This window comes from Thunnus maccoyii, chromosome 10 (assembly GCF_910596095.1).
Source record: "Thunnus maccoyii chromosome 10, fThuMac1.1, whole genome shotgun sequence".
Lineage (NCBI taxonomy): Eukaryota > Metazoa > Chordata > Actinopteri > Scombriformes > Scombridae > Thunnus > Thunnus maccoyii.
In genome coordinates, this window is record NC_056542.1 from 6,698,994 (window position 1) to 6,959,370 (window position 260,377).

General features: G+C 39.6%; 12 protein-coding genes across 25 annotated transcripts; 4 read left to right on the top strand and 8 right to left on the bottom strand.

Annotated features, from left to right (window-relative positions):
- Positions 1–8,481: 8,481 nt before the first annotated feature.
- ica1 (islet cell autoantigen 1) lies at positions 8,482–20,152 on the top strand. Its single transcript, XM_042423212.1, has 13 exons — positions 8,482–8,742; positions 10,994–11,023; positions 11,137–11,308; positions 11,936–12,008; positions 13,454–13,577; positions 14,424–14,622; positions 15,699–15,824; positions 16,086–16,184; positions 16,274–16,374; positions 16,582–16,628; positions 16,992–17,255; positions 19,628–19,717; positions 19,954–20,152. Exons 2-13 carry the CDS (start codon positions 11,007–11,009, stop codon positions 20,073–20,075), a joined length of 1,434 nt encoding a protein of 477 aa, XP_042279146.1. The 5' UTR covers positions 8,482–8,742; positions 10,994–11,006; the 3' UTR covers positions 20,076–20,152.
- A 1,813-nt stretch (positions 20,153–21,965) lies between these two features.
- LOC121905174 (glucocorticoid-induced transcript 1 protein) lies at positions 21,966–46,533 on the bottom strand. Of its 5 annotated transcripts, XM_042423209.1 has the most exons (10): positions 46,380–46,533; positions 45,836–46,206; positions 39,107–39,255; positions 32,908–32,997; positions 28,896–29,021; positions 27,806–27,943; positions 25,468–25,657; positions 24,750–24,870; positions 24,070–24,416; positions 21,966–22,388 (listed from the first exon to the last, which is right to left on the bottom strand). In XM_042423209.1, exons 2-9 carry the CDS (start codon positions 46,140–46,142, stop codon positions 24,077–24,079), a joined length of 1,461 nt encoding a protein of 486 aa, XP_042279143.1. In that variant the 5' UTR covers positions 46,143–46,206; positions 46,380–46,533; the 3' UTR covers positions 21,966–22,388; positions 24,070–24,076. The 5 variants fall into 5 exon arrangements, with proteins under 5 accessions (XP_042279143.1, XP_042279144.1, XP_042279145.1 ...); XM_042423210.1 differs by having other exon boundaries at positions 21,966–24,416; positions 39,107–39,252; XM_042423211.1 differs by having other exon boundaries at positions 21,966–24,416; positions 28,896–29,018.
- Positions 46,534–49,135: 2,602 nt separating this feature from the next.
- On the bottom strand, positions 49,136–60,385 carry mios (missing oocyte, meiosis regulator, homolog (Drosophila)). Of its 2 annotated transcripts, none has more exons than XM_042423867.1 (12): positions 60,307–60,385; positions 58,925–59,803; positions 58,276–58,765; positions 57,567–57,665; positions 56,433–56,687; positions 54,834–55,003; positions 54,124–54,189; positions 53,819–53,977; positions 52,958–53,110; positions 51,329–51,533; positions 50,925–51,054; positions 49,136–50,829 (listed from the first exon to the last, which is right to left on the bottom strand). In XM_042423867.1, exons 2-12 carry the CDS (start codon positions 59,744–59,746, stop codon positions 50,739–50,741), a joined length of 2,640 nt encoding a protein of 879 aa, XP_042279801.1. In that variant the 5' UTR covers positions 59,747–59,803; positions 60,307–60,385; the 3' UTR covers positions 49,136–50,738. The 2 variants fall into 2 exon arrangements, with proteins under 2 accessions (XP_042279801.1, XP_042279802.1); XM_042423868.1 differs by having other exon boundaries at positions 60,259–60,357.
- A 187-nt stretch (positions 60,386–60,572) lies between these two features.
- On the top strand, positions 60,573–85,898 carry col28a1b (collagen, type XXVIII, alpha 1b). The gene is made up of 35 exons (XM_042423864.1): positions 60,573–61,364; positions 61,875–62,020; positions 63,483–64,042; positions 65,992–66,012; positions 66,103–66,162; positions 66,331–66,384; positions 67,108–67,152; positions 67,257–67,283; positions 67,407–67,451; positions 67,531–67,575; positions 68,802–68,855; positions 70,670–70,738; positions 71,679–71,747; positions 72,468–72,536; positions 73,398–73,466; positions 73,642–73,710; positions 73,918–73,986; positions 75,602–75,670; positions 76,101–76,172; positions 76,270–76,338; positions 76,510–76,581; positions 77,455–77,523; positions 77,614–77,682; positions 77,759–77,827; positions 77,916–77,984; positions 78,350–78,418; positions 78,544–78,612; positions 79,153–79,221; positions 79,480–79,560; positions 79,698–79,733; positions 80,878–80,914; positions 81,031–81,585; positions 82,989–83,173; positions 84,122–84,410; positions 85,248–85,898. Exons 2-35 carry the CDS (start codon positions 61,876–61,878, stop codon positions 85,418–85,420), a joined length of 3,591 nt encoding a protein of 1,196 aa, XP_042279798.1. The 5' UTR covers positions 60,573–61,364; position 61,875; the 3' UTR covers positions 85,421–85,898.
- A 548-nt stretch (positions 85,899–86,446) lies between these two features.
- Positions 86,447–100,562, bottom strand: si:dkey-256h2.1 (uncharacterized protein LOC337520 homolog). The gene is made up of 12 exons (XM_042422668.1): positions 99,904–100,562; positions 97,046–97,185; positions 96,319–96,494; positions 94,184–94,344; positions 93,738–93,878; positions 93,020–93,141; positions 92,352–92,520; positions 91,978–92,123; positions 89,475–89,599; positions 89,251–89,377; positions 88,190–88,323; positions 86,447–86,661 (listed from the first exon to the last, which is right to left on the bottom strand). Exons 1-12 carry the CDS (start codon positions 100,368–100,370, stop codon positions 86,542–86,544), a joined length of 2,028 nt encoding a protein of 675 aa, XP_042278602.1. The 5' UTR covers positions 100,371–100,562; the 3' UTR covers positions 86,447–86,541.
- A 1,537-nt stretch (positions 100,563–102,099) lies between these two features.
- On the top strand, positions 102,100–103,361 carry LOC121905230 (protachykinin). The gene is made up of 5 exons (XM_042423332.1): positions 102,100–102,348; positions 102,582–102,684; positions 102,769–102,792; positions 102,898–102,954; positions 103,043–103,361. Exons 1-5 carry the CDS (start codon positions 102,250–102,252, stop codon positions 103,051–103,053), a joined length of 294 nt encoding a protein of 97 aa, XP_042279266.1. The 5' UTR covers positions 102,100–102,249; the 3' UTR covers positions 103,054–103,361.
- On the bottom strand, positions 103,315–121,305 carry sept7b (septin 7b). Its single transcript, XM_042423331.1, has 15 exons — positions 121,201–121,305; positions 121,014–121,015; positions 118,784–118,886; positions 116,933–117,039; positions 115,639–115,739; positions 115,337–115,471; positions 111,130–111,247; positions 110,251–110,343; positions 110,039–110,135; positions 109,643–109,694; positions 109,272–109,400; positions 108,329–108,349; positions 106,557–106,692; positions 105,485–105,627; positions 103,315–104,620 (listed from the first exon to the last, which is right to left on the bottom strand). The coding sequence occupies exons 1-15, from the start codon at positions 121,202–121,204 to the stop codon at positions 104,581–104,583; spliced, it is 1,281 nt and encodes a 426-aa protein (XP_042279265.1). The 5' UTR covers positions 121,205–121,305; the 3' UTR covers positions 103,315–104,580.
- A 1,291-nt stretch (positions 121,306–122,596) lies between these two features.
- On the top strand, positions 122,597–136,336 carry nek10 (NIMA-related kinase 10). Of its 3 annotated transcripts, XM_042423329.1 has the most exons (37): positions 122,597–122,685; positions 122,784–122,870; positions 123,881–123,983; positions 124,093–124,153; positions 124,280–124,416; positions 125,330–125,425; positions 125,504–125,588; positions 125,719–125,760; positions 125,840–125,918; positions 126,012–126,079; positions 126,717–126,796; positions 126,871–126,957; positions 127,468–127,692; positions 128,676–128,815; positions 129,294–129,355; positions 129,456–129,527; positions 129,622–129,686; positions 129,809–129,911; positions 130,048–130,176; positions 130,315–130,452; positions 130,544–130,589; positions 130,710–130,831; positions 131,266–131,368; positions 131,471–131,546; positions 131,893–132,022; positions 132,142–132,212; positions 132,633–132,831; positions 132,988–133,078; positions 133,161–133,226; positions 133,471–133,516; positions 133,715–133,752; positions 133,926–134,026; positions 134,201–134,311; positions 134,537–134,645; positions 134,833–134,876; positions 135,143–135,198; positions 135,472–136,336. In XM_042423329.1, exons 2-37 carry the CDS (start codon positions 122,810–122,812, stop codon positions 135,530–135,532), a joined length of 3,303 nt encoding a protein of 1,100 aa, XP_042279263.1. In that variant the 5' UTR covers positions 122,597–122,685; positions 122,784–122,809; the 3' UTR covers positions 135,533–136,336. The 3 variants fall into 3 exon arrangements, with proteins under 3 accessions (XP_042279263.1, XP_042279264.1, XP_042279262.1); XM_042423330.1 differs by lacking the exon at positions 122,597–122,685 and having other exon boundaries at positions 122,692–122,870; positions 123,870–123,983; XM_042423328.1 differs by lacking the exon at positions 122,597–122,685 and having other exon boundaries at positions 122,692–122,870.
- Positions 136,337–138,110: 1,774 nt separating this feature from the next.
- Positions 138,111–156,245, bottom strand: LOC121905514 (retinoic acid receptor beta-like). 2 transcript variants are annotated; one of them, XM_042423786.1, is made up of 8 exons: positions 155,597–156,245; positions 150,793–150,944; positions 149,654–149,795; positions 145,360–145,526; positions 142,873–143,049; positions 140,681–140,885; positions 140,363–140,521; positions 138,111–139,259 (listed from the first exon to the last, which is right to left on the bottom strand). In XM_042423786.1, the coding sequence occupies exons 1-8, from the start codon at positions 155,754–155,756 to the stop codon at positions 139,060–139,062; spliced, it is 1,362 nt and encodes a 453-aa protein (XP_042279720.1). In that variant the 5' UTR covers positions 155,757–156,245; the 3' UTR covers positions 138,111–139,059. The 2 variants fall into 2 exon arrangements, with proteins under 2 accessions (XP_042279720.1, XP_042279719.1); XM_042423785.1 differs by having other exon boundaries at positions 150,793–150,947.
- Positions 156,246–169,478: 13,233 nt separating this feature from the next.
- Positions 169,479–175,821, bottom strand: nr1d2a (nuclear receptor subfamily 1, group D, member 2a). Of its 3 annotated transcripts, none has more exons than XM_042423780.1 (8): positions 175,473–175,821; positions 173,213–173,449; positions 173,033–173,121; positions 172,763–172,907; positions 171,934–172,652; positions 171,630–171,815; positions 170,653–170,863; positions 169,479–170,510 (listed from the first exon to the last, which is right to left on the bottom strand). In XM_042423780.1, the coding sequence occupies exons 1-8, from the start codon at positions 175,501–175,503 to the stop codon at positions 170,311–170,313; spliced, it is 1,818 nt and encodes a 605-aa protein (XP_042279714.1). In that variant the 5' UTR covers positions 175,504–175,821; the 3' UTR covers positions 169,479–170,310. The 3 variants fall into 3 exon arrangements, with proteins under 3 accessions (XP_042279714.1, XP_042279718.1, XP_042279715.1); XM_042423784.1 differs by lacking the exon at positions 175,473–175,821 and adding an exon at positions 174,542–174,806; XM_042423781.1 differs by lacking the exon at positions 175,473–175,821 and adding an exon at positions 174,537–174,806.
- Positions 175,822–184,882: 9,061 nt separating this feature from the next.
- On the bottom strand, positions 184,883–198,541 carry LOC121905171 (ubiquitin-conjugating enzyme E2 E1-like). Of its 2 annotated transcripts, XM_042423201.1 has the most exons (7): positions 197,931–198,214; positions 197,692–197,776; positions 195,739–195,922; positions 194,521–194,571; positions 189,833–189,965; positions 185,983–186,130; positions 184,883–185,191 (listed from the first exon to the last, which is right to left on the bottom strand). In XM_042423201.1, the coding sequence occupies exons 3-7, from the start codon at positions 195,891–195,893 to the stop codon at positions 185,094–185,096; spliced, it is 585 nt and encodes a 194-aa protein (XP_042279135.1). In that variant the 5' UTR covers positions 195,894–195,922; positions 197,692–197,776; positions 197,931–198,214; the 3' UTR covers positions 184,883–185,093. The 2 variants fall into 2 exon arrangements, with proteins under 2 accessions (XP_042279135.1, XP_042279134.1); XM_042423200.1 differs by lacking the exons at positions 197,692–197,776; positions 197,931–198,214 and adding an exon at positions 198,416–198,541.
- A 6,963-nt stretch (positions 198,542–205,504) lies between these two features.
- LOC121905169 (ubiquitin-conjugating enzyme E2 E2) lies at positions 205,505–233,798 on the bottom strand. 3 transcript variants are annotated; one of them, XM_042423198.1, is made up of 7 exons: positions 233,629–233,798; positions 232,133–232,260; positions 231,839–232,022; positions 230,296–230,346; positions 213,056–213,188; positions 207,712–207,859; positions 205,505–206,357 (listed from the first exon to the last, which is right to left on the bottom strand). In XM_042423198.1, exons 3-7 carry the CDS (start codon positions 232,012–232,014, stop codon positions 206,260–206,262), a joined length of 606 nt encoding a protein of 201 aa, XP_042279132.1. In that variant the 5' UTR covers positions 232,015–232,022; positions 232,133–232,260; positions 233,629–233,798; the 3' UTR covers positions 205,505–206,259. The 3 variants fall into 3 exon arrangements, with proteins under 3 accessions (XP_042279132.1, XP_042279131.1, XP_042279133.1); XM_042423197.1 differs by lacking the exon at positions 232,133–232,260; XM_042423199.1 differs by lacking the exon at positions 232,133–232,260 and having other exon boundaries at positions 233,582–233,798.
- Between the last annotated feature and the right edge of the window lie 26,579 nt (positions 233,799–260,377).

Genomic DNA, 260,377 nt, shown 5'->3' on the forward strand with positions numbered 1-260,377 from the left:
ATTGACATATTAAAGGCTCTATCAGACAATGGCTGGTGTTCTTTTTTTTTTTTTTTTTTTTTTTTTAAATCACAAATAAATTACTCTCCTCAAAACACTATTACTCCTCCGGAAATGAAAACTCACTCATTGTGAATGTCTCATATCAGGTAAAAAACTGGAGAGAATTAATTAACCTTTGTCATTTTAATTGCTTTAGTGACAGCTGTCCTTTGGTGCCGGAGCTATCCTAATGCACATACTGTGGGCTTGTCAATTACTTTCCCAGTGAATAGATTAAAACGCCACAGAGGATAGAGTCATTTCATTAGTCAGACTTAATGCCCCCCAGACATAACCAGGTACGAACACTTCACCCCTAAATATTCAGGAAAATGAACAATACTATTAAGCCCATATGAATCGAATGAATTGTGGCAACATGAAATTAAGTTTACGCTCTATTTAATTCAGTCCTGCTGCTTAATTTACATTTGGTAGGCTATAAAGATTTGTCTTTGAAAGGGAGTGGAAATTAAGAATATTTTGAGGCTTTTAATAAAAGGTCTCACAGACTGAAATGGAGGGCACCTGTGTGGCGCTGCTAATTGCTCTAATGGATGTTAGCATCATAACGCTGTCAATTCTTACTACTCTGGATAATGGTTGACAGCAGCCACTGTCTAATTCTCCCCATTTTGCTGGTTGCACATCTATGATCTAATTCTACTCAGCATCATCATGAATCTGAAAGAAATTAGGCCGCTTTCAAATATCTGTCAGCTGGATGTCACGGCTGCTTTCAAAACGCCAAATGCACAAGTCTCCACTTTTTTACCACTTTACTGTATATGAAGACAAAAGCTGCTAATACCTTTTCACGGGCTGTAAGGATTTTCACACTTGAACATATGGAATATCAAGAATGCTTTTATCAAATTATAATAAATTTAACAGGAGAGAAAAATACTTAAATAGTGCAACAGTTCATACACACGGTGCTTTATGTATCAAATGTCAATATATCAGTTTCAGCTGAAACAATAACAATTTAAGTCATTTATAGGGCTGAAACTAATCAGCTGATTATTTTTTCGATTAATCAGTTAATCGTTGACATCAGAAGAGTTGAGATCTCAAAGGTCTTCAAATGGTTCGTCTTTAAATTCAATTTACATTGATACAAAAACAGAGAAAAGCAGTAAATTCACACATTTAAAAAGCTCGAACCGGTGAGTGTTTAATAAATGATCAACCAATTATAAATATTGTTGTTGATTAAATTTGCTGCTGGTGTTATATGTGCGTTACAATCATTTATCCAACAAATATGTCATACAGTCACTGGTTTCAGCTTCTAAGATGTAAGAATTTGCTGGTTTTATATCAGTGTAAATTGAATATCTTTGGATTATGAACTGTTGGTTGACCCTTTATAGAATACATGATGAATCAAATAATCCAGAGATGAAGTATTAATGGGAATAATATTTTGCTCCAGCCTTATATTGATCAGATTATAAGGGGAGGTTTGAGTCGTCCTCTGTAGTTTCATTTGCTATAATGTATCCCTTAAAACCTGCATGTTTCTAAGAGAAGAGATGTGCACTGAAACACCATTTTCATGACAAAATTTTAAGATTTAACAAATCAATTTACAAAAATATCAGAAGCCCTTTCTTAATCTGATACATCTGAGCTGAGATCCAGTTAATAAAGTGTCTCTCCATTAACTACACACTACCTTTTTTTTTTGTTTAACTTGCCAACTTTGCCAAATATCCAGTTCCTCAATCCTAGTGAGAGGTACGGTAGCTTTATCAAACCAGACACACAAGTATTGATGGCAAAGATGTGTTTGCTTTTCAAAATGACATGAGATATAAGAGGATTACATGGCTCATGAATATGGCTCATTTCTATCCTCTGATTTATCACCTTTTTTTTTTTTTTTACTATCAGAAATCCTCATCTCCATCCATAACAGGCTGCCACACAACACAAAAGCCAGATATTCTCATGTGTGAGTAGCTCAGATTTCATTTCAGTTAAGAAAAAAAAAAAAGTGCGTGTTTGTCTAATCGCCTGTGTATACTATATATCTGTGTGTGTGTGCAGTGTGTGCAGCCATGCTAACCCTCGGCAATTAGGCCCGTTCACGAGCAGCTGCACCTCAGAGGAAAAGAGCAACTGGTTGAAAAATCTATTTTTATGATACACAATGCTGTCAGTGTATATTTACTGAAACAGCAGCAGGGAGAGGTGATGATTACTGAACATCACCTTGTTAAAAACATCACAGAGCCGGGGTGATGCTGTTTATAGTTGACGATACAGAACTCACTGATACTTTTCTCCATGATTTACCCCTTCAAAGAGGCAAAGAAATTCACTAGTGTATTACATTTTTACCACACCGCCTGCTTATATCTCAAAACATCAGGGCTTCGCAGTGAGTGTTAATTGTAAGTGTCAATACAAAAAGCTGCCTGCGTGATGAGTAGACAACATTCCCATGTCATAGTCTAAATATAAATTACAGTTTTCCTTTAATACAGACCAGCAGGCAAAACAATCAGGGGCCAGCTTGCACTGGAGCTGGGGCTTAGTTTGCCATTGATTTATCTCTTAAACAACCTCTCCTGGTGCTTCCACTGCTAAAGGTGAGACGCGCAGCCAGTGTTTGTGACAGAGATGGACTAGGTGCGGTGGCAAGAGAGAGAGGGATGATGCGGTTTTAAAAAATGCATCACCATTAAATCAAAGAGTAACCTTGAATGAGTTCAGCCTGGTGCCAGCTCAGTGACACGCTCTGCCCTCAGCGTTCGGTGCCACTGAGCATGCCAAACAGCGGGGAAAGAGAGAGAGAGAGAAAGAGAGAGAGAGAGCTGCAACGCTCTGATACAGGTTAGGGCCCGTAGTGCTGGGTAGCGGTCCAGCTCCACGCTGACCAAGGGCATTCACACTGACATTTTGTGCAAGTCGGAGCTCGACATGTTATAAGCAAACATACGGAGTCGGAGGGACGGAGATGTCCTTGCAAACTGCCTCGGAAAGGTTGACAAAAAATTTGAAACCCTTGTTAATCACTTGGACTTCATCAGAAAACTGTGTGCCCAGGTGTTGCAAGGCGAGGAACACCTTCAGAATGGTGAACAATGTGTGGAAGTACAGCATCAACACCAGACTGACTCACAATTACAGAGAGCGACCTCTCCGAGCTGTCAAAACTCCGCACGAGAAGTCTCAGAAAACTCCTAACACCATCTCCAATTGAAGACTACTTGCTCGGACCAATCAAGAGAGCATTGACGCCATCATCACGAGAAGGCGGTGGAGATGGATGCCAAGAAAACAGGATGACATCACAGCGGACGCCAGTAGGAAAGTGTAAGAGAGGAAGACCTGAAGAAACCTGACGTCGAACAGTGAAGAGAGAACTGAAAGCCCTGAAGCAGACCTGCGGTACCATCAGAAAGTTCGCCCTAAACAGACAAGAGTGGAGATCCTTTGTTGCTGCCCTACATGCCAGCAGGCATAAAGGGCAGTAAGTAAGTAGAGATGATGCAGAGTTAGAGTTAGACCCTGCTACCTGATGTCAGACTAAAATCTGCTCTGACCTTTTCTCTTTGTCTCTCCCTTATTTCTGCTTATATGCCAAGAAAAGAAATGGGAAAAAAAAGGTTTAAGTAAAGAAATGCTTCCATAATGAGAAAATACCAAATGTGAATATGGGATTACTTTTTATTATTCTTGTATGCTGCAAGACAAACTCCCCAAGCTATTACATGGGTTTTAGCACAGCAGACTAACAAAGCATTAAAGGGTAGCCTAGAGGAAGAAAAATTAAACCCCACCGGTCCCTCAGCTACAGCAGCTGAACTTTACATATTACTTGTTCATGCAGATTACTAAATCAAGGAACTACACTTATTTACGCTTTTTAATAAGGCAGTAAAGCCTCAGAGGAAATACCTTATAGTGGCGACTGGTAGGAAGGCTGTGCAGCTGCTGAGTACCCATATTTTCAGTAAATAATGTCTTCTGGGCCGTTATAGTATACATAAAACAGGTACCAGACTGATGGAGTGTGCATGCATACATTAGAAATAAAAACACCTTGTAAGAAATCTGCCTCTCACATCACTCTTTGCTTGCCAATTAGATTGCTGGGCAGGAACTATCTGTGGTATATAACTTATTTTTTAAATCTAACTTCCTCCACTTCTCCCACATTCATTGAGACATGTCATCCATCTATCTAGGCCTCCGGCTGCAGTAGTTCCTCGACCATGAGTGGCTGCTGCAGCGGGGCTGTATTTCAGCATGTTGAAGTGCATGGAGAATTCCCATGAAGGGTAAGGGATTATGGATTTTGGCCTCTAAGCTGCCTGGATGCCCAGTGAGGATGTCTCTGAGCGTAGTAATCTTCAAACACCACGCAGAGTGATGAGTGGGCACTGAGGAGTTCTACTCAGGATCTAAATGTGTTCCAGCAAGTTACTGAGAGAGAGAGAGAGAGAGAGAGATAGGAGAGGAGAGATGAGAGAGGGAGGGGAGAGAGAAAACAGCATTTGGTGCAGAAACGGAAAGGATCGACTCAGTGGCTCCTTCAGGCAAGAGACACTTTTGATCCTGTGACCTGTTTTGAGCTACAGTCTGTGTCGAAAAACTCGCGCCGAGCAAGGGATCATATTGGCATATTGGAGTGGTGCAAATGTAAATGTCATGGTTCCCCATCACCACACATAACTGCGGATGGGAAAAAGTCAATTGAGCAATTTTTGGGGTCAGGTCGGGCACTCTTGAAGGGTTGCGAACCTTTATAATGAGGGCACGCTCAAGTCTGGTTTAGACTGCGTCCTAGAAAATTGGACTCGACGCGTCGGTCACTTTAAGGCGAACGGTTGACGACCGTAGCATATGAAAGACGACGCTTGTAAATACAAAAAGAAAATCTCACATAGCACAGCGCACGAGTTAGAGTAAGGAAATGTCAGACAAGATCAATAGAGAAGCACGTCCCTGATCAATATTAGGAAGGAATTCCTCTGACTCTGTCCTGATTGAATTAAACCTCCAACAGCATCACTTAATTTAGGGCCCTGATTGTTTTCCTGTCTTATTTAAGTGAACTCAAATTGCTGTGATACCATCGTGGACCTGAAGATAAGGCTGATAAGTGCAGTAGGAGCATCAGATGAGGTGAAGGACACCGGTCTTTATGGAGATTATATCATCCTCCTCGAGAAACCCGTCTATCTGCTCGTATCAAAAGCCTGGAGATGATGTCAGAGGTCGAGGTTTGGAAGGGCGCCGAGGCACGTCGGAGATATACCTTTTGGGAAATCAGAGCGTATTATGATACTAAACATGTGAAATAACCTAGCAAACATAACATGCTTGTTTCCATATGGAATAGAGTATGAAAAACCAGCCGTATTGTGCAGAAAGTGACTTCAGGGGCTGCAAGGATCAAAGGGTTCAGCACTCTCTTGGCGATAATCAAATTAAGTCTGCAAAGCTCTACATAAAAAATAAAAAAAACATGCACATTTGCCCCCCCATATAAATCCATAATCTACTGTTTAAATGTACCTCAGTGTGCTGAATTAAATAAATAAATAATAATAATACAATTGTCTGAACTGCATGCTGCTCACACACTGTGTGCAGCACAAACACTGTCCAAGGCTACAAACAGGTACATCAATTTGGAGCATGACAGGAAATTCCCTTCAGGTGACAACAAAATGTACATGCTATTAGATCAGCTGCAGTATAGTGTGATGAAATAAATTGGAGCCAACAGATGAAAGCTCGAGGCCCCAAACAAGAGAGAGGAGACTATTAAGGTGCGCTGCCCTCCCTTTATGTTACACTGCCATCCTTTGGACGAGTACAGAACTAAACATTTGGTAGATGTTTTATGGTGGTCTGCACACAATTAGTAGACATTTAACACGATTTAATCTACGCCTACAACCAACAATTACTTTCATTACAGATTAATCTGCAGTTTACTTCCTCGGTTCATTGTTTGGCCGATAAAATGGCAGAAAATACTGAAAAATGACCGTTATAATTTTCCACAGGCGAAGGTCACGTCTTCAGAGATCTTGTTTTGTCCGATTGTACTATCATGTATGACGCTACAGGTCCTGATTGGACGTGCTGCTGATGTCCGGATCTGCTTGAGATTTCTTCCTGTTACAGGGGAGTTTTTCGTTGCCACTGTCGCCAAGTTCTTGTTCATGAGAGGAATGTTGGGTTTCTGTAAATTAGAGAGTAAAGTCTAGACCTGCTCTATGTGAAAAGAGCCCTGAGATGACTTCTGTTGGGATTCAACGCTATATAAATAAAAATAAACTTGATTTGACACAGAAAAGTATCAAATCATCACATTGGAGAAGTTGAAACCAGCTAATTTTTGGCATTTTTGCTTAAAGAATTGATTAATCGACTAATTGTTGCAGCTCTGATTTAATGTTATGCACATTCATAGCTGTCGTTTTATAACAAGAGAACATTTGACTTACTAAGTTGGTCTCCAATATGTATTGCATGTATATTTGTATTAAGCTTAGTTTTTTTTCTTGAATACTTGAAATACCAGTGATTGACAGGAACTAGGTACATTTACTCTAAGTGTGCTTAAAGGAGAGGTTCACAATTTTTAAAGTCTGTCTTATAACAATAATCATCACTCATTTCAACACTGATAGAAGTTTCTCACTTAAATCATTTCTCCTGTTTATACCGACCGTAATTAAGAGACTATTTTCAGTGTAAGTGAGGGGAAACCCTTGTTTCATGCATAATGTATTCAAAGGTTTACATGAAACTAATGAGGCTTCAGCAGTCTGAGTTAGTCAAATTAAGTGGATATCTTCCAGAGTTCCCGCCTTTTTAGTCCAAATTTTCTTTTAGTGTTTCCCTGTTGAGCTCCAGTGGAAAGATCATAACAAAAAGAGAGAATTTTATACTAAATACTCACTTCATATCAGATTCAGACAAACATCATCATGAAAAACCTCCCATCTCAAGTATGTTAGGAAGGAATCTTTTAATGATCAGTATGAGCTGGAGGATGATTACAGTATAACCTGACTATTGTTTTGACACTGATTCAAACATTTATGAACTTTATCTCCACTACATTTCACAGGGAAATATTGTAGCTACATAACTGCATTTTTGAGAGCTATAGTTACTTGGTAGTTTAGGAATTTTCAAACTGAATACACAATATACTTGTAAAATATGACACACTGCTATAGATTAAAGTGCTATCACTTTATGAAAGTTGTTAAAATTAGCTCCACCTTGACCAGCTGCAACATTAAAACCCAACAACATATAATAGTGCATACTTTTTTAACTTTACAGTACTTTTTTGAATAATTTGCCATTAATATTTCCAACTTTTAAATTTTGAATGCAGGACTTTGACTCATAGCAGAGTATTGTTACATTGTGATATTACCACAATGGTATATAAAGGATCTGAATACCTTTTTCCACCATTAGACAAAATGTGTACTCAATATTTTACTTATTGTTATTTCACTGTGATGTTTGAGCTTCACTGTGCAGAACGATGTTTGTGCAAAGCTCGACACTAGAGGAGTTTAAGGTGTGAGACTACTAGCATGATTTGTTACATCACAACTAATTTGGAGCCAATCATGGTCCAGTATGCGACTTACACAAGTGAAACATAGAAACATGAAGCCTCCAGTGCACAAACACTGAGAATAGACTTGAAGTGAAACAGGAAACATGTTGTGTCCCGCAGGTTTCTCCCGGGAGCTGAATTATCCGCAGAGGTCTCCTCCTCTCCAAAAACAAACGTACATGCAGATTAAAATTGTTAAAATACTAATTAAAGCTGTTTTACCTAAAAAATCAGTGTTTCTCCGACGATGTACCACGACGACTGGACTTCCTGGAGGGGCTGTTAGCCGAGCTTCTGCTAACATTTGCCCAGTATATTTATCTGATAACTTAAGATTCAGATGTCCAATGACGAAATCCTTCTTAACAGAGACCTAAATTTATCATAAAAATGTGGCTTAAAACTGAATATAAGTCAATTTATAACAGTTTCTGTGGAACAACCACAACGCCGATGTATTATCTTGTATGTGTGTAAGTTACTCTTTGGTAGACGCCATTGTAGCGGACACAGCGCCGCTGTATGCATCTTGTGCGTGTTTACTCTTTGGTAGAGGAGGTATGACGCCATTGACAGGCGACCAAATGAAACGGTCCGTTACTTTGATTAAATTACAGATTTCTCTGGGTTTGAAAATTGTTGGAAACATTTGGGATAATCTAAGTACACAACTCAACAAAATATATAACATAGGTCTAGTTGTTTTTAGACATTTTAATGTGGAAAAATTACATATTATACCTGTAATGTCTCTTTATAATCAGTGATTTCTAGTCTGCAACCATCAAACCAGTTTACACAATGATACACAAACACCACCCTGTATGCACGAGTCAATTATATTGATTGTATTCAGTAACAGCCGTGTTTGCACGACACACACACACACGTTTGAACATCCTGTCTCGGGCCAATTAGAGGCGTGAGAGCGCACCCTGGATGACGTCAGCGGTGTTTGGTGCAGGCGGATCAGGAGCAGCTGTGTGGACGCACAGCGCTACACAGCACAGCAGGGCCTGCAGCAGCAACAGCCGACGATGGGGGGAATATAAGGAGGCTTTTATACATGCTATCAACACGGCGAGGTACGTCTGCAACAAGCTGCGTGTTTATTTTGATGTTTCTTTATTTATTTTGTGATTTTATGAGTGAAATTCAGAGGGGGGAAGGGAGGGAGGGAAGGAAACGCTGCTCGGGTTTCCGCACAGTGCAGTGAGTCAGGCAGGTGTGTTTGTTCTGGTGCGGTGCGGATGTATTGTAGTGATTTCTCTCTCCCAGGTTAATTGAAAATAAGTGAATATTTTGTCGCGGTTTATTTCTCCTTCATGATGAAGGGGTCGTGAAGCGCGCGCGTCGTATCGCATCATCACATTGACAGGAGTCGTGACGCGAGATCTGTATGTAAAATCAGATTTACTCACGTCATCCTGCTGCTGATGGACAGCAGGTGATGCACTGCTGGATAACAGCTGATGATGGAGGTGTTTTCATCATATAAATCTGCTCAAAAGCTAAACGTCTGGTTAATGTTTGATCCCAGCTGGGTGGGATGATAGAAATACAAAGAAACAAAGACCTCTGTCACACCTTATCATGACCTACAGCTGCAGAGATCAGTCATTACATCTAAATATGCTCCAGTCACACACAAGTTTGAGTCACTTCACCAACATCAGGGCCAAGAGATTTTATTTTTATTGATCTACTGGAACTGCAAAGTTCCAATAGATCATATGTTTTACAAAATTGTTGCCTGAACTACTGAGTCCAAGCAAGTAGGGCTGGCCAATATATTGATATTATATCAATATCATGATATGAGACTAGATATTGTTAGATATAGGATATCGTAATATTGTGATATGATAGATATAGGATATTGTGATATGGCATAAGTGTTGTCTTTTCCTGCTTTTAAAGGCTGAATTACAGTAAATTGATGTAATTTTCTGAACTTACCAGACTGTTGTAGCTCTTCTATTATTTGTCTTTACCCACTTACTCATTATGTCCACATTACTGATGATTGCAATATGAATATCGAGGTATTTGGTCTAAAATATTGTGATATTTGATTTTGTCCATATGATCCAGACCTACAAGCAGGTTTAATCACAAAAGTACAAAATGAGTCATTTAAGTTTTTGTTTTTTACACTTCTGAGGGTTTTGTCTGATGTCATTATTATTATAATGAAACTGATTTACAATCCAGAGAGTATTTTACAGTTACACATTTTTTGTTCTTGTGTTCTGTGTTGCAGCACATTCAATTTCAAATAAAGTAACGGATACTCAGCTTTAAATTGAATAGGTTTATGTCAGTATTGAAAGAAATGTGTGTGAGATACAACACTTTTAACACATAGTGCCCAAAGTGTAGAGGTTCGTACATAATCTGTCCAATTACGTTTCTATACTGATGTAAACCTACATGAGACTTTAAAGTAATATCCGTTATTTTATTTCAAATTGAAAGTGCTGAAACACAGAACCTGAAGAACAAAACATGTGTAACTGTTCAAATACTTACAGTCTGGACTATGAAGAGAACATAAACACAAACAGTAAAAATAGAATATTTAACTATAGAATTATAAATTAAAGTACAATAAGTCCCAGCTGTAACTTGCATTAAGGCTCCTCTGGGCTTTGAAAATAATTTAGTAAAATTTAAGAATCAGTTTGAGAAGTAACATGTATGACAGGATCAGTGAAATATGGTCTTATCTCTTTGTTCCAATTAAAACCCAATGAGCAATGAGCTGAGAGAGGTAATACCTTCAAAAATCTGTTTGATTATTTTATATGTACTTTCCACATTTGCTGTATTCTTATTAATAAGAATATATTATTTTTTAAAATTTAACTGCAAAAGCTGCTCTTGAACTTGGGTGCTTTCCAGAAAGTGGCAAATAGTGACCTGAGATTTGCTTCCAGTGATGTTTGGTGAGTCACCTGGAGTCCCTCGTAACTGCAAACGTATCCAAATAGTTACATGTCTTTCAAAAACCTACAATTACAGGACATAACAAGAGAAAACTCCCAACCACACTTCAATGATGCAGTGAGCAGCAGGCAGAGAATATTGCTCAAGCTTTAACTGACAGCTAAATGTGATCTAGTTGAAAACTGACAGCATACTTGTCGTTTTCTGTAACGCATCTATTTACACACAGAGAGGATGCGTCGCTGTAACATACTGTATAAAATATGAGCTTTCTGCTGAATTTTATGAGCAAAAATTTGTGAAAAAGTCACAAGAAATGACCACATACATCACAACATCAGTAAACCAGACGCATCTGTACTATAACATCATCTTCTCTCCCCGCAGGTCGTCTTGAAAAATGGAGGGAGGGAATTTGTGAGTATACCTCTTGACTTTCACATAAATCAACGAGCTCCTCCAAGACTGTAAACAGTGCATTAGAGAAGAGCAGCAGTCACAACATTGGTTCAACCTCTGTGTCATTGCAGCGGCTACTCCCGAGACTATCTGGACCGCTTCACCCAAAGCCAGGACTCATCTGTGGTGAACAAGTTCCAGCAGAAGTACTGGAAAACCAAGCAGACGCTCATCAAGGTCACCGGGAAGAAAGAGGACGAACATGTGGTGGCGTCTGACGCGGATCTGGACGGCAAACTGGAGGTGAGGAGGAGGAGGAGGAGGAGGAGGAGGAGTATGAAACTGTTTGGTCTCATAGTTTGACTTCAGTCACGTCACAGAAACATTAAGAAACACTGGAGTTACTTTCCCTCAGGTGGATTCTGCAGCGTCTGCACTGACTAAAATGGCTTTTTGATTCACTCGACGCTGGTATTTGCTCCAGGCTTTAAACTTGCATAAAGCTGCCTCTCCCAACCCCCATTATCTGTGTCTCCGTCTCTGCAGTGAGATGAGTTTAATGGCTGAAATCAATACGATGGAAAAGCTTCATTAAAGATTGAACATTCAATTATAATTTAGTCCAGGTCCTGGGTAAAGTTTGAGATAAAAGATTGAACACTGGATATCTACAAACTGGATCAGAGCTTGTTTTTTAAAGCATCGATGTGACATTTCAACACTTCTATTTTTATCTCGTAAAGGTTTCAGTGTTGCATCGCATCCACTGTGTAAATATCACTTCTTGTAATCAATAAGATATGACAGCCTCAACAAGATATCCACAATCTGTCTTCTTGAAAATAATCTGAGCGTATTCAACCAGTGTACTACACACAAGTCTTACTAAACTAAATCATCATCCATTTCTTTGACTTTGTGGCTCCGCAGGTCTTCCACTCCATCCAGAGAACATGCATGGAGCTGCTGAAGGTCATCGAGCAGTACCAGAGGAGGATCTGCCGTACGTTCAGATACACAGCAAAGCAAACAAAGTATTATGTGGAAAAAGGACTAAATTAGTAATGAAATCATGAACTGACAGAGTGAGCCAGTTACTCTGCTGCTGTTCAGTAAAGCTGCAACGATTAGTCGATTAACAGAAAATGAATTGGCAACTATTTTATGAATCAATTAAGCGTATAGATAGATAGATAGATATTACTTTATTGATCCCCAGGGGGGAATTCAATTTAAGCAAAAATGCCAAACATTCTCTGTTTCCAGCATCTCAAATATGATGATTTTGTTGTTTTTCTTTGTCATATATGACAACAAATTGACTATGTTTATGTTTTGGACAGTGAGAAAACAAGCAAATTGAAGGCACAAACACTTTGGGCTCGAAGCAACTGTGAATGACATTTTCACAAATTTATAGACTAACCGATGCATTGAGAAAAGATTAATCAATAATGAAAATAATTGTTTCGCAGCCCTACTGTTGGAACATTAATCCAACCAGCAGTCAGAGTTTTTCTATCTGCGCTACGCAGTGGTACAGAGGCGACCCTCTTATTCTGCTGATGAGTTCTATCCTCTAACCCACCCAGCAACTCTCATCCTGAAGAAAAGAGACTCCAGACCTCGTCCAGGAGTTTGGTTTCAGACTTTGTGTGTAGAGAAGCAAGCTCAAGTTTATCGAGTTGGTGTTGCTCCGTCTTCATGTTTAACAGCGGCCAAACAGGAATACATTTTCAAACATCACACAAGGCATCCTATAGAATAATTTGACATTACTTCACACATTATTTAGAGAGAATCTCTAAATAATTTCTGCTCTACACTTTTGGATACATCTGCTCTACACTTTTGGATACATAAAATGAAAACACTGTCACCACATGGACTGAATGAAGAGCAAGACTTGAGGTGTTTCCTTACAGCTAAGTTTAACTTATTATTTAGCTTTGATACAGTTTGTTGGAAATTATACAGGAATTCAGTTGATTTGTTTCTTCTCTTTGCAGGATTGATTTGTTTTGATTTAACCACTAGATGGTGCCATAATGTATAAAACAAACACAAGTAAAAACACACTTGACACAAATGATGGCTTCATCAGTGAATGATGTAATTATCCTTCAGGATGTCTTGTGTGTTGTTTAAAAATGTCTAAAAACTTTTCACTTTTCCTGTTTGGCTCCTGATGAAGGCTTTTAAACGTTGGGCTTTGATTCAGCACAACACTGTTTGAATAAAGAAGAAGTTGATGAAACAAGCAAGTCTGTTTGCAAGCGAGCAGTTAAGAGTTGTAAGGATACAAGCACCAGCATAAATTTGATGAGGTTGAGGTGCTTCTTCATTTGATACCTTCTTCAAGTTAACCCACTTTGGAAAGTTAAGCTTTATTTTTGACTGAATTAAAATTGCAAATCAAGACGTCTGATTCAGCACTACTGTGTGCAGTTCTTTCCCAGGAGGAGAACGAGCTGGGTCGTTTCCTGCGCTCTCAGGGCTCACAGGATAAAACCAGGGCTGGAAAGATCATGCAGGCCACAGGGAAAGCACTCTGCTTCTCCTCCCAGCAGAGGTAAGCAACATGCAATACATCAGGCTATGTTTGACACATGTATCCTCATGACATGCCCAGAAAATTCACATTAAAGTTACAGCTGCTAGATTACATTTTTATGTAAAATGTGGATCAATCTTATCACCTCAAATCCCAAAAAGGATCAGAGAAGAGTGTCTTATTTGCCCAAATGTGATCAAGAATTTGATACGGAGATTTTAGGGATATTTCCACTAGTTGGAAAGAAATAATCACAATAACAGAGCAGAAGCCAAATTTAATAAACAGCTGAGTTACTCCGTGAAAAGACTGAGATCGTATTTGTTTGATATCTGAATCTGTGTCACAATCAGCTAACTAGAAACATTTGGCAAAGCAATCACAAATAAAGACCGATAATACTTAAATTAAACATTACATCATTATAATATTGTATTATGGTAATTGTGATACGCTTAGAATAAAGGCAAACAATGCTATTGTAAACAAATGTGACTATTGCTGAGATTACCGGTAGTTTGTACTGTATGACATGCTGGTGATTTTGCTGTGCAAGTATTTTTCAAAAGCAAAACATTCACTACTTCCCTTTTGTTTAGGGGTTTTTAGGGTGTCTATTGAAAAAAAAACTGGCTGAACTGATTCTTCTGAGGAACTTTGGTTGATTTCACTGTTTGCTTTTACAAGACACTTTCAAGATTTTGCCCTCCTGTCCTCTTTCTGTTATGTGAAGCAGTTTCCTTTCTGCCTTTAACATAGTCATCAGACTGTAATCTGCAATATAAAGGCTGTGATTTCAAGTTTTCCCGTGTTAATTTACATCAACTTACTCCTTAATCCTGAATTTAACACTACATTTTACAGATTGGCTCTGAGGAACCCTCTGTGCCGTCTGTACCAGGAGGTGGAAACGTTTCGCTATAGAGCTATCTCAGACACGTGGCTGACGGTGAATCGAATGGAACAATCCAGGACTGAATACCGTGGAGCCCTTCTGTGGATGAAGGATGTATCCCAGGAGCTGGATCCAGATACACATAAACAGATGGAGAAATTTCGCAAGGTCCGTCTGTCACACAGTACAACATGCAGAATGAAAAGCCAGACGAAATAAGCCTTTTTCATAACAGACAGTTCAGTATGTCATACCAGAAAGCACAGAGGTAACTAATAACAATAATAATGGCTGGAATCCATTTAAGTTTACCTGTTTCAGGACATGATAGCGCACTGGGAAGCTTCAATGGAACTGAGCCATTGTTAATGTTATTAGTTGCTCCTGTGCTGCTCCTGCTATGACGAGTCAAAACGTCTGCTGTGAAAAAAGGTATTTATACCAGTAATAACATAACACACAATATATTTACAGTCTATACAACATATAACACCAGTTGTGCTTTTGTTAAATTAGTTTTTTCATGGCCAGAGCTCCACAACAACAGTAATAATGTCAGAAACCTGACAACAGAGTATGTGTGTGGGAGAAAGGAAAAAATAGTACAACTGCTCCAATTTCAAGTTATTTGCTGTAGGGCTGCAACATTGTTTTATCATTAATTAATCTTTCAATTATTTTTTTTCAATTAATTGTTTAGTCTAAAAAAATATCAGAAAATAGTGGAAAATGTCCATCACAAGTTCCCAGAACCCAGGATGATGTCTTCACATGTCTCGTTTGTCTGATCACCGGCCCAAAACCCAAATTATAATATTTCTAATTATATAAAAGAAAAGCAGCAAATCCTCAGTTTGGAGAAAACGGAACCAGAATGGCTGAAACGATTAATCGATTTATCAAAATAGTTGGCGATTAATTTATTTCAATCTACTAATTGATTTATTGACACTTTGTTTTCACCCTAATTTGCTCCGATACCTTAAGACAACACAAACAGCATAAAGTAGGAAAAACAGCTGCACAAAACTGCCACTAGAGGGCAGAAGACACCATGGTGGTGCATGGGTTCACACTACAATAGAAGCCAACAAACTGTTTCTGCTTACACTTGAGTTACTTAAACTTGCACAAGCACAAACTTGAACCACACTGTTTGTGTTTTCATTGTTGGAACCTGTATGATACATAATACCGCTCCGCTTATCTGCAGTTGGGACTTTTTCCTATCTATCATATCTCAGGTTCAGGCCCAGGTGCGCACTACCAAAACAAGCTTCGACAAACTGAAGAACGACGTCTGCCAGAAGGTTGACCTGCTGGGAGCCAGTCGCTGCAACCTCCTGTCTCACGTTTTAACCACATACCAGGTATACCACAAATCCCAGTTGTTAGCATACACTCCATTGATCTTAAATGGGGTGTTTTCAATGGCTCTACCACATGCGGTCGAGCCAGGAAGGAAGATAAACACGAAGGGAACAAAAGTAATGCAAAACACTGCAAAGAGGTTTAACTATCACACTATATGAGGAGACACTGCTCACTAGACATGAATAATAAATGAACTGATTTTCAAACTGATTAATTACCACTTGCGTGACCTTTACAGTTGTTCTTCTATGTTCCAGACGACACTTTTGCACTTCTGGGAGAAGACATCCCACACTATGGCGGCCATTCATGAGAGCTTCAAGGGCTGTCAGCATTATGAGTTCTCTACACTTAAGGTCAGAGACCTCCTCGGATCACATCTGAGTTCTCAAACCAGAGAAATGGCTCTAAAAACTATAACCAAAAACTTTGATTATTCCATCAGACATTACAAGACCCCATGGACAAGCTCGCTAAGAAGAAGGGGAAGAAGAAAATTAAAGCAGAGAAAAAAGATGGGAAGAAAGCCGAGACAACAGATGACCAGTGAGTTAAAAAAAAACAATAAATAAAATTCATATCTCATTCTGATCTTTATAAACATATTCTCAGTTTTCAATGTTGGTGTTTAGTCTACCTGCATGAATAAACACTGAACCAGTCTATCCTGAACGTAAACACGGTATTCTACACCTGTTGCTTCATGTACGTGCAAAACGTTATGATCTCATCTCCTCTTTGTCATTTTTATAGACTCATCTCACTAGCAAATGAAAACTCCAGCGATAAGACCACAGAAGGTAAAAGATAATATGCAACAGCAATCATGCGACAAATGATTCTCTTTCCATTACTGAATAATCTGATTACTTTCTTGAATAGTCTGACGGTAAGAAATGTTCCCAGAGTCCAAAATGACATCTTAAGTCCAAAATATTCAGTTTATTACCAACAAAACAAGCAGAGATTCACATTTAAGCCATTTTTGCTTAAAAAGTGACTTAAATACTGCTGATGTGTGACCATTCTCTGGGCAAAGACATCAACATAAGTGACCAAATCATCAGCATCATTAGCATATTCAGTATACTGTATTGTTATTATATAATTATGCATTAATGCCTTAGTTTTCTGATTGCCAACTCTCTTCCTGGTCATTCTAGGAAGTGAAGATCCTCTCTCTGCCTATCCAGAGTTGGAGGGCGAGGAGAAGGACAGCATGGCCTTACTGAACGAGATCCTGGGCGGTATGTCTGTGGACGAGGGCGACTTCTCTCGGGAGTGGACCGAAGTGTTCGGAGAGGCCGAGGAAGGAACGAGCTCAGCGTCTACCGGACCGACGGAGGCCCAGCAAAAGGAAAACTCCTTCTTTCTGCCATCTCAGCTACTGGACCAGAGCTTGAATAATCTGCAGTCTTCCCTCTCAGGTCAGCACATTATTAGTCTGTGTCTACGCAAAGGTGTTTGTGTAAACCAGAAAAAGTGTCCAAAAAGCTCTTTTAAAACTGTGAAAAAGTTTTTTTGCATGATCACAATGAGACCACTTGAGTTTTCCACCATTAGAGAAAAACTTCTCTCCTAGCTAACACCCTGCAAAACCATCAAAATTAGCCATTATCCTAATTTAACTGACTACTTCTAGTGAAATAAATGTGCCTGAAAACTAAATAAGTAACATTGTCTTTCTATGAATGGATGCTTTATAACAAATGCAACAACAACAAAAAAAAAAAACCTTCTAAAATGAGCTGCTTTTTCCCCCCTTTTGTAAGCTAACTATTTCCACACACATGGAGAAAAGTGCCTTTTTAAAATGATTTATCAAACCCACGTCTGTCAAAGTAATAGAAGGAGGCTGTTATAACATGGCAATTAGATTTGCTTACCCGTACGTACTATAATTGCCAGATACTTTCCATTTTATCCAGGCACTGGGCACTGGCTGCTAGCACCTCGTCTGGTTTTGCTGATTTGGTTTTGTCTATTTCCAGCTCGAAGGGCTCTGAGTATAAAGCCATTATAAAGCTACAGTATAAGAGAAGGAACACCCCCCCACTGTATGTATGTGTGTATTTTATGTGTTGAAATTAGTTGGCAGAGTTAAAAGTACTAATAAATTGAAGAAATATCTGAGGGATTATAGCTCAGCTGCTCAGAATTTAGTTAATTAGCTTGTGATCTGGAATGAGTGTGACAGTAAACTAAAACTCCTGCATGAACTTAATAGTCCTGTGAGTGATAATCAAAAGGGAAAGTTTTTTTTCTACTTTACTACAATTTATATCAGACCATGTCCAGGAGAACCATATAGTCTATGGGATCAGAGGCAGGTAACATGATGATGAGTTTTGAAGGGGCAGCTGAGAGTCCACTTTGGCCAGATCAATCGCTTCCTTTTTAAAAAAAAACTGTTTAAATATATTTAACCTGCTTGATATTTTCCATATTTATTTGGTATTACGGGTCCACAGAGCTGAAACAATTACATGTTGTTGCAGGAAGTGTCAACAATCAGAACTGTGTGAATGCACAGGACTAAATATCAAACACATTTTAAGCGTTGAATGAGCAGAAAGCTAATTTATACTGTCGTCAGTGTGTGGGTGCAGGTAGGAGAGCGTGCAGAGAGACTTTTACTGTAAATGCAAAATAACTTGATGAAACACGAGGAAAAAATCTGAAGTGCAAGCACAAATCTATCTTCACAAATCAATCTCTGCACTCTCGAAACTCACAGCACAGTCATTTTGTGCTTACTAAATACGTTACCATACATTAAACGGTGAAAACGCAGAACGCCACACACACTCAGGAGCTGCTCACGAAACAAAACAAAGTCACCGAGCAGGAGGAAACTTGTTCCGTGAGCTGGAGGATCACTGTGACAGCCGGAGCAGCGCTTCTCAGACTCTGGCGATACGGAAGGCAGCGTGATCAAAGACGTCACTCGTGTGAGAAGCTGCACGACATCAGGAAAAGTTTATCACTGACATGATACCACCCGTACCTTTTTTAAACAATGGAGTTGTAATAGATAAGTCCTGAGAAAAAAAAAAACTGGTTCAGACAGAGTGTCAAAAAACATGACAGAACTTATGACTACACAGAGCAAACAGCCAAATACTAAATGGCGAGAGACCAAGAATGTGAAACAAAACAATAACACATCTTTAAAGGAAGAAATTCTTCAAATCCTGATGAGGCAAACACACTCAGATGCATCCGATAAGACAAGAAGCTGCAGTCACAATCAATAAATTACATTTATAAAAGCTTTTTTTTTTAAACCCTAACAGTTCAAGCAGGTTTAATAAAGGTAACACTAGGAGATGCTGGAGCTGAAATAACATCTAGAGGCTTCAAAAGACTATCAGGCCGTTCCTGTTTGACTCATTTGTTTGTATTTGGGAATATGAATTGTTTGTTACCAAATACAATATAAACGGCTCATTCCACCGTCCTCCCCGGTGGTATTCAGTGTTGTACATATTGTGTTTTTCTGGATACACAAAGGATGGAAAGCAAAATAAATTTCCCCTGAAACAAGACCTCAGCATCGCAATTGTAACTTTTGGCCTGTATTAAATAAACCACTAATAATGTCAGATGTGATTTCGCCGTGATAAATGTTTTGATTATTGGTGTTTGTGTGTCTGTTACACAAGATCTGACCGCATCAGCTGTGTGTGTGAGAGAGAGAGAGAGAGAGAGAAAGAGAGCCATGATTTATTTGTTGGATCATGCTTTGGCACATTAATTGTCCCCCGTTGATTCATCTAAATCTGCGTCTCCATTTCAGATTGGGCCGGGATCATTCCACAGCCCGTCGCTCCGACAACAGAGCACTCATCTGGAGCCAATCAGAACCCTCCTAAGCCAGCAGTGAAAGGTAGGACGAGGCCAAATGAGTAAAACATATGAAAAGATTTGAAAGAAAAGACTTGACTCATTCAAGGACAACTGAAACCTGTGTTTATGGGAACTTAAAATAACTTGTGGGTTGTTTTCCATTCATGATTGTTGGCTCTGGTCCAGATACAGTCTACTTACAGCACAAACGGAGGTGTTTGCTTTTTCCCTCTGTGGCTTTAGTAGTGACGTTTACCCTTCAAACTCATTTCACAGAGACGACGGGGACGTCCAAAGACCTCTCGGCGTGGTTCAACCTGTTTGCTGACTTGGACCCTCTCTCCAATCCCGATGCGGTCGGCAAAACTGACACAGAGCACGAACTTCACAACGCATAGTTCTTCCTCAGCGTCATGGTGATGTCTCTTTTTTTTTTTTTTTTTTTTTTAAAGGGTTACCTTTTTATTAGTGGGTACACAAGCATATTGCTGCCACTGTGAGGAAAAATTTGGTCAGAGACACACACACAAAATATTTTATCTTTCAGCTAGATGTAGAGCTGAATAATAAGATAATTAATCGATTAATGGAGCCACATTTTGATTTTTCAAGCTAAAAAGCCAAATATTTGTTATCAGATGTGAGGGATTGCTGCTTTTCTTTGTCATACATGCTTATATCTTTGGGTTTGACTTACTTTTTTTTATCAAAAATATGTCTTTTTTGACATTTTTGTCTTTTTATTTGACAGTTTTGGAAGTAGCAGAGAGAAAGGAAAGAGTGTTCTGGCTTAAAACAAAAGTTCCACAGCCGGATTCAAAGTGCAGACGTTACAGTAATGTGGTTTGCATCTTAACCAGCAGGCTGTTTTCACTTAATCTCTAAACAACTAATGGAGGAAATAATTGTCAGATTAATGGATAATGACAATAGTTATTTGCAACCTTTACTGGATCTTTTTCTTGTTATAACAAGACACTATTAAGAAACATTTTCTTAATATAACAAGATAAACTAAAATGTTGTTATAACAAGAAAAGTTTGTTCCGAGTAGAAACAGATGGCACGTTGAAATAATAGAATATGATATCATGACTATGTTACTATAATGAGATAAATACATCCTTATAACAAGAAACTGATGTCATTTTTTCCCTCACGGTGGCAACAATACACTGCTGTAAGTGTCCTACTAACAACCGTCAGCTCCGTTGTCCTTTCCATTGCGAAAGAAAACCATTTACAGGACGATGGTATTAAAGCCTTTTGGCCGTTTGACTGGGTTAAACATGTCATGTTTAGCGTGGATACCTCAGTATGAGTTCGGAACAATAAAGCCTTTGACATCAGCTGCCTTGGAAATCTGTAGACTCTAGTAGCATCCGTACTTTTATTTCTGATTGCAAACAGGCGAAAACTAGTTTCTGGGATACAAAGAAGGAAAATGTGCAATAGTTGATGTGTTTACAGTGTATTGTAACACACTGAGGGAAGGAAAGTTAATACATTTTTAAAATAATATTTTTCTGCCATCAGTCTACCCTCAAAGCACGTTAACAGATTATATCCAACTACTTCACACATTTGAAAGGCTGAACTAGAAGTCGTTTCTTCAGGCAGGAAAATTTCCCTTTTTTAAGATTTATGCTTTTTAAATTTGTGTTTATTGTATTTGTGATCCCATTTTAAATATATTTCACAAATATGATCTTTTAAATTTGTGGGTAAAAACATTCACACATCACTTATTCATTACTGCATGTTGCATGCCTTATTTTTATGTTATGTAGTAAAAGTGCGATTGAATGAACAATATGTTTATATTGTTTTGTTTTTTTAAAGATTTGGATATGTATTTATTTGGCATTCACAGTTATTGGCTTTCATGGGAGATATATGCAGTTTTCAGTGTACTGTTTTCAGAGCCAAACTAACTGGAAAGTTTGAAAAATACAATCATGTTTTACTGATTTCGACTACAATGCTGCATAAATTGAATATACTGCATATCAGAGTAAATGCCTTAATCTACTCGACAATATCATCACAATCATTAGTGGGTTTGTTTTAAATATATTATAAACGAGTGTAAATTTATAGGTTTTTTTTGTAACTTAGCCTTGTGTCATTTTTGATGTTCAAGCCATGTGACATTTGTTAATATATGATTATAACCAAATACATTGATTGCCTTACCTTGACTCCTATTTGTATACAAATATCATTCAGTCGCTGTGTCTGTCTGTGAGCCGTCGCAAAAAAAAAAGATTACATATCAATCCAAAACAGAGATTTTTTGTTTTCTTTATTGAAAAACACACACAAGATCTACATAAAAATGCGTAATACACAGGAGAACTGAATCATTACTGCCAAACATGGCAATCATTTCTTAACTGCACTGCACAATGAGCATGTGAAATAAAAATCAGAATTAGTATGATTTGAAATTCCTCAGAGCTGAAAGCAGAGCAGAGTATTTCAACTCAATCTGTGTGGAATGCATTGCATACGTTGTTCATATTTTTTTGTGCTTCTGTGTGCAAGTGGCTTCGATAGACCAAAGTTTTGGAATGAAACATTAACTAGTTTTAAATTCTGCCGTTCAAATCAAGTGTTCAACGTTTTCTCTTTTTAACATGTTGTTGGTGAGATAAACTTGTGCAGGTAACGTTAGGGCACAGCTGCTGGAATCTGAATATCGAACCAAACTGTGTTACACAAAAAAAAAAAAAAAAAAAATGTTAGTGTAGCTTTACCTCAAACAAAAATGATTGCACACTCAAGATCTGATTGTTTCAACTTACAAATTGGTCTAAAATAAAATAAAAAAACAGTGATTATCATCTCACTTCCAAGTAAGTGCTTAGGCTTGGTTTAGCAATTAGCGCCTTTTTATTTAAAACACTCTGAACCAAGTGTTTATTTGTTGTTTAACTGTTTCTAAACAAAACAAAAAACGCACATAAACATTATGCTTCTGGCACAAAAAAAGGTGCCTGTCATGTCCCAAACACATGATGGGCCTTTTCATGGTTTTGTAATTTGCTTTGGTACATATTTAGGGGGTAACGAACAACATAATTGTCAACTTCTTAATTTGGGAGGGTGTAGCTTATGTAGCTAGTTCCATTTACATGAGTACTCGACTGTTGAGCGATGCAACAGCGATGTCTCTGGAATGTGTCATAGCACCTGAAACTCTAACCTGAAGAGGTTAATGCAAAAGTAATCTGTCACAATCTGTGACATCAATCAGTTGATTCAGTCTGTAATATCCTCCCCTCTCCAGGGAAAAAAAAAAAAAAATAAACTTCTGAGAAAGAACCGGGATGTCTCTCTATAGCAGAAAGTCATAAACACTGGGGAAAGGCAACATAGTCCAAACAAGTACATTCCACATGACCTGAGTTATTGTTCTGGGTAGTGTGGGGCAATAAAACAAGGCAATGGGGGAAGTTGTGTGCTTAGCAATTGATTATTATTTGGTCACTGAATAAAACAGCTGATATTTTGCATTTTTGTGTTGAGCTAACAGAGTTTTTAAGTGATCAGGCGAGAAATGCAGATGTAGGTCTTAGCTTGTCAGCCTTTTTGGGTGGAGCCTGCACTCAAATGACTGCTGGTTTTTCACATTTGACAGTGTGTGTGGTACTTTTTTTTTTTTTTTTAAAAATAAACAAAAAAATAGGCCATGGCCGGTATCAATGTGAGCCAGGTCCTAACAAGTGCAAACAATGTAGTTAATGTGGGCAAGGCGTTCTGACTTTAAGACATCCCACTATGTAAAAGATCTGAAACGATGATTTTCTCATCCTGTAAAGATCTTTTAGACGTTTGCTCGCTGAACACTGAACAGCTAATAAGCTGGATAGATACCAGGAGTTCAATGTGTTTCTCTGATATCTCATACTTTTGGAATTTTCCTTTTTTTGATTTAATCTTGACAAAAACTTCTGGCGCTACGTAACACAATAATTTTGAGCAGTCATTTCTATTTTTTTTTTTTTTGCAAAACAAAGCAAAGCTATTTCTCTTATGGTTGTTGTCACGGTACAGAGGAGAAGGCTAGGTTAGTGATGGGTGAAGGGAGGCCGTGCCCAAGGTCAAATCTTTAAAAAACGACATTGACCGAAAAAACGTTTCCTTGATAAAACATCACCAACAGTGGGACAAACACTGGGACCGAGCAGAAATGCTTGTGCAGCAGGATACTGGTACCATTGTCCTCCCCATGTGTCATTTCTAGACCTTGGGCACTCCCTGCTGGCTAACGTTAGGATTAACGGAGTGCAAGGATTTTTTTATTTTTTTTATTTTTAGTTTTAAAACCATACCACCTGGCTAGATGAAATGCTTTTAGCTCTAGGTGGTGCGGTCATGTTTATATACCTGAGGACTAGCTGGTGAGGAGTACTTGTGCTGAGCCATCTTTCCCCACGTCTGCGTCAGGGCTCTGGCTGTCTGTGTTTATGCCTGTGCTTGTGTCGGTGCTCCTGTCGGTGGAGGCCGGAAAGGTAGGTGGCGGTGCGGTGGGCAGAGTCGGAGTCACCTGAGGCCCTGGGCTGTCGTTGCCGTGGAGACCAGGGTTGACAGAGGAGCAGGACGAGGGGGAGACGGGGGAGAAGAGGGAGGAGCAGAGGAGTTTGACGGGGCAGAAGGCAGAGCCCCTGGGAATGAAGTTCACCTTGTTTTTGTCAGGGCACGAGAAGAGAGGGAAGCCTTTTGATTTGCCGGACCTGAAGACAACAGAAGTTGAACTCAGTGTTTTTGCTTCTTATTTACTATTCATATGACTGTTCTGATTAAATTCAACCCACGTTTGCCCTCATCCCTGCCACCCACAATGCAAATAAGCTTGTTAGCTTTGTTGTACTACCCTCTAACAGGATCTCAGAGTCTATTTAACAGTACAGTAAACTGCATCTGTTGTTTTTCTTTTAATGATCAGGACACTCAGTGCTCACACGGTAGAAGACAGAACAACTGAGCAAGTAGCACGATGTTAAAATATGAGAGCACATTTAAGAACAAACAGATCTTAGAGTGAAAAGTGAGCAAAAATGACTTACACCAACTCCTCAAACACTTTGACCCTCTCGCAGCCCTCTGGAGGTTCCCGTTTGAACATGTAGCTGTTGTTAGGTTTGGGAGAAGTGGCAAACTTTGGGAGAGGAGAACTGCATACACCGTCTGGAAATACAGCACACGATATAACACTTTAACACTGTTCTTTTAGTTAAAACAGAAAAACTTGTTTGGTTATCGATTCCGGAGCTGTAATGTGGATAAAGGAGGACTGACATTTGACAGTTTTCCTTTTTTTTTTTTGAGTTTTTTTTCTATTAAACCCTTTTTTCATTGAACAAAAGACACTTCTCAATTCTTTAACACAACAAGAACCATACATCACTAAAATAAAATCTAAAACAGGCAAAATTATGATTCTAATCAGAAAATGTCTGATTAAAGAACCAGCAAACAAGGACAAATTAAGCAAGTATTCACTACCAGTTTTCACATAATTTGATACTTGGAGGTAGAAACGAATATCTGTCTTTACCATGAAGTATTGAGGTTCCTGCTCCAGCTTTGAATGTGTCCATGTCTATTTGTAAATGTTTTTCAGACAAAGAAGAATCAAAGTAACTTAGCTAAACCCGTTGATCATATAGATATGCATGCAGGAAACAACTGACCAATAACTTTACCAAACGACAGGTACAGGTTTAGCTCTACATAGCAGTGAAATTAGTAAAAACATTCATCTGTCTAACGGTGAAGGCACACCTTTGTCGACGTCCTCTGCAGAACAGGGGCTTCCATCAGGGGAATGGAGGTGGTCGGGGCTGCAGGGGCGGGGCGACGGGCTGGAGTCACCGCTGGAGGGGGCCTGGGTGTCCGTGTCACGTGTGTCCCCGCTGCTGCTGTAGCGATGCGGAGGGAAGGGGGCGCGGCGGCCATCCACCGCATCCATGGCCTGTGAGGTCACAGTGCGGGAAGAGGTGGTGAGAGGTCATGCGTTAACGTACACAGATCCTAAAAATGGCAAAGTGGTGATGCTTAGTGTTTAGAGAGGTCACCTTCAATCCCGCAAAAACCCCCCATGTGAACTGTTAAAGTGTTCCTGTGCGAGATGTTGAACTCACTGGAAAATGTCACCATCGAATCAGCTAAAATGTCCAAAATCTAGGAGAGACCGGGGCACTAAAAGGCCTCTGGTGTGTTTGTCGGTCTGTTTAAAGGGCAATTGGAGAAGCAAACACCACACCAGATGGTGGTACTTGACAGTAGATGAACAGTGTCATGTGCATTGCGTTCTGCCTTGGCACAGCTGATTCAAATGGGAGAGCAGAGGGGGGGAAAAAGGGCTTGGTGCACAGCAGGCTGTAAATCTGTAGTGGTGTGTGTGTGTGTTTGTATATGTGTTTAAACTGTGTGTGTGTGTGTGTGTGTGTGTGTGTGTGTGTGACTTTCTAAGAGGGGAGCTTTAACAGACCTGCCAAGGTTTACTACCCCACATCAGGCAAGATTTACGTGTCTCCTCACTTCTAAGGGATTTAATTCAGTGTGAGTGAGAATATATGTCTTCCTGTCTGACTGTATGGTGTACAATGCTAAATTTGACTGAACAGTAAGTTTGCATGCGTGTAATAAATCAGATCTGAGCTTAACTCCACCCACTGCATAATTTTGGAAAATGTTAAATATAGTGGGCGAGGGGCTGAGAGGGAGGAGTGGGGCGTCTCAGTGACATATCCTAGCCTGAGAAAAATGATAGATGATAATAATAATAATAATGATAATGAGAGGAAAGCAAACAGTGGCGAGAGGTAATTTTTAAATAAACCTGTCTGTATTTAACTTGGTTTATTTTCACATGAAGACAGTTTTAGCTTCAGGAGCTAACAGCAGTGCTTGACCTGCTGGAGGAAATCTCTGCGTCTCTGATTGTGTGCTGCAGAGCTGCGGTCAGGATCAGTAACAGTTACATCACGATTTAACATTTTAAAAAACAAGATTTTACCGGCTGATAATTGCAGAAACAGACAGCCGGAAAGTTAAAGAGCTACAGGATGAAATGCGAAGAGGATTTCTGCTGTTATTGTGACCGCAGACAGTCACGGATGGAGATTTCCTCCAGCGGGTCAGTGCTGCTGTTAGCTGCTGAGGCTAAAACTTTCTCCATCAGATTTGAAAATGAGTGCGGGCGGTTTCACACTCAAGGCTGAGGGCTGGGGGCCGGGGGGGGTGATGTGGGTGTTAACTTTCTCTTCCATTTATATAAATGTCATGACGTAGAGACCTCCCAAACAGTCTCCTCTATGTCAGCATTGGCCTCGTCTTTTCAGGGCTGATTTTAAACAGCAGATGACATGTTGAGCCACTTTCAACCCATAAAATGCTGATTTTTATAAATTTGGTGTCAATGTCAATATTAACACCAGCATCTAATTTAGTTAAACTCTTTCAGCTTTTGTTGAAAAGGCCTAGAAAGATATTTTTGACCACATAAATTAGAGATATGTAGTTAATTATATATGTAAGTTTGATGTTGTTTTGTGTGTTCTTTAATGATTCAAATTGAAAATATACCATATTTCCTCTCATAGTGGCTTTATTTATTTACTGCAGAGGGTACCAGGCCTTAATTGGAATATTATAAGTATTATTGATGGTATTAATGATTGTTGTCAGTGTTGTGCCGATTTATATCTGCAGCACAAACTGGAAGTGTCATACAGAGCAGAAGTTACCAGAATCTGATAAATCTTTCTGTGGGGGGTTAAAAGTATTATTTATGCCACTGATGTGTTTTTGCCCTTTATTCTATATTGTAAAACCTGTCGATTGCAGGTTACAATCCTACGTTTTGGTTTTCATGGTGATGCCCTTTAGTTTACATTTGCATCACAGATTGTGGTTTTGAGATATTATCAGAAATTCCCCAGATGTTGTTCTCATAATTACAACTTGGAGGTTGAAGTGTTTTTCCCCCGCTCTGCTGCTCGTATTCACTGTCTGCACTATATGACGTGAATTCAGCTGCTCTAAATCTTCCGAAACCTTGATGGTAAAACTCACATCTGCTACTCAACAAAGCTGCTGGTGTATATAGACACCCTACCTGTATCCCTTGCTCCCAGTCTTCTCTGATAAACACATTTTCTAGCTCGTGGTTGATGCCTTCCACGCTGCTCGGCACTCTGGATATGAGGGATTTTGGCACAGGGATTGTCGATAAGGCTGATGAAGTTCCCTTGTACTGGAAAAACAACATGAGTGATAAATTACAGCTATGCACACGTCAAAGCAATACACACTAAAAGACTCAGATTCAGATCAACTGTACAATCAAATACATAACTTTGCATATATCTTGGTGTCACTCTGTTATCTGCTTGTGGTATCGGATTGTTGTTGATCCAGTTTAATGAGATATTTAATGGGTGGAGGAGGCTTTCAGTTTAAATAGATGTTACTGAAGTGGGATTAAATGTCATAGAGAACAAAAACACAGCCATGACTGTGATCTACCACAGATGGCTACGGGGAATAGCATATCACTGTTTATGTTAATTTTCCCACAGTGGTTGATGTGTACCGTTGCCGGGCATCTGTTAATGAATGAACTGCAAACATGGAGAGAACAGGGCATGCCCAGACACATTCCCTCCTCTCTCCAGTCTTCTTTTGACACAAGCGGTCAGCATGGGGACTCATTAACTAGACCTCCGCAGGAAAACGCTGTACAACATACATCATAATAAACTCGGCAAACATCAAATATAGAGCTATAAGAATAAACAGGCCTTTTCACTCTACACCTAATCCTCAAATAGAGGATGCATTATCTCTGAATGCAGGAATAATTACTGCATGCAGCTTTCAAACAAACTTAAGCTTATGTTGCAAGTAAACAAATAAAATCCTCATTCTTATATAATTTGGCATTGTTAACCAAGCAATATAGAAAGCAACCTTGCTTAACCCTCATATTCATATTCAGTTATCTTATCTTCAGCAGCTGTGATATGGTTTGGTCACCATCTGTTTAATTTGTATGTTTTTGCTTGGCTGCTAAGCTACCTTATCATATCACCGCTGTCAGGGTAAAAATCTTGCATCACCAAAGTCGGAGTTGGTTAATGTTTCCACCTGAAAGGAGCATACCAGTGATTCTGTTCGTCAAGGCGTGAATGACATGAATAACTCACCTGAGGTTGGCATGCGGTGCCATGCTGCGCCTGTTGCGGCAGCTGCAGTGAGCTCTGCTCCCTGTCTTTGCTCTGCCGGCTGACCTGTTTGCTGCGCTGCAGCTGCAGTCTCAGTTTAGCAATCTGCTGGAAGAAAAGCAACATCACTTCAGCAATTAACACCCTGCAATTCTGAGTTGTGAAGGCAATATCTCAGGGAGGAATCATGCACATTTCCAAGGTCCTATATTTATATTCTGGGGCTCTACTGGAATATCTTTGCATGATTTACAGTTAAAAAAAACTCCTTATTTATCTTATGCATGTCTTTTATGCAGCTCTTCAGTTCAGCCTCCTGCCTGTCTGAAACAGGCTGTTTTAGCTCCTGTCTCTTTAAGATCCCCCTCCTGATGTGCCCGCTCTGTTCTGATTGGCCAACAAGTTGCTCCTTGACAGACTTCCAGTGGCCGGAGGCTACCAAGCCTCCAAGAAGTGTGCTTTAAGGCCAATTTGACATAGTGGCCAAACCGTGACATTACAACTTCTGGGTCAGACAAGGACACAATCATGGGAAAAGGAGCGGCTGTAAAACAGTGGATACATTTTTTTTGAGCATCACAACACCCATGAAATGACTCATTTCACTATCAGAATTTGATCCATTCGGTCCAAATAACATTTGGAAAGTCTAGAGGAGCCGCACGATCACTGTTAATTTTGTCAATGAAAATTTTGAAAAGTATTCGTTTAGGTCCTTTTATTTCATGACTACATTGTAATGACAACGGAAATGAAAAAAACTGACAACAAAAATTCCGGTGAAATCTCATTATGCCCTGACTAGTTTAGTTGGCTCTGTTCAGGCAGACAATGTCAAAGCATTGGTTGTTTTCCTTTTTAACCAGTCATTTATCTCCTGGTGAAAGTACAAATTCTCACCGCCCTCCTGCATCTTTCTCATTGGAAGAATTTTTTTCCCTGCTTGGTTCACGTCCGAGGAAAAGACACCTGAAGACACACCATCCTGCAGTGTCCACCAAGGTACATATATGTATGTTGACTGATTCAATATCATGTTAATTCCCTTTTAGGACTAAATTTAATGTTAGTATAGCTCACACTTCTCTGTGGATTCAGGGCCCGTTAGTGATTAGCTTGCCTTGCTCCATTTATATGGAAATATGACTGTATTGGACTTTTTCTAGAAACCTTTCATTTTTATATAATAAATGAAAGAAGTACGGTAAGTCACTAACACGTTCTCAGCCTAGATGACCTCACACATAGTTCAAGGTATGCTTACTTCTCACTGGAATTTTTACAGTCAGGAGAAATATCCTTCAGCAAAATCCATTATAGTATGAAACTGAGAATTAAAACTGACTTCCACTGACTAAATCTTGACTAAAACAAAACAAAAGACTAAATGTGACTTTAAACCATCTACAGTTTTCAGTAAGCAACTAAGACTAAAACTAAATCTTTTCAAAATTGACACTGCGCATGATTGAATCATTTTATCTCCAGTCCAGTTAGCGGAGGACTAAACCGGAAGTTAGCTGGCTCAGCCAGTCAGTGCATGCTTGCATCCTGGTAATTTCCTTACAGTGGAAAGTGGCTTTGTTGGCTTCATGCACCACTGAGCAAGGTTCATAAGAAAGAACGAGGCTCGTCTCCAACGCTGTATCCAGATCTTATGCTACATCTATGGAAGCTACATGAACAAACTGCAGTAGGATTTCACTTTTTTTTCTCGTTCTTTACTTGAAATACACACTTCTCAAATAGATCCATTCATGTCCGAGCCTGAGTTCTATTTGAAATATGCGAGTGGAAAACGTGAACAACCTGTGGAACAACCTTCGCAACAAAAGCTACGGAATGGACGGATGTGAGAAAACAACACAAGGAGTAAGGAGAGGTATCTTTACAAACAAAGTCTTCAGAGCAGGCTGAAGCCCTGGATTTTGACTTGCAGGGAGCATTTTACATACACTCACCTTAACTTTTTGGAGCTTTGGCCATGTTTAACATCTGACATCATAACAATATAGAAATAACAGGAAATCACAAAAAGGATGATATGTCCCCTTTAATTTTTCCCATTAATGAAACAAATGAGGCCATAAGGTGACAAGCATATAAGCTGCCATATATTTAATCATTAACCTCAAAATAAATTCATCATCATAAATTCATAAAATAATCTAAAGAGATCTGAAACATTTATTGCTTGGTTTACTATTTTTATTAATGTAACGTTCCTTCCATTCTGTAGCAACTAGGACAACAATGACAAACTACACTGATAAAAAAAGCTTTGCTGCCAAATCAATATTTGTTTTTATTTTTAATTATCTTTAGGATGGCTGGAAGGCTTTCTTCTCTTATGTGGCTTACAACAGTAATATTCATAAAAATATTTACTACTGTGTGCATCCATAAGACCTGATTTGACTTGAACGTTGTTGGAGGCCGATATAATGCAGTCAGTCATGTTTGTCTGATGATGAAATAAGTCAATGGGTGTTTCTGTATCTGGCCAAGTATCAACCTAAAAACAGGATACCCTTTGTGAACCTAACAGACGTAGTTGTACTATGCAGACAAAGGTGTGGTCTTCAGTGCTGATCTTGTAATCCTGGCAACACAGTCAACAAAGAGACTCACTCTTCTCATAGATGTCCTCCCACACATGTAATCGCAGAGGTTAGAGAGCTTCGACGCAGTTCACTACATTCATTGAGTGACCGCAGCAGTCGATAATGACAAGTCCAGGCAATCCCGATGTAATCTCAGAGGATGAGAAAGGGAGGTTTTCCTGGCTGTGCTATGCTATTGATTGTGCAGGCCAAGGCTCTGGGACTGTCTGCAGAAAGCTGAAACACTAAAACTTCCTGTCAGGCCTAGTTACGGTGTGTGGATACATTTACACGTGAATGTGATTTATGAAATCTAATTCAAACAATCGGATTTTATGAGATCACACAGCTGTGAGTCTATAGCTGGTAAATGGGGTTTTATGTATCTCTTGTGGCTGTATTTATTAAAATGAGTCTCTTCCTGTCTCCTTTCAACAGCTGTTAACATCGCTAAAGTGCAATCTGACTACCTGTATTTTACATCCACACCATATCCAATTCTATTCACAATAAAAGCCTGAACACTTCCATATTTTATCTTAAGAATTTATTAGCAATGTCGGTAAAATTAGATTCTTGTGCATCCAGATATGTCACCTAATGCACCGTAGCATGATCACAAGATAAAAACTGACCTGAAATGACAAGTGTAACCGTAGCCTGAACACTTGACACACAGTCAAACAAAGTAAAGTCTGTTCCTTCCAAAGCACATTACATTAGTATTGTATAACTGTACATTATAAAGTTATTGTTTGGCATTTTGGTCATAAAATTATGTTATTTATGGAATGTAGTTCTGCGAGCTGTTCTCGGTGGTGGAAGATTCTTGAGAGTATTTCTAAGTTGTTAGGTCTGGTCAATATAAACAAAAACCCAAGACATCTGTGTGTCATTAATATTTTGGAACTACTCTCCTGCTGGAAACATAAAAATATGAGTCTATTGTGTTGCGGGGGCATCCGTGAGGCTTTTAAGTAGCTTAAGTTGTACTTGAAAAAGTTCAGTCAGTGCGAGCTGAAGAGGGAACAATATGGCTGTTTCACCCTTGAGAGGAGCTCCTGCACTGTCTCTCAAAAACAACAGGACATGAGATGCAAGGGTGCAGTTTGAGTGGGGAATAGAGGTTAAATTTAGACTGTGGTCTGGAGAGCTGGAGACCTAATAGCTCCATGTGGTCTGCTGGTTGGCCACTAAGCCCAGCAGATAGACAGGAGTGGAAACCAATCTTAAGGAGTGTAATATTTAGGCTGACCTCAGACCCTGACAAATAAAAAACATTTCGAGTAAATGGAATGAACCTCAAAAATGACAAAAACATCACTGTCTGTGGTTTTTGTTGTCAGAAGCAGCAGAGTTGGGTGAACAGAGGTTAAGACAGGTGAACCTACCTCTTTGAGGTGGTCTGCGCTGCCCCAGGAGGCTGATCTCTGGTGAGGACTTCCCTGTTCTGCTCCCTCATCAATCCAGAGACCTGGAGTCTGAAACACATAATCACATGTTACACAACTCTTTATTATTTCTTCTAACACACACACACACTATTGACATATGTTCCAAATGTACTATAAGATACCACCAAATAGCACATCTCATATAGTGTAGTCACACAGAACAAGTCCTAAAGCATAAACATTTCCACTGTGTGTAAACCAAAAAATATCCAAATCGAATACATTACATCACCCTAACTAGCAACACCCTAACTACCTAAAGCCTAAGATTAACTAAGCTGCAGTTTTTGAGATTTGTTTAAGTGGCAGAGAGGCCTAATGTTTACAGAGATCAGATAACTTAAAGGTCACAGATGTAGCCAGACCTTGCCGAGTCTTGCACCAAACCAACATATATATATATATACTCATCAGGAATCATCCTACAAAACCCCCCTTGATAAGGATAGTGAACGGCTAACGTGCCCACTCACTGTGAAGTCACTCAGGATGTGCGCATCAACTAAATACCTCAAATGTAAAATGTTTGGATAAGGGGTTGAGAGAGATGCGGGTGAAAGCAGTAATGAGTGCCGTGTGTTCAAAAGTAAAGCTGAAAATCTGGAATCAATGAAAATGAGGAAAACAGTCATGAGATACCATCCCTGAGGAAAGAGCCGCATTCAACAGGAAAAACATAAGTCATAGCATGTTTGATTGCTTCCATTAGTAATCCGGGTTAAGATAAATACATCTGGGGCAGGGCACTAAAAAATCACTTTTTTTTTGGTCTACAAGGAATCACCAGCTAGTACATTCCAAAATACCTCAGCCATTATCACCATTTCACAAACTAAACATAGTTTAAAAGAAAATAATTACAGGGCAACCAAATATTATATCGTTGCTTGCCGACAAGACATCCTTGTCAACCACAGGTGACATTTACAAGGATTTTAATAGCAGCTAGTGTTGAAGTTTCCACCTTTTCACCAAATTACTTTCACCATTTAGCCTATATACACTGCTGTGATTAGCAGAATATGTCGAGCACCAGCGATCGGCTTATACGAGGTCAATGAGTCTACAGACATTTTTGTTTGTTAGTACACCAGTAAGGAAACATCTGATATACAAAACATTCCCTACCAGAGACCATAGCAGCGGTTCTGTCTCACAGAACATGTCTTTTAGACCTCCACTGCATAAACAAGGAAACTGTTAAGTTATGTAAATATATGCAAAAACAGAAACAGACTAAGGATGTTTCATAGGGTTGTCTGAAACCACATACTTCCCCCTGATTATGCATATCAACAGTGCCTCTGGTCCTCAAACAAATCTTCAAACATCTGACGTTGTATGGTCTGCACAGTAGTACGAAACATCTTAAATGTCACTGTCTTCACATTGCCCTATGTCTGACCCCACACAAACAGAAAAACCTCTATGGCTCTCCGACTAACACACAAGCCTTCCCCTATCATATGGAATATCACACTGTGAATAATGAGGAACACCCGTGAAGCCGTTTGCGCTGGCTTGCTGGCGCTGGTTTCCCCAGAAAAGGACAGCGAATTAAATGGGTGCTTGTGCTCTCATAAAAGGGACCACTGTGCTTGGCCACGCTGGATGGCAGATGTGTAGCTAGCCTTTAGCATTAACATTTTGTGCATGGCCTATTGAATGGTGTGCGCTGTTTGATGCTTCTGCCAAACGTTGAGGGACTTGATGCTGCAGCCTAATCCGTTCATACAGAATGCAGATTGCTGTAAAAAAAAAAAAAAAAAAAAAAGGCAGACAGGCTTTATGGAGTTGTGGACTTAGCTGTTGAGGAAAAACTAAATTCTCAAAGATGTTCGGTGACGTCAAGTAGGCATGCTACTCTCTCTCTCTCAGAGAAATGTGGGATGTGTTTATTTGGCACTGAGTGATATGTATCAGTTTTCATGGGGCTGAATGATACTGGTTGAAATGAAAAGCCTGATAATTTTGCTCAAATCAAAAAACAAACAGAGGGGTTCAAAGCAGGAGTTCATTGTCACTATGTCAGGATAAAAGTGTGTTGACAATTTTCAGTTCATTTCGGGCATATGCAAGTGATATTTTCCTTCATCTCCAGGAAGTATTGCTTCATTTTCATGAGCATTAAATCAAATCAATCCTTTATAAATTTGATTTCAATAAGAGTGGCATTGAATGTGTGCTTATTGTTAAAAAGTTATGCCAGCAAAAAAAAAGAAATGATTACAGTTAATAGTTAACGGTTAATGTGATGATGTGAGAATTTCGCCTGCGGCCGGCATACTAGTTGTACATTTAGCCGACATTAAACAAATATTAGGCTGTGGTTTTATAAGTGAATTCCTAAACACTCAACACTTCAAGCACAAAAGGAACTATTCACCTTAATCTATTCTTTTGTTTTAAATCTCAAGAAAGCTAATTACTTAAAGATATCAGCAGATCTCAATTGTCAATTAAACTCAAACACTTTTTCACCACCAGATATCTGGAGTACATTTGGGACAAGACAGTAAAAAAATACTGCAAGCTATCTTTCTTTATTGACTCTGCCCCCCCCCCCCCCCCCAAAAAAAAAAAACAAATTGTCTATTAACAAGAACACCCACCTTTATTTACCTCTGAGGCTCTTTTATCATGCTAGCTCTTGAACCTCCGGCCTGTGCTGTGTGCTTTGTAGACTTGTTTGCCAGGTGTTGTGCCTGATAATTGACTTCTGCACAGATAAAACTCTGTTACCATAGCCTGCAGCTTGCTTCCCATTATGATTCCCACCCAAAGGGTTACATGCAGGCAACATCCTCAAGAATCCAGCTATGTTCCAAAGCAGGAAATAATGACTGGGCTTCAATAGAATTGCAGTGGAATTTGTGCTGGTTTGTTTAGATTGCATGCCGAGACATGCGAACAGAGTGCCACTGCTATCATTTGGTGGGGTTTAGAAATGAGGAGAACATGCATTCTGATTTGGTGAGTTGTGTATCTGTTATCTTGTACATGTCTGAGACTCACTGAGCATTCCTAAATAAAAAATGGATAGAGATCTCTAGAAGTAGGTATTTTTGTTTTTCTTTCTTCAATCAACATTCATCTACATTCAGATAAACAATACACATTTGATTACATTAAGCTCATATGAAGCAAATATCAGGCACTGCTATTGGATCACCGGTGACAGTACATATAATACAGCACTAAAGTAGGATTAATTGTTTGTGTGTGTGTCTATCTAAAAGTCCCAAAACCACCGAGCTGAAAGTGAGCCATCAGGCACCAACAGGTTGTCATTAAGCATCTGTGAGCAACTACCACCTGCAGTTTTAGTCTGTATGTCTACCACTTTAAGTCTTATCGGCAGCTGTTTGCAAAACTTTACAGTGTCGGTTCCACATTTTTACCACATATATTCTCAATTCAAATTTCTGTCCTGTAATGAGACGGTTTCAGCAGGCACACAGTAGCGAAAAACACAGCGAGGTTAGTTAGTTTTGTTTGTGTTTCAATTATGTTTTCTAATGACTAAAAACAGACTTGTGATTAGTTATTTCCTCTCAAGCAGGCGCAGAACATAAACGCATGTCAGTAGTCAGCTGGCCATGTTCAAGTGCAACAGAAGACGCGAGGCAACGCAAATTGTTTGATCAGTCTGTCTTTGTCAGTGCAAGTTCTTTGAGGTCGGCTTGGTGTGTCAAGGCCCTAATCTTCATACAGACATTCCCTGTGTCTCGTAACCACAGGGCCTAGGGCACACAGACCTATCCCGGAACAGTGATTAGCATATGTATGGGCCCTCTGCTCCTCAACTCCCACACAAAAGGCAGGCGGGCCGTGCAGCCACGAGGGCCAGGTGGTAAGCAGTGGGATTTCTCCTCGCCTCAGCCATAGCCTAGGGGACAGGTGCAAACAACTTCACCTCCATACAGGGCTACATTACAGCTCAAAGGAAAGGCTGTCTTGAACTTGTGCAATGTACAACAAAAGAGGCCAGGGACCTTTTGTCCACTGCTTTCTGCTGTTGTTGTCTCCATAAAAAGAGCTGGGCCCAGGCATAGCTTGTTAACAGGAAGTGGTCTTTGACTATCCTTGGGGGAGTTGTGCATTTATTTGTTCAAGGATTGTCAAGTGTGTCACTCTCCCACAACATTAAAACATTGCCAAATATTTTTTCATCTAATATTTCCACAGATTTGACCGACATAAATTTTCACTTCAATCAGAGTTCAATCGGATCGTTCCTAATAATGGCTGGGAAATATGATCAAGGCCATGTCTCTAAATAGCACAGAAGATCACTGTGTATTTGTGACCAGACAATTTAGTGCATTAACATTTTTTTTTTAACCTGATAATTATCAAATTGATTTTCCAGACTTGTCCAGTCTTTCCAGGCCTGAACAGGAACCCCATAATTAGAGGTGTTTACTCTGCTTATAGCCACTTCAAGAGATCTTGCAAGGCCCTCTCACCACTTCCTCAGCCTACACACAAAGAAATGCAAGGCGCATGAGGGGTTAAAGGGATGAAGCTCATGTAAATGAGGCTTGGCGGTCTTCATTCAGACACATGAAAGGCTTCTGTTAGCAAAAAGAGGGAGCAGCCCTTGTCATGATCATACATATTCAATATTCTTTCATAACAAAAACCCAACCCCCCCCTAACCCCCATTCCCCCCCCAAAAAATTAAGCCCTTCTGGAAAAACTGCATTTAGCCATCAGTCACATGGCAAGATTAGCGGGTGATCATGTGTGGGCTGCTATCCAGGAACACTGTGGTCAGGCTCAATGTGAAACTTGCATCGATACCTAACCTATTTAAATGTTGTATGTAAGTGTTTCATGATGACCCTGATGAAGGCCACAAGCTGGTCTAACAATAAAGTTCTATATACTACAAGTGTTGCTGGAGTTTTGACCTCAATGTGAAATCCATATATGTTCCTTATGAAGTGTTATAATGTACTAAAATGTAGCGACGGGAGGGAATTTCCTGCTATTTACACCAAATATATTAGGCGGTATTGGCAGCAGACTCCACCACTAGCCACCAGTTTACTATAACAAAATCTTTGGCTCCATGGTTTGTGTATAAGTCTCCATCACCAACCACCATGACAGAAACCAACAATTATTTAGAGGTCCTAATTACCATAATTTGCCAGGAGAAAAGGTGAAATTGAGTGTTAAACTTGGGGATTTACCAAACCCTGTTGCCTAAGGGTGGATGTCAAACTTTAAACTAACTTCAACTGGCACATCCCCTCCAGAGTATGACTGATGTAACACCCTCTTCTCTTTGTCTCTGAAGGTTAATGTTATCAATCAAACCACTTGCATATCACCCAAAGTGCTCAGATCTGAGGACCGACGACTCCACAGCGCAGCTGACAGCAATGCTACATAGCTGCCAGCCATGTGTTGCTGATGTCTAATCATACAGTAAATACGTGAAAACGAAACATTAAATGAGTGCACCACTGGTTTAGCATTGGACTTCTAGAGAATTGGCAGTTTTAAAAAAGAACTTGTCAACCTTTTTATCACACGCATTCTTTGTGCTTATCAAACATGGCTTCCTCATTACTCACAATGTAATTTGACTGCCGACAGTTTGGTTGGTGATTCGGGTGTGTCATGCTAGTAACAGCTAATGTGGCCTTGAGCCTCTTGCCTCAAGCTAGAGATGAGGAGGTGGAAAGTTCTGGTAACTTCTATCTTCCACACCCAGATCTTTTTTCCAATTTCATTTTCTATTTACGTCACTTGAGGCAAATGGACCCTTTTCACCGCGTACATTTTGACTTATCAAAGCAGGAAAAGCGCAGGTGTAAATAAGAACGCTAACAATGGTTCCATTCCATTAATTGTCCCAGTAAGTCACGTCAGCGCTGGAACTGGCACGCCTAAATGGAATGCCGCCATCGTTAATGTTATTAACACAAAAGGCTTTAAAAATGCGGTAGTACTCCCCGAGATCTGTAAACAGACTTTGATGTGTAAAATCAGCACACTTCCCCTCACCCAAATTTTCATTCCATTAAGATTTATCCTGAGATCATCATGAATGATATGATATGGCCCACCCCCTACTCTGGTCTATAGCCAACATAGTGTTTTTCCTCTGAATGGTATTTACCTGTGTGGCTTTGTCTTTCATAGAGGAAGGATAGGGTCCATGAGCGTCCCGAGGCCACTGGCCAGTGAGGTATGGCCCTGTGATGGCGTCCAGGGAAGATGTCCGCCGTATGGCACTGGAACTCCGCACCTGTAACTTGGACCTTTCTGCTGTGAATCGGGAAAGAAATACAGAAACAGGATGAGTCACACATACCGGTGAAAGTGTCAGTACCTAGTTAGCAATATACCCCAGACACCCTGAGGCATGTTTGCCACTCCGCGTGCCAACTTTCCTCATCGTGTCAGTAGGACTAAGTTCGGCATACACGATTAAAGACGCCAATGTCGTAAATCTCTGCAAATGTGTAGCCAAGAACCGGGGGCCATATTTTGAGAAGCACAAAATTTAATGGTTTACATTTCTGGTTAAAAAAATGGTAATCATACATAACAACCGCTGACCTGAAACAAAACCTCAATGTCAAAATAAGTTGGTTTTCTTGGCCTTTGGTTGTTAAACTGTGTTTTAGGAGTTGGAGCCCAAAATGTATAATAGATGGCTCTTCACATTACAAGAATAGAAATATGTTTCAGTGAACTAATGATTTAATTTGTCACTCAGGTTCCCGCCTGAAAAAAGTCAGACAATCCCTTTAATGGCATTAATAAACACTTAACCCTCACCTCTGTCAACTACTGCAACCATTTTTTTTTTTTATTGAAACAAGCTTGCCTTACAATCTCTTCTTGTTTCCAAAGTATGGACAATATTTCTAATCTCATAAGTATTAGTGCAGAGCAAACAGCAGGCTTGAGCACTGAGGCCCGAAGCACATGTAAATGGCTGAGCAGGAGTATCTGATGTTATGAGAGCAGTCTGCTGTGAGCCAGAGCAGTTAAGCACACACCACCCACATAAGAACTCATAAACAACCACACCACAATGCACATCAATACTGCCTGCATCCACTCAACATTCCTGCAGTGACACACAGTGAAAAAAAAAAAAAAAAAGAGAAAAACAAAACATGCAAACACAAAGATATTAGCTTGAGAACAGTGTGAAACTGCTGTAAGCCTCAATTAGATTGTGTGTGATTACTAAAAGCCAATGTCAGCGTCTTTCTTTCTTTCATTTCCGCATCAAAGACAGAATAAAAGGAATAGAATGATGACCAGGAAATATGCTCATTTACTCCATTTCTTGTCTAAGCAGGCCAAGGCAGCGGCCTTTTCGACATGGATACACAGACTAAACTATCTACATGAGGCACCCCTCTCCAAGCAGAACTACACAGCAGTTCATTGTTGTTCTTTGTTCATAGAATACACAGGCCTACCCACCCAAAGGTATTGCCTAAGTAAGCTTACTGGGCTACAGTAAAATTCCCTGAAGCATTGTAGACAAAGGAAGCAGGCTAAATTTCCATCAATATTGATATAGGCCAAGCCAGTGCTCTCAGAACTGGGATTGTGGTTATTTTCCATCGTCCACCCATTTGCCAGACTAGAATAATCTCCTGATGAGAAAAAAGAAACAGTGTGAAAGAGGCCAAGACATCAAAGCAGTCCATCTGCTGATTTCAGGGATAAGTGAGTAGTGTATGTGATATTAACAGAATATTTTCAGATCGAGTATTAATAAAAAAAAAAAACTTTCCTTTACAGGACATTCAGCAAGCTGTGAAAAAAAAGTCTCTGCATTTTCAGGGATAAATGGGTGTTTATTAACTGTAGAGCAGAAGCTAATGTGAAAACAAACATGTGGTCCAAATCAGTAAACCATAGCAGAACAGTTTCCTGTAGGTTTTCACAAGGCTGCATGACACAGGTTGAAGGAAAATCCCAATAGTTCAGCTTGATCTTGTGATCAGGAAAAAAAAAAAAAAATCACTTTGCTGCACTTTCGGTATGTCAGAAATGCTAAATAAAACGTTAAGTCATGTTAAATCTTAACCTGGTGGAGCTTCTCGGTCACTTTAGCGGTCATATCCTGGTCTTGAACCATTTTAATTCAGTTCAGTTTAATTCAACTCCATTTATGATTGATCAATTTACCTACACTGTGAATAGTGAAACATTATTTATTAATACTTTATTCTGAAACTACTTACTGATATCTGCAAATTTTCTTAGTCATAGCCTACATGGTGTAATAGTTAACTGAATATCTTTGATTTTTGGACTGCTGATTGAGCACAAAAAGCTATTTGCTAAAAGCTACATGTCTGAGACCTGTGACCTTCAATCGAGTACATCAGCAGATTAATCAATAATGCCAATTGTTAGTTGCAGCCCTAAATTATATTATTATATGTCTAATATATTACTCACTCTGTTATAAACTACTGAAATAGGTGATAGGATTATTGATTCTGTAAATACCTAAGATACTATGCGTCAATATACTATATTACATAAATAATGCACAGTGCTCATAATCATTGGAATAAACTCTTTGAACTTATGATTTCGGGGAATCTCTTTAACCACTAAGTCACCCTGGAGTTCGTATTTCAATAATGTTGTAAATGAATTGTTACAGCTAAAAACTGTGTTCTTTGCAAGCAGTAACTTGAGGAGCCATTGTCATTTACACAATATAAATGATGGTATTAATCTTGGACATGATCTTTCAAAAAAAAACATGAGTTTCAGCATCTGTCCCTCAGCTGGTCAGGAAATGACTTGTTAGCATTATTAGCATCTCTCAATGGGTCAAGTGGGTAACTTCCAAAACAAGCAAGCTTGGACTAGTTTGAGTACATCTCACCGCATGAGGAAGATATGCTAACAGTGCTAGCAATTCCAATTTTTATTGAGTGCATGAAGAAAGAGAACATTTTAACATCACATAAAAAATAAGGTTAAACTCCCAGATGCTACGCAGCAATTTATGCTCAGACAGAAAACACAGCACAGTTCCACCAGAGTTAACTGTTTTGGACAACACACTCATTTTCACATTTGGTCCTACTCTGCAGTTTGAATGGGTGACAATGAAGCAGGGCTGTTTCAGCACAGCTGGCACTTTGACATAGAGGCGGACTTTCATTGTTGGGAAAGTGTGGTAGGAGAATGATGTCATGCTAGTGAACCTAAAAGGTCATGATGTGGAATATAATACTCTTGACTTCATCATCAGGCTAAGATCTGAACCATTTGAACACTTGTGTACACCGTTACCACATTCACACTGCCTGGAACTGACATTCATGGTACTGTAAGGCACTTTGGACTGAATTTTCAACCAAATGGCAAACATTATGTCTGTGAGTGGGTTCAAAGTACTACAATGAATGAAAAATTACACAGTGAAAAGCCTACTGCTGCAGTTACATCAATCTGGGCTGCTGTGATGAAAGGTGATGACTAAATTACCCTCACAATGTAATGCTTGTTTGTGTCCTGCATGATGTGTGATGATTTGCATTTTTTTTCATGGCCGGTAGCTACCAACCCTTCATTGATATGATCATAGTCATCATCTGAGGCCTCTCATGCGTGTTTGGACTGTGAGGTCACAGCCATGAACGAGGGTCAAGTCTCCATCATCATCACTGACATGGCACACCAGCCAGGGTTAGAGGTCGTCTCTTTCAGTGGACTGAGGTATGCAAGGCATGCCACCGGGGTGGGAAATCAACACCAACCGCTAGCCAAACACGGGTGAAATTCATCGTGCCTGTTAAGTCTGCCTACTGAGTCGCTGTAGAAGAGACTTCGTTTCCTGCCTTGCATGGTACACTGGTCAAGGTTGGAGGTCATCTCATTCAAAGAACTGAGGAATGTGAAGCACAGCATAGCGCTGTCACAAACATGAAATTCCACACACCACTCCACAATAACCACCATGCTGCACTGAAACAAGAGGCCTGCCATTTTGATTAAAATGTAATAGGGAGACGCTATTAAACTTGACTAATGGATAGGGCTGCCACTTTCTCAAAAGGTCAAGTTCAAACGAATTCAAACTTATCAAGTAATTTGTTCGAATTAATTCAAAGTTAACCCATATACTGTAATGTGTCAGAGATACAATTCACTATGACTGTCATAAGTACAGTATATGGCCAGCAATGTCAATCCCTCAGTGGTCAGCGAGAGTGTCTTAACATTCAATATAGTCTTTATATTTTCCCATGTGGTGTCATACAACTGAACTATGTGTCTTACAAGGTTGTAGAGCTAGACAAGCTCACTTAGCCTAGCTAGGCAAGCTAGCTGGTAAGTCATCAGATTTGTTGTCAATGCAGAGTAAGGCAGCTGCTTTTCACAAAGTTGGCAAACAGCCTAATCTTTGTTGGTAATTTTGCCATCTGTTGTAGCCCCCATAATACTTCCACACACTGCTTCTCAGATGCTTCCGTGTCGAGATTATCTGATCAGTACGGCTTTGTTCTCTACTGTCCTTCTCCATTTTTATTTATTAGTTTAGTTTACTGATAGGTCAAAGGACACACAATAGGTCAAGATGATAGTGACTGTTAAGGATACACTCTGCTGGATCACGAGGTAATCTACTTTAGATTAACTATAGACTGTAAATTTTGAATTTGAACGAGTCATTACAGTACGAATATTTATTTTTTCCTCACATTCGTTCAAATTTCTAATAAACAGTGACAGCCCTACTAATAGATGCAGTTGGTGCACAGTAGCTGCTGTGTAGCATGTGGCAATTTGTAACCATGTTAAAGGATAAGGCTGGCAATTTTCTATATTTTTCTTACTGTCAACAAATCTCATGTGCAGAGCCAAATTAATTATGAGTTGATCTACTTACGAGTATTGTGTGTGTATCCAAAGATATATCTTATTCCTCTGTGCCGTTGACCTCCGTTGTTGTCCCAAAAACTATTATCAAAACACATCAATAAGCCACGCCGTTGCACTGGATGACATGTTTCTTCATCACGAAGATTATGATCATGTTAGTTTGTTTAGAAACGGTTCCAAAGATTAATAACAGCGATCAAGTTTTCAGTTCTGTGTAAAGCAAACACCACTGAACTAAGCACGAAGCTCCAGGGCTGAAAAACGAAGCCAATGCGGAAGTGCCAAAACTGCAGTTCCTCGAATGGCCACTTGAGGCTGACCTCAAAAGTGAGTCAATCTCCACAGAACCCCGTCTTAAAATGTCCAGAAAAATAAAATGCAGAAATAAACATGTTTACAGCCTGGTACAAAAGACGGTTTTGGTGTCTATACCTAATTTACCCTTTCATGACAACTGTTTTTTTATGAACACCCAATTAAATTTTATTAAGCCGTAAAGTTATGCATAATTAAGGACATGGCTGCTTTGAGTGACAGGTCGCTAGCCGCTAGGTGGCTTGTTTCAGCAACCAGGCTTCATTCAGCCCACCTCAGCTCCACTCTTTGCCAATTTTGGATTAGCCGGGAGTTGGCGGAGTCAGGCACTGCCAAGATGGCGACGGACAGAAACGCCCACTTTGAGCCTCAAAATCGCTCTTCAGAAACCAACGGGTGACGTCACGGTGGCTACGTCCATATTTTTTACAGTCTATGGCGGGAACACAGTTCCGTTTAGCTTCGCTAGCTGCTTGTGCTACATATGACAACCTTTTGACTTTGTACTTCATTGTAAATTTCTCAAAGAACATGACACATATATCAGGCTTTGGATACACACACAATACTTGCAAGTAGGATCAATTAATTGTTGGTTTGGCTCTGCACATGGATTTATTTGAGAATAAGAAGAGTATAGAAAATTGCCAGCCATATCCTTTAAGTACAGAGCACTACTGTAGTGAGAATACCTGGTGCTTTTCATGGGAACTGATGCAGATTCAAAAATACTCACTGTGGTTAAGAAAACTAGAATGAGTCTGTTTTTTTGTCCAGACACTGGAAAAGCAAGCTATATTCAAACACTTCCATATCACAATGTGTTTCAAACATCTGCCAGACACTGTGTGGTTAAGTGTGTTTTCTTTGTAGAGAAAACACAGGGTTTACAGAAAAAAGTATTCTTCCAGCAAAAAAAATGTAGATCTGGCCTCGGAAAGAACACTGCTACCGGTCTGAAAAAACTGCCACAGTGTCGATATTTGGCAGGAGAGCCTGTCACATAAACGAGATTTAGAGAGGCACTGGGAAATGCTGATTTAGAGCTGCCAGGACTCTCACGTCCTCCTTCAGTTTGTCTCCATATTCTTTCCAAAGAGCAGCTGAGCGAGACATGTAACAACAGAGCACTTCCCCCTGTTATCCATGTGCAAGGCAACATGGTGAGGCTCAGCATATGTTATGAATGAGTTGTGTGCTCTATGCTGTATGTATTAAGTGAGGTCACAACAGGCAACACCTGACCATTCGCTCAGCATTGCCTCTACAGGGACTGACGTGGCCCCTTTTACAACTGAAAGCATGTCTTTCTGCCAATTCTCTCCTCCTCCTCTCTCTGTCAAAAGTCCATAGGAAATCAGAGAGCCAATGGTGCACTCTATTCTCTTTTAATGCCTGATTGTGAAAGTGGAAGAACAGATTAAATAGTTAATGTATCAACCTACTGTAAATCAAGTGTTGCTCCAGAATTAAAAGGCTTCCAAATATGAGTTTTAATCTAATATCTGCACAGTTACAATATTCAAATTGAATCGTTCAACTGTAAACCAGTGTGTGTACCAGAAATCAGCCGGAAAAAAACCGTGGCACATGAAGGTGGTATGACATTTCTTCTCCTATGTGAGGCAAAACTGTTGAAAATAGGTGTTTTTACCTCTGGAAACTGGCGAGTCTGGGGGACAGGATGAGTCCTTACTTTCGGGGGACAGTCTCTGCTTAGCGTTTGCACTTCCTGAACTGAGTGTCGGGCTAGAAGGGGGACTTGAGCCTCGGCTGCTCGTGGCTCCTCCATAGAGGGTCTGCGCCCGCGTCGGGCTGCTCTGACCCCCGCGCAGGAGCTGGTAGGGCACGGTGGCACGGATGGGGTGCAAACGGCAGCTGCTGTTGTTGAACGAGCCGGGGGAGCCCGCATTGCTGCGTCTCACCCTGGGTTGCTGAAGCGAGTTGCTGGGGGCTGACATCCTCCGAAACTGGCTGTAATTCCTACTGCAGTAAGAAAGACGTACTGCCAAAGTTGCTGCTTCTCTAGAGGAGGAGGAGGTGGAGGAGGTGGTGGTGGTGGAGGGGGGAACGGTAAGATAAACATTAGCCTGTTAGCAAAAAAAAAACGTTAGCTTCCTTTTTAAAAAAAAAAAAATCAACTCATGCGCTCGAGGAAAAAAAAAGCTCCAACACGCATTATTTGGTGATAAACTTACCTGGAAGATATTAACACATGCCGACGTAAGCCTTAATCACAACATATGAAACTTTTAAAGTTATTTTTGATACTTCTTGAAACGTTTTAATTCGTGTTTTCCAGCTCCAGCTCTGTCTTCCCCATCATGTCCACACACTCTAAATGACAGTTGTTTCGGCCAGACTACTGGCTGATGTCTGTGGGCGGGCTACGGGCTTCACTTCTTAGCTTCTGATTGGACAAATGCCTTGTACAGTATCGTCGCTGATTGGTCCAAGTTTGTCTATGGACCGTACTTTCAGCCAATCACGTAAGAATTGTGTTCTTAGTATGGGTAAAGTTTTTTTTTTTTTTAATTAAAGGACAGATTCACATTTTTTCAAGTTTGTCTCAATAGTCAGGTGCCCATATGAACATTGAAATAGGTTTTTCTTGCTGTAATCATTCCTCTTGTTCATACCGAGCATTAGAAGATCCCTTCATAATGTGCTTACAATGTAAGTGATGGGGGACAAAATCCACAAGCCTCCTCCTGTTAGAAATGTATTTTAAAGGTTATCCAAAGCTAGTATGAAGCTTCAGCCATCCAAATTAGTCAAAGCAAGGAGATATATTTCAAAGTTACTGTCTTTTTACTGCCAAAGTCCTTCTTTTTGTTACTATACTTCCAGCGCAGCTCAAAAGGGAAACACTATTCAAGGAGACACAAAGAGGGAATTTGATGCTAAAGACTGCAAATTTGGCAGATATCCACTTGATATGACTAACTGAAACTGCTGAAGCCGCATATAAGCTTCAGATGAACTTGCAGTGCAATTTTGCAGAAAAAGACTGTGTAAACTCTGTGGATTTTGGCCCCCATCACTTACACGGAAAGTGCATTTGAAGGGGATCTATTGAGCGCCAGTATGAACAGGAGGAATGATTACAGCAAGGAAAACCTCTTTCAGTGTTCATATGGACACCTGACTGTTGTTTTAAGACACACTTGAAAAACTGTGAATGTAAAATATACCTTAGGCAAAGTATTGCTCATGAATTTAGCCCGTATACTGTATTTAATAAATATTACAGTATGAATATATATTACAACCTACAACTAATAAGGAGTTGTCAGTCACCACATGGTCCATCCGCAGCTGTTCTGGAGCTTTTGATCGCATCACATGATCTTCCCCTGCAGATGGTCTTTCCAGTTGTCATGGAACTGAAGATGTTCAAATTTCCTTTTTTTCTGTCTTGTTAGCACTACTAATGGATCTTATAAAGTAAGTTGTTAGATTATCCACACAATATTTATTTCATGACTGTTTGTAACCCTGTATACACAATTTACAGTAACAAATTCACCTGTATATAGACCCTGCACTGTATTTTTTTGTCCATTTGTTTATATATATATATATATATATATATATGTAGTATATATATCTATTTTCATCCCTACTTACCTGTAAGTAAGTTGTGTTTGCTTATCTTTGTTTCACGCCTATTTTAGCTGTATTTCTATGTGTATCATCCTGTACTTTTGTAGATTTGTGAGATTTTCCATGATTAAGAGTGAATTTCTGTTTAGACAAGTCCTTAAAAAAACTGAAAATTTAACATCTTCAATTCCATGAAAACCGGACAAAGTTCATGTGCAGAGGAAGATGCTGTGATATGATGTATGATATATGAGGTGAAACTATTGTGTCAACTGCTGTCAAGAATGAACTTTCAGTATCAGCTAATAATGAGTTTTATTGCTCATTCAGTTCTGAGGATGTAAGTTTTTCATTGTTCTTCCTTGGTGTCTATCTTCCTGCCTGTATTGATGATCTGATTCTGTGGGAGTTACCATGAGAAAATAATGTGTGACTCAATGCGTTTAGTCAAAGATACAGTATGCACATGACAGAAAACCCACGCCATCTGTTTCTATGAAACATGATAATGTAAAAATAAACCATGTAAACTCATGGGGGAAAAAAAACCCATTCAGCAGTGCTCCAATTTGTCAGTCGGAATTTATTTAAAAGGCAAACACAAGAAACATTGAAAGGATGAAATTCCAGCCACTCGGTTTTTTGGGACGCTACACGGCTCGCCAATTTGTCAGCTCCACTCCAAAATAGTTCACAAAAGGGCATGCAGGCCTATAAAACCTCCCACACCAGGAGGAGATCCTGGTGAAAGCAGCATACAGTAGCTCCTGTACCCCCCAGTCCCCCCCTCCCTCCTCCTCCCTACTCCATGACTAAGTGATTTAGCCAGCTCTGGTGCAGGCCGCCTCTCACTTACAATGCCTCCCTGGTTTAGTGACAGAGCGGGGAGGGTGGCAGAGAAAGAGAAAACCCATTTACAATGCGGCTTACACACGGCCGTCCCCCCACAGACGGCGCCCATCCTTGGATTGATGTGTGGTATGCATAGTTTTTGGGTGCAATTTGGGCACCACAGAGAGACAGAAAGAAAGAGAGCAAGTCTGTGTATGTCGGAGGGTGTAAGAGGAGGGGGGGGGGCGGGAGGGGGGAGTATGGGGCTCAGGCTGTCTGTTCTCTCGCCCTCTCTTTGAGTCAATAGTGTTCCGGCAGGTGAGGTTCTTTATGAGGGAAACAATCTGGAGGGTCTTGTCAGTGCCGAGCAGCTGCTGTTTTCTGGGGAGCTTCTTTCATGGACCACAGGCCTGGAGTGGGCTGGTGAATACAGACGCAAACTCCCACCCTCCTCCTCCTCCTCCCTAAACCCACCACCCCTACCTTCTCCAATTCCTCATCCCCCCCCCCTCCCCCCCCCAAAACCACCCCTTGCACTGGAAGCCCTCCCGCACAATACCAGATGAAGAGTGGCCCAGAGACACATGAAGAGAGCAAGGGAGTGTTGTTATTGTGCGCTACTCTCCAACACCCGGGGGTACCATCCTTCACCCCAAACAATGCTTTCATGAGGTATGTGAAGATCCTTTCGTAAGACAAACACAGACGTTAAATAGCGTATTAAAACAAAAGCCACAAAATATAGCTCAGACGTATTGGCACCTGTGATCACATCTTAACAACCTGATGTGTGAGTGGACATTTGATTTTTTTTTTTTTTTTTTCTTCTTTTTTTAAACAGATCACAACAAAACCATAATCCTGATTCAGGTTAGATTGGAAGAGGCTGATTACAGCAAAGCCTCTTGTGTTTCTCCTGAGTGGGATTTCGGATTTTCATTAGCAGAGCAGTGAGTTTGCATTTGCTCCCTTTCTGTCATTGATTCAGTTAGTCAGATCAGTAATACACACTGCCTCCCTTCTTGATATCGGGCTCTGTTACAATATTACATTCACTAGACTAGGGCTGTACGATATGACTAAAATCTCATATCCCGATATAAGTTATGTTATATCCAGATAACCATACACTATAGCACTATATAGCACATTTTCTGTAAATTCAATGAATAAATAGTTTCTGGTCAGACTTTTCATACCCAAACCATGGGACAGAAGTAGCCTCTCTTTTAGGTACAAGCTTCTCATTTTGTCTTGTACCCTACTGTCACATGTCCATCTTTTGTGCGGATTAAATTAATCTTATTGGTTTTTTACTCACAAACCTTTAATTGCACTTATAGCAACGTAACAAGTGCAGTTGTCATCAACTTGAGTACTGTCCCTAACTCACTGTCTCTCCTCTGCTCCGCTGTGCGCATCATACAGACGGAGAGCTTAGCCCCGCTCTCGCTGAACCACAGAGAACAGAGGAGAGCAGCGCGACTGTAAATGACAGCAAAACACAATAGAGACTCTCACGCTGAGCTGAAATGAAACGAGTGCACATAAATTAAGTATAGAGCATAAATTAACATATTCTCTACTGTGTTTTGCCTTCATTTACGGTCGCGCTACTGTCCTCTTCTCTCTGTAGTTCAGCGAGGGCCAGGCTGAGCTCTCCATGTGCTGCACACACAGCGGAGCAGAGGAGAGTGAACCAGGTGAAGTACTCGAAGTGATGACAACTACACTCATAACGTTAATATAAATGCAATAAAAAGCCGATAAGAGTAATTTATTAATGTAATCCGCGTAAAAGATGGACAGACTCCAAATGATGGACAATATCGCTGTAAAGAGTGTGATTTGGGTTCCAACGAAATAAACAATTGAGCATAAAGTGAAACGAGAGATTTTTTTCTATCGTCACACGATATATATATCATCATATCGCACAGCCCTTCACTAGACTATTACTTAACAGTATTTCATCCTATTCAAGCAGCCACTTCAGAGAAGGACACTACTGGCACCCTTTGTCCCTTGCCCAGTTGTTAGTGTGGCGGGTGCAGCAGTGAACCTGCACTGGTTGGCTTCGGGCTGGTGTTTGGCTTCAGTATCCTACAGGCTCCTCCTGTTTAGCTGCTGTCTGAAGGCACCAGATTCCCTGTAGTGTCCAGCTGCATGCATTTACACGTACAAGCAGACACTGGGCACTCGGTGTGGTCTCTGTAGGTGGTAAAAAACAAACAAACATGTAAAGAAACATTGTACATCTTGACCACAAAGACAATGAAATATGACTGCGTTAATAAATGTCCCACCTGAACCAGCTGAGCATGTGGCCAGCGTGGCCGCCGTGTCGACAGTTGTGACACCAGGTGAACCAGTTGTTAAACTGAGCAAGTTTGTTCTCCCTCGTCAAGTCAACCTTCTCATCTGACTTCCCTGCTCCTGCCAAAAAAAAGTCAATATTAACAGTCAATAAAATTTGACTATCTATCAACGGCGGTATGATTGACATCACTACAATAAAGAAAACTGAATTGGCCAGTGAAATCCCAGGTGCAGGTGCAGCCGCCCCTATATGGAGATCAAAGTCCACACCATTTTGTCCAGCAAATGCTCAGTTAAGTATTATAACCACTCAAGCTGCTCCAAGATGTGTGCCTCTTACTGGAAATATCAGCTGAGCATCTGTCTACATCATCCACACAGGCCAGTTTACCTGGGCAATTGGAAACAGGTGTGCCCATGTTCATGAGGCAGAGGGCACAGCGTGGCAGCGGTTTCCTGCAACCGGGGCAACTGGTGACTTTTGACTTGGTAGGTGAGCCGCTTACACCGTACTGGCTGAAGCCGCGACCCTGGTGAGGCATCGCCGAGCAGCTGTAGGAGATGGACTTCCCACAGAAGTTGCAGCTCACAAACACCTGCCGCACAAGAACAAACACAAAGGTCGGTTGATAAGGACCGGTGAACATGAAGGTAAAACCAACAGGCTCACGCTCACCAGCTGTCTGGATTTCATTTTTAGAGGAGAGTGAGATTAGATAATACGGCAATAATCCCAACATGCTTGAGTGTGATTACTGGAATGTCAGTAATGCAGTTAAGTAGCTCCAAGTATTGCTTGCAGGACCAGCGTACTCATAATTGCACATAAAAACCATTTTTAGTATTAAGCTTTATAAAAAAAGTCTACCAAAGTATAGTATGTGTACTGTCTGAAACTAGGGATAACGATATTGGATTTTTCGCCGATATCCGATATGCCGATATTTCCAACTCATTGTGGCCGATTGCCGATGCCGATATATGCACATATTTTTTTCCAGCTGGCCGAGGAGACTATTATGCATGCATAACATAAGGCTAATGTTAGCTGGGAGGCTAGCGGAGCGTTAGCCGCAGCATGACCGGAGGAGCCAGCTAGCCTTCGCTAGCCTCCCAGCTAACGTTAGCCCTGGCTCTCTATGTGGAGCACCGAGCCCCGGTTTGTTATTCAGGTTAAAGTGGGAAGCAGCAGCGGGTCTGACGGGCAGCTTGAGTGAAGTGGAGCCTGCGGAGGAAGCACCGAGACCGTCAGGGTGACACAGTCCATCAAGGGAAGCACAGTCAGGCGGCGGAGGAGATGGTGACATATCAGCCTCTCATAATCGGCAGAATTCACCGATGCCGATATTTCATTTTAGAGCTTTTATCGGCCGATACCGATGACGTGCCGATAACATCGTGCATCCCTATCTGAAATGGATTTCTCCAACATAAAAGGAGAAAACAACAAAGATCACGAACTTAAGCACAGGTTTTTATGAAAAGAACTGGAGAGTAAAGCTGTGGTTGTTATGAGCTTGGCTGATACCGTCTTCAGATTGGTTGGAACAAACTACCCGTGCTGTAATAAACAGGATACGCACTATAATACTACCTATTTTGTTACGAGGGTAGTAATGTCTAAGACAGTAAACAAACGAGACAGGCTGCTTTGTGTTTCCCTACCACATTAGAGCCTGGAGTGTGTCATTTTCTGTCAAAACACTTGTTTTACCACAACAACAACACACTGAACCAGTAACCTATAATGACATTGTATATCAATATGCGAATATATCAAAGTACTGAAGGCTGCAACTAATGACAACCTCCAAAATGTTACATTTACAACGGCATAAAACGGAGAAAAGAAGCAAATCCTCACTTTTGAGAAGCCAGCAGAAGTTAGACATTTTCTGTTGATAAAGGACTTAAACAATTAATTAATTATTAACAAAATAGTTGTCTTTCTTCTCAATCAAGTGATCAATTAATCGTTTCAGCACTACAGTTATTAAAGAAATCTCCCAACATCCGTTACCTGGGCCAGTGGTTTTGAGCTGGGGTCCAGTTTGCCTCTATGGATGTCAAACTCGGCCCGTTTGTGCCAGAATCTCCACGCGTCCAGCAGGTTGCGGTAGTTTTCGATCCAGCATTGGACTCGAGGGTCTTTCAACACTTCACCTGGGGAACCCTATTGGGGGAAGCAGGTCACAAAATCAAATAGTCAAAGTGTACTTAAACAAAATAGTGAACTCCAGCCTGCATCTAGAAGGCTCACCTTTCCTGCACCCATCCCTCTAGTGGAATGTGTACATGTTTGTGTATACGTATGTGGGGTTTATACAATTACCGCATAGTTGGTGGATGCCCTATATATACCACAGTACTCTGCTTTGAAGGTTAAAACAGGAAAAAACAAGCAAACACCTGTTCTGCAGTGTGTTGAAAGGCTGCAGACCTGTTCTTCAACTTCAATTTACCCTTTCTTTAAAGAAATGAGTGTATGAGAGCAAACAACTCCAATGAGGCTTGCATCATATTGTTATAAGAGGTGGTTATTGTGTTAAGATTAACAGCTGTGACCTTTGAGAAATGGCAGGTTTTAGCAAGTTTTAGCATGTGAAATGATTTCCCCAAGGGTGCTCAGACAGTTCCCTTTTCTTTGTTGCAGTCCTTTAATTCATTTAGTTTACTTATTAAACTTTGTACTTTCACTTCGCCTTCTCTTCTCGTAGCTTATTGAGGATGTTAGTAAGAGATTAACATTTTGGGAAATACACTTGCTCGTTTTCTTGCAAGGAGGTGGATAAATAAAATCGATACCGCTCTCATATCTGTCCTAAAATGTCGTACTATTCCTTTACACCTTTCTTTGTATATTGAATTACTGTTTGCGTACCTTCAGCATGCAGAAGCTGGCAGTCTGGACATCTCCAGTACGGTCCACGTAACTCTCCATAAGATCTACGCCATCTTTAGTGAGGCCTGTCAGCAGGATGCCCTCCAGGTTGCCTGCTTCCTTCATATCGTTGGTTAGTTTGTCGATGTATCGAGGCAGCTGTGGCCAAACACCCCAGAGAGAAATTATGCACGGAGCATTATCAAGAACAAGAAAATGTTGTTGGAAGGTATGACATATGCAGAATTGTAGTGTTGTCAGGACATAATCTGCTGTTCAAAGCTTGGTAGTAGTTGTAGTGTTACCTGTGCATCGCTGAGAAACATACAGGCAAAGGCTACTCGGTCCCTCACAGCGACACTGCTCTCATACTGAAACAGAGAAAAATCATTTTATATTTTCTTGTCATTTCAAACTAACATTCTTGGATAATATTTGGGGGGAAAAAAAGTCTTTTCCCGAGTGCTTCTTACATTCAGTACAGAACAAAAGTCTCTGCTGTCTCTGCTCTGAGATGCAGTTCTGCAGGAAACCAATCATCTTTCACACCTAATCAATTCTAAAAGCCAAGATGGCAGGACTGACTGAATGTTCTTATCGTGGAGTCATCTTTTTTGGCCAGGAAAAGGTCAAAAAAAGCTAAATGCGACAGCAGCTGGTGGTCAGAATCTGATGCAACTGAGTGAGGGAAAAGCAGAAACATACACTATGTTCTGGGCTCACGTTCAACTTTTGAGAAGAATTTTATAACTTACAGCACCGCTGACTGAAATGTAAAACACATCTCTTCCTGTGCACCTGTGATTTTTCCCTAATAAAGACCACTGGAGTATTACCTTCCAATTCATGACGGTGTTAAGAATATGTAAAAGTTTTCATGATGTGGGAACAGAACCACTTCTGTTAGTTGAGAAACAGTGCCGATTAAAATGTCAGATTTCCTTTTTATTCACTAACTTCCCTAGTGTTCGCAAAAATGCTTTAAAGAGTGTGTGATATTAAAGAGATCCAATACCAGCACGCCATCATAGGCTCCGGGCTCACTGGTGAGAAAGGCAAACATGACGCAGAGGTAGGGGTTCTTCAGCTGCAGCCTCAGAGAGCTGCACATCTCCCTCCACAGGGAAGTCTTCTCATCGGTGTAGCCTGACAGAGCCATGGCAACCACATTCAGGTTCAGGTCACCTGCGACGAGGGAGAAGTTAGAGAAGCGAGTTTATTTACTCTCTGCGGCGGTTTACTGTAAGTACAGCGCTGTGGTCGGGGGGAAAAAAAACACATCCTAACAGAAGGTTTCAACGGTAAAGAGACACGGGTAAAGAAAATTGTTCAGAGTGAGCTGACTCTGTTGCTCAAAATAAGATTCCAGACACATGCATTAAAAGCTTTTGTTTTATGGGAAGCTCACTTTTAAAAAAAACTACTGTCACTCTTTGGTCATGCCACGGCCTTCATTTTGAAGTAGCTTTCAAAACAAAACTGAAGAAAAGAATTTAAAGTAGAGAGTGCCTTGAATAGATTTCTTTTTCGGAAGTACAGACAGAGTCTGGAAAGAAAAACAGGAGTATAGATTGTGTTTATTTTTTTAATTATACATGTTTATAAAGGGGTTCAATGGCCAAAGTAACTTAACATTAAATAGAGGCTAAATTTAAACGGTAAATATTAGTAACATGAAAGTAACAAAAGTAGGTTTAGAAGATTATCTCGTGGCAATAATCCAACTAGAAATAAAAGAATACGAGCTGAGAACAAGTCAGACTAAACAAAACCACTATCACAAAAATCTACATACGTCTGTGTACAGATGACAATCAGTACATTAAGTCAGAGCTGCCGTTTGAGAAAAAAACACTATAACTGCCGAGATGGCTCAGTTGACACGCCTTATCTAATGAATCACCCCATCAGTCACGCTCAGGAAACACTCATTAGAACGCACAGCAGAAAAACGTTTGCCCTACATTGGTGGAATTTTTCTTAGACAAGAGGTGTGTAAACAACAGCCTTTCTCTCTCCGTTTTCATCCAACTTGAGTGTGAAAAAGCAGTGCAGCTGATACAATGAGGAAGAAAAAAAAAAAAGGTTCTCCTGCTGTTACATTTTTGAAATTCCTTAAAGACTTTAATTTCATCTGATTTGATTTTTTGTTTCATGTGATTAAATGCCACTGAATCTTGTGCCTGCATTAGAGAGACTGATTTTTACATTTATAAATGCTCAAGAACTGCATGGTTATCATGAGTTGACAATAGTTTGAGTGAATACTGCTTACTTAATTTCCTGTTGCAGCAGCAATGCATTACAACACAACACAATGCAGAAACAGTTCACTGTGAAGTGCAAATTGATAAGATCTCAGAGAAAGACTCAATTTCTAAACAGTTTGTGATTAATTGGTTGAAATTTCACCTTTACCGCTTCATTTTGAACCACTACATGATTTCATTTAGCCATAAAAATAAAAAACATAAGCCAATGCTTTTAAATAAGTAGTGCTTTACATATACAAGCATTACGTGTGCGATCATCTGTTTGGTCTACAACATTCCTCCGATATTTGGCTTCGAAGACACAACTGCTTCCTCTCCCTCCAGAGTGTTACTGTACTCACCCTTCTCAGCGGTGGCTCCCTTGTTGAGGATCTGGATGGCCCGGCGGATGTCCAGGTTGAACAGAGCCACGGCGGCCGCCCGCTCCCACTCGCGTTCCTGCTCCAGGGTTCGCAGGAAGGGTTCCACGTCGATGTCGGGCCCTCGACTGATCCAGCCGCAGAGCCGCAGGGCGAGGCAGCGCTCCTCGCTGTGGTACCTCGGCACGTCCGTCTGACGGTCCGAGCCGCTCCAGCACCTGCGGGTCTCTGTAGTGCCTGGTAGACCGAGGAAACAAAAAACAGAGAATTCAATGAACCAACATAGGATCAACATGGGAAAATATACATTAATACATATGAATATTATTTAAGCTAAGTCTGATGCTTCTTTGCAAGTACAAATGTAAACTATCTGTCTCTAATATGTGGCTTCTACAAACTAAACTACACCTGCCAACATTTAGGTTTCAAAATACAGGAGGTTTTATCAGGTGGGGGGTTGGTGTATGAACTGAAAGGTAATGTTTTACTCAAGTTAACGACAATTTACATTTAGAAAAGTGATATTTCCAACTGCTTTGCCTGCAGTGTCCCATCCACCGCTGATATTGTTTTACACTACCGCAGCACGCTGGTTAAGCTAATAAAACAAAAGCTGTCTGTATGTAGCCTAACTGTGTATCTGAGTTTGCCACGTATCTTAAAATCTGACAAATTCTTGTAAACTTAGCTGCTGGCTGAGACAAACCAGTCCCTCCTCTCTACTGACGGTACCTGCAGGCAGTGAATCACATCGGCAGCAGAGGGAGGAGGACAGAGAGCAGCTGTGCAAACGCCCCTTTAATCGGGTTGTGGTGACAGATGGGTTGAAACTGTATGTGGTGTGTGTGGGTTGTGTTTCATAGACGATCTGGCGACCTGGGTAACGTCAGGCAAACGTACAAAACTTATGGGACCGTGTGTATGATGATTATTCAGAGTAAAGGTTGAGGGCCGTGCAAATTACGGGAGTTTCCCCAGGAGAAACAACTAAATGGAAGCACAGTGGGAGAGGGGGTGAAAATACAAGAGAAACCTGAGAAAAAACAGGAGTGTTGGCAGGTCTGAACTGAACTAATAAACTAACTAAAACCATCAGTGTGTCTGATTTCTTACCTGAGCTGGTCTTCACAATGTTCTTGATACCAGAGTAAACAACAGACTGTTTGTTCCCCTGCAGTTTCAGCTCCATATCCTCTGCGCACTGCTTCATATGTGATGCTTACATAGGAATTGTAACTGTTATTGCAGTTAAAACGACATGTGACAGGAAACATTAAAGGTGCACGATGAACCACAACAATAAAACTACAACACAACTACAGAACATGACATAAATCAGTTTCTAACCGGATCAAGAGAGGATACAAGTTACACTGTTTTTTCTGCTGAAGTCAAGAAATTCATCAGACTATTTGATCGTTTACCCCCCAAACAATGATGAATACTGATTATATTACTTGTCTAGGATAAATGAAGGGTTTTGTTCCAGAATATTATACAGTATCAGCCAAAAGTTTGGCTTCAAGTGAATGAGAAACTTTTGACTGGTAGTGTACATTTATTTCTGCCTTTAAAATAAAGCCACATCAACCTTTATACAAAAAAACTAGATTGGTGGAGAAAAAAGGATGTTTTACCACCACCAAATTTCACTGGCATTGGCTCATCTTTCTATTAAAAAAGGATTATGCCATCAGAATAATTTGACAGATGATTAGGTAGAATAATAATAATCTATTTTAACAACATATTAATTACTTACTTACTTACTATATCATCCATGCTAATAATCATGACACCTCTTCATATTCATAAAGGATATAGAACAGATCAAACCACAGGGACTTGAGCTGGAGATCGGTCCCTCCCGCCAGCAGGTGGTTCTTCCACACCTGGACGGTATCGTGCCCATACTTGGACTGAGCCCTCTGTCTCATCTTGGTGGCGATGTCTTTCTCAATCATGCTCTCCACTCCTTCAGCCCCATCCTCGACGCAGTCGTAGAGGTGCCTGCCGCACGCCCACATGAGCGAGGTGGTGGAGCTCCAGGCCAGCGAGATGCGTTCGAAGACGGTGAAGTCAGTCATGACACGGTTGGCTGCTGAAACCACCACCATGCGGTTCTGAGAGGACGGGTGCCAGGCAAAGCTGCCAATCTGGCTTTCGCAGGGCTGCACGCTGCGCTCGATGATAGTGGGCTCTGTCTCATCTCCGATAGGTGTAGGAGTGTGTTGCATGTCGTACAGGCGGATGATGTTGCTGTCACGTGTCAGAGTGGCCAGTAGGCCGGTACGAGTTGGGCACCAGGCCACCTGAGAATGACAAATGGAAAGCATGACTTAAGTAACTGCAACTTCAACTATATGTAATATTTTAGCAACAAAATACATGTTAGAAATCCAAAAAAGCTTTCAAAACACATTTCTTATGCCAATTCAACTGGACTCTCCTCAAAACAAACTGCATCATACCTTAGTTAGTGGCTTGGGCTGCTCAGTCAGTGTGAGCACAGGCTTCTCAAACTTCCTAAGATCCCAGATGACCACCTGGCCCTCAAAGAAGGAAGCCACGCGGTCATGAAAGTGTGGGTCGACCGTCACCCCCTGGATGGCCTTGGTGTTGACAAACGTTTTCTGGCTGGTGTTTCTCAGGTCAAATATTGCGAGGTTCCTGTGCATACCAGCCAACAGCAGCTTTGGGTCACGAAGCAGCCAGCACAGGGACAGGCAAGCATCGTTTTGGCCTAACTCATATAACGGTTTGGTCACTACTGTGCTTGAGTCCAAATCCACAGAAGACGAGAGACGAATCTTCTCAGCTGTTACGCTCGCCTCCGGGGAAAACTTACTGCTAATGTCCCATATGAGGACAGAGAAGTCCGCTCTGTGCTTATCCAACCCAGCAGCCAGCAAGTTGCTGTCCACAGGATTCCAAGCTAAAGTGTTGCATTGACGGGCGTGCTTGGGCACAAACTCTTTCCCAACTAGCTCTTTACATGTGGAGTTGTGGCTCTGGCCCAAGCTGGTAAGCACCACTCTGCCGTTGGCTTGGCCCACAGCGAGCAAACACTCGGGCTCATGTTTTGGGTACCAGGCCACACATTTCATATAAGGAGTGTCAGAGTTAATGGCTAGTAAAGTAGCAGCAGTTTCTTCAGACAGTGGGAGAGTGCCAGCCTTGGTTTCTGCGCTGCCCACAGGTCCGATGCGGTACAGTCCCAGTTCAGAGTCACAGATGACATAGCGGTCCGGGTGGTGAGGAGACCACAGGATGTCCGGCTTGGAGCCACTCATGATTCAGAAACAGCTAGAAAAACCTCAGAGAAATCTGCCCTCTACACAGCTCACAACCTAGATATTAAACAGAGGGATAAAGACGTTAGCACTTGGATAAATACTACATAATAGACACCTCACGTCACTGTAATGTGCACTAAGTACACTCAGAAATATGTTACAGTAACGTTAAAGTGAATATTAACTAGCTGTTAGCTTACATTTTGAGCGTTACTGACGTTGATTTCAAAGCCCGATATCTATAAAAGTTAGCAAACCAGCTAGTTCATAACGTATTTGTTTTAAAAGAAGAGACATTTGAAATAAAATATGTGAGTATTTTTCGATATGCCAAAGTGTTGGAGCAGTTAGAAGCAAAGTTTAAAGTTTGTTGACATGCTAACTTGACTGAGCTAATGCTAACGAGTGAAGGACGACCTAAAAACATAACCGTTTAGGTCTCGCTGGTTTAGCTAGCAAGCGAGAACATTTACTAAACGAGCCACTTTACAATATTAACGATTACTTACAATATATTACAGTGTTTAAATGAGCGAGCGAATTACAATTTGACATACACATGTTGAACAGCGACAACTTCGAGTCCCACCACACTGATGTTGTGTGTTACACCAAAACATGTCCGTGAGGGTAAAAATGTCAGCTACTCAAAGTTCCGGTTACGCACGGTTTCGCTTGAGAGGCGGTTTGCCACGAGAGGACGCTGTAACCAAAGTGTATAAACATAAAAACAGAGAAACCTATTTGAAGCAGCATCACAGTCTCTCACACACACAGAAATTATCAGTGCATTTTAGATAATCGAACACAATTCAGCAGATTATTTGAAATATTTTTTCCAGGAAGTAATCAGTGTATACGAATCAGATCGTGGGATTCACTGGACTGGCATATTGTAGATTACTACAACTTCAAATGAGGCTAATGTCTGTGTTGTACAAGGGGATCATACTACAATTCATCTGGTTTTCAAATTAGTGGGCGAGAGTGGAAAAGTATAATCATCTCATTAGGGACATTTACACACAACATTCAGACAATCTCCATGCGCAACAGCTCAAAACAGCAACAGAGATGCCAGAATAAAACTTGTATCAATGTTCCCAAATAATGAGAAAGATATTAGTGGGAGTCTGTTTGTTTAGAGAGTAAAAAGGCAATAAATTGTTCCTGGACCCTGACGAAAAACCACAACACATAATTTTCCTTGCAGGGTAGTTGTGCTCTGCATAATAAGGGGGAAAAAATCACTATTCCACTATCAATTCAAGAATGCCTAATATATGGTGCAGTGTGGTAACTTTGTAGTTTAGTTATTGTTATTTATCTAAAATAATCTAACTGCTGTATTTCTACAGAGACTTATTGTGTCTGTGAACAGGGGAATTCATTCGGAAAATAAAACCCTTTCGGCCAGTTGTCAGGCGCTGAACTGGACCGTCGCTGAAATGTTGGAGCGGCCCCAGAGCCCAAGGCTACACACACAGAAGCTTAGCTGATGGTCCTCAGTCTATCTCAGCCCGGTGTACAGGACCTTATTCCGCGGCGAAATGCCACCCAAAGAGCTACAGCTGACTGGACTTCAAGCACCGGCTGCTGCCAAATGAAGTTCTAGGTAAAATATATTTTTCCACTGAAACTTAAACTTATTTGCATGCTGAGTGTTGTGTTTGCTTTGCATTAGTTTACTTGTACTGTCATGTTACAGTTTGGATGATAACTTTAACTTTAATAAGGCAGAATGTTCTTTACATTTAGAGATGCTCATTAATAACTTCAATTTCATTACAGATTCTGTAAAGGTTGCCTCACTTGAAACTTGTTTAAACTAATTAGTATTTGTATGAATTATTCTGCTGTACATTTCACACCTATTTGATTTATTTTAGCACTCTAATTTTGCATGCATTTAATAAAGCACAGTATAATTTGAGTGAATTAAAATATTGCTCACGGTTTATGTGTGATCCCTGTTTTGGGTGTAGTTAGTCGGATACATGATAGCACATAAAGCAGGTGAATCTTATTATACTACTGGAATATATTTTGCTATTGTATACTGTATGTTAATGTACTTCATGGCTTTGTATTGCAATATGCTATGCAAATGCTTTTTTTGTGCTAGGATGGAAATGTTGCAGAGGAAGGGAAACCTGAGGAGAGGAGTGGGGCTCTGCCTTCTGCTGTTGGCTCTCGTACACGAGGCCACAGGCCAGAGAAGAAAATCAGGACGCAGGAACAACTACAGGCTGCATGATGATGGAGGAAATGGTAATTCTTAATATGAGGTCTCCACATGTTGGTGGTGATGGTCAGTTACTGGATCCTGTGGGTGTAACAGGCTCCAGGTAGGAGGATCAGACATTCATAGAGTTCACAGAGGAACAATGTTGACTCCTGTCTGGGCTTATATTTATTGTGATTCTCTTTGGAAAGTGCAAGGTGATGGATTTTCAAGTCAGGCCAGACAAGTAAAATTGATACATGTGACACAACATCTTCATAGCATAGTGTTGTAGTCAAGTCCCTAAACTTGTATTCTCAAACCTTTAATGTTCAAAGTTCAAGTCACCAAAATGATGTCTGAGTCTAAATTGAAGTTCTGAACTAATCCATGCTGTTACCAGTGTTTTCCCTGGGTGTCCTTTTTATTTTTATTTATTTATTTATTTTTAACAGATTTTGCATTCAGTGCTGCTTTTATATGTCATATGACCATGACCTGTGAGCTTTAGATTTTTGGGTTCAATCTCTAACATTTGAAATGTGGCATTCTCACTCTTAGACATGTTGCATCATCCTGTTTGTGTGTTTGTGTTTTTGTTTTTCGCTGTCTCTAGCCATATAACGGCTCGTGTTAATAGCCAACCAGATTTAACACTGAAAAGATCATCTAAACCCTACAAGCAAGAAGACAACAAAAGTCTCCCTGCCTTGAGGGATTCTCAGCCTCAAATACCTGTATTAGTCTCTGTTTCAAAAAGGCTGAGTGACCTATGATGCCGTCTCAGAGGCTTTTACATTGTAGTAAGATTGAAAGTCTCTGGGGAAACATTTCAATCTTTTTTTAAATCTTTTATCTTTGTAATTGTTGTGTAAGACAGTTGTGATATTTAAAGCCACTATGTGTTGGAATTTTAAATGTTTGGCTTTGGCGACTCCTAGTGGTAGTATCAAAAACTACACTGTGGTAGACTAGGACTGCAACTGATAATTATTTTCCTTATGGATAATCTGTCATAAAATTAGAAAATATTGGAAAATACCTCTCAAAATTTCCCAGAGCCCAAAGTGACTTCATATTGCTTGTTTTGTCCAACCAACATTTCCCAACCTGAAGATGGTGAATTATATAAATCAGCTAATCCTCACATTTGAGAAGCAGTTTAGGTTAATAAAAGATTTTAAACATCAATCAGTTATCAAAATCATTGTTTAATTTTCTGTCAATGGACTAATCCATGACTAGATTATTATTTCAGTACTACTTTACTATTACCACTGGCCTTAAACTCTACTATATATTGATATGATTGGTAAAAACATCGTAGAACCTCAGTAGAGGACATCTACGAACCATCATGTAGAAATATCAGTCTTGTAATTTCATATAAAGTTAGGCATGGCTTCTTCAAAGAATCATGTAGATGCGACATTTCACCATATTCTGGTTTTCCTAGTTTAATGAATCTGTAATGTGGCCTGTGGTTTTGGGGATTTCTTTCTCCCACAGCTATGGCATGTTCACTGGAGGTGGCCTTCATCCTGGACAGCTCGGAAAGCGCAAAAATATTCCTGTTTGAGAAGCAGAAGGCCTTCGTGTTGAGCTTCAGCACCCGCCTGTCCATGCTGCAGGTAACCGGCTGGACGCTGAAGGTGCGAATGGCTGCGATTCAGTACAGCAGCTCCGTGGCCGTAGAGCACAGATTCACAACCTGGAAAGACCTGGATTCATTCCACAGTCGAGTCAGCACCATGAACTACATCGGCCACGGCACCTACACAACCTACGCCATCTCCAACGCCTCACAGCTGATGGTGCAGGAGACGCCGGCAGACAGCGTCAGGGTTGCAGTGCTGATGACCGACGGGGTCGATCATCCCCGCAACCCTGATGTGATTGCAGCTGCAGCGGAGGCCAAAGGTCATGGCATAAAGTTCTTTGCTGTAGGGTTATCAGATATCGCCCAGCAGAATAACGCCAAGCTCCGGGCCATCGCTAGCACACCTGCTCAGCAGTTTGTTCAAAGTCTTCTTGACCCTCAGCTGGAAGAGAAGCTGCTCAAAGAGATGGTGAGTGTTGGCTTCAAGTGAGACGACCTCACTTAAGATGGTGTTTGTATCAACATGAGACAAAACAAGGACGGCATATCAGGATGGGTTTTTTCCCACAAGTGAGTTTTGAAAGCAAGAAATCTTGGTATCTGGTCAGTCATTACTGACAACTTAATAGGAACCCCCAAATTTTGTTAGTTACTGTATTTTTTGCTGTGGGGAAACAAATGTAATGTACTAATGGCTATAATTATTAAAGTCCTTGTGTGTAGGACTTGAAACTCTCTTACTTTGGCGACTCCTAGTTGTAGTATCAAAAAAGACACTGGGGCAGGCCATGGATCCAGCCTGGAGACAGTAAGAAGGAAGGGCTGAAAGTCAATTTAACAAACAAAAACTTGTATAAAACTAAATTATTTGAAGGATGCTGTAATTACATTAAAAAATGTACACATAATGTAGTTAATGTGTAGCCTGTGACTTGGCTTTGGTGTTGCAGGGCTGGTTGTTGGCAGCGTCCTGGATTTATTGTTACTGAGTTAAACCAAGTCATATTTGGAAAAACTTAATCGTCAAACACTCATCAGTGCCAGAGAGTTTAAATGATTTCAAACTCAATTCAGTTGCCTTTTTTTAACTTATCAATCTATATGATTCAACTTGACTTGTTCTTATGGTGTTTGTTTCTGCCTAACTGGGGCACAGAAAAGCTTAAAGATCCCCCTCAGGCATGTTTTAAGACATGCAGAAATACTCAGCTTGGAACAATAATGTGTGTCTGATATGGTTTTTCCACAAAAAAATATAATTACCATTTTAAAATCCTTAAAATGGCATCTATTCCTTCTCCCTCATTGAAAAATCTAGAATCTATTAATATGTAAATACTATTTACATTACAGTTTTCCAGTTGGACACAAGATGTCTCCTACTTCACTGTAAAGTCCATTCTTAGTGTTTGTGCACCGGAGGCTTCAAGTGTCCACATCACACTTGTGTATGTTGAATATTGGACCAGGATTGCTCTGCACATACATCATTCTGCACAGAAGCTTAAACATCCAACTGTAGGGGGAGGGAGGTTAGCAGTTTCACCTTGTAGCAGCAAGATCCTTGGCTTGAGTGTGTGAACCATATTGAACCAGGGGTTTCTTCTGGATGTTAAGATACAAAATATTACCTTTGTCCATCAAGCCATTGCCCACAGAAATGGAGTCTCAAGTGCTCAACTGTGGCTGGCAACTGCTCTAAATAGCTCAAATACAGAAGTTAAATTAGCTAAGAAATGAGGAATTGATTGCAATGCTTTAACTTCCCTGGACTGCCATTTGTTCTGAATTTACCAAATGGCTTTTGAACAGGTGTAATGATCCTGAAGGTCTTAAGTAAAAGTCAATACTACTGTTTAACCAACATCAAGTAGACTGTTAGTGATTCTCAACCACATTTGTCATTTATACTCAAATGTTTGCAACTTTTCTTCACATCCAACGACCAACCTGACTGATATCGCTCACTCTCTCCCCCTTGTTTGGCTGAAGGTGGGAGAGTCAGCAGTTGTTGTGTCTGGTTGGATTGAAATCTTGGCTCTCTACATGGTTCCTACAGTGTGTTTATGTTGCTGTGTTCCCGCTCAGCTTCACAGCGGGTTCAAATCTCAGTGACAGAGTTGTGTCTGCATGGGGGGCTTCCCCGCCTGTTTTACATTTTCCACACACGCAGAAATGTCAAACAACTACGGTAGGTCAGGGCTCGTCTCAGAGACTGGAATGACTTGTTCTGCTTTCCAGAAATATGTGATATTATTCATTCACATTTGTAGCTTGTAAGAAAGACTCTATGTTATATCAAAAGTATTAAAGGAAGAAGTTATCTAATAGGAACTAAGGTTTTACCAAAACTTATATCAGTGAATAACATGAAGCTGTAAATCTAACATTTTTTGTCTGATGTTGTTTTGCATCCAGGGTGCAGTTGCATTTGAAGGGGTAAGGATTTCCATTTAATTCAACATTTACATTGACTCTAATTAAACAGTACAAATGGTTGCACTGACTTATTATATTTCTCTCTAATAGTGTCCACAAGCTCAAGTGTGTTTGTGTGAAAGAGGAGATAGAGGCCCTCCAGGAAGTACAGTGAGTTTTCAGAAATCAACGAAACATTGTCATCATAAAAGAGACGATAATCTTTACCAAATTTCAGCTTTCTGTTTGCGTTGTTCTGTATTTATTCATCTTAAACATACATGTAGCATCACCTTTCCTTTTAGCATCTGACTTACAATGCACCATTATGAATTTCAGGGTAGAAAAGGGGAGCCAGGTTTCAGAGGGTCACCTGGTTCAAAAGGAGCGAGGGTAAGTTATAATGTGAAGAGACAAAGAATGATGTCTTATAGGTTGGTCAAGTCTGTATTAAAACAACAGTCAGGTGCCCAAATGAACACTGAAGCATGTTTTTTCTTGTTGTAATCATTCCTCCTGTTCATACTGACCATTAGAAGATCCCTTCATAATGAACTTACAATGTAAGTGATGGAGGCCAAAATCCACAAGCCTCCTTGGTAAATAGACTGAATTTATATAGCATCTTTCTAGTCTTCCGACCACTGCCTACACTGTCTTTGGGAGCAGTTTTGGGGTTCAGTATCCTGCTCAAGGACACTTCGACATGCGGACTGGAGGAGCCAAGGATCAAACCCCTGATCTTCTGATAAGTAGACGACCCGCCCTACCTCCTGAGCCACAGCCGACCCTCCTTCTGTGCAAAAATGTATTAAAAGTTTATCTGAAGCTAACATGAAGCTTCAGCCATCCAAAATACCTTTCCAATATCTTTCAAAGTTAATCTTTTCAGTGCCAAATTCTTCATTTTTGCACAAAACGAGGGCTGTGGATTTTGTCCCTCATCACTTACATTGAAAGCACATTTGGAGGGGATCTTTAAATGGCCAGTATTAACAAGTGGAATGAATACAGCGAGCAAAACCTCTTTCAATGATCTCAGTTCATATGGACACCTGACTGTTGTCTTAAGACAGACTTTATGCAGCTTATTGTGAGTTGATTTCATTTTAACAGGGGGAGTCTGGTGTGAATGGTCGACCTGGAAATGATGGTCCTGAGGTAAAATATTTCCCCTTTTTTCCCTTTTGCACAACTACCAAGATGTTATGTGTTTCTTATCAGGAGACACACTCATTTTGAACTTCTATTTTCATGTTTTACAGGGCCGTCCAGGTTATAAAGGCAACAAGGTGGGTGTCTGTACTTCTTTTACCTCTGGCAACAAGCTTATCAGCTCTTTCCCATGCAGTATATTTAGTGAGCCTAGATGTTCTTATAAGATAGGGTTTAAATCTATCTGTGTGCTCTTTTAGGGGGAGAGAGGAGACTGTGGCACTCCAGGGGAAAAGGGTGACCCCGTATGTACTTTGTTAACTACATTATTTTAATAAATACCAAAGAATTTGTCCTCATACTGAAATAAGTGTCATCTTTCAGGGCCCAGTGGGACCTCCTGGCCCACGAGGATCAAAAGGAGAACAGGTAAAGTGGCTGGATGTTTTTCTTTATTTAATTGAACAGTATTAATTATGAATCTGAGCAGCCAAAGACAATTTTGATCTTTTAAACCCTATAAACAGAATCTTTGTGGAGTAAATAGAGTAAATTATATATGAAAAATAGCATTTATTGAGTTTTTGTGGACTGCCTGCTTGTCAAAACATATAGCAACTTCACATATATGCAGTAGAACTAAGATAAATAAAATTATTAAGAAATGTCAAGAAAATGTCTTAATTAATGACTGTTAATCTCACATCAACGCTGCCACCTCTGTTTCCTGCATACTGCAGAAGGACAGAGCCTGAATTCAGTTTTTTAGCATTCATCCTGCTTATCAAGAGTTTATTTTCTCAAGCTTGCAACTTCATGCATAAGCAGAAGAAGAAGCAAAAATTAAAAGATTAAAAAATGCCAAGGAAATACTTGTGAAGTAATTTTACTTTGACAAACTTTCATAGATCACGATCTTATTAGTGACTTATCATTAGACTTCTCAGTTTATTTTGTCATTCCAGGTTTTTCAATTTAGAAACAAGCTCATGATTTTTTAAAAAATGTTGTAATTTAATTTCTGTCACCGCCACCCTCGTCCTTCACACCCTGAACAGACAGTTCCCTGACTGCTGTTCACATTGATACACAGACATCACGATACATCAGACAGTCCGTTCACTCTCCAATATGAAAAATGGAAGTGGAATTTGTCTTTTATTCACTTCTGCACTAATGGAATGTGAATATTGGATTATGGGTAATCCTGATACTAATGTGGCTATCCAAAGCAGTGAATCCAGGCTTGCAGGATATTATTCTTTTGCAGGAACAGACTTTGTGTGGTGGGATTAGTGCAGGGACCTGGCCGCCCAGCACCACTCTTCCTCCTCTGTGCCACTGGCACAGTGTCAGTATAACCTTGTTATTTTGTGAACTCGGCCTGAGAATCGAAGGACATGAAAGCTGTGAATGTTTATTTTGATCCTGTCGTATTTTTCATTCCGTGGTGGTGGGTTGGTTTTGACGTGCACATCGGTCATACAACGTGGGGGCTTCATTTTAACCTCATACGTGATGGGTTTTGGGGGGGGTTTTGTGCTGCTGGAATTACCATTTCAAAAAAAATATAAACTCTAATGTTGTAGCTGTGATTAAAGCAAATTTGTATGTTGCTTTGAAGGATTGTATAAGCTTTTAAATTTGTTTTGCAGGGTGCGTTAGGACCACCTGGAGAAATGGGACCTGAGGGCACAGTGGGACCTAAAGTGAGTTCAACCCCAAAAACTTTCATTATGCATTGAAATTTGGAGAATTTTTTGATTGTTTCCAGCAGCAAAAGTTTGATTGTTTAGACTGGCTGTCGATTACAAGCACTACAAAATCTTATTACACACAGATGAAGTCACCAAATAGGAGTTTTCATTTATATCTTTGTGGATGTCTGAGAGAGCAAGAAAACACATCACTCTACCTACGAATCCCGCAATATTTAGCTAGCGAGGTTATTTAGCCTCAGTATCATTTGAAATAAACACTAAGGAGACCAATCAATGAGTATTAGGATCATTGTTGTGCATATTATCTTGAGGACAAAAAAAATTGTTGTTTTGAGAATGACAGTGTAATTTTGATGGGAAAAAACCATAATAACACAAGAGTAAAGTCATATTTTTATGAGAAAAAGGGAATAACATTGTGAGAATCAATGATTAGGTCTAGTAATAGGCTATCCTCATAGATTTGGACCTTTTCCCTAAAATATTACAACATTTTTCTATAACAATAATAGGATTTATTCTTTATTCTAGACATATAACAACCCTTTCCTCGAAATAGGGGGAAATAGCAAGTCTGGCTCTTGTGTAAGCATTACATATGTAGTAACACCTCTGAATTAATATGTTGTATTCTGTTTGTTGAATGTATACACAAACAGAAGCATAAAAATGAAAATTTGCGGTTTTAGAGGTTAGTTTTAAAGGGTTGTAATAATAATAAAATGCAATACCATATTTCCACTTTAAGATCTGAAATTCATCTATCAACACTCGCAAGTTACAGACCATTCTGTCTGTAAAAACATGATTACTTGGTCAACTAAAAAATGTAGTTATTTAAGATGTTTCAGAAATTTGGGGGGTTATTTTTTCTCAAAATTATGGAACAGTGTCCTTCATTTGTGACATGCCAGTATTCACATGCTGTGCTTCCAAGTCACTTTCTACACAACATATGTATTGTTAGACACCATTTTTGGCAAAAACAACCTTTAAAATGTGTGCGCAAGTCTAATAATATCCTGATTCCTCCATCACCACAGAGCTGTCCCGCAGCTTTTTCACAAAGATGTCTTTATTCAGATGACATGTGATGTGATTTATAGCGCATCCAGGAAAAAAAAAATTATAGAAGGAACAAAGCAGTGCTCTTCATTTCATAAATGCCACAAAAGGTTGCAACAAGACTGTAAACTGATTAAAAAGAGGAGTATGATGTGTATTTGTATCGAATTTCCATCAGATATCACTAAGATATTACTCTAAATGGAACAAACACAATCTAATAAAGTTTCACAGCATTAGTTATACTTATTGTGAAAGCATTTTAAAAGACAGGGATGAACTGTTTATTTAATTCTCCGTGTAGAAAATGTACCACAGTTAAAATTCCACAAACTGCATGAGGTTGAAGTTTTTTTTTACAGAATATGATGCATGAAAAACATCTCAGGATACAAATGACAATGTAAAAAGCTTCTCTAAACAGCTGTTAGCATTTGTAATGTTACTTAATGATGTGAGTAGATTAGACTTGGATGGTTGTTATGTGTATTTTCTTAGTCTTGGTTGAGTTGTGAATTTATCTGCGTAAGGGCAGCGTCATCAGCAAACATGTAGAGGAGGCAGAAAGGTGAAAATTTTACTGATTGTCCTTCAACCAGTCTTATTTTTACTCTTTCAAAACAAAAAGATGCACCCTGCACGTGTTACTGTGTAAACTATAAAAACTATAATCTGTTTCCAGTGTTGAACTACCATCACATGAAATGAAACCCTCTAAACTTGTGTACTTGTCACAGGGAGACAGAGGGCCCAGCGGTGCCTCTGGACCACCGGGGGACATTGGTATTGGATTCCCAGGAGCCAAGGTGATGCATTTATATTTAAATTACCATAAAACATCCTCTACAGTCAAATAATCTTCCTCAAATCAAATTTATGCCTAAATGTACTCTTAATTTGTCTCTTTTATATAAGATTTTATATAATTTCTAAAAGTCTGAGTGGAAGGTTTGTGGAGTATCTTTAGTGGTTTGTTCTCACATTGGCTCATTTTAAGTGTTAAAGAATATTAGAGATTTTAGATTTCTTCATGCATGTAAACCCATGAAAAGTCCCCAATAGTTGCAAAGAAACACCCCATTAATAAATAAGTTTCTATCATAGTGAGATAATAAAACAGACACCTAATAAGTGCCAGAGACAGAATAAATATTATAAATATTTAATAAATAAATAAATATTATCACTTGTTACTGTATTGAATATTGAAGATGTTTAACCTTAATCCTACCGACTGGGGTACCTGCAGACCCCAGAGGTAAACTTTTTGTCATATCTCACAGGTGCTTTATTCTATCATTCTAATTTTTCATGACTTTGTCAACCAATTTGTTCCTAATGACTTTATATCATTGTTTTCTGTGTCTGTTTTAATAAGTGCTTTGTAAAAATGTAAAAAGCAAAGTATACCCCAGTCAAAAGCATCCAATTCCACCTATGCAGTTTTAATAGATGGATCTATTTATTGAGTTCATGTTTGCTATGGGTCCTAATTTAAAGTATCACACACTATCAGGGGAGGTGGGGGCACTCTGTCAGTCATTTTGAAGGCTTTGTGGGAAGATTATACTTGAGATAAAAGCTGCAATTTGTATTAAAAATAAATAAAAATTAACATGAAGTTAACATTTTACTATGATGGTTGTTTCTTACAGTAGTTTATTCTCAATTGGTAGTCCATGTATGTTAAATATGTTGGTAGGAATACAGTTAAAGGTGCTGAGTTGTGATGTTTGACGCTTTCAGGGTGAAAAAGGCATTCAGGGAAGACCAGGTCCCACAGGTCCTGTCGGTATCGGAGAACCAGGACTTGCAGTGAGTATTAAGATCATGTTCTTGTATTGCAGTGGTGCAACTGCATCAAGATCTCGTACACGGTTGATTACTTTCAAGTCCATCTTGTGTGTAACTGTGTCTTGAAAATATAACCACACATTTGTTTCAATGGTCAAGTGACACTGATAAATAATAAACGTAAAGCTACACTTGGCAAGATTTTATACACAAATACACTCTTATTATCTGTTTGTTACAGTTTGTCAGGTGAATGCATTTAGGAGGGAACGAGTTGACAAATAAAAATCTAACGGAACAATTTCCTGAACAGCAGTGGAAGACTTCTCCATTCAGAGAAAGCTGGATCGCCGATGCTAGATTGTTTCAGCTTCACTTCCAGCTGGTTCTCTTTGTTATTATGCATCGTAGGCCGGCCAAGATGTCAAACAGCGTATTCTGTGCACTTTGCCAATATCTCCTTCCAGGACTGTCTCTTGCACTATTAAATGGTTCAAATCAATCAATGTGCTCCAGTCTTTTCTCTCTAAAATCTCGTTCCAGGTTTTCAGGGAATTAAGACTTTTCAGATACTTTTCAAACCCCCTCTGCAACCTGGCGCGCCAATATGGAAAGTTGCCTGCTGCAGCTTCTGTCTAATGTGCAGCCTCAGTGTGTTTTAGTCTTATAGACCCCTTAGTAGGAGACTTTAGTTTTCTCCTGTATATGTAGATTTTATTTAAAGTTGCTCGTTTGTTCCAGGGTCCCCCCGGACCACCTGGAGCACAAGGAAACTCCGGTCCGCCTGGGGAGGGGCTTCCAGGGCCAAAGGTGAGTCAAGTTTTTTTTAACATTTTGACCATGTGTTTGCCTAAAGCAGCAGCTCAAAATAATAAGTGACCCAAACGTATGCAGATTTTCATTTCAACCAAATCCAAAGTGTATAATTTACTGATTATATCCTCCTCCTGACTTGTCACACTGATGTGCTGCTACATTTTGAAGAAAAAACTGAAGTCCTGGGTCACAGTGATATTCATAAACAGTTGGAAATAGTTATTGTCTGTTCTTACTTTTATAATTATACAAAACTGTTAGATGTGTCCTGGAAGTTGTGTTTTTTTCTCCAGAAGGCAATTACATAAAGAATAATTTAAATAGACAGAGTAGCTGTCTGAATATTGATATAATGGAGCTGTTTCCTAACAGAGCCGACATCAACAAACACCAATATAATGCAATATTATGTAATACAATTAATATAAATCCAGTAGTGATTTTTAGACAGTATGTGTACCGTCTGACCAATAACAACCAAACATGATGCTGGTTTAGCAGCATTTGCAGGGTTTCCTCTGCTGTTTGGAGAAAACCCTTCAAACACCTTAAAACCTCAACACCTACAGTATCTTTAGTGTTGGGTCTTTGAATATTCTTATCTGAAAAGCAAACATGATATTTGTATAATTGATAATTTGTATAACTGATAAAGTTTATTGCAGATGCACAGCAAAACACATTGATTCATAAAACACAAAACCAAAGAAGATTTCCCTGATTGCACCAAAACATTGTGTATTTACTCAGGAATTTACATTATTGGCCTAATTATGACATTTGAAATACGTCGGACATGTGCGAAGCTTTTTGAATTATGCAAACTGTAAATTAGACTTACTGCTTTTGTTTTAGGGTGATCGAGGGTACGACGGCCCCAGGGGCAATCGTGGGCTTCCTGGTGTTGGGGTCAAAGGTGACAAGGTAAACTTGAGATTGATCCATTGCTTACATGTTCAGTCCACTTGAGGACATCTGTTCTATTTTAAATGGTCACACACGCCTCATATACTCAGATATAGAGCTGGATCTGGGTCTTTGATGAGTGTATGTCTTATATATCTTTATGAAATGATGATACAGTAAAATCTTTTCTCAGGGCAATCTGGGACCACCTGGGATTGTAGGTCCAATTGGTGCTCCTGGTTTAGGACTTCAAGGAGAAAAGGTAAAAAAAACTGAATTAACTGATGTCAGACTGTTACATGCAGACTGTTGTTCAATGTGGAAATTCATTGCTCAAACTCAAGGGAAGAAAATTATGTTCCTGTCCAAAAATCATCAGGAAATTTCACCTTCTACCAGTCAGATTAAGTTAGAAAACTCAGTTTGCAAGTATAGATTTGTGTTTTCTCCTTCATCTTCTTTCTCTCAGGGCGATCAAGGCCCAGTTGGACCTTCAGGCCCGAGAGGAGCTCCAGGTATTGGAATAACAGGACCGAAGGTAAGACAGGAGGGTGACCACCATTAACTGACGGTGTGTCTGTCTCAGAAACAGAGACGAAAATACTAATTGTGATTGAAGTTCAGCTGATTCTCAGTCTGATTGCATCTAAATTGTTATGCATATTTTGTCACATAAATATGAAACAGAGCAGGCTTGTAAATTAAATGCCTGGGACTTTGAATCAGATAAACTGTCTCCATCTAAACTATGGAGCCAACAGACACATCCAGTTCAGGGTTCACTTAAGGTTCACCTCAGAGATGTTTTTAGTCTGAACTATGAGGATAACGTCCTTCAAATGAAAACTAAAAGAGAAATTGGTAAATGAAAACATTTTTCTGAACTATAATGGATATTCAGACAGTTAAATGAAAAGTTTTTTTCATTTTTGAATATGAAATTCTCCTCTTTGATTTCCCTTTTTCCTTTTAAAGATGCACTAACCAATGTTTTATATTAACAATGGATTAAATTACGTGATGATCCCACAGAAAATTATCTCTAGACTCTGCAGATGCTCTCAGCTTGTTTAGGTTATACAGCCCACAACTTTGTTCAGTCTCATCACTGTTATGGAACTTTCCATCTTTACAATTTGGGTTACATTGGGTCAAACCTGGGCCTTGAGGTCAAACTGTAATTCTTAAGTAGAAAGGGGACATTCTCTGCTCTCCTTGAGATTTGAGAACCCTCTGTGATGTTTTGGCGAAGCAGAGACCTCTCTGATAAAGGGTAAATCAGCATTGCCATGGTTACCAAGGTCGGAGGGGGCCTTCCTAGACAACACAGATAGGTGAATGCGTAGCCTGAATGTGCTGATGGTGACCTGAAGTTCCATGCAACGTGACCTGAACTAACACGGGTAAAATGCAGTTCCTTGCTTAGAAACTAGTGAACCAATTAGACTAACAGTCAGACCTTCAGGTGGCAGAACGGAAAGAGACGGCATCGGAGCAGAACACTCTGGTGTTTACTGTTTTCAGTTCTCCGCTTGGCCAAGTGCTTTCAATAAACATTTTCAGCATTAAGACATCAAAGGCTCGTGTGCACTTTCTCCACTGAGGTGCTGACCATCACTCAATATCTCCACAACAATCATCAGTGCTGTTACCAGCCACTGCAGGCTCTGATATATCAGCTGTATGCTACATGCCCAGCATGAGACAGACAATGTTTGTGACTAGCTGGTGAACGTAGTGGAGCATTTAGCAGCTAAAGAGACAGATATTTCCGTCACGAGCTGTTGGAGACCAAAACAGAGCTAAAAGGAGAGTGAATGTTGGACTTATATTCATCAGGTGGACAGAAACACGACTCCAAATGAATGATAATGTTGCTCTGTGTCTGCTGAATGTGTAAATAGACAACTCAATAAGGCGATAATATGTCAATTTTGTATTTACACCTCGTTGCTTTGCCCACAAGTGGCAAAATATACATATTACTGCAGGTTTAACCTTTATTGATAGCCTACTTACTGTGAGTACTACTATAGAAAATAATTAATTTCCCACTTTCTTCTTCTTTCTATGTGAAATTATCCTCAATATTGAACAGTGACACAGGTGGCTTTATTGTCATCCTCACAGACTTGTGGTTGTGTTATGTTTAGGGAAACCAGGGACTCCTGGGTGAACCTGGACTGCCAGGTGAGAGAGGTGTGGGAGAACCAGGACCTAAAGTAAGTGTGCTGTTCCCCTCTAAACACTATTTCACTACTCCATCCACACTACTCTGTAGCTACCACTGTATATTGAATTGTAAAAGATAATCATCTAAAGAAAAATCTAAAATTGCAGGTCACATACTGTATGTTAGCTTTGTTGTTAAAATGCGCAGCAGGCCTCTTCAGAAATAATTAATATGATCTTGCTCAGACTGACTTAAAATTAGAGCAACAATAAAAGATTGATTCCTAAAGCATTTATATTACAAGAAGTTGAAAGTAAGAAGGTCAAAAGTCAGAGCGGTTTAGCAGAGAATAATCTGTGATAAATGCAGTCAGTAATCTCTTTTGTTTATTTTACTTTGCATACTCACATTCAATCTCATTTCAGTCTCCATCAGTTTGCACCTCACCTACACTCTTCCGTGTTTTTTTCCTCTCTCAGGGTGACCCGGGGGCTGAGGGTTTATCAGGTATACCAGGTCAGCCAGGAGAAGATGGAGTTCCAGGACAAAAGGTTACACCACGATATAAAACCTGTTGTCTCTTTTTGAAATTCATTTTTAATATTTCTTACCGGTGCTGCTTTATTGACTGTTTTCAAATGACGACAGGGAGACATTGGGTTACCGGGAGCCAGGGGACCTGACGGAGCTCCTGGTAAAGGCGTCCCTGGAGAGAAGGTAATGGGATAAATTTCATGGTTGATGTATATACAGTAGAACTTATACAGAAATTAAATGTAATCTGCACGTTTCCGGACACAAGAGGATCTTTATAAGATTACCTCAAAGTTGATGATTCAGAGGCTTGTTTGGAAGAATATGAGTAACAGTCTTGTGTTATTTTGGCAGGGAGACAGAGGGGACAGGGGGACCAGAGGCCAGCCCGGTGCAGTCGGTCCTGTGGGGCCAATGGGGCCAAAGGTATGTGTATGCAAAGCAGAAGCATTTTATATGAAAATATCATATAACAATTTTACACACACCAACTTTTATGTAAACAGTGTCACGGCTCTTGTCAATCAGATGTAATTGTCTTAACAGCTTCAAAATGATCTTAGCAATAAAGTGGTGAGTAAAGTGTTGTCAAAAAAATAATGGCCAAAAACTATGAAAATAAGACTCAAGTTGTAAAATATAGATAGAAATATGTTGACGATTCAACTGAGGATTATTTTCATAATCGATGAATCATCTCAGCTTTAAAATACATCAACAAGTCAATAATACAAGGCAACTGATACCAGACTTTTAGAGGCTAATATCGATATCAGAAGGTAAAAAAACAGCTGATAGTGATACTGTGTATTGGCTGATATTCAGTTTTACACAAACAAACACTTTTGGGAGAAATCGCTCAACATTGCTCAGTAAAGACAAAGATATGTACTGAGGCAAGACATTTTACAGTTGAAAAATAAATTTGATTATCAAAGGTGACAATAAATGTAACAGACAACGTTGAACATTAAAGCTTGCTAGAAATGAAATTATTGTAAATAATTAGCTATAAAAAATATACCAAAAAAAAGGAAAAAAATATACAAAATATGTTGAATTAATGTCTAATTTTCATTAAAATGCAGTCTTTAAAAAATGTTGTTGAATTTCTATATCAATTTCTGTTGAATATTGATCCCAATACCAGCTAATTATATTGTTTTATCAATTAGGCCCTAATAAATACAGAGATTAAACCTAATCAACCATACTTTCAAGGCATTAATCAATAGATTAGATAGATTAGTCCCACCTTGTTGCCTTTAGTGTTAGTCTGATAAGTGTTTTCTGCTTTAGGGGGACCCAGGGAATGTGGGGCTACCAGGTCTGACTGGACCACCAGGGAGGGGTATACCTGGCGCCAAGGTAAGCCCCATGTGATGTTAACAAACAGTTGTTCAAAACTATCAACAGCAGTAAGGTTGGTTCATTGATTTACCTTTGATTATTTGTCAGGGAGAACCGGGCCCAAAAGGCCCAGCTGGAGCTGTAGGAGAGCAGGGGATCGGTATGACTGGACCAAAGGTGAGTTCAGCTCAATTAACTCTTCACCGATGCTCCCGTGAAAAGTAGTGACAAAGTGGTTTGTTTTGGTTTGTAGGGTGACAGAGGGTCACCTGGGCCTGCTGGAGCACCTGGATTTAAAGGTGAAGGCTTCCCTGGCCCCCCAGTGAGTATCAACCTCCATCACCTGTTTACAATTCATCATTTCATCATCACCATCACACACTAAGTCGTTTTTTAACACTGCATCATAGGGACTGCCGGGGCCTCCTGGCTTATCAGGAGAGACCGGATCAGATGGCGTCGGTTTACCTGGACCGAAGGTAAAGATGACAGACATAAAAAAACATAAAACAAGGAAAATGTTATCAATGAGATGAGAAAATAGCGATTCTTGGATTTTATTTGCAGAAGGGATCATTTTGTGTGTTTTACCCTGGATAATTTATTTTCTGATTTTCTACAAATATACCTTTTATTGTGAGATGAAGAATCAATAACTAATAATATGATAATGGGTTATATGAATTAGATTCTTTGATTTTACTTCCAGCACTACTTGATTTTGTTTAAGGGCTTTTATGATCCAGGTTTTTCTTTGGGTCTGAGGTTCTATTAGTGTAATTATTGAACTATTAGTAGATATTAATACATTAATTCATTCCATAATCTACTGTTTTCTGTTCAGGGAGACAGAGGCTTGCCTGGACCTCCTGGACCCGCAGGGCCACCAGGAATTGCTCTAATTGGTCCTAAGGTAATCTGTGCCGTTCAAAATGATGACATATGTATAATCTTTTAAAAACTGTAACTATATTACTTGTGAACTATTTGAAATTCATGTTGAAATCTTGAGACACACTCAGTTTTTTTTTCCTGCAGGGCACAGCTGGCCAATTGGGGCCTCCTGGTCCACAGGGGTTACCTGGAGAAGGTATTCAAGGACAAAAGGTAAAGCTGTCACCTGTGAACTGCTGATTCTGATCAGTAGCTACAGTTTATAACCAGTTGTATGATGCAGCTTATGAATGGTAATTGGACCTGGTTGCTCCTTGTACCATGAGTCACTATTCAAAATGTTAAAATGTGATAAAATTTGTTTTAAATTTGTCTCATTTTCTTTATTTTCTCTTGGTTTCTTTTGTCTCCTTTTTCTGAGAAGCTGAACATGTTCTTCAGTGTTCCTGCCCATATTTTAAACTAAATAAATACTGAATGGAATAATTGAAAATAATAAGAATTATTCAGTTAGCATTCATCAACTACAGCTTTTACCAGGCTTTGACAGTATGCCACAGGTTAAGACTTGTAGGATAAGTTGAATACAATCAAGTTAATTCTCATCTTCTCTGTCAACAGATAAATTTATTATCTGTTATTCACCCTGTCTCATCAATGATAACACTCAACAACATCTTCTCCTCCCAACATACTGAGAGTACATAGTTCAATCTTGTTGTGTGCTGCATGTTTTTTTAACTTTCTTTTCAGGGGGAGCCTGGATTTCAGGGGATCCCTGGCCCCAGAGGTCCTCCTGGACAGGGTCTGCAGGGGGATAAGGTAACATTGCAATGTCACTATTGTGAATCCAATGCAACCATAAGACACAAGAATGTTGGTGGCTTCAAATGACAGAGCGAGGTACCTTCAATTTTAAGAAGACTGACGTTCAGGTGATGGTTTTGGACGGCACTTGTACAGATATGAACATATCTGCAGGGGCTTTGTTACAGTAAGAAGGGGTAGGATGCTACTTGCTATCATCTCTATGTTGTGTGATATTAGGGTGATAACACTGCTGTTGCTTTCCTCTTGCAGGGAGACCGAGGGTTCAGAGGTGAGAAAGGCAAAAAGGGAGACAGAGGTGAATCTGGAGAGACAGGAGCCATCGGACCTTTGGTACTGGATTTTGTTTTTTAGACACGTGATTAAGTGATTGTTCATTTGGCAGCAGATTGCCTTGTTGAGTTAAGATGTCATTCTTGAACACCTACCAGGTGAATGGGTGATAAATGACAATCTCTTTCGAATCACAGGGTAGAGTGGGACAAAAGGGAGAGCCTGGACTTACAGTAAGTGTCATACATCAATCATTAAACTGAAAGACATACAGTGCAATCAGCGGTATTGACACAGTGGTATGTTTTTCATTGTTTTAGCCCTGCACTTCAACACATTGGATCTGAAATGAAAGGGTGACTGAGGTTTAGGTGCTGCCTTTCAGTTTTAATTTGAGGATGTTCACATCAACATCAGATGAACTGTATAGGGCTTGCAGCAATATGAAGCAAATGAGAGGCGGCTGTGGCTCAGGAGGTATCGTCCACCAATCAGAAGGTCGGTGGTTTGATCTCTGACTCCTCCATGTCCGCATGTCGAAGGGTCCTTGGTCAAGATACTGAAACCCAAATTGCTCCTGATAGTTGCCCCAGCACCTTGCGTGGTAGCTTGCCGCCATCGGGTGAGTGAGCAGCAGACACATTGTCAGGCGCTTTGGATATAAATGCAGCCATTTATTTACCATTTAAATGGACAACTGAGGTTGTTCGCATCCATTTTGGATGGTTACACAGTCACAGACCCCCCGTTTTAGAACAATACAGCAGGACAGTGATCCTTAACAGGCAGACAAGGCAACCAAACAGTCTTTTATCACCAAACAGGGTCACTCGGATGATCTCAACCCAAGTGAGCATGTGTTTCACTTGCTGGTGATCAGACTGAAGGCATGTACAGTACAGTGCAGGCCTGGCAGAAGATCGCCTCATTCATTATTCCATACACAATTAACACTCTATTGTTGACTCTATAGTCTGCAGTAGATCTCCAGGTACATGTCACATTTAAATTATGATATCAGATTTTTAGACAATAGTTCAGAGGCTATGGACACAATAATCTTCGCACCGTATAGTGCATAAATTTACACTTAGAATTTGGACTCAAGTAAAATACGTGGTCAGATACTTCAGACTTAAGTCACTGACTGCAAAGGATCGGAATACACCAAATATGTCAACTTGTCCATATATGTTTCTGCCCCCCAAACATTGGGGACTCTGTGTAAAGTCCTACACTGTTAAACTGATTTGGAATTAAACACCCTCAAATTAAAGCTGAAAGCTAAAATTCTCAATGTCATTGATTCATTTCTGATAGTACTGTAAATCAGTGATGTACTAGTCCTGAGAATATTGCAACTGCTGTCTTTCACAGAGGGAAGAAATCATCAAAATAGTGAGATCGATATGCAGTAAGTGATCAGAAACACACTTTCTCTTTATATACATTCACCTACAGTTTCCACATGGTGATTATTAAAGTCTATCTGTTCTTGTATTATCTAACTCTGCCTCTCTGTTTCCACAGGTTGTGGAGTTACATGCCGCCAAACCCCCTTGGAGCTCGTCTTCGTGATCGACAGCTCAGAGAGCGTCGGCCCCGACAACTTCAACGTGATCAAGGACTTTGTGAACGCCCTCATCGACCGAGCCTCGGTCAGCAGGGACACCACACGGGTGGGTGTGGTCCTCTACAGCCACATCAACGTGGTTGTGGTCAGCCTCAGACAGGAAGCCACTCGTGACGAGATCAAGTCTGCAGTGCGTTCCATGACCTACCTGGGCGAGGGCACGTTCACGGGCAGTGCGATCCAACAGGCCAACCAGGTGTTCAAGGCAGCACGAGCAGGTGTGAGGAAGGTGGCCATCATCATCACAGACGGACAGGCTGATAAGAGGGACTCGGTCAGTCTGGAGAGAGTGGTGAAAGAAGCTCAAGGAAGTAACATCGAGATGTTTGTGATCGGGGTGGTGAACGAGAGCGATCCTCTGTATGAGGACTTCAAGAAGGAGCTCAACCTCATGGCCTCTGACCCGGACACTGACAACGTGTACCTGATTGATGACTTCAAAACACTTCCAGGTGAGAGTTAACATATTAAAGGGCCAGTTCACCCAAATTATATTAAAAAAAAAACAGAAAAATTGCGAGTTCGGTTGTTATCCAGAGAAACAGAAACACTGTTTCTTGAAAAATACGTTGTTATTTAACTCTTTAAAGGCCCTGAAAACATATTTTCTCAGTCAGCTTCTTACTGCGAGTAATGTGACCCTGCATGGACTATTTTCTGCCCAAGTTAGAACAGTTTTGGTTATTTCACAAACGGTGGCATCTGTGCCCCAATCAGGGTTTAGAATCAGACATGCTTGAAACAGTATCTGATGACAGCTGGCTTGTTGTTTGGTTCCTGTCAATCAAATCTAGTCAACTTACACCCACACAGTCCTGATGAAGTTGCGTTTTGAGTGTTAAACTCAAAAAAACATCCATTCATCCTCCTTGTATTGCGGTGGAGATACATATCTTAAAGCCTGGGCAAATACAATCTAAACTAGCTGTATGATTTAGGTGAACTGATCCTTTAATGTAAAATACTCGAAGACAAGCACCACTTCCACAGAATCAACCTCTGTGCAAAAAAAACAAAATCTGTCTTGTCAGTCATAACCGCTGATGGGGAAGTGTGTGTGTATATACAGGAACTGAGGATTAGAAACTTGAACTGAAACCTGAAACACCCTCATAAACAACAATGTGTAAGAAATGAGAACTAAAAAATTATGTGGAAACCCTCACAGGAAACCTTTTGACCTTTTATCCCTTCACCTTCACTAAGAAGACAAGATTTAGTTTCAAGAAGGAGAGACTGTAAAGTCCCTTGAGGCAAATTCATTATTTGTGATATTAGGCTTTAGAAGTAAAATTAGCATTTTAAACAATTTCCTCTGCTGACACTCGGTGGCAACACAGAATAAAGGCTTCCAGTGCAGCTTTAAGTGGATGAGATGCTGCACTGCTTTGATCAAAACACACTGTGGTCATAAAATGAGCGCATAGTTATGTAGTTTGTAGGTTAGTTTGGGAAAATTCAAACAGTTTAAAAAATAATGGTCTCATCATTTCATCAACATCTACTGACATGACGCTCTTGAGCAAACTGCTTACATTTGATCAGTGTTTGAACTGAGCAGCTACTAAAACAAATATGAAGCTAATAATTATTTTAATCATTGATTTATCAGTCGATTATTTTTATGTTGAACTACTTAACCTGTAATATGTCAGAAAATGGGGATTAATGGTGAAAATAGTGTTCAATTTACAATATAAAACAGAGAAAAGCAGCAAATCCTCACATTCAAGAAGAGAATATTTGGCTTTTTTGCTTGTTAATTCCCCTTAACAAATCATTGATTATCAAAATTGTTAATAGTAGTAGTGTACTACATGGTTGTTGTTGTTGTGGTCTTCTTCTGGTCTTTCAGCTCTTGAGAGGAAACTGCTGAGCCGCATCTGTGAGGATGGCGAAAGACATTTGTTCAGCTCTCTGCCGAGCTCCAGACTGCCTCCGGGAATCCCTGAAGTCTCCGGCAGTGTTCGGTTACCCCCATACAAGCCCGACACAGACACACCCACCTTCACAGGAGACTTCAGGAGAGTCCAGAAAGTGGTGAGGAAAACAAATCTGCACTTTTTTAAACCTACTCTTATCAATTTAGCAGAGTATCACTTTTAGCAGTCGTAGACTGGCTATGCTGGGAAGCTCAGGAAATGTATATGTAACCAATTAATCTGAGCTCAAAGGTTCACTTACTAGCTTTCAACCGCATCCCAAGTCCTCATTTGTCTTCTATCCTTTATCTTCTATACTATATTTAACCAGATAAAAGTCTCATTGAAATGAAAATTTCAAGAGAGACCTTGACGTGAACATTGTTACAACAATAAATACAAACAATATGAACAGACTAAGACAACTGTTAAACACTACAAACAAGTAAACACAATATCCAGTTAATACGCAACAAAAGAGTATAGACAAAATCCAGTTAAGATGCATAAATTAGGTCTGATTTTCCAAAACTATCTCAAATAAAATAAGAACAATTAATTTAAAAGCAACCACATTGACCACAAGTACTATTTTTCATCTTTTTTGCCCAACTCTGTCCTAACTAGAGGAACCAACATCTGTAAAATATCATGAGAATGGGGGCCATGATGGTTTTGATTTCTGCATATGTACTGTACGTATGCAGGTAATTACTGATATAACAGTCAAACCAATGAGAATGTCTGTGGTCATTCAGTGACAGACACTCTTATAGTGTACAGTGGTGTAAAAGATAGCAACAGCCAGTAATAAAACATATAGCACATCCTTAGCCACTGGTCAGGTGCATCCAATAAAGGTAAAAAAGTTGATATTGAAGTATCAATATAGTTATAGTATAATTGGAGGGAGAAACAGGATTTATTCCTAAAGAAGAAGCTTGAACTTCAGCTTGGAAACAATGTTTTCAATGTGTGATTTGAATGATCAATAATGATGACCTCTGTATTATCACACCTGGATAAATAAAAGGTACTGAATATTAAAACCTCTCCACTGTTGCAGCCCGGCCCTCCAGCGCCGCCCGACAGACAACCCATCACCCTGCAGAGACCCAAGACGGACGACAGAACCACCTCAGAAACTCAGAGGTTTCCATTCTTCGACAGGGAGCCCTTCAGACCGGTGACGGAGTTCCTCCCTCAGTTTGAGATCAAGAACCCCACCAACCGCATGGTGTTGACCGGAGCCATCGGGCCAGCGGGTCCCTCTCTGAAGTCCCCGCCTCAGGCGAAGATGCCACCGCTGCCTCCACCGACTCCTCCATTGCTGTCCTTCGACGCCGAAGCATCAGGTAACTGCTGAGAGTCGGCGGTAGAGTTACAGGTTACAACAAGGGAAAAAGAAATGTGCTCTGAATGTTTTAAGTTCTCAAAGTGGACAAGTGTGCTTTGATTCATGATTCAAGAGTCATGTTGAAGATTTATTCAGACAGAACAACATGTATCATGTAACATCTGCAGATTGACAAGTAAGAAAAGAAAAACAGGGGATGCTTTTCTTCCAAAGAGATGCATGACAGAAAAAGTTTGAGCCACTGCTTTAAGATTTTAAAATTTTAATTATTTCTATGTGAAAATGTTTGAGATTAAAGTCTTGACATTTTATCTGAAATGTGGAGGTAAAAGTTTGAAACCAAACAATCACCAATCATCCAGAATTAAAGGAATAGTTTGACATAAAGACTGGAAGCAGGGAGGAAACAGACAATCTGGCTCTGTCCAAAGATAAAAATCAGCACATCTAAAGCTGGTTTGACAGGAAACTATGTGCTGGGCCTATTTCTTGGCCAAGAGCAGTGACGTCCTGGAGTTTTGTTGTCACCGTGAGGTTGCCAAGCCAGCGGAGACTCCAGGAAGTCTCATCTAACTCTTAGCAGGATTGCAAAATGTCAAACATCATTAAAAACAACTGCAATACATTCACAGTAATTCAAGAATCTGATATATTGCAGACTTTCTGATATATATAATGTCAAAATGTATATGAAAGTTGTAAATTTTAACTATCTTCAACCATAACATGAAATATTGGAATTTCTACTCACATGTTTTCTGCAGCAGGGATTCAATCAGCAACTCACAGATTTATTTTTAAGCTTGAAAGTCCTTATTTTCTTTGCCGCCAACAGAAGAGCGCTGCAACCAAACGCTGGATCCAGGACCGTGCCGGGACTACAAGGTGAAGTGGTACTACGACGCCACGGCCAATTCCTGCGCTCAGTTCTGGTTCGGAGGTTGTCAAGGAAACAGCAACCAGTTTGAGACCGAGAAGAGCTGCAGAGAAACCTGCGTCAAGGTCTAACACGCCTGTTGTCACGAACATACACGTTCGAAAAAAAAAAAAATGCTCATAGAACATTTTTCTCTGACTTTACATGAGACTTTTCCATAAATTTCACTTCAGCTTCAGTACCTTTAGTGTTTTTCTTGTAGCTGCTTTGACAAAGAGGGGAAACAAACAGCGACTGTTATAGTGTTAACATTTTCAAATGTTCAGTAGGCTGAGTAATATGAAAAGGTTTTTTTTTTTTTTCTGTTGGCCAGAAGGATTTGCGTATTGTGTATTGTTATTTGTGTATTGGATGAACAGTCAAGCTACAACAGCAGAGAAAACTCTTTCTGTAATGTTAGTTGCAAACTGTTCTGTTAAATAAAAACAACTTTTTAACCACTAACCTTTCTTATTCAGAAAAGTAACCCTTTTGTATAATGCAATGATGTATTTTTTTACTTTGTTTTTAATGTTTATTATTGTATAATGTCGTTAAAAGAAAAACTAAAGCAAATAAAGTCATAATTTTTAATCATTATTGTTGCGTTTGAGGTTTAATACCCTTAATCATGATGTAGAGAAAACACACACACAGAGGAAAACAGGGCTGTGATTGTATTTGGTCACGTTCACATGGGGTTTTCTCTTAAAATAATAATTTAAGCAGGTATTGTTGTTGTTGTGCGTCATCACTAAACCAAAGGTTTAGCAAATAAAAGAAAAAGAACAAAAAGCCTGTGAGAAGCAGATCTTGTGTTGTTGGAAATTGAAGCACAACAGGAAGATGACTCACCGAGAGACGCTTCCTTCACCTGAAAGTTTCTAGTTGGAAATGATTACATGTAATTAGCGAGGAGAGGATGTTTCTGAACAATGCATCTTCAGGTCGAGGCTTAAAAGTCAGTGCCTACTTAGCTTCGTCTTGACTTCGGGGTAACATCTCGAGAAATGCAAATGGCCAGTCGTGCTCTTTTATTATTTTCAAGACTAATTGACGCTTCTCGTCTATGTAACCTAACGAAACAGGCTGCAAGAGTGATGAGAGAAGTCACGGAAAACAGTAAGAAAATAGAAATTTAATCTCTGATTTGATTGTACATTTAGCACGTATCACATTCATTAATCGCTCATCATTTACACATGGAGGGACATTATTTGTAGAAGACAAGAAAAGAAGACATGGTGATGCATCCGGGCTCCCGAGATGGATTAGGATCCTGCCCGTCGAACAAGCCGAAGTAGATAATGGTGTTGGAGTCAACTCCGCTCAACTGAAAGAGGACAGAAGCAGAAAAAAGGATCCACACACTGTTAATAACACCCAATAAATCTAAAGAAGTAATGTTTCTATCTCACATCTTTTCCAAACAAATCCTGACAAAGATCCGAAATGTGCGAGTGGACGAAAAGATGTAGATTGTCTGATCTGCGAAGGTGAATCTCATATTAGTTCTATTAAATGTAGCAGTAAACACTGAAAATCCTGAATCTGTCATTATTATGTGCTACAAGTAGTTTAGTGTATTTGACCATTAAATCCTTGAGGAAATCTAAACTCCAGACTGTGCCGCACATGACGGCTGAGAACATGAAAGTGCTGCCGTCAGGAACGTAATTATATCAGGAGCCTTTATGGTCAATAACTCACTTCAGAATAATTAGGTGCTCCTTAATTCTAATAGGCTTACTTCACTCAAATGTTTTACTGCACTGCAGCATGTTCCTGTAAATCTACTGAAGGGAACAGAGGCTTGCTGTCTTCTAAATGTGTCCTCAGTAACCCTGAGTATGTGTTTGGCAAATAAAAATTAATTTGCATCATGATCTCATATTCCATAAGTGCTGCTGAATTTAAAAAAAAAATCCCAAACAGAGAAACTCTTGTGTTGTTGAAAACTGGTGGTTAAATCACACTATGGTGGAACTGATGAAGGGTGGAGATTTATTCTTGTACTGTTATCATCATCATCAATCTCCCTTTAGCTCTGTTTTGGTCTCCACCAACTCCTGAGGGAAATATCTGGCTCTATTTTGACCAGCTAGTGGCTAAAAAGTCTGTCTGCTGTTTGGTATCTGGCGGGTAGTGGACAGTGGGTTTATAGGTAGAAATGAGATTGATGAGAACAGTTAGAGGGAACCAAAACAGTAAAGTTATACGCTGTGAAACCAAAACAATTAGTTAAAAGACGCTAAAACGGGGAACTGCAGAGCTGGTATTACAAGACACCTCTTTCAGGTTACACATTTTCAATTAAAGGGGACATATTATGCACATTTCCAGGTCTATATTTATATTTTGAAGCTCTACTTGAATATCTTTGCATCATTTCTAGTTAAAGAAACTCCTTATTTATCTTATACTGGCTCTTTATGCAGCCCCTCGGTTCAGCCTCTGTCTGAAACAGGCTGTTTTAGCTCCTGTCTCTTTAAGGCCCGCCTCCTGATGAGCCCACTCTGTTCTGATTGGTTAGCTCCCAGAAGCTGACTACTGCCAGCTCAGGAGGCTACGTAAACAAACAGTAGTAGTCGGATTTCACTTCTTTTTTTTGTTCTTTACCCAAAATAGAAACTTCTCAAATATATCTGAATATGTTTGAGCCCAAATCTGATCCACAACCTCAAGTTGTGACCATGTTTAACATTGACATCTGACATCATAACAGCATATAAATAACAGAAAATCACAAAAGCACAATATGTCCCCTTTAAATCGTTGTTAATACAAAAATAACGATTAGTGCAGCCTTAAACAACAGCTATAGTGAATCAGATGATAAGGTTTGGGGTCGAGGGACAGACCTGTTTGGTGATATCAGTCCTCCAGGGGTCGACCTGTAGTCCATCACACCAGCCTCCTCGCCCATACAGCCACGTGCCGTATTCGTTCGGCACCGCACCCTCTTTTACCCGCATGGCGCAGCCCAGAGCTGTTCCTGATGGTTCACCACCACGACCCCGAAAAGATACAGAAATATGACAATCAGTCATCCAGTCCTCAGGCTTCAAGGCACTGCTGGTTTTCATTCTAGCTAACTGGGGGTGAACACCAGAGAAAATCAGTAAGTCAAGTCAGAAAAAGAGAAAGAAAATTCATCATCAACACTTTTGATAAATAATTAAACATCCAAGTCAATTATCAAGCAAAAATGCATTTATAAAATGTAAGTATTTGCTGCTTTTATCTGTTTTATATCAATAGAAATTGAATCAAAAAAGCATTTTTTACTATTTTCTGACTTTAAAAAACTAAACTTGCATTTAATTTAATTTATTAACTGAACAAATAAATTAGAGATTACTCAATAATGAAAATAATCATTAGTTGCAGCCCTGTTTAGAAACAAGGACAACAGGAAATGCACCAACATGCGCACAAGTCAGCCTACAAAGACACATTTTACTGACAAAGTTCAGAATTAAACTTGACGTTCAACTTGTCACTTGAACGTTAAAAGCAAACCGCAAATTTACTATGCATGGATCTGAAAGTGGAGCATATTAGGTTATTGATTAAGATGAGATTTTTGCTGCACAAAACTCACTTTCAAGTTCATAATATCCTTTTTTACCTTTTAACAAAAACAAGAGATGGAAAAAAAACTTCTAATCACCTAAATGTTGAGTCTAAAAGTTCATTCTTGACCTTGGAAACAGGAACTGGCAAAACAATCTCACCTCAAGGTCCATTTAGTGTCTGTTCTGGAGCTTTTGATCATATCATTAATTGCCATTATCATTAATTTTTCTGAGCACTTTAAAGACTTTCTCGTCCATATCGTCTCCAGTATAATTCTATTCTAACGTGAAGTGCGACTTTGACAACAACCTACAGTAAATATTCCTTAAAAAATGTTCCTCACCTGCGGTATCAAATGTGAGAGTGTTATTATAAGCAGAGTTGATCAAGAAGTGGTGGGAGGTGACACAAAACTCCCCGCAGCCGTACTCATCGCTGCCGTGACCCGTGATGACGGCGTACAGCTCCACCTGAAAACAAACACACACAGCCGCTCAGACGCCACTGTGACACAGACAGAGACAGGAAGGACTACAAATGTTTGGTCATCAGCGTCTCATCTGTTGCCTTTTTGGTCGACGCCGGGACGGAGAATTTGATCGGATGGAATTGCTTGTTGTAGTTTTTGTCGAAGGTTCCCCCGTTGTACAGTGATGTCACTCTGAAGGGGTGGAGCTCGTCTCCGCCGTTACCTGCGATACGACAGAGTGACGGAAAAATGTTCACATGATAGTTACAAACAATAAATGAAATAAATGTCATCAACGGCAACTGTTTTGATGTCATTTTATAGAAAAAAAACAAAGTCGTATCCTTGGAAACCAACAATTTTGGTGATGAAGTAGTGTTTTTCACCATGAACCAAACGGATAAATCAGTTTATCACAGAAATAATTTTAATTTATAATGAAAATAAATATTAGTTGCACTACAACATGCAAAACATAATAATACATTTTCAAACTACTAATTAAATTGTTCCAGTTATTTTATACTTGTGTTGTTATACAATTATTTTATAATAATATTAAATAATGAAATGATTAAATAGTCTATCATGTGCTTGTGAAGCTTCTAAAATAATATTTCTGTTCAGATCAGACTTTCATCTCATATCTGGCTTCATGTGTGGTGTCACACACGGATCAGATGACGCAAAAACATTTCTATGATGTTCAAGTTTGTTGTGAATTTTGGAGAACATTTAACAAGTAAACACGTACATTTTGTTTTTTGTGAGTGAAAACAGTGAGAACAAGTCAAGCATTGTCAGAACTGGGTGGCCGAACAGCCAAACTCAATTATCAGAATAACAACTTTATAAAATCTACAGCACATGACAGCAACTGGTTTCTAATCATAACCGACAGGCTTCGGTTCATTCCTTCTGTGCCATAATCATACAAACAAGGTTGAAGTATTTCCTGGTGTTTAGCACCAGGAAATACTTCAACCTTGTTTGTATGATTGTAGCTTTGTCATCATTTCTAGAGGATCTCTTCCCGTAACCATCGACAGACAAATTGTTCCTTCCTGCTGAGAGATCCCTGTTCTCTCTGCTTTTGAAAGATGCTCCAGTGAGAGAAAATGAACAATAAATGCTCTGGGATGACATTATTATTTCAGTCGTACCTCTTCATTCTCACAGTAGGACAGTTCGGATTGGTGCACCCGGAGTTTCTCCTTAATATTATCTTGTATTGTTCATTACGACGTGTGATGAACTGGTGTTGAGAATTTTGTTGAGAATATGTGAAACACTTGATTGCTCTGATTGATAAAACAAGATTATACTTCACTTTGATGCTGATTTAAAATAGAAATGTGAGGCTCGTTCTCTTTTTTTCTGCTGTATTGACTTTTTTGTGACATCGCTGTAATGTGTCGAATCAAATTATGAACTTAGTGAATCATAACGCCGCTAATCAGTGCAACGATCCTACCTGCTGAGGGTTGATTATCTGTATAAACTCCTCTATAATGGCACATATTATTTTATATTGATTGTAATATCAAGAACCAGATGGCAAAGTCTGTTTTTGGCGATGAAGTGCCTGAAAAATCGAGGTATTTTGTTTCATTGAGACAAAAAAAAACTCTGTAAATCTAATTATTCAGTCCAGTGCCCTGTTCTTCAAATGTGGCTTAACGAATTCAGGCTAACATGATCAGCACTCATATGACTGGCTAATTGCTGATCATGCGATTACAGTTACATGAGGTAGATGTGTGTGTGTATGTGTGTGTGTGTGAATCCTCCCAGCATGCACTGGGGCAACAAACTCATGGACATACTGTAAATCTGATTTTATGTGTGTTCCTGTATTGTTACTGCTGTTGTTTTGTTTCTACATTGTGCTAAACAATATTCTACTTTCATCACTGATAAATGATTAGATATTATCACTTTTTTTTAGTGTGTAAACTCATCATGTATAAATCATAATTATATCAACAGTCAGACATTTGTATCTGAAAATGAGTTCATGTTTGAGCTTCACCCTTAAACATCTTGGTTGTGATCCAGCTAACTGTCATTAAATCTGCACTTCAGCAGGTTTGGGCTTAAGGACTTGTTGCTATGACAACCAGATGAATTTTAAGAATAGCTTCGAACAACCAAAAACATGTCAATCATCAACCTTCTAATCTGGATACCTCTGTTATATTATAACATTGTCCGCTATGGTGACAACACTCAGAGATATTAAAGGGACAGACACACATGGGCATTAACGACAAAATCTGTTGTTAATTATGAACTTATTTTGTGCCCCAAGTTATACTTTTTTTGGTTTATTTCCTACTGTATGTAACTTAAGTTGTGAGAAGAAAAAGATGGTATATTTTTGTTATCTGCGTGCCAAATAAAAGATCTTTTTTGATTATTATGTTTTGCATGTTCGACATATACATTTAAATATAACAATGAATAAATATAATAGTAAAAAAAGTGAAAAAGACTAAAGAAAAATCTCTGACTTGACAGATTTCTATCCTCTCTCAGTATATCGGTCCTGTACACCACAGACAGCGGAGTGAATAAATGTTCAGTCATCACAGTTGATACCTGTCTGATTCCTGAGGTTGAATCTCAGGTTGAGGGAGACGATCCACGGCTTCGCCCAAGGCGCCGTCTTCATGGTGAAGGTGCATTTGTTGCTGTCCAGCAGGGGGATGAGAGGGGACACGTCTGTCAGCCAGCGCCCGGTACCTCTACGGAAACAACACACACGACACAGACACATCAGCTAAAATACAACGGTGAAGCTTATAACCAGAGAGGCGCATTTACATTTAAATCCTTTTTAATATGACCTGTAAAAAAAACAGGCTCTGCAACATGGTTGTGTTTTATTCCACCATATTACTACCATACATTCATTAGCTTGATCACCTCGTGTACTTGTGCCATCAGTGAGTGTTTTTACATCACCCTCTTACCTGTGGAAGGCGGTGATCCATCGGCCCAGCTCCATGTTGCAGTACGGACTGAGGTGATCGCAGCAGACGAACAGCTGCACCGTGTGATCCCACGGAGCGCAGGACCAGTCTCCCCTGCCGGGACACGACAGGGACGCGTCCAGCTCCAGTGTGTTAAAGTCCAACAAGCCTGCAGAGAGACATGATGTCCAGATGTTAGTATCACTGAGATGCTGCTGAACACGGCTGGCGTCCTGATTAATTCCCTGTATGCTGCGTTACTGGATGTTCTGCTATTTAGGGAGAAAATTCACACTCTGATGCAGGACTCCCTGAACTCTCCGTGCTAATGTTGTTTTGCAGAACAGGGTAATGAGTGCCTTGAATAGAGGAATCTGATGAAATGATGAGTATATTATCAGGGTTAAATCTGTTTCCTGTTCATCTCGTACTACAGCTACACTGAAAAGAGTCTGTAAAACCTTCTTTCTTTGCACATTTATTGTTTTCCTGCTATTGAAAAAGTATCGTTGGACACTTTTCCTTGAAGAGCCCCAGATAATTTAATCCACCTGGACGTCAGTGGAAAGTTAAAGTCAGTTTTGGCAGCTGCTCCATTAGGACATCAAAAAAGCTTTTTTTGAATGTCAATTAAAACTGCATCCATATCTCACACATATTGAAGTTACCTAGCGGCAGGTCGACTGTAGCCACGGCTCCTTTGTCCCCCTGCATTTGGACTTTGTCAAAGACAGAAACAACTTTGGCAGGACTTTGAAGTTTGGTCCAGAGATCCGCGTAGAAATCAAACCTGAGACAGAGACAAAGTCACAGATAAACTTTGTAAACTTTGTTTTTAATTTGTCATGCTGCAGTTTTACATCTGCATCTTTTATCACAGTGAAAAAGTGATACAAATGATACTAAACTTGATATTCTGTAGCATCAGACAATGTAAGATTCATAGATAAAAGGGACTTTTTCTGAAAATCTAATTGTTGTTTGTACGGTTTTTGGCTTTACATTGATATTTGCCTACAGTTCATAGTTCCACTATCTTAACAGACATTCAGTGTTGGACTTCCCCTCCGTACTTCCCTTCAGGGAATCCCCGACACCATCCTGAGTGCTGGTCTATGGCACTTGTAGACTTAAGGATCACATCTTACCAAGAATATACTGTGAACATTTACCGAGAGCCAAAGAGAAGTGAAAAAGGGAACAACAGAAATGAAGCAGTGTTGTTGTTTATCATAACACACACTGAGTTACCAGTTGATTAGATACACCTGCACAATATAATACAATCCAGAACAACAACCCTGCAGCAGATCGATCTTTGTAAAGCTTAAAATGTTCAGTCTTGGTTAGATGGCAGCCCCACCAGACCTCCGTCTCTGTTCTCACCACTGTGCCTGCCAGTTGAAGAAGCTGAACGTGGGGTAGAGGAAGCATCCCATCTCAGCCAGCGCTCCCTCTCGGTCTACACTGATGAAGAAGTTTGGTGACGGAGTGGTCTGGAAGGACACGTTCACCATCTGCCCAGACCTACAGAGAAAAACACCATAATGAGATGGGAAACATGAAAACAGGCCACGTTTTTATAAAGTGCAGTGCAAAACTCAGAGATCATCGTGTTCTTAATGGGCTTAAATCCTTAAATTTCCCCAGATCATCTGTTCTTTGAAGACTGATGCAATTTCAGGCAATAATATTGTTGCTCTGCAGCGGTTATGTAATATTTTGGAAACAATCTCTAACTTTTAAAGAGGACAGTTAATCTGCTGTATATCTGTGGATCATAAAGCATCAGAGCGAGGAGGCTCTTAATCCTTCTTGTGAGCCGGTCTTACCGGAGCGCCTGGGCGACCGAAGGCTCCAGGTGCACCATGGCAGCGGGGATGCCCAGCGGCGTGTAACATTCACTCCCGACGCAGTTCATGTCCTGGATCGGGTTACCGGCGAGGGCATAGACGAGGACACCGGAGGCATTGGATTTGACCATGCTATGCACCTGGTGGGAGACGCAGCAACGAACGGGGATCAATTAAAGTCAATTCTGCCTGATTCCAAACACAGAATAGAAACTCAAACTCATTTATTCCATTTGATTTGGTTTTATTGTAATTGTCTGATTTTACTGCCTAATTGTAGTGCTTTAAATCTTCTTTAAAAGCACATTTATCATCACTATTATTATTATTAATCAGCTGATTACTCTTTAGATTAATAGTTATAGTCTATAAAGTCAGTGTTTTTGCTTGATAAATGACTTTAATGGTTCATCAGTTACCAAAAGTGAGATCAAAATCCTCTCATTGATGGGAGTCGGGAGCGTTTTGAACAGAACGATGACCAAGATTTATAAAACTGTCACAGTTTCCACACTTTTAAACTGTGCTAAAGATAATTTATTATTCGAAGGTTATATAACTTGATATGTAGTTGAATTAAATTCTGCCAAATCAACTTTAAGTTAGTCAACAAAACTAAAGTCATTTATCAAGCAAAAATTTCTTGTTTTTCAGTTGTACTTCAGACATTCACAGTGGACAGCAAAGCATCAACATACATGAGGTAGTATGTATATTATGCTTTCAGGATCTCACTTTCATTATGTTTCAGACAGCAGTCAAGGTATCAAAAAAAGCTCTAAAAACAACTGAGAAAAATACAAATAAATGAAGTAATTAAAATAATGAAATAAGTCTCACTGATATGAGAAACATTCAGAGAAGTTCTCATTGTCGATATCAGATCTGAATAATCTTTGAGCCACTTCTCCAGGTTGAAACAGTTTCAAATGCATTTCTGACATTTTATAGACTAAAACATTAAATCGATTAACTTTTTAACATCCACCAGGTCGCCAGCGACCCGCTTAAGCCAGTTGTAAGCGGCAGCATCACGCAGTAATGAGTCAAAGCAGTTGGCACAATTTGGCCAATTGGAGATGAGTGGAGAGGTTCAGAGACACCAGTGACACCACAAACTAAAAACTCCCATAAGGTTAGGCCTCGAGGTCTGGGATTTTATACAGGTTGACGAGATGTAGAAGGTTTATGGTGTTCTGCATAGTTCTGGCATAAAGCATGTCTTAATGATTGTTATTCAAATATGACTCATTATAGACAAGGACCAAAAACACTTTTTTGAGCCTTATTTGAACTGATGTAATGTTGTTTGTGTTTTAGCCACATGCTAAACAAACACATTTCCAGAAACTAGAAGATGTCACGTGTCAAATGAAACCTAATACCTGCATCATGACCTTACAGTTCTTCTGTTATAAGCTTTTCCATTTGGGTGTGCCAAATAGGCGAAATTCTATGAAAAGGGCGGATGTTAAGAGGTTAACCGACCATCAACAGAATATCAACAGATTAATAGATAATAAACATACAGGATGTGGTAGTTGCAGCCCTTAAAACATGACTGTGTTATGTGTGTAAATTACAGTCAATTCTACCACATGTCAGGGAGATAAAGGGACTTTTATAAAGACTATCTGTAGTTTCCACATTTAACGATTACTCTTTTAAACAAATAAGCAGAAGCACAGATGTGCAGTCGAGCTGATCCTTTTGATAAAGGTCAGTTATTATTAGTTGTTGGTGTCATTTTATATGAAGTGAGATTAACAGGTTTAAAAGTAAATCCTAGCAGGATATTATTTAGCTAAACCTCAAGGATACCATTACCTTTGCACTACCTGCACTCCCAACACCTCAAATCCTTTTGCACTATAACTTAAATATTACATTTATTTTGCACAGATTATAATAAACTTGTGGGTATATTTGTTTGTATATATGTAACTGTATATTCTTTGTATATATAATATAGTTTCCCTTTTTAATTTCTTTTTTAGTGCCTCTTTTTATAGACTTTGTTCTATTTTTATTGAATTGTCAGACCAGTGAAAACAGGAAGTAGTGATCAGAGCAAGAAGCAACACACTTTATTATTACCAGAGATGTGAACAGACCTTAGTGAAGAAGGAGCAGTTGCCCTCAGACACCCAGGCCACAGCACCCGACACCGAGGGAGACGCATTGCACCCGTCTCCTGCGTCGATCAGCTGATACGACTTGTGATCCCAGTGCCCCATGAGCCAATCATATCTGGCATCCAGTCTCTTGATAATCACAGGCATCTTCCATCCTGCCGCAAGAAAAAAGGATCTTTACGAAAGAAAATCACAGAGAGTTTCCTGAACAAAATCTTGTCTAGTGGGGCTTTAATGTGACTGATTCTGCCTTGATACAGTATATTTTGGTGAAGAAGTGTTACTTTGCAAGTTCAACTGATGGAAGTAGAGCTGTATCGATTAGTTGCTGACCGTTTTAATTAATCGCCAACTATTTTCAGAATCGATTAATCTTTTTGAATAGTTTTTTTAAGAAGAAAATTTCCAAATTTTCTGATTCCAGCTTCTCAAATGTCGATATTTTCTGGCTCCTTTAGTTCTCTATGACAGTAAACTGAATATCTTTGGGTTGTAGGCTGTTAATCAGGACAAAACAAGACATTTGAGGACGTCACTTTGGGTTTTGGGAAACAATTATCAACATTTTTTAACATTTTCTGACATTTTATGGACCAAACAACTACTCGAGAAAATAATCGACAGATTAATCGATGACCAAAATAATCATAAGTTGCAGCCCTAAATGAAAGTCACAGAGCTCATACTTTACATCTGTTTCTCTTACCCTTCGAGGTGAAAACAGCCTGAGAGAAGCCACAGTTGTGTCCTATGCAGCTCCAGTAGTAAAGCACGCTGGGGATCCAGTTACCCAGAGCGAAGAGCGGCACCGGAGAGAAGTGCAGCCTGGACAGAACCTCCTTCTTACTGCAGAAAAGTGCAGCGTGGTTAATTAAGCAATAAGTGACAACAAGCTGTGGTTTATAGTGGTTTTAGAACAGCTAAGGGGCTTGTTAGGCATCTAAAACCTCATCAGCTGTTCTCACATCACTGTAAACTGCAGCCTCATGGAGCTTATTGCTTTTATAAAAGTTACTACATATAGGCAAGGTTTCATAAAATAAACACAGCAACAAAAAATGCAATAATTTATTGATAAATGAGCATTCTTCTGCCGAAGCAATGTAGTTCTTCAGCAACATTTAGCAGATTGGTTGCCGACAAACACTCAGACGCAATGGAAAGCTAATCAGGCTCGTCAGGCATGTTTAAAGATCGGGGTGATTATTAACATTTATCTGGATTATCTCCACTGATTGTGCAGTTGTTGAAGTAGCCTGGTTTAGCCAGATGTTTCTCAGCACACAGTGTTTAATGGTCCCAGTTTCGTTTCTTGACTTTTCCATCTTTTCAATTTCTCTCATTCATTTCAACGTGTCTCCTTTCTTTTTTTAAATCTTCCTCCTCTTTCCTGTTCATCTCGTCCACGTTTAGCCCACCCAGTACATCAAAATTCACAACAAAATCTGACATTTTGAAACAGTTTGTACAGGTGACCGACTGGCGCAGTAATACTGAAACTGTGATGCGGTATTTTATAACGGCTTCGAACGCGGCTCATCAATCATCAATCAAGAACCGGAACCGTCCGTTTTATAAATGTAGTTTGTCAACAGCGTGAGACGACTGTTTTGAAGCATTTTGGACATTTTTGATATACATCTACATTTGACTGCTGGACCCAAATTTTGGAGGTTTTTGATTTGGTTTGGTGTTAAATCTCAATCAGTTTAACTGTAGATTCACTGTAAATACCCTCAAACTTGTAAATGTAACAAATACATTCATTGAGAAATGTCTGGCACTAGTTTAGTTCAGTATGATCAGGCTCTCACACTGCAGGAAATCTGATGAAAGATGTCAGCTGTAGATAAAATAATGCCGTTATACTTGGAAAAGGATTTTGGTTCTGACTCTGATGAACCATAACAAACAAAACTTCCTCTTTCTCACTGTGGTTTTTCTATGTTTGGTTTTTGCCGTTAAGGGTGTTGAGACTGTTCCTCTTTGATATGTTAGAAGCTTATTTGGCCTTTTTAGGACTCTGTTTGTTTGCTCCTGTTGCTTTTAAAACTCATATTTACTCACAGAACTCATATGCTGAATGTTTTTTATTGTATTTAATACTCTGAATTCCCACTTGTGTATGAAAAGTGCTATAAAAGTCTATAAAACCCCCTGATGTATTGTCAACATTTTTTAAACTTCTTATTTCTTGGTTTTACCTGTTTTTATTAGTTTTTATTTATTGTTATCACTTATTGTTTTTACTGCTATTGTGCGTTACTTTTTCTAACTGATATTTCTTTTTTTATGCTGAGTCGGTCTTTGTCACGCTGCGAGCCGAGCCTCCTGCGCTGGACAGTAAAGACTGAACTGAGCTTCTGTTTCACAGCTAATGTGCCGTTTCCATTGTTTGTTTGTTTTGCATTCCTGCCCATTATGCCCATGTTTATGTTTTGAATCTGTGCGCTTTTGTTTGTTAGTTTGTTTTCATGGTGAATATGTGGAGAAAATGTGTCATGTGTAGTTCGTAACTTATTATGATCGATCTTTGCAGCGGAAACTTGAATTGATTAGTTTACAGTCTGTCATGTTGCTGAAGATCTACTGTTTGATTGTGTGTCACCACTGAACTATTGGCTTTAAAGGATATATTGTGTGGATAATGTAACAAGTTACTTTATAAGATCCATTAGTAGTGCTAACAAGAAAGAAAAGGAGGGAAATTTGAACATCTTCAGTTCCGTGACAACTGGAAAAACCATCTGCTGGGGAAGATCATGTGATATGATCAAAAGCTCCAGAACAGCTGCTAATAGACCTTGTGGTGAGACTATGCAAACTCCTTATTAGTTGTAGGTTGTAATATTTATTTGGTAATATATCAACACTTTGCCTACGGTATATTTTACATTTTAAAGGACAGGTTCACAATTTTTCAAGTGTGTCTTAAAACAACAGTCAGGTGTCCATTTGAACATCGCTGTAATCATTCCATCTGTTCATACTGGCGATTAAAAGATCCCCTTCAAATGCGCTTTTAATGTAGATGATGGAGGCCAAAATCCACAGTGTATCCACACAATCATTTAGTGCAAAAATGTATTTAAAAGTTTATCTGAAGCTTATATGAGGCTTCAGCAGTCTGAGTTACTCATATCAAGTGGATATCTGATACATTTACAGTCTTTTTAGCATCAAATTCCCTCTTTGTGTTTCCTTGCACAGTGTTTCCTTATTGAGCTGTGGTGGAAGGATAGTAACAAAAAGAGGAACTTTAGCACTAAAAAGACTGTAACGTTGAAAGATATCTACTTGATTTGACTCATTTGGACGCTGAAGCTTCATATTAGCTTCAAATAAACTTTTAAATACATTTTTGCACAGAAGGAGGACTGTAGATTTTGTCCCCAATCACTTACACTTTAAGTGCATTATGAAGGGATCTTCTAATGGTCAGTATGAACAGGAGGAATGATTACAGCAAGAAAAACATGTTTCAATGTTCATTTGGGCTCTTGACTGTTGTTTTACGTTGTATTATGAACTCGTCCTTTAAAGCAGGGGTCTCTCTCTGCTCACCTGTGCGTGACGGCGGCCCTTTGCACCTGTTCCCGCATCCAGAGAGCATCACTGACAGCAGAGTCGTCTTGGGAAAGGAAGAGCACATGTGTGCTGTCGGGCAGGTCCTGAACTAGACTGGACAGGGACGACTCCGAGCTCCACATGCACTCCAGAAACCCTGACTTGTTGGTGAAGGCGTGAATTACCAGAGATCCCTTCAAATTACCGGGCTGGTAGATAAACTCCCCATCCAGAGTTGGGACCCTGAACGCGCCCGCGACGTCTCCCGGCTCAGGCCCGACGGCATTTGCCCTATGGGTGGTTTTGCTGGACCTCAAGCTGAACGTGTTGCGTTTGGACTCCCAGACCACATCATCCTCGGCCAGTGTCATCCGCCGCATCGGTCTCTGTTCGGCTGCACTCACGTGAACTGTCACAACAACAAGGAACCACAACAGCGAAGACTTTGAACGTAGCAAAGCCATTTTCCCGCTGACGGCGAGTGACCGTGAACTCACCACAAGCAGCAAAATCCGAGCATTTATTAAACGCCTTTTATGTTGATTAAAAGGTCACAACACTGCAAGGCTTTCTGACTAAATGCGTTTACCGACTTCCTAATCTTCACCTCAAGGTATTTGAGTTGGAGGCGGGCCGTACTGTCGGCTACGGCGACGCCAGTGGGACAGAAAGCATTAAAAAGCCAACCTGTAGTCTGGTTTTGGTTTCGGTTCCTCTGTCTATCAACAGCAGTGGTGGAAAAAGTATTCAGATCATTTATTTAAGTAAAAGTATCGAACGATGTAAAAAACAAAAAACAAAAAAAACTCTATTACAAGTAAAAGTCCTGCATAAAAAAATCCTAATTAAGTAAAAGTACATAAGTATTATGAGCTTGATGTAGTTAAAGTATTGCAGTAAAAGTAGTGGTTTGGTCCCTCTGACTGATATATTATTATATATGACATCATTAGATTATTAATAGTGAAGCATCAGTGTTAGAGCAGCATGTTACTGTTGTAGCTGCTGGAGGTGGAGCTAGTTTCAACTACTTTATGTACAGTTAGCTAGTTTAGTCCAGTGGTTCCCAACCTAGGGGGTCGGGCCTCTCCAAAGGGTCACCAGATAAATCTGAGGAGTTGTGAGATGATTAATGGGAGATGAAAGAAGAAAAAACAAAGTTCTGATACACAAATCTGTTTTCAGTTTATCGGCCTCTCATAATCGGCAGAATTCGCCAATGCCGATATTTCATTTTAGAGCTTTTATCGGCCAATACCGATGGCGTGCCGATAATATCGTGCATCCCTAGTTACAACCTTACTGAAGAACTTATTAGGCCTAAATACAATTTTGAGAACTTATCACTTGTATAATTTTCTCCTCGTTCTTTACATTCTGAATGGGACATAATGTCAGTTTTGCTCTTGGGTTGAGTGATTTGCTCTGACATTTTAAAGATAATTTGGATATTTTGGACATTTTGGATAATAAATTGTGTCTGACATGGTTTTTCCACAAAAAAAGTTCAATCACATCCTTACAAATCCTTAAAACGTCATCTACTCTTTCTCCCTCATTGAAAAGTCCAGAATCTATGAAGATGCAAATATTTCACACTTCAAAACATGTCTCCTACAAGTCCATATGTGTACTGGAGGCTTTAAGTTTCCACATCACACTTGTATAAGTTGCATACTGGACCCCAGTTGGCTCCAAAATTGTTGTGATGTCACAAATCATGCTCATAAGTACATTAAACTCAGATTTTCTGTGACCAAAGAGAAACTTTCTTCTTTAAACAGATGAAAACAACCAAACTCTGGACATAGATCATTCTGGTCAGTGAAGCTCAAATATCCAACTGAAGGAACGAGCAGAAAAACACATTGTTGACTGGAGACAGTTAAAGTCCTAACTGTCTATGCAGAGTTGGTTTATCACCCTGTACAGCGACCACATATCCTCTAGCATTTTGAGCCATATAGTGCCCATCACAGTATTTCAGAAACTCAAAGTCCAATGTGACCTTTCCATGAACCAAGCGCATTAAGGTCATAATAATTTTCACATAATTATAAAAGCAACAGTCAACAAATGTATCTCTGTGACTCACACAGGATAGGCTAATCACATCATCCACTCCAGCTGTGCGTAAAGGCACTATGAACGCGAAAGGTGCGTTAAAGGACCCCCCCATGGCACATCATCAGAGAAGACTCGCCGTTGTTGTCTGTATCAGCATTTAAAAACTAATCCAGCAGTGAGGTGCACCTGCACGCAGATTAGTTTTAATCCAGACTAAAAAGATCCAGTCTGTATTTTTGTGTGGAGGCATTTGGGTGAAATTACGCAAAGGCTGCAATGGAGATAATTAAACTCGTTTTGATAGTTGTCCTTCTTCTAACAAATGTTTTCTGTCAAGATATGGATGCTGAGAACTGGAGAGAAACCATCAGAGAGGTAAGACTTTTCAGACATTTGTAAATTATTGTTTTTTCCCCATTCATGAATAACGTATTTTTAGGCACCTGGTGTTTCTCCAAAGATGAAAAGATGGAAAAGTCTTTAAACTCAGAACAACTGGACAATCTTTTACGCTATCAGCTCTTGCTAAAATGAGATTATTTACTCCCAATACATTTGTCTTTAAGATAATCACGCAGTACTTCTTTGCGCTTTCTCTTTCACACAAGAACAAATGGCCAGACTCTGAACTAATTCAAGGTATAGTAATGAGAATGAACAGAAAACCAGGACCACGCCGATATCTCGGGCTCTCGGGGAAGAAAGACTCTGGTGAGGGTCTCTGATGCCTTTTTAAATGAGTAAATATATGAAAGGAACACAGATTACTCATTGTATTTCTTTCCTCCCAAACAGCAAAGACGCGTGCAGCACGTAAACGTAAGTATTATTTGCGAGACTTCAGCATTAAAATGTCAATTCCTGCACTTCATAATTAAGCAGCGGTGACGAATGTCTCATTTAAACAAAAGTTTCATCCCCCAGGGCATAAATTTCAAACCTTTGTGGGTCTGATGGGTAAAAGGAGCTTTGATGATCAAGGTAGGACACTTCCAGCAGTGACATTAAATATACTGAAGGGACATTTCAGCGGGAATCTGCCTGGTAACAGCTGATTTCATCCCTGCAGGAGCCCTGTGAGCTGCACAGAAGACTGAGGATCCAAGTTTCTCCTTTCAGATTGACTACTAAAGGTTTTATTTGGTTTGTCTGTCATTGTTTCATAAGAGTTGTGACACTACCGCCAATGCTGATAACATTTGGTCAAACAGTGCCATCTAGTGGTGAAAAAACATGCATTACAGTTTTAACAGTAATATTGTAATTATATTAAATAATGTGTTAAATCACCACCTCACAATGAGTGTCAAGTTTCCATAATAAACCCACCTCACTCCTCAATATCATCACAGGTTTATTAAGTGACTTTGTACAATACAAATGAAAAATAAAATTAAAAATACAGAGATGGAGTACATAGCCAAAGCAAAATGTGGTGTTGACTCTTCATTTCTCACTGATCGCAGTGACAGAAATATTGTTGTTGGGTTTGTTTAGGTTGTTTTTTTTGTTTTTTTTCTGCGTCCAGGATCACTGTTATATATGAAAGTATATTTTTTTTATAAACAGTGGACGCTGCTCTTGAGTCTCTGAGGATTTTCTAAACATACAAAAGAAGTTATTACTTCAGCTGGCTCGGTATATATAAAAATAAACTAAAGTGAAATATAACACTTATGACATTATAAATGGTGGTCCAAGGCTAGTGGAGATAGCTAAATACAGAGGAAAACGAAAGCGTTACGTTTCAGAAATAAGAAGCTTTAGCCATTATTTGAATCTATAAAAAGGCCCAAGGTGCATTTTATTGATTTTTCTTACTTTCAGGTTTTTCTGTTGACACCGTTTCTTTTTTTTTAGGCTGTTGCACTGATAGGAGGCAGGTTAAAAGGTTTACTGGGTACACTCAAAACAAAACAGAAAGGATTAGTTAATGCCTTGTCTTCTTCTTCTTGCTTCGATACATGATGGAAGATCAGGTTAATGTTCAAATACTCTTACTGTCTTTCCTGTAAACAAATACAATTCACCAGAACTTGATTGTACAACAGTCAGACACATCAGTCATTTAAAAGCAACCTTGGGAGGAAAAGAGAGCAGCAGGTGGGGGCGGGGACAGTATTCAGTAATAACAACAACAATAATAATAATAATAATATAATAATAACATCAATAATAATTAAAATAATAATATGGGTTTGGCCTTTTCTAAAATGGGGTTACTTTTTTTTTCTGTTGTTAAGGTAAACACATTCTTTGATGATGATGAGTCCCGAAGCAGCGAGGGGGCTCTGTGGTGGCGGTTCTGACTGTACATGCAGACCCCCCCTCCACCCCGCCCCCCCACACATACCCACATATACCCCCAGTACTCCCTCTAGTGGCTGGGAGCAGGAACACAGCTGTGCTGGCAGACAGAGCAGGAGGAGGAGGAGGAGAGGAGGAGGAAGAGAGGGGAAGGAGGAGAGGGGGAGGGAGGCAGAAAGGGGAAAGATGATGGGATGGGGTGGGATGGGGTGGGGGTGTCAGTGCCACACGCTGGTGTCCTGACCGGCAACGTTGGCAAACAAAATTAACTTGAGTTGGGGTGGTCCTGCCGACTGTCTTTTAAAAGATCTTGCCTTTCTTTTTGTTTTTCTCCAGAGTCCTGCAGGAGAGGAAACACACACACAATCAGTGACTTCATTTAAATCAGCTGTTCAATCAGCTCTACAAACATCACTTTGTACATTTAATGAATTACACTATTAAGTTGATGCATTGATATGCTGTATTCCTACATATACAGTATATAGCTTGTGACCCCTAAAACAAGACGTCTACGACCAGTTCAGTACAGAGTGATTCTTCTTCCTAGTTTGAATCTGAATAATTTTGGAAGGCCTGAAGTGGTAAAATTATCCAGAAGTTTAGAGAAATATCTGAAGTAATAAATTAAATTTTGTGATCATCTCACGACCTGCAGCGTGAGTGTAACTGGTCTACAGGCATGCAACTGATTTTATCTTCAGAATGAGTTAATCAAAGAATGATTCTTAATTTGTTTGTCTATGAAAGAAGTCTAAATTAAAAACACATGTCCATCACAAAATACCAGAGCAATAAACTGATCTCTCTTTGATGCAGTGATTTTGTTTTGGACTGGTGTTACATATCTGTTATTTTGTCCACACTCTGTTGCTGATAACTAATCAAGATTTAAAGGTTGTGCTCAATCCAGATCTGTCAGCCTCATTTTCAATGTAAAATGAAACATTCTCCTACAAATGGGTCAGACGGGATGGATGGATTATTTACCCTCCACTGACATGAGCGACTTTTGATCTACAGTAGCGGTCAAAAGTTTGGACAAACGTTCGGTGTGCCCAAACTTTTTTGCTACTACTATGTAAACCCATTAGTGCGTGAACTTGTGCATATTCTAAAAGCTTAAACGCACACACTTGGGTTTATTAAAACAGACAGCTGAACCATAAAAAGAGTAACGAGTGACGGTGAGAGTCGGTGGTACCTGGAGGCCTCCAGTTTCTGCTGCTCCAGGCGCTGCTGGGCCTCCCAGTTTGCTCTCTCATCCTCAAACATGCGTCTCTTCTCCTCCAGCTCCTTATGCTGAGCTTCCAGGTTCTTCTTCATCTGCTCATGACGTCGCTGAAGCTACAGAGACACCAGATGGAGGAAGACGTCAGTAATTATACTCAAAAGCACCGGTCGAAAAACTGAACACAGCACATAAACTGCAAAACATGTGAACTACGGAGCTTTTTATACAACACAATACTCTCTACAGTTATAATGAATGCAGAGAGAAACCTTTAAACAGACGATATTGTAAGAGGCTCACTGAGCTGTAATACTTCCAAGCTTAAAAACAAATGAAGATTATGGAAAATGCATGAACAGACTGTTTTGTTTTTTTACCTCAAGAGAAATAACATTGCAAATTATCATTAAATTCACATGAAAGTATGATTAATGTTACATTTATTTATCTTAAGCTTCAATTCTGGCTTTGACTTGATCTTCCATCTTTTATATTTTTATGTTTAATTTAAATTGTCCCAGATCAGCATGCTGTACAAGAAACAAACAAGTCATTTTAATTATTGATACATCTATAATTGTTCTGCTTCTACACACTTTATGTAACAAGGAACTTCTTTCATATCTTCAATGTTTCCCTTATCTGAATATATTTCGTAATGTACATGCTGTGATGCAATTTCATTTTGCTGCAATAATCTAAACTCATGGAAATAGGAACAAAGGATTACTTGTATCCCTTACAGGCAGTGCTACAGTCGGTAGCTCACATACACACACACACGCTCTTTTATTTAAATAAACAATTTCAGAGACATAAAACAGACGCGCACAAAAGCGGGAACTGACAAACACAACCTTCATTTAGACACTCACACTTGTAACTGCTGAAACATGTCTGCACAAGAGGAAGGAATGAGCCCAGACGGCGATGAGTAACTTCACCAGGGCATGACCTGTGATATTTATTAACCCAGGTGTGTGTGTGTGTGTGTGTGTGTGTGTGTGTGTGTGTGTGTGTGTGTGTGTGTGTTTTTTTTTACCTCTGCTTCAGAGTCTTTGAGCTTCTGCACTTTCTCCTTGACTTTCATCTCAAACACCTGCTCCATCTCCATCTCCATCTTCTTCATTTTAGTCACGTGCTCTCGCCTCTCCTCCTCCATCTGGGCCAGAGGACTCCTGTACGGAGAGAAACGCACAAAAACACACACACACACAGATTTAGACAAGCACTAGCACTGGTTTACTCATCAATAAGGAACAGTAATGCCACCTATTGTTAGCGTTGTCACGATAGCAGTATCAACATTAATAATAACTACTTAATTTAGTTTAACAAGCTGACAAATTTCACCCAGTTTGTTCTGCAAACTGAAATCCATGTCAGCATCTGCTCTTGAGGTCATGCACATTGGAATACTTTACAGGAGAGAAAAAAAAGATGACAGAAGGAAAAGGAGGAGGAGGAGGAGTAGGAGGAGAAGAACAGAAAGAGCCGGATTCTGGTTTTAAAGAGGGGAAGTCAGGTCAAACACCTGAAAACATGCCAACTGGATCCCAGTCCATTTAAACTGGCAGATTTCTTTCTCTTCCAGAGTCATCAGAAGACAAGAAACTGACTTTAAAACCATTGTTGAAGACAAGTTTGATGTTTTTACTTTGTTTGTCTTGAATTGTATCGTGACAACATTACAAGCCCTCGTTTCCCCCCCGGGAATACGACAATGTCGGGGTTCAGGAGGAAAACAGACAGGAAGAGGTTCAGTTTTTAGGAATGACGGGATCCGACAAGGCTGTGACAGGAACAGGAAACCTCAAACAACCGTTTAAACATCTCTGAGAACCAGGAGGAGGACCCGAAAGCTAATGCAAAAGGAACCTGTGAACACTGACAGGTGGAGTGCAGGTGGCGGGTTAAATGTTAGTAAAGCTAACACCGGGATGTTTCGTTGCAGTATAAGTGAGCAGAGACCCGTCATGAAATGAAATATGCGGAGAGGTTACCTGTGATTATGAGGGATATGTTGGAGGAGTGATGCCTGATTTATCCTCATTTTTTGTGCTCAGGAAGGAACAAGAGGAAACTATACAATCTTTAAACCACATTATGCCATAAATTTTGGGTTTATGTTTGTCTGAGACGTCATTTTTTAGTATATTTCTAGGTCTCCTGATATAAAAGTTGTAGGGTTAGGCTTTGTAGTAATCCTTTAACCATTTTAGGGTAAATACACAGCAATTTGTTACTAATAAAGTGAGGCTAACAGACAAGGAAGTACTTGATAATATCTGAAGAAAGTAGGAGGAAAGCCATATAGAGAGGCTAGGTGTGATGATAAGACTTAATAGTTTTATACTTATTATAACAGATGAGTGACAGGAACTTAACTTAAAGTGGACTGCTTTCATTTTAACATGATTGTGTATCTCATAAATGCTGGTAACCTCTCCGAACACTTCATGTGCAGGTCTCCGATATCAATCCAAGCAGGGCTACTAGCAGCGGCAGGTGAAAAGCAGCGAATATGAATATACCAGTGGAGGGAAAAAAACAAAGTTAAGCCTTCAAATAAGATACATAAGGAGGTGTGGCAATTCACAGTTTTCCTCCCGCTGCTGCTCCTGGAAACTTCTGCTAACAGGGTGGGGGGGCGGGGCGGGGAAGTTGAAGGGGAAAGCAGAGTCTAGTCAACAGGAGAGGAGAGATGACGCAGCCAAAAGAGGTTGAACAGAGGAAGGATACAGAGAATGAACATCTGAAACAAGGGGCTGAAAAATAAGTGAACGAAAACAACAAAAAAAAGAGACCACTTACATTCCTTCAACTGTGTCAAGTCTAAAAAATAAAAACACATACAACCAAACACACACACAAACACACGCACGCACGCACACACACACACACACACACACAGCATGCGATGATGAGGTCATGCACTGAAATGAAACTACAGTCCGTGTTGTGTGATTCATACTACTTTACGCTGCAAATGGAAAAAAAAAAAAAGAAAGCGTGGAAAAAATAACAATGTGGGCTTTGTGAGCTGGGTGTCAAATACATTAGCAGCTGCACGTTAGCATCAGCGGTGTGAGGCTTCTGCTCGGCTGAAGAGCTGGAACTTTAGTTTAGTGTATTAGCCGGCTGTTTGTGACTACGTGAGTGAGGAAGCAGCATGGTGCTTTGAATTACGCTTTGCATATTTGTGTGCAAAGTAGTCCGGCGAGGGGCTACGACTTTGAGTGCTTGAGTGTGCGAGCAGGAGACCAACTGGACAAATGAATGAAATAATGAACCTTCAACTCGCTTTTATCCGGTTGCTTTGAATCTAAATACATGATTAAGATAAGAGCAAGTAATGTGAAAACACCTGCGATCACTTTCTACAGGCCACGTGTCAGTCGTGTTGCTTTATGAATGAATCCTACTCAGATTAACACAATATTTAAAGCCCACAAAACACATTTTATCAAACATATATGAAATGAGACAACACATGTAGTTTTAACTACTTATTTGCAACATCTGTACCTGTAAAAATTTGGTGACAGTAATGGACAGTAATATCCCACACTTTCATAGGCTTGTAAATTAGCTTAATAACCTAGAGACTGATGTGGGTAACCAGCAAGTTCCTCTTCTGTTCAATTCTCAATCTTAATAATCAAGACAGTTGGTGAACAGCACGATTTCAAAGCAGACTTGACCTGCCTGTTTTCACTACAACCACTGTCTCCAGTGTTCAGAGTCCAGGACTTACTTGGTGGACAGTTGTCCTTTAGCCCTGTTGTTGTCCACTCCGTTGTAGGTGACAGCAGCCAGCTTCCTGCTGCGGTAATTTTCATAATGGACGTTGTTTGTCACGTCCTTCAGGTCCTGCATGTGAGTTCTGGGGAAGGACGAACATAGAATTTGAATTATTTTAAAATGCTCTCTGAGTAACGCTAAAAACACAGTCAAACAATAATATGAATCAACCCTTTCATAGATAAAACACTTTCTACTATCAAAGACTCTGCACTGCTTTCCTCAGAAACCACTTAAACAGCCTTTTATCAACTGGCTGTTTGACTGAAGTATTTATTTAGTGTACTTGATATAGATTCCTTATCCTTGTTGTATTTTTAGTACCTGATGAGCATATCCCTGAGGATGGTGAAGTCGCAGTGGTCACTGTTTTCAACTAGGAGGGAAAAAACAAGAAGTCAGTCTTTATACTTAATATATTAGCAAATTATCAGAATAAAAAACATGTAATCTTGTTTGTATCCTGGACACCAAACACCAGAAACACTTTCACTGTGATGCATTTAACACTGTACGACAACGACGAATGCTGTCCGGCCATGATGTTTGGAGACGCTCGTACATGTTGGATAAGTACACAACACTCTTATCTTTATTATACTTGGGGTTGAAGTCCTTTATTGTTTTTATCAGCTGCCCAGATTAGTTTAGATAATGAACTTCTTTGTTTCTTTAATTGCATGTGTGTGTGGTGATATTCAACTAACTTATCATTCATACCTTCTGCAACCCCCCAGGGGTATTGTCTCCCTCTGACCCTCTTGCCGTTCACCTCGATGATGGTGTTGCTTCCTACCACAGCTAGCGGCAACTTGTCCTGGCAAAAGAAGAACATTTGGTATAAGTTAACACAAGTGTATGAGTCTAGTTTTATAACAAATGAGCTCACTGCTGTAATATGATATGTGGATCCGGCAGGTGACACACAGTACCTTGATCTTCTTCACCAGCCTGTTCTCTTCTTCGTCATCCGTCTCGGGGAACTCGTAGATCTTGATTTTGTGCTCTTGGATTTCCCGCATGATCTAGAAAGAAAAGAGGAGAACTTTTAGCGACTTCTGGTAGATACTAAACAGGTACCACCATAGTCTGATGTTGAGCAAGCAAGCAATTTAATCTAAATCAATTCTTGCTTTAAAGCTGAAGTATATGATGCTTTCAGTTGAGACATCATCATATGATTCTGTATGTGCTGTCACATAATGGTACATTTCTGTGGTCACATGCTCTCCATACTCTGCTGTTCAGGAATGTTGATTTGGCTTTTTGAGTCACATCTGTAAAGCTGATGACAAATTCATAGTTTATTACTTCAGTACAACAACTTAAAAACGTGAAACTAGATGCAACACAATGTTTACTGTAGTTTAAATGTGCATCATGTTGCAGCTTTCAGTGATAATATAGTGACTTCATACTGAGTTTTTAACGTAGACATGCCCTTTTGTTTGTCATCTTTTTCTCATCTCTGTTTTAAAAATGGTGATTTTAATGTTACTTGATGCTTTCCTCATTTAAAATCACTTGATCTCAACTCAAAGTTCAGTATGTCCCACAAAAGCAAAGAGGAAAATGCTAGTTTTTTAACATCTATCCTGTGTACTTTACAGAAAAACCTTCCACAGTGCAGGACATACTGACCATTGTTGTACAAACAGCTGTAAAAACCAAAGAAGGTGTTTTTTTTTTGTACTTTTAACTTGGCTTTGCTTCGTGACGCACAGCGTTGCCATTGTACCGAAGACCACAACAAGAAAAAAGCCTTCAGGATACTTTTTCTGCTGTAGTATGCAGCTGTGGAAACCACTGACCTGCTTCTTGAACTGTTGGCATTCCTCTGGGGTGAGGGTGTCTGCTTTGGCGATCAGCGGGATGACATTGACTTTCTCATGCAACCGTTTCATGAACTCGATGTCCAAGGGCTTCAATCTGCAGAGAGATAAAGACACAGTTTTACTGTTAAACTGTATTGGATTAATCTGTACCTAGTTTTGATACTTTAAAAACTGTACCAGCTGTACCAACAGTTGTGGTGTTTAGTCCTGTGTTACAACAGGAGGAAATAGGATAGTTTGGGGTTGACTGCCTGTCGGATTTAAGTATAGCTAGTGTCATTAGCTCTTCCTTAGACAGCTAAAGGATAAGTGGAGCTACACCAAATATAGAAATGTATCAGCAACGCTTGACTGATGTTTGTTATGTCTAAGAAAATGACCTTGTAGTCGTGAGAAAGCGCAGCTATTCTTGGCTGTTTTTTGAGCTGGATAAGTAACATGACGTGACTTGAGTTTCAGTTTCTGTGTTATACGTCTTATTTTTCATATAAAATATAATCTCATCTTCATTTGATTCTCTTAAGGCACAGTGGAAACATCCTGAAATCTGCCCTGAAGCAGAATTTGTTTTTAGTGGGTAGAGTGGGATGCATTTTTGTCATGTAGCCAACAGCCATGCAGGTCAATACACAACGCAGTGCTGCACTGACGCTCTTAAGAAAACCTGAATCCAACGGCTGATAGTGACTCCTTCTCTATCTATCAGATTAAAAGAGGAAGAATACATCGAAGATCAGTATTAACAGGCAACATAATTAATGGTGTTGCATACACAACGTTTATGATAACCTTTTATGATAAACCAGATGGTAAATAGAGACAGTTGATCTGTGGAGAAGTCACTAAAACATCAGCGTGCCCTTTGTACTGCAGTAATTACACTGACAGTTCATTGCTGAATGTTGGATGATATTAATATTTCACCGATGTATTGTATCAGTAACATCTAAGTCAAAAGGATACTAATAAATTATGTATTAAGTACGATAAAAAACAAACATGAAGGTCTGGCGTTTTTCCCTACTTTGACCTAAACTGACCACAGGAACGTGCTGTTGTTAAGCTACAACGGGGAAAACCCAAAAACATCAACCGTCATGTGATTCAGTACCCATCAGGCTCAGCTAAACAATGTCTTCACTCAGAAGGAAGTGATATCAACCCTAAAAAAAGCACATAATTTCCCAAATTGTCACATTTAGTTAGAAAACAAAAATCTAGCCAACATGAACTCATTTTTTTAACAATGAGCAACGTGTAGTAAAACCACAAGAAACAGAACAGAACAAATACAGTGTTTCATAATATATATCAACAGATATTCAGTATATTATTATCGAAAGGTTAAAATTCAAAATGTGCTGTATCAGATCTGAAATTCTCTACACAGCGATGCTGACTTCTCGCCATCTTGTTCTGGTTTTTTGCTCCTTATTCACAATAAGCAATAAAATCTTTACTTGCTGTTTGGACATGCATTTTTGTTTTTAAATATATTACATTTTGATGATCTTCTCTTATGTATGTAATTGTTTTCTTTCTTTCTTTTTTTGTGTGTATTGAGACAACATGTGTCTTTACACACAAAATAAACTTACTGCCTAATCAGGGTCATATGAAATCCATTTTAAATTTTTTCCAGATTCGGTTTTATTTTTTCCCCCCCAAAATTCCCTGTTTTCTGTTTTGATTTCTCTGAATTCTGGGCTTTATGATTTAAGGACATTTTGTCATCAGAAAGAGTGTCTAATCGTGTGGTAATGGATAAATAAAAACCATAAATCACAGCTAAACACAGTAGAGACTTTCAGCATAGTGTTTTTTTTTTCTGTTCATTTGGCTTGGACACTGTGCCTTAGTCTTATTATGGTTGGGAAAACCCTGACTTTTATAAATTGCATCCACATTTTGGCAAATTAACGATGTTCCACATTTTACATTTGATTCCAGTTTTATTATCAAATTCTGCGATTCCGTCTGTGCTTTCCATGGAAATCACAGGGCCCTACCTGATGTTCACAATGTCCCAACAATAAGCTCTTTTATTGGGGTTCAACCACAGTTTTGGAAAGGGCCGTGATTATTGATTTAATGGAGAATGGATGTGGGTGATTATTTTCCTTAATGAGTCATCCCTCCTCCACCACCAACGCTGTAGGAAAACCAGTCACCATAGTTCGACTGTGAGCTCAATATCCAGATTGTCTCTCGGTGATGGAGGTCATTGTGCTGCTGTGTGAGAGCAGTCGGCTGGTGTTACGAGGGGATGTGTGTGTGTGTCTGTGTTTGTCTGAGAACATATGCTGCCCATCCACAAGGCTAAAAAGTACTCCTTGTCCGGGTACAGAGGACAAGCTTGCACAAACACAATGTCGCATAAAGGTCGGACATACTAAAAAAAAAAAGGAGAAGAAAAATGAGGACAAAGAGGAGGACAGAGATTTCTTCTTCTTGTTGTTTACAGTAAGTCAACAGCATTAAGGGCATGTCAGTACACCGTGTGCATTTGCACACTTGCAAACTGAGCAGCTCTACACAGCAGACACAAACAACACTATCCAGACCTACAACGCCAAACAGCAAATACTCCCATTTACTCCATTATGCTCCAGTATATTTTTAAAACATCAAGAGCCTTGGCCAGGAGCAAGCTTTCATATTAATATAAATTTAAAGGGGGATGTATTATATGTCTGATGTCTATCTTAAAGATGGTCAAAGTTCCAAAACTTGAGGTGAATGTATGTAAAAATGTTCCCTGCAAGACAAAAACCAGGGCTTCAGCCTGCTCTCAATGTTTTGTTTGCAATGTTTTTTTTTTAAAAACTTTCCCGACAAGATGACATCAGCTTGACGTACATGCCTGTAAGGGGTCATCAGTTCTGTAATCTTTGTTGCTAAGGCTGTTCATGTTGTCCATTCTCAAAATCCAGAGCTGATTTTGGCTTGAACATGAACGGATGTATTTGACAAGTTGCCATTTTGTGTAAAGAACGGGAAAAAGAAGTGAAATCTTAGTAATTTTGTTTGTTTATGTTGCCTAACCAGTTAGAAAAGAGTGGGTTCATCAGAAGGGAGGCTTAAAGAGACAGGAGCTAAAACGACCTGTTTCAGACAGAGGCTGAACTGAGGAGCTGCATAAAAAGACCAGTATAAGATAAATAAGAAGTTTTATGAACTGTAAATCATGCAAAGATATTCCAGTAGAATCCCAGACTTAAAATATGGACTTGGAAATGTGAATGATATGTCTCCTTTAAACCCATACTTGTATTTAAATATGTTATTCATCAAATACTAGCAACAGGAAATAAGTGCTTGAAGCCTCTTTTTTTCTCACTTTCACAACTCCCACACGTTTTGCTCTTTGACTGAATTCCAAAAAAGACTCGTACACTTCTTGTGAGAAAAGCAGATGAGCACATCAGAGCTGTCGTGTACCTATAGAAGAACCTGGTGGCTCGTGAATAATAAACATTACCATCAAAATTCCACACAGTCATCTCTTTTGAAACATTTAACGATCTGTATCACCTGATGGGAATTTTGCCAACATCCTCCCCTCCCCCCCTTCCCCTTTTACAAGCCTTCGAGTTTAAACTCTTATTTTTACAAGACGAGACTCACTCTCACATTATCGTTTACAGCAGTGGCCAGGGGGGAGTAGTTGTAGGAGTAAAACAACACACATTTACCACACACAGTCAGGAGCTGCCCAGCATGACCACAGCTCGGTGCTGTTGACCACTGAGCTGTTCCTGAGGCAGTTGACGGATCAGCACCTTGCTGAAAATACTAAGGGAGGAAAAGCTTTACTTGCTATCCTTCTCTAGACTTTCCAGACAGTTCAGGGATCCCAACCAGCAACTTTCCCTTCCAGTCACAAACCTGCCCTCTGACCTTTTGGGCACTGTCGACCCCCTCATTTCCCTTCTTTTTTAAACTCATTTCCTCTCACTGTTCACTCTTCCAACCTTTTCCTTTCTTGAGTCATATTTAGAGTCCTTACTTCCATCCTCTTTCTTTGTATTGATCAAGGCGGTGACATTTAAGAGCTTGAGTCCCACTGAGACAGCACCGTACTAACTACACAATCGCTGTGGCATGCTCCTAATAAAAGTGCCCACAAAAAAAGGTTGGGTTTTTTTTTTTGTCTTTATATGCATTTGTCTCCCAGACTCACCCGTGTCCCGAGGGGGCTATGAAGTACAGGCAGCAGTGGATTCGGCTGTCAGGCATCTGTCTTCTATTCACCCGCGATTCTGAGTTCAGGTAGTCTTCAAACTTGCTGTCTATGTGGTCGATGATTGGCTGCCAGCTGCACGACACAAAACAAAGCTTCCATTAAGATAAAGATGCAGAAAGACCGCTGAATGACGAGAGGTGAACGGTTAGCTTTAGGCCTCGGTAGATGTTTTGGAATTCTGAATGAAGCAATATTATCTGTGCTGAGATGAAGCGGGGGGGGGGGGGGGGGATACTTACCAGTTGCTGTTGTCGACAGCATCTCCGAACCCTGGGGTGTCAACTATTGTGAGCAGCAGTTGGACACCGCCTTCCTTTATTAAAACTTTGGACTGCTCCACCTGACACAGGAGAAAGAATGACAGGCAGTGTTTCAGTACTTTTAGCTGCAAACCTCTGAAACCAAAACATTTTAATTAGCAACACAGCATAAATTTAAAAATGAAAAACACAACATGGAAGGAGGGGTGTAAAATCAATATCACAGTAAGCTAACAGCATCATATGTTTCACATAGAAAACATCTGACGCTAGCAGCATGTAGCAACACGCCGTCTCACACTATGCTATTAGGTAACTATGCTGAGAAACCAGAAAAAGCACACAAGCATCTGGAGATAGCGATGCTGTCAGTCAAGAGCCAGACAGATAAAGCTCAGCACTTGAGGCACTTAAGATTCAGGACAACTTTGTGTAATTAGGGAAAATGAAGATAAGGGCGTTTATGGCAGGAGCTGACAGCGAGTCTGGCTTGTTTAAACCATGTGGAGATATTTACCGCATATCTTCCAAGAGTCAATCAAAGCTCATCATTGTGAAAAGTATTTTATCAAATTAAATCAGCTGTTCAGGGAGCCACAACAATTTTATAAAAATCCAAAAATAACAATAAATCTTCCCATCTTATCTGAGAGCTTTCTCACAAAACCCCCATAATTCTCATCCTCTTATTATATCCAAATGGCCAACTAAATCAGCTGGCATCAAGTATGATGAGTTAAGAAGGATTTCAATAAAGCTGGTTCTCTAGAATCGTAACACTTTCAATCACAATATAATGATCATGTTATGTTGATTGTATTAAATTATGTATTTGTTATGTTTGTTAGAGTTTCAGCAGTTGCTGTGACTTAACCGACAAACCGCTAAGTTTAACATCACTGTATTTATCTTAAAAGACTCTGCGGCAGCTGATCTGCTTGGCAGCTACATGACTGAGAACACATGAAAACAAACTGATAATTAAGTGGGCATATATATGTCAGTGACACAGATGTGCTGTGAGACCGTACAGAATCTCTATCTGTTGGTTATGCGGCCACAATCTGGTCACATTTTAAAATAAGACTTCAAAATGATGGTTTGGATGCCTGCCGAAGCTGTTTGTAGGGTAGAGAATCTTCCCAGTCGTAGTCAAAATGTAACAGCGTTGAACTGTGCAGTTTTTAAAGCTCTGCTACTTTGTCTAGTTAGCGCAGTATCTAAAAAAGATTAGTGCCTGTGTGTGATTTTAACTCGTTTTGCTAAAATGTACCTGTACAGTCTTTTTGATTCGATGTGAAGGTCCAGGATACTCTGATGAATACAGGTCCGTTAGGAACAGAGAGTTGATCAATGTGGATTTTCCCAACCCTGACTCACCTGGAAAAAAGCAAAATGAGACGACAAATCAATATTTCCGCACCAATTGTGACTTGCATGGTTAGAAATTCAGCCTGTCTGTAAAAGCATTGCATTACTTGAGATAAAAAACTGAAAATGTATATTACAAAACTTATGTATGCCAAACAAATGTATGCCAACCCCCTCTGTATTCTACACACACACACACAAAGATCACAGTTGACATCCTGAAGACAATCAAAGGTCATGTATCTATCCAGAGACGACACTGACATTTGCTCAAGACATTAAACCATTTGGGTTAACAGTAAAAAGGCAAAGGAAACAACACAGACAATGACTCATGTTATGTACCACTGAATGGCTGTGTGGTCCGGGAGGCTTCTCAAGCTTGGTTGGCCATTGTGTGCCTGGTTTCCAAGCTCCCAATGAAAAGGATCATTAGTGGAAATGACCACTGGCACTGCCTGTCTTGGCTGATGGCCACAAGTCAATATTTAACGAGCCACTATTTACACCAGAGCTACAGTCAAAGGCTAATGTGAGGAGCTCGCACTGTAGCGTTTGTTTATTGCACGTTTTATGCATGGCGTGTAACTGCGTTCTGGGTATGCGCTTGTTAAATATGAAGTGATGACAGGCCGAGTGAAAAAGAGCTGCTCTGCAATGTGTGAACTGAACAGGTTGTCGGGTCATGTGTTTCGTGAGGCACGGACAGACGTGCCAGTCGCTGGTGGTAATACCAGTCCCATCTCCTTCCTTCCCTTCCTCCATCTTTCATCCTCCTTTCCTCTTTCACACCACACTAGTGACGCATTCCGTTGCACAGCGGGGACATGTGGGCTCACAGCTCATCAGAGCCAAGAAAAGCTGAATATTGTGTGTCCGTGCAAGAGGGTGATACCATAAAAACAATGGCAAGCATTTAACTACGAACAAGCCCGGAGGACCTTCTCTACTTTCCTTGTTGCTTGATACAATGCCATTTTTTCTTTTCTGTAATCATTCCCAAAATGAAGCTATTTGTTGCAAGCACAGTGAAACATTCACAGGGCTTAGCGGACCGCTTGATCACAACCCAGAAATTTATTTATTTTTTTTAAAAGGGACACTGCAAGAGAATAGAAGCAGGCAAAATCCAAGTGCCTTGTTATGATGCTGTTGTCATGTAAGTGACTAATAATAGCAATGAAGACACAGCTCACTACAATGTATGGAAATTTATCAGCAGTACTGTAAGCAAAAATCCTACTAAGTGTTGTGAACGCAACGGGAGATGCGCTATTCTTAGAGGCATGCCGGGTACAAATTCTGTTGGTCCCACCACAGGAAATGGTTTTGACCCGAGGAAACATTTTCCCTCCAAACAGGGACTGATCAGCTGAGGAGGATCTTGGCCCGGTGACAACCACCACATCCAACAGTTTTAAAAGAATGTCTGCATTTTTGATTCGCTGAGCGCAGCTCTAGATAAATCCAACCCGAATGTTTGTGGGTTGGGAGACAGTGTCAAGGACCTGAAGTCAATATTAATTCAAATAACAGCAATACAATGGTCTCCTCTTCTCTGACTCAGCAATTAACACTACAAAGCTGGGGGCATGTCCCTTGCATATATATGGCTGCACACACACACACACCGTCTCTCTCTCTCAACAACAAACCACAATGAAGAATTTAAAAATGCCAAGCGCAATGAATACAATGAAATGATTCAAATAAAACAAGGGCAAACTGAGAGCTGAGCAGCTTGTGTTCTTACCCACGACCATCAGGGTGAACTCAAAGCCCCTCTTGACAGACTTCCTGTACACTTGGTTGGGGAGGCTTGCAAAGCCAACATATCCTTCCAGATTCTTTTGCTGCTGTAGGACAGAAAAGAAATACAAAACGTCAAAACCATAAAGAAATCTAATCTTGCGTCATCGCTTTAGCTGAAAATCTTAAATGAAAAGTTTTAATCGCCCACTTCCCACGCTGCTTAAACATAAATCCCAACCCAAATATCTAACCGCCGGAACCCTAATGTTCCCAATGTTGCTCTGAAATCTTGCCTCAAGTGGATTAAAAGGTAGATTTTAAAAAATTCCAACAATATTTGGCAACTTGAAATAATATCCTGCTTTCAGTGAATATAAAATCACATTTACACTGAGTGAAATATTCAAATGGATATATGTGTTGTGAGCATCATGTCATACATCTTAATTGTGATTAAGCATGATAAAGGTGGTACTGGAGACCTTATGATTGTGACTAAAATGTAAAATGACATTCTGCAGGGATGAACTTGCAACAGGTTCCATCATCCTCATCATCAGGTTGAAGAAATTAATCTTACTTCAGACATAAGGATTATTTCAATACTTACAGCTGTTTTATGCAGGTCAGTGTGATGCGATCCCAATGTACAGGAAAGGCCAGCGTTTCCAGGGTCAGAAAGCAAAGGGAGAGGGCACAAAAATAAAAAAAGCAACACAGAATCAATCTCAGGCCATTTGACAAACAAACCATTCTGTCTCCAGAATCTGTTTCCAAAGCAGTAAAGCCTGGGGCAAAATGATTCATGATCTGCGCAACTGTAACAACACAGACATTTGACCAGTGTTGTACATATTCCGCTCCACTTGTTCCTTTAATGTCAGTTGCACTTTAAAGCAAGGCCCTTTCAGTGTTGCAGCTTTCTTTCAGCTTTACGCCTGTGGCGAGGAGAGGATTTCTGCCTCTCACGCTGGAGCATCTCCTGCCTACAGCAGCCCACATGTCTTCTGAGATACGCTATCAATTAATATTACTTAATATGCTGATTTACTCGCAGGATGTACGGTTTAATCTGAGCAACGTCCCACTGCTTCACTGTTTAATCTTACTGTGACTTTGCAAGTTGGTTTCCCGACAAACCACATTCATCTTTTATCACAACCGAGAAAAACTGACAACTGTCATATTAAAATGACAACTGTCTGTTTCCTTTTCCGGCGGTGCCTGACAGGTCTGCTAAAGGAAGTGGTGGATGACTAAATTACCGTTTGATTCGTGCAAATTTTACAATGGTTGTCCTGAACAGAACACCAATTTTATGACTTCGGTTCCAGCACAGTATTCTGATTTAGAGGTCACAGTCTGAGGCCAATGACCTTAAAAGTCAAAACATGAACTCTGAGGTACTAGATCCACTGTAATCCAGATTAGATGGCAGTCGTGCCCTCCTTATGCCTTATCGTGACACATCCTCCAGGTTTGGCTTTGATTGTCTAACGTAGCTACTCCAACCATAGCAGTATAATCAAACTATTGATCACACATATACATATACATATATGCAGCCTCATCTCTGGCACACAAACGACAGAGAGTGATATTTCTCCACGTATTTTCAGAATCAGATATTTATTGACCAAGTATGTTTACGCACACCGGGGATTTGACTCCGTTTTAGTAGCTCTCAATGTACTTAAACTGAATAACAACACAACAATCTTCAGAAATATACGCAGGCAATGACTATATACAGGTGAAACCGTTTCTGTGACCTGTAAACAGAATACAAATAGTGCAAAGGCGTAAAGAGTACGAGGAGTGCTGAGATAAATATTCAATGGTAAATTAGTGGTTGAAGCAATTTGAAAAGGTCTCCATAGACAAACTGAATATCTAGCCGAAGTGACTATATTCTGCTTAATTTGGTACTATTTAACGTATACAAAGAGGGTGTAACAGCCAAATATAAAGCATTGCATGCCGTTTCCCTCGGTTCAAACAAGTTAGCGTTAACGTGAGCTGTTTAATCCAACATACGACACTAAGTTAGCTTAGTTAGTCACACTGCTGGTACTTATAGGGAAGCTTTACAAAACAGTTGAATGTAACCCCAACAGGAGTGTTAACGTAGTTTCTTAGGTAAGCTTATAACGCACACAGAAACGTTTACAGTTTGCTAAAGAGCTAAAGACAGGAAGTGACACTCCCGTTAGGTTAGGCTGCCTGCTAACAGCTAGCGAGCTAGCTGCCCATCCACGACTGGGCGTTGGTTGCTCAGACAACTGCAGAAGCTAAATAGCGGCAAAGCCAAAAATGTTCAAATAGTGGATCCAGCGCGAACACAAATCATCACAGTTGCCGTTTAACAACACCGTTTTCTGAATATGTTGTGACAGTAGCTGAGAGCAGCGGTCTCACCCATAACGTTGACGCTCCCTGCCGCCTCAAAAACCGATCATTCACAAGCCGACATTCCCCTCCTCGCTGCTTCTACTTGAGCTGCGCACTATGAGGCACGTAACGCCTCCCGTGCCTAACGGAACTACGCCGAACGAATTGCGTAAATCGTACGTGAATCTGAAAGGGAGGGAACACTCGCGATAATGTGCAATTCCTTTGAGTCCCGGTGTGTTCTCGCGATAACTAGACGTTCGCGCAAGGAGACTTTTGGAGCAATTTTCATCAGAACATCCTAAACTAATTACAGCCAGTGGTGGAAAAAGTATTCAGATCATTTACTTAAAGATCCCTTCCAGATGTATATAAAATACTCTGGCTTGAATAATAATTTGTATTTGATATGGTCTTTCCCACAAAAAGGTTCAAATTATCTCGTTCAAATCCTTAAAATTATATCTACTCCTTTTACCATATTAAAAATTCTAGAAAAACCCCACTTAAGTAAAAGTACATAAATATTAGCAACAAAATGTAGTTATAGTATTAATGTAAAATCACTGATTTTGTCCTACTGACTGATATGTTATTATATATGACATCATTAGATTATTAATACTGAAGCATCAGTGTTAGAGCAGCATGTTACTGTTGTAGCTGCTGGAAGTGGAGCTAGTTTGAACTACTTTATATACAGTTAGCTAGTTTAGTCCAGTGGTTCCCAACCTAGGGGTCGGGCCCTTTCAAGGGGTCACTAGATAAATCTGAGGGGTCATGAGATGATTAATGGGAGAGGAAAGAAGAAAAAACAAAGTTCTGAATCTGTTTCACTTTTTAGACTTTTTCTCTAGTCTTTGGATCATTTGAACATTTATTGAAATGAAACCATGTGAGAAGTTTAGATGGAAAAATCATTATTTGGTGGAGCTGTTAATAACTCATAGACATCGGACATGTGACCCAGACTACACACTGCTTTTTGTAAGACGTCAAAAGCCAGAAAAGTTGGAAACCATCTTCTTTCATCTTTAACAATGTGTTGTATTTTAAAAGCTTGTTATATTAACCATTGTGTCAAATATTCATCTGAAAAGTAACTGAAGCTGTAAAATAAATGTAGTGGAGTAGAAAGTACAATATTTTCCTCTGAAATGTAGTGGAGTGGAAGAATAAAGTACAAATACCTCAAAATTGTACTTAAGTAGAGTACTTGAGTAAATGTACTTAGTTACTTTCCACCAATGATCTGATTACACCTCCTACTCTGTCATCAGGGTCGTAAATTTTAATAAAATGATTATAAGAAGTTTACTTAAATAAGTCATTTTACCAAACTAGTTCATAACTTCTTTGCTATTTTACTTTATTAGCTGTAGTTTATTTACAATATGAATGTGTGTGTGGCGTCAAGTTGTCCAACGACATTCCAATGTCACAACAGCGTCTGTTGTATCCATGGCAACAAGGACCGTCTAATACCGCCCGCTTTGATTGGTTGAAAATGCGGTGAGTTTGAGCGTTGTTTCTGCTCATTTGTTCATTTCGGGGCGTCTGCTGTGTCAAGAATAACAAAGATGTCGCTTATATGTATATAAATTATACAGGCTATAGCTATGACTAAGGATATTTAATGAGGAAATGTGTCCAGCAACCCAAATCAACTACTGCTAATTTGCGATGCTGGAGAAAGGGTAAGAAACTTTGACTTGTCTTTTTGAAACTGCAAGTTAACATAGAAAACCAGCTCAAACTAAAATAGTCTAAGCTATCCTAGCTAGCTGTGTTTTCACTGCTGGATTTTGAAGTGCCTGCATAAGACAGGCTAAATGCAGTAGTGGAAGAAGTATTCAGATCCTTAAGAGAAGAACCAATACAGCAATGTAAAAATACTCCATTACAAGTAAAAGTCCTGCATGGAAAATATTACTTAAGTTTAAGTATTAGTAGCAAAATGTAGTTAAAATATTGCAGTAAAAGTAGTGGTTTGGACCCTCTGACTGATATATTATTATATATGACATCATTAGATTATTAATACTTAAGCATCAGTGTTAGAGCAGCATGTTACTGTTGTAGCTGCTGGAGGTGGAGCTAGTTATACAGTTAGCTAGTTTAGTACGGTGTTTCCCAACCTAGGGGTCAGGCCCCTTCAAAGGGTCACCAGATGAATTTGAGGGGTCATGAGATGATTAATGGGAGATGAAAGAAGAAAAAACAAAGTTCTGAATCTGTTTCAGTTTTTAGACTTTTTCTCTAATCTTTGGATCATTTGAACATTTATTGAAATGAAACCATGTGAGAAGTTTAGAGGGAAAAATCACTATTTGGAGCTGTTATCAACTCATAGACATCTGAAATGTGACCCCGACTACACACTGCTTTTTGTAAGATGTCAAAAGCCAAAAAGGTTGGAAACCACTGGTTTCATCTTTAACAATCTGTTGTATTTTAAAAGCTTGTTATATTACCCATTGTGTCAAATCTTCATCTGAAAAGTTACTGACGTTGTCAAATAAATGTAGTGGAGTAGAAAGTACAATATTTCCCTCTGAAATGTAGTGGAGTGGAAGTATAAAGTAGCATCAAATGGAAATACTTAAGTACCTCAAAACTGTACTTAAGAACAGTACCTAAAAATTTACTTAAATTTACACTGGCTAAAAGTCACTTTGTATCAAAAACATTTCAAGTTGATCCACAGGATACTCATGGAAACAAAGGGGTGCACTGAAAATGTCCAACCCAGTTAAAAAAGTGAGACAAGGAGAAAAATCGCCCCTGAAAACCACAGGAATCCAGAGCAAGTAAGCCGTGTTATTTCCTCACAGTTATTTAATAGCCTGTTACATAATTTAAAAATGTATTTCCTTGATATGACAAAAACTAATCAACTGATAAGCATGTTTTTTTTAGGGCATCTCATGATCTCAGGCGGCTTCAGTCCCTCCTCGCCAAAAGCGGCCCCAGACAAGAGGTGAAAAACAACAAATGACTCTGCTCTGAGGCAGTGTGTCTAGACATTTTGATAACGATACAAATCAGCTCATATTTCTTCAGGTCTGTGAATACACACTGAGGTATGAGACACCATGTGTTGCAGGTGGCAGCACTGAGTCACAGTAAAGCACGCAGCAGTGGAGCCAGCAGATCCCAAGGCCAGCGTCTACAAAAAGACACCAAAACACACAGGAGTGAGAACGACATCAGCAGTGAAGCATCTGAGCTGGAAAAATTCAGGTTTACCTTCCCAGGGAGTTTATAATCTTAGTATCTGTCATTTTTTGAGCTAAATCAGCTAAATTAATTCATAGGACCACAATACATAGTGAGTAAAGTTAAGTTCATCAAATTTGCTCCAACCATCTTGTGCAGCAAAGTGTGTAAGAACTGAATAATTGCACTGTGGACCCAAAAAGTCAACATTTACTTCATTATCTCCCATATTTCCACAATAATGAGCTTCCTACAGAGGCAGGCTGACTTTGTTGGGTGTATACGAGTATGTATATGTTATTAAGGCTGTGAAACATCTGAGAAATTTCAACACAAGTTCCCTATATGATATCTGTACTGACACACACAACAATGTTTCTTCTAAACCTTACTTTGAGAAATATAAATGTTAAAACGTTCTTTCATTTAACAAGAGAAGCCAAAGGTTTCAAATGTTAAATGTTGTCTAAAAACAAGCAGTTGTACAAGAACTTTAAGTAAAGTAAAATAGTCTGAAATTGACAGCTTTCAATACTCGGTGCAATATAGACACATTTTAGGTGTTACCAACAAGTACTGAGGTTAGATCCCTTGCCCTATATGTGACCAGAACATGCTGGCGCAGAAAATGTAGGCATGACTGAGCAAAATCTTGATCTCCTACACCCACAATGCAATTATTTGTCAGATTGTATTATATTGCACATGTTGTTTGTGATATCTTCTACATTTTGAAGATGTTAAGAGGGCCGATAGTTTTGGAGAAAGCAACAAAAGAGGTTAACTTGTTGTTTATTTAATGCTCCTATCGACTTCAGCAGAGTTTGTAAAGTAGAAATTGACTGAACTTGCATTAGATCAACCGTTTCTTCAAACAATCAAATCCTGTCTGTATTATTTTGGACCTTACTATAACAAGGCTATATCCATTTTTCAGCATAACATACAGAGACCAAAGATGTTTCAGCAGCCACCCACTGCACAAACTCTTCTCTGACATCCTTGCTTCTCTGGTCAAGAACCGACTCTGCAGGTAAAACACCTTGGATAACATTTATGCTCATGTCACACCGATGGCTCAAGTTACTAACAATGTTTCCTCCCTCTATAGTGAATGGATTGATCATGCACTGCCTGAGTCAGTCCTTAGAGTTCTGATCTGCCTGCGATTGCTGATCAGAGACCCCCACCATCAGGTGCAACTTGATTCTCCGTGAATCCTATTTTCATGTTTATTATACTGTATAAATACTTCCACATTTATTATATGAGTTCAACAAAAGATTCAAAACAATAACTGTCTCTTTTAACTGCTTCCTCTTTTAGAAACTCCTCCATCAGCTCCAAGGCATCAATTTACTTGCCAGGGTAAATGCTCGCATGGCTAAACAGGCTTTATCCATATATTTCTATTTTCCTCCTCATCCCTGCTCTGTATCTCTTTTAGTATATGGAGTCTGTCACTGCCATGTACATATCTTGTGGCGAACAGGCGTTTGCCGTGCAGAAGCTGGTCACAATGACCTGTGAGTAATCTAAAGCAACGTGATAGACAGACACTGATAACTGAAGTCTTGTGTACATCCTCATCAACGCTGGGTTTACCGATTGCTCCACAGACATGTTTCAGAAGCTGTCTGCTGTTGAAAATCAAAGAGGCTGGGTCATCGAGAGTGGCGCTCACAGGGTATGAGATAAGTTATGATAAGTTATCTGTGATTATGTGCTGTTTGTTTTCAAATCATATGTATGTCTAAGCCAAACGTAAAACCATATGAAGACATTACTGTGCACTGTACCAATGCACTACTCACTACATGTTGTATAGATAATGATGAATTTGTAGTGTAGAGCACTCTTACACCACACTTAAGCCAAAATTTGAAATTTACATCCAAAAACATTTCATAATCTAACTGGCTACTTGGAAATAGTCATGAACATTGATTTTCCCATGGGAATAAATCATTTAGATTTCAACAACCTCTCTTGTGGTGTCACCAACGTTACACATTTATCTCCATACTCTTGCTCTAAGAATAGTAAAACCATCATTATTGTTTCCCGTTTTCATATTTTGGATAGTGAACACCACAGCCTTTAGGCTCAACTAGTCAGGCTCTATTTTTAAACTTTGCAAATATTTACTTGTCAGTCAAACAGATGAAAAACATTAAGAACAGCACAAAGTCATGACATCCTTTTATGAGAATAGTGGATATTATTGTGTTGTCTGTGTTTCTCTGCACTGAATTATTGTCACTGATTTATCTGCATTCATTGTACTTTGTGGGAAAAGATCTAATTAAGTAAACACTTTCCAGACCCTGGTTAAGCTCTTATCCACAACAGATAGCAGCGTGCTACTGGGAGCCCTGCTGGCACTCACCACTTTGGCTGAGAGGTAAGAAAATACTTCATTTAAGGTATTAAATACATTTATAATACAATCTGTTGCGAATTATGTTTTTTCTGTAGCCCAGAATACAAGGAGGAGATTGGGGAGCTTCCAATAGTGGAGAACCTTCTAGTAATACTGCAGGAATATGACCTGCTGTCAAAGAGGTAAGTGACCACTTCTTGCTCTCATTTGAGACTGTGACTATTTAAATTACTTGGTTGAGGTGTTGTCAGTGTTAGATAAAATGTTGTGTCTACATTGTAATGACTAGTGCTGATAAAAGTTGACTCATCTTATCTCTTCTCTTATCTGCTGGGACACAAAAACATCGATCTTTCAGTTTCAGATATGCCGTTTAACATATGACCCTTTTTAGCAAACTAATAACAATCCTAATTAGCACAGTACTTTTTTTTAAGTTCAGCTAGAAAGGATTAATATGATTTAAAACAATAAATTAACATGAAAAACAATAATAAAAACATGGAAAGCAGCAGGAATCAATTAACGGTTGTAAGACAAAGACAATGTAAGAATGCTACTTTGGAAATGAGACCTCAAGATTAAAAAAAACATTTTTACTGGCAAACTAATTAAGTTTCTATAACCATCCCAAATGTCAAGTAATATTCATATAACCTTCATAACATGTGAGTTGAACTTGTTTGCTTCAGGATGAGTGCGGAGCTGCTGAGGCTCCTGTCCCCGGTGCGTCAGGTGAGGGATCAGGTGAGGGAGCTGGAGGGGCTGCCAGTGCTGCTGAGCCTCCTGCACGGCCAGCACCTGAAGCTGCTGTGGAGCATCGCCTGGGTGCTGGTCCAACTCTGCGAGGATCCCGACACCAGGACAGAGATCCGGAGCTGGGGGGTGGTGCAGCCGCTGCTCCGTCTGCTCAGCAGGTTGGTGAGACTGAGCGATAGTACAGTACCACAGTCAAAATTAAAACAGCCTCTCTATTCAACCAAAACCTTTTTACTTTTACAAACATTACCCATGTGTACTGTACATTTCCAGAAATTCTCTGGTCAGAGCTACAATGGGTTCTGTTCTGACCACACTGAAGTGATTTATGGTCTTGGAGGGATGCTTCAGTAATTTAGTATTGCATCTCGTTAAAGTTGGGGGACTCATAAGAGATACATTAAAAAAAAGAATGATCAGACCAACAGAGGCCAAGACATGCAGACTTTTAGTCTAGTATGGGTCAAACTCTGAAAACACTGGATCCTACATTTCCCATAAATGATAGTGTCTTTCATTAGACCCAGATGTCTGCAAGGTTATCTCAACTTGGGCTTGGGAGACTATAAACTGGGGCGTGGAATTTGAAAGATATTGGTGTTTCCCAGGCAGAGAGGGTCTGACAAAAACATGCTGTTAGTTGCATGATGAGAAATGTAGGATCCAGCGTTTTTTTGAACTTCACCCATATTAGATACTAAAAATCAGGATATCTCAGCTTCTGCAGCATCACTTTTGATCGATCTGTTTTTTAATCTGTCTCTTTTGAGTCCCCAAACTTTGTGCAAGGACAACACTAAATTGATGGAGTAGCTCTTAAAATAAAAAAAGAGTGTTTGTAAATTGTAAAGGGTTCAGATTTAGACTGCCTTATTCCACAAAATAGTTTCTGAGATTTCTTGCCTTCCAAACCAGCTTTCTGGCTTGTAATCTGTTTTGGAAAAGAATCTCTTTGCTCTTCTGAAACAAAACCTCTGACAGTGTTTTTCAACAGCTAATGATAGAGGACAGCACAACAACTAAGTAACCAGCATCACAAGAGAGTTCAGTTACAAAGCTTCACCCTCAGGCCAAAAACAAATGACAAATCCATGTTGCTATTTAACACCATGACATACCATGTATAAAATAACCCTTGCAGTGACAGGCAGTATGTCTCTGACCGCGCGTCAATCGAGACGCTCTCCAGCGCCAACGCAGCCGGCCGCATTCAGACAGAACACATCAGAGAGGAGCTCAGTCCACAGGAGGAGGTGGACAACACTACGGCCCTGCAGTCAGGTCAGGAGAATACACAACTATCGCGTACTACACAGGAAATTTTGCATTTTCTCGAGAGTTTTTACAGTGTATTTCTACTTGTGCTTACCACTGCACAATTCAGACAAATCCTCCCCCAGAGGAGTCTCAATCAGTAGCTGAGAATGTAAACAGTGTTTTCCTGAAGTGAGAATGCTGACCACTGAGACTTGGCTCACTGTATCTATCATTTTGGAGGCAATGGTTGTAAATTTTCTGTTTCTGGATGTCTAAAGACGCTCATTTTGTTATTAAACTGTTAACATTTTATTATTCAGCATAGCTTTTGCAGTAAGTATCTACAGAGAGATGTAAAATGTTCCAGCTCAAAAGCTTCGGGGTTTCCAGTCTTCCTTTCATGTTGTTAATGTTCACAGCTGTTGATTAGACTGAGACTAAAAGATTGCATGTATGAGTTCTTAAATTAAGTCATATCCCCTCCCTTCTAATCATTTTCCAGCCTGCTGTACAGCTCTGACCGAGCTTAGTCTGGATGACACATCTGCTCACCACATTGTGCAGGTAAGGAAAAGTCCCTAAAATACATATAGTCCAGATTTGTAGCAAATGACCACATGTGGATCATTTTGAACTTTGCGTCATTTTGACATTCTTTTCTTAGGAAAACGGGGTCTATATAATAGCAAAGTTGGTATTACCACAAAACTCTGGACCAAATGTCACATCGTTGCAGGTATACGGCTTCATATATGTATTTAAGTTACATTTGAGTATAAATTTAACTACCAGAAAATCACATATCTGTAAATCTGTTCACATGTTGGCAGTGCTATGCATTCCGGGCCCTGCGGTTTCTATTTAGTGTAGAAAGAAACAGACATCTGTTTAAGAGGTAAAGTTTAAAAAACACAGCATATTATTTTTAATATATTATATACATATAACTTTAAGTTCAAGCATGTATCATTTAAATGTAGCTAATGCTGGATATCTGTTTTGGTGTTGTTATTTCAGACTCTTTCCCACAGACCTCTTTGAGTTGTTTATTGATGTTGGCCATTATGTGCGGGACCTCACGGCCTATGAGGGACTTCGAACCAAAGTTTCGCTCTTCACTGTAAGGAAACAGGATCTAAATGGATTCATCTGTATATTCAGCTGCTTTTCATCAGTAAAATATGTATAATTGTGTTTTGGGATTAATAAGCAGGATAATTTATCTTGCACACTGATGTGGCGTTCTTGTAATGCAGGAGGAGGAACTGGACGGCCTGAGAGAGAGTATTGAGGCTGTGGACCAGAACCGGCCCGCCCTCAGAGTGATCAACGGTTACTCCATACTCGACCATCTAGGCACCGGAGCCTTTGGAAGCGTCTTCAAGGTGCAATGAACATCCTTAAAACTGGCAGCAACTGCATTCAGCAACATTGGTTTGGGTCAATTTTGCATCTTTGTGACCCTCATTCAAGAGTGGTTCACATCAAGAGTCAATGATTTCAATAAATATACCCAATGACAGGTCCGAAAGCAGAGTGGCCAGAATCTTCTGGCTCTGAAGGAGGTGAACCTCCACAACCCGGCCTTTGGCAAAGACAAGAAGTCCAGAGACAGTAACGTGGAGAAGATCATCTCTGAGCTCACGATCATCAAAGAACAGGCACAAAGTTTCAATTTTAATCTGATAACATAATAACATAATAGGTCCATATTTTGTGTAATTAATGTGTTTCTTGGTTCCTCTTCTCTAGATGACACACCCAAATATTGTTAAATATTACAAGACGTTTTTGGAAGGTAGCAGGATCATTATTTTTGCTGTTAATCACAAAACTATAAGATATTTTAGCACGGCTTGCACAACCCCCCCCCCCCCCCCTCAGATTTTATTAACCATAGTGAAACTGCTTATTTGAGGTGACAAGCTGTACATTGTGATGGAGCTGATCGAAGGAGTGCCGCTGGCTGAACATTTTAACTCTCTGAAGGAGAAGCAGCAGCAGTTCACTGAGGACAGATTATGGAATATATTCATACAGGTAACAACTGCTGAACTTCATTACCTTTGGGACATTTCTCTCAAGACACATCTGCAGAAAGATCAGTATACTCATTTTGGGTGGTCCTATGTGAGTAATAAAAGCAGACAAAAGTATATGTTCTGAGAGTTGTGGGAATAACTGGAATCTCAAGAGACTTTTGACTGACGCATTATTTACACTTGATAGTAAGTTTAGTATCAGAAGATTCCCCAAGTAAAGTGTTCCCACATTATCCAGTGGACTTTCTCCATCAGTTTTGATCTATTTTGGTGCTCGTTGCTAATATTCTTGAATAAAAGCCTAAAATCTGAATGTAAATAATTTCTTCTGCAAAGGAGAAACATTTTGGCTGAATGTAAACATCTCAGTTTCTCCAAAATCCTTCTAACAACTTTAATACTAATAAATATAACTTCTCCACGTTCCCTCAGATGTGTTTGGCCCTGAGATACCTGCACAAGGAGAAGAGAATAGTCCACCGCGACCTCACGCCAAACAACATCATGCTGGGGGAGAAAGACAAAGTCACCATCAGTGAGTGGGTATTAATGGTTTTCCACACCACACATCTTCATTTATATCATATTGTCCTGTCTTATGATAACAGTATAACCTGTGTCTTTCCCCTACTTGAAGCTGACTTCGGTCTTGCTAAGCAGAAGCAGGAGAACAGCAAGCTCACGTCAGTGGTTGGCACCATCCTTTACTCTTGGTGAGGAACTCATCTGAGCATCCAGCTGCTTTTTGTCCATTGTATTGGGAAGTTATTGGGGATATATCAGAGACAGATGCCTCAAAATCTGGACAAATAAAAACAAAAGTATCTGCACAGCTAAATGCCACTAAAAGTAAGTCAGAAAATGTGTTTTGTGAGGATCAATTTCAGTATTAGACCTCGAGCGTGAGGACATTTTTGGAAAATAGGATATTTTATTCAGTCCCCAACTTCTCAAAGGGCTGTTTTTAGGATTAAGGTTAAGATTAGGTTTAGGGTTAGTTACTAGGGAATGCATAAGAGTGTCCTCATAAGTAAAGATGTGTGTGTTTGTGTTTGTTAGTCCAGAGATTGTGAAGAACGAGCCATATGGGGAGAAAGCTGACATCTGGGCTTTGGGCTGTATCCTCTATCAGATGGCCACTTTACAGCCTCCGTTCTACAGCAGCAACATGCTGTCACTGGCCAACAAGGTAGCATGAACACACACACACACACACACAAAATTCACATCGAATTCACATGTAAACTTAAATTGTTTTTCTCTGTGTCTTCAGTTGTTGATCTTTTTTCCTTCATTCTGTGCTTGTAGATTGTCGAGGCCGTTTATGAGCCGATTGAAGAAGGAGCTTTCTCAGAGAGAGTCGTAGACATGATCAGATGGTGAGACTTTTGTTTTGAAATGATGTTATTGATGATAAAAAAATGCACTGCATCTTCACCAGGTATGTTTAAAGGATTTCCATTAGTTATATACAAACCTTAACGGTAAATCGGACCATCGGCTCTCTACGATTTCACAATAGTGGCGGTTATTTTGATCCATTGGTGCTATACAGGCTTTTATTGATTCTTCTATACCTGTTTCATTTCCTAGACTTTAGATTACCTTATTTGAGAAGAGTAGGCTACAGAATCCACTTAAATGCACTTCACTTGTACAATTGTTATTTCATATTTCATTTTTGTGTATTTCATGCTACTTATCAATCGGTTGAAAGTCACGTAATGCACATTAAAGTTATCAATTGTTCTGATGTATTTATAATTGTACTCTTTTCTGTTAATGGGACGTCCTGTCAGGTGTTTGAGTCCAGATGCAGACCAGCGACCGGACATCGTGGCTGTCAGCTCCAGGATCTCTGACCTCATGATGAGGCTGATGGATGGTCTCTACACTTCCCAGAATGCATTGGAGAGGAGAGCAGAGAGAGACAGGAAACGAGCGCAGAAGTACTTCCTGGAAAGGCACAAAAGCAGGACAAACTCATTCTTCTCTCAGGTATTGTAGATTTTGAAAGGATGATCACGACTAACTTAACTAAGAACTATGTGTTGCAAAAAGCTATTTAACTGTTATTGTGGGGTTGTACCAACTTGTAAACCCTTCTTTAAAAACTAATTTCTTAAAATTGATAATGTGCTGCACTGCTTTCAGGAAAAATCCTTAATGAAGACTGAATCTCCGGCTCCACGTTGTTCTGCAGCCTGCAGTTCAAACAGCAGCAGCAAGCAGAATATCAGTCAAGGTAACTCTGTTGTTCACCACACAGGATTATACACACATCAAAATGATAACATGCTGTAATTAATCCTTCCTGTTTTTTTTAGATGATGCCTCAGATGAGGAGCTTTCTATTAACAAAAACACTGCTGCCTCTACAGGACAACACTACGGTTAGTTATCTGTCTGCAAATATGTTCATCATGAGGTTTTTACTTTAAACCCATCCAAGGGAAAAATGTGCCTGCTGTTTTTCCCTGATTAATGTTCACACAGTTTTATACTTTCACAGTTGGACGCTTGTTTGTCTCTTGTTATTGACTTCAGTTTTTCAGATTGTTTGGAGCACTGTGTTGTGGGTTTTTCTCTCTTAATCAAGCTATGAGGTTGTTTTTTTTGTTTTTGTTTTTATATAAGGGTTGATGTCCAGATCATCCGTTACACCTGACCAAATTGTAGCTGGGTGAGTGAAAAAAAACACACATCACACATCTGGCATTAGAGTTTGGGGAAAAGTCTTAGTATCATCTCTGAGTAACTGCTTTCTCTAAATGAAGGCAGATGTTTGTTGACGCAGATACACCAGAACACATAACCACTAGTTTATTTCTGACCTGAAACATCTTATTAATCCGCCTCTCCCACTTGCGTTTCTCCTCAGTGGGGATTTTGTTGCTGCCAGGATGAAACCAAAACCAGGTATCTTTTCATCCCGATGGGAATGTTTAACCTTCTGCTTTTAAATCTCCTGATAAGATAAGATACTACACAACCTAAACAACCCAAAAAGCATAACATTTTAAAAGTTGGACATTGTAAAAGTTTGTTTTAGCCTTAGTCAGATAGTGTGTTTGGTTTTTCTCTTATCTCAGTGTCAGCAGGGATCTGTGTCTCCCAGAAGAAGCTTCGCCAGATTGATGATCCAATCCAGAGACTCCTTGTGCAGCTGCACAAGATCATATACATCACTCAAGTACAGTAATACAACGATTGTTTCTGTTCCAAACTCATGAAAAACAAAACTTTATCTCCATCAACTTGGAAAACCGACTATTTTTTAAACATTGCACAAAGTCTGATAGGAGTGGTTACACTTGACTGGGATTGTGTTGGTGTTAACTTGAGATTGTCTTCATTTAACCCGCAGCTTCCACCAGCTCCACACCACAACATCAAAAGACGGGTCATTGAAAGATTTAAAAAGTCTCTCTTCCACTACGGGAGCGACCCACACAACCTGAAAGTGGAGCTCAGCAAGGTTTGTACAGTTGACTCACGATTCTCAAATCCACTTTAGTGGTTAGTAATGCGCTGAACCTGTGGGTAAGATGAGCCTTTACTTGCTCGTTAATACAGTAGGTGTCAAATATGTGCCAAATTGCTGGTGAAATCACAAATTAGATCAGATTACTCAGCTTCTCACCAGTCCGTTTCATCTGTAGTTCAGAAGCAAAATGAGCGTCTCCTTCCTCTTTGCTTGCAGCTCTTCCAGGCTTCTCCAGAGCTGATGGAATTGGGCTCAACCAGTTCAGACTGGTGGTCTGTGGTCCACCACTTCACAGGAGATCCCCACACTGCTGCTGACAACTCAGGTAAAGGAACCTTTATCACAGTTTCACCCCGTATGTCCAGTAAAAGACATCAACAGACAAAATACTGCAGGCTCTGTTGCTCCTACTGATTCTGGTTGGTGAGGAAAAATGTGTGTAAAATTGTGTAAAAGTGACAAATTCACAGCTAGATGTTTAGATTTTAATGCAACTGATTCTCCTCTCACAGGCGATGGGAATCTCAAAGATGGAGTCACTTATGAACAGATGCAGGTCAGTTTCTCTGAGAAGGTGGTAATGATTGTTTTTTTTTGTGTGTTCATCGTTCAACGTTTGTTATATACAGAGATGGTCAGTAAAACTTTTTAATTTATGCTGTCTTGTTAATTTGTTGGCCTTTTTTCGCTTTTGTTTTCACATTGGTGGATCTAGTGTCTCATTGTGGAACAAAATTCTTTAATTTCCCCCTTTGGGATGGTTGTATCGAGTGTCTGTCTGTTGTCGGTCAAGTGATTTCCTGTACAAATGTTCCTTTTCAGGGGATCATAGAAGAGTTGCTGGAGGAGAACAGCTACTATGAAGCAACACACAGCAGGTGACCAGGGAATTTGTACATGCTAATCTGACAATATACTGTTTATTTAGCAAGTAAAATAAGCTAACTTAAGCTTCTTAACTGCACTATGCTGTTTCAGGGTATTGTAAACAGTCAGTGGTTGTAAGTAATCAGCTGTTGAGACATACTGCTGTTACCAAAGTGTGTTTTTTGGTGGAGCTCATAAATGCTCAAAGGTTCTTTTTTGAGGCAGTTTTTCATCTTTTTTTTTACAACATTCACAACATTGTATTTGTTTTGTGTTGATTTTAGGAATGCAGAGAAAAGAAATTACCAAAAAAGAAGTGACCATCGTCCATATTCATCCTCATAAGTCACAGAGGCATCTGAAGAGACACCGATATACTCTGTGTTAACATGTCACTGTACTTCTCCTCTCAGGCACTGCTTATTTATACAAATGTGATTTGACTGTGAATCTCCAAAGATGAATTAATATATCTGCACTGTGCTACACTGTATATGCACATGCATGTAATGAGGGTTGATTTGTTTTGTTGTTAACACATATCAAACCTCCATATCAAAGTGAACTGGCCTCCAACCTGCATGAGGCTCTCACAAACACACACATGCACACACACACACACACACAAAAACAGAAACAACCGGCTTCACATCCACCACCATCCACAGCTTATCTGTGGGGTCCAGGCACTCTGCTCGTGTGAAGCTTTTCGTTTTGTTTTTTCAGGTTTGTCTGTGTTAGCACTTTAGATTCTCAATACCAGACTCAGCAGTTTGACTGTTTTAACTCCTCGCTGCAGGACTGCACGTCACAGCATGTGTTTTTAGGTGGCTGAAAGCCAAATTTCCTCATACATTTCACTTCCAAAGAGCTGAAACCTAACCGTCACCTGCATTCTGTATTTATTTTCAAGCATATAACGATGTTTGACTGCAGCTTTGTGAAACAGCAAAAAAACAGGTTTTCGATATAATGAACATCAAAACTGTGTGTAATTCACTGAACATTTTCATTGTAATTTTAAAGAGTTGATGGCAGCTGAAGGCTTTCTTATGCACTTTCATCCAAAAGGGATTTGTCAGTATAATCTGTAGAAGGAATAGAAAACTAAGTTGACATTATATGAAATAAATGTTATTTAATGCAGATGATATCTAGTTGTGATCATTTTAAAAATAAACACTGTACCCTGCTTTGCTGTACAATGAGGAAAGTCCACTTTGAACTGGAAATATGTGTGCAGGTTTGACATTATGCAGATGTGATGAGGGAGATCCAAAACCATAAAAGAAGAGATTTCTGAATTCCAAGAGGCTCATGAGTCCGGACTCAACTTTCATGGTAACCCTGGGAGTTTAAACTGAACAGAGTCAGCTCTTTGTCATCTTTTAAATTTAACATTTCAGCCCGTTTTCTGTGCACATAAATAACCAAAAGGCTGTAGATGTGTTCACAACTGTCCTGCTATCTCAGATATTACATTTCTTTTGTAAAGCTTACAGAAAGAAACTACCTGATCATACTTCTGACTTTTTAGATCTGAAAAAAGCTAATTATGAAACGTGAAAAAGCTCAAATACTTCACTTAAATTACAGTTTTTAAAGCAGCGTATCATGCTGTGAAATCTGGTGCTCAAACACCACTAAACACATAAACTCACAGGATGCAACTTCCAATATTTTACTGTTTTGCACTTCCTTATTAAATCCACAGGGGGCAGTATGAACCTTGATTTTGAGAGAAGATGAACTGACCTCAAAAAGCCTCCCAGCTCACACAACAACCACTGTGACACCTCAGAAACAACAGAAGCTGGCAGCTTTAGTGGAAACATTAAGGAGCACAACGAAATCCAGTACACAAGACTTTAATAGACCAACAAAAACATATGAAATGTGATCTGTTAATAATATCACAAATAAATGCACCATGAAAAAATCCTTATAGATCCCGTATGTACACAGCCATACTGTCTGTATGTGGAATGTGGATGAGAGAAACAATGAAATCACACTTGCTGCTCCAGGTTGAAAAAAATTTGCAAAGTACACAAAATTTCCAGATATGGAAACATGTTGGCACATTTAGAGTAGGCACATGAACACTTACAGTACATGAGCTGCTTGTTTACAGTAGATATTACACTTACATCGATAAACACAGATAAAAACACTCCTTGCTGTTTCGTGGAATGTACATTTTTCAGGCACAAATCTCATTTAAGTTTGTTTGCAGCTTTATGCGATTACGCTGCTGTATGTATAGCTTTTTTGTTTTCTCAAACGGCAGACCACATTTCCCATAATCCCTTTCCTTCTGTTGCAAGAACAGATACAGTTACAGTTTATTTCATCATATACTGTGTGGTTACATTTTTTTCCTTTTCATTTCTACAGTACAACGTATTTTATTTAGGAGTAAATTCCTGCACGGCTGCTGCATTTCAATGAAAAAAAAAAGTTTTATACAGTACTCATCAAAGTAAGGTATCAAAAATTTCAGCTTCAGTAGGCCTACTGAAACCTGAACATTGCAGCCCTGCCAATACCAGCCGATATGTGGTTAATGTTAAAACTTTACATTTAGAATATGGAGGAAGGAATAAAGTTGTGTATTAGTTCACTTACAGTATATAAACTCTTTATATTTCATACTGCAAAACAATCAGGAAGATTTCTAACAAAATGCTGTAACACTTCACTTTCACGTCCGTTATGTAGCTTTTTATAAGCAGCATATAAACATTTAATACATATTTAAAACACACTATAATGTAGTTGTAATTAGATATATGCGTTTGTTAATGCATTTCCCATAAGTGGAGGCTGGTGTATAAACAGATAATGAATGACAATATAGTAATAATATAAAATATGTCTTCATAGGAAACGTATATAATGATAATAAAATGCTTACATCTGCTTGCAACTACATTATAGTGTGTTTTAAACCATTTATTAAATGTGCATATTCTGCTAATAAATGCTAAATATGGGGGGGTTAAAGTAAAATGCACCTCATTGGCTCCAGGAGGAGTACTGACTCTGAACACTGGCAACCGCTGATCAACAAAAAACTCAAAAAAAACAAAACAAACTGCATCGCTGAGCAGGTTTTTTCCTACATAATTTCCTACGTAAACTCAGCTACATCAGTTTGTGCCAGTTATGAACATTCACCGATACGAGTAAAAACTTCACAATCAAGTTTTTGCATTTATATTTCCCTTTTGCACAAATAAAACAGCTTATTTCTCCAATCGTTTTCAAATGAGTCCAGAGCTTTTTTCTATTTACACGTACGGGGCAAATCAATATATCAAGTGTACAAACAGTGGACTTTGATGAGTGAAAAAGGTTCAAATCATATGTAAAAACCCCAGAAATTGCTTTTAACTCCATATGTATACTATTTTTGCTACCCTACCGCTAAAAGGATTGTTTTTTAATCAGGTCAAAAAAATTAATCCATGTGATAACTCATGCAAATATAAATACAGAAGAAACCCGACACAGAAAGGTTAAAGAGTGATTCCCAGTGGACGTGAGGATCCTGCCACTGGGGAGTAAAAAAAAAAAACGTGTGACAGAAATTCTAACATTACTGCATCTTTCTCTTTTTTCTCCCTTTGCAGCAGGATTTTAACTCACAGAAATTAGCGTTTCTTTAATAAAGGAAGACGTTAGTGTAACAACTGAATCTCTTTAAACACAGCGGTGTCTCTGCCGACCAACCTGTGAATATTCACAGACGGTTCTCTGACCAAAGACTGAGGTAAGACACTAGTAACCCTCTGGACTGCATCTGGAGTTTTACACTGTTAGCATTTCCTCTGGGAGGTAAGACGGGATGCAATGTTCTCTGAGAGGCTTCAGAGCAAGAAGCCGGAGGAGTTTAGATACTGTGAGGAGACGGTGTGTGTGTGCTGGCTGGCGTTTTGCTCCGCTCGACTCTCCTCCGAGTCTTTCCTCTGGTTTTTCTCCAGGTTCTGCAGATCTTCCAGCATCTCCTTGATCAGAGGAGGCATGGAGCCCGGGATCTCCATCTTCAGCGTCACCACTCGCTCAGCTCCTGTGGAAATGGACACAGAAAATGTTTTTTAAAAAAGAACACATTACTTCCTGTGTAACTATATTTTATTAACACACTATGTTGCCAAGTGTAGAGCTCCCACCACAGATCTTTCACTAAAACTGGCTCTGAATACCTCCAGGACACTTAACAAACCAAAACTATTCATTAGACCCAAAATGCACCCAAACTTAGATTTAATCCATATGCTATATGCAATGGCGTCATGTCTTGATCATAAAGGACACTTTTATCTCCCTAAGAAGAAAAGAGCTTGAAGCTTTAAATCATTCGTGTAGCTACATGCCAAAGAAAGTCTGTCAGCAAACCTGTAATCTGATAAAAAAAGAAGCACAACTCTCTCTCAAGGCCTCTCTCTTTCTCTCCCGTGACCTTCACCAGATACCATCTGATGGTATCACAAGACAAAAATGGTTCTGTTTTTGCAGTTTGGACATGAGAGCGTGCTTTTTTAAACACATCAGCTGTTTTTCTGGGTGGGCTGCACTTCTCCTGCGCCGCTGCACTCATGTCATCACATCCTACTTGCTGCAATATGCAATCAACCCTTTGCAAAAAAGCAAATCTATTTAAGCCTTTGATGCTCTTCACACTCTTTTAGCTCCACTGCTGCTGCACTTGTAGCACTTCATTAGTTTACGGTTTTGATTCAGGACAGCTCTGTAGAGGAATAATCCTGTTTGCACTGTAGTCCCTGCTGCTGCTGCTGCTGTTGTGGACTGAGAGGGCTGGACTTTGTTTTTGTCAAATGTTCATTTTACTCAGATTGCCCTATCCGTTCTTTTAGTTTGCTTGGGACCCCTGCAACTCTCCCCAAAGGATTCTGTCTCTGCTTGTCCTCTAGTCGCTTATAAAAGGGTCCAACAGGTATAAAAACACATTTGTGACAATTAGTCAGTGTCCTGAGACTTCAGCAATGATGTCTTTAAGTATAATATTATCATAAACAGTAGAGATGAGGGCTAAAACTACAAAATAGTTTCCTTCACTTAACAAATGTATATGCACTTACTCATAGTAGTTATAGTATTTAAATAATTAGTTATATATGAAGAACGTTCATAAGGTCAGTGGTTTCTGACCTTTGGCACTGATGCTGCGCAGGTCAGTGATCTTCATGAGGGCCTTGGGGAACATGAGGGGCATGCTGGGCCGCCGCTTGCGAGAGTAGATCTTCAGCGCCTCCAGCAGAGGCTCCTGCAGCACCTCCACCTTGGACGGCTCCTCCAGATCCTGACGGTCTGTTCAAACACACACAGAAGACAGATCATAAACAACAACATTTCAGACATTAATGTTTCCCTTCCAGAAATGAAGATTTAGCATGTTATTGGCATAGATGATAGCTTATGTTTCACCATTAATTCTAAACTATAAAAGTTGCGTCCAGGCTTCAGTACCTCCAGAGACGAGGCAGATGGCGCTGAGGAGGCCGCTCTCTGTGTCGTCCATCTCCAGCGGCAGCAGCTGCCCTGCAAATGTGAAAACGTGGTCTGTCAGCGGTCCAAATCCGGCGTTGTGGATCTGAGTCCGGGTAAGGGTCAGCCCATCAGAGAAGGTCATGGTGTCCTGGTCGGGAGTGTAGCGAGTACAAATCCTCAGGATCTGGACAGGACAAGAGAGAGGACAGATTGGGAAAATTAAGAATTGCTTAAAAATTAAGAATATCTTACAGTTATTGATGTGTTGACCATAATGAAACAAGACAAGAAGAAGCAGCTTCAGGAAATCTAACAAATATTTTAATAACTTCTTGTGTTGGCTCCAGAGAAAAATCAAGCTGAATGTCATAATTGTACCCATGTGTGTTTCCCAATTTCAGTATCTTTGTACATTTTATTTTGCCAAACATCAAGATGAATTAAATCAGCAAAGATAAATACTTCAGGCAGGTGAGTTTCCACCAGCCTGAAGTATTTATCTAATCGCTCCACTGTCACACTTTGTTTTCAAAGAATTTGTGCTGTAATTTGTCAAATAATGGGCAGAGCCTTTTTCTAAAATCTAAATACAACAGGCCTTCGTTTGAGACAGGCTACTATCAGAGACTCGTGGTTATTTCTAATTCACTGTTTAATGGTAATACTGCGCAAAGACACCTTCTACCACTTCCACCACCTGATTCACAGTAAAAGTCTTCCAGCTTAATATGCATTAAAACAAAATCACAAGAAAAAAGTTTTATCATCACAATGTGAAAGAACACTTTCAGTCAATCTGCCTTTTGATCACTTCAATGTATCCCTATTAAACTCAGTAGCTTTATTCATTCGCCATAAAACTAACGAGGCAGATGATATGTAATCCTATTTAAGGCCACTGGATGATGCCTGGAGTAGGAAGTGATCAGTGGTTTGGGTTTTTTTTTAAGAGCTTCTAACTCGTATGTGGGACTCCTGACTGTGTAATGTGCCTTTGCTGAAGTGCTTTGCTAACTACTCATCTTGCTTGAGGGTGTGAAGCTGTGTCATAAACACTTTTATAACTTAGGAATGCAGTCCGTGTGACCGATGTACATTTTTTAGCTCTGTTGCTGTTTAATAATGCTTCTTCTTTTCTTTTATGACATCATCTTTGTAGTATAATGTATGTGTTAGGTGTCTGGTTGTAATTCCTATGCAATGGACAGCAGATGAAAATGAATCAATCTTGGCTAACTGGCTGCAAAACTTGCAAAAAATGCTCTCTCTCTCAGAGCCAGTGTTTGGTTTGTCCCCTCTGGGCTACTGTAGAAACATGGTGGGCCTCATGGAAGAGGAACCGCTCCCTATGTAGATATAAAGGGCTCATTCTAAGGTAACAAAAACACAATTATTCTTAATTTCAGGTGATTATACACTAATTAAAACATACTTAGGAATATTATATTCCATTTCTGCCAAGTCTGTTCTGTTAGATGCCACTAAATTCTACACATTGCACCTTTAATGTTGATTACTGTGCACTGTCCCTGATGAATAACATAAATACAAGCCTATGCATAGCCCACTGGAACTGTGCATTTATTGCATTGTATTATTTTAGGCAGGGAGAGCGACAAAAATGATGATCAAACAAGAAGGTTTTTTTTTTTGGCGAATACAAAAGTCCCAGAACGCCTCATCAGGAAAAAATGTGTAAAAATGCGACACAGAGGAGCATGTGATCGTACATGGAATTCCCTCTCAGCTATCAGAGGGCGTCAGAGCGAATCATCGTCAGGTGTGACAGGAGGCTCCAGCGGTGGCGGAGACAGAAAGGCTTGCCAGTGAATGACAGAGGAGACAGAGGGAGGATGAAGGAGAATAAAACATGCAGCACACTCTGCCTGAGGGCCGCTCTGTCTGCCAGCCTGCCAGGCTGGTTTGTCTGTGGCATGAATGTCGGCTGACAGCGCGATTCAAGATCCACATAAAGTGTGAATCACAGTAGGAGCTGTGACTGTGTGAGTACGTCGAGGCGTCAATCAGGTCATTCAGTTTAAGAAAATCGTGCATGGGTGAATGTAAAATATATCACCAGCTTGTCTTTAGGATTCATCACAGAGCTTAAACTGCGATTTGTTTCCTTTTTTTTTGGAGAGCTCAACTTGTTTTAGGTTGCATGGACGTACCAGGATGTCCAGGCAGGCGGCTTTGAGCAGAGTGATCTGGTCAGCGATGGTCAGGCCGGTGAAGCCAGGTACCCGCTTGGCAAACTCCACCACCTTGATGATGCACTTGGTGGCGAGCTCGCTGAACTTATCCCACAAGCCGAGATCCAGCTGGATCCTGTGGTCTGAGCTGGAGTTCTGGATGGAGAGAGGAAAAAGATGGGAGGAAAAATCTGTCAGATGTTTGTTTTTCCGCTGTTAAAAGAGCTCTTCGGGTTCATGTTGGCAAGATTGAGAAAGCCACAATAAACAACTTTAAAAAAGACACAACTTTGATTAAGAATGTGAGGCCAAATAAACCAACAAAATAGTTTGTCATCACTGCTTGTTAATGGAGCACAGACTGTTCAAACTGAAGAATCACACAATTATAATGTAACCTTCACAAAACTAAAAGCAGTCTTTGTAAGCTGATAGAAGCAAAAAACATTGTGTTCATCCAAGGACTAAAAGAAAGCAAGAGAGGAGTTGAGGAGTTCAGACTGATCTTTGATCTACTGTATTTTCAGTATCTATCTTAATCAGAGGTGCACAATATTACACATTTTGACTATTTATTCTCCAGTGTGCAAAATCCATCTATCTTCATTATAGAGTTAATGTTAAAAAACAGATATTAAAGGTGAAAAGGCTATGATCTCTATATAAAGTATAAAGTATATTATATACTTTTTGAGGCATTAAATTTAGGAAAATTTAAGGTTTTAGCATTTTTTATGATGCCTGAATAATCTCAACCAGGAAGTGTATAATAATAATAATATAATAATAATAAACTTTATTTGCACCTCTTATACATGAATGTAGCTCAAGGTACTTCACATAAATTTCATTTAATAAACATTTTAGGCACTTTATAAATAAAAGGTTACAAACAAGCAATAAAATACAATAAAACACAATAAAACTGAGTAAAAAATAAAATATTTCAGTGAGATTCAATACAACAGGCAGTCAGTTTGTTATTCCTTCTGCATTTAGTGTTTTTGCTCACACTTCCCGGCACTGCTCACTTCTGCCGACTTGCAAAACCATTCACATATCTTTAAAAAGGGCGACACCCAGATACAATATACATTGTGACACAGAGGAATTTTTGTGTGCGGTTATTCCTGTTTGATGTGTGTGTCACAGTTTGCGTGAACGACACACACACTGTGCTTTTTGACTGTACGTATATTGTTGATGACAAAGCAAAGTTTTTTTAGCGAAGCACATTTTACTCCTCAGCTGGTCTTCTAATAGAACAAAAGCATCAGATTAAAAGATTAAATAAAATAACAACAAAAGCGGACAATGTATTGTGTTAGAATGTAAAACTAGTTCTTTGTCTAACCACCAAAACATGGACTGAGGTTTGTATGTATAGATTTTGACAAATACACAAATAAACTGATATCTGCTTAAAACAACACTATAGGGTGTTTTAACCAATTTATTAAAGTTAATATACTTCTTATTGATGCTGAATAGGTTAAAGTAAATTTGACATTGAATACAGTAAAAAAAAATTAATAATAAGCTATATTGTCATCCCAATAAATTGATTTGTCATTGACCCAGTTCTACTGAACTCTCCCTGCTGCATGTTAACAGATGACATTTATAATTTCAAACTAGAAGAGATTTTTAGAAACTGAAACGTACGTTGTAGCGTGTTTGAGTTCAGCCTGTGAGCAGCTCTGACCTTTCAGTTAACAAGATGAAACATACTCACATGCGTAGTAGCGCTTTAAATGCCACTGACCCTAAAATCTCTTCTTGCTACGGATCACAGGCGACATTTCCTACATTTCCCATAAGGCTTTTACACCTCAATAACGCTACATTTGAAAGTCATGTTTTCTATGAAGCCAGTCTTTTAATCTTCGGACTTTGATTGATCATTGGTCTATAAAATGTCAAAAAATAGTAATAACGCCCGTCACAAATTCCTAGATCCCAAGACGACGTCATCAAATTCCTTTTTGTCTGACCAACAGTCTAAAACAGACTATAAACGTTATTCAGTTTGCTTTAATGTAAGAGAAAGAAAAGAAGCTAATTGTCACATTTGAGAAGCTAAAAACAACCAAATGTTTGGCATTTTGCTTGAATATTCTTATTAATTCATTGACTTATCATTTCAGCTTCAAATCAACGACTCTCCTTCTTCTACAGCTGTTGAAAAAATGAGTGAAAAGTGGCACATTTTGAGATAAATAAGCTACTTCCATGTATATATCCTGTTATGTTTCTATTGTGTTTTTGTTGGATGTCATCCATTAGCAGCAACAACGGACATACATGGTTACATTCATGCTATCCTTCATCTGAATCAAATGAAATCAAATAAACTATTAGACCGAGAGGGCAGCTTTGATCTTTTACTCTCTTTACTCTCCGCAGGCTGTTTTCTCTCTGTTGAGGAATATTATTTTAACAGTCGGGTCTCTTGCGGTGACTCACTGTGGTGTATTTTCCCAGCTGGCACAGGGAGGGAAAGGTGTCTCTGTGGGCCCTGCAGATCTTCTCCACGATCAGACCGAGCTCCGCTGTCAGCTCGTACGTCTCCATGATCGTCATCTTCACCGCTTCCTTCTTCCCTTTTCTCCTGTTTCTGTCATTTCTCACCGCTGGAGGGGGAAAAGGATGATGCAGATTATAAGATGTTAAAGGAGCACTTGTGTAGTTTAGTTTTGCTTTTATTACTGAGGGACCTGCCTTCACCCCAAAAACAAGGAAGGTGAATTGAGTTTTTATTGTGGCGTTAAAGCATTTAAAAATAAAATTTAAAAGTTATGGCTGGAGATTTTCTATATATCTCATGTGCAGAGCCAAAACAACAATGAACTGATCCTACCAAAGCCTGACCTGTGCTGTAGACCTCCGTTGTTAAAAACATGCCAACGAGTCGTACAGTTGCATTGGGTGACATGTTCCTTCGCTCTGAAGGAAATGGTTACTGTAGTCTGTCTCCGAAGAGTTAAGACAGTGATAATATTTTCAGTGTCAGGAGAGAAGTTGCTTGTGCGGCCGACACTCATGATCATTTGTGAGAACACAGCTCTGTTGTCACTGCTTCACGAGCTTGTTGTGCCACATATCACAGTCTCTTCACTTTGGATTGAAGTTCTTTGACAAATTTATAATGTAGTATAAAGTGAAGAGGTTGAGGTATGTAGCACAACAAGCTAGCGAAGCAAACTAACAAACCCAAACTCTCCATGATATAAGGAACATGTCACCTTGTGCAAAAGTGTGGCTCATTTATGTGTTTTTTGTAGTTTTTGGACAATAACGGAGGGCTACAGCACAGAGGAATAAAGTATATCAAGCTTCAGATACACACACCATTCTTGTAAGTAGCATCAGTTCATTGTTGGTTTGGCTCTGCACATGAGAAGAATATAAAACATCAGCAGTCACACCCCTTAAAAAAACTCAACTGTCATCAGTTTTCCTTTAAACTCTTTCTTTAGTAGAGAGTAGTTTTCTGTGAAAACAGTTGACAGTGAGTTCTGTGGATGTTTTTTTTTTTTTTTTTTTTTTTTTACATGAGGGAGCATGTGAAGCAGGCTGATGCATCCTAACCAGGTTAGCCTTTAATAAACGCTTCAGTAACGGTGTCAACACGTTTCAGTGCGTCCCACTGACTTGGCTCAGGCAGCTATGCACATGTCAGGGTAGCTCAGGATTATGCAACACCTCAGTGTCTGCCTTCCACACTCCACTCCCCCCCCCACCCCCCCTCCTCCTCCTCTTCCTCCCCACTCTGGATGCCCTACATCCAGTCCGCCCGTCAGTGTGTAAACACTAAAAGTCAGATCATGTTACACACTGACTGAGGCGGCCGGCGAGCAGTTACATATCATCCATCTGTCTGCTACATGTGATGCACTTATGTAATGTGTGTGTGTGTCTGAGTGTGAATAGCAACAATGAGAACATGTGGCTGGTATGATCCGTTTCTGCTGCCCTATCGCTGTCCGTGGCTCCCAACACGTAACACACACTTAGTTATCTAGGTCACTGCACTTCTGGGTAACACAGACTCTGAGTTTCTGTTGTACAGTGCTGGAGTTCACTGAGAAGCTCCCAATTAGTCATTTAAAAGTTCATATTTTAAAGGGTAAGATCGTCAGAATTTTAATCTCCAACTGTTTTGATAACTGATTAATTGTTTTGAGTCAATTTCTTAAGAAAAAATGTCCAAATTCTCTGATTCCAGTTACTCAGATGTGAATATTTTCCGGTTTATTTAATCTTCCACTATAGTAAACTAAAAATCTCTGGGTCATAGACAGTTGAGGACGTCATCTCGGGCTTTGGGAAACAGTGATGGACGTTTTTCACTGTTTTCAGTGAAAAGAAAGAACAAATGACTAATCAACAGATAAAACGGTAATGAAAATAATCATAAATTGCAGTTAAAGTAGGGATGAATGTAATTCAAACATTTAAAAATTACATTTTAAACACTGTAGCCCAGAAATATAGTGTCTCAGTAACACTGGATAATCCACAAACCAGTCTGTACATTAGGAACAATTTTTTTTTTAGCAAAGCTATAAAATACTTGTACACAGAAGTCTGCGGATTATCTTGCATAACCAGGACGTTGTTTGGTAAAGACATGTTTCGCTTTGGCTTTTCAAACGTAATTGTTCAATACTTTCAACACCACAAACAAAAGTCTATTCACTTCTATTCTGAAATCTCAGAGGATATGAAACCAAAACTGTCTTCATGATTAGATACCACTAGAGGTGCTGAAAGTCCACCTCCCATTATTTCAATTTATTGCAATTCTGTTAATCTGGTCTTGAATTTTTAGGAGATTTCTTTGTATAAGCTTTTAGCTCCCTGCTGCTCTTGCACAAAGTGTTCACTTTGAATTCACGTATAAGTGTGTAGGTTAGTGTGTTTTTATAAATATGTCCTTGTGTACAAATCGAAACAAAAAATGTCAATGTGAAAACAGACAAATAAATAAAAATAAATTATAAAAATAGGTAGATAATCTATGAATATATTTTAATTTTAAGTGAACTGACCCTTTAAGCTGTAACAAATAAAGCGTCATTAAGAAGATTACAGGAATTAAGCTGAAATTATAGTTTTGCATTAAGGGGTTAAAGAGAGTTCATATTCTAAAAAACTCAGTGGTCCTGTAGATAATGTAACAAAACAAAAATAAAATACATTTCATCTATTTTTTTTTTAAAGCCTCTGGAAATTTGTCTTGAAATAGTAAAAATGCATATCAAAGTTGATTGTCTCATTAAACGTCCACAAAAATCTGATTGAAGATAAACGTCCATAACTATTAGAAAACCAAGTTCAGAAACAACTCGTTTGGCTGCTCAAACCATTTCTCAGGATTGTGGCGGCGTGTTCAGATCACACTTGATTGACAGCTCACTTTCAGCTCAAGTACAATTTTAATTTCCATTCAATCACTAAAATATTTTGCTGCCATGGAATAAAGTACCAAATCTATCAAATGGACCCTACTTGGTTACAAAGCTTGACTAATCGACTAACTGGTCAACTAGGTTAGAGCACCCTAATCTGTGTTTTTATTTAACTATACCTCCCGGAGTATGGCGCTAATCGTTTTAGCATTTTCCATTCACTTACATGAAACAGTTAGCATTAGCTTTCCTATGCAAACTTTCAAGCTTATTATCAACTACACCAGTAATCTGCTAGTTATCTTGACTAATCAGCTAACTAGCAGACTAGACTACACATATCTGTGTTTTTATTGAACTATACCTCCCGGACTAAGAAGCTAAGTGTTTTAGCATCTTCCATTCGCTTACATGAAATGGTTAGCATTAGCTTTGCTATGCTACACTGTTGAGCTACTTATCAACTCTGTGATTAATACAGATTTGGGTGGTCTGCTAGTTAGCTTAACACAGTAGATTTCAAACCATGTCAGGCTAATTTGAAATCTCAATCTAGCTAAAAGCAAAGAAAAGTGCAGTGCACTGTTTTGCCACGGGGAAGACAACAGGAAGTGTTGTGAAGTCAGCTTGGCTGGACAGTCACATCAGTCATCTTCCTAAATTTGACTGGGTTGAAATTTATGACGTTTTTTATTGCTTAGCCACACCTAACTTCAACCCAGTCACAAGGGAAGGGGAAGAGACTTTTTAAAGAATTACACCACTACGTCAGAGGCTATGTTCTCACTTTTTAGGTGTTTACCCAAATGACATAATCAAGAGCCAATCATAGATTTGCCTTTCCTGGGGCTTTAAAAGCTGAACTTATTCATAAATTACGTTACACATTTTCTCTACAACGAATCAGAACTCAGTTGTCAGATGTCACAGTAATGGTAATTATTCATAAAACAGATTTTCCAAGTCAGACTAAATGTGCATTTCTTGCACTGTGTTGTTGCTTAAATGAATCACTCATGAAACATGAAACTCATCTTACAAAACACGCAAATGATACACTTGAGACGATAATTCATGACTGTCACACTGACCTTTCAGTGGCCTCTAATATGCAACTCTTTGACAAAGAACATCTACTATCTACTATCCTCGACGGTTTCATCATTTCCTCTTTATTTATTTAATTCTGTAAGAGCAGATGTTGCATTTTCTGGATTGTGAATGACTAATTTTGGAATCTAACAAATGCTGCGAGGCGTAACACATGATTTTCAAACATGAGAGAGAGTCCAGTGGGATGTTTTACTGAACATACGAGTCTCACGAGGCCTCTTGCGTACACTTACACTCCTTGGACATTCCCACAGCGAAGCACCTCTGGAGCCGACAGTACTGACAGCGGTTCCTGGTGATCTTGTTTATGATGCAGTTTCTGTCTCGGTGGCAGGTGTACACCATGTTTTTCTGCACACTGCGGCGGAAGAAGCCCTGCAGAAGCACCGGAGAAGTAATAGAAGATATTATTAATGAGTGACAATGGTATGAAAATAATCTTGCCTATACTTAAAGGGCCAATCTGTTATTTTTTGGACCATATAAGCAGACATATTCATTCATAAAATTGTGGAGTTAGTTGAAAAATAATGATAATAATTTAAAATTTGAATGTTGGAAAAGTTATGGGTCTATGTTTTCTATTGCAAGTGGATGTCACTGTTAATATTGACTGAACACCATGTTGTTCACACTCACACACACACACACACACACACATGCGCGCACACACACACACACACACTCACACACACGGTTTATCAGGACAAAGTTCAGGCCCGACAGTCATTGGTGTTTTGTCTGAGTTAATACAGTAATCAATAACAGATTAATGTGACTGAACACAATAAAACAGTATAAAAACATATCATACATAAACATGTTTGCTTCTAGAGCTGCAACGATTAGCCAATTAATCAATTAGTTGAACAACAGAAGATTAATTGCCAATTAGTTTGACAGCCAGTTAATCGTTTTGAGTTGTTTTTTTAAGAAAAAATGCAAAATTTCTCTCTTTCTAGCTTACGAAATGTGAATATTTTCTGGTTTCATTAGTCTTCTATGACAGTATAATCAATATCTTTGGGGAGTTGACTGTTTGTTGAGACAAAACAAGACAATTTAAGGTGCATCTTGGGCTTCGGGAAACAGTGACATTTTCAGACACAACAACATATTGATTAATTGAGAAAATAATCATCAGATTAACCAATAATGAAAATGATTGTTAGTTGCAGCTCTTATTTACTTCAATCATTAAAATAACATTAGAGACTTGAGTTTTGGAGCAAAAAGTTTCATCCTTCATGACAGACAGTAACAAAATGATGACTTGCATAAAAGAGATCGCTGTTCTTTGTAAACCACTTAAATGGAGAATAAATTAAATACTAAAATATTTTTTTAGTGAGGAGCAGGCCTGACATGTTACCTTGCAGCCCTCACAGGCACTGACTCCGTAGTGGTAACCGGAGGATTTGTCCTGACAGACGAAACAGGGCTTGTAAGTGCGAGGAGGCGGCGGAGGGGAAGCTGGGCTGGTGAACAGGTCATCTGAGCTGGAGCTGGAGCTCTGACTTCCCACTGCTGCAAACACACAGGAGAGAATGTGATATATGCTTTTAAGTCTGGATGTTATTGTATTTTACTTATCGAAGGGGAAACAGAAGATGTTTTATGCACCACTTGCAGCGAAGTGACCACAGACCGTCCGACACTTCGACAACTATTAAACTCACATCAATTTGCTCTAAACATTCATTATCTTTAGGAAATTGAATCCTAGTGTGTCTGTGACCTTCAGACCTTTTCCTGTTGCAACAGCATCGGGCCAAAAGTTACACTTGTACACAACTTTCATGGCAGATCACCAGAAAATTTACCACTTTCAGGATGAACTCTTTCCATTCTGGTATCTCTGTGACTTTTCTGGCAGGCCAAAATATCACATCTGTATCACAATCTAATTTAAAGTTTCAACAATTAGTCGATTAATCAATCTGCAGAAGATTAATCAGCAACTATTTTGATAATTTAATAATAGTTTTAGTCATTTTTTAAAGCAAAACTGCTAAAAATTTGCTGGTTGCAGCTTCTTGAATGTGAGGCTTTGAAACTTTTATGCGTCATTCATGATAGTAAACTGAATATGGATTTTGGATCAGATAAAACAACACATTTGAGGACATTAAATTATAACCGGCATTTTTAAACTATTTTTCATCTTGTAGATAAATCAATCAATTAAAATAACTGTTAGTTGCAGCCCTGATTGACATATTGACCTACTGACATATTGCCATTGAATTTTCGGTGCTCACAGGGGGGACTTTTAATTACTTTAGCCTTCAGGGAAAAAAAACTTTACATTCCAGCCCCACTACTGTGCAGGCTCTGACAACAGCTGGACTGTCAGTATATTTGTTACAACCAACATTTTTGTATTATGGGGTGCAATGGTCATTTCAGCCTCTGGGGGCTGCTTGGGGCTTTAGACTTTATCCAGTTGCAGTGTCTAGGAAATAATTATTTATTTATTTATTTATTTAATAATTATAGAAAGGTGGGAAACTGTGAAAATTAGAAAATGAAAAACATTCAAGTTGCAGGTTGAGAAGAAGACTGTTGGCGTTAAGGGACACACAGAGAGACAAGCTGTTAGCACCTGATTAAATATTATCTTAATGACAGATGCTCAGTCTGATCAATTTCAATTTCAGTGCTCTGTGATTTGAGGGACAACTCATTACACACAGTCAAACTTTCATCTCACAGTATGATTGAAGAGCATCACTTCAGGCACTGTTCACTGGGTGGGACTTTCATGTAAAGCTACACCCGTCTTATCAGCCCTTCTCAGACTCTGAGGCAACAGAGAAAAGCTTCCCATCCCCCTCTAATTCAGATTAAGAAACGTCGCTCAGTTTCCTTAAACAAAATTCTGAATTTGGGGTATCTGCACTTCTCCTTCAGGAAGTAAGAAACCAAACCTATATTGGGAAAACACTAAACTGACTCAAACTTTTGTCCAGATTAAGCTGGACTCACCCGTCTCTTTTTGTTTCTGTGTCATTTTGTCGTCTCTTTAATATCTGCGGATGTAAATTCACATATTGTACTGTAAGCACAGCTTTAACCTCAATCCTTTCACTCCATCAAGCACAACACACAACCCCCCTCCCTTCTCTCCCCCCCTGACTTGAAACCCTTTTTAGGAGGATTTGCTCCCGTCTGTGGGGCTCAGCCTCCCCTGCCGACTCTCTGATCACCTCCACCGTTTCCAACACTGACAGAAAACGAAGAAAGCCGCCTGGAAAAGGGGGACAAAACTAGAAAAATTGCTCATCTCCATCTCCATCCCCTTGAACCCGTGGCCTCTGGTTGAACCTGAAATCAGTGGGTCAAACGAGGACACCCCCATCAGCCCGAGCTGCTCTCCCAACACAACACAATGCAGGAGCATGCCACAAGCCCAACTGACTGATGAGAAAGGGACAGAGGGAGGGAGAAGAAACAGAAAGTGTGTGTGGCGAGGCGGTGTACTAATGCTCTGCTAAGTGATTTGGTCGGGGGAAGGGGAGAAGAGGCTGCCCTCCAATTTAGGTGGTGTTGTTTGATGTATGCGACGATGCGTTGTGAAAATCAATTTAACCAACATAGACGAAGAATTTTAAGAGTGTGAAAGGTTTTTTAAGCTGATATATCAGATTTTGTTTTACAGAAAAGAAGGATGTGCATGATGTGGCTGAGTAAAATTACAAAATCTCAACTTGCGAGTGATGAAATATGTTGTGTATGAGCTCATTCATAGATGCTTCTTTCTCAAGTGGTATATAAAAAGATTCAGGCAGGACGTTGAAGCTAACTGATCCATCTGTGACCTTCATACTAAAGATCTTTGTTTTGGTACCAAGAGATCCTGCAAACAAGTCGTGAACGTTATTTCTTGTGTATTCCTGCAAACGTTCTTGCAGTTTGAAAATGTTATTTTTGTTACACTTGATTAAATGTAAGTTAAAAACGTTTATGTTCATCGCTGCCTTTAACTGAACCTTAAGTATCCCTCATCAACCATCTTTACCTCTCCTGTATTTATTTATGTCTCTGTTCTGAACTTTTTTGTATTTTTTAAGGTTTCTATTCTTTCAAATTTGCATTTTTCCCCCCCTTTTTAACGCTTTAATACACGATGTAAAGCACCTTGAATTGCCCTTGTGTGTGAGAGGTGCTATACAAATTAGAGCTACAACGTGTTGATTAATCGATTATCTGCCAACTATTAAATTAATCAGCAACTAATCAATTCATTGTTTGGAGTATTTTTTTCAAGAAGAAAATTTCCAAATTCTCTTATTTCAGCTTCTCAAATATGAATATTTTCTGGTTTCTTTAGTTTTCTGTGACAGTAAACTGAGTATCTTTGGGTTGTGGACAAAACGAGACATTTAAAGTCTCATCTTGGGCTTTGGTGACATTTTTCACCATTTTCAGACATTTTATGGACCAAACAAGAGATTAATCCAGAAAATAATCAACAGATCAATCGATAATGGAAATAATCGTTAGTTGCAGCTCTAATACAGAGAAACTTGCCTTGTCTATACTAATGTTAAGAGAGAGGACTCATTCTGCTTCCAGCTAAATAGTAAACATCCATAAATCAAAACTAAGAGAAATTTTCATTAACAATGTCAAACATTATATTGAAATAATTTATGTTTCTTTGAGAAAGAAGGTGGTTAAAACTGTAAAACTGGTTAACAGATACCTTTTTCTTTATTTCCTTTATTTTTTATGTATTATTTTGCTCACAATACTAATTTATTGTTATTTGGTTCATTATTTATTTATCTGAAGTCTTGTGTTAAGTGTATATGTACTGTTTTCTCTCCCCTGACATGATGTTCAATTGTAGAAACTTAAAAAATATATAAATAAAGTTTGTTGAAAAGAAAAATCTGAACCTGCTTTTATCTTTTCCTGGTTATAAATACTTAAAAATACTCAAAAAAGTGCAAAAGAGTTTTTTGCAGTTTTTCTTATCTGAAAAGTTTAAATGTTTTGGACTCAACGGTCTCGGTCTTCTCTGACCTCCTGAGCTGGTGACCGTCCGGTGAACCCGCTGTGACCCCAAACTGACCGGCCCTGCATCGTCCCAAACGCAGACCACCACACCGTCACCGACTCACGTACAGTATCCTGCTTTCTGCTGCTCTCAGTCTGTCGAAACGTGTCAAAAAATAAAAACACCTGCGAGAATGACGAAACCCTTCAGGAAACGCATCGTGTACATTTCACACTCAGCTTCCAGTTTATTACTGTAAGTAGTAAAATTGTACAAGTAATGCAGTCTACTACAACAATAAACCCACCCTCCATCAAGGATATAATGTTCAGTTTTTGTTGAACCTGTTTTACAGAGATGCTGATTCAACCTGATAGTTATTTTGAAGGCTGTTGAGCTGCATTCATTCATATACTGAGTGTTTTTCTGCTCACTAATATAAATGGAGTGAATTACTGGCGAACTACAGTCTCCAAAAAGACCATAAATTTGAATTATAACACCATTAGAAAACAATTTCAACCAAAGCTGAACATTATACTGTACATTCATTAAAGACATGATATTATTATGTTAGTTTTAGCTGGTTGTACATAATAAACTGGCAACTGGATGTACATCAAGAGTGTATGAATGTGGAAAGTAAAGTCCTCCAGACACGATTAGAGGAGAACGTCAATCAGAGTGAACATGAAGAGACAAAAAGAGACATTATCCAGGCGTGGAAAAGACACAACATGGCAGACAGTGGATTTATCCCATAAGTTAAATGACAATACAGCAATTCAATACTAGATGTTCAAGATTATCTATATTTATTATCTATGATAGATTATTAGATTGAGGTGCCAGAGCTCTATAATGTTCTGGTGTTTTCCTTTAGTGGGAGGATCATTCTTATATTACAGCACCAACCTGCCCTTTACTGTAAGTAACATATAACACGTGATATATCAAATTATATGGTAAATAAACTGCAGAGTAAAAACCAATTAATCTGTGATGAGATGAAGAGTAAATCCACCAGAAATGATGTAGAGAATGTTATTGATTTGTGTTTAGACGTTTTCTTTATGTTGGTCACCAACATGACTCTATAGTTTAATATTTTTGCTCCCAATAATCATCACTGATTCAAATCTCGACTTAAAAACATCACTTTTCCACCTACATTGCGAGCATCGGTGAGTCTGCCAGTCCGTCTCGATCAGCTCTGGGAAGTAGGCTGCCAGATCCTGGTCCTGCTCCTGCAGCATGCACGCAGGGCTGGATACGTACAAGTCCAGGATTTCTCCGGGACCGAAAGCTTGAAATTCCATATAATCAAACATGGTGTGAAGTCCGCGTATGGAGACGTATCCTTCACAGCGGGTCCGGTTACTCTGTTTGCAACCTCCTGTGCGCGCTGGATGCAAGTTTGTAATGGATGCAAACAGTTTTTTTTCAGCAATAAAACATGTCTATTTTTACATTCAGATAGGCCTGTGCGGTCGGGTTTAGACGTTTATCCTCCATAATCGGTTAGAAATTGTGCGCATGTTGACGCGCAGCCAGCAGACAGCCGACTGTAGCCGCTCCAGCAGAGAGAAAGAGATTAAACAGATCGAGATGTGGAGGCTGTTTTGCATAACAAAGTTTGTTCCTGGACTTCTTCTTCTTCGTCTTCTTCGTCTTATCTCTTCTTTATTGACGAATGTCTCAACTCAACCTGCTTCATACTAGTTATGTCACTGCGACCGATGGTGTTACCTAATGTATGCGCCTGAACTCTCCATGAACCTCGTCTGCTGCTGACCTTCAGATGACCCAGCCTCTGTCTGACATCACCAGCAGCGGTGCAGCTCAAATCCTCCACTGGACTAAAACTATCGATACTATGGTGAAAAAAAAGTCCTACAAACTTTAAACTTTTCAGTTAAAGTAGCCTAAACATATGGGCGTCCAATAGTTGCATGGGAAATAAATTAATAACAGTGATTTATTATAAATTAATTAATTAATTAAAAATGTTGCCACAAAAGAAGAAATACGTAAATGTGCAAATTATGATTTTTTTTTTTTTTTTAATTTCTACATTTATTTATTTCTTGTGTCACTTTTGGGCCACCATATAAACAAGCATTACAATAAAATATTCTCAAGTTTCAAAAGAAAAAAGATTCATATCTCCTTCAGAGTGTTAAATTATTGATTCGTTAACACCTGATACATGCTAAAATATCAATGATTACCCCTTTTAAGGCTGCAACTACCAATTATCTTCATTATAGATTCATCTGTTGATTATTTTCTCAATTAATCGATGAATCTTTTGGTCTATCAAAAGTGTCCGATAATGGTGAAAAATGACAATCACTGTTTACGAAAGCTCAAGGTGACGTCCTCAAATGTCTTGTTTTGTCCCGACCAACAGTCCACAAACCAAAGATGATCAGTTCATGATCATAAAGAAAACTAAAGAAACTAGAAAATATTCACATTTGAGAAGCTGGAATCAGAAAATTTCTTTAAAAGGACTCAAAATTACAAATCCATGATCAAAATATCCAGTGGTTAATTTTCTAATTGTTGCAGCTTTAATTTCTTATCATCAATGATTAAATTACATTTTTTTCTTTGTGCTTAAACGTTTTTGTTTCCTCTGAGTTTATAAAAAGTGACATTTTGGAGACATTTTAGGCTCGTTTATAATTATAATCATGATTGTTTTATTAATGGTGTCAAATACAGAAGAAAAATAAAAATATTTAAAAGCCATTTAAAGATACAGCACTGCATCCGAGCCACCTGGCAGTCTAACTTTATTTGTACAGAATTATTTTACAATGTATTAAACTTTATGGTTAGCGTTTGGCACCATAATAATTAATATCAAGCAGAAGGAGTCACTCATATTGCCAAAATCACCAACATCATCACCATTTCTGCAGTTTTAGAGCATTTTATCCTCTTTTAGCTTATTGTTTTGGTTTTATGGTACATTTACTGTATAGTTCAGTCCAGGAGGGCAAAGTACATTTACTCAAGTATTTTTGAACACTTAAACTCAATTTTGAGGTACTTTACTTGAGTATTTCCAGTTTATGCTACTTTTTTCTCCAGAGGTGAAAAACGAGAGAGATGTCAATCAAGCCCAGTCTGTGCACGCCCACATAGTCCTAAAAAAAAAAAAGGTAAAAAGGCAAAATAAGTGAAAACACCTGTGGAGGTCAATCATGAGTGTGCAGGGTCTTTAAACTACCCAGCAGTTTTTAAAATAATTCAATTCAGCTACATTTTAATGCATCAAAGATAATAATTCACTAATATATTTAAAACAGAGTCCCCCAAAGTCCTGAATAATGATTATTTTTTAATCTTGTTGCACAACTTGTGTCCACAAAATAATCATTTTCACACTCTGATTGGAGTGATTCCACATAAATACTTTTTATACTTTCAGTACATTTTTATTTTTTACAGGAATTGTACGTTCTGGTGTTCTTTTAGTCGAGTAATGAGTTTGAGTTCTTCTTTCACTCTCACTGCTGTCATCAACGCTCATAGACGGCTGTTCCCAGCTAAAAAAAGATGATAAACGGCAGGAAGTGAAAATTCCTTCATCATGAATCATCAACATATGTATGATTAGCAAGTGACAATACATTTATCATGCACGCAACTTGCTCAAAGGGGGGAAACCAAAACTTGTGATTCATGTTCAGCACATTTAAATCCAGTTCAATTATATGTTCATTTATTTATTTATGCATTTTCCCCTCAAACCTTGGTGCATACATCTCCAAAATCACATCATTTCAGGATTTAAGGGGAAACTGTCTTGATTTTTTTTTTTAAAAATGACGACTTTTGAAAAGCTTTTATGAACATGCTAAAGGGGAAATGCAACTGAACAACTAATGCATTATGAACATAAGAGATGTGAGTTTTCTCAACACACATAGGAGAATGTACCATATTGTAAACCTTCAGGTCTGAACACATTTAATAATTCAAACTTGGAGATACGTTGCTTTCAGTCACAAACATACAGTAAAATAATCCTCCTGCCCTCCTTAAATCACATAAGTCTTGTAAAATTTGTGCCTATATGCTGGTGAACATTCAGGTTTTTTAGCCAGAAAAGGAAGCTTGAAGTGTCTGTTTTACATAAAGGGCAGCACAGGAAAGCAGATCAGACTGAAGTTGCAGTATTGGCATTTAATGATTGAAACCATGTGGCCTTTTAGAAAATCAATACTTTTTAGGCTCCGTTTCTCTTCATTCACGTCCACTTCACTTCTTGATCTTTGACTTTAAGTGAGAAAAATTTGCAGTTAGGAGGATCCATAATTAAATCTGCTGGAAGATAAAGTAGGTCATCTGCAAGATGGGTGGGTGGGGGGGAAGGAAATCAGTTCCACTTTAAAATAATGGACCTAATTTACAACATTCATCAACTGGAAATGACTGAAACAACTCCCCTGCCCTAAAAACCTGAAATTAATTTAAAAAGAAGAAGAAGAAGAAAAAAAAAACAAGATTTTTTAATGAATTGGCTAAAAATTTTCCATTGAAAAGAGACAGAGCTCCACAAAGATGGATGCTAAAGATATTTTGCTTGAAAATATAAACACACTTGATCTCCTTCAATGCCACTGCTAACCCTATTGAGGCGTTGGGGCAGCACAGCTCCAATGTTAAAGGAGGCTAATTACTCCCAGTATCTCCCACACTCCAGGGAGGCGAGGTCATCCAGAGGACAGGCATGTGAAACATTCCTGCAGCCTGCTGCTGCTGCTGCTGCTGCCGCTGCTGCTGCTGCTGCTGGACCTCCCTCCCTCCCTCAGCTCAATCCTCCCCTTGTCCCCCTTTTTTTCTCCTCCTTCATCCATCCTCATCCTCCTCCACTCCTCTTTCTTCCGTCCTATTTAGCATCACTCACATTTTTTGTTCATCTCTCCGTCTTGATCATTCTTCCCTACATATTCACTCAGTCGTTTGTTTTCAGTCTGTGGTGAAAGTGCATCTATTCAGCCATCCATTAGTGATTTTTTTTGTGTGGCAGCGGGTAAAGATACGCTGACTGTTCTGATAAAAAGAAAGCAGCAAAGGAAGTGTTTTAAGGATGTTGGCTGTTCTCTATATTTTTCTTATTTCACCACAGAGCCAAACCGACCATGAATGGATCCACTTACAAGTATTGTGCATGTATCTGAAGCCTGATATATGGTATACGTCTGTGCCGTCGACCTCTGTTGTTGTCTAAAAATATTAAATACACGTCAGTGAGCCACACTCTTCCACTGGGTGACATGTTCCTTCACCCTGAGGAGTCTGGGTACTGTAGTTTGCTTACATTTTCAGTCACCGGAGAGTAGTTCTGTGTACAACAGTGACAGCTACTATTCACTGTGAATGAGACCTGACTTTACAGCCCAATGCCTCCCCCCGCTGAGACAGAGATTCAGAAAAACTTTATACAAATGTATCCTAATGCAGTGCAAGTGGTAACCGGCAAGAGTGGATCACGCTCGTTTTGATCCATGTGGAAACAGAGGTTCACAGTTGTCGCCGGTATCTCTATGATGTGTTGTTAACGAGCTGCTGAGACCATTAAAAGATTGACGTGTGGAAACAAATCACCAACATTGTTGGTTCATTAGTACGGCGGCTACATCAGAAAACAACTGTTCAGTCGTAGCAGAGAATGTAAATTCTCTGCTCAACAAAACACACTCACAGAACGACAGATTCATGAGAGACCAGAGACTGAATACTACTTTGTATTCACACCATTGCAGTGCTTTGCTAGCTTGTTGCGCTATATATCCCAACCTCTTGTTTTAGCTTGTTAACATGAACCTCATAATGCTGATGGGAGTTGTGTCAGCATCCTGTCACGATAGTCATGTGGTTGGATGTTTAGACCTGTTGGTGGCACGAGAGAAACAGTCAGAATGAATCCTCTTGAGACCTTGAACGTCTGTACCAAATTTCATGGCGATACTTCCTGACAGCAGCTCTAACTTGTCTTTGTTTTATCTCTGACTGTGAGAAACTGGAGCCATTGTTTCCTCCTGCGGTCCTGTATGCAGATACAACAGTGAGTGTATGAGTGCAGATAACCCTGTATTGCACTTAAATGATTAACACTGAATGATTCATGTCCTTGCAGTTTCCGTGTCAAAGCAGTCTGGTACCAAGGGATAGGCTGGCTTTAACAAGCCCCCCTCAAAATAATAAAATTTTAATCAATTTCAAACTACAGTTTTTGTGCCATGCAAAATAAATTGTACTTATGTGGATAAGAACAATTGACCTTCAGCGTTTCTCTATTATTACTTGTATGTGTCTCCCCTAAATATACAAATTAGTTTAAGAAGAAACTTATTTGCACAAACCACATATTATGTTTCTTAAAGCTGTAAAATCACTTTAATCTTCCTCTCATGTGCATCTATATAAGTGTCCTCAGCATTTTGTTCAAATATGGCACCAAATGGTGAGAAAGAACCGCAACAAACCCTCAGCCTTCCTTTTGCTTTTTTTTTTTTTACAGCCAGTTGTAAACCGTCACTCGGAGCCTGGCAGCATTGAAGGGTTATTTATTAGTGCAATATATCTCTTATTTGTACTGTCACACTAGCAGGAACAGGATGACAGGTTTAAAGGGGCTCCCTGTTAGTCCAACTCCTCTTTAAAGTTGTATTGGGTTTCTAAAGCATCCACATTTGGCCTTGTATAAGCGGAAAAAACAAGCCCATTCTTGCTGTTTGATGACTGGATGCCATGATTTTTTAAATTGGAACATCTGGCCTGCAACTAAACTGTAACCCTGAGTTGTACGAGATAAGTGGAGTCTAACATTCATGTACCATAATGATCAGTCAAACTGCTGATTTCTTTATTAGTTGTTATAATATTAAACAGGCTGAATTTGCAGATTTCAACTCACAGATAGAGGTCATCATTCATTTAGATTGAGTTTAATATATATTTACCTTTAAGTTAAATCCACTCTGAATAACATGAAGCAGAAAATATCTGCACTGCTCTCTACTTGCTACACAGAAGACGCAGAACATTTTTTCTTTTTGATATTTGGGCAGATAGGAGCTTCTTTAAAACCGTATGTTCTCTCTCCTGCCCTGGACACAGTTAACCAATGAGCAGCGTGCATGTGTCATGTGGTTTACCGACTCATCCACCGATGCGGACCAGAGAAAACATACCGCTGGTTTGAAATCGCCCTCTGACATGTTGTGCTACATATCACAACCTCTAGACTCGACTCAAAACAAGCAGATATCTTCTAAAGTTGCAGTTTTTTTGGTTTAAATTTCCCTCTTTGTGTTTCCTTGAACAGTGTTTCCCTGTTGAGCTGTGGTAGAAAAGTCCAAAGACCGACTTTGGCACTAAATGACTTTAAAACTTTGAAAGATATATATTTGATTTGACTAATTTGTACAGCTGAAGCTTCATATTAGCTTCAAATAAACACATTTTTGCACAGAAGGAGGACTGTAGATTTAGTCCCCCATTACTTTTTCTGTGTTTCTGTGTTCATTTAGGCACCTGACTGTTGTTTAATACAGACTTGAAGCTATACTTTAAGGGCCCATGCTTGAGATCTGATGCCAAACATCTGATTCTAAGGGCGTCTTCCTGAGGTCTGAGGTCGGATGCTTGGGGTTTGATCTTGTGGTCGGATGTGTTTTTTTTTTTTTATGGCCTGAAATCTCTAAGAAATGAAACCCTTGTATGATGTCAGTGAGAACTGATGCTGAGGTCTGAGGTTGAACTGAAGCGTACGCTGTGCCTCTGTGGTTTCATTGCCTGTTGCTCGGAGAATGAGAGAAAGAGAGTGAGAGAACATGGGAGGGGGTTTTACCTGTTGCAGGATCTGGATGTTAGTAGCTGGATCTGAAAGGTCAACAACAGCTTTCGTCCTCAACACAATCATCTTCACTTTTAGGGCTGAACAGTCCAAAAAACATGTGACTACAACCAAGGAGAGACATAGTAAACATTGCAGCAATACACAGAAAAGTATGTACAGTACGTGAATTGTGGTTTCCTTTACGTTTCTGGCACAAGAATGAACGCTTGTTGTTGCAGCTCTCATCAGCCCATTTCATCATCTCACTTGTTGCCTGAATTCTCAGCCACACACCACCGGTCACCACCACAGTTATTTGGCTGCACTTTGCCAATTTATAAAGGAGCTGCTGCTCTGGTCGGACCACCTCTACGGTTCCCGGTACAAGCCAATCCACACAACACATGTTGATTTTATGGGCAACATCTCTGTGTTTTCCTGAGCGTTCTCGATCATAGCCGGGTCTGTGTGGTGTGTCCTGCGGTAGGCCTGGGCGTCCCTCCATGTCACCGCGTTGGCAATTTCCGTATATGTTTTCTGGCTTGAAGGATTGTAGCTATAATATAAAAAACAGTAAAGCCAGTGTTAAAAGTGCCATAGTATTGGCTGTGAGGAGATTGTGCTGTTTCTAAATGGATATGTGGAGATAGATATGGTTAAGCATGACACAATCTTGACACAATCTAAAACTATACACACTAAAAGTTACTGGGTTAAATTTTTACCTAGTTTGGGTCAATCTAGCATCATTGAGTTCACAACAGTAGCGATCTGTTATTTGGACTCAGTGTTGCACACAAGCTTTAGCTAAAAACTGTCACAAATGTATTGTTTCTTATACAAAATGATGTGCATATGACATTCAAAAGATATAAACACCATTATAAATCATTAACAAACCGTCATATGTCAATTTAAAAAGAGTAGATTATAACAAGTGTAGTTTGGGTAAATAATCCCATAATAATCAGTAAAATACAAAAAAACACTAAAACTGGGTCAAAACAATGCCTGTCTTGAGTGTCTTTCTGGGTAACATTAACCCAGTATCATGTTGGTGCTATATTATCCCAAACTGGGTAAAATTTTAACCCAGTGATTTTTAATGGGTAGTAGTCTTAATACTTTGGATCAAACAGGTTACAGTTCAACACAAAACAGTCTACTGTAACACTAAAAATACATTTAGAAACAAAACATCAGACTATTTTTTATGTAATTAGGTGTTACATTTGTTTACATTAATCGCCCCTTGTTTGCATTAAGCTAATTGTTCATTTCAAGATGGCACCAGTTGATGTTACTTTGAAACTGTAAAGACAAAGTGTTTGAATGTTTGTTCAGCTTGTTGTCTGACAGGCAGAGTAAATAAATTCAATGCATTAAAGTAAATCTGCAAAGGCTTCATCATTCCAGGTTCCATCCCTGTACACAGATCTGATTTCCACAGATATTATTTGGCTGGCCCAGTTTCCAGTATTGGTAACTGGTTGTGCTTGTTTCACCAGTTGCTGACCATCTTCAGGAGTTTGCATCATCGCCCATATTTCCCATCCAGGATTCTGGGTCATCGTTCAGTCTGATCCATGCCTTTGGGGTTTCCCAACTGGGCTTGTTCAACCTGCTGATGTCCTCCATGCTATCAATGGTTGCCGAGTCAGTGTGATTCACTCTGCTGTGATGCTGAGCCGTCCAGATCATTTTCAAGTTGACATAGTGGAATTCATGAGGGAAATCCCTCACTTATTCACTACCCCCTATGTAAGAGACACTTGAGTTTACCGTGTGAGCAGAGATTTTGGACACCTATAAATCATCGTCATTTTGCGTCATCAGTGACTGGTTTGGGGTTTCATAACTATATTGTTCTATGTAATGTTCTCATCTATAAAACCGGATGTATTGCATTGTGGGATTGTTAGGAGAAAGTAGTGTAATATATGCTATGGACACTATGAGTGATTCCTAATGTGGGAATTTTTAAAAGCGTCAAAGAAAGAGATCAAAGAAAGAGTTTTGGATCTAATATCAGGTGATTAAGTGTTTATGTTTTATCCCACTAACTACATATAACATATACATTGCTGATTTAAAAAATATATATTTGTAGTGATTTATATTCTGTTATATCTAAATCACAATCTACCAAACAGTCACTGGTTTCCATTTTCTTAAAATGAAAATCAACAATGTTTGTTGTTTTGTTTGTTTTGTGATCATGAAACCACCAAAGACAGAAAACAATCAAAACAACATATCGATATAGTCATTTAAATGCTGTTGAAATAATGACAATTGCAAGATCCTTACAGTGTTGCCAACTTGGTGACTTTCTCACTGGATTTGGCGACTTTTCAGACCCTTAAAGCAACTTTTTTTTCCCCAAAAAAGTGCAAAGCAACAAATCTAGCAACTTTTTGGGCAGACTTTAACTCTTCATCTTGAAAAGAGTCACAAATATTTATCAGTGAATGAGGGCTATTGTGACAAACCTTCTAGTGTTATCAGGTCATTTCCATGTTTAATACCCATAATGCTCCTCCTGTGATTGTAGATCCTCTGGTAAAGAGTCAATCAGTCCTCATCATTAATACACAGATTGAGGTTTTGTCTTCAGTCCTGTTTGTTTGTCTGTTTGTAAGCAGAACATCTCAAAAACTAGTTAGATTTCAGTTAAATCTGGTGAAAAACCAGTTCAGTGCTCATAACTGTGAGGCATTGAAACAGAGTTTTTATTTCTAGATTCTTTTTCTAGATTTGTTTTAAAAATAACAAACATCTTCATCAAATTAACTGATGAAAAAAAAGATTTTCGGTTGTGATAGAGCGAAAATCTCCTCGAGTCAAAAACCTTTTTTTATTCACAAATGTTTTTCACAAAGACCTTTTTTTTTCTCTCGACTCACTGAAAGCTGTTGTGCTGATGTTCAAGAAATGCTGCGAGATATTTTTTTAAATTCAGGACACATGATATTCTTGCCTTGTGCACATAATAATGCTCAGTGAAGCTCAAAATAAATCCTGCTTTTGATCCTTTTTCAGCGCTTTTTTTTTACCTTTAGGCTTCTCTTTCAGGTCGTATGACTCAGCAAAGCGATACTGTTGAGTGATGCAGGAAAACCGAAAACCAAAATACACATTTAAACCAATAAAATTATGTAAGTGACACTGTTGACCTTACTTAAGAAGAGGAGAATCAGAGTCACGTAGCATCACATTTCTGATTTTACTGCACACAACAAGAAAAATAGACAGAACTTCTAACTTTAAAGTGAGTAAAGAGTCTTTTTTTTTTTACACTGTAAACATAATCACATAGGTCTATGTTGGCATATGATGTTAACAACAATACACATATTGTGTGTAAAAACTACTTTTCCTGTTGCGTGCTTTGATTTGAAAATTCGTAACATAACAGGCAAAACTCTGAGGTATATTTCATACATCAGCTGTGTGCCAATTATAAATATCACAACACTGATAACTGTAGCCTCAGTTTGTGCCTCTCACACAGAGCTGCTGGTGGCGTTAATAAGCCTGATAACTGCAGAAAGGCGACGTCGTGCCACTCAGAGAACTATGATTATGCAAATATAAAGATTTATTCCTTTTCTGTAGCAGTAAACACACCATACGGGCCTGCCGATAAGTGTGATATGTGGAAGTATGAAGCCTGCAGCGCACAAACATGAGAACGGACTTTACAGTGAGGAGACGTCTTGTGTCCAGAAGTTAAACAAATTGAAATGAAATTGAAATGGAGATGTAATTTTAAGGGTTTTAAACTGGGATGAACCCAGTGTCAGAATGTGATGACATTTGAATTTGTCACCACAACTGACTTCAAAAAGTTTACATGCTGAGATTGAATTTTACTTTACTAACCTGATAGGGGGTGAACGTTAAGGGCCATATTTTCGTGGTCATTTTTTCAACAACCAGTGCAAGCAGCACTCTTACTGGTTTGGTATTTTCATGACCTTGAAACTCACTTTACGAGTCTGTGTGGTAATCTGGTGACCAGCTGACCCGGTCTCACAATCAGCATACAAATAACACAACTTTACACTTTCAAACTGCGTGCAGTGCATACACCAATTGAACGTTGCATGTTTAACCTTTTCGCATGTCATTTAATGCTGTTGGTTAGGTTTGGGCACAAAAACCACATGGTTTGGGTTAAAACAGTGAAAATGTCCAGACGTGACGCCAAATATTTCTGGCTAAACTACCTGACGTGACGTTGACGATGTCCAGTTGGTGGTTGCTGGATCTCTTGTAGACCACTAACCAGACATTTTTGACTGTCAGTTCAGGCATTGTGACATTTTTACTGTAAGAATTCTTAGATCTTAAGAATGGATTTTTTTCACAATTTACTGACATTCTACAAACCACCACAAATAATCAATTAATTAAGAAAATTAATCAATAATGACAATAAACACTAGTTGCAGCCCTACTGGAGAATTTGTCCAGTACTTTTTCCCTCTGATTGACTCATTTACATCATGATCTGATATGAGTGGAGGTTGTCATCGTGTGGTCAGTGAGATTTGAATGAAACATCCGGAGAGTTTTGAATGTAAATGATCTGACGTTTGCAACATTATCTGACTGTCAAAGAAAAGTTGAAGTGACGCACAAGATGTCATCACACACGATTCATTCATAAAATACAAAAACACACCTATGATCCTTCAGGGGTCAAACAAAGGTCATCTGTTACAGAAAAGTCAGATCACAGATTGATTTATTCTGCTGTTTACGAGACATTTAGACAAAAGGAAAGAAGTCTGTTAAATGCAAAATTTGGCCTTTTTTTTTCTTTGTTCCACACTCAAGTTTCCAAAGCAGACATCTTTAAGCAGTCATTGAAAATCTGATTGTAATTCTCGTCACATTTACAATACAGAACATCCTGCTGGTGATTCACGTTTACTGGTATTTTTCCAGTGTTTTGCATTATCATCAGATCTGAGTGGTGGTGACATCTGTGTGGTCAGTTGGATTTGAATGATACATGGAGAGCTTTGTCATCTTGGTCTCTGGGAAGTTTCCATGGTCATTTTTCCACTAAATTTTGAGATTTAATAGATGAATAATTAATGGATGAATTGAATAAACAATCTGCAGATTAATAAGTAATGATAATAATTGTCAGTTGAAGCCCTAATTGGTTGTTTTTTAGAGATTGGTTGTAGCAGCAGTCGCATTTTGAGTGTTTTCTGTTTCAGCTTTCTGTTCTTGTTCTTGTTATTAGCTCTCAGTTAGTGACCTTTAATTGTACCTCGCTGCATCGTGGGATCATTTGAGTCTGATATAGAGGATATAATAATTCTCACTCGACATGCAGACGACACTACAACATGGTGAACACGCTACGTACTGTATATAGTGGACAGTAAACGATTCGGATGCAGCCATAAACCTTTTTCATTGCATTTTGACGGGACATAGCAGGAAAAGCACAGGTGTATAAACATTAAAGAGCAACTTGAGACTAGATACTTTTTTAAGCTAGTAAATCATGTGTAATTATCGGTTGATCCCAGTCATATTCTATGGCGTTCATTACAACAGAAGTTATTTTCCTTTTTCCAGAGAAAATCCAGCAATTTTGTCCTCTAGACCTTCCTTCCAAAAATGTGTGACTTTCCCTGGGACATCACACCCCTGAACTATGAGGTAACATCACATCCCCCCAACCCCCACCCAGAGTGAGAGATCAACAATTATGATCCTGCTACTTTAAGTGTCGCTATTCTGGCTTTCTGCCACCTTAAAGCCTTATACAAAATACAGGACCTTTGCCTTATTGCTCAGTCGAATTTTTCAGATCTGAAAGAAAACCTCTTGAGTTGACCTCTTGATGTTATTCACACTCGTGCTTTGATTTTATCATTGCCAAAAACAAGACTTGGGGAGGAGGAAGGAAGGAAGGAAGGAGGCAAACACACACACAGACTGACTTTTGTTGAATTTGATTGAATATCGCTATCATTTGCATCATTCGTGGATCTTTCCAACTAAAATAATCTTATCAGGACAACTTTTCTTTGATCAGCTGCGCAGTTTGTGCACAACATGACAGTAATCTGGTGAAATGTAGAAATGTGAGCTGTTCAGCAATTCTGGGATTTTTTTAAAGTCTTGTAGTAGAGTCGTCATCAATTATATGAGTTGCATGTGTGCTTTTCCTTCTATATCTTCTGTGAAAAAGGTTTATGAACTTTTTGCTCCACTGGACTGAAAGATGATGCATCAGGTTCAAGCTGCACTCAGATTCCCATTTTTTACAGCAAGGTCTGAATGAAGGTTAACCATGAAGAAGAAACCTGTTGATAAGATGAACAACACTCAAAATAGGTCTCAAAACAGTTTAAGTGTTTTTCATTTTAACTTTAACGCTGTCCGTATCTCCATTTGGAACAAAATGTTGGATTCAGTGTTTATTAATTTTCTTGTACTTTATTTCCTGTATGAGCATGCAGCTTCTACTCATCCACTCACGAGAGAGGAAAAAGATGTGTTAAGCTGTGAGACATCTTTTACAAACTTAATTTAATACATTTTAAAGCTCTTTCCAACCTGCTAGTTAAAAAGGTCAGAATAAAGCGTTCTGATAGATGCCTTGTTCAATATAGTTAAATTAAATGTATTTGTTAAATTAAAGGGATTTTGTTAATGGTAACATGAGGTTGTTAAGTGAGTCACTTTCTAAATTTAATTGAAGCTGCTGTTGTCAAACAGCGCCACCTTGTGGACGAACACACTCACTGCTGCACTGTCAGTGTCTTCCATTAATACTTGAATATTAATTAAAAAAAACACAATACACAGAATATTCTTCACTTGTATTTATTTATACTATATCATTCATATTTCTATGTTCATGAGATATTTATATATATATATATATTTATATTTATATATTTATTTATATAGTTATTTACATGTGGCAGTGTGCCAGTAGAAGAAACATATTTCAACAAAATGGATGACAAGTTTCAATTCAGTGCTATGCTGAAAGTACACAAAGTTTGATTTAAAAAACAAGAAAAAACAAAAAAACATTTGTCATAAAAACTGGAAAGTGAGAAAACAGCAAAAAACACTTGGGTGTGATAACATTTACATGTAGCCTTTTACATGAAGTCGTGTCACACTGTTGGTGGATTTTTTTTTTTTGTGTGTCACTTGGGTTTTTTCTGCTCCAGAACTTGTGCAAATGTAGTGTTGCTGAAAAATAACGTCATCGACTCCCCCCAGAAATCATCAGGCAGTGTACAGGCAGTTGACATGTAAAAAAAAGAATTAAATTAAAAAAAGAAAAAAACAATAGTACACTATACACACAGAAAGTTGAAACAACAAACTGATGCTTTCTGAGGCAAAAAGGGGAGAAGATCCAAGTATAGTTGTTCGCATTAAGTACAGCCATGCATTAGCAGCAATCGTCACACATTCGTCAATACATTTTCCGATAGCTTGCCTTTCTCGCCGACATGTATCAGTCAAAATATTGGACCAAATGAACATGCGGTATGTAAGGTATGTATTGTCTCTCACATTCGCCCGCTTATTAGAGAATACACTTTTGAATTAAATGGCTTTTGGAGGAAACATAAATGCTAAAAATCATATTATCTATTAATTCATTAACATTGGTTTATGCTCTCTATGATCTCACAAAGCCAGTTAAGTATTTTTCTTTCTATTGAAAATAGAAAAGTGCCTCCAAACTTTTGCAAAACTAGGAACCTCTGACACACGTGCACTTGCGTGTGTTTGTGTGCAACAAGCGTAAGCTATGTCTTCTATAAATACAGTACATTTCATCTTCTCTCTTCAGACCCCACATGGTCTACTTAACAAAAATAGAATAAAAAATAACTTTTCAATACATTCTACAAAGAAACACACATCTGGGTTGGTCAAATACAGAGGGGAGGAGGGAGGGGGGGAAGGGGGGTAAGAGGCAGGTCCTGGTGGAGGTGTGTGGATGTGGTTTTAGGAAGCTTTCAAGGATGCACTTTGAAGGAGAGCAGTTCCTCTGAATGCATGTTATTAAGTGAGCGCAGCTCGGGAAGTTTGAGGAGCAGCTTGGTGAAAGTGGTGGATGACTCCTCGCCGTGGTTCTGCATCACCAGGTTTCGCAGGGCCCGGATCAGTTTGTCCTGCAGGGCCTCCACTGAGTTGAGGTCCTGGATTCCTGAGCGATCTGAGCCAAGAAGAAGAAGAAGAAGAGAGAAAAGGTTAGCGATGCAGAGATCAATGCAGGTCTTAGTTGCTGACAGTAGAGCTGTTTCACTCTTTCCAACGTGCTCAGATGCATCAACATATTCCATCTGAACTGTTCTTACCGGCTGAGACGAGCACCACAGCAGTGAAGAGGCTCATTTCCTCGGAGTCCAGCCGCAGCGCCATCAGCTTCTCGCTGAACTCACACATGGAGTTGAGCAGCTCGCCGGCGCCGAGCGACCGTAGTGTGTCAAGGCTGTAACGCTTGCCGCTACGGAAGGTAACCGTCCGCTCCACCATGTTGAACAGAGAGGCGAATCGGACCATCAGCACCTGAGAGTCGACAGAGAAGGAGAGTTTTTAGGTTAATGGTTTGATACGTACAGGTTTAAGTCTATATTTTAATTTTAAATCTTTCACTCATGTTTTAAATGTCCTGAGGGCATGTTGCCAATTAAAACTTTTTATGACGTACTCTGATAGAAACTTTCTTCTATCTAAAGTCATTGCCTCGGGTGCAGGACGTGAATAAGCAACTTTTGCACCACACTGATAACAAAAAATTGACAAAGACATGAGTGCAAACAGGAACACACCCAAACCTTTCTACATCAAATAATCTGATTAGGAACAATAGCTACAATGTGAGTATCTGAGCTTTACCAACACGAACGTAATGTTACACAGTCTGAATGTAACACACACGCACACACACACAGACTTTGTGAAGTAACTTTCACTCCCGTTCCAACTGTTATCAGAGCAAATATTAGTCAGCACACACAGCTGACAGTTTGCTCTGTTTGGGAAAGCCGCAATAGATCTTGTATTCTGGGTATTTGAAGAGCCCGCCTTGTTTGACTTCAAAGTGAGCACAAAATAACATGAGCTGTTTATGTTTTTCTTGTTTGCTTTTTTTTTGGGACCTTTATTTATTCAGGGGAGGGGCGGATTTCACTAAGAGCAATGCACTCTTTTCAGGAACGCCCTGATCACATTCACATAGCTGTGCAGTACAACCACAGGCTACTGAGCAGCTCCACTGGTGCAGTTAAGGGTTAAGGGCCTTGCTCAAGGGCACCTCAGTGCTGCTTCTTACCTCGAAAGTTCCAGCTTTCAGCAGGCTGACTTGGTCGTGCTCTGGGAGGTCACGGAAGCCCGGGATCCTCTTGGCGAACTCGACCACCTCCCGCACGGCGGGGGTGAAGCTCATGGAGAACTCCTCCCAGATCTCCTGGCTGGGCTTGCGGGGGTCCACGTATGGCGAGGTGTTCATCGGACATACCTGGAAGGCAGAACAATGAGAAAGGGTGATTAAAAGAATGGTAAAAGTTATCCATCTCTTTTATCTCACTAATTACAGGATTAATTTGGGAATTTCTGTGTATGGAAAGAACACTCACCAAGTGTGCTCTGTTGTTCACACTGTTGGTTGGTCCACTGTAACCACTTGAGGCAGTTTGTGTGTTAAATTCATGCGGTCTTTGGCTGTCGTCTGATGGTTCGCAGCTGGGGGCGCTGTTGAGCTGCTGCTGAGGCTGCTGCTGGTAAACTCCTCTCTCCTCCCTGTAAGCAGTGTTGGTGACGTGTTGGCTGTTACTGTATGAACTGTGCTGGTAACCTCTGATGACGACATTGTTGTTCCAGCTGTTCCAGCTCTCCTGTTGCTCCTCCATACGACTGTCGCACACCGTCTCCTGGGCGACCGTGACCGGCGATGGCGAGACCTGTTCCTGTCGCAGGGACCTCTGCTGGCTGTAAGCGAAGGCATCTTGGTGCTGCCTGCTCATTGAGACGACGGCCTCGTCCTCGCCGCTGTCTGACGCGCAAGACGAGGCAGAGCTGGAGTTGGTGTCCATGGAAACCACAGACTCCGAGTCCTGGGGGCATTGCGGGGAGGAGGGGTTGGAGCACGACGAAGAATCGGAGGCAGAGGAGGAGGAAGAGGAGGGCGAGGGGCTGGCGTCGCTGGGCAGGGACTCCATGGGCAGCGTCGGGCTCTGGTGGCCGTGCAGCATGCTGTGCAGCTGGCTGTTGTTGCTCATCATGTTGTTCATGGCGTTCTGCATCTCCAGCAGCATCCTCTGCTTTTCCCTCTTTGGGATGCGACCGAATCTGACAGCTGAGAGCAAACGATGACGCAATTAGATCATCATAAAACTTCTTCATCCTCTAATCCGCAGGTGGTTTTTCTCCTTTTCATTTAACTACATAATAATAAACCAAGCTCACCATCTCTGGACATGCCGACGGCCAAACACTTCTTGAACCGGCACTGCTGGCAGCGGTTCCTGTTGATCCTCATGATGGTGCAGTTCTCCATCTTAAGACACTTCTTGTACTGGATGTTCTGCTGGATGCTTCTCCTGAAGAAGCCCTAAGGAACGAAAAACATGAAACGTTTGTTAGCTGCGGTCGCAACAAGCATGCACCATCACTGTGAGGATATAAATCAAACTAGAAGAGACGCGGCAGACGTGTCATTCCAGAAACTTGTCTCACCTTGCAGCCCTCGCAAGCATGGACGCCGTAGTGGAAGCCCGAGGCCACGTCTCCGCACACCTTGCACAGCAGCACCATGCCGTTGATTTCTGAAAAAAAACAACCATAAATCATCATTCATGTGCACTAGATCATATATATGATGTGTTTCTACTTGCAAAAGTTGTATATTCTGCTTACTGGTGATGCTGCTCTTGGCGGACGTGGAAGAGCGCCCGGCCTTCTCCATACCATGGCCCATTCTAGACCCGCTCTTGGCAGGCGGGGCGATGTCCACCACCATGCCCACGGCCCTGCTGGGCAGCGAGGGGCGGGAAAGAGGCGGTGATGTGGACAGGTAGCCGCTGCTGGGGCTGGTGCTCATACAGGACTCAGGGGTGGAGGCAGAGCCGGAGGAGATGTAGGCGATGACTCCTCCTGTGGAGAAGGAACGATGGTGACATGTTATAGCAGGTTATTATTTTTCCTCCTGGCTCTTAATTAATGACCCTATTTCTGGGGACTGTATGTATTGCATCTAGTATCTCTGTACAGTATTTATTGCATGGAACGAGTACAATATGGAAATTTCAGCTGTTAAACACACAATTTGTCTGTTTAGACTCGCAACAGCTTGTTTTCATGTAAATCAACGAACTGTGTCAGGGCATCCGACTTTTTTTTTTCTTTTTTCTCTCACTCCACTACGTGCCAAGCATGTCAAAGTTAAAGCAAGCCAGAGACAATAACATTAGTTAAAGTGTAAACCGCAGTAGCAGGGAAAAAAAAAAAAAAAAAAAAATCAGTGTTGTGTGCCAAATTGACTTTTGGCAGTACAGTTCGTTCAAGGGCCTCTGACACACCTAAACAGCAGAAGAGTGTATGTGTTTAATCACTGCCATGATTGACCTGCTTTATCACCTCCAGTTCTTGCTGGTTGGATAACACTGTTACATAACATGCCTGGGTCTTTATGCTATGGGAGTGTGCTCCTCTGACTGACTCCCAGACAGGGTCACTGAAGCACTGGAGCAACATAACAGTTGTGGGAACAAAAGGCAACGGAGGGAAAAACATCCACCATTGAGGGTGGGAGGTTATGTAATACCATGTTTGTCCAGACAACAACTCTTGGTGACAAGTTTTGTAACAAGAATTCATAATTAAATGTTTTGCTGGACAGGCACAGACACTGGACTCTTTTTTTTTTGGGAAAACTCTCCAGGTGATAAAAGTGTTCCATTTGCTCAAATTTCATTCATTAAACAACACTTTCGGTTTTAACTGGTATTACCATTTCACACCAAGCTGCTCCAGTGTGTTTTAAGTGCATGAATTGAATGGTGGGTGCAGTTTTAAAATTAAAACAAACATCCTCAGTTGAATTTCCCGCAAAAACAGAGGTTAGGAAGAAAACTGAGCGACTTTTTTGGGCATATTTGTGTAAAAACTGGTATGTTTTTTCTTCATTAAACACTTAAACCCCCCCTAAATTTAGAGCCGCCCGCAAGCAGCAGATGATTACCTAACCTCAGCCATGACTGCTCTCTTTCACGGCCCACCCACACGTGGACCTGTCATGCATTTCTGTGAAAGCGAAGGAGGAGGAAGAGACAGAAATGTAGGTCAGCCTGCTCGAGCTCTCCCTCTCTCCCCCCTGTCTCACGTGTACCTCGCGGTGCTGCCTCGCGCTCTGGCTTGCTGTGTACAGAACGGATTGTGCAACGTTCTGCGTCACGGGCCAATCACAGAAGAGTTCCACTAAAGCGAATGTGCTGTCGGGGAACGCCTCTCGACCAATCAGAAGCGTGTTCCAGAGAGCGTGTACACACGGACACATGGCTAGGCTACGCTGTCCATGTGAGCAGGAGCGAGGAAGTAGAACACTGTTGTTGTGTCAAATGTAAATGCCGCACTGGCACTCCTAACCCCGGTTTAACACACGGTAACCGGGCTACAGTTGGGATATAATTAACACTTAAGCACAAGGAAAAGAAATAAAATAATTTTTAAAAATATGTGTTAACTTTCTGAACCCTAGTTGACGATTTTGATGCTGCATAACAGCAAGAAAAAAAACGTTTTCAGGTCACCATTCATTAGTGTTCTGCCCTATAGACACCTTCTTAACGCCTATTTTGACTTCTTGATAATTGTTATGATGCATCTAATGATTTTAAGCCACATATATATACATATTTAAGCTTTTTCATAACTGCCACATATTACTTTAGTTGGATTTATCTCCACAAATAGCGTGAGAAGGCACAATATAGCTGAATGTATGTGTCAAATCAGCATTTAAAGAGGTCACATCACTCCAGTCAATTTTAAAACCATTATTGCAACAAGTTCCTGCACATTGCATGCAATGAAAACATTACAAACTATTATTTCAGTTTGTCCTTTACAGTTACTATTACATTGCAGAAACTCTTTAAATGAAAAATTGTCCTCTTACCGGGCTTGGCTGTCCCTATGTCCTCAGGCATCTCTCTGATCGAGGAAAAGGAAAAAAAATCCCGACAGAAAGATCAACTGTTAAAAGTCGGACTTGTCTGTCACTGTCAGGGAAAAAGGATGCAGACTAAACTTAGCGACTGTGTACGAAAGCAGAAAGACTTTCAGATATGTACGCTGTAGCTCCTGCCAGGATTGTTCTCCTTCTTCTATTTTCGGGGAATAAATCTGCAGGTCCTAGTCTGTGACTCATGAGCGAGGCAGGTCGGGGAGCGTCTGTGCTGCTGAATCGGAGGAACTCCCCCTTGTTGTGAGACTGCGGGTGAGTCAAGAGAACTAAATGTTCTCAATAGTGGGCTCGCCCATGTGACCCATTTGTCGGCCCCGCCCCTCCATACTTTAACCCAGTGACACACTTTTAGGACACCGGAGGGGGCGGAGCTTAGCGTCCAAATCGACGTAACAGAGGAATGGTAACATCGCGGTCACGTTGCAGCGCACAACGTGAAGGGTGAAACCCCGAGCAGTAAAAGTACAGTCACGCTACATGAGCTGCTGTCCAGGTACAGCTGATGGACTATCCAGCCAGGAGAGTTTTTTTTTTTTTTTTTTTTTTTTTTTACAGTTTAATAGTTTGTTTTTATACCTACAAAGCTGCAGCAAACGCCCAACTCTCCTCCCCTTCAGTTAAAGGACAATTAAAGAGTCTGTGTGTGTCAGTTACTGTACTTGCATGTGCGTACAGTAATTTTTTATAACCATTTAATATTTATCTCTGCGCTCCCCACTTCCTTGCACTATTTATATCCTGTTTACAGTTCACAGACACGTTTTCATCTGTTATAAAGTCATTGCTTGTGTCCATTTCTGGAGATTGTTGTGTTGTTATTCTGTGAGAGCCACGCAGTCAAATCCCTTTTATGTGTAAACATACTTGGCCAATAAAGATGATTCTGATAAAGGTTTTTAGTACTTACTGTCAGTGTTCCCATTTTAGGCTACTGTATTGCTTTTTAAGACATTTCTAATGCCATTTACAAATAAATTCTTACAAAGTATAGACTTTAAAATGTAATCTGTATCTTGAGATTCTTTCCCCTACAACTGAAACATTTTTCAATGTTTATATATAATTGTTTGTACAGACGAATGTGACAAATTTAAAGGAAAAACCTGAATAAATGAGTGGAGAAACATAACGCAGATGCAGATGCTGCCTGGTACAATAAAGTAAGTAACAGTCATGCTTTGTAGCATGTATAGAAATGCTGAACAGGCCCAGTTTCGGTCAAACATGTGGGTGTTCATCATCAAAACACCAAATGAGGGAATATATTTTTAAAGGATGGTGTTCATTCCTGCATTAGAGTTCAGAGACTTTGTAGAATCAACACAGTCAAACTGAAACTGTTCTGGCACCACATGGTGGCCCAACACCTTATTAGGACATTTTATGTTGGTTTTTCCCTGTATTTGTCACCTGTCTGTAAACTTTCTCTCAAATCTGCAATATGTGGTGTGATCTGACGGTCAAGGACGTGATTTTTACAGATATGAGATTCTAATAATACACAGCCTGGTTTGTTTTCCAGAGGCAGAGAGTATCCGCCTGGCAGCTCAGATGACATCTTCAATGTTGACTTTATCTCCTAACTTGATCTCTCTGCACTCCAGCAGTGTTCGCCGCTGTCCTCGCCCAATGACGAGGCAGGTATTAAACCTGTTTCACTGTCAAAGTATGAAAAATATCGATGAAAAACAATTAGCAACGATAAGGGCTGGAATTATTTACCAAGTGCGATGTGAAATAAATGTCATTGCACGTTTGTGTCAACACTTCCTGGTAGTATTTAACAATCCCTCGCCAATAATATAACCAATTACTCATTAATCGTGACCTGGATAAACAGCAGATAAAGAACGGATCAATAGATTAACCAATTAAAAAACAGAATCGCTGCATTCGACAAACCACAAACATTTCACATCAGCTGCTGATCAATGTAGCGTTTCCATTGTCAACCACATGGTTCAACACAGGTTCAGAGGATGTGATCAGTCTTGTTGATCATGTTATTGGACATTGACAGTCATCACTTTTGCATCCCGTCATCAGTTGTCAGCAATTTCCACAAGTTGAGGCAGTACCACGTTGCCAAACTTCACACTCTGCAACTGCAAAGTGTTAGCGTGAGAAAGAAGGTCTGTAAAACTGTTTCAAGGATATTAACCCCTAGAACGAAAAGTGTTCACACGTTGCTGAACAGTGTGAACTGAGTTTGTCAGACAGGAAACTTTGACTCTTACCTTGTGGCTCTAGAGCCTAATTATTTTCTGTTAACATATAACCACACTGTATATCTGAACATTGGTCTCAAACACTTGACATTATTATATTATATTATATTATATTATATTATATTATATTATATTATATTATATTATATTATATTATATTATATTATATTATATTATATTATATTATATTATATTATATTAGTATTGTATGTGTCAGTGTCTAAAGTGAAATAAATGAAGATGAAAATAAAATATTTGATATTTACAATATTTGTGACACTGTTTATGTAATGGCAGCTGCCTGCAGAAGTGGAGTTATCATATGTGGATGTTCTTCTCTTACTTGGGGATTTTCCAACCAGGTTTTGCTAAAATCACATTAAAAAAAACATTGAATAACTAACATTATTGCCTATGAGCCAAGACTTCGAGATACCTTGATAACATTTAAATGTACTTTTCATTCCACTACATTTATTCGACTATCTAAGGTTACTAGATTACACCTGTTCATAGTTTACATACAAGCTGTATCATCGTCTTATTAAATATTATACATGGTTATACATTAAAATATCTATAAAATACTTAAATTAGATCCACCTCGACCAGCTGCAACAGACCATTATAATCTATAATCTTTACATGAGTACTTTTACTTTTAATACTTGTACTTCAGAACATGTTTGCCAAGAGTGAGAGCAAATATCATCTTAAAGGAGTATATGTGTTCAAAAAAATAAGGGTGAGGATGATTTAAGTCTTTAATACAAATCAGGAATTCAAAGTAATGTTCTAAATTAAGGCAGTAAACTAATTTAAATGCAATGCTTTGTTTGTGTACATGGTAAATCAGTTGTAGTATTGTTGCTATAATGTATAATTACATTGTACCAGTGTGTATCAGTGTGTGTATATGTATGTATACATGCATACAGTACAGGCATGTTTGTATATACAGTATGTATGCATATAAGTAGATGTGTAAGCACCTGAATACATTAACCTGAAAATCAAAATAAAGATAAATCAATCAATACTTTTACTTAAGATTTGTATTGTCTTGTAGTATTTTTATACTGTGGTACTGCTACATTTACTTACTGTAAGTGAAAGTGAGTGAGTACTTCCTACATAAGTGGTTTAAAGAGACACAAAAAATTAACACGTTACAATATAATGCAGTCAAAGACCTCAAAGATGAGCAAAGATTTCATTCAACCCTTCTCTTGACAGTCTCATCAAAAACAGCATTCACAGGGGTTTGTATTGGACTGTATTTAACTCTACATGTGTCTGTATTGTTACGGTTCTGTGTTGTTAGGGTGATCCCATTTAAGGATGCAGAAATAATATCATGTTAATATACAGTTGTATGCAAAAGTTTGGCCACACCTCGACAAATAACATATTTTGGGTATTTTTTAATTGAAAAAATGTAAACACAGTATCTCTAGGATATGGGAAAAATCTTCAGCAAACGATAATGCATGGTTACTTTTTATGTCATAAATTGAACAAAAAAGAGAAATATAAAACATCATTGTGTCATGTGCAAAGGTTTGGGGACCCTACATAGTCAGTACTTGGTAACACCCCCTCTGGCAGATATCACAGCTTGCAAATGCTTTTTGTAGCCAGATAAAAGCCTTTCACTTCTTGCATTTGGGATTTTCTCTGAATCTTCCTTGCGAAAGGCTTCTAGTTCTGCAATATTCTTGGGCCGTCTTGCATGCAAATCTCCTTTTAAGATCTACCCACAGATTTTCAGTTGTGTTTAAGTCGGAGGACTTTGATTGTGCTTCCAAAACCTTCAGCTTGCATCTCTCGCGGTAGTCCATGCTGGATTTTGAGGTATGTTAAGGATCATTTTCCTGTTGTAGAAGCCATCCTCTTCTCAGCTTCAGCTTTTTTTTTTACAAATGGAGTGATGTTTGCTTCCAGAATTTGCTGGTATTTAGTTAAATCCATTCATCCCTCCACTCGTGCAATGTTTCCTGTGCCTCTGGCTGCAACACAACCCTAAAGCATGATAAATCTACCCCCATGCTTAACAGTTGGTAAGGTGTTCTTTTCATGAAATGCTGCTCCTTGTTTTCTCCAAACATACTTTTGCTGATTATGGCCAAAGAGTTCTATTTTAACTTCAACAGTCCACAGCACTTGTTTCCAAAATACCTCTGATGTTGGATTTTATGATGAGGACACAGGTAAGGTTTTCTTCTCCTGACTCTTCCATGAAGGTCTTGTTTGTGTGAACATCGCTGCACAGTTGAACGGTGCACCACCTCTCCTGAGTCTGCTAAATCTTCCTGCAGGTTTTTTTGCAGTCAAATGGGTTTTTTTTTTGATTTACCTTTCTGACCAGCATACAAGCAGTTCTCTATCTGAGAGTTTTCTTGGTTTTTCAGATCTCCTCTTGACCTCCACGCTAACCCCTAAACCGCCATCTCTCGATAACATTTCACACTGTGGAAACTACAAGCTGACAACGCTTTGCCATCTTCTTGAAGTCTTCCTCTGCATTGTGGGCATCAATAACTTTCATTTTCAGAGTCTCACACAGCTGCTTTGAGGAACCCACGGTTGCTGAGTGTTTGGTTTGAAGAGTCAGAGTATTAGTAAAACTTTGAAACTGGCACCTACTGACATTTCCTAATGACATGCCTCAGGCCTCATGAGCTGATTAAAGTCTCAGACCTTGTTAAAAAGAATCTGAGACTTCAGAACTCTTAAGGTGCCCAAACTTGTGCACATGCCACAATGTTGTTTTTATTTTTTTAAATTTATGTCATAAAAAGTAACTATGCATTAATATTTGCAGAAAATATTGTGTTTTTTCCATATCCTAGAGGCCAAACCTTTGCATACAACTATAACTGCCCAATCACCAACAAAATGAAATGATCCTGGATTTGACCAGTTGATAATGGTGGGAAATATTAGATGGTGGCAATAGCTTTTAAAAAAAAAAACCTTATCAGTGCACCTCTGGTGTGGAGTTTCATTATCTTGGGCTGCAGACATTGGCTTACAATGTGTTTATTTTTCCTTCAAAACCAACTCAAGCTGACTTCATATTGACGCCTTGGAGACCTATGTCCTACCTTTTCCCCAATCATAGTAATAGTTTTCCGGATGTTTTTTCACCTTTAACCCCTTAGCAGTCCTTTGGCTTTTCCATTCTACGTATTGAAATAACTGTATTGTGAGTTTAGCCGATCAGTGTGTATGATCTCACTGATAGATTACACCTGTGCAACAAGCCTCTCATCTGTAAACAAAACAGTTCTCCTTTCACACCCAGTTGTTACACTGAATTTTAAGGAGTAAACTGAAAGTGAAATTGTTATTATTTCAAGCCTCCTGGAAGTCCCCAAACTCCCCCAGTTGATGTGAAAAACTGGGTTAAATTCAGTTGTTTTTCCAACCTCTAAACTGTTTCAACGGCACTTAAAAGTCACAGTTTAACGGCTGTAAGAGTGTCTTTAGCGTCCAGAAAGTGATCAATTTTGAGTGGAACGGAATATGTGGGTGAGGTATAGTTACGAGGGGGGAAAGGATTTGATCAGACGCTCGAGTTTGATCGGATTGATGGAACACTTAAGTGGCAATGGGAGAGAAATTAATAGACTAGACGTCAAACACATTCTTTATAGATGTAAACACAGTTTTTGCCAACTGACATCCAAACACACACCTCCTGCTATGATATCACTCTGCTAGCTACTAACAACAACAAACCCAAACAGTCGGTGCAGTTTTATACAACACACAGATAAGCTTGTCGCCCCAAATCGTATTTGACTGGATAAATTGATGTAAACACTCCTGAGTTCAGGATTAGTCACCAAAAATGTTAAATCATTTTACAGGAAGAGAAAAGAGGTGTTTTTTTTTCTTGGCATTTCTGACATATACCAAGAGGTGATGTAGTTTGTATAATGACACAGGATTAAAACTGTTTCTTTAAATGACTATATTTCAATGTGTAACAGATCCTTACTGCACTGAAATATAGTCACTGAAAAAAAAAGTTCACTTTTTTTGACCACAGTTAGCCGTGTTTTAATCGAAATATCTAACGACCCGCCAATTAGCACAGTCATGCTTCCTGACTCCGTGGAAACTAACAGTGTAATATCAGAATACTATCAAAACAAAGACTAATTGCAGGTATTGTACTCTAATCTATTTTAATATCACTGGCAGATAACACTGCAGCTGGTTGGAACACAATGTTCTTGACATTCACTCTCTGAAATTGAATTACTCGTAATAAAGTGTTTACTGAGCTTACTGTATCATAAATCACTCCGCTCTGTTTGCTGTTGTACATCTCACATGTTCGGCTGCGTGCTGTACTTACAATGTAAATGATTAACATTTACACCTGCTGACCAGAGGAATGTGTTTAATCAACTTTAGGTTTTGTTTTTGCACGTGTTTGAAGCCAGCTGTGTTTTTAAAATGAGTTCAACCATTAACCTTGGCTGCTTTCTGTTTTCTAAAAAAAAGTATATATTGTGTTCTTGGGAAGCAGTCTTTCATTAACAGATCATTAAAAGAACTGAGAGAGCCAAGAATCCCTTTGTCTCAGTTTAAAAAGCATGTGTTCGACTAACGCACGGATTGAGAGTTTTTTTATTTCCCGGATTCAGCTGTGTGGACAGAGTTCAGGACTCGGGGGGATGATTCACTGCTTGCAGGAAATAAGATCATCATTAGACCTTTCAGCCATCAGAAGTAATGTTAGAGTCCAACACAAACACAGTTTTTGAGACATCACAGTCTAACTCAGTGCGTAAATATACCCTAAACATCCCAGATGCTAAATATTACATACAGTCTTACCAGTTTTGGTAAAAGTTTAACAGATTTTAGCTAATTTACTGCTTTACCAACATTAGCTGACTGTATATCCCCAGCTGCTCTGAAACTTCAGCCTTGTGTTTTTCTTACTTTTATCAATTCATCATTTACTCCCCTTAAATAAATAAAAAAAGCTAGTGTGCACATCTCTATAAATAGTATCTGCTTGGTCATTCCTGTGTCTGCTGCTGCACTTTCCCCATGGGATATACACTAAGCAATGAGTGAGTGTCTCTATTCTTATGACATCTGTGATTCATGTGGATTTTTCTGTGCTGAGTTCGCACAAACATACGTTATGGGTCACTGTGCTATGATAAGAATTACATTTCTTGACGGTATTCTGGGAGGTACAAATTTAATTGCATCAAGTCAACATAATTATTTTGATTTGATCATTTTTTTACCACTTCCTGACACTGAGCATCGACAGTAATGGCCTTTTCTCAACACGCAGGTTTCCCGGTGCAGATAATGTGATAGACAGTGTTTCCTGTGTTGAACTTGGTTTGACTTCTGAGTGGATTTGTTATTCAGTGAGTGAGTATTTACCACCTGATGATCTATATACTTTATATCACTTAACCCCACATTAGAGATGTTTTCCCCAACAGATTAAGAGGATGCAGCTTTTCACTGGATGACGTCACTTAAAGGAAAATGTGACTAATATTTAATTGTCTTCAGGCGTTATGTCTCCACAGCAAATCCAGCGATTTCAGTAATACCGAGTGAAAGGGGTTACAAAGGATGATTCATGGCATCTTTAGTTAGATCTGAAACTTGGAGTGAAGTTTAGAGTTGTTGCTGGTTGCTACCTGGTTACTTGTGCAGTTGTTTAGCTAAATTAGTGATCCTGTTTTGTGTGATCGGCCCGTCAGAGTGGAAAGTTTTATTGACTAAACGTTAACGTTGATAAGGGAAAATGTAGCTAAACTAGGGCTGGGCAATAACTCAATAAAACCATTTATTGGTTTTCAGTGGAACTGCATTGAGATGCTCATTTAGTTTTTAGTATAATTCTGTTGATCAAATTAATGACAAACTGTAATTTAAAAGATTAGGAACAAACATCTGTCTTAAATGACTCAGTTTTGTGATTATGAGTACGTGTGCAAGCTGCATTCTAGTAGCCTCACATCTACGTGATGTGTCTGTAAATATTCTCCTTCAAACTATAATTAAAAACCAATAAAATAATACGATATGGAGGCTTTTAACGTGCGGTTTTGTCTCACAAACTGTAAAACAGAGCTAAATGCATTGACCACTGATTTGTGTTTGCACTAGGCTGACTGATACGAAGGATGCAACTACCTACTATATTCATTACCGATTAATCTGTCGTTTTTCTCAATTAATACTCACAATTAATGTCAATCACAGCCTAAAAAGCAACCTAAGACGTCTTGTTTTGTCCCAACCAACAGTCCACAACTCAAAGATCTTCAGTTTACTGTCATAGAAGACAAAAGAAACAGAAAATAATCACATTTAAGAAGCTGGAACCAGAGAGTTTTAGCATTTTTTCTTAAAAAAAGTGACTCAAAACGATCATCAAAACAGTTGGTGATTAATTTCCTGTTAATAAGACTATTAGATTAATCGACTAATCGCTGTAGTTCTAATTGATACCTGGAAAATATTCTTAATCATATCTTGAGGTTTGATATCAGATTTCAATCAGACATCCGAGCCCAGGTGACTGACTGACTGTCTGTTGCAACTTCTTCCAGCAAATGACAAAGTATTACTAAAGTCTTACTGGTACTACTGGTGATGTTTTGACATGATCTATTTATAATTTTTCACTTCTTTCTCAGATTAAGTTTTGTGAATATAAAAAATATAGAACATAGAAAAGGCAGCAGGGTTTTTCCAGAGAATTGTTTATATTTATTTGGAAGATATTTTGACAGCGAACCGCTACGACTGTAACGTTTATATGAAGAAGAGTTCTCGAACCAGTCAAGCGTCAGAAAAATGTCACAGATAATCGCAGCCAGAATGTGAAAAAACAATGAAAATGTTGTTAAATGTGCTGAAAATGACCCTAAATGACATCAGAATATTAAGACCACCATTACCTTCATATGTGTCATAATGGTTGTAGTAGTGACGCAGGAATGTGGCTCCCCAGTGTGCTCAGCTTAGTGATTACTGGTAATTTGTCCTGCAGGCTCCCATTCAGAATCCATCATTAAGTTAACAATGTAATGAAAAAAAGGAGGCGGACAAGACTTCCTTTCCATTGTGTTCCTTTATTACCATATTTGCGGAGATAACTTAATCAGGAAACAAAAAAATATACCAGACAATAAAGTACTAAAAATCTGAGATAGAAATAACCCCCCCGACACAAACCACCCAGAGCCCCCGACCCCTCCTCCTCCTCCCTCTCCTTCTCCTCCTCCTCCTCCTCCTCTTCCTCCCTCTGACGTCCTCTGTGGGTTTATGTGGCGTATCGCTTTGTCCACTGTTTGGCCGTTCGGTCATGTTCCGCTCTGTTAGTCGTGTACTGGGTGGCGATGCTTCCCACCAGGGGATCGGCTGCATGGGAGAGACAGGTCACAAGTTAAGTTTAATCTGTGTGTAGAAATAATAAAACATCGACTCTAAAAGGCTTATAAATGTATCTCCATTTCTCTTTATTAAACAAGAAGTCATATTAGTTAAATAGCAAAAAAACAAGTGAAGATTATTCTTCTTAAGACAGAATGTTGTTAAAACAGTTCAATACTGATTCTGCTATTAGAAAGGGGTTTTTTAGTTATAAATTAGGGGGGGAATAATTGTACGTGTGCAGAATCAGACAGTTCAATTCCTGTCAATCTTTTAATAAAAGCACCAGACACAGCTGTAAAAACAAATGAAGTGTGTCTGCGGCCTCGAGCAGCCGGTAAAATGCAAAAATCCCTTTCTGCTTTAGGTTTCCTGTCAAAGCACCGGCAAAATTTACCAGCATCTGTGCGGCTTGAGTTTCCAAATGCTGTTGTTTAGTAAAAAAAACAAAAAAACAAAAAAAACAAGGACATGCTCTTCAGGAGCTTGAAAGGTGGATTCAGCTCACATCTCTGAAAATGCACTTCAGCCACTTCAGAGTGTTTTATCCTCTTCTCCTGTTGCGCAATATCTCATAGACTTGATGTTTCACGCTGAGAAAAGTAGCGTAGAAGAGATCCAGCAGGACGGAAAACTTAAAGAAGGCTGCCGCTGCTTTACATGGTCTCTGCCTTTAAATGAGCCAGAACAACTGGAGGGAAACACTGAACTGAACAGCATTGCTGGGTCACTCTAAACAGCGACTAACAGCCGCCGCGGACCCCGGCTCTCCATCTTACCTGGGTTACAGTCTGTGAGCAGGGAGCAGATGGACAGCAGCACCTTAGAGATGGTGAGGGCGGGACTCCAGTTGTCCTTCAGGATGTCCAGACAGATCACGCCCTGACTGTTGATGTTGCAGTGATAGATCCTCGTACGAAACGTTACCTGCAGACACACAGACAGTCGGGATGCAACATTTTACTACAGCTGTTCACTATGAATGCTGTTAAATTGATTTAAATAGTCATTTTTATGCACAATTCACAGTCAAGTAGTCACACATTTCAACTGAGAGAGGTGTATTAATGTAGAAAAGAGTCATTATTAGTGTTATATTCAGAGAATGTCTGCAAGTCAATCATGCAGAAAGCCTCCACTTGGACCTGGAGTGTTAAATGTTTTGCTCTGCAGGAGACGAAAGCCCTCTAGTGGTTAAAAAGAAGAACTTCTAAATGCCGGGAAACACTGTCACTATTAAGATCTCTGGAAAAAAAAAAAAAAAAAAAATCTCTGTTATGACTTCTACTTTTACAGATATTACTAAGAAGGTGAAACTTCTCATTAAGTTATCAGTATATTGACCAACAATGAAAGCAAGTGATTTATTTACAGTAAATGATGCAAAACTGAAAATGATTTTGGAACAAGTGAGTTGTGGGAAATCTAAACTGGAATTTTGATGCGTTTCACATGTCGTGTCGGTTTATATGAAACATTTAAATGCGTAGATAGGTTTGATAAAAGAAGGTGTTCGGTTTCACATGCAGCTTTGATTCTGACATTAAAGTAGCTCGTTTGGGTGTTTTTAAAATCTTATTTTCACTTTTGCCTCCTAACGTCACGAGGCTGTTTCCTGCTCTTGTTTACACAGTGAAGCAAACATGAGCAGGTGTTAACTGAGCAGATCTATATTCATCCATCACCGTTAGTGATTTACATTCTTGCACACATTTACAGAAGAAGAAAAAATTCAGGGTTTCCCAAAGGAAACTGTTAAACAGAGGTGTTAAAACGACCAGATCCTGATGCATCTTGTCTTCAGTTAGTGGATGAAACAATATTCACACTTAAAAAGGACCAGTGTGTAAGATTTAGTGGCAGAAATGGAATATAATACTCATAAGTATGTTTTAATTAGTGTATAATCCCATGAAAATAAGGATTGTTGTGTTTTGGTGCTACATAGGGAGCACGTCCTCTTCCAAGGAGCCCGCCATGTGGACCGCCATGTTTCTACGGTAACCCAGAACTGGAGCTTTCTGTGGGTCCAGATGAATCTATCCTTATAAGCCACATTGTGCCTAGACATGCGCCATTTTGATTTTTTTGAAAAACACATTTTTGACATCTCCTAAGTTTTTCTGTGGATCATTATTGGACCAAGTTTATCAAAAGTCGCATAAAGCTTGTTGATATTATTATTATTTAGTTGAAGATATTGACCAATGAACTTCAAGAGGACGTGGCTCAGCAAGTTAATAGACCTCAGTCAACAACTGTTGGGTCGATCATTACTAAACTCACAGGATGTGTCCACATAACAAACCCTGAAAGCATCATTGACATCCACCACTAGGGGGCGCCACAAATGCTAAAAAAATTGGGTAATTTATAACACAAATCAGACTGTAAATCAGAAATTGTTTGTCCAATCATCAACAAAACTCGCAGGTTGTGTTTCATTATAATGTTGAACCACGTGTGTAAAACTATTTGGAAATCTCTCAATAGGGGGCGCCACCAGTTCCAAACACCTACATGGGCCTGACGCAAATTTTAGCCATAAATCAATGACAGTTTGTCCAAACATCGTCAAACTTGGTGGATATTTTTAACGAGGCCGTTGATGCTTTCAACTTCTAACGGTCTGTTGTTGGCTTGAACCCCAGACTCACAGCTTGCGGCTGTTGTTTTTTTGTTGTTTTGTTTTGTTTTTATTCTCACTATTTTTATTACCTAATTTCTTTTATCCGACTTCAAATAAGCCTGACAAACAAAGCAATCAGGATCGGCATTTTAAGGGACACCATAATGACAGTAGTCGTTTCACAATGTAACTTAATTGGTTCAAATAGTCCTGTGGGGACAAAAAAAAAAAAGTCTAATGTGGATCCATCACATCCAGGAAACTGATCGAGAAATCTCGTTTTGTGAAAGAGAAAGTCACCGACGTCGGAAAAAGAGCACACTGATGTCTGATAAGCAGCTTCATTTGAACTTCTTCATACCCGCAGGAGAAACTAGTGTTCAAAAGAGAAGAAATGCTGAAGCAGAACAGAAATCTGGACCGACAACACTCTACGTGTTTTACTACCGTCCACATATTTATGTTTCCCACTTAAGAATGTAAATCAGGGGAAAGACTTCAAACACGGAGCAGATTTTCCAGAAAAACCACATAATGTTGTTGTGACCATCATGAGCTCTGCCTGTAAAACAGCAGGAGAAGCCGTGCCTCGCTGAAAAGATCTGACAGTGAGCACTTTGTTTCTGCTCCGACGCTTCACACAGAAGTGCTTTCTATAGTTATTAGTTATGTGCGAGCGATGTGAAGAAATCTTTAATTAGGACTTGGTGTGTTATTATATTCTGTCTGGTGATATTCGCGTATTCGTGGGATTATAACTGTCAGCAAATCCCATGAAAAAAAAATCAAAACCAGTAATTCCTCTGTGCCGTAGAGCTCCACTGTTTTCCCAAAACTGTTAAAACATCAACGAGTGGAGGACATGAACACAGGTAGTGTAGTTTATTTTCAGTGAATCCCACATACGCCGTCCTGCTGCTGGAAATACTCACTAGAACGCCAAATCCGAGGCTAAAAATAGTCCCAACAAATACACAAATACATTAAACTACACTCTTGTTTGTTTGAGTAACGCTCACTGAAAACTACAGTTCCCTGCTGGAAAATGTAATGAAATACGTCTTTAAAAAAAAAAAGAAAATATATATTTGTTAAACTCTTATCAAGAAAAGACTTTCGTCCTCTAGGAATGAACAGGCTTTGGACAGGAAGTCAGACACTATTAAAGGATACAGAGACAGACCTGCACACTGTGAGTTTTAGGCCTTTTCATGGAGTTTGTTGACAACAAGAACAAAACAAACAAAACACCAGACTTCACCTTTGAGTAACATTTTTCAGAGGAAAACTTAATAATAGCAAAAAATATCAGTGACAGCAGAGCAAATACTCATCGATATCAGATCTAAACTTTCATAAACAGCCTCTACAGTAAGTGACAGGAAATGAATGAATGAATGAATGAATGGTTTCAGCTTCCAATACGTGATTATTTAATCCTTTTCTTTGTCACACATGATAGTAAACTGATTATTTTTGTGTTTCAAAAGGGAAAAAAAAGATATGAAGATATCACCTTTGACTCTGGGAAATTATAACAGGCATTATAGATTTTTTATAGACATAATAATTAATTAATATAATTAAGAAAATTAATAGATAATGAAAATAATTGCAGCCTCCTATTGGTTTTTAAGACACCACATGGTTAAGCTCCCCAGTATGTTTCTGACCTGCTCACTGACTAAACTCCTCCTAAACTTTTATTATTATTATTATTGTTGTTATTATACCACTGTGTTGTATATGCTTGATGTTTTTAAATGTAAAGCAGTTAATGAAATGTTCTCTATAAATAAAGCTGCATTGCCTCAGTCAGGTTACAGGATCTGTGTGTACTATAGTTTAAATTTCTTCTGAACAGCAACCTCTGGTGTCTCTATGAAGAACAGCTTCTCTTTAGTGTTTTCTATCATTTTGTTTCATTATAGTTTTTGAACCAAATCAGGTTGTAAAACCCTGCAGCGGTGCTGACAGACATGCGGCGCTGATGTCGGTACCTTGGGGGGTTTGAAGGGGTAGTCGGGCGTGAAGGCGATGTCCAGGAAGAAGACGCCTCCCTCGTAGACGGAGCCTGGTGGTCCCAGGATGGTCGACCTCCACTCATAGATGTTGTCTCCTTTCGGGCCAGCACTGCAGGCAGAAAAAAAAAAAAAGACCTTCAGCTGCACGATCATGTGAGAGAAACACTGAAACTGAAGCGCCGGGTAACGCGACCATCAAATCCTGTTAGATGTCGATGTAAATTTAGTACATTTCCATTTCTTTTTATCTGTTCAGGTGCTTAAAGGGACTATAGATGTATAGATTGATCTGCCACTGTACTCCCTGATGCAGATTTCAAGGAATTGATGTTTGCTCTTTTCAACCCTCGTGTTTACCCTTATAGATCAAACCGTCTCATCAATAATGCTGAAGGGGGAAAAAACAACACCAGGAAAAACAAACACACTAACGCCGTTACTGAGTTAATCTCCTCTACAAACATACAAGAAAACAAATAAAGTCAGAGGAAAAGAAACCTGCACGCTGAGGAAGATCTATCAATATATCAGACTCTGCTGTTCAAATGGACGCATCAATGGAATAATCAATGAAGTTTATACTCTAATATGAAAGTCACTTATTCATTCGTGCACTGTTTGTATGACTTAATGAATCCCTGCTTACTGGCAGCGTACTGGTGTTTGTGGGTGTTGTTTTGAATGCTTCGAACGCAGCGCACCATTCAAGATCTGCCTGACTCGTGTCATTAAAGGAAACTTTCCACCAAAATAACTCTTCCTTCTGCAGAAATAGATGCCGTGTGAAACATTTCTTACTGTTTATTAAGCTCTAAAGATCAAGAGAAAAGTGTCTCTGATGGCCGAAAACAAATGTAACGATTACAATTTGGATATTTAAAAGCAGTAACATAGCAAAATTTCAACCTTTGCAGAGTACCGCTCATAAAAATGATTTTTATTTCTTCTGGAGAAAGTTCCCCCGTGCATCATTCAGAAGATGCCTCTGTTCAAAGCGAACCCCCCCGTGACGCATCTATGCATCATGATCTGTAATCTTCATTGATTTTGCCTCAAAGCAGCCCAGCCTTTATCCGTCTAACATGCAGAACATGTGGTCTTGAACCCCTCGGGGGTCATAAATACAAGACATAATAGCATTGATCCAAAGCTCCTGGGGGAGTAGAGGGGGTGGGAGGGGAGGTGGGGGGCAGATGTTGCGTTCTGCTCTGCTTTTTTTTTTTGTTGATCAAAGTCGACACGGATGTTTGGCCGTGTTTCAGTGACACGCTACAACGTAGGGAAAAAAAAAATCGATCCAGAGAGCACAGTTTGGGCCAATTAACTGGGTGTTAAAAGATATGACTGTAAATGTGACAGATAAAAACATTCACCACATGAAAAGCTTTGACTTCTAAGTGGCTGATTTTCATTATATGAGCGCATTCCTCCCGACTCAGACAGCCATTCGGCCTCAAAAACATCCTTTTACTCTTATGTGCATTTATGAGTCGTTTGATCTACCTTGGATACAGTTACGAAAACTGGCATAAACAAGCTTTTTCCATAAGTTAAAGCAGTCGTGTCTGCGCTCTGAAATGCCGTCAAGATGGGAGACTTAAAAACAGTGAAAGAGCTCGTAACGTCTGGATAATCAACTTTGGGTAAAAGCTCAGTCGACGTACGACGAGCTCTCGGAGATATTAACTCTGAAGTACTTTCGGACCAAATAAATTAACCGATTAATAAAAAAAACAGAAAATCCCTGATCTGTCTACACTTCCACGACACAAACTGTTCATGTTGATTTAAAAGAAAGAAACACGCAGAAATGCTATCAAACTCTTCAAGAATAAGTGAAGCCTCTTGTGTATTTTCAAATCCTGAATATCTTAAAGTTATTACATTAGATACATTATTGTAATAGGAGGTACTCAATTAAACATGGCTTTTAATCCATAACTCACTGAGACAGGTTGTATTTTAAGCTGTCATGCTCCACTGTTGTAATTATGTAGTCCCATTATGAATTTGCCTAAATGGCGCGATCCGTCCGCTGAAACCTGCTGCTGCGTTTGTCCGTCAGTGTCAGAACTTCCTCATCCGTCCTTAATCCACGATTTCAAATTGTTAATTCGACCGGAGACGTCATCATGCTGCAGTCATGATACAGTCACAGACACAAAGTAGGCTGCGTTCACTTCATTTAATCACTTTTCTGCCTTTGAAAGCTTCATTGAAGGACATTTACGACATTTCTAACAGGGCTTTAATGAGCTTTATCATACTAGTGTTTCTATTGTTTCTGTGCTTCATGCTTGTAAAATATACCAAACTACGCACACACTTTCTCTCAATGATTATATCGATGATTATAGCACCAGTGACCTTCCTCCCACTCACCACTGTCTTGGAAACATGCCTGCAGGAACATTTTCCAGGTTCAAATATCTTTTTTTTTTGAGTTTATTTCATACCTGCAGCGATTCCCCCGCAGCAGAAACCATAAGCACGTCTCAACATTGAGAGTGACGGCAGCGTAACTTCATTGATTAGTTAAATCTCCAGGCATGCTGACAGGATCGGTCAGGATCTAATGTTAATTAATGTTCTCTGCCCTTCTACGCATCCAAAAAGGTCACACACACACACACACACACACACACAAACACACACACACACACACAGTCCAGCTTCATACAGTGAGATTGTTTGGAGTAAATCAGTCATCCTCCTGATAAAATCTGAGCTCCATCAGAGCTGTCTAAAGAATGTTATTTTAGAAGCTAGAAGTTTAATTCTGTTTCCCCTGGAGAGTTTCCTCTGTCCTGTCAAGTTTATAACTACAGTTGTTAGTTTTGCTGTTTAAATATCCCACGATATTTGCTGCAATGACATTACCAAACGCATGGAAACGTTTACAATCACTGAAAACTACCTCTCTAATCTTTAAAGTAAACGGTTAAAGAAAACACTCAAACATCAATACAATACACAATAAAAAGAAATCACCTGGAAAGCTCGCGCTGGTCGACATGATTTAAAAAGCAGTAGAGCCTACAGGGACCGTTAGAGGCGGAGTGTCACGTCCACAGTAAGAGATGATTCAAACCGGCACGTGTCAACCGGGTTCTTTTCTCCGCTCCACTATCATTACGTGCCGGGTCTATTTTTACTGGACCGGCTCACATAGAACAGAAAAAAATTAATTATTGCAACAACACAAAAGGGGCCTATAGGCTGCCAGCCACCTGTAGGCAGGGGTGCAGCACCACTACTTCCTGAGAAAACATCTTCACCCACTTCAGCCTATAGATGTCCTCAAATCCTCTCCGTTTCTCTCCGGCAGCTCGTTACGTGACAGCTTTGTGCTGTGACTGAATAAATACCACAGTCTTTACTTTCATTACCAGCAAATATCCAGACGGTGTTGGTTTTTGGGATGGTCTGTGGCCTGAGGTTGCTTGTTTGATCTACTGAGCCAAGATACAAGAGATTCCTGATCTCCCTTCCTCCTCCACGGGGAGGTCAGAGGTCAGGCTCAGCTGCAGAGCAGCAGCCCGGAGCACGGAGAGCTTCAGTGATTTGCCTTAAGGCACGGCAGGAGGGAAGACGCCTGCCGAGACGGGAGCTTGAACCCAGACCATCCTGTTTTAAAGGATAATCTTTCTATTCGCAGCGCTGCAGTAAAAACCGACTGCAGAAGGGGTCTGTCCTCCTGCTAAATACCAAACGTTTCCTTTGAAAATTAAACTTCTGGCTCTAGATCCGGCTCTCTTCTTACAGCAGCCGTGGGGTTCATGTTGCCCTGATGAAAGGTTACGTTTAGATTTCAACTGAAAAAAAAAGCATGTTTGTATTTAAGAGTTCAACAGCCAAACATATTTGCCATTTTAATGTTGTATTTTTCTGATGCAGTGATTCAGCCCATCTTGCATCATAATAATTCACCAGTTCTGAAAGGAAATACTGTAATTTTACTACAATAGACAGCAGACACATGAGTACGACTCATACCGCCTTGTATGACTGATCCACATTAAACGCTGTGTCTTAGTTTCTGTTATTACAAAACACTACTTTATATGAGTTCATATTTATATGAGTAAGAAAGTTCATTCTTAACCTTTGGAACAGTAGTTTGACAAAATAATCTTCTGTTAAGATTATAAGCTCCATTCACTGAGATACGATTTGAAAGATGCAGAAAAATCTGTAAGGTGGACCTTGAGTTGAAATGATTTTGTTGAATTTCATATCTAAAATTTGCACAAGCCTGGAAATCTGGTATACAAACAGCTCTAATTATAATATGTAATGCAAGTCTTTAATGATGAAATTTAACTGATCCTTATCAAAGATGGGCTTGATCCTTCAAATGCTGTTTCATAGTCAATGTCATGATGCAATTAAATGAACCTTTAATCAACAATAATTAACAACATACCATAATTTGCACAAGTATAAAAATAATTCAGGTATATAAACGTCTCATAGTTAAGATTTAAATGTGTAGTTACAGCCTGACAGGGTGAAGAATGATCCCAATCAGTAAGAACAGTGAGATCAGTGCTTAGTATCTGAGTTTAGGTGTTACAACAGCTAGTATCAGGACAGACATAAGTGGGTCAATGTGTTTCTAATGACAGAAAAGTCACACAGTTGAAACAAAGAGTGAAACCCACCTGCAGTTTGGCGGAGGGTCCAGAGTTATGTCGGCCAGCTCTTTCTGAATCCTGCACACACAAAAGAAATATCTGAATCAGTCACTGGCAAATCATATCACTCCGTCATTAAAAAAAAAAAAAACCCACGATCACCACAAAGATTTCTCAAGATGTTTTGCTTCACCCACGAGCAAGAAGAGATGATGAAACTCCAAAAACTAACAACTCTGTAACTAATCAATCGGTTTGTTTGTGAGTCATGTAATTTATGCCTTTGCTTTTTGTGTGTAAACAGAGCAACAGTGTTTGTGTAAGTCCGCTAGAATAAGACTGTGAGAGGAAAGGGGAAAAAGGAAGCTTTGTGTCGTTTACTGAAAAACGCAGCAGATCTTGTGACTGTGTACATTATGTTCATCTGGAGCTACTGTCAGGAGATAAATTAGCATGTCTTCCTTTATCTTTGATGGATTTATTCCTGAATGACTGTTGAACGATGATGCAAGGTGGGAGGAATATAACACGCTGCTTGATGCTACAGATATCAGAATTGCTTTTTCTGATATCAAAATCTATTTTAGCTGCACTGACAATATCTCAAAGTAGTGTCACATCGTGTGCTTTTGTCAATTTATCCAGTGTTTCCCCTATAACCGTATGGGCCAGGCCGACAAGAACCCCTGAATCAGTAGCGTTTGGGAGCCTCTGCACTGTTCCTCTATGTCATTGCCTGGGTAGCGTGGCTCCTTTTAAGGAATAGAGAAGTGTGTGGTTGAGTGCGAGAGCTAGTGGCAGAAAAGTGACGGTGAATTTGAGCGGAGCAGAGGAAAAAGGTTAGCAGTAAGTTGTCAATCTGGCAGGAAATGTGCAGCATAAGCTAATAAATGCTGCGGCTTCTCAAGACGAAGAAAAGTCTGGTCTGTTGTTTCCCCAAAATGAAGGGGGTTAGCTCCGAAGTTAGCGACAATGGGTTAGCCTAAACTGACCAGGCTCAGTTAAGGTGGATCAGCTGTTCTCATTTCAGTGTCACTCTCACAATCTCAGCTGCTACTAGACAGAGAAATGAGAAATGTCTGGCTGCTGAGTCTCAGTACTTAAGGAAGTTTTTTCACACACGTCTTTTACTTGTAATGGAGTATTTTTACATTTCCACCACTGGGCAACAGACAGATCTGACTGGTTTTAAGATATTTAGTGAGCCAAGTCAGAGTCTATTAACCGATTCATCGCTATATTTACCTTTTGGCGCTGGTGGAAAGCAGCTTGGAGGTCTTGCTCATGCTGGCTTTGCTCTCCCGTTTCTTCTTGCAAGGTGTGTCCCTCTGTCTGGTTTGGCTGGAGGAAGGTGGTGATGAGGAAGAGCTGGTGCTGGCACGGGAATCCTCATCCGACATACCGGTTTGGATTGGAGAAGAGCCGGACCCTGAGGCGAGCGACGTAGAAAATAATTTAAAGGACAGGTTCACATTAAATTCCCTCTTCGTGTTTCCTCGGACAGTGTTTCCCTGTTGAGCTGCGGTGGAAGTATAGTAACAAAAAGAGGTTTGATTTGACTTATTTGAAGCTTCATATTAGCTTCAGATAGACTTTTAAATACATTTTTGCATAGGAGGAGGACTGTGGATTTTGTCCCCCATCACTTATATTGTAAGTGCATTATGGAGGGATCTTCTAATGGTCAGTGTGAACAGGAGGAATGATTATGGCAAGAAAAACCTCTTTCAATGTTCATTTGGGATCCTTTCAAACAAACTGTGTACATGTCCTTTATGTAAAAAGACACAGCTGCAAGGAGGAGGAGTGTTTCAAAATGACTTCTAACCAAAGCAGGTGTGAATTTGCCCCTCGGCCACAATAGCTGACGGGTTTCATAATTAGCAAGCAACTTTCACTATTTATAAACAATCATTTTCATGTAGTATGGAGACTTCTTGTCTACTTCTATAGCTGACAACTCCTCTGGTATTTCACCCACCCTGTTCTGATAACTTACTCAGAAATCTGCTTTTATTTTATTTATTTATTTATTTATTTTTTTAGGTATTAGGATGAAGGACAAGTAGTTATTAGAAAGTTGAGCAAAACATAATAATTAAGAGTAAATATTAGATGTATATTTATAGTCACCAGTGGTGGAAGAAGTGTTCAGATTTTACTTAATTTATGTACCAATACAGCAATGTAAAATATATACCATTACACATACAAGTCCTAAATGAAAAATCCTACTTACGTAAAAGTATATAAGTATTATCAGCAAAAAAGTATTGCAGTAAAAGTAGTGGTTTGGTCCCTCTGACTGATATATTATTATATATGACATCATTAGATTATTAATACTGAATCATTAGTGTTAGAGCAGCATGTTACTGTTGTAGCTGCTGGAGGTGGAGCTAGTTTAAACTACTTATATATATATATATATATATATATATATATATATATATATATATATATATATATATATATATATATATATATATATATATATATATATATATATATATATATATATATAGTTTGCTAGTTTAGTCCAGTGGTTCCCAACCTAGGGGTCGGGCCCCTCCAAAGGGTCACCAGATAAATCTGAGGGGTCGTGAGATAATTAATGGGAGAGAAAAGAAGAAAAAAAAGTTCTGAATCAATTTCAGGTTTTTGACTTTTTCTCTAATCATTGGATCATTTGAAAATTTATTGAAATGAAACCATGTGGGAAGTTTAAAGGGAAAAAAAAAATCACTATTTGGTGGAGCTGTTAACAACTCATAGACATAATAAATGTGACCCTGACTACACGCTGCTTTTTGTAAGATGTCAAAAGCCAAAAAGGTTGGAAGCCACTGATTTCATCTTTAACAATGTGTTGTATTTTAAAAGCTTGTTATATTATCCATTGTGTCAAATCATCTGAAAAGTCACTGAAGCTGTCAAATAAATGTAGTGGAGCACAAAGTACAATATTTCTCTCAGCAGGGAAGGTAGTGGAGTGGAAGACTTACAGTACCTTAACATGGGAATACTAACGTACAGCACAAGTACCTCAAAACTGTAAGTACAGTACTTGAGTAAATGTACTTAGTTACTTTCCACCACTGATAGTCTTTAGTTACTACGTAGTAAATTATCCTGACATGTTAATCATCTGTTCAGCTGGTCTTTCCAATAATGTGTGCGTATGTGTTTTCTACATACCTGCTGTTAGCTCGCGTTTCCGTGTCGGTTAAACAAACTGCCGTTAGCCGCTGTGCTAGCTGAGTGCACAGTTCACACCCGCACGCTATGAAGTTAACCATTTAAGAACCGTCAACTCAAACTAAGACTACTGTATAGTAATTAAATACTAATAAATGTAGCTGAGACATTATATGTTATCAAGGTGGTGACCCCCTACCCCTCCCCCTTTTACACCGAGCTGTGGCTAGCCTGCTTACCGTTGCCTCCCCCCGAAAACTGGCAACGCACACTCAGGCCCAGCGACTTTAGGGATACGACTACTTCTCGGAGCGGCGTGGGGTAAACCTGCTTGCTAAGCATCCCTTTACAAGTGAGCCGACAAGCTGGTAGCTTTAATATACGTATACACTTAAATTGTACAGGTTGTTGCGAGAAACGTCGCGGCTGTGTACATTTTTAACGGATCCCACTAAGACGTATTTCAAGGTTAGTTTAAATGTGAGAATTTCAGGCAGTAGCCAGGAACAGCTCCGTTCCAGCACATAGCCGGAGCCCCTTTTCCGTGCGACCAACACCGCGGCCGTGTTGTTTGTTTGCTCGTCTTTTCAGCGGGTGTGTGTCGGTCAACACACCTCCGACTTCACATGAGAGCATACACAGGCAACAGACCGAAATGTATAGTGTGGCCACTCGGTAGAATGTCGGTCTTAAATCATCTATTTAGCTCGCTAATAAAACTTACCCAGTCTATTGTGTCTGGACCTCCGCCACAGTCTAGGCTGGCTGGTGCCTGTCGCCCTCTGCGGAACGGAAGTAGCCTACCTCGGCTGCAGTGGGCTGAACGGCACCGGTCCTACTCTGGAAACAGCACAGCCAACATGCCATCATGTGTGTTTTACATATTAACCAACCAGTAGTGGAAGGCAGTTAAGTACTTAAGTGCAATTTTGAGATACTTCCATTGTATGCCACTTTATATTTCCACTCCACTATATTTAAGAGGGAAATATTGTACTTCTACTCCACTATTTGATAGTTTTCAGATGAGGATTTGACACTAGTGATTTGGGAATTCCGGCTCTTTTTAGTGAGCCAGATTATTTGGATCAACTCATTAATAACGGCTCTTTCGATTCCCAAACGGCTCTTCATTTAGTACCATTTCTGGCTTTTACAATTCAGCCAAATTTTGCAATATTTTGACCTATGATTGATATATATGCACATATATCACTTCAGTTATTCAATGTAATTATACTAAACCTTATAACATTATGTTTGGTATGATACCTTAAATAATGTAAAAACATAAAACACTTTTACACCTGTGTATTGAACTTTTTATTTATATTGAACTGTCCAAAACAGTGTCAGGCCAGTGTTTAAAATGCTAAATGAAATGGGTAAATCAAAGAGAAAATATTGCTTTACCTGACTTGTCATCAGGGTTAATGCAAATAAATAACTTTTCTAACTAATCTAGGTCACTCTACATGGACAGCAAATAACAATTACCACCTGATACCATATTACAAATTACATGTGAGCGAAAAATTGATATGCAATATGTGAATTAATAAAAAGTTTCTTGCCATCGACCAAACATTTACGTCCTGCATATGTGACATCAAAGTCGGCAAGTCGTGTGCCAAAATTTTCACCGACTTTCTAAGTTGTTCTGACTTGAGGGAGCGTTCATGTGAATTTTCCCAGTCGAGAACTAATTTTTCCGATTATTCCGGCACCACATGAATGTAGAGTATGATCTCTGTCTGCACGCACATACACACACATCAACACAATCACTCAGTCAGTGCATAGAGAAAAGATCATCCTATTATTCTGTCTTTTATTAATTTAAAAGAAAGAAAAAAGAAATCAACTCTCAGACAGGAGCTGGCTCATAGAGTTGACTCGTTCGCGACCGTCACGTCATCATTTGACACAATGGATAAGTTTAAAAATACAACACATTGTTAAAGATGAAACCAGTGGTCTCCAACCCTCCAACAGTGTGTAGTCGGGGTCACATTTTAGATGTCTATGAGTTGTTAAAGGACAGGTTCACAATTTTTCAAGTCAGTCAGGTGTCTGTATGTACAGAAGCCGAGAACAGCCGTGCTTGCAACTATTTTTTTAATTCCATTATCTCAAGATCACAAGTTAATTTATCTCGCTATCTCGAGAAAACAAAAGGCTGATTTCTACATAGATAATGAGATAATTTATCACAAACTCATTCTTATTTGTTCATTCCGGTCTCCTCTCCATGTCTTCCTTACATGGATAGCTCAAATCTGTCATATGTTGGTTCTTATCCTCTCTCTCCACCCCACTTTCCTTCCTCTCATTAAGTCTAATAAAATGAAAGTGCTTGAAAGGTGTTGTTTGGTATTTTTCCAATATGAAACATCCCATCATATTATGACCAGGAGTTAATCAACCTGCCATTTGGCCGTGACACAGATGTCATTAATAAAGGTGCTGTTAATAATGATGGGTAATCCTTGATCTGACATATTCAGCTTAAATCATATAAATCAGTAGCTACAGTTGTTGAGATGCCATCTATGCATGTCGGCGTGGCATTCCTGATCTCTGATAAACATTGTAAGTAATAAGAGGAAACAACCTTTTGTGGTCTTGTGATAACAGGTTGGTTATCTCGTTATCTAAAGATAACAAAGCTCGGTTTCTCGAGATAACAAAATAATTAACTCGTGATCTCAAGAGAACATCTTAAAAAAATTGCAAGCATGGCCGTTCTCGGCTTCCGTACATATGAACACTGAAACAGGTTCTCCTCGCTGTTATCATTCCTCCTGTTCATACTGGCTTTTTTTTCCTTTCAAATGTGCTTTCAATGTAAGAGATGGAGGCCAAAATCAAGTGATTTTGTGCAAAAATGTATTTAAAAGTTTATCTGAAGCTTATATGAGGCTTCAGCAGTCTGAGTTAGTCATATCAAGTGGATATCTGCTACATTTACAGTCTTTTTAGCATCAAAGACCCTCTTTGTGTTTCCTCAGACAGTGTTTCCCCGTTGAGCTGCGGTGGAAGAATAGAAACAAAAAGAGGAACTTTGGCAATAAAAGGACTGTAACGTTGAAAGATATCTACTTGATTTGACTCATTTGGACGACTGAGGCTTCATATTAGCTTCAGATAAACTTTTAAATACATTTCTAACAGGAGGAGGACTGTTGATCTTCTAATGCTCAGTATGAACAGGAGGAATGATTACAGTGAGAAAAATCTATTTCAGTGTGCATCTGGGTACCTGACTGTTGTTTTAAGACAGACATGAAAAATCGTGAACAATTTTTACATTGCTGTGCTGGAACTTTTACTTAAGTCAAGGATCTGAATATTTCTTCCACCACTGAAACCAACCCATATGAATCTAATTTGATTGACTTAACATTACGTCTGGGTTTCAGAGTGCTTTCTCAGGTCTGACAGGACATGTGGTCACAACATGCAACAAGGAGATGAACTTGTGAACTTGAAATTTATGGGACATTGACTGATATTAAATCAAAGACTTACCTGATAAAATTCCAACAAACAAATAACCTATATTATAATTACTTTATTATACAGACTGTAGCTCTACATTTGACAGACAACCATAGAAACTCGACTTAATTTATGAGGTGATTAGTAAATTTTGATCATAAATGCATAACCACACAATTTTTATCATTTAAATAGGATAATTTGAAGTATAATGTGTTATTTACAATATTCAAGGATCTTCATATAATAGAACTTCAGCTATGACTAAGCTGCTGCATCATCAGCCACAGAAACTGAAAAACCACTTAAACTGACCACATGTCTGTGGATGCATCTAAGAATTACTCATGACTAACATGGTATAATTATCGGCTTTGTGAGATGAACATATTTATTGCATGCAGGAGCCTAAGAGCATATTTTCATAGTTTCAAGTGGATACTGTGGATAGTTTGTAATTTCTGCATCTGACATTTGCAACCGACATTTCTGCTTATTTGGACTACATCTGGAGGAAATACTAATAAATTACACAGAAAACAGAGCCTTGCAGCGGTTAAATGAGCCGTGGAGTACATTATGTACTGTAACCCTCTGGTGAATAAGACTGTAAAAGGTTAATAGGGTAATTTTGTCAAATTGTGAACACGGCTGTGTCAATATTTTGACAATAACGTGCTCATTTTTAACCCGTTAAGTTTTGCTTTATATATTCCCCATTAAGATTAAAGGGAAAAAACAACTTCTAAGTAAAAATAAGCAAAAATTCAAACCCAAGTATAGAGTTGAAGCTATTGGTCAGTTAATGGATGAGTCAACCAACAAAAAATTCAATCATCCACTATATTCATAATTGATTAACAGTTTCAGCTGTTTTTTTAAGTAAAAATGGAAAATGTTTGCTGTTTCAGCTTCTCAAATGTGAGAATTTTCTGGTTTTCTTTGTCACATTTGATAGTGATTTGAATGTTTTTGGGTTTTGTTCGGATAAAACAAGCAATTTTAAGGAGTCGTTTAGAGAAATTGTGACTAGAACTTTACAGTTTTTTGATATTTCACAGACTTAAATGATTAATCGAGAGAAATATCAATGATTGCAATAATCTTTTGTTTAATCATTAGTTGCGGCCTTACGCCCAAGATGCCTCAAAGGAGCCAACAAACAGGAACAAACCTGATGGTAAGTGCAATTAAATTACTAGATTTATCTAAGGCACAGCTTAAAGTGTCATGGAAGAACAACTTTATATCATTTTAAGATCCAGTGAAAGCTAATTAATGCAGATGAGTTTAATACTGCAACACATCAACATAATCCTTTCCTCTAATCTTTGGCAAAAATATATCGGGTGTTGTTATTTCAGCATCCATTAACACAAGTAAAGAGACATTGACAAACAGCCTTCTGGCTACTGTCTCGCAGACTAATGGGCACCTCATTATTTATGCATATCGCTGGCCAATCAGAACATTCTTTCAAATCTAAAGTAGATGATTTTACGGTGTAATTAACACCAGGATCCTAACTGTAAAACCACATCTGTAAAAAAAAAAAAAGATGAATAAAAACAGAGCAAAGGACCAAGTCAGCTGTTGTTCAGATGAAAAGACTTAAAAGCTTTCTTTTATAGCGACTAATTTGTGATGCCAAAATGGCGTATTTCCGTGGTGTGTTTTCAATAAATTCAGTATGAGCGAGTGGTACAACAAAGGCTTTTTAAAAACTTTTTATTAGACCCTTTCATCTTGTCTTGATCACCTGCTCTTTTCCCTTCCCTTGTGAAATATTAAATATCCTTGATTGCAGCAGGAGAGTTTTAAAAAAGTTTTACTCCACAACACCGATTTGGGCTAAATCCAAGCCAACCTTTTATGAAACAATATCATAAAACTTTTATTCACATTGCAGTGGATCACAAATAGATTCGGAGCATCTTTTTGCTTAACTCTGATGACGAGTCTCATAGGAGAGCAAAATATTCCTTCAGAGCAGAGCAATTCTCCAACTTGTTTACAGTAAAATGTCCTTTTTCAAGCTGATGTAGTGACAAGTGAAGTAAAGCAACACCTTAGCTAAAAATCTCCAAATTGGTAACCATCACTTCTTTGTGAGAAAGCTCTCACTGATGAAGGAAGTTCAGACTCATGAATAAAACATGTTCCTGATGGTGTCATAACAGCATGCTGGTAACTGGAAATCTCGCCAATGACAGTCGAATTACCCATTTAGGATTTCATATCAAATGAAGTTGTTGGCATCTGCACAGAGAGTTATGTTTCAGTTGGGTGTACTGGGACACATCATCACATGGTTTAGGGATGCTAAGAAGTCTCTCTGTTTTGGAAAGTGGATACTGAGTCAGTGGGTTTTCCTTAATTCCCAATTGTCCTATTAATAAATAATGATTCTTGCTGAATTTCTCATGATTGCAACAGTTTACCTTACAGGTCTGACAGAAGCAAAAATAACTTCTTTCTGTTAACTGGAAGAACTGTTATATGTTATCTCAAAGACTTTGGCTGCTTGCTATGGTTTGATATTATTTATTCAGAACAAGGTGCAGACAGAAAATGTTGAAATTTGGTGTGAAATGGTAGTGTTTAGTGTATGTAATGTCTAGATATGCATGTGTATTTCTATGCTGGTTTATAGTGTATATGTGCAGGTTTATGTATAAGCATTTACTCAGGGAAGAGTTTTTCTTCTGTTTTTATGTGTATTTTTTGTTTGTCTCATGTTACTTGTTAAGAAATATCTAATAAGACTGAGACATTGATGGAAATTCTATTATTTTTTCATGTATTTGGTAATAAATAATAGACAAACTGAAATTTTGACCTCATGGTGGCGGGAGATGAAAAGTCAGAGGATCAAAGTTTTTTTATAATTCATCCTGTGGGGAACATAAATGTCTAAACCAAATTACACGGCAATCCATCCAATACGGTAGCTGTTGAGAAATTTCCCTCAAAACCACAAAACCTTGTGGAGGCTCAGGAGAAAAAGCCAAAAACAATTTTTTTTGACTGTTTTGAAATTTGAAAGGTTGAAATTTCAGTCTAGATCAAAGTGGCGAACTGACCAACCTTCAGACCAACCTTTCCATCATCTCAGCCTTGCTGTAGCATGGCTAAAAAGAAAATGAATACTAATTTAAATGTGCTGAAATACACTTTTTAATTAGTTATTAGTTAATTTCCTGGTTTGCAAATATAATTCCTACAGTTTACAGTTGAGTTCTTGATCCTGTAAACAGAATTGTGATAAAGTCTTACATAACAGATGACAACCGAGATCTGGATTATCGCCAAAACACAATCACTTCTTTCTTTCTTGGCTCAAAAGCTTGTTTATCCACAACAGAGATCCACTCATCAGTTCCTTGATATCCCACGAAGTAGCACGCCCAACATGAAAACATCACCGCGCCTCCATACAGGTAATAAAAGCCTCCAGATAACACGGGAGCCATAATGTGCCACGCCCCGCACGCAGCACACCTCCGAGCAGCAGTTAATTTGTGCTGATGTTTATGACTGTAAAGTTTTATGATCAGGTGTGTGTGTGTGTGTGTGTGTGAGATATAAAATAAGTCTTGATATGAGAGCTGGGATAAAGCGGATGGAAGATTCTTGAATAGGTGTACAGTGTGTAGAAGCTGTAGCTGTCGAACACAAAGCACAGACGGAGCCGAGCAGTTTTTTTTTTTTTTTCTCACAAGCCAACCACAGTGTGTTTTATTGGGTGCTTCAGTAATACAAGTGCACAACAAACCACTCTGCAATTGCAGAGGTGGCGGGTAGCCAGTAAATATACAAGTCCTGCCTCTTTCACAGGCAGACCTATACTTTTGTGGTCTGCCTCAAAAGCCTTTGAAAAAATACATACAGTACAAACAAAATCAGAGGAAGTTAAAAAGCATGACGGATCCATTGATGCTTCCTGTTCCATGCAGATAATATACTGATGACAAATACAAAAAAAAAAACAAAAATAAAAACAAAAAACAAAAAAAAAAAAACAAGAGAAAAAAACTAAAAGCATATATTCTGCATGTTTGTTCCAGGTGCCACTAAGAAAATGAGAATACATACTGTATAGCTGGAGGACAATGCGTATGATAATTATAATATTCTGTGTTTTTTTTTCCAATACAATACTTCCAACATTCAGACATTGGAAAATAAAAATCCCAATCTACTCTTTGTATAAAAAAGAAGCTTTCAAGTCAACAAGGAACAAAAGGACATTTTTTTTGTTTTGTTTGAATTTTTTTTTTTTTTTTTTTTTTTTTTTTTTTTTACACAGAAAAGGTAGATAAAATGTTGGGGGAGGAGGAAGAGGTGGAAGGTGGAGGAGGAGGAGGAGGAGGGTGACAGGAGGGCAGGAATACCGTTGCACTTAGTGAGTGTGCTTTGACAGACTGACGGCTGAGATACATCAGGCACGGACGCGACGCATCACGTAGGCGGTGCGGAGCTGGTTTTTTTTGTTTTTTTTACCTGCTACACAGACTCCGTCTTCGTAGCGTGTGGTTGCGTGCCAGACGTTGAGTTTTGCCCAGTGATAATGCAGTTGGTTATGGAGACTATATTAACTGGTATTGAATTAATTAAACTGGATCATTGATTGATTTATTTTAATGTGCAATGAAAAAAAAAAAAACCACAAGGTTGCACTGCTGCGTCGCATTGCCTCTGGTACGATGAGGTATTTATTTTAATTTAAATAGATTGTACTCATTTTTTACAGTTATATGTAGTTTTTTTCCTGTTGGAGGGCCGTGTAGCCGCACGTACAGAAAAAAAGATTTAAAAAAAAAAAAAAAAAAAAGACCTGCCGCGTAAAAATGGATGAGCAGCACGATGCCCGCGTGGGTGCTCGCGGCTTCCGCGGTCAGTGTAGCAGCTTCAGATGATTATAATGGACGCGCCCTGCCGTGACAGACGTGTCGCGCCTCGTCCGTGCCTGGCGTATTTCGGCCGTAAGGGTGAGAGAGAGAGGTAGAGAGAGGTGCGATGAAGGGTCGGGGGAGATAAAGGAGGGGATGGATTGCGGCGGGGAGTCTATGTGGCGTATCTCTTCGTCCATTGTTTGGCTATTCTGTCATGCTCTGTTCTGTTGGTCAGATACTGTGTGGCGATGCTTCCCACCAGAGGGTCGGCTGGAAGGTGCACAGAAAGAGGGAGAGAGAGAGAGAGAGAGAGAGTGTGTGTAAATCATGGAGTATAAGCGCTCACACTCAGCAGGTCAGGAATCACAAACACTATAAACACTGTGAACAGAGACCGGTGAAAGGTTTGACACTGCACAGTCCCAAACATTTATATCCTCACAGGCACAAATTATGTAAAAGTCTGTCCAAGGGAGGATGTGTTAAATCATATTCCCTTAAAAGGGACAATAAAGTATATCTTATATTATATTATATAGTAAATAGGGAGTGATTCTGGACACAGCCACTGCGGTTTTTATTGGCTCGTATCTTTATATCAACATTTTAAAGCCTATGGTCAATAATAATATCCTGAAATTGTTTTATAGCAGTTAAAAAATCCTCCATCATCCACTAAGATTAATAATATGGGATTTGATTTCATTCCAGGTCATTCAGCCGTTTACTGACATCCTGCTCGCTGATGCAGCAGCTGCAGGTTTCAAACTGTGAAGAGTTTTTACCTTCGGGGACAAACTGTAACATTCATTTCATTATGTAGACTTGATGACACCGTCTCGTATTCAGCTCTATTATCAATGACCAGTTAATCACATTAAAAGCAAAGACAATCCCTCCAGGAGAAACCACGTTTATCGCGGCTTAATTCCCTGTAATTTATATATATATATCATAATGAATAAGTCAGACAGCACACAAATGGCTATCTCGAGTCTTCAAAAGGTGGATAGGGTTCTTGATCAATACCTTTAACCCAATGATTCCCTCACAGGGTTCTGACTTTTCTTGCTTTTAATGCTCATTTTCCAGCCTGCACTCATCCCCCTCCCACCTACTCACACGTTCAATTGCTTAATGATAGAAGACGGTGTTTTAAGAGAGTGACATTTTGTTCTCAAGCCAAGAAAATAAATAAATGACTACTGTTATTGTTTTTAGTACCTTAAGTGATGGTATTTACTTTTTTCCATTAAACACTCATTGCGGATCTCCTCTGTAAGCAGTTCACTCAACTTACTCTTCTCTGCTGTGAAAATGTGGTTTTATTATTTACAACTGGAGGCCGCAGACTCTGCCAAAGATCTGTCAGTGTTAGACGGGCCTTGGGGAAACAATGAGGGTTTGAATTGCTCGTGGCTTACTTTATACTCCGTTAATAGTCTGGAAACATAATTGTGACTGCATGTCAACGTGAAATGTGGTCCTTTTTTGTAAAAAACAAACATTCAAAGCAGAGAGAGAGAGAGAATTAGTCTGTTACATGGAACAACCTGTCTCAGTTAAGCTGGAGCACTAAGTATCATTCATAAACACGTCACACGTGGAGATGCTGACGTCTTACCTGGGTTACAGTCTGTGAGCAGGGAGCAGATGGACAGCAGCACCTTGGAGATGGTGAGGGCGGGACTCCAGTTGTCCTTCAGGATGTCCAGACAGATCACGCCCTGACTGTTGATGTTGCAGTGATAGATCCTCGTACGAAACGTTACCTGCAGACACAAAGACACACAGAAATGTAGAAGAAGAGAAGATCAATATCTGTCCATAAAATAAGAATGGTATCAATTTTCTCATCTACCTCTTAGCGACTGACACTAAAACCGATGTAAAAATCACTTTGCGATGGCCGAGCTGCTGCGGGACACTTCCATCTTTAAAAGGAAACTCATGACTACACGACGTTGTTGCAGATGAAGGTCAAATGATTTGACCTGCAGCCGGTGACATTTTGAGCCGAGGACGTGGCTCCTGATGTCGTCAAATGTACCAGATATTTGTTTGATTGACCTTCAATAAGAGAACAACTTCACAGATGCTGTGATTGTGTCCCGAGTGGACTCTCAGGAACGCAGCTATTCTAGTGTATATATTGTTTCAGTGTATTACAATCAAACAATGTATTACACTGTATGACCCTGAAAAGAAAAGAATGAAGCCATTGTATTACGCAGCCAGCGACTCATTTTTAATGGAGATTATCCACTAGAGCTGCAACAATTATTCGATTAATCAGCTGACAGAAAATGAATAAGAGAAAATTAATTATTTTGATAAGTGATTTATCGTTTGACCACATTTTACGGCTCCAGCTTCTCAAATGTGAATATTTAGTGGTTTCTTTAGTCTTTTTGCTGATAGTGAACTGAAACACAATTGAGTTTGCATCTTTGAGAAACGGTGATGGACGTTTTTCACCATTCTCTGACATTTTATGGACCAAACAACTAATAGATTAATCCAGAATATAATGAACAGATTAAATGATTAAAACAATTATTAGTTGCAGCCATAAAACACACAAAGACACACAAAGCTTCTGCTAAATGCAGAATCACGTCTGTCTTTGATCGTCCAGGTTTCTGTTTCTGAATTAAAACTGAAACACTTTGCTACACTTTTAACAGTAATGACTTGATTTACTGTATTTTAACACCAGTAATATCTTCCTGGTGTGCAAGCAGAGCTAATTCTTACCCATTACAACAAGCAGATTCATGAGATATAATTAGCAAATATAACATAATTAAAGGTAATTAAACTCTAATCTGACACCTGATGTCTTTTACTCTCTTTAAAACATTTTATCCAGAGAATCTTTCATGTCAATGATACCAGCAGCCTCCATCAACGACCATTAAGCAGTTGAGATCTTTAAAGTATATACTTATATTTCTTTTTATAGTTTTTGGGATGAAAGATGGTTACTGGATGTTTTTTTAAAAATCAGTAACACATCTGTTCTGAGGTTTATACCAGGGCAGCAACTAACAATTATTTTCATTGTCAATTAATCTGCAGGTTATTTTCTCAATTAACAGATGAATTGTTTGGCCTATAATATATAAAATAATAGTGAAATGATAACAACTGTTCAAACCGCTTGTTTTGTTTGACCAACAATACTAAACTCAAAGATATTCAGTCATAGAAGAAATTTTGAGAATTTGAGAAACTGGAATCAATAAATTTGGGGCATTTTTGCTAAATAAATACTTAAAAAATTAGCTGATGATCAAAATTGTTGCAGATTAACTTGATCAATTCAAGCTCTAGTTTATAGAGATTAACAGCAGAGTTTCAGTAAAGGGAAGAAGCAGCAAGAAGGAGTTTTGTCTTTCCACTTCATGAGGGAAACCAGCATTATTTCATCATAATATTCATCTGTTTGGCTGGTAATATGTCTTAAAAAGTGGCTTGTGAAGTAGCCACAGTTGCATTTTTGGCTGATGATCTTTTTCTGGGCTTTCTCACAATTGACACGATAATGAAACGGGCTTTAATTAATTCCATAACTGCCAGCCATTTGTAATGATGTAACAGTCAGAGCTGCTGGTGTATTGATGAGACGGCAACACGCCGCATCATGTACCGACAACAAAAAAACACAAGAGCTGTGAGGAAAAAAGCGAGAAGTGATCTGTTAAAAATGTTAACGATAGATGAGACAAACAAAACAAGTCAAGATAATTGTGACTCGGGGAGGAGAGAGCAGCATTAAGTGCGTCTCAAAGATGAGATGGGTTTTTAATTTGCTGTTTAGACTGCCGGGGTGAGACGCTTGTTATAACTGTAAGTAATCCTAGGTGAGACATGGAGGTCGGCTTCTCCTTCATTCACATTAACACTGATGTGTCAGCATCAGTGCCAGTATAATGGGTCTGCTTCATTCCTCCACTGAGGTCCATTTAACACCATTTGTCACTGCTGCAGGATGTGCGTGTAGCCACAAGTATACAGTATCTCTAGGAGGACGGTATTTTATTGCAGTCAGTCAACCATGTGTTATTTAGGTTTTGGTTTCTGGGTTTCCTGATGGATTGAAAACAGCTTTTTACTCCATCTTGTCACAGTGCAACACCTCTTCTCATGATATGTTAGTGAATCAGACTGACCAACAGAGGGCAGCATGGTGTAAAATCAAAAGCAGCACAAAGCAACAACAGTTTTGTTATCACCCCTGAATATTGGATTCATTTACCAAACACTTGAGTGTAAATTAATTCCTTTACTTGTCGCCGTAAACAGCCTCTCTCTCTCTCTCAGACATGTAGTCTGTCACGTTACCTGGCTTTGTGCTGAAACTGTGCTCTCCCTCAGATACCTTCCACAAGCAAACAACATCCTACCGGGCTGTTTACGTCGGCCGTCTCAGCTTGGATTGGAGCTGGACATCTGTTCGGTTCTGACACTTGACACCGCTGTTTGCCCTGCTGCTCCAATCACCCAACATCTGGCCCTCCTGACCCTGACCCCTCCAGAGGAAACCTCCTAATGAGCCTTGGCATTCCCAAAAAAAAAAAATCACACAGGGGCAGGACGTTATAAATAACCAGCCCCCTCCACCTCCACCTCCATCCTCAACCCCCCCTTCCTCTGCATACACAGTAGTGCTCCTTCTCCTGGACGCCGCTCAGGAGTATGAAACGCATCCACCTGGCGAACTTGTCAGATCAAGCGAAAGAGAGAGAGACGGCTCTTGTTTCCCCCCTTTTCTAGATTTTAAAAGTGAGATGGGGTTCTGGATCCAAAATTCCCAGAGTGCATTCAGCTACTGAGCTTCACTGGAGCATTTCTATAGTGAGGGAGTGTATGGCAGCTATGGGCTAAAGGGCTGGTGAATGTGTGTGTGTGTGTGAGCAAAAGGGGGTGTGTGTGTGTGGGGGGGTTTGGCTGCAGATCACAGTGTGTCGGAGGGGTAGGAGGTATTGAAGGGGGCGGAAACACTCAAGCCCCTCTGGCTACAGAAAGCTGGGCCGGAGCCTGTGGATTTGTTTGAGTCTGCTGTCAAACACAGAGCTGGTAGTTACACAGGCACAAAGAACGAGAAGGAGGGAAGAGAAGAGAGAGAGCGAACAAGCATGGGCAGGGGTGTGCATAACAGAGAGAGAGAGAGAGAGAGAGAGAGGGAGAGAGAGAGAAAATGAAGGCCAAGTGAGAGGGTAATCGGGTGCACTGCAAACTAAAGGGAGATTGGCCCTGACAGTCTGCGAGTTCGGTAATGACATCCACTCGACATCCTTAAAAAGTACTCTGCAGACAACACTACATAAAACAAGAAAAGGAGTCCTTCAGAAGCTCGAGCGCTGAACAGGTCAGGATTTGACTAATTTGAGCTAAAATAACAATGAAAAAAAAAAAAAGAGCAAAAAAAAAGCTGTGTCAAAAAGGCTGCAGTAACACCGTTGTGATGTATTGTGCTTCGCTAGCTCGATATCATGATTTCCTTCCACCGGTGTTTCATTTTTCCCCACATTACGCGCTGTGGAGATTCCCCCCCCCCCCCCCCGGACAGCCAGACCGGTACATCACCATGGAATATTTGCAACATGGCCGCGAGGAAACAATATGACCTGGCAAAAAAAAAAAAAAAGTGGAATAATAATGACATAACTTGACTGGCTATTTTTTATGGTAATTACACTGAACTTGGCGCAAATCTGTCTACTCTGCATTTTTTTCTCATCACCCCCCCCCCCATCCTCCCACCCACCCCCACCACCACCACCCCAACAACCTAAAGTAGGTCATCAGTACGCGAGGTAACCAGCCTGTCATCACCAGCGTTCAGCAGTACATGAAATCTGCAAAGACACTACATGAGTGTTTCTGAGAGGCCTGTCTGCATTTTAATATTTAGTAAGTAGCCAAATAAATACAGTGAAGGTTTGTTTTTTGGGTTTTTTTTGCGGGGGGTGGGGGGGGGGGGGGTGTTATGACTTGGTTGCTGTGAGCTGGAACTTAACCCATCACACACATACAACAACTGAGCTATGAGGAAAATCATACCCCACATATAATGTAAAGTCATGAAAGTCTGCTTTCTTCTTCCTGTCGTTCCTCTCAGCTCATGAAGCATTTGAGCATCTTTCGGCTCTTTGTTTTCTGGCTCACAGCTTCACTGTTCTGGTTTACTCTCATCAGCATCGGGAAGATGTTTTCAGTGAAAAATCGGAGCCAGATTATCTTTCCTCAGGAGCTAAAAGGGGAGAGTGAATATTGGGCAGAAAATTCATTAAATGGCCAGAAACGTGACTCCGAATGAACGCTCATGTTTCTCCTCATCAGCTGGATGTGTACATAAGAGGTGAATGTTTGCTAAAATGTTCTCCAAACCGAGTTAAAAGGTGATTCTAGGTCAGTGTTTGTGTTTACGGCTCATTCCTGCTGCCCACAAACGACCAAAATAATCAGTTATTGCAGGTTTATTTCAAGTGAATCTTAGGTTTTATTATTTTTGAGGATTTTTTTTAATGTATTTTATGTACATAAAGTACAAAGAAGCAACATGATTAACTTTCCTGCCACCAGACGCTCCAGACTCCTGATTTGTCTCTGCGCAGCGTTAAAAATGAAGACTTCCTGACAGCTCCGAAGTAATGACAGTCCACATGACCGTATGTAACTGCAAATTATTCTGCACAAAAAAATATAAAATATGAAGTGTCTGTGTGTCTATGGTGAAAAAAAAAAAGTATGTGGTCATACTGTGTGTGTGTGTATATCACTACAGGCCAATTTTATTCCACGTGTACTTGATCTCTTAACTTTTCCAGATCGAGAAATCACCCAGACATATTCTCCACACTTTTCCAGACTTTCCAAAAACCCCTGTGTGGGAAGTCTACACTTATCCGGCTACTCAAAACATCCAAATATTTCCACAGTAACGTCTGCTGACTGCTGACCTTGGGGGGTTTGAAGGGGTAGTCTGGCGTGAAGGCGATGTCCAGGAAGAAGACGCCTCCCTCGTACACGGAGCCCGGCGGTCCCAGGATGGTCGACCTCCACTCATAGATGTTGTCTCCCTTGGGGCCGGCGCTGGAAAATTGAAACAAAAAGATGTGTTAATATGTTAATCAGCGCGGTGCGTTGGAATCGACAGCCTGGTGTTCAGACTGCCAGCGGGGCTGACGGAGATTTGGAGGGGGAGAGAGAGAGAGAGAGAGAGAGAGAGAGAGAGAGAGAGAGAGAGAGAGAGAGAGCAGCTGAGGCAGTAAATGCAAGCTTCTGACAAGTTAATGATGGAGATTTAGGGTTTGCTGCAGCCAGTTTTTTTTTTAAGAGGCTGTGCTATTTTTGTAGGACTTTAGATTATCTTTAAAATTGAGATTTTTTAGAAGATTAGATTACATGCTACTGGGAGTTGCTGACAAACTGACACACCGGTGAACCTGTGGAAGCATGTAAACGAACGTTAAGTGAAACCCGACGACTGAAAGAAATCCTTTTTACACGATGAAGAGAAGAGCTACTGTATAAAGCCGGTCCAAAATGACTTCATACTGGAGCCAGTCTCTATCATGAGATGAGTATTTATGCTGAGTGGAGGCTGAAGGTCACATCTGTTGTATAGGCCAGTAATTAATGTCATTTCCATATTAAGGGGCTCCCCTCCCCTCCCCCTCACTGTTGTTTGTGGTAAGACCCTGAGCTGGCGCCGCACCAGGAAGAGACCGGTACAAGGTCCAGATCACAAAGCCCGGGGACAATGAACAATCCCTCTGATTTCATGTAATTACCAGGGACGGTGTTCGACGCCAACCCTCAGCTGCTGGCAGATGTGCTTACAAACCGCTCGACGCATGCTTTTTTTCCTCAAGGCTGTGATATCGCTTTTATTTAGACATAAACCAATAATCTGAGACAGAGATTTTCCTGAAAGTGACTGTGTAACAACCTCAAACAGCAAAAAAAAAAAGCAGCATCTGGCTCCAGGCATGCCCTTGACAATAGATCATTCTCCATAAATAGAAATTAGACGTTAAGACATTTCCTTCCTCCTTCGGTGTCAACACATGCAAATTTCCACTAATCTACTTTGCCACTCTTTTCACACTGGCCCTCTTTAAAGCCTTCTTTAATTAGCCAATTATGATGACTTCTTCTCTGGGGAACACGCTGTCGATAAGAAATTTGCCAATCTGTTGTTTCAGGCACAAAGAAAATCTCGGATATTTTTGTTAAGAGAGAGAGAAAAAAAAAGAAAATAACAAAAGCAAAGTATGAGGAAGGACCCTGCTGGATGTTGCGTACTGTCCGTTTGTTTCTCCAGTAAATCTATATAAAAAAAACTTCCAGTGCTTGATGTATAAAGGACACAACTGCCAGACAAGGTGTTAAAAAGCATGTTGACATTAAACACATTAGGGAGGTTTTGTTAAATTACGGAATACCGACAACACGAGTGTCTGTTTGTTTTGGCGGGTGAGACGCAACGATAGCCGCGTATGACTAGAAATCACATCAAATAACACCAACGCGCAGGTTTTGTTTCTATTCCAAACAAACTGTGTTGCATTTCGGGTTCGGACAAAAAAGCAATATCTGAGACAACTACAGGAAATGACCTCAAAACACAAGGATTTATAGGCAGACAGAGACAGATGTTGACATCTGATAGCCAGCAGTTACTTGTGCTGGAAAAGCCTGTCATAACAATATAAACTGAGGGCAAACCACAGTATGGACTGCTGCTTATTTCAGCTGTCTCTACATTCTTTCTGTGAGGAATATTTTTCATCAAACCTTGACTAAAATTGGGTTGAGTTTTGACATCAGATAACAGGTCAGACTAAAGCTCCGTCCGATAAACGACCTACTCGAAGGTCTGTCCCGAACTTCAGACATTCTCGGCTGATGAAGTCACGGGAGTTGTTTGATTAGTTAGACTTAATGTACAAAGCTGTCCAATCGTTTCTTCACTTGTGTGTTTTTTTTTTGTCTCTGCAGATGTGATCTGGTGCTTGTTAAAAGGATATTCTACATTTTTCTTTATTGTCAACAAATCCCATGAAAAGATCAAACACTGAATTGATCCTGCTAACGAGTGATATATGTTATTCCTCTGTGCCATGTTGTCCAAAAACTATTAAGAAACACACTTCAGTGAGCAGCAGAGTCGCTCAGGGTGTTTCCTTCATTATGATGAACATGGACAGTGTACTTTATTTGGAGTCGATCCCACATACACCATCCTTGGTGTTGAGAACACGCTCCGGAGAACCGAATCTGTAGCTGAAAGAAAAAATGCACTATTTACTCCCTTTTGAGTAACATTTGTTAATGTGCCATCTGTTGTAGGAAATCACTTAGACTTTCTAAAAAAAATGTAAATATATATCCAGGACTATGTTTCCAGTATAAACCTGCGGGCTCGGGGCTGAGAGCAGCAGACAGAGTAGTGAAGTCAGGAAGTATTGTGATTATTCAACTAATTGCTGCAGCTCTACATCAAAGCATTGATGCATTAACATGACCATTCTTCATGTAACACTAATAACATATTCTGCATTCAAAAGACCATAAAAAAAAGAGATTTATTAAGATTCCTTAGTCCACCGAGACTCCAACAGTTGATTAACCAATTTCCTCAGTGAGGGCTGCTTTACTGGAGCGTCTTTGTGGCTTTTGAAGTCCTGTTTGGCTCTTAAATAAGCAGTTTGGACCTGACTGATACATTTAGAGCTGCAGCAATGAATCAATTAGTTGATCTGCAACTATTTTGAGAATTGATTAATCTTTGAAATGACTGTTTAAGCAAAAAAATGCCAAACATTTGCTGTTTCCAGGTTTTCAAATGTGAGAATTCACAGCTTTTTTCTGGTCTTATGTTAATGTGAATTGAATATTTTGGGATTTTGGACTGTATGATCGGACAAAAGTAGACATTTGAAGATGTCAGCTTGTAATTTTTCATTGTTTTCTGATTTTTTATAGACCACACAATCACTTGATCAACAGATAAGATACTTCAGATTCTTTCAGATGCTCTCCAAACATTACTCTCTATATTTCTTCTAACCTTTCTACTCGGCTTATTTTCCCTCGCTGCGGGCAATCTTCCCTCTGTGAAACTTACGCTCACATTTCTGAGCTACACACACACACACACACACACACCTCAAGGTAACACTTTCATTACCGCTACGCTTTTAACAAAAGCTTCACTGACACCACGGTGAAAGAAAGAGAAAGAGAGAGAGAGAGAAAGAGAGCTGGCTATTCCGTTTCCAAACATCCCCGATAGAAGCAGATGCTCACTTCCTTTTGAGGCTGATGAGTCTGTAGTGGCGATAATAACTTCGACATGATGGAAAGATAGAGATGAGCGGGCATGGCAGAGGTCCTCGCTCGGCGGCGAGATTGCTGTAGGGGGATCTCACAACCGCACAAGGGCTGTGGATAAAGGCTAAGTCAATAGCTGAATGTGCATGCCACCGCTGGCTGTTGCTTGGAGACCTCCTCCTCCTCCTCCCCACCCCCCCACCCCCCCCCGCCGGCTCGGGGCGTTCATGTGGTGCTTTGTTGCAGCTGGTTGTGAGCCAGCTCATTCAGGATCTGACAGTCTCTCACACCCGCCATTAGTTTTTTTGGGAGAGGTGAGCGGCGGTGCGGTGCAGCGGGGGGTCGTGACGAGCTCCAGCCGAAGCGCGTCGGTCGGCGGTTTTTGTATCATCAGCTCATCTTTGCGTGGAGATCCGATTCACCATGCGTTAATTAATGCGCCGTTAATGTCAGCAGTTAAGTGGCTTATGATTCCTTGACCCGGGTTAATGGCTGTGCTGAATGTTATGCTCCGCAGCTGACTATTCAATTCACAGTCGTTAGTGGCTCATCCAGACTATCGCTACGACGATTAGTCGATTAAACCATCAGTCTATCCAAAGAAAATGAATCAGCAACTATTTTAATATTCCATTAATTGTTGTAGTCATTCTTCAAACAAAAATGACAAACTTCTGCTGGTTAAATATGAGGATTTTCTGCTTTTATGTCATTTATAGAGCTGCCACCATTTGTCAGTTAATCGTTTGGAGTCATTGTTTACGAAAAATGTCCTAATTCTCTGATTCCAGCTCCTCAGATGTGAGTTATTTAGTCTTTTAAGACAGTAAACTGAATATGTTTGGGTTGTGGACTGCTGGTCGGGACAAAAGAAGACTTTTCGGGACGTCATCCTAGGCTTTGGGGAAGTGATTTTTAATTTTTCATCATTTTGTAGACCAAACAACTAATCGATTAATCAAGAAAATAACTGACAGATTAAATCGATAATGAAAATAATCCTTAGTTGCAGTCCTAGTCATGTATGATAATCAGTTAAATATCTTTGGGTTTTGGACTGTTACTCAGATAAAACGAGCTATTTGAAGACTTCACCTTGGTATCAGCAGGTTAATTGATGATGAAAATAATCACAAACCTTAATCCTGTCATTCTATGAATTTCAATTCTGCAAGTACAACTTTAAACCTTATTTTTAGAGCTGCATCAATAGGTCGATCAACAAAGTCATTTTCAAGTAAAAATGCTGAATTTCTCTTGTTCCAGCTTCTTAAATGTGAATATTGTTTGGTTTCTTTGATGGTAAACTGAATATCTTTGGGTTGTGGACTCTTGGTCGGGACACAACAAGACATTTTGACTTTCATCTTCAGCTTTGTGAAAGAGTGATCGGCATTTTTCACCATTTTATTGACCAAACAACTAATATGAATATGAATTTATAATGACAACAATCGTTAGTCGCAGCCCTACTTATGTCCTCATACGACAAGGCTCTGTCTTTTCAGGCATGACTGCTTAACAAAAATCGAATGTGAAGTCATTTGCAGCGTTAAGAAGAACAAACAAAAACAAAAAAATCTAACACTCAGCTCTGAATCAGAGAGTCAGATAAATATTACGTGTCACTTCTGTCTTTCTTTCTCTCTCCGGGGGGAAAAAAAACAATCTTCTCTCCAAGCAGACGGATCTGCTCTGCACACAAATAACATGACGTTAACCAGTGTAACGGTGCTGCTTATGGGCTTTGTTGCAGGCTGCAATAATAACCCCTGTGTAAGTAACACTACATCTGCAGTGCACTGTCAGCCAAATGCCTTGATTCAGTGAATATTTGGGTCATTTGTTTCAAGGGTCTGGGATACATTAGTGTGCGGGTGTCTGTGAGAATCCTGCCACTGCCCTGTCCTCCGAGATTACGCTCATGTAGGAACCCACTTTGACAGCTGGGCTGCTTCCTCCGCCACACACAGCACTAAAATAGTGTTTAACCACAGATTCACACTGCTCTCTTTCTTCCTTAAATCTTTTTTTTCTTTTTTTAATAGACACAACAGTTCAAGCTTTATACTAAAAATGTGGCATCGACAGCGGCTTCAGCACGGTTCGGTCGTGAAGTAGTGTGCCTGTGAAGGAGCACGTAATTTCATCTCACACGGACCTTGTTCGCCACTTCGCTCCGACAAAAGGCTCATCATAGCAGACAAGGCTGAGAAAGACTGGACACTTTCATAAAAAAAAAAATAAAAAAAGAGCCCTGGAGACTCCTCTGAGACAGTTTCTCCTTCAGAATACGAGGATTATGAAAACAGTTTCTTGGTGGAATATAAAGGGAACACTGTACCACAGGCCTACTTCGTCATTTTTACCTTTCGTCCTCCCTCCGTTCCTTAAAAAACTATCCAAGCTGTGCCCCATAATCACAGACAGCAGTAATAATTTCCATATAAATCGAATGACCTTTCATTCCCACGATACAGTGCAGAGTATGTGAGACCAGGGCCTTTTTGCACATTTAATCATCCACCTTGCCTTATTTCATAGACATGGTGGGGGGGGTGGTGGGGGGGGTGGAGTGATCTGCAGATTGGTGCCAATGCCAAAAGATAACCTTTATCTTGCGGCATGAGAGCCAAGGGCTAATCTCTGCAAAAAAATCAGCTAACCTATCTTGCAGTTATTGCCACCCAGAGCCAATTCCCACAGACATCAAGGCTCAGGTTAAGTTGATGAAAGAGATGGAGTCGTGAGATAGGTCTGTGCCGCTCACTCACTCGCTCGCTCAGTCAGTCAGACGACGACGAAAAGGGGAAGCGGTGTCACTGTAGGGCGAAATAATTTATCCTCATCATATTTACACAGGAGAGAGTAAACACTTTTTTTTATCAGTTTCTTTGTTAAAACGTTGTTAAACTATTTCTTAGATACACAAAACGTTTCATTTCAGGATACTCCGGAGTAATAACACAACAGACAAAACTTAAAAAACACTGCGAGCAACCACTATTAAAAGGAATGCAAGAGTCAAAAAAACCGCAGTTTTCAGGGAAAAAGAGAGTGAGAACAAAACAGTCTTGTGTGCTTAAAATGACTGTGTTTGAGCAACAGAGTCTTTATAGAAAAAGATCATTTTAGACACACGACACACAGTCGCCTGTCCACCGTGGATGAAACGGCTCCACAGAGTACGCTGGTGAGGCTTCAAAGACCAGTACTAACCGGACCGTCCTAAACACTGACACATTCATAGAAGCCTTTATCGTCATCATTACAAAATATTCAGGAATGTTCATTTCTAATCGCTACTTGTTATGATGTAAGTTATATAAAAGCTGGCCTTATAACTCATGTAAGAAGTGTTGTGAAATTTCTGCCCTTATAAAAAAAAAAAAAAAAAAAGGCAAACGCACAGTAAAAATGCTGTAAAATTTTTTTAGTTCTTCCACCTCTTTTCTCAGAAAACTATCCAGAAACTTTCACACCCTTTTAAAAAAGAAAAATGTTTTTTTCCACCTCTTGCAGCCGATACAGATAATGATTTCACAAAAACACAAGGATGTTTGGGTGAGTTTAGTTCCACTGACGATCTATCTTCAAAAGATTGCTGTAATGAATGTCTCCGATTGTTAGAAGTGTATTCAGTCAGATTTTAAAAAACATACTGAGCTCATGGATGGACGGTGTGTGTTGCAGAAGTGATGTGAAAACCCCAAACTGACCACAGCTGGCGTGATCTATGAAAGGAGAAACTAGCACCTTGCAAGTCTGAAGAGGGGAGGTGGAGGGGGGGGGTAAGGTGTTTGATAATCAGAAAGATTAGGTTACATTTAAAAAAGATCAGAGAGGTGGAATTTCACTTGAATATAACATAAAAAAAAGGTCAGAAAACCAAACAAAACACGCTATCATATTCATCAAACACACTGCTGTGCGCGGCGGAAAACACTTAACCGATACCGCCGAGCACAAAAAAGCAGCGTGCTCGTAAAAAAAAGCAGCCTTTCACACTGCCAGCTGTTTACGGTAGCAGGTAAATAGCCGTCTGAGCCAAAAAAACTGCACCGAGGGCCTGATTAATAAAACAGGAAAGTAAACCAGTAATTGAATGTGAATCAGTATGTTTTAAAGCCCGCGAATACCGCCGTGCGCAAATAAAGCCATTATCTGCATTATTTGCCATTCCGGTTCATTCCCCATGGGCACTTTTTTTTTTTTTCTCCCCCCCCTAATGGCACCGTCATTCAGTTAAGATCTTCTTTTCTATCGGTGTGGCTGCTGCGGTTATCAGGAAGAGGAACTTTAATGAAGCAATCTTCTTTCCCCCGGACCGTGAAAGAGCCCCAAGACCAATTACTGCGCAGCTCAACAGCTGAGGTGACACCTCCTTCCTCTGTTCTCTTGTCTTTATTGTCTCAAATGACATGGTTTGTTTTTTAATCAAGCCTTTTATTGTTCATCTGTACAATGAAAACTGCAATTACTGACCGGACGGTTTATCTAGCAAACAAGGGAAATGGTTGAGTAGGTGGATGCGTGCTTTCCAAGTCGAAGGGAATAACACATTTTTATTCCCACAGGAAAGCAGCCTCGCATGCTGGGCTCAATCAGTCTAAACAGCAGTCAGTATTAAACTGAGGAAGTATACTTAAAAAAAAAAGAGAGAGGTTTGAAGAAGTGGCCTTTCACTCGGGAGGTTTGTCCTCACTGTGGGTTTAGAGTTAACAAAGCTGTAAGTAAAGCAGGGGATCTGTTTATTATCCTCAGCCCTCCTTTCTAATTCAGCAAGATGCTTCTGAGGTACAACAGAGATTTTTGGTGTGGTAAGCATTTTTTTTTTCCCTTCTTCTTCTTCTTCTCCGCATCTGAGCTGCTGCATGCAGCCAGCATCTGATGCAGAGCAAATGTTTGCCTCTGGCTAAAAATGAATAATGCAGAGCATATATAGCATTACCATAATACACAGGCTTTGCATAAAGGAAACAGCACAACATCATGATGAGTCATAAAAATATCACTTAGCCAACAAAGCACTGCTGTGTACTCAGGGTGAAGGATGTCACAACAACTATAATAATAATAATAATTTTTTTAAAAAAAGCTTTAGTTCAATAATGAAGATCTCATGACCCTCAAACCAGGGTTGCACAATTTGACAGGAAAAAAAAAATATTTGAGGAATGAATTGTTCAAGATCTGAATCACGATTGATGTGCAACTTTTTTTTTTCTTTTTACAGCATAAAAGTTAAAAAAACAACATGTGTGTCTGCTGGGGGGTAATTATAAACATTTTCTTTGCTTGAATAAAAAAAAAAAGAAGTAGGTTTTCAGGCCAGAGGATTCATAAGACAAAGAAAACAACCTAAAAAACAGATTTGCCACTAAGACAAAACTGCAGCTTCTTGCAATTTATGAACTAAATTAGTCAAGACTATGACGTTAATATTTCTAATTTCACAGCCCTGAACCACAGTCTATTCAGCCCATAATTGGAGACAGTCTCTTCAGCTTCCTTGCTCCCACCACAAAAAAAAAACTCTCTGGGCAGCCGTTTGGCCTTATGGCTGAGGAAATGGGACTTTTTAAACCGAAAGGTCAGCGATCAGAACAAAACTGAGCTGCCAGATCCGCTGTGGAGCCTGATACTCTATTGGTCTATTCCCTTGTCACCGTATTAAGCTCGGAGAGGTTTGCAGGTACAGAAATGTCATGTGATTTTTTTTTTTTTAAAGCTCAACAAATCAGCACAGAGAGGGGGAAACTCCTTCGGGACGTTATTCACTTCACAATTTCTAATAGAACATTAAGTGTGTTAACATTTCATCCCCCAGACCGCAAATATGTCATTAAGACACTTCAAAATCTTCTTGGCAGGAGCTTTGATTTGTGACTTCAGAGGGAAATCCGTTCAGTTTTGATCCCAGTCGCGGCAGTAATGGGATCTCAGAGCGATTGTTTACTTGTGAGTTACTGTATTTGTTCGCTTGCCAAAAAAAAAAAAAAAAAAAAAAAAAAAAAAAAGGGAATCTTCTGTTTGCTTTCGTGTCAGCCTCAGATTACCGTTTAGGCATTCTCAATGACCTAAACTGCTTCTGTGAAAAGTTGGGCGTAATGGCAACACTCCACCGCTAAATGTCCACACGCTGTGCTTCATGCTCGGTTTCCCCGCGAACCCATTAATAACATTCTGGACAAATGTTTGCCAGAAAACTACCTCACGAAATGAGAACATTGAGAATTCAATGACACACATGAATCAAGACGGGCTGTGTTCACTGTCAAACAAGTGCCGCAGTGGAAAACATTAAGGATAAATTAAACTCAGGGCCGATGTCAGAGGGAAGGAGAGAGAGAGAGAGAGAGAGAGCATATGTTACTTTCGTTTCTATAGGAGTGAATTTATTTCTTTTTTCCCACTCAAAACTTTGTGTGAGGAGAAAATATGATGAAGGCAGATTGGTTTGCTCAAGAAGAAAATGAGTTTTAGCAGATGTTTCATAGGTGCACATGAAGACTGGTGGCCCTAACAAATCAGCAGAAGCCAGTCTGGCACGCTCCATCTGCATGCTGTAACATCCTTCTGCTCTTGTACCAAGCTTAATACATCATCTTTGTCTATTTTTCCAGACAACATTTTTTTTTTCTCCCCCTCCTCTGTCTTGTGGTCCTTTCTAATGCGCTTTTTTTTATATATTTATCTAAGATATAATACAATACATGTTAGCAAATTGAAGCAGATTTTATGTCTTTTCCATCGCTGCAAATGAAGGAAACAACCGGACCCGTCGTTCACTCCTTCCATGCTCAGTTTTATGGCGGTGATCTTGCTTGACTTGAGTGTGACTTGTGAAACTGAGTCACTACTGAATGTTGAAATTTAAATGCAACTGAAGTCGTGGCGTTGAATTTTTTTTTAACTTTTCGATCCATCTGTTTTAATTTATGTGGTTTGTGTTTTTTCAAAGTAGTGAAGCAATTTCAAAAACTTGATTTTTAAAGTGTTTCTCAGGGTTCAACAAACACAGGAAATTCCAATATTAAAAAAAAATCTTTTGTTTACCTTTGTTACTGGAATAGGATTGGTTAAATTCAGACACCAAAAATTCAAGACGAACAATTCAAACTTGAACATTCGAGCTACCGAGGCCGAGCGACGGAGCCAAAAATGTTTTTATTTCCAGCTTCATTGTGAGGATTTACTCCCTTTTCTGTTTTATATCGTTGTAAACTAAATATCTTTGTGTTTCAGACTGTTTGTCAGATGGAAATTAGGTAATCAGTTGCTTTTAAAAATGATTACAGCCTGTGTTTCTTTCCATATATGTGACAACTCAACAGAAAAAATGTGACTAAATTCTATAAAATCTTGTTTCCAGTTAGTATTTGCCTCCTCAGTCTTTATTTCACAAGCATTTCATTAACTTTAAAAAGGTCCATTTTGCCCCCAAAACCCCCCTGCCTTGTGCCTGTGTAAATATTTGATATGCTTTCACACAAACATCACTAAGAAGACTTTTTATTTATTCATCATTGTGAAGAAAGCGATTCTGATTCTGAGGAGCTACCTCGATGAAGGTTCCCACATGTTGCAGTCGACGGACGAGACCTTCGCTAAAAAAGGTCAAGAACATGCCAGCGTCAGACACAGATGGGTGAATATGATTCATCAATATTTATAAAAAAAGGTAGTGATTACGGGACAAGACATCGATTAGGGACGATTCATCCAAGGTCAAGTGTAGCAGTCGTCTAAAAAGCATTTCACTTGTTTTTCTGGCTTCAAATTGACATCACATCTCAAATATCCTACTCATGATCATTTATTGAAGTTGTCATGCACAATATGTTGATCAGCCTCCAACACCCTGGAGCTCACCGCCCCCCCTCCCCCTCCACACCCCTTCTCCTTTCCTCCAGTCCTCGTCCCTCCGCTCTCTCATGAATATTGATAACCCTTCCTGCTGTGCTTAATGGTAACGCTGTGAAAAATGATGCTGGGTGTGTCACTCGCACATAATCCCCCAGGGGCCATGGCACAAAACTAATACACAGCCCTCACAGACATGAAGATGATCCCATCAGCCAGAAGAGAATTAGCGCTCAGAACCTACAATAAAAGACAGCCTCGTTTCTTGGTGAGCCTCTATGATGATGATGATGATGATGGAGATACATATTCATGTCAAGGCTTTGAGCCAAGCAAACATGACTGACCAGCTGTGAGACTCGTGAAAAGGACTGTTCCCCTTGCAGCTTGTGTGATGTCATCAGGGAGTGACAGCTCTGTTTTGGGCATCTTTTGGGCATTACATCACACCAGTAACATTCAGGGACAAAAGGGAGGTTGTTTGTTCCAGCGGCCAGACATGTAATACAGCTGCACCCACAAAAAAAAAAAAAAAAAGAGGAGTGACATTTGAGGTGGTCAGTCTCCACGTGATGAAGCGGTGTGCATGAAGTGAGAGTGATACTCCAGATGTTTGGAGAGTGATGTCTGTCTTTTTTAGCCTTTCCCAACCCAAAAACACAACAACAAAAGTGTAATGAATGGATTAAACTCTAGTTTAATCATGTTAGCGTGTCTGTCTAACTAGCTTACTGCCTTAAAATGTAAGATATCTCACATTTATCCTCATCATACATGTAACTATCTCTACATAGCAATAGGACTAATGGAACTAATGGTTATTTCTATTATTAATTAATCTGCCAATTATTTTCTTCATCAATCGATTAACCGCTTTGTCAATAAAATGCCTGAAAATTGTAAAAAACACCAGTTATAATTTCTTAGAGTGACATGGTGACATCTTCAAATGTCTTGTTTTGTCCGATCAACAGTCCTAAAGCCAAAGAAACTAAGTTTACTGTGATGTATGACGCAGAAAAGCTTCAAATTATCACCTTTAAAGAAGCTGCAACCAGCAAATGTTTGATATTTTTGCTTAATAAATGACTAAAATGATTATGATCATCTCCTCTAGTTGTTTAGTCTTCTAGATGGATCATTAAAAGGTGACGAGGCCGACTTTTTGCCTTGGGACAAGCAGCTTTAGTCTTTTTTAGTAGAATATCATCCATGTGGCCATCAAACCACTAAGGGTGTTTTTTTTTTCCGGGGCAGATTTGGGTTGCGCCCGACGCAGATAAGACCCACAGTGAGGTTAAACCCGTGGGAGGACGTTCTGTGGTAAACTGAAAAAAGCTTATTTCAGCTAATCAAGAGCGGTGGTGAGTTTGTGTCCGTCGGGAAAAGGGAGGTTCTGTTTGCTTATGGCTTCAGAGACCTCGGCGCCGATTTAAAGATTGTGTACAGATGGTGGAATACTTTGAGTTATCGCTTATTAATCCTCAAACTACCACCACTAAAGCACGCTCTCTATGTACTGCATTTTCACTTTATTTTATCTTATGTTTAGTAATATTATCAAGTGGGTTTTATTTGTCGTTTTATGTACATTTACATGTTTCTATGTTATTTTACGTCCTTTTTTTTGATGTGAAGCATTTGCTGCATGTAATTTGATAAATCTACTAGCGACAGTTGTCATTTCAGCCAAAAAACGACTGAAAGTCAAGCGGTTAGAAAAGAGAAGCTGCTTTGTCTACTTCTGTCTGAAATCAAGGACTCACTGTTGTAAAAGTTACTGAAGAAGTGTGAGCGGTAAATCTGCCGCCGTTATCATTGTAAACCATTATGTAGCAACAGTTTAAGTGCTCTCAGTTAGTCATTTTCAAAGCACTACGGGAGCTATTCAGTGATTAACTTTTGTAAATTACTTTTTTTTGCTCCATCAACTCTCCCTCGCCCTTATCTGCTTCCACTTCAGTTAGTGAGTTTCTTATATTTCCAAGAGTGACTTCTGACTACCTGACAGACAAGAGGAGGATGAACTTGTTACTCAAAAACGCTCAAAAGACTTAAGGCTGCGTTGCATTTAATCTGTTTAAGCTTCCTCCAGCAGAAACTGGTATCATTGCCTCGTCTACAATGGGTTTTTCTGCTGTGAACGTCAGCGGCTTTTGATAAAAAATGCCTTTGCTCTTTGGATTCGGATGGTTTGCCTCTAAAAGCCTGATGTTTACTACCATGTTTCAGACAGCTGAACATTGTTCTGTTATCGCTCCGTTGTAGCTGTAATGAAAAGTATACGTTCGGGCATCGGTGAGAGGAGTAGAAACACATTAAAAACAGCACAGCGGTCCAGAAAACACAAGGTGAATCACCGCCGTCGACAATGTCAACATCGGCGGATCGACGCCACGAGGAAGGAATAGCAACAACTCGCTCACAGCTACCACGCGGCGTCCTGCGAATGCAGCTGAAACAATAAGACTCAGCTGCGATGCAAATGCAGGAGATAAAAGTGACAGGTAAGGAAATATAAACCGAGGGAGCGAGAAAGGAGTATTTTTTTTTATGACGGGAGAATATCGGAAGAGGCGGGAGGAGGAGGAGGATGATGAGGGAGAGACGGGGTGTGAATCTAGTGGGAAAGTGAAATAGAGCAAAATGATTCTTTCACATAGTGTTTCAACGACCTTGGAGGCACATAATATTTGATCTACTTCACCTAAAGCTCAAACTTATGATGTCAGGAGGATTTGAAAATGAATCAGCAACTGTTCTGATGATTGATTTGTCATTTAAGTGATTTCTTTCAAGCAAAATAAAAGCACTCATTTGTTCCAGCTTCTCAAATGTGATGATTTTCTGCTTTTCTGTGTGTTATATAACCATAAACTTAATATCTTAACAGCTTTGGCTTTAGGGAAACTGTGATGCAGAGCTGCAACGTTTAGTCGATTGCCAACTATTTTGATAATCAATTAATGGCTTTGAGTCTTTTTCTTTTAAGAAAAAATATTAAATTCTCTGGTTCCAGCATCTTAGATGTGAATATTTTCTGTTTTGGGGGGGTTTTTTTGGAAGATTTACAAGAAAAATATTAGCAAAAAAAGCACCTAGGTGGATTTTCTAGATATTAGACAACAGTTTCAATTCACAACCGTCTTTCGATTCACAACTGATGATTGAATTTTGTGGTTTCGACAACCTCAGTCACCAAATATACTGTCAGCGGACACTTACAGATGATAACAATAAGAACTTGAATCTTTAAGGCTTTGAGGATTTAATAATAGAAAACAAGCCTGTCATGTTTCCTCTTGTGTATCTGACTTTTATTCCCAGTTAGATCATTGTAATATTTGTGCAACTTGTAGACAGGGAAAACACTACTTCCTTTCAAATGCTGCTTCATTTGCATCAATAAGTGTAAAAAAGCACAAGCTGCCTGTACGATATACTAGACATGTATGACAGTGAGAATAATTGCTGTGTCAAATCCTCTCGGGCTTCAACATGTTCTTGTTCGTTTGATGCATGACAACTGCCGAGGTGACGGGCGAGCTGTCACAATGCTGAGAGTGAGATAAAGCTCGGAGACTAATTCAAATACTTGCTTGCGTTTCTCCGAGTGGTGACACAGCACCGAGAGTGTGACAGTTTTCTTCACACAGCAATGGAAATTGATTTTTTTTTACAAAAAAAAAACAACTTAAGCATTAATATAACAGACTCTTTATAGTGACAAAAAGCTAGAAAACATTATGATTTATCAACACAGACAGGTTATTGTAACATCAAATGCAGCTGCAGGTTAACACAGTAACTGTGGATGGATGTTAGAAGAGGTGGGATGGGTTTTTTTGTTTGTTTGTATGTTTTTAAGATAATTTTTGGCACTTTTTCCATTATTGGACAGTGCAACAACAGTCCCCGGCTGCACTCAACCAGGGATGTTGCGGTTATGTGGCATGTAACCGTTCAGCTACCGGGGCTCTCCTGGAGTGGGTGTTTTATTAGAGTTATCAAGTGGACACCTCTTGCCACAGATGTTTCACTGAATTACATCCGCAACACTTCCAAGGTGGTAAATTCTGGCTCTCAGCACTCATCTGTGCACATCTACACTAGAAAAGACAAGAAGCAGGGCTCTCCATTTTACAGAGAGAGAGAGAGAGAAACGCAGCGCGATACCTTCCACGGCCCCCCGAAGGCGATACTGTCGAGATCGTAGGTGATAAGAAGGAGACTGCGGATTTTAAACTACATAACCAGGACGGCGATCCTCTCTGACCAAGCGGCGAGGGGAGTCTGAGGGGGGCTCCTCAGCCGACGGACGGATGAGACGACGTACACGTCAGCTTGGCCCTCCAGCGTAGCGTTTGTTGAATGTACCCAAGTGAATCTCTTTAACACAACTCTCTGTCTGCCTCCTGAAGGGGGGCCAACAGTCTGTGACTCCATTTGTCGCGGGGGAGAATGAAATGAATAACCTTTCAGGCTAACCTGGCTGGCAGCGGGGGAGCGTGTGGCATACAAATGATGACACTAGCTCCGCCGTGTGCACTCATTCATGCGAGAATGTAAATGGTGTGCTGTGATCGTTTGCATGAGAAATTTAGTTTTTGATGCAGCTGACCCCCCCCTCCCCTCCCCTCCCCTCCCCTCCGCCGCCCTCCCCTCCTTTTACCTCATTGTTAACAGAGGGCTAATCTATTTGGGTGCATCACAGAAAACACATTATTAGATTTTGGTATCATTTTTGAGTGTACAGAGAGGGAACACACACAGAAAAAGGATTATCTTGAAGAAGCTTAATTGTTTCCCAGGCAACTAGTTCCCCCCACTAAGACGATGACTGTGAAATTTCCGCTAGCGATTATTTTACTTTCAAATGACTTACTCGTGTCCTCAAGCTAAATCCTTCATGTGAGCCAACCTAGTTTTTTTTTTTTTTTTTTTTTTTTTTGGCGAGGGGGAGTTTGAAATAGATTAGAGTCCTCGAGGAAAAACAACATCTCTTCTAGCCTCCGGTTCAATAACAAAACTGAGCTGTGAGCTGGAATGAAAAGGTTAGCTCAATGTTTATCGTTAATGATGGTGGGGTTCTGATGATACCCAGCAGGGGTGATTAATTCATGCAATAAACAAGGCTGTCTAGGGTGTAGTAATTCCAAATCGCCAGATGAGTCATACAAAGCTGTTTTCCTTAATCATTTTAAGCAGGTGCCTATGAACAAATACAGCCAATCCGAAACGGTCAGAAAACATCTCCCACAAGTGTTCCCTGATCCTGTCAAGACGGACTTGTGGAGGATTTTCTGTCTTAATTGTGCTGATTCAGAGATTAATTATGGCGCCGTATTAAACAGAGGCACAATTAATGGCAGTGTCACTTTGTGTTATTAAACTTAATAAAAAGCTGGCTCCTGCGCTGCATCCCAAAAGGCATGCCTTTTGTCACGTCAGGAGAGACTGATGCACATGTGGTCCGCCACTCGCTCGCGACCATATCTCTTCCTCAAAGGGCTGAGAGCCGCGGCAGCAGCACACAATAACCATTGTCTGTGGTAAATCCCCAGCAGAGCAAGGGGAGGGGAGGGGGGGACCATACGAGAATCAAAACAGGTTTTAAAGTCACACTACCGCTCGTTTTTCCACCATTTCAGTGCAACCGTAATAATGTGATCTAAAGGGGGCTGCGTTTTCAACAGAGATTGTGGCGTGCGTTATGCAGCAGCAGCGGCGGCGGCGGCGGCGGCAACAATGCCAGAACGGGCTCGAGTCACTCTAATTCACCTGAGATTACCATCTCAAACACAAAACACAAACAATGGCATTATGGGAAAGGAGACAAAAGCGGGTGCATTACAGCGCGGCCTTTCCTTTATAGTAACAAGCAGCCTTGAAAGCAGCACATTTCTGCCATCTACATCCATTAGAGCTTCAGCATCTGTACGTACAGGCTTATGAATCATTAGGGAAATCCCTTGAAAAGATAACATCTTCTTACCTGCAGTTCGGAGGTGGGTCTAGTGTTATTTCTGCGAGCTCTTTTTGAATCCTGGAAGAGAAAATTTGTATTTGTTAGATCTATTTTTGGGGGGGTGTCAAAGATGAAATCTGCAGTAACAGTCATTTCTCTAGTACATGAACTCTGTGTTTCAAACTCGTGAATGTTGCTTTCAGTCATTTCTTCAACCACGTGGAGCCGCAGCACACGTTAACACAACATCTAATAACATATCTCTCCAGAACATCTCATATAATCCAAATATTACCATGAGAGTTGTAAACGGTTGTCATGACGTTTGCCGACCATACGGAAAAGGCCGGGAGAAGTTTTTGATCTCAGCTTTAACATAAAACGCTCATGTTCGCGTTTCTATGCTGCGTTATCTGTCGTCATTTGTCTGAGTTGCATAAACACAATTTGAAAAAAAAAAAAAAAAAAAGGAACATCAAGCATGAAGATAAACACGACCGCTTTGAGAATTTACAACAGATAACTGTGCCAAATAAAGATTCATAATGTGAAGAGCACTTGAGTGCAAACGCAGCTGCTTAACACGCGTCAATATAAATACACCGCTCTCCTTTTTGTGATAATCAAATAATCGTTTTAAGTCATTTTTCAAACACATTTGCTGCTTCGACGCTTTAAAATGTGAGATTTTGCAGCTTTTCTTGGTCATAAACTGCTGTAAATGTGATTATTTGGGGGGTTTTGGACAGTTGATTGGACAAGATAAGATGTGATGGTGTGATTTTGTGCCCTAAGATACTGTGATGAGTGTTTTCCACTGTTTTGATCAAATGATTAATCGAGAAAATACCCTGCAGATGAATCTATAACCAACGAAAAGGAACATCAAGCATGAGGATAAACGTGTCTGCTTTGAGAATTTACAAAAGGATAACCGTACAAAAATGATGATTCATACCGCAAAGGGCAACTGAGTGCAAACGCAGCTGCTAAACTCATGTTAATATAAACAGCACTTCAGACAACAGTGAAACCTCTCCATGTTACAGGCTCTCGTTGTGCTGAAGGCCACTCGTAGAGACTGCCGCTTTCAAGTAAAAAGCATAGACATACAAAAAAGGGAGATGTTCATAACATCAGTTGCTGTTATAAAAAGACTCGGCAGCGGCTGCAGCCAACCCTTTTGCTCAACTGGTTGCATAATTCTGTCATCGCTGGTCTTTTTTGGGAACAAGTGCTAAGACTGGTGGAGGTAAGTGTTGGTGGTGTTTGGCGGTGCAGGAGAGGAAGGAGTGCTGCAGAGCATGAGGCTGGAATGGGAATATCTCTTTCAAAATGACAGTAATGACACTCCAGTGCCGAGCTGTGTGAGTTACCTCCTTTCTGTGGGATTAGTGTCGCACTGAATAGCATGCATGTTTGAAATGACAATGCATGTGGGACTATAGTCTTTTTATATAACTTCACACCCCCAGGGCAAAAAAGGGAGAGGCCTTTAGTTTAACAAACAACCCCTGTGTAAATGCCGCTCTCCAGAGCCAGATTCAAGCTTCTTTTTTTTTTTTTTTACCTCTTGGCACTAGTTGAAAGTTTAGCAGCAGTTTTACTCGAGATCTTGGTCTCCTTCTTTTTAGGCTGTGCTTGCTCTCGTTCCTGTTCAGGTGGTACCGATTCCCTTTGTTCAATATCTGAGCTTCCCCCGCTGGTGCTGGGGCTGTCGTCCGGTCTCTGCACTTCGCTGGACATCGTGGGCCCTGAAAAAAGTGGACGGCAAGTAATGTCACACCATCCCCGCAAGCGTGGGCAAAGCAAGTTTCCACTTGGTAGGACAATAAAGATGCTATATAATGTCAAAATTGCTTGCCTGTGCCTTTTCTCAGCAAAATGGGCAGATTTGAAAAGGGAAGCCACAGTAAGGAGGGTTTAATTCAATCAATCTACAGCTGGATGTGGCTGAGGGTTAAAACAGGGCAGGGATGTGCAGATTGAAAGCTGTTGAAAGGACATTTCAAGAAGACTAAATCAATGTGGATTAAAGATGTACAGAGCCGTTATATAGGTCTATATATTTAATTGTTTGGAAGACTTTATATGGCCTAGATTTATAAAAACAGACCCTTATGCTGCCCTCTGTCATCGCTTCCCTCCTTTCTTTAAACAAATATTGGATAATACTGTGATTTGGGGTCAATGTAAAGACAAAAAAAGACTCAATAGATTAATAAAACGGCTCTTAAGATCCCTGCAGGGTGATTTAGCATAAAAGTAATATACATCTCATCAGTGACAGATCAGAAGAGACACTTGAAAATGAGGAGACCATCCGTGAAAACGAGCATTGCCCCGGTTTTGTTGGAACAATTCAATCCCCCCCTCCCCTCCTCCCCTCTTTTGTAGACGACAAAGACAAAGCTAAAATGGACATGTTATACAATAAATATTACATAAAAGTAAACTGAAAGATAGAAGCTATTTGATAAGTAGTTAAATCAAAGACGACGAGGTGAAGTGGCGGAAAGCTCGCCTTTCCCGGGGGGGCGTTTCATGGTAATGATAGGGGCATCAACGGCTGAAATGTACCCGGTTCAATAGACGTTAAGAGATGCCAGGATCGATACGTAGATATTATAGCCCCCCCACTCACAAAAAAATAACAACAGAGACAAGTTAAGACGTCTATGTGTTGTCAGACATCACTTAATTGCTTTGTCAAACCGGGTAGGTCAACATAAGTGCGGATAAAAACACACAATAGGGGTCGACTGGGGGACTGAAACCGAGCCGTCCTACAAAAGCGATCATAAACATTATTGGGAGCTAGCTAACGTTACAAGGCCGGAAAAGTAGGGTGCGTTACAATACCGCTGAGGGGCATTTAAAAACAGAAAAAAACAAAAACAAAACAGGGACAAGCAGAACAGGCCTCGGTGTTGTAAACTAAATGAAAAGACGCAGAGAAGAAGGCGTTTCTGCCGGACTCCTCCGAAACAGCCGACGGCGGTGGCTGATGGAGGGCGGTCAGCGGCAGGGCCAGGAGGGGAGCAACGGGGGCAAAAAAAAAAAAAAAAAATGTGCGGATCCGTCGTCCGTTTCTGGAGTGTCCACATTGTGCGTTGAAGAGCAGTGACCCAGCCTCGGCACAAAGGGAGGCTCGTCCCACACATCCACCACCACCTCCTCCTCCTCCTCCTCCTTCTCCTCCTCCTGCTCTCTCTCTCTCTCTCTCTTTTCCTCCACCTCCTCCTCCTCCTCCTCCTCCCCCCCTCCTCCTTCTTCACTGGAAAACGACACTTTTCACGGGACATTTACTTACTTTTCGCCTATCTACGAGCGGCGGCTGAACGCGTGTGTCGGTATTACCTGGCGGCTGGCCGTCGATGCTGCAATTCCGCGTCGTAATCCCAAGGTACCGAAGAAATTATATCCTCACACGGCCGTCTGCTCGCTCCCGTGTCCTTGCTATTTAACTGGAGGTAGCAGCAGCAGAAAAGCGATTACAGAAAACTGAGGCTGCCCCGGACCGCCTCCACACGCGCGCTCCCGACCTGCGCGCACTGCTGGTGCACGAGGGCTGCATTGGTTGAGAGAAGTAGCCTTGCGCGAGGAGGCCCTGGATAGACTTAATGAATCAATTAAAAACAATGAAAATGAAAAGACAACAACGTCGGTCCTGTCATAAGTAAATTGACATTGCATATAAAATGTCTACATCACTTCTTTCTTTTTTTTTCTTCTCCCCTGTGTGAATGCAGGAGTGTAGCTGGAAATGATGGGTCCCATATGTGCAGGAAATGTTGGCCCCCTGCATTTCTGCACTTCCCTTGTTGCATATGGGCATTACATGTCCACCATGACGCACTCACATATTTTGACCCACACTCCCACTCTCAGGGCTGTCCCACTTTGAAATCTGCAAGCGAAAGCTGGCTTTTTGAGCCTTTTAAAGGACGGGTTCACTGTCTTAAAACAACAGTCAGGTGTACAAATGAACGCTGAAGTGCAAAGAATGCTTTTAAAAGTTTATCTGAAGCTAATATGAAGTCAAATCAAGTAGATTTCTTTCAATGTTAAAGTCTCTTTAGTGCCAAAGTTCCTCTTTCTGTTACTATACTCCTACCACAGCTCAACAGGGAGACACAAAGAAAGAATTTGATGCTAAAAAGACTTTAAATGTGGCAGATATCCACTTGATATGACTAACTCAGACTGCTGAAGCCTCATATAAGCTTCAGATAAACTTTTAAATACATTTTTGCACAGATGACTGTGTGGGCACACTGGATTTTTGTCCCCATCGCTTACATAGAAAGCACATTTGAAGGGGATCTTTTAATAGCCAGTAAGAACAGGAGGAATGATTACAGCGAGGAAAACCACTTTCAGTGTTTATATGGGCACCTGATTGTTGTTTTAAGACATACTTGGAAAACTGTGAACCTATCCTTCAATGTCCCCCTTCTGTTAAATCTGCAGACTCTGCTCAAGGGAATGTCAAATTGTGAAAAAAAAAACAAAACATGGCAAGAAGAAATTTTCCTGTCAAGTATAAACACACATGCCTCACACTGCACTGTCCACACAAATGCTTCTGTCCAGATAACAAGATGTCAAAAAGTGTTATTCAATTCTTTAAACAGCTTTTGAAGCCCTTCTGCTCCGAACACCACATTCACATCATAAGGAATGGATGGTAGAGCATCTCTACGTCACCTCAAGTCGGTGATTGCAGTGCGAAAATAAAGCTCTATAGCCATTAAGTTTGGGTTTAATCACCATTAATGACAGACTTTAGCTGACGTGTGGCATCCATGTATGTTTGGTTTTCAGGTACTTCCTTATTTAGTGCCAAGATATCAGATAGATCAGAGCTGGATGTTGAGGTAAACACTATTTAGAAGTCAGAAACAGGTAATTACGGTAACCTTGATATGACATGAACATAGCATAACAGTGACACAGTGCTTAGGGCTTAATGCATTGGAAGTGGGCAACATATTGCATGTACACAGAGCCCTAAAGGTGCCTCCAGACTGAACATGAAGTGAAAACCAGCGGATTTGAGGAAGCATTCAAACAAACAATAACAGATTTGCTCTACATGGTGCCCGTTCAGGTGTAGATATGTCCACTGGAGTCAAAAATGTCTTAATAAATTAGAAATTTATCCCCCAAAATATATACTTCATGATTGTAAAGAAGCAGCAGGAGCAAAAGAAAAAGAGTGGAATTGACAAAATAATCTAAACTTCACAGACCACTTATAGACTTTCACTCACATGATTTAGTGACTATGAGAAAAAATGGATGTTTGGATCTTTGCAAATGGATTATTTGTTAAACATAAAGCTCCCAGTGGTCAATAATGAACATCCATGCGCAAAACAGGAGTTTTAAAGTCAGTCACAGTCAGATCTGTCACAGACTTACACTCATTTAATTTGTTAGCTACATGAAATGTCTGTCCTGTCACGTCAACTGGCTGTCTGTGGCTAATAAACACAAACTGGAAAAGTCCTCTTAGCTGTCAAATTAATGCAAATAAAGTGAGTGAGATGAAAATTTGCTTTGTGCTAAATCTTTGAAAATCTGAACCTGCTTCCAAAGGCCTGAACAAAGGCTGATTCATGAATGGGCCTATCACAGTGTGCATGGTCTAAATTACTGCGCAACTGTGCACATTAGAGTCACATTCAACCTCAAAATTTGTGAGCGGCTCTGCCAGCGTTGCCTCAGAAAGAGGAACTGAAACTCCTTGTTCACTGAGGTGGGGTTTTTTTTAAAAATTCTTTTTAGGGGGGAGAGCTTGAGGAGAGCTGAATTGAAAAGCTGGTGAAATGCTGGAATTATCAACCTCATAATTGTTACAAGAAAGAAAAAATCTACTGAAAAAGCAAAGTGAATGTGCATTGTGTCAAGCATGAAGCAGCCAGAAGGCATCATTCATATGAAGCATTCAATTTTTCTGAACCAGTCTGTGCACATTTTAATGACACACAAATTAAGTCTGGCAGTGGATTACATTTATCTGTATTTTTTTTTTTTTAAATAGTGGTTTGTGATATTTTTACAGCACTCCAGTAATCCATGTTGTTCCTGCAGCATTGAAACACAACAATATTGTCTGTTTTGCTGTAACAAATGAGAACAGGGCCCGGGGCTCTACACCAGGCAGAACAATATTATCGACCTACATTATGGTGGCTGGTGAGCTGAACTTCCACAATCAAAGAAACAGCTGTGTGATTTTAGTGGAAAAGTCAATGCATGAATTAAATACTTTGGTTAACAATTCTCTTAGTTCAAACAACACTGCGCTACTGCGGCGCTTTCATGGAATATTTAAAGTCTTGAGTAGTTTCGCTCGCTTTGAAACGGCGCAAACACTCTGCCATCCATCCAGCCAAGCACCCACAAAACACTCAACACTTATTCCATCTCTAACAAAAATCTTCATGCAGCCACAATATTTCAGTCCACATTGGATTGTTTCAGGTTAAATATCTCTTACATAGTTACATGAAACAAAAAAAAGATAAACGGATCCAGTTTGCAGGCTTTTGCAGGTGACTTTTAATCGCCTTGAAGCTGCTGTGTGGTTTATGTGTATATAATTACAGTCTTCAGAAAATCTGTGTCTGTGTATTCTCTATTCAAACACACCTCCACACATAAATGTACTGATGAATTACCAGACACACTTTTTACTGAAAATTACAGCTTTGTGGTGCTGCCTTCATGATGTTAACTGGCTGCAGTGGTGCCAGAGCATTTCCATTTAATGCTACTGTGTACTTTACGCCACTATTACTATACAAACATATGATACACTTATAATATGATGCAGTAGTATTACTATTAATCTACCAAAAGTATCTAAAATTGGCTCCATATTGAAGAACTACAGCATTTAAATGCTCTTACATGTATCTGTTAGTGAAGAAAACAAATAATATACTAAAATAATATAACACTCTAAAAAAAGTCAGCCAGTCTATATAATGAGTACTTTTACTTTTTATACTTTTAAGTACATTTTGCTGATAATACTTCCATATTTTTACTTGAAAAACTTTACTTGAAGTATTTTTAGACTACAGCATTTCAACTTTTACTTAGTTGAAGGATTTTAATACTTCTTCCACCACTGACTGGCTGTTGAAGCCATATGTGACCAAACTCCCCCTTTTAAAAGTCTGTGCTGGGTAGACAATAGTTTTTTTCTTCCCCTCTGACTCTGATGAAGACACAATGGTGTTGAAATGTTAGCCTGTTTGCGCAATTAAAGGCTGTGAATTAATCAGTGTGCTCCAGTCCCTTTTTGTTCTCTGGAAGTCTGCTGTCCTCGAACTGAGAAGCATCTCATTCAGCTGCATTTTGCTGGAAGATACTACAGTTTTTTTTCTATTCCATACAGAAAAAGAATCAACCAGGTTTTCATTCTTTTTTAATAATAAATAATGTAATAAACTCGCTTTTTAGAGTTTGTTTCAGGTCACACAGACATTTTTGAGAAAGACTCTTTGCCCTTTTGTAGATTTCTACCAACCAATTTCTGCAAACTCTTTTAAAACTGTCTGGCTTCTGTTTCAAAACCAGACTAAGTTGAAATAAAGTTAATAAATATTAAAAAATACAGAATCTGGTATCGGCTCTATCATGTACATGAAGCTCCATGTTATTCAATCCATGAAAACAATCTGGATTTTCATGCATGCTCACATTTTTTCTTTGCTGATTTTTATTCTCTGTATCTATTAGTTTATTTACGGCAGCGGTGCACATTAATAAACATTACGGTTTACAGGTCAAGGTCATTCAAAACCAAAATAGATTTAAATCTGAACCAGAGAGTGTGAAATGATAATCTGTGTACCTGCCATCGGAGCTGCAGGTTCTTCATTTATTTACCTGCTCTTGCACCCTGAACATGTACTCTAGTGGTGTTTACTTGTCGTTCCTGTATTTCTCTTTGATGCTCACTTCTGCTGCTGAGATGACCCAGCTCCCCCACTGGGATTGTTAACGTTTTTTCTGATCTAATCCAGTACCCATGTTTCGACTTTTACATTCCTGCCGGCCTGGCGGTTTTTACATGTAATTGTTATCGTGTCACATGTGAACGGGCCTCAGTGGAGGGTCTACAAGCGGTGTCTTGCCTTTACCAGCATTTGATGGCCCTTATTATGTTTAATACAAAACAGCTACAACAAGATAACTGCAACCATATGACTGTTACTCTGGGTAAAGTCCTCCTCATGGGGGCCAACTCTGCGCTAGTGCAGGGGACTGTAAAAGCATTTAAACTGCTCAGAAACTATGTAGCTCATAATCTGTAGTTTGGGTAACAAGACAAAAAAATAAATAAACCAGAGGAATGTGAAAGCTTTCATGACGAAGCGATTGCTGCAGGAAAATGTAAACATTATGAAATAATAACAATGATTTGGTTGAGATCACGAGATGATTACTTATGAAATGACATTTTCTTGTATTTTTGTGAATCTTTGTGTTGTAAGTGGTGCAACTAGGTATATTTACACAAGTACGGTACATAAATACACATTTAAGGTACTTGTACTTGAATATTTTCACTCCATGCTACTTTATATTTATTTTACACTACAACTACATTGCAAAACACTTTTTACACTATTGCATTTATTTCATAGTCATTTTACAGATCAATATTTTACATGCAAAACATATGATGAGTTTATAAATGATTCACTGTTATAGATTTAACTATCCAACAGTTTAAAACTTTTATTTGTCTCACTTCAACCAGCTGCAACATTAAAATGCTACTGACACATTACTGCATCTGTTTGATAACCCTTTAATATAAAACATAAAAACTCATGAGCCATGTTTCTTAATTATGAGTATGTTTAGTTTTTATAATTTCATTACGTTTCTCTAATAATGCTTTTACTTGTAATGGGATATTTTTATTACAGCATTGCTACCTTTACTTAAGTAAAAGATCTGAAAACTTCCTCCACTGCTGGCTAATGAGATATACTGTATATGTAATATTAATATAGTTACCAGTGTTATCCCTCATTGTTACTCAAACTGTCCTCGAGTAAAACACTTAACCCTTTTCCCTGCATAATCGTTGTAACTCTCTAAAGCCCACACTGTAAGCTAAAGCCTTTATTATCTGGATTACTAACCCCATAGTCAGAGGTAATGGGTTACTGGAAGCACTGTTCTTTTTTTCCAAGATTTCTTTCTGCCTTCTCAAGACTCAATCCTCAGAGATCTGCAGGAATGCCTGAGGTGAGGCTCAGTCGTAAACTATGAGGAATAAATTGTTCAATAACTGACTCCAAACCAGCACTCGATTCGAAAACGGACTCCTCCTGTGTTAAATTTCAGTTAATTACAGTTATGCATATTTTGTCGGAATTTTCCTCAAATAAAGCAAAAATAATAAATCACAATTACCCAATATGCTTCACTTTCTTAGCTCCCTGCGGCGTGATTGCACAAAGATCAATAAAACACATCAATGCTCAGTCTGTGATTGCAGCATGCTATTCATGTTTTGTTTATATAGTGATTTATTGGGCCGAGGATGTTTGTTTTTACTGTAAAATTTATAATCTGAGGATTTGACACAAGGTCTGAGAGTGTGCAGCAGCATCGCAGGTTTTATGCAAATGTACTTTGAGGTGTGTTTGTATTTGCAATGTCTAAACAAGATATAATTTATTTAAATACTCTTTATTCTGTGTTGAACATTTAGTATAAAAATAATAATTATAGTTCTGATAAAAAATAAATGACACTATTTGAAATGAATTACAATGAGAACAACAGTACAGTGAAATTTGATTCCTAACCAGCAACAAGTACAAGAGACAAACCAACAGTTGCCAGAAATTGATGCCAGAAATATTCACTATCTATCCCAGAACAATACTGAAAGTGTAATACTTAAAGAAACAAAAGCCTGACAGGGTTTTAGACAAGAAAAAGTTCAGGTGCCAGCAAAACAATCATGTGTGGGTAAAGAGAAGTGAAAGGCATGTAAAAGGTTTCTTGAGAAGATATGTTTTCAAATCTTTAAAAACCTTGAAGGAGTTTGGAGTAGTAGTCTCTCAAAGTCAAAGTCTCTGGATCTTGAACAAGAAATAAATTCATTCACACAAGTGGTTACTAAGGGAGGTGGTGAATGATCATGGAGACAGCATCACGTAGACAGTCTAGCATTTAATTTAGCTAAACTTTGACTTTCCCACCACAAAACAACTCTTGATAATGAGCTCATTAGCATGGCCTAATTAATCAACTAGAAGGGCCCCCGGGGAAAATGAAAATACTACGGGCCTCCATTGACCCCCCGTTTGTCATAATTTTGTTTAACACAAATTTATTTTAGAAATATACAACATGTAAATTTAAAAGACAGGTAGAGAAGACAGGTAGCAATGCAGGACCCAGTTTGAGACCCTTATCATTTGAGTTGATATCCCAACAACTTGACAATTAATCAGATAACCACAAATCAACTGACACACAATGATTATGGGGCCTCTGGGGCCCGGAGGCAGTCGCCCACTTTACCCAGTTGGTAATCCTGTCATGCCCACATTTCTCTATTGTATCTTTTATTCCCTTTTCAGGCAGAGAAATGCCAGAAAATCTCAATTTTCTGACTAAATATATGTTATCTAATAAATTAATTAAAAGTCAGATATATTTTTTTTCTCACAGTTTGAAAACATCACAATAATGTGTGTATATTCTGTATTTACATATTCATATCCTTTGATGATGCTGTACTACACTTACTGTTGATTTGAGGAAATTATTATTTTGTATGGCAGAACCAGTACGTTACATGAACTCTTTTAGATGTCTGGTGCATCATTTTTTCAGCATATTCCCCTGTAATTCAGCCTAACATATGCGGTATTCTGGGAAACCTTGAGCTCTAGACTAGAATTAGAAATTATGCTCTGGGTTTGAACAATCCTTGTCTGCATATCATGAGGTTGTAATATTGGACCTAACAAATGGTCTGCTAGACTGTGGAGGTTTAACTTTGTGCAAAAGGGAAGGAATTTGAGAGGACACCAAGTTATAAAGTACAAACCTCTCACTATTAATTAAACAAGACTAAGAGTCTACAGCCATGCTTGCTGCTCTGTGAGGCTGTACTTAGGCACAACTGTGTTTCGAGTTAAATGCTCACATCAGCAGGCTAAAATCCTCTCAATGACAACGCTTGCATGTTGATGTTTAGCAGGTATAATGTTAACCATTTTAGTTGCTAATTAGCGGTAAACACAAGGTGCAGCGGAGTCTGAAGGGAATGTCATTACTTTTTGAAGTATTTGATCATAAAACAAAGAATCCGACAGAATGATATTGTGACCTCATGATGGCGCTAGATGTTATTATAACGTTATTACAATTCATCCTCTGGGGTCCACACTGTAAATGTTTGTACTAAATGTCATAGCAATCCATCCAATAGGCCTAGTTGTCAATATGTTTCGATAAAAAACAAAAATGTCAACCACAGGGTGGCACTAGAGGAAAAGTCAAGAGATTAAAGTCATTAGGATTCATCATCTGGGGACCATGAATGTCAATGGTAATCCATGCCTCAAATAGCTGTTGAGATATTTCAGTCTTGACCAAATGGTGGACCAACCGAGTGACTGCTATCCATAAGGCCAAGCTGGGTGGCCTAAAAAATAGCAATGTAACTATATTTATCTAGATTAGCTGGTTAGCAACAATCCAATAATTTAACAATCCAAGTTAAAAGTGCACATCATATCCTATGTGGACTTGAGGGTTCAGTATTGTTGAAACAAAATTGTACAACATATGATCTGATCAGGTCTTAAGGCAAAAGTGTTTATACCTGTTCTGAATGGCCGCACCTGATGACTGTACATCAGCACTGCGCTAATTGTACAAACAGGAATCACAGCAAACACTTTTGGGCAATCTCTCCTTGAGGGTTTTCATAGTGTTGCGCTTGGTTATACAGGAGAAGCGTGTACTTTCACACTTTTGCACGCCTGGCCAAATGTTGCACAAAAGGGACAGTATGCTTCACATGAAGTGCTTTTCAGACCATCAGACAGCATCCAAAACCCAGTTTCCCCTACAGCCTTACACCTTTCAGACTATTTTTGTAACTTTGTGAGACAATCTGACAATCTGACACTTTTGCCTTCAGACTGGTTGGATGACATGTTGTATCAACTTGTATGTTTCAAGCAAACCCCGGCCTTAAAGTGAGATAAACTCTTCCTTCCTAATGTCAGAAAGGACGTTTCAGATGTGAGATGATCAAGCACTTTGATAGAGGCATACTGATGCCCCCTTACTCAACTAGCAGAGCATCTAAGATCACAAATACAACAGTTGTGAATGACTATATGTTAAAAAAGTGCCATCTAATTTACAGTTGCTCTTACTGAGATGTTTATCTTCTCTGTCAGCAATATTACCCAACCTAACTATACATACTTATCAGACAAGACATCTTCTGTAAAACGGCCCTCCAGCAACGTGTTATCTCTGTGTGTCGCATGTTTCCTGTGCGTCTGCTGCCTTCTGTCCGTGTTTGCATTGTATCGATTGCCCTTTGTACCTCTGAGGGTGTTTTGGTGATAGAGGAAATTTCCCACTGTGAGATCAATAAAATAAAACACAAAATAAATTATATGTTGAATTTAAAAAAAAAAGAGGTAGTAGGACAAACTCCTCCCACTACTACTACTACGGCTGCCTTTCAAGCTCACCCAAGTTGGCAGGTATAGCACCCAGTGTCAGTTCAGATCTGGCTGAGTACATTACACGCCACCCTCATTCTAATGAAGGTCTTTTGGATTACCCTCCACAGTCATTAGATCAGCATAATAAAGGGACTCTGGCCAGTGTAAGGGGAAGAGGAGGTGGGGCGAGGGTCGGGTGCTCTGTGTGATAGACAGCGACCTATTAGGCCTACACGTGAATGGGGGACGCTTCAGCGAATTCACTTCCTCAGTTTGTCCCTGGCAGGCCCCAAGGTCACGTCTGCTCACTGCTGAGGAGGCTTTTGTGATGGAAATCCTGTGGATAAAGTTTAACCCCTAGAACAATCCAAAACCTGGTCCTCCGTGTTTGCTAGTCCCCCCCACCCCCCAACCCTCCCCTGGTCACCTCACACCAGTCCAGAAGCAATAGGCTGCAAGTCCTGTGGCAGATCCTTGTTATTGGGCCTGACTGCAGATTGGATGGATAAGTGTTAAGTGTGCTTGAGTGGAGTGACATTGTATTCTTTAGATTTGACACAGATGTTGCAGTGAGAGAGGAGGGTGGGAGGTGGGGGGGGCGGGGTGGGGGATGCAACGGAGAAACAAAGAAAAAAGAATGAAATCCATCTGTAATAATGTGCGTGAGTGATCGGTTCATGTGCAACATATGCTGAAATGAAGCCAACAATTATAAAAAAAAAACAAAAAAAAACAAAAACAAGCATGTAATTTGGAAAAATCTGAAATCTTGTTAGTGCCAAGATGACTCACATGGGAGTACAACTTGGGAACTTGGAAACAGGCTACAGTCAAAGTTATGCAGCAGTCAGACTCATGCTGGCTCACAGCGATCCATGCAAAGTAAAGGACCAACCGGTCTTAAACTCCCTTGTGAGGGTAACGTTTATTATCGTCACTCTCCAGTTGTCTGAGCTCAGCTTGTGATGCTTGTAGGAAGCAAAAAATCAGAGTGTAGACAACAAATATAACACTGTATATACTCTATACATACTCACTCTTCATATAATAATGAATCATGTCAGCTGGATGACTGTGATGTATTTCATGCCAAGAGCATGATTCATCTGTTCGGCTGTTCTGCTGATTCACAATGATCTCACTCTGTGTTGTGCACAGCAGCGTGCAATGAGATATCCAGGCTGTAATCTGTAAAACTGGCTGTTTACTGTTTAATGGCACATTTAAACATGGAAGTCATGAGCTGATTTAGAGGCACGTGGTAATAGTAATCATAAAAAAGCAAACTAATCAACAGCAACGATGGAGAAAGATACAATGAAACAAAACCATAAAATGAGAAGAGTATAAAAAGGGTTGCTGTTGCTACACCAGTCAAGCTTTCTGTTCTTGCATGGCACATATGTAGTTTACAAGGGTAACGGTGGCAGATTTGCTACTCAAAATTCCTTGTAGTTTTTTAAACAATGGCTCCTTGATTTCAGATAGAAGCAGATAAAAGCAGGCTTCTTATTTCTAGTGTTTGATGGGCGATTCTGCCGGCTAAAATGTCAACTACCATAGCTAATTAAGCTAATTTTAGTTCCATAAGTTGGTTGAAAATGCTGTCTCTAGCTGACTGTTTAATGTTTCCAGCTAACCCGTAAAAGGAGTCTAAAATATGCACTTGACAAGGCTAAAGCTAACAGGTCTTGTGCAAAAACTCAACATCCTTACCTGTTGGTGATAACAGCATTATTCTTGTATCATGGTGTAGCTAGTTAGTCCCAGTATTAGGTTTCATCAGGAAAAGAGTAAGATCAGATCAGGTTTGTTCAACCCAGTTTGGCTGATTAACTCACATATTTTGTATTTACAAACAGGTTGTCTTCACTTTATAAAGTTACAAGACAAAAGGCTTTTTAGGATGAGGACTAACTGATATGTGTTGCAAACATAACATTATCTCAGATAACGCTGTGGAGGTTGTTGGAGCGTAAACTTCCCCAAACAGACAGAGCTGCTAACGTTCCCTAAAATCTGATAGCATCCAGGACTGGCTTCCACAAAGGGAAGAAATATTAGACGGCGCAACTTGTCAACGGTGCTCAAATTATTATGGTTAGTTAAAGATGTGATTCTTGGCCTGAAGTAACACAATAGGTTACCACTAGGTTAAGCTAGTTAGCTGGACATATTAACGATTGTCTACTTATGTTGGAGCAGATAAACACGCAATTCAAAACATGGAGGGAAAAAAAACAATGTGTGCTCTCAAATTAATGATTTGTGTGCACTAATTATCACTTCATGCTCTCATTTGAATATGTATATTTTTGCCTCCTCCCCTTTAGGGCAGCAAATGTCTTTGGCGCTGCACGTCGAGTCTGCTAAAAGTTTGGAGAAGACGACGACAGAGACATTATGAAGCAGTTTTTTATTAACTGTAGATGACATTCGCAGGAATGAGGGATCTCAAAGATAACTCATCATTGTGTTTAACAGCTAAATATATCCACATGTTCAATTCAATTCAACTTTATTGTCATCATACTAATAAGCAGGTTTACAGCATAATGAAAAGCTTATATGCTGATCTTTCAGTCACAGAACAACATACATGGGACATGCAATACATACAATAGTGCAACACAACAGTGCAGAGCAACAGTAAAGCATTGTATAGTGAGGTAGTATGGTAGTATGTATGCAGTAGCTTTTAGTATACCAGGTGAATAAAATAGGATGTAATAATATCATATAATAAATAACAATGTGAGTAGATCAGGGATGACAGGATGGCTACGGAGAAGTAGACAGCTTAATTTCCAGTGTTTGGTTGCGTAGCAGTTTGACAGCTCTGGGACAGAAGCTGTTTCTCAGTCTGGATGTGTATGTCTGGATAGTCCAGAACCTCCTGCCAGATGGTAGGGGGGACAAACAGGTGGTGACTCGGGCGTGTGGGTCACTGATGATGCTGTGGGCTCGACACAGGCATCTCTTGATGAAGATGTCCTTTATCAGTGGTAGAGCAGTTCCTGTGATTCCAAGATTAAAATAAAACCATTTTTTAAATCCAAGCAATCCATAGTGAGAGTGTGAAGACAAGACTAATGACATGATGGTGATAAATTATGCTAAATTGAGACCACAAATGATGAAATCATGCACATTAACTTGTTTTTTTTCCCCTCCCTGACACCTCCTGGCTCCTTTCATTTTGTTTTTGGAAAAGTAAAAGAAAAGCACTACCCTTCAAACTCTTGAAAAACAGAGTATCGCTCTCTCCATGCTCACTGCTTCAACATGTGGAGAAAATCCAAAGCTTGACTGGACTGCTGTGTGTAGTTCTGGTTGCTAAGCTATGATCTGACAATCACTTATTATTACTTTATGCACTCAAACCTTCAGTTCAGTTCATTTCATTACAGTTTGCTTCACTGGCATGAATGCTAGATGAAAAATAGGGCCAGAAAATAAAATTTAAAGCATAAAAAACATCTTAACAATAAGCATTTGTTCCAGTTTTATGACTGTATATCTGAGTGCATGTGCATACCTGTATGTGTGAGTGTTAGTCTGCTTTACTAGCTTGTAAATGAGGAATCCGTGCTGCTGTGTATTCACGTCTGAACAATCAGTTTTTCTGGCTCTATGGGGATAACATTACTCTCCAGATGTGTGTACATATGTGTGTGTGTGTGTTTGTGTGTCACTTCCTGCCTTTGAACACAAGGTGGGGCTGTGAGACCTGTGCTAATCAACAGGGGCCTTTTCCTTTCTCATGTTTCTCATCTGTGTGTGAGTGTGTACATTTTCACCGCCATGGTGATGTTGGTGCTGTCATCTTAATGTCACGGCAGTGGAGTGAAGAAGGCGTGACGGTGGTGGGAAAGGGTGTGTGTGTGTATGTGTGTGTGTTTATTCTGGTGGGTCTTGTTTTCCCTTTCCCACTCACTTGAGACTGGGAGACATTGATTTGGACACGGCTGCGGCTCTGTGAGGAGACAGACCACAGCACGCCAAGGCCACTCAAACCCATCATCTTTCTATTCAGAGTGGGACGGGTTCTGCAGCGGAGCACGGGGAGGACGGGCTGTTTAAAAGCTTCCCTTATAGTCCCTTAAGCATGGAAAAATGAACTCCCCGCTCAGAATCGTTTGATGCTCAATGATCCTTCAAGGCTTTAAATTGTTTTACCAGGTGTAATCGCCCTCTTGAAATGTCACAGAAAGGCATTTGGTCTTTAGGGACTTGTATAGCTTTACTTTGATAGCACTGAGTCCTCAAAAATTAGCTATTAGCTGGTATGAAAGTGGATTTTGGCTGGGAGAGAGGAGAGGTCACACTTCTCAGGTAACGGCCGATGCAAGGAGCACGTCTCTGATGTCAGATGAAAAATAAAATAAAATCCCAACTTTGCCGGAGGTTAGAAAATAGAGTCTGTGGTCGACTCTGCCTGTTTCACTTTTTAACCTCGATTCTGACATTTTTAGGCCCAAAAGGGACGTAAATGTTCAGTTTTCCCTTTAATAATAAAACATTCAAATCATCAACATTTGAGACAAAAGGCTTTTCTGCAACAGCAGTGAAACAGACCTCATCCAAGAATGCAGCAGAGCACTTTATAGCTGTCTTGTTCTATTTCAGGGTCAATCACGTGAAACTCACTTTTCAAGTGGAGTTGGACGCGTTCCAGTTCACTCTGGATCACAGCTGAGGAGGACTTTCTTTGCGGTGAAAAAACTGAGCAAATACCTCCTTTATTGGAATAAAGGGGTTTTTGTTGCCATTATCGCAACAGAGACATATGGTTTTTAACTTTTCCTCTTTTCCCTGCAGCTCTATTAGTAGAATAAATGATTTTTTTTTTTTTTTTTCTGTGTTTCTTCACCTTTATGCATCCGTGGAGCAGGTTTATGGAGCATACTCGCTGTTCTTTCATCCTGATTTTATTCATGCCCTTAACATGCAACCACGACTGGGAGTTTCAGGCCCGGTGCCAGGACGAAGTGACTGAGGAGGCTGTTATTAATTGCGAGGGGGCAATTTTAAAATAAAATACATACATAAAATACACAATAAGATAAAGGCAACAACGTAGCACTAGAAGAGAGCTAAATATTTTTTGAATTTATGAACAATTTTCTGGCAAAAATCAGCACAGGGAGGCTCATAGGAACAGCTGGCTATGGCTCGCAGCTCTCTTTCTTTCTCTCTCTCTCTCGCTGACTGTCCCTTCACTTCCCTGTTGTTTCCCTTCTGTCTGTGGATTGCTACAATGTGGGGAAAATGGGATAAGGGCCGAAAGTCCTATTTACAACCACGAAAAGCGAGCAGGCTAAGAAACCGAACTAAGTGATGCGTTCTATCCGTCTGTCTATGGATCTCTTCTGCTCCGTTTCAGTACTATGGACAGCACGGTCCTATCATACACCAATGCAAATAGCCTTACATTATACTGGCTATTTTTCTATAGATAGTACATAAAGCATAAATAGATGGGCCAAAAAATACAACTAAGGGGGCTAAACCCCTTCAAGCCCCCTCGTGGAGCTGGGCCCGGGGAGTTTCCCAGCGCTGGTGGTCACTGGTGTAGCTCTACTGGCGCAGCTGGGTGTTGGATGGAAACCAGTGACCCTGTCCATGATGTCTCAGTCCAGCAAAAACATCTGTTATTGCCACGTCACTGAAGTCTCATATTTCACATTCAAAATGTATTTTATTCCCACAAACAAGTAGAACTTTATTATAAACGCTACCTGCTTTGTCAGCTCGCTGTCAGCTGACTTTGAGTGTTGCCAATATTCACTTTTTTCTGGGCTCTGATCAGAATCAGATGTGATTTAAAAGACCGTACCAGTGTTTTTACAAGTTTTAGCTCATTTACCTCAATTTCACTCATTTCCGTACGGTATGAAAATGAAGTAGCAGATTCCTTAAACTTGCTTTTTTGTTTTATAACAGATCTGCATCAGTTTTATTCAATGTTACATTCTTGTTGTGTGGTAATGCGGTTTTAAAAAAAGACTTGAAGGGGACATATTGTGATTTTTGTGATTTTCTGTTATATTTATACTATTTGTCATGGTCAGAGTTCCAAAACTTGAGGTTAACGTATGTAAAACTGTTTCCTGAAAGGGCTTTAGCTTGTACTGAATGCCCTGTTTGCAAAGTGACCTCCTACTCGTGATGACATCAGATTTTTCGCATAAACAGCCGTCCATTTCATAGACTTTGTTGCTAAGGTTGTCCCATGTGTTGTTCACGTTGTTCACTCACATATTTCAGATCTGATTTTGGCTCAAACATGTGTTATTGTATTTGAGATGGTGACCTTTCGAGTTAAGAAAGAGAAAAAGAAGTGAAGGAGGAACTGGAGGAAGGTTCCTCAAGCTGGCCAATCAGAGCATAGTGGGCTCATGGGGAGAGGACTCCCGAAAAACCTGGTATTTCACCCGGATGGGTGTGGTTTTGTAGGACGTAGCAGTACATGCTGCGGCGAGCTCTGTGACCATCTCATCCCGTGCTCTGAGTGTATGTTCATGACTGAGTTACGTTTGTTTTGTACAAATAAAGTAGGTTACTACTTTTAATTTGCACTATCCAGTCATGCTAACAATAGAATCATAGCATGTGCCCCATATCATGTGCCAAAATATTGGAGGAAATTTATTGGCTAGCTAATGTTAGCTAACTGTTAAAAGCTAACTTTATGCTACACAGATGTTTCCTCTTTTGTCTTCCAAGGATGTGAACCTAATCCTCTCCAAAATGTGCCAAAATCTATTTCAAGTAGACTGTACATCTGTCAACACACTGGTAAAGTCATTAAGTAATTGTGCCAAAAAAAAAAAGAGAAAAGACAATGCCTATAAGAATGTGAATTAACCTTTATGTATGCAGACATCCCACCTGCCTTTTCGCCTTCTGGTTTTATTTATTCAATTAATGGATTGTAGTTTTGTTTCATCTCACAGATGGGTGAAATGCTGCAGCAGCATGAGAAAGACATGCACGTGCTTACACACACACACACACACACACACACACACACACACACACACACACACACACAGTGAAATCTTCATACAGGCTGGGTGTGAAATACGGGGGGTCTTGGGGGAGTATCAGACAAACTATGCAGGTTATTTGTGCAGATGCATGTGATATATGTACATTATATTCTGTTATTGTATTCCTATAATAATAATAATAATTATGATAATATCTTTATTTATATAGCACCTTTAAAAACACAGTTTACAAAGTGCTTTGACAGACAAAACAAAGGTAGTACAATACAAAAGCAAAGACATATGACACAGAGAGCAATAACAAGACGACATTAAGAAGACGACAGTAGAAAACAATGAAAAACAACAGAGAGATGATATAAAGATTAAAGGAAGATAGAAAGACGATAAAAAAAGACAACATCACATAAAAGCAAGTCTGCAGAAACGGGTTTTAAGAAGTGATTTAAAAGAAGTTATTCTGCCAACCTTATCTCCTCAGGCAGGTCGTTCCAAAGCCGAGGGGCCCTGATGGCAGGAGCAAGGTCACCTTTAGATTTAAGCCTCGGCTTTGGAACAGCCAGAAGGGCCCCACCTGAGGATCTAAGGCTGCGGGCTGACTCGCACAGGGTCAGCATTTCTGTTATGTAGCTTGAAGCCAGACCCAGACGTGCTGTAAAAAGTGATCAGTAAAATCTTGAAATCAAATCTATAAAAAAACAGGGAGCTAATTGAAAGAGGCCAGGATTGGGATGATGTGATGTCGTCTGTTAAAACCAGTAAGAAGCTGAGCTGCTGCGTTCTGAACTAGTTGGAGGCGTGAAAAGGTTTTTGTATGTTAATTTGTATATTTGGTCTTGCATCTGTGTACACGGAAATAATTCAAACACTAATATATCCAAATTATGAGACCCAAGGAGTTGAAACATGCACTGCCTCTGGTGACTGAACCAACTGTAGTAAATGTAGTTTGGTGAGGAGTTCCCAAACTTTTCCATGTTAAGGACCCTCAAATAGATAGAACAGAAACCTTTTGGTGTGGAACCCTATGCTACGTCCACCTGAAAAGAGGTATCCTACCCCTGGTAATAGAAGTAGATAAGTGAGGAAGGTAGAGTGTATTCGGTGTGTAATCTGGGAGATGATGAAAATAAATTGCACTTAGTTTTATTGTAAGTTACTTTATATGATAACCTGTGTGCACCTTTGTAAGAATACAGAACAAAAGTCCTGAATTATTTTGGTTTGATGAAAATGAGATGTTGAACTAAGTAGCAAGCTTGGAAAATTAGGCAAACTAGACTGAATAATACACACATACAATATGAGATCAGTTTATTTGATGCATGTCAAGTATGAAGGCATGCAGAATATACTAATCAAATTGATGATCACAAATAAATAAAAAATCATCTGTTTGAAGTTTCAGTTAGACGTGAGGTCTCCTGTAGGTTTAATTTTAGGTTTTGGTTTCGCTAGCTTATCCAAAAAGTGGTGCGACGACTAAACGTGAGCCAACAAGAATGCGCATCAGGCACACAACACTCTGTGTGACGCAGGATGTAAGGCGCTGCCTCCCCCCCGGGTGAAATACCAAATTTTTAGGGCGTCCTCATCGTGAGGGGGGCCTTAAAGAGACAGGAGCTAAAACAGTCTGTTTCAGATTGAGGCTGAACTGAGGGGCTGCGAAAAGGTTCAGTATAAGATAAATAAGGAGTTTTTTGAACTGTAAATTGTGTAAAGATATTTCATTAGAGCCAAAGAATATAAATATAGACCTGGAAATGTGCAAAATACGTCAGCTTTTATAGAATTTATGCCTTTATTTGATAATATGACTATAAACTGTAGAGACAAGAGAGTTAGAGAGAGAGGAGGTGATGACATGCAACAAAGATTCCCAGCCAGGATCAAACTGAGAATATTATGAATAAATTGTAAGAGTATTAAACCGCTCAACCACCAGGATGCCCCCCGTTTTAATGCATTTTAAATGTAATGTGACACTCCATAACCACAATGTAACTTTGAGCTCAAGCAAGTTTTCGAGAGTTTTCTATTAACTGCAGGTTCAGTCCATCATCTCCTCAGGAATCCTGCTGCAGCTCACATGCACGCAGTTAAAACTTCAGTCTTCAGACGGAGGTCTTCATCGACAAAAAAACACGTCGCCACATCTTCACCTCCACCAGCGTCCAGCCTCCACTGAGAGAAAGTCCTGATGTACTGATTTCACAAGGTTATTGCCTCATAAAAATAATAACTCCACGATGAGCTCTAATCACCAAACACTACTTCAGAAATTGAACGCTAGAACAAATCAATAATTGCTCTTCTTTTCTTTTAATTACTGGAACTGTCATTGGAAAAAAACAAAGCTTTAAACACATTACAAACACAATGTCGTACAACCACATCTAAAGGCAAATATGTTTACACATGTTCCAAACGGCTGAACTCAAAGGCAGTCTCTCCTCATGAGAGGCGTTCATGGTGTTGCACATGAAAAGTGATGGAAGCAGTTGAGTGAAGAATTAAACAAAAATAGAGAACTGGATAGAGAATTACAGATCCTGCCTACTTTTTCACCGCCGCACATCTGGCTAATTACTGCGTGAAGTTGACTTTATTGTTGGACCGTCGGATTCGGGAAGTTATAAACATTTTCAGACGACAGAAAGGTGTGGCGGGAACGGATTTCAGACACGCTACGTTGATCCAACTGGTATGTAATGGTTTGAAGCGTACTGATTCCAATTTCTGCAGCAGAATAAAGAAAATTACACATTTCTTGAGCGTTTCTATCGGAGACAAATACAAGAAAACAAACATTTTATGTCTCAAATGTACAACAATGTTTTCATTTCTGATAAAGCACGGTGCTTTGCCATGAAACCCCCCTCTTGAAATGTATTTTCAACTGTGACTCTTCAATAGAGTAATTTCAGTCCTGCGGTTGAGGGAAAATTTTCGGCCTAAAGAGCGTTGCGAGTGTCAAGTGTAGAAATGTATGATTCCTTCCTTCTGGGAACCAATTTTTAGGGTTTTTTTTTTTTTTCTCTTACGGGACACACGACGCACACAGCTTGGCTGCAGCGAGGCTACAATCAATCAACAGCTATTCAAACACAATCAGCTATGTTGTGCCACGGCGCCACACAAAACTCCTCTCCAATTACTAACACAATCACATCTGATTGCTCATCATGTGTGTGTTGGTCAGTTTCCAGAAGGTTTCTTTGCTTGCTGGCTGTGCGGGAGCCTGATTTCTACTCCGTGACTCAGAGAGAGAGATCTGATGCATTTAGACAAACTAGAACACATATATGCATTGAGCCATATTGTAAAGTGCTTGTATGTTTTCTTTTAGCATAATCTTATGTTTTTTACAACTTTTTTTTTTAACTTTTACCACCAGATGTTTCTGTTTTCCCCTGGTTTATTTACTAGTTTCTTCTCTATACACTTTGGCAGCACAGGTGCTTTTACAGGCCAATAATAAAAAGCTGCAACTGTGACTGTAATTGAGAGCGAGAGAGACAGAGCGGTGCTGCTATTTCTAATTATTTATTCATACTCGGTTTCCATACAAACGCGCAGGGTCGTTTTAAAACCATTTAACATACTGACGCTGACTCAGATGTCTCCCTTTTTCCCTCACAGTGAAATATTAATAAACTGTTTTGTTTGTGGTTCCTTTTTTAAGTCAAATACCCGGTGCCCTTATCGTTCGCATCATCTGCACGGCTTTAACAGCATAGTCTAAATAAGCGAGAGAAAGTATTTAGGAAATGCTCGCAGTGTGGGTTGTTTTCCTGCTCAGCGGGAGGAGATTAATGGTTTGTTTGCATTCCCTGCATGCTGTTCATCGTTGTGCTGTCACAAGTAACACACTTCTGTATACATACAGGACATATAATGCAAGATAAATGTGGCAGGAGGGGAAATACTCTTCCTGGGGGATCGCAGTGTGGATGGGAAATAGTGGAAGAGGAATTTACTGTTAACGGATTAAATGGTGGGGGTTTCTAAGATAAAGTTTATGTTCATGTCGACGTTTGTTTTCATACTGTGTGTTTAGCCTCTGACCTGAGTTTTTATCATTAAACAAACTGTGATGTTGTAATCTGTAGATGCACTCAGGCAGAAGCAAAGTAAGTGGTTGCTGAGGCCCCTTCATCCAGCAGGAGAAGAGCTCCAGACAGACTGAAAATGTGAACTCAGTGCTCAGAAGCAGAACCAAAATCCCCAAACTTCGTAAGCTGGAACGACAATAGATCCTATAAAACTTTGGGCATTATAACAACTAACACATATGGTGGGCAGGTGCTATACTAAAGTTTGAGATCTGTGGGTGCTTTAACAAATTTTTAGACTAGAAAACAGCAAAAAAGGGCAAAAGATTATTATTTTTTGTCACTTTTTGCCTTTATTGGAAAGTTATTGGCAAAGAGATGGACGGGAAACAAAGAGAGAGAGAGATGAGTATTACAGGCATTAAAGCTCCCTTGGTGAACTCAACCAGGGATGTTGCAGATATGTGGGTTTTAGGTCACGGTTGGAAATGCAATACCACATTTTGAGAATTTTGGGTGTCGCAACACATTGTTGGTTTATAATAAAAAACAAATATAGAGGGATTTAACTTTGGGATTTAGTTGCATTGTAAACAAATTTGTGGACCACTGCATATAAATTATCCTACTCATTTACATATTTAATCTTAGTAAATACCCTGTTAAATTGAAAAATTGTGGTGACGCAAACTTTTGTACCCTTAACTGTGATTTGCAAAAGTTTTAGTAAATTTTCTTCTTAGGTGTTAAACAGCCAAATTGAGCTTGTGCTTATTTATAAATGTATACCAATAGGCGCAACTATTTGGGGAGCTGTAAAATATGTTTGGATTATAGCAAATAAACCATTTTGGATGATTTACCAAATGTTGAGATTCAAAGACAATGTGACAGTGTGCCTACATAACAAATTTTGGCAACCTCATACCAAACCTCGGAGTTTAACGCTGCTGTAAATAAATTTGGATGGATTTGCAGAAGCTGTAACAACATTTTTCAGAAGCTTTTAGGAATACTATACAGAATTATGAGATTTTTTTTTGTGTGCCACATAACTCATTTTTGGGTTATAAAAAATAACAAATTTGGGGAACATTATATTAAATTTTCATGTCATAACAAAACTTTTTGGATGCTGTTTTGGGGATTATCAAACCCTGCACACAGACCCATAAAAGGCTCAGTCTGGCCGTGATAAGCGAGGAGAAGCTGTTTCAGCATCTTTGAAACGGCTGTTATTTTTGTGGCCAGGCAAGATGTTTGGCGGGAGAAGATGTGGAAAATGTTTGTTTATTCATCACTAGAAGCTGGTGGGTTTTGTACATTAATCCCCTGAGGACAGATTGACATCAGCCTTTGAAGTCCAACAACATGATCATAATCCCCTTTTGAACTCAAACATAATTGTTATCAGTTGTTGAAAGGATACGATGAATGAAAAAAAAAAAAGAACGAGAGAAAAGGTCTCGTTGTAGCTTAACATGTTAATTATTCGGCTTATCTGTGAGATGAAACGGCAGATCACTGAATAAATGTGTTTGAAAAAAGTGAAAGGTTTCATTCTGCGATCTGAGATTCATCAGTCAACCTTTCAAAAGGAAATAATTATTTCATCATCAAAACAGCGTTAATTTCGGAGGCAAAGGTCTGAAGACGATAATTCATAATCTGCTTTATATTGTCATAACTTGATTTGAGTAGGGGGGATATAAAAGTTTGCAATAAAACTTGAACACAGACGATATTTCAGTACGTTATGATACAATCAGGTGCAATCAAAGCTTTTCATTCTCGCTGCCTGCCGGTGTTTATTCTAATCATGCAATAGAGGTATTATCTGCATATTAAACAATGTGGTTTTTTGCATTCAGTGTCAAGAAAATGTGTTTCTGTCAGAGCAGTGGATTCAGATGTGTTTCATCAGCAGCAGCAGCAGCAGCAGCAGCAGCTTCTGTCTGCTTCGAATTCAGTCAGATGCAGATATTTAAATGTTGGAGCAGCTGGAAGTCAAAATATAACTGTCAGATTTCCACCTGGATTCTGTTTTCTACTTTTTCCATCACGCTGATCGATTTTGATCGCAGTCAGACTGTTTAGTTTATTACTACATGTGTCTTGATTGACTCACTTTTGTTCGTTTTGTATCGTAACTGAAGCTGTACTTTGTGTTCTCTGATGTTAATTTGTTTTCTGGGAGTCCATCGCGGTTTACTTGACTTTTGCTGAGTTGTCTTTAACAACCCATTGGAAATTATTTGCAGGGAGAAATCCATGCAAACTTAATGCATGACAGAGGAGGAGCTATTTGCTCTATTCCAGCTACATCTATTTTTAATGATGTTGATTTTTTCTGGCGAGGAAAAAAAAACAAATCAGCATGCAGTGCAACGTTTGTCCTGCAGGTGACAGCAGTAGCATATTTAAAAATGCAAAAAATACACAACGTACAGGCATGAGGAGACAGCAGTACACAGAGAAAGACGACCAAAATCCTTGTTTTTTTTTTTATTTTTTAAACATGCTGTCATTTGATTTTCCACATTCAGTTTGTTTCCATCCTTCTACAAGCAAATCTTTGATCAGCTCTGATTTATGTGATTCATTTTTTCACTCAGCATTTGCTCCATCACAGCTCATCCTTCTCTGTGTTTTGCTCTCTGCCCTTTTTTTTTTTTGCTCCAACCTGCAACTCGAGATATATTGTAAAATATAAGAGCTGACACAAGAAAACAAACCATCAGCAAATCTGTACTTGTGTGGAAATAATAAGAGCAAGAAAAAAAAAAAACATTTCAATCAAAGAAAGGGACTTTTCTTTTACAGTTGTGCACAATCCCAATAATGTCTTATGAGATTTGAAGTGCTGAGGGGAGCAACTCAAACCCTGAGTGCTGCTGTTCTCACCAGACTGCGTTTTTTTCCCCACTTTGCCAACTAAAAGGAAAGCAGTGGATTAGCTGACTTCTCCCTCGGGCTTACGACTTTGACAAATAAAATTAGCTTTTCTTAGTACTTGTGTGCACATTTGTACCTTTTTATGACAGGTTCACTGTCTCATAAAAAAAGGAAGAAATGAAAAATCACCTCTACGGTTTGCATCTAGTTAACTAGGATTCCATGGTAAGAGCTCAGGGCAGTCTTCTGACATTTAGGACAGTAGTTTCCATGGAGCGTAACATTCAAGGACAGATAATCTGATATAATTGGTAGAAACCTTCAGCACAGAACAAGGTTTCCTTCATGACTTTGTTCTGGGAAGCTGTGAGGTTTTATTAACCTTATTTCACCCAGCCAAGGCTTTTGCTGAGCGTGCATGTTGTTTTCCAGCGACGGCCTGCTTCGCATTGATACACATTGCACACATTCTCAGCTGGAAGCTGCCCAGCTCCACCTCTGGAGCAGCTGGCTGCTATTTGCCTCTCTCCACAGCAACGGCAGCGGCCGCATAAGGTAACTCTGCAGACAAAGGGATTACTTACAGCAGTTCAATTTTCAGCTAAGAGTGTTGAAGATCCATTAGAAGCCAAAGGCCAAATACATCACCCGTTTTAGTTTGCTTTTATTGGACTGTCTTGGAAGTAAAAACCATCTCATAAAGTCATTTTTTATGACTTGAAAGTTGTCAGAACAGAAGTACAAAGAGAGGAGGTCTAAGATTTGGCAAAAACTTCAGCTACCTTAAAAGAAAGCCTCCCATGAAGAGATTAAAAAATGTGCCTAAATGCTAATCATCAGCAAAGCACATCCCCGTGTTTAAGATTTAGCCTCATCCCCCTTTATCCCCTGCTGCTGAGGATGAGAGCCAGAGTGTAGGTTTGTCTTCTGCTGGATGATACAGAAAATGTGTCGTAATAACTCTGGTAATGACATCCTCCATCGTCGTGGCTGCAGGCAGAGTCGTGGCTGGGCAGAGTTAAGGCGGAGAAGGGGCCTTCTGTGTTTTTTTAGGGGGAAAAGTGATGAGGTGGTGATGGTGAAATTAAGTAGGAGAGATGTGAGTGAATTGTATTACGGGAAGAGAAGAGCAACTGGCAGAGAGGATGTTGTTTGTTTTATTTCTTATTCCAGCAAAATTCTGCCTCTCCGTCGCTGGCGAAGAGGCGATCGGTGAGTTCGTTCTGAGAGGAGCGGAAACAGTCAGATCACAGAGATTTCATGCAGCAGAGATTCTCTTACAAAACTCTCATTTCTCTCTGTGTGTGTTCCACTTTTAGATAGCTACAGAAAGGCCACACAGAGTACCCCGCGGTGCACACAGTGCCTTATCGCCAGTCGTGCTACAATAATGTGACTGTTGTCAGTTGCGCCCGCTCGGCATTTTATTTGCAATGCTTTGTAATCCCCAGAGGAAGATAAGTAGTAGAGGCGTTTAGGTGGAGCATTTTGTGACAGAGCGTGCAGTGATGCTGAGATCTTCCTGCCCACGCAAGAACAGAAACTGCTCGCAGATGCAACACTGATGGCGAACACACACACACACACACACACACACACACGTTGTTCTAGGTCACTTTTGGGGACTTACATTCATTTCCTAGAGACTTACCACTGACTCAAAAATCAGCTTTTTCCCAATGAGGGTACCCAATCAACGGGTCTTTAGTCTGAAAGTCCCCGAATGTAGCCTATGATGAACCCCCAGACACACACACACACACACACACACACACAGATAAACATTCAGACACTCAGGGGCATACACATGCTTGCATACATATTCAGATGCATAATTAACACATTACTGCCGTCAGGGGGAAAACCTTGTATCTACAAAATGTTTTAAGGAGCTAAGGAAACTGCTTTTCTTAGCAGCCTCACCATGAACATTTTGGCCCAAAGCATGAATTTATCCATAACCACGACCAACACTTGACCTCGCTGTTCATCACGTGACCGCACTGATGTAAGCTTAAACATACAATCTTATAAACATGCATTTTTTTAGCAGTCACACAACAGTTTAAGTCATCAGTTCGTAAAAGACTAGAGGGAACTCAGGGTTATTGCGTTTTTTAAAGGGGAACTCCGTCGATTTTACACGTCAAAGTCAATTTACTAGATATTGCTTCTCAGCCTGTGAAAACAGCTGTATCATGTCTTCTGGCTCTGGAGGGGCTTTGTCAAGTCTGAGAGAGAAAGCTAGTAAATTCATCAGGGTTAAGTGATCTCAGACTGTGGAGATTACAACATTTTAACAGAAATCTTGCATTAGAAACCGGGGGTTGTGTATGTGTGAAAGATGTTTATGAGGCAAGGGGGGTAAATGAAAGACACTATCGAGTTGCAATTCGGGAAGTGTTTCTGGAACTTGACTCACACGAGGGACTGAAACTCAGGATAGTTTGACCAGTCATTAAAAAAATGTCTCTTGCAAATCCCTAAACATTATGGACCATTAATATACATGGTCTAGCAGTCCCATCCTTACTGTGAAGCTGCAGGGCTCACATACCCTCCAACTCTGAACAAACACAGGGGATTCCTTTATGTTTTCTTATCTGGCAAACATTTGCAAGCAAGACTAAACATATAAATAAGCCAACTCTGAAGTTCAGGAGTCACTTTTCTCCTATTTTTGTTGAGGCTAACCGCCTCCAGCTTCTGCATCGAGCTACCATGTCCTGCAGGAGTCTCACATGACTGTAACTCAGTAATCTGTTTATGCCCAAAACTGATAGCAACCCATGTTTCTGACAATCGACCTCTTGAAGTTCGTGCAAATAATGACTTCACAAAAACCGACAGCAGCAGTCTATTGAATGACTCGATCCACAGACACAGTTGTTTTCAGTCGGCTGATTAGATCTCCTCTCTCCTATCTGTGTGGGCATGTACAGACAGTGTTTGATTGAAAGCTCCCTCGCTGTCTTATTAATTTTGTTAGAGCAGGACAAATTACCTTTTCATCATTGTTATTAGTTCATAGAGTTTTGGCAACTTTAAGCTGAATTGAGATTGAAAAATAGTGTAAAATTGTCATTTAAACACACCTGCGTGGGAGAGGACGGACTTTAATCTCTCATCGGTGCAATTTAATTCTGACATAAAGTGGAAAATAAAAACTACATAAAACTTAAGTTCAGACATAAAATGAGCAGAAAAACCAAAGGTGAAAACAATAAGAATAATATTTGCTGCAAGTTAAATCGGGATGAAATTTAATTTAATTTTGGAAAAAGTAAATACCCTCTGCAGCCTCTTAGTTCGCTGTGTTTATTTTAGTTCTTTTTTTCTTTCCACAAGTCTAAAAGGTCGTTGAACTCTTTAAACCTAATCTTTCATTTTCTGTGCA

Coding starts and splice junctions, on each gene's coding strand:
- LOC121905230 (XM_042423332.1), top strand. CDS start 102,250: ATGGAGATAATTAAACTCGTTTTGATAGTTGTCCTTCTTCTAACAAAT. Junction 102,349..102,581: donor GGAGAGAAACCATCAGAGAG/GTAAGACTTTTC, acceptor CTTTCACACAAG/AACAAATGGCCAGACTCTGA. Junction 102,685..102,768: donor CTCGGGGAAGAAAGACTCTG/GTGAGGGTCTCT, acceptor CCTCCCAAACAG/CAAAGACGCGTGCAGCACGT.
- LOC121905514 (XM_042423785.1), bottom strand. CDS start 155,756: ATGTTTGATTATATGGAATTTCAAGCTTTCGGTCCCGGAGAAATCCTG. Junction 145,527..149,653: donor TGTGGGAATGTCCAAGGAGT/GTAAGTGTACGC, acceptor TTCCCCCTCCAG/CGGTGAGAAATGACAGAAAC. Junction 140,522..140,680: donor CATCTGCCTCGTCTCTGGAG/GTACTGAAGCCT, acceptor GTGTTTGAACAG/ACCGTCAGGATCTGGAGGAG.
- ica1 (XM_042423212.1), top strand. Junction 13,578..14,423: donor TGCTTCTCCTCCCAGCAGAG/GTAAGCAACATG, acceptor TACATTTTACAG/ATTGGCTCTGAGGAACCCTC. Junction 17,256..19,627: donor TCTGCAGTCTTCCCTCTCAG/GTCAGCACATTA, acceptor TCTCCATTTCAG/ATTGGGCCGGGATCATTCCA.
- si:dkey-256h2.1 (XM_042422668.1), bottom strand. CDS start 100,370: ATGGCTTTGCTACGTTCAAAGTCTTCGCTGTTGTGGTTCCTTGTTGTT. Junction 93,879..94,183: donor TCGGTCGCCCAGGCGCTCCG/GTAAGACCGGCT, acceptor TTTTCTCTGTAG/GTCTGGGCAGATGGTGAACG. Junction 89,378..89,474: donor TCCCGGCGTCGACCAAAAAG/GCAACAGATGAG, acceptor GTTTGTTTTCAG/GTGGAGCTGTACGCCGTCAT.
- sept7b (XM_042423331.1), bottom strand. Junction 117,040..118,783: donor GTTCACCCTGATGGTCGTGG/GTAAGAACACAA, acceptor GCTTTTTTCCAG/GTGAGTCAGGGTTGGGAAAA. Junction 115,472..115,638: donor GCTGTCGACAACAGCAACTG/GTAAGTATCCCC, acceptor TGTGTCGTGCAG/CTGGCAGCCAATCATCGACC.
- nr1d2a (XM_042423780.1), bottom strand. CDS start 175,503: ATGCCTGAGGACATAGGGACAGCCAAGCCCG. Junction 173,450..175,472: donor CATAGGGACAGCCAAGCCCG/GTAAGAGGACAA, acceptor CCTTCTCCACAG/GAGGAGTCATCGCCTACATC. Junction 172,908..173,032: donor ATGCTTGCGAGGGCTGCAAG/GTGAGACAAGTT, acceptor TTCGTTCCTTAG/GGCTTCTTCAGGAGAAGCAT.
- col28a1b (XM_042423864.1), top strand. CDS start 61,876: ATGGAAATGTTGCAGAGGAAGGGAAACCTGAGGAGAGGAGTGGGGCTC. Junction 78,613..79,152: donor AAGGTATTCAAGGACAAAAG/GTAAAGCTGTCA, acceptor CTTTCTTTTCAG/GGGGAGCCTGGATTTCAGGG. Junction 79,222..79,479: donor AGGGTCTGCAGGGGGATAAG/GTAACATTGCAA, acceptor TTCCTCTTGCAG/GGAGACCGAGGGTTCAGAGG.
- mios (XM_042423867.1), bottom strand. CDS start 59,746: ATGAGTGGCTCCAAGCCGGACATCCTGTGGTCTCCTCACCACCCGGAC. Junction 56,688..57,566: donor CATTGTGAAGACCAGCTCAG/GTAAGAAATCAG, acceptor TCGGTCTACCAG/GCACTACAGAGACCCGCAGG. Junction 55,004..56,432: donor GGGAGCCACCGCTGAGAAGG/GTGAGTACAGTA, acceptor CCCTCGTCGCAG/GTGACCTGAACCTGAATGTG.
- LOC121905169 (XM_042423197.1), bottom strand. CDS start 232,014: ATGTCCAGCGAAGTGCAGAGACCGGACGACAGCCCCAGCACCAGCGGG. Junction 213,189..230,295: donor GACCCACCTCCGAACTGCAG/GTAAGAAGATGT, acceptor TCAATTTTCCAG/CGCCGGCCCCAAGGGAGACA. Junction 207,860..213,055: donor ACCCCTTCAAACCCCCCAAG/GTCAGCAGTCAG, acceptor TTGTGTCTGCAG/GTAACGTTTCGTACGAGGAT.
- LOC121905171 (XM_042423200.1), bottom strand. CDS start 195,893: ATGTCGGATGAGGATTCCCGTGCCAGCACCAGCTCTTCCTCATCACCA. Junction 194,572..195,738: donor CTTTCCACCAGCGCCAAAAG/GTAAATATAGCG, acceptor TTGTGTGTGCAG/GATTCAGAAAGAGCTGGCCG. Junction 186,131..189,832: donor ACCCCTTCAAACCCCCCAAG/GTACCGACATCA, acceptor GTGTGTCTGCAG/GTAACGTTTCGTACGAGGAT.
- nek10 (XM_042423329.1), top strand. CDS start 122,810: ATGAGGAAATGTGTCCAGCAACCCAAATCAACTACTGCTAATTTGCGA. Junction 132,023..132,141: donor TGCTGTCACTGGCCAACAAG/GTAGCATGAACA, acceptor CTGTGCTTGTAG/ATTGTCGAGGCCGTTTATGA. Junction 134,877..135,142: donor TCACTTATGAACAGATGCAG/GTCAGTTTCTCT, acceptor GTTCCTTTTCAG/GGGATCATAGAAGAGTTGCT.
- LOC121905174 (XM_042423209.1), bottom strand. CDS start 46,142: ATGTCAGCCCCCAGCAACTCGCTTCAGCAACCCAGGGTGAGACGCAGC. Junction 29,022..32,907: donor GCGCAGACCACCTCAAAGAG/GTAGGTTCACCT, acceptor CTTTTCTTCCAG/CAGATTGCTAAACTGAGACT. Junction 25,658..27,805: donor ACTGGGAGCAAGGGATACAG/GTAGGGTGTCTA, acceptor GTGACCTCACAG/GCCATGGATGCGGTGGATGG.